This window comes from Hyperolius riggenbachi, chromosome 9 (genome assembly GCF_040937935.1).
Source record: "Hyperolius riggenbachi isolate aHypRig1 chromosome 9, aHypRig1.pri, whole genome shotgun sequence".
Lineage (NCBI taxonomy): Eukaryota > Metazoa > Chordata > Amphibia > Anura > Hyperoliidae > Hyperolius > Hyperolius riggenbachi.
In genome coordinates this window covers 28,753,808-29,042,165 of record NC_090654.1, presented here as the reverse complement: position 1 = coordinate 29,042,165, position 288,358 = coordinate 28,753,808, and the positions used below count along the sequence as shown (strand labels likewise).

General features: G+C 46.9%; 2 protein-coding genes and 2 long non-coding RNA genes across 9 annotated transcripts; 2 read left to right on the top strand and 2 right to left on the bottom strand.

Moving 5' to 3' along the window:
* Nucleotides 1-6,858: 6,858 nt before the first annotated feature.
* Nucleotides 6,859-53,148, top strand: ADAR (adenosine deaminase RNA specific). Of its 2 annotated transcripts, none has more exons than XM_068252278.1 (15): nt 6,859-6,980; nt 26,298-27,481; nt 32,593-32,776; nt 34,486-34,622; nt 37,442-37,577; nt 40,678-40,892; nt 41,022-41,175; nt 43,221-43,392; nt 43,475-43,568; nt 45,220-45,339; nt 45,437-45,570; nt 47,018-47,200; nt 48,824-48,936; nt 49,850-49,974; nt 52,513-53,148. In XM_068252278.1, exons 2-15 carry the CDS (start codon nt 26,823-26,825, stop codon nt 52,751-52,753), a joined length of 2,667 nt encoding a protein of 888 aa, XP_068108379.1. In that variant the 5' UTR covers nt 6,859-6,980; nt 26,298-26,822; the 3' UTR covers nt 52,754-53,148. The 2 variants fall into 2 exon arrangements, with proteins under 2 accessions (XP_068108379.1, XP_068108381.1); XM_068252280.1 differs by lacking the exon at nt 6,859-6,980 and adding an exon at nt 23,452-23,612.
* Nucleotides 53,149-77,663: 24,515 nt separating this feature from the next.
* On the bottom strand, nt 77,664-137,904 carry CHRNB2 (cholinergic receptor nicotinic beta 2 subunit). Of its 5 annotated transcripts, none has more exons than XM_068252274.1 (6): nt 137,116-137,904; nt 92,220-92,365; nt 89,474-89,518; nt 84,506-84,615; nt 80,578-81,550; nt 77,664-78,149 (listed from the first exon to the last, which is right to left on the bottom strand). In XM_068252274.1, the coding sequence occupies exons 1-6, from the start codon at nt 137,195-137,197 to the stop codon at nt 77,979-77,981; spliced, it is 1,527 nt and encodes a 508-aa protein (XP_068108375.1). In that variant the 5' UTR covers nt 137,198-137,904; the 3' UTR covers nt 77,664-77,978. The 5 variants fall into 5 exon arrangements, with proteins under 5 accessions (XP_068108375.1, XP_068108376.1, XP_068108377.1 ...); XM_068252275.1 differs by having other exon boundaries at nt 137,143-137,903; XM_068252276.1 differs by lacking the exon at nt 137,116-137,904 and adding an exon at nt 96,549-96,717.
* Nucleotides 137,905-163,519: 25,615 nt separating this feature from the next.
* Nucleotides 163,520-204,697, bottom strand: LOC137531523 (uncharacterized). Its single transcript, XR_011023657.1, has 3 exons — nt 204,509-204,697; nt 202,699-202,825; nt 163,520-163,666 (listed from the first exon to the last, which is right to left on the bottom strand). It is a non-coding gene; the product is annotated as an uncharacterized lncRNA (long non-coding RNA).
* A 28,774-nt stretch (nt 204,698-233,471) lies between these two features.
* On the top strand, nt 233,472-244,154 carry LOC137531522 (uncharacterized). Its single transcript, XR_011023656.1, has 3 exons — nt 233,472-233,978; nt 243,333-243,382; nt 243,499-244,154. It is a non-coding gene; the product is annotated as an uncharacterized lncRNA (long non-coding RNA).
* The last annotated feature ends 44,204 nt before the right edge of the window (nt 244,155-288,358 follow it).

Here is a 288,358-nt window from a genome sequence, read left to right as displayed (position 1 = left end):
ATGCACACACTCCGCCGCCAGGAGCATACTACACCTGTGCAGCACTATTGCGCAGGTGCAGAATGTTCCTGCGCTGTGGGGAGCGGCATGCGGCCGGACAGCGCTGACTGGCTTGAATTACCAGGACTCATAGCAGAAGATCCGGGTGGTGGAGGACAGTGAGGGACTGATTAGCCTGAAGGGGGGCTGGAGGAAGCCCCAGGTATGTATAAAACTTTACTTTTCATCCGTCTCAGTTACCCCTTTAATTGTAGTCACCAAACCAAATTTGAATAACATATCAAATTATTTGATTTCATCAGCAAAGGGAGTGCATACATTTGCATAAATCAGCATCAATGCAGAATTATTTCCATCTCGTTGACCATCTCTATTAGTGACACAGCTACACATCAGGCTTTATTCTTACAGCATAGATGTTATTTAGTATATATAAGAGATTCCTGTGTACACATCATATATACAGTCACAATCAGATATGTATATCTGACCTTAAAAATACGGGGACTGCTTTATTGAAGCAGCACAAGTAACTAATTTTGATTGGTTTATTTCATTTTTGTGGACTAAGCACAGCTATTACTGTATATATACATTATTTTTAATGACTATTATCTGAGAAATATAACATTTTATCATATTTTCTATTTTAATTACAGTTACAAATTCATTAGGAGTCGGAGTCGGTGCATTTTTTCCCGACTCCGACTCCAGGCACCCAAAATTGCCCGACTCCACGACTCCACAGCCCTGCTAGCACATAGGTGTGCAGAGCCTAGTTATAGGCAGGGTGCACATCTGGGCTTTAAAGAGACTCTGAAGCGAGAATAAATCTCGCTTCAGAGCTCATATTTAGCAGGGGCACTTGTGCCCCTGCTAAACCGCCGCAATAGCGCCGCTAAACGGGGGTCCCTTCACCCCCAAACCCCCCACTGCGACACTTGGTCGCAGACTTGGTCGCTCCTGGAGGCAGGGCTAACGGCTGCAGCCCTGCCTCCAGTCGCGTCTATCAGTGCGCATCGCCGCCTCTCCCCCGCCCCTCTCAGTGAAGGAAGACTGAGAGGGGCAGGGGAGAGGCGGAGATACGCGCTGACAGACGCGCGTGGGGCAGGGCTGCGGCGGTTAGCCCTGCCCCAACCAGGAAGAGATCCCCCGCTGCACCGAGGGGATTTGGGGGTGAAGGGACCCCCGTTAAGCCGCGGGATAGCGGCGGTTTAGCAGGGGCACACATGCCCCTACTATCTATGAGGTCTGAAGCGAGATTTATTCTCGCTTCAGACTCTCTTTAATGCATAGTTGTAGCATCTGTTTTGAATACGAGGGGCTTGACTCCTAGGGCAAGTACTTCCTGGGTCGCTGCTTAGTTTCCCATTGGAGGAAGCTAGCGGAGGCGGAGAGCCTGTAATGGAGTGACAAGCGCAGGTAAATAGCAGGCTAGCGACAAGCAGATTGTCGCTAGCCTGGCAGTATTTTGCTGGGGGGACAGCAGAGCCCGGGGGGGGGGGGGGGGGGGGGAGTTTGGGGGGGTGGAGGAGGGCTGCAGCACAAGAACACAGAGGCATGTCATTGTGCACAGAACATGCCTCTGTGTCCAATTAGGATTTAAAACTGCCACCTCTGGCTCTCTTGAAGTACCCCCTAGTGTTTCTAATGAGACCAATGCAGCAGTTGTTCTATAAGCACAGTAGCGTGAAGAAAATCATCTGCCTCAAACGGCCTACTGCCGAGAAACCAGAATCCCGTGGATATGGCAGCACAAGTGTTCTCTGCTTGTTCTTCCAATCCATGAAGAATAGCTGAACTTCATCAAGGTGAGATATTCCTTACCTATCCTCCTCCATGTTCTCCCCTTTTTTAGTACCAATTTCTCCTCCTAGTCCTAAATCTCTCCTTGCAATGTTGGGTACTGCCTACTGCGGGGCAGTACCCAACATTGCAAGGAAAGATTTAGGACTAAAGGGTGAAGACAGCACTGCAAAGCTGGAGGTGAGCTTGACATGGAAATAATAAAACCCAGGGCCGGATTTGTTCTCTTTACCGCCCAAGGCCATTGTCACTGGCCTCCCCCCTTCAGTATAGGTAGCAAGATGACCCCTCCCTCTTCCCTCCAGAATAGGTAGGCACATGACCCCTCCCCCTAGTATAGGAAGCCTGATGACCCCCCCCCCCTCTCAAGTATAGGTAGCCAGGTGACCCCTCCTCCCTTTCCCTCTAGTATAGGTAGTCTGAGGACCCCCAGTATAGGTAGCCTGATGACTACCTTAATCCCTCCCATTCCCACTCCTCCCTTCCGCACCGCAACAGCCATCAGTGTCACTCATTTCTCCACTCGTCTCCAGTGCAGAAGCTTAGTCTTTCCCTTTGTCTCCAATGCTGCCCAAGTCCGTAGCTGCCCGCCACAACGCCAACGTTCACAGAGAGCAAGGTGGCCGCTGCACAGGCGGCTGGCAGCAGAGTAGCATGATCAGGTGCTCGACTGATCTCCCTACACTGCAGGCAGCATTTGCAAGCTTGTAAATGCTGCACCAGTTAAGGCCAGGGTTGTGGAGTCGGAGTTGGAGTCGAGGCAATTTTGGGCACCCGGAGTCGGAGTCGTTGATTTCATAAACTGAGGAGTCGGATGATTTTTGTACAAAATCCACAGCCCTGTTAAGTATTAGACTAAGGAGTCGGAGTTGAGGAGTGGGGGCCATTTTGGGTCCCCGGAGTCTGAGTCGTGGTTTCATAAACTGAGGATTCGGAGTCGGAAGATTTTTGTACCGACTCCACAGCCCTGGTTAAGGCTGCTACTTTGGTGCCCTTGCTCCTGTGGTGCCCTAGGCCATGGCCCTGATAAAACCTAAGACTCACCAGTTCAGAACTTTTATATGTGCAAATCCACCTATACCAGAACACCAAAAATACTCCTCAAGAATGAAGTACCCAAGCTTCACAGAGAATCTGTGCTACCCAGGGCTGCAGGGTTTCCATCTTATCCCTTTAAATACTGACACATGAATTATACATGCCTTGTGGCTAGTTAGATGCAGTTTAGGCACTGATTATGTGTGAGCAGCCCCAGAGCCTGTATGACTTAGATGTGGTATTTAGTTCCAAAATATCTCTTTATTTGAAAAATCAAGGCGGAAAGAGTGGACATATCCATACAAATAACTGAAACAAAAGTTAACAGTACAGACAATAGATGGCAAAGGCCATCAGTGCAATGAGAGTAATAGAGTACAGGCAGTCCCCGACCTACGAACGACCCGCCGATACGAACAGCTGTGTTTCCATGGGAACAAGTCAAAAAAAATTAAATTGGACTTTTTGTGAGTTTTTGAGAAAATCGATTTTAAAAAATTCATAGAAAAAAATGGCTTTTAAACTTGTATAAGCAGGTACAGAGGGCAGAGGTGACACAGAGGGGGACAAGGGAGGCACAGAGGAGGTACAGGGGACAGAGATGGCACAGTGTTCCGACATAAGAACAGACTCAGGTTAAGAACGAACCTATAGTCCCTATCTCGTTCGTTAACCGGGGACTACCTGTACAGTATAATGAGAGCATATGCAGAGTTTAGATCATGACCTCCACTGGTCATAGATACATTATATACAGTGATGTGAAAAACTATTTGCCCCCTTCCTGATTTCTTATTCTTTTGCATGTTTGTCACACTTAATTGTTTCTGCTCATCAAAAACTGTTAACTAATAGTCAAAGATAACATAATTGAACACAAAATGCAGTTTTAAATGATGGTTTTTATTATTTAGTGAGAAAAAAAACTCCAAATCTACATGGCCCTGTGTGAAAAAGTGATTGCCCCCCTTGTTAAAAAATAACTTAACTGTGGTTTATCACACCTGAATTCAATTTCTGTAGTCACCCCCAGGCCTGATTACTGCCATACCTGTTTCAATCAAGAAATCACTTAAAAAGGAGCTATCTGACACAGAGAAGAAGACCAAAAGCACCTCAAAAGCTAGGCATCATGCCAAGATCCAAAGAAATTCAGGAACAAATGAGAACAAAAGTAATTGAGATCTATCAGTCTGGTAATGGCTATAAAGCAATTCCTAAAGCTTTGGGACTCCAGCGAACCACAGTGAGAGCCATTATCATTGTCAGAAGTTTCATAAAACTGAGGAGTCGGATGGTTTTTGTACCAACTCCATATCCCTGGTAAGTATTAGACTAAGGAGTCCGCAGTTCCTCAGAGAGCCCCTGCTGCATGTATAAAGTTGAATTCATAGTTTTGTAGGGTCATTAGGAATGCAGAGGTTTGGAGGTAGTCAGTTTTGGTGCTGTACTCGCTAGACCAACAAAAATGAGCATGCACTTTCCTGGGTTTCTCAAGCAGATACTGTAAAGGCCCATACAGACGTCGGATTTCCGCGAACGACAGGTCGCTTGAACGTCCCGTCGTTCGCCCGCTAAATCGGGCGTGTGTACAGACTGTCGTTCGCTTGATAAGAGAGAGTTTGAGCGATCCGCCGGGCGGATCGCTCAAACTCACTCTTATCAAGCGAACAACAGTCTGTACACACACCCGATTTAGTGGGCGAACGACGGAACGACGGGACGTTCAAACGACCCGTCGTTCGCGGAAATCCGACGTGTGTATGGGCCTTTAGTCTGAGTAGCTGGTTCGGAAGAGTCCATAAGGTTAATCATGTGGGCTAGACAATGCATGTGTGTGAGCTGTCCTAGGCAAAAGGCTGCCAGAAGATTCAACTCATTGTCACTTTATCTGACTGAAGTTAGTGCAGAGAAGGCTTGGGCCTGCAGAACCAACAGCAATTTGTGGCTTCTGTGGCGGCAGTTGCCTAAGCATTGCTTTTACAGAGCAGATCCGTATGCTGTGTGGTACGTGGTATGAAGCCAAGTTGGTGGTGTTGAACATGTATGTAAAGGGGTTGTCCCTGGAAAAGGGCTCATAGAGGAAGACAAAGAGCAGTCAGATGGTGTGGAGCAGAAAGAAAGTGTACAAGTGACTGAGACAGACATATCTCCCACAACTTGAGGTGGTCACCACAAGTTCAATAAGTGTTGAAGCTTGATGCCCAGGCACATGAACCTAGATTAGGTACCACCACTACAAATGCTTATCAATGGTCAGGTGCTCCCTGTCACTGTACCACACCAACAGGACCATGTTTTTGGTCACAAGGTCATGTAGTGAAGGGACAAAAAATACAAAGCCATTGTTATCAATTTGTATTGTGAGCTGCTATTTTTTTTACAGAGTACTCTTTATAGCACTACCGCCCATACCTCCCAACTTTTTGAGATCAGAAAGAGGGACACTTAAGCCACACCTCTAACCACTCCCCTGGTACACCCCTAATCACACACACTATAAAGATTTCATAGGAAAATTTTGATGTTTTATAATTCAAACCACGCTGGTCCTTTCTATCCTGGTTCATTTCCCTTCATATTAACATTTTAAAGTAAGAAATATATCAATTTAAAGGATGGGAATAAAGTTTAGAGTCAATTAAGTACATTTTTCAGTAGAAAAATACATATATTAACACAGATCTGTACATCAGTCCTGAAAGAGGGACAAATGAGGAAGAAAGAGGGACAGGGCTCCCTAAGAGGTATACATATGAAATCGGCGACGGTAGACTTGGGCGCAGGATACCGCAGCCGGTATATGGCTGATCCTGCTTCTGCACAAGTCCTGGCCGTCTTAATTACTATTCCCCCTCCAGGCAGCCATGGATAGTAGGGGAATGATATAATTCGGCTTCCAGCGGTTGCTGGAGGCCGGTTATTGTGTTTTTTAAGCAACTTCCGTTATTCACTGAGCGCGCTATAGAAGTAATCCCCTTTATACTCTATGGCTGTGCCCAAAGCTTCCTGCGCTGAAAAAGACTGCTCCGCCAAAATCGGGACAGTTGGGAGCTATGCTACAGACTATGACGGTGCCTTATAATTAAAAATATATATTAAAGGGGAACTAAAGAAAGAGGTATATGGAGACTGTCATGTTTATTTCCTTTTAGACAATACTAGTTGCCTGGCAGCTCTGCTGATCCTCTGCCTCTAATACTATTAGCCCTAGCCCCTGAACAAGCATGCAGCAGATCAGGTGTTTCAGTGGTTCTGACTTATAAGTCTGATCTGACAAGACTAGCTGCATGCTTGTTTCTGGTTTTAATCAGATACTACTGCAGAGAAATAGACCAGCAGGGCTGCCAGGCAACTGGTATTGATTAAAAGGAAATAAACATGACAGCCTCCATATATCTCTCTCTTCAGTTCCCCTTTAAGAGCTCCAGTCCCCCAACATAGAGTGCAGTAAGTAGATGGAACCTGCTCTTTGCACACTGACTAATGTGTGCCCCTGGCAGAAGAGGTGGTCTAAATTGACCAGTGCTCTTCATAAGCCTGTGGCATGCAGTTACAAGGGGCCCCATGTCTCTGTTACTGCCCAGGGCCCCATCATCAATCCTTGCTCTGCTCACATCTCAATGTGGTCCCTGGCCCTCCCGCCTTCGCGCCCAATGCGGTTCCCGCCAACATCTCACGTGGCAAAATCTACCTCTCTGCTATCAGAGCGTGACGGCTGCACTCTAGGAGCCGCCTGCCTGCTTCCTCCTTTGTTAGGAGAGCGCGCCTTGCTGTAGTTCCCGCCTCCGCCTGCAGCGGCCGCCCGTCTTCCTCCACCTCCGCCTTTGTGCTGCGAGAGCGCGCATTGCTGTCATTCCCGCTTCGTCCACCAGGGGACGCCCGTCCGCCCTTCTCCTTTGTGCTATGAGAGCGCGGCCGGCTGCAGTGCAGTTCCCCTCCACGGCCTCCAGATGCCGCGCGGCGCCTCCCCTCCCCCGGGCGCGTGCGCGGTGACCCCGAGCTGCTGTGACGTCACCAGCGAGCGAGCGGGAGCGCGGCGTTCGTCGGAAGCGGAAGCTCTGGAAGCGGAAGCTGCGAGCGCAGTGAGTCGAAGCTGCTGCTGGGAGCTGCCGGCTGATTCAATCACGGGGTCGGTGAGTGTGGAGCGCGGGACGGGGGCGGCTCGCGTGGTGTATGGGGAGGGGAGGCGGAGCTCTGTGGCGCCGGCCGGCGGCGGCCTGTGTCAGGCGCACAGCGGCGGCGCTCTCCCGGGTCACGTGTGCCGGCCCGGCTGAGCTGCGCGCGGGGCCCCTGTACCACGTGGTGTGCAGATTGTGGGGTTTTCAATGGTAGAGAGTGTGATGTGCGGGGCCTGCGCTGGAGGGAGGGAAGGATGAGCCACATGTAGCCTCCTAGACGATGCATTGTGTATGGGGCCTCTGGGCCTGTACTGAATGGGGGTCTCTGGGCCTGTACTGAATGGGGGTCCAGAAGTGATGGGGATTCCTAGTGATCTGTAAGGCTGGGTTTACACCATACAATTTTCTGTTGGATTCTTCTGTTACAGCGCATAATTAGATTATTTTCTGCAGAGAATGGTCATTATCTCTGGTGCATTGTCTTCTGTTTATCTCCTAATTGCTCGGCAGGTAGATGGTAAGATAGATAAAGTTCAGCATGTTGGAAATTTATCTATCTGGCAGGTAAATCTAATGGTGGGAATACACGGTACGTTTCTGTACTGTGTATCGAGCCACACGATAGATACCGACTCGGCACTGCGAACGCCCGGATTGATTCCCGCTCGTCCCTGCGGGCGCCCGGATTGATTCCCGCTCGTCCCTGCGGGGGCCCGGATTGGTTCCCGCTCGTCCCTGCGGGGGCCTGGATTGGTTCCCGCTAGTCCCTGCGGGGGCCCGGATTGGTTCCCGTTCGTCCCTGCGGGGGCCCGGATTGGTTCCCGTTCGTCCCTGCGGGGGCCCGGATTGGTTCCCGTTCGTCCCTGCGGGGGCCCGGATTGGTTCCCGTCCGTCCCTGCGGGGGCCCGGATTGGTTCCCGTCCGTCCCTGCGGGGGCCCGGATTGGTTCCCGTTCGTCCCTGCGGGCACTTATCATCTTCATTTTATTCTATTGTACTGCCCGCGATATTGAGCGCGGAATCGATCCAGCGGGGTATCGGACGCGTCAGATATTATCAATCGAACCATCAGCGGCTCGATACACTGCACAGAAACGTACCGTGTTTTCCCAGCATAACAGAAAATTGTATGTTGTAAACCCAGCATTAGACAATAGGGGAGAGGGGTCTTCATGTATAATGTGGTCCCTGGAGTACTGGGGGTCTCCTTTATACTGTAAATATACCATACAATTTTCTGTAGAGACTGGTCATTATCTCTGGTGCATTGTCTTCTTGTTATCTCCTGCTGAGTAGAACAATGCTTAATTGCTCGGCAGATGGATAATTTCCAACATTTTGGAAATGATCTATCTGGCAGAAAAATCTAATGCTGGGCATACACGGGTCGATCCGGCGGCCGATTAGCCGCCGGATCGATCCACGCTCGTCCCCATCGGCGCTTCTTATCACCCGCTCAATTCACCGCTATTGTCCACCTGCGTGGATCGAGCGCGGAATCGATCCCCGCAGTGATCGGACACGTCGGATATTATCAATCGGACTCGATTGATAATCCTCCCCTCGACGCCGTGTATGCCCAGCATAATGCTAGGAATACACGACTCTATTCTGAGCCATTTAGATGGCTCGGTAGATAATTTCTGACATGTCTGATCTCTGACCCTATCGTTTCTGCGTTCGATTCTGCATGGAGGACAATGTGAAAAGATAAAAATGAGCGGAAGGTAAGAGAATCGAGTGTGGAAAACGATCGGGCTGCGGAATTGAGCGGCAAAATTGAGCCGTGTATGCCCAGCATAACAGAAAATTGTATGGTGTATTCCCAGCGTTACATCTGGGGACTATTAAGTTATGTGGATTCCATTGATTCTTATTAGACAATTGGCTGTTCTCTTGTATCAATAATAATGTGTTATGTGGTCCAAGGAGCAAAGGCTGGTACACGCCATGCAATTCTCACTACAGATCCTATTTCTGATCAATCAAATAATTGGATTGGGTAAATGAAAAACATACACAGGTTGCCAGCGACTGATCCCAAACTCAAAAACTCTAAACTCAGCCGATTTTCGGCAGATTGGTCGATCGCAAATCGATTTCCCCGATCGATTTGCGGCAGATTTCAATCGATCTGGCATGATGGAAAATCTAGGTTGATCTGAAGAGGCACATACTAACCAGCAAGCTCATGGTGACCCAGAACTCTTTGGAGTGTGTAAGGGACTACAATGGTCCTAAAAGCCCCCTTACTAAGATGTTAAGAAAAACAAAAGTTTGCTTTCCTAAAACAGAAAGAATTTGCGATAATTCAGGTTGGAATGAACTTGAGATGTCTCCCAGAGCAACACTGCTGAATATATGCAAATTAACCATTGTACCCTTAAGGTTCGTATACACGTCCGATAAAGATCGTTCGTTACGAACGATTCGTGACGTTTACATGATATTCAAATTAGACCGAAAAGATCGTTCTTAATGAACGATTGTGTACACACATGAACGATATAAGTATAAAGTACTGAACGACGAACGATAAAAAAATGCGTGCGCAAACGGAAGTGACGTTATGACAGGCAATAAGAACATGCGTACTACTCCACAGATAATCATTATCGGACGATCTTTGTACACACTGCAACGATTGAACGATTATCTTTCGAAAAAATCCGCCGGGTTGGATCGGTCGGATTGAACGATAACGGTCGTTATCGTCCAAAAAAACGATCGTTGGAAAATTTGGAACGCACGATTATCGGTCCGATTGTCGTTATCGTTCGTTTTCGAACGATCGTTATCGTACGTGTGTACTCAGCTTAAGAAGCTAAACACACCTCCAGAACCGCGGGATTGCAATGATGTGTCAGCTTGTTAATTTGTACAGAGCCATAATAATCCAACATGCATACAGACTGTTTCGGACTGTTTGATCCTCATCAGTGCATGACATGGATTAATTTGGCTCTATGGAGTAGGGCTTGTGAATCCGAGAGGCACAGACTAACCAGCAAGCTCATGGTGACCCAGAACTCATTGGAGTGTGTAAGGGACTACAATGGTCCTAAAAGCCCCCTTACTAAGATGTTGATCTGAAGAGATTGCTTATCAATTTGCTTGGGACCTAATGGAAATCTGATGGCAAAAAAATGCCAACATATCGATTTTCAATAGATTTCATACTGAAATCTATTGGAAATCTGTTAAACATCAGATCAGAAAATCTATCTGCTGCTAATCTAACGAGTGTATAGCCACCTTCAGTTGAATGGCCTGGACTATATGGCTCAATATCCTGGCTATTGTTCCATGTCAATGTCCTTGTGATCTATTATTGATCAGTAGCCAGTCATAAATCTGATCAGAATTTGTAAAAAAAATTGCATACCTTTGTAGGCTAGCTTTCTTTGGCACTAGTCTACTTTAGGGGACCCAGCAGAAAACCTCGTAGGGAAATTCAGCTAACGTGATTGGGTGAACTTAGGTTTCCAATAGCTTGTAGTAAGTTAAGTCCACACAAAAAGCTTTGTGCTGTGATTGGAGAATTTTTTCCTATGAGGTTTCCTGCTGGGTCCCCTTAACCCCCTTGCCGGTCCAATTCCCGCGGCAAGGGGCAGCAGAGCACTTTTTTATTGATTTTTTTTTTTTTTTTATCATGTAACGAGCCCAGGGCTCGCTACATGATAGCCGCTGAGCAGCGTCATAAACCCACCCACTCCGATCGCCTCCGGCGATCAGAGTAAGCAGGAAATCCCGTACAGAACTTGATTTCCTGCTGGGCTTCCCCGGTCGCCATGGCAACTGCGGGATTAAGTCACGGACGTCAGGGAATCCTGATCCACCCCTCAGCGCTGCCTGGCACTGATTGGCCAGGCTGCGCGAATCGCTGGGTAGCGGCGGCGATTGCGTACCACACGCAGCTAGCAAAGTGCTAGCTGCGTGTAGGGGAAAACATTTTTTTGAAAATCGGCCCAGCGGGGTCTGAGAAATCCTCCTACGCAGGTTACCCTGAGCTGAGCTCGGGATAACCGGCAAGGAGGTTAAGTAGACTTTCTTCTGTATCTGATCAATGTCAGATATGAATATCGTTATGATTGTTCACATAGGATCTGAAGTGAAAATTGTTTTGTGTGTACCAGGCTCAATGCAGGTTCCCCTGCGATCTGTTACCAAAGGGGGGGGGGGGGGGGGGGTAGGTTAACTTATTTGTTTTGTGGTCACTGAAGTCATGGGGGTTCCTTTCTGGTCTTTTTGACAATGACGAGGTACTACTCTTATGTAGTTTTTGAGTATTGGGGATTCCATATTACCTGTAAGACAATGTGGGGTGGGGGGTCTTCAAATAAAATTCTCCCTAGAGCATCGAGAGGGGTTCTAGTGCCACCTGTTATACATATCGATGCCTCCTCTATTATGTGGGGTATTGAGTAATTGGGGTTCTACTTCGATCTGTTAGACATGGGGGGGGGCGCTTCTTATGTGTTATGTAGTCCCTGGATTGATGAGAATTTCTGTGTGACCTATTAGATAGCAGGGGACCCTCATGTATTATTGAAGTAATGTGGGTACGCCTGCAACCTTGTCGGAGGGGAGACTTGTGTATTTTGGGGTCCGTGGAACAATGTGAAGCCCTCCTGTGTGTGTATATGGCCGCTTGAATGTTAGATGATGCATTTTTTTACTCATTTACCTGTTAAAATAGTTATGGATGTTCTTGTGCTGTGTCTCTGCGTCTGAAGTAATAGCATCTCCTGTGTAAATGTCATCCTAGTATTACTGTTATGTTACCTATGGTGCCTGACCTACTCTGAGTTTGCTACCATTACATGCCTGCATCTTTCTGGTCCCTTCACCATACCGTAAGTGGAATGTGGTTACATTAGGCCATGCCCCCAAGTGTTAGATCTATGTGCATACTGTTCCTTGCATAGATTGGTCTCTTGGAAGAACTTAATATACGCTTTTCCCAATGAGAATCAAGAAGCGATGTGCGTGGAGAGTTGTTCTACTTGTGGGTAGACTAGACACTTTAAATTGGTGGTTTCTACTACTACTTTTACTGCTTTCTAAATTGTGTATAGGTGGTCATGTTGATAAGTGATTTTTTTTTTTTTTGGGGGGGGGGGGGGGGGGCGCGTCATGTCATACTAAAATTGTCTGAAGTCCTGGCGCTAGTCTACTTTAAGGGACCCAGCAGGAAACCTCATAGGGAGCAGTTCTGTGATAACACCCTATACAGCACAACGGGTTGTGATTGGCCAAGTAGTGTGGACGTTGTTTACTACAACCGATGCCAAGCTCGAAATCAATCACTTGCTTGATTGGAAGCAGAGCAGACAGGCTTGGTAAATATCGATTGAAACAGTTGATCTGTGTGTATATGTGATTCTGGTAGCATTTGTTTTCTCTTCGTTCGTTTGAATTGATATCCAGTCAGAAAAACAATTAAAAAAAAAAAGTAAATTGCACATGAGTGCATGCAAGTTTTCTTCTATATCTCAATTGATTTTAACATTGATCAGATCTCTCACTAGGGTTCAGATCTGAAGTGCATGGTGTGTACTAGTGATTGTCAATGAGATGCAAATTGTTATGCACTTATACAGGATTATGCAAATTTTCAATGCAAATGTATGCAGTTTGAAAATAGACCAATTAAATCTTGCCAATGTGGAATTGAATTGGTACATTTCAAGCTGCATAATTTAGACTGAAAATGTGCAATCCTGTAGGAACTCTCCTTATAAACTACAAAGTGGATTGAGAAGCCTTTCACAATGGTCACAGCAGGAGTGCAGAGGTTTCATTCCTGAGAAGGGATGGCCATTGAGATGCAAATGTTGTTGCATGATGATGCAAATGTATTGCTTGAAAATAAACCTATTGAATTCCAATTTGGTGGGTTTTGATTGGTCCATTTTCTAGCTGTATAAATGCGCATAATCCTGCATCTTCATGGAATTGTTTGCATTTCATTGGCCATCCCTGCTTCTGAAGGTTCATACACACACATCAGACCATAGTCTTTGGAAAATGAAAGATCACAGACCAATTCTACCCCCTTCCATGTAGTATGAGAGCCATTCCTGCACAGTCTATTCTATGGAGCTGAACTACCCATCAGACAGAAATCTTTGCAAGATGCTGTACACACAGATGCTGTACAGACACAAAAGATCAGTATCTGCAAAATGAATTCATAGTCTATGAGATCTGCAGATCCCATACACACCTTGTTTAACTGACATTCATCTGCAGATCTGAAAATCCATCCTGGTGGATCTGATCTGCAGATGAATGTCTGTTAAACAAGTTGTGTATGATGATCTGCAGATATCATAGACTAATTCAGTGTTCTCTCCAGAATTTTTTTCCAGCCGGGTGGCATGAAATTGTAGCCGGGTGGGGCGAGATGAGAAAATGCAGGGCCAGTGCTTCTGTTTGCAACTCTGCTTACATCACAGGAGGAGGTGAGCCGATGACAGCCGGGTGCTCATCAAAACTAGCCGGGTGAAGCACCTGGCTAAAAGAGCCTGGGGAGAACATATGAATGCAATTTGCAGGAACGGATTTTTGGCAGGAACAGATCTTTTGCAGATACTGATCTTTTGTGTCTGTACAGCATCTGTGTGTGCAGCATCTTGCAAAGATTTCTGTCTGATGGGGAGTTCAGCTCCATAGAATAGACTGTGTAGGCATGGCTCTCATACTACATGAAGGGTGGTAAGATTGGTATGTGATCTTTCATTTTCCAAAGACTATAGTCTGATGTGTGTATGAGCCTTGAGACCCTGTTCTGCTAAAGATCTGTGCACACGTCTGATTTTTTCCGACCGACTTGTCATTCAAACTGGTCGCTTGAACGACAGTTGGGCGTGTACGTACTGTCGTGCGACTGATAGCAGCACTTTAGACTGATCCGCTGGGCAGATCCGTTGGACCAACTGTCGTCCAAACGACAGTTACGTCTGTACAAATGACTGGAATTCGTTTGTACAAGTAATGCTGGGAATACACGGTTCGTTTTTAAAGGGAACCTGAACTGAGTAAAATTTTATTTAAAATAAACACATGATGTAGCTGCAAATGAATACTACATACTTGCCTTTCTGTTTGTTTCTCTCAGAGGCTCACCATTTTCTGCTTACAGTGATCCCTTCCAGTTCTGACAAGATTTTGTCAGAACTGAAATATACCAGTTGCAGTCAGTTATATATCAGCTGCTGTCAGTTACAACTGAATGTGCAAGGTAATGTCCATGTTTCCCTATGGCTCAAGTGGGCTATGTTACAGTTTAACAGTGTGCTGACCAGGAAGCTGTTATGGGGTAATGGCCATTTTCAAAATGGAGGACAGAGAATTCCATTGATCACAGTGGACAAGCAGGATGCAGGAGAGAGAGAGAGATTAGGAGTAGACTACACAGGAGGTAAGTATGACGTGTTTGTTTATTTTGACTTTTAAATTTCAGTTCAGGTTCTCTTCTTACGACCGCTCCACGCCACTGGGCATGGCTGCATTGGCAGACCCAGGACCGTAACGCCAATTGGCGTCAAGTCCTGGGGCTGGGATTTGCATCTCCTGCTTGAGGGGCGGAGCTCCGTCCCGACTTCGCTGCTCGGGAGACTGTAAAGACGGCGAAATCGCCGTCTATTTACATGTACAGCGCTGCGATCAGCAGCAGCTCTGTACTGGGGACAGCCGTGTGACACGGCTGTCCCCCTGAGGCACAAGAGATTGATTGGCTCTCATAGGGTAGAGCCTATGAGAGCTGATCGTCATGATTGGCTGGCTGGTGGGAGGGAGCTGGCTGGGGGAAGGGAGGGAGCCAAATTTATTTATTTCTTTAAATAAAAAAATAAAGTAGTGAAAAAAAAAATATTTATACAAACAAAAATAAACACGGGGAGGGGGGGCGATCAGACCCCCACCAACAGAGAGCTCTGTTGGTGGGGGGAAAAGGAGGGGGGATCACTAGTGTGCTGTGCGGCCCTGCAGCTTGGCCTTAAAGCTGCAGTGGCCATTTAACCTCCTTGGCGGTTCAATTTTTCTGCCAAGGAGGCTGCATTGCACTTTTTTTTGTTTCATGTAGCTACCTGAGTGGTAGCTACATAAAACACCACTAGTGGGCGCATGTGTCCCTCTAGTGCGATCGCCGCCAGCAGCAAAAGTAAACAGGAGATTGCATATAGAACGCGATCTCCTGTTTGACTTCTCCTGTCGCCATGGCTACGATCGGAATGACGTCAGACCCATCCGATCCAGCCCTTTGCGCGGCCCGGGACTGATTGGTCCGGGCTGCGCATGGCTCTGGCGAGGGGCCTCTTCTGCCGCTGCATGCGGACGATCGCCGCAGAGCGGCGGCGATCGAGCTGGACGCGCAGCTAGCAAAGTGCTAGCTGCGCGTACAGCACATTGCAGAAGTGAAATCGCCCCACCAGGGGCTGAGATCCTCCGCGGCGGCTTACCCCGAGCTCAGCTCGGGGTTACCGCTAAGGAGGTTAAACAAATAGCCTGGTGTTTAGGGGCTTTAGCACTGTGGTCCTGAAGTGGTTTAGCTGATAAGATGGTTTGATAATTTCCGACATGTACGATCTCACTTTTAACTCTTTGGCTGCTCGTTTTCTGATAGAAGTGAATTGAAAAAGATAAGAATGAGCAGAAGATGAGAGAATCGAGCGGCAAAAACGATCGAGAGCAGAAACGAACCGTGTATTCCCAGCATAATACACATTCAAGCATAAAGTCCTTTGATCTGGTCCATTGTTTTATCCTGTCCATTGACCAGTCAAATGACATGTAAATTAGCTGATATTAGCATATCAGCTGCTTTGTTGGTCTGTGTGTACATGACGTTTGAACGACTTGTTGTTTGCATGGCAAGTCGTTTGAACGACAATTGGCCGTAAAGTCGGATGTGTTTACTCACCTTAAGTTTTCTCCTAGGAGATATTTCACACCTTGTCAATATAAATGCATTTTAAAGCATACCTGAGATGAATGGATCAAAAGGATTTGTACTTACCTGGGGGCTTCCTCCAGCCACCTGTAATGTTAAGTAACCCATACACTGGGTCGAATTCCCGGCGATGCACAGCAGATTCGATCACTGATCAAATCTGCTGTGAAATCGTTAGCGCAAACGCTGACCGAACGACCAATTGCCATCTGACATCGATCGGTCCTGACGGAAAATTTAGCTTGATCCTTGTCGGGTTGGGTGCGTGCCGCTAGCGGCGTTCAATTCGGCGATGACCGACGCAGCATAGCGGCAGCAATAACATCACATGTCCGGCCGGCGCGAGTCCCTGGGGTCCATGCTGTCTGACTTTCTTCTGTCTCCTCTTCACTTCCTGTCGTGTCCTGTGACTAGCCGAAGTTCAAACAGTAGAGCGCCCTCTATTGTATGAACTTCCGATAGTCACAGGATGCTACAGGAAGGGAAGAGGGGAAGAAGTGAGGACAGCACGGATTCCGGTGACTTGCGCCGACCAGACAGGTGATGTATTGCTGCTGACCGGGGGAGCCCAATGGTCAGAGGCCAGGGGGACGGTGAGGCAAAGAGTGGCTCCACGGGGTTTTAAATGCTGAAATCGATTCAAACCTTAGTGCAGTGTATGAGAAAAATTAGATCTCTCTTAGATCAGAGAGGGATCCATCTGTTGGTTGATCTGGCGGCTATGTTTTAGTGTATGGCCACCCTTAGCCTCAGCTGAGTCATGGACTATACTACGCATATGTGGTCCACGCCACGCACATCACCCGATCATGCTCGCATCACAGAGCGTTCTGTGCATATGCTGTACGGGTGTTTCGCACGGCCAAGACTCCTCATGCGCAGTAGTCGTCAACCCAGCTAGATCACAGATTTCACAGCGGCACAATGGAGGGGTTTGGGAAAATATCGAGGGAACAGATTCAATACAAGGGGCTGGTGGAAGCCCCTGGTAATTAATCATCCTTTTGACCCCTTTCTCGGTTTAGTTTAAAGGACAACTGAAGCAAGAGTGATCTGGAGGTTGCCATATCTATTTTTGAACAATACAAGTTGCCTGGCTGTCCTGCTGATCCTCTGCCTCTAATGCTGGTCATACACGGGTCCCTGCCGCGTCCGCGCGGATCGATTCCCACTCGTCCCCGCCGGCGCTTCTTATCACCCGCTCGATTCGCCGCTATTGTCCGCCTGCGGAGATCAAGCGTGGAATCGATCGCCGCGGTGATCGGACACGTCGGATACTATCAATCGAGCCATTAGACTTGATTGATAATCCTCCATCGACACCGTGTATGCCCAGCATAATACTTTTAGCCATAGCCCCTGAGCAAGCATGCAGCAGGTCAGGGGTTTCTGACATTGTCAGATCTGACAAGATTATCTTCATGCTTGTATCTGGTGTGATACTGACACTACTGCAGCCAAATAGATTGGAAGGGCTGCCAGGCAACTGGCTTTGTTTAATGTGAAATAAATATGCCAGCCTCCATATACCACTCACTTTAGGTGTCCTTTAAGCAAGGCTTTCATGAGGGCTGGTCCACAGTCTCAGTTCTTTTGCAGAATAGTTTTGCATATCCACTCACTGCCCCTACAATTCTATGGGCCTATTCAAAGTACTGTGTTATAACGAATAGCATTATTCTAACTTGGCTGCACGTAGTCTTTGGAGTAAAATCCAGGTCCATTCTCCATTGTAGTTCACACTCATAACGCATGCTTTAAGCAAATGACCACTGTAAATCCAGCCAGAATTGTCAGTGGAGCGGACAGACTAAAGCACTTTTAGCAGAAGAGGGACGTTTTTTAGAAAGCCTTTTTTGGTGCAGTGTGTATCTCCAATGAAATTGACCCCCCAAAAGTCTTGTACTGTATGGGCGATTATAGATCCATTGGCAGGAAGTGAAGAGACCATTCTGTGGGGGACGCAGACAGCAATAAAAACATACAAATCTTTTTCATACGCTTTAAAAAAAAAAAACTAGTTTTGGTTTGCGTTCCTGATTCTATGAAAGCTGGTTGCTGTTGGCAGGCATTGCAATTTCTCTTGTGCATTTTCCTTGAGCGATTTGACCTTATCTGCTCACGACCAGATTTTTCACCGATTTTTATGATGCAAACACGTCGAACATATGAGACAGTGACCAAATCGTTAGCCACTCATGATTTGCCGTGCACATGCAAGATGATCATAGGCTGAGAGACTCAATTGGCGCAATCTCGGCCACAGGTCTAGTGTGTGTACAGCAGATCGCCAACCATTGAATGAGCAAGTTATCTTTTTCTTGCTCGTATCGCAGATAATGTTTGTTCATTGCCAGTTATCCCTCCTCCCCTCTCAATAGAACAGCACATTGTACTTGGTTATAGCTGATCAGTCTATACAGAGTAACTGTCTGTACAGTGCTTGTTCTCCGGACTATCACCCTAATGATTGTTAAATCGAACATTAAGAACTACAGTAATTGTGTGTACGTAGCTCACAGGACCACTTTTGGAAACATTTAGACTAGTTAAAATACAATTATTGTAGTTGTGCGTTTGTCCTAGAGTAAAATGCACTATAAACTACTTTTTTCTTATGTTCCTGAAGCTTATCCTGAGTACACACGATATGTTTTTCCGCTCCATTTTCCATCCGATTGTTTTTTCCGCTCGATTCTTATCTTTCGCTCGTTTTTCTTATCTTTTTCCATTCACTCGACACACAAAACGATCGGAAGGAATATCGGACATGTCGGAAATTATCTATTGAACCCATCTATGGAGCGGAAAGATTTAAGGTGTAGTTCCAGCCCTATAGTAGGCTATAGAAATCTAAAGATCTGACAGATTTTTGACATCTCACAAGGGTTCTTAGCCATTCCTATATTGTCCAAAGCACTCCCTGGGTGGCAGTGGCACACGGCAGCTACCAGAACGATGATCACAGGAGCAGACTGACCTTCCAGTACCATTGTATTTCATTATATTATATACAACTACCATTGTAGTTCACAATGTAAATCGCACGCGCTGAGTGATTCTGTAAGCGCTTTTCTATGCATTTTCAGAGCGATTCTCACTTAGAAAAGTGCTTTTCTAAGCGCTTTTGTGTAGCGATGTTTCGTTCACTTCCTGACATCAATCAGGAAGTAAACTCTTTGATCTGGAAATGAATAAATACAATGTATTTATTTGTTAGGCCACATACAGACATCAGACTATAGTCTTTGGAAAATGAAAGATCACAGACCAATCTTACCACCCTTCATGTAGTATGAGAGCCATACTCTACACAGTCTTTTCTATGGAGCTGAACTCCACATCAGAAAAAAATCATTGCAAGATGCTGCACACACAGATGCTGTACAGACACAAAAGATCAGTATCTGCAAAAGATCTATTCCTGCCAAAAATCCATTCCTGCAAATTGCAATGATAGTCTATGAGATCTGCAGATCATCATACACACATGATTTAACTGACATTCATCTGCAGATCAGATCCACCAGGATGGATTTTCAGATCTGCGGATGATTGCTTGATCTGCAGATGAATGTCAGTTAAATCATGTGTGTATGATGATCTGCAGATCTCAGACTATCATTGCAATTTGCAGGAATGGATTTTTGGCAGGAATAGATCTTTTGCAGATACTGATCTTTTGTGTCTGTACAGCATCTGTGTGTGCAGCATCTTGCAATGATTTTTTTCTGATGTGGAGTTCAGCTCCATAGAAAAGACTGTGTAGAGTATGGCTCTCATACTACATGAAGGGTGGTAAGATTGGTCTGTGATCTTTCATTTTCCAAAGACTATGGTCTGATGTCTGTATGTGGCCTAAGAGTCTGAAGCGAGAATAAATCTCGCTTCAGACCTCATAGATAGCAGGGGCATGTGTGCCCCTTCTAAACCGCCGCTAAACGGGGGTCCCTTCACCCCCAAATCCCCTCGGTGCAGCGGGGGAGCGCTTCCTGGTTGGGGCAGGGCTAACCGCCGCAGCCCTGCCCCACGCGCGTCTGTCAGCGCGTGTCTCCGCCCCTCAGTCTTCCTTCACTGAGAGGGGCGGGGGAGAGGCGGCGATGCGCCGCTGATAGACGAGACTGGAGGAAGGGCTGCAGCCGTTAGCCCTGCCTCTAGGAACGACCAAGTCTGCGACCAAGTGTTGCAATGGGGGGTTTGGGGGTGAAGGGACCCCCGTTTAGCGGCGCGATGGCGGCGGTTTAGCAGGGGGACACATGCCCCTGCTAACTATGAGCTCTGAAGCGAGATTTATTCTCGCTTCAGAGTCTCTTTAAAGCACTTAGCAAATCACTTTTCACAACGCTTTTTCAAGTGCTTAGCGATTCTGCTATATTTTCTATTGAATCGCAAACCCTCTGGAAATGGTGCAGGATCTGCGTTTGCGATTCAATAGAAAGCTCATCGCTTTCTTATGTGAGAATACTCACATAAGCGAACATTGCAAAAGCACTTTTAAGGCGATTTTTAAAATAAAATCGCCAGAGCTTAAATATAAGCAAAATCGCTCTTAATGTTAACACGCCCTAATTGTCCAGGGAGTGCTTTTAAAAAAGATAAAGAAAATGCTGAAAATCCCCCATGAGGAGATGGACTAGTTCAAAATCTCCATTAGCTGCTGTAAGTGATGGCTACATAAGAAAAAAAGCAAGAAATTAATAGTGCATTTTACTCTGAGACTGATAAGTTGTATGTTAAATTTTGCAAATATTCCAGATAGTTGCACTTTAATCTGATGGGGGGCGAATCATGTTCAGTGATGTCTGGAGCACACAGGACAGGAGCAGTTCATCAATGTATGGATTTCAACTGGCTGGTGTGGGTGCTGGTGCTTTGTTCATTCTTTACTGTAATGTTTTGCATCTTGTGTGAAGGCAACTGGTTAAGGTGCCCATACATTAAAAGATTGTGGGCGGATTCGACAGACAACTTTATCTCTAATCGAATATGATTAGAGAGATCTGCTTCTTTGTCGAAGCTGCCTGTATACTGCAGGCTGATTGCCGTCCGATTTCAGCATGAAATCTTTAAAGAATCATCTGAGCCTGCCGCTGAATATAGCACGTTGGGTGCGCAGGTGACATCACATATGGGGGACAGTGGAAACTTAGCGTTGCGAGGTCGATTCCCAAAATATTTTGTACTGAAATCTATTTGGAATCGTCCTGCCATGTATGGGCAGCCAACACATCTCTATTTGAGAACATTGGATTAGAGAGAGATCTGTCTTGGTCGAATCTGTCCATCGTCGCTACATGCGGTGGGGGCTCCACAGATTTTTAATAGATTAATCCAGGCTTTCTCAACCAGGGTTCCTTGAGGACTCTGCAGGGGTTCCTTGGCATTTTACCCCATCGTGGGGAAGTATACTAGAGCACATTATAATAGGGGGTACTGTAACAAGAAGCACTAAATTGGGGCATCAGGAGATGGTATGAGTGGCAGTGTAAAGGGGTAGTGAAATAACCAGCCTAACCTACTTTTAAAGACCATGCATCTTGAAAAATAAATGCAGGGGTTCCTTGAGATCCAAAGGTTATTTGCAGGGTTCCTCCAAGGTAGAAAGGTTGAGAAAGGCTGGATTAATCTATTAAGTATCTATTTCCTGTGTAGGACAGTGGGTCTATTTCCACTAGCGTGTTGCGTTCTGCATCCATATTTCTGCATTGTCTCCGCGAATGTTAAAGGTGCCCATACACTCGTCAGATTGGCAGCAGATAGATAAGAAATGCATCTGATGATCTATCTGATGCGTTTTTAGAAAATTTTTTACCAGGATAGAATTCCAACAGATTTCAGTTTGAAATCTATTGAAATTCAATCTGATGGCATTTTTTTGCCATCAGATTTCCATTAAGGCCAATGCAAACTGATAAGCAATCTCTTCAGATCGACCTAAATTTTCCACCCTGCAAGTTCGATGGAAATCCATCGAAATCGATCGAAATCGGCCATCGATCGGTCGATTGGCCAACCGATTTGCAATCGATCGATCAGGATCGATCGGTCGGCCAGAAAATCGGCTGAGTGTATGGGCTGCTTAACTCGAAAATCTGCAGCATGCAATTCATAATTGTTCTGCATCAGAAAAATCGCGTTTAGTGTAAACGGAGTGGAGTCAGTTTGGACGCAGAAATTTGAATCCAGAATCCACGTGAAGTTAAAACGGGCACTTAAAGAGAATCTGTAATTTAAAAAAAAAAGAACCTCTGGGGATACTTGCCTCCGGAGGGGAAACCCTCTGGATCCTAACGAGGCTTCACCCGTCCTCCGGTGTCCCAGCAATCCAGTGCTGCGACTCTACCCATCCCCTGCCCCCAAACCTTGGCGAGGTAAATATTTACCTCTCCGCGATTCTAGCAGCTTGCCGTACGGGATAAGGCACAAATAGCGGAACCTGATAGGATCTGCTCTACTGCGCACGCACGAGTGCTTTGTGCCTGGGCAGTAAAGTGGATTTAATCGGGTTCGGCTATTTCCTCCCCAAGCCGAATGAAGAGCTGCCAATGCGCCTGCGCAGGATCGCGGAGAGGAAAATAAATAGGCATCGCTTGTCAGGTTTTTCGGGGGATCCAGCGCTGGATTCCCCGAAGCTACAGGGGAGGGGGAAGCTTCATTAGGACCCTGAAGCTTCCCTCTCTCGAGGTAAGTATCCCCCAGAGGGCTTTTTTTTTTTAGTACAGGTTCTCTTTTTTTTTTAAGGTACTCGTACATCTTGCGTCTTGGCCGATCGTCCACCCAAATCGATAATCATCGAATCGGATGAAAATCGGTGCTGCCAAGTTCATGCCTGATCAATGGTGACTAATATCGGTCCGAGCATGTAGACCGGACATGCTGCAAGATGTTGGGCTGTCGTGGGCGATCGGGTGCGCGGCGGTAACGGCAAGTGATATCCGGGCGAGCGACAAACCCCCTGCCGCTGTCCCCCCCCCCCCCCCCCCTAGTGGTAAATGTGCCCACCCGGTACCCTATACTTTACCTGTCCGTCCGACCTCTGGCTCCGCGTCCCACGTAGTTGCCGGAGTAACGTGGGTGTGTGTGACAGTGGGCCTATTTCCATTGTGTATGTGTCTCTATGGATGTGTTCACACATAAATCTGTACATGTCCAGTCCTGTCTGTTTTGTATGTTTGTTTCGTATGTATGTAGATCGGAAATGTCGGAAATTATCTATCGAAACATCTAAATGGCTCAGAATCGAGCCGTGTATTCGCAGCATAACACCCTGCAGTTAAGCTGCTGACCTTGGCAGTTTCAGGATCTAGGAAACAGAAATGAGAGGGTATTTCTGCCGATTGTGTCAGCGGCTGTGCTTATTGCTTCATTCATCTGTGTGTACTGTGACTCCGCCCTCTGCCAGCTATTGGCTGCAGGACTCGGGAGGCGTCGCTTGTCAGCTTTGTGTGTGTTTCTTGGCTTAGTGTTGTGGGAGGAACTAGGCGAGAAAGGAAACTGAAACAGTGAAACCAAAGTTAAGCCCTAGTCAGGAAATAAGTACTAAATTGTGCTGGTCCCAAACCCTCGAGGCCGGCCTGCTGTCGCAGGTCTCCCCTCTGTCTGCGAGGCCCTCTGTTTTCTGCTTGCTGGGCTCTGATCTGATCCCCTATGCTGTGCCAGGCAGGATACATCCTTCCCTTCAATAGGAGCAAGGTAAGTCAGGAAGTGATTAGATGGGCTGCTGTGACCTAATAGGCCTTATAAATACCGTACTAGCCAGGGTATTTAAATCTCTTTAAATATGTAGCAAAGAAAACTTTTGTTTGTTTGTTTTTTTCAGTTATAAAGTTTGAAGGAAAGTTTTCAAGTGTCTTCCACTTTTCTGCTTGTTTTATAAACATGCTTTCTAACTAGTGGCCGTTTACATTGCACTGAGACTGGCGTCAGGCCTCGGCCATCTGCTTTGCCACTTAAAGGACAACTGTAGTGAGAGGTATATAGAGGCTGCCATATTTAGTTCTTTTTAAACAATACCAGTTGCCTGGCAGCCCTGCTTATGTATTTGGCTGCAGTGGTGTTTGCATAGCACCAGAAACAAGCATACACTGGATCTGCTGCATGCTTGTTCAGGGGCTATGACTAAAAGTATTAGAGGCAGATGATCAGCAGGGCTGCCAGGTAACTGTTTTTTTTTTTTTTTGTTTTTTTAAAGGAAATATATATGGCAGCCTCCATATCTTTTTCATTACAGTTGTCCTTTAAGAACTGTTTTATACAGATTAAATCCGTATAAATCCAAGGCAGTTTTATATAAATTGTATTGTTACCGATGGAGTTTCCCCCAGGCGAATTACTGCTTAGCTGAACTTGAAAAGAGTCTGCCAGAAAGGAATGGTTAGATTTTGCAAAGTATCTCGATAGTGTCATGGTTAAAGAGAAAGCTTAAAAAAAACAACCCGCTAGCGATCGCCGACAATTATCGGTTAACAGCCACTAATCACCCCAGTTCCTGATTCAGAAAAGGGGTATTTGAGTGGAATGTCAGACTTTACTAGGCGATCACAGAGCAGATGAATGCTTGTTATACAGCTAGGATGCATGGAGTGTGGATTTATTGGAGTGTAGATCAGGAACACCTTAGAGCAGGGCAACAGTGGCTGGGGAGGAACCATAAAGGTGGAGTTAGAGAGGTGAGCAGCAATAGCAGGAAGTGTGCTACATAAATGTGAAGGTGGAATATTTAGACGGCGGCAGTAGGGAAGCGAAGCGTGTTCGTGGAAGACACATGAAGGTTGTGTTTAGCACAGCAGCAGTGGGGAGGAAGACTTATTAAAGTGAACCTGACGCGAGAGAGATATGGAGGCTGCCATATTTATTTCCTTTTTAGCAATACCAGTTTCCTGGCTGTCCTTCTGATCTTTTATGCATCAGTAGTGTCTGAATCACACACCTGAAACAAGCATGCAGCTAATCTTGTCAGAAAAACCTGATGCTCTGCCTCATTTTTCATTAATTCTGTTATGCGATTGCAATTTTTCATTTGCATTGCATTATTACGCTAAAAATCTCTCCAGAAAGCGATTTGCGATATCCAAATCGAATCACTAGTGGAAAATACTTCTCATGATTTGTATGATTAAAAAAAACCAACCCTAGCGCTTTAAAAATCATTTGCGATTCATCTGTGTAGTGGAAAAGGGTCCTAAGGGCCGGTTCTCACTGGTGCAAATAGCGAGTGATTACCACTAGTCGCCGAAGCGCTAGCGCAATAGATACCTTATGACAGTGATCTCACTGACGCCGATCGTAGTCGTTATGCGATTAGCAGCAATCGCCAAACGTGTTACCTGCAGCACTTTTAGGCGATTCGGAAGCGATTGCGATTAGCATGTATAGAAGCGATGATCGCTCCAAGAACACTTATTTCTCCAGTGGAGAAATACGGAGTTAAATCATTTAAATAGGAACTCCAGTGAAAATAATGTAATAAAAAAGTGCTTCATTTTTACAATAATTATGTATAAATGATTTAGTCAGTCTTTGCCCATTGTAAAATCTTTTAAATCCCTGATTTACATTCTGACATTTATCACATGGTGACATTTTTATTGTTGGCTGGTGATGTAGCTGCTGCTTGCTTTTTTAGCCGTTGGAAACAGCTGTAAACCGCTATTTCCCAGAATGCAGCAAGGTTCACAGACAGGAAACTGCCAGGAGTACGTACTCAGTTTCTTGTGGGAGGGGTTTCACCACAGTATCAGTCATACAGCGCCCCCTGATGGTCTGTTTGTGAAAAGGAATAGATTTCTCATGTAAAAGGGGGTATCAGCTTCTGATTGGGATAAAGTTCAATTCTTGGTCGGAGTTTCTCTTTGTGAATGGGCCCAAATACATTCAACCATAGTCCCTGAACAATAATACGCTTATCAGAACTGACAAGATAGCTGCATGCTTGTTTCTGTTGTGATTCAGACACTACTGCAGCCAAGTAGCTCGGCAGGACTGCCAGGCAACTGGTATTGTTTAAAAGGAAAAAATATGGCAGCCTCCATATCGCTCTTACCTCTGGTTCACTCTAAGTTGGAGTTAAGCCCATTCATGGAGGGTCTCACACTTGGAATAATTAGCAAAGTCACTTTGGGGGCGTTTGTGCATTAAGTAGTGTTGCCTCTTGCTGTTTGTCGTGTACAGTCAGTCGTTTGTGTGTTTTGTCTTGACAGGGCCGCTCACCTGTTGTATGAGTGGAGGGCTTCTCATCGTTCTCTCGCCATCTCTGTGCACGTTCTGGCGATGAACGCAAGATCGTACCGAGGGCGAAATGATAGTCCAATGTGCAGAAACCGCGACTTCACCTACCCCACTAACCATGTCTCTCTCCACAATTCTTTCTTCTCACAGGATCCACGGCAAGATTTTATCCAAGCACAGAGAGACTTTCTGCAGGGTGGCTATTCAGGTTCCCCGGCACCCCAGCCTGTCTGGAACGCTTATCGCAACCCTCCAAGGCACTGCATCCCAAAGTATCCCCATCAGCCTCCGCTAACTCCTCAACCGCCTTTTCCTCGTTTTACTCCTCGCGCGGGACCTGACAGGAGCGGACATCACTTGGCGCACCATTTCGAACGTCTTTCCGTGTCGTATGACCACTTCGGCGACAACTTGATTAGAAAATTCAAAGAGCTTGGCCAGGAAGGCTTTTATACAGCAAAAGAACTAGCCAGAGTTTTAAAAGTTGAAAAGAAAATAGTCAATAGCCATCTGTACAGATTAGAAAAGAAAAACCTCTTACGCAAGGACGGCCAGCCACCAAAGTGGAGGCTTGTTTCTAGTAATCAACACCCCCAGCAACCGCCGGTCACAGATTGCCCTCCTTGCCAAGAGGCACCCAAAGAGCAGTCGGAGCCTGTCTCATCAGCTGAAGTCATGGCCGAAAACCGTGAGAAGATCTGCGACTTCTTGTTCCAGTCTCCAGAAGCTACGCCGACCGCGATCCGGAAAAACTTAGGTGCCAAGATGGCTGAGGTCAACCTGCTCCTCAGCACTTTGGAAAAAGAAGGCGAGGTCTCCCGCCAGGGCACTCCAGCCAAATGGTCTCTCACCGAGAAGAAACGAGAGAGGATGCTCCTTAAGAAGCGGGCACTGGAAATCCACCAGGAGGAGAAGGACGATGAAGACACTTCGGGGAATGTTGAGAATGGCCAGCAGGGAGGAGGTCTAGATACCAGCAGCACCATGCCTGTGGATGAAAACGCCATGGGTGAAGCCAACGATGATGGCGAGCCAGCCAAGAAGCGCATGAGGGAAGCGAAGGATGTCTCTCTTGATGACTATGAGAATGGAAAGTGGGCCCTGGATGACCTGCTTGCCTCAGCAGACAAAAACAACTGCCTCAGCTCAAGCGATGGGCTCATGATGCCGGTGCCGCAGTACAGCGAGCCCCCCAAGGTCTGCTCGAAGCTGGACAAGCTGCTGGCGTGTCAACAGAAGAATCCGGTCAGTGGACTGCTGGAGTTCACCCACTTCTCCTCGGTGCAGTGCGACTTTGTGCTTCTGGAGCAGAGCGGACCCTCGCATGACCCCAGGTAAGAATTCTGAGAAAAATTCCATCCAGATTCAAAACCAGAGGAAATTACCAGCTGTCTGTTAAAGGACATCCGAGGCGAAAATAAACAAATGAAGTAAACTATTGTATATATCTTCCTTCGCCTAAAAAATGACTTAAGATATTCCAGTTTTATTTTATGTTTAAATCTACTTTTAAAGTTGTAACTGTTGTTTTTGCTCAATGACCCGTTCGTTCAAGTATGCCAGAGCTAAAATCTGTGAACTATTGAACCTTTTTATCTCTTTCCTGCTGTCAGAAGCCATTTCTTGCTAGGAAAGTGTTTTATAATTGTACTTATCAGTGAGGGTCACACTGTAGTCACTTCCTGTCCGACTCAGGACTGAGTCAGCCACTTACATACCTGATATTTAACTCTGTCAGGCAGAGAAAGAAAAGAAGGAACACCGCCTAGTTATTAGTGTGCTAGGCACTGTACATACCCATGTCTATCTCATCATGTCACCTCGGGTATCCTTTAACTTTTTGATTTCCCAGTAAAGTGTAGTGCTCGCCTCATTGACTGTATTTGCTCCTCTCTGGCAATGGTGCCCGCCACTCATTATGAAAGGCTTAGTGTACCCGAGACGGGGGATACAAAAAGTGATACATACCTGGGGCTTCCTCCAGCCTCCTTCTGGCTGATCACTCCCTTGACGTTATCCCACGCTGCCTGAATCATCCACTATTTTGCCTGGTAATTCCTTCAGTCAGGGCATGCGCAGTCCAGCTGCTCACTTCCCCATGCGAGCCCCCCCATCGCTGTGCAGTACCAACTAGAGGAGTGACTGGGCTGAATACCGGAGGATCCAGGGGGTGCAGAAGGATGGAGCAATCCACCTGAACGGGGCTGGAAGAAGCCCCGGTATGTGTAAAGTTTTTTTTTTTGTTTTTTTTTTTTGCCCCCCCCCTTCCAATTTTCCTTTAACCTCCCTGGCGGGCAATTAAATCCGCCAGGGAGGCAGCGCAGCACTATTTAAAAAAAAATTTAAATCATGTAGCCCAGCGCTAGCTACATGATAGCCGCAGAGCAGCGCCATCCCCCTACCCTCTCCGATCGCCTCCGGCGATAAGGCCCGTCAGGAAATCCCGTTCTGAACGCGATTTCCATGAGGGCTTCCCCTGTCGCCACGGCGTCATCGACGTCGTGACGTCAGAGGGAGTCCCTATCCACCCCTCAGCGCTGCCTGGCACTGATTGGCCAGGCAGCGCACGGGGGGGGGGGGGGGGGGGGTTCTGACGTGGCGAATCGAAGGTAACACGCAGCTAGCAAAGTGGTAGCTGCGTGCATAAAAAATTATGCAAATCGGCCCAGCGAGGCCTGAGAAATCCTCCTGCGCGGCTACCGCTAAGGAGGTTAAACGACACATCCGAGGACTTAAAAAAAAATTCCAATTACCTGGGGCTTCCTCCAGCTACTGTCAGCAGTCCTGTGCCCACGCCGCAGCTCCGCTCCCCGCTGCTGGTCCGGAGTCAGTGAGCCGCACAGTGGAACGCAGGATGATGTCGACCTGGTGGATCTGCACCGGAGAGGACCGGGAGCCAATGGAGCTGCGGTGAGGCCACAGGTCGGCTGCCAGGGGCTGGAGGAAGCTCGAGGTAAGTGGGTTTCATTTTTTTTTTTTTTAAGTTCTTCACACCTTCCCTTTAAAGAGACTCTGAAGTCTCAAAAAAAAGCTTCTTTTTATTTAATAAAAGTGTTTAACCTAATGGCCCTAACTAAACCGCTGCATTCCCGCAACTCTAATCTAACTAAATCTCCCCCTCCCCCTACATGTTTACATGTATTGAAAATACATGTAAACATATACAAATAAGTGTGTTTCTTCCAGAGTAAAATGAGCCATACATTACTTTTCTCCTATGTTGCTGTCACTCACAGTAGGTAGCAGAAATCTGACACTACAGACAGATTTTGGACTAGCCCATCTTCTTATGTGGGGGGGGTCCTCAGGATTTTTTTTATTTTTAAAAGCACTTAGTGAATGGCAGTTGGTCCGCCCAACTGCCAAAGAAGTGTACGGTGAGCAGGGAGGCTGGCCAGCATTATTGTATAAATGTTTTTAAGGGAATGTCTTTATAAAGAATAAAGGCCATGCTGAGAATCCCCCATGAAGAGATGGACTAACCCAAAACCTGTCGGTAATGTCTATTTACGAATGTTGATTTCTACTACCTACTGTAAGTGACAGCAACAAAGGAGAAAAGTAATTTATGGCTCATTTTACTCTGGAGGAAATATACTTCTTATTTGCATGTGTTTTAAATTTTAAGATTTTCGTGACAGTTTCCCTTTAATGAGCTGACATGAAAGAAACACTAATAAAAACCCACCTAGGAGATACTTACCTTGGGAGGGGAAAGCCTCTAGATCAGGCATGGGCAAACTTGTCCCTCCAGCTGTTAAGGAACTACAAGTCCCACAATGCATTGCAGGAGTCTGACAGCCACAGTCATTACTCATAAAGGCAAATGCTTTGTGGGACTTGGTAGTTCCGTAACAGCTGGAGGGCCGAGTTTGCCCATGCCTGCTCTAGATGCTAATGAGGCTCTCACCGTTGGCACAATAGTGCATACAATATTTCCCTTCCCCAGCGCAGGCACAGCAGCAGCTTTCCGTTCAGGCTCAGGCAAAAATAGCTGAGCTCTATCGGGTCCGCTCTACCATAGAGCTGGTTTGGCTATATTCTCCTGAGCCTGAACGGAAAGTTGCTACTGCGCTGGTGCAGGAAGGTAAATATTTACCCTCTCGGTTTTCGGGAACTGAAAGCGCCGCAGTGAAGGAACGGAGGACGACGGGAAAAGCCTAGTTAGGATCCCGAAGCTTCCCCCTCCCGAGGTAAGTATCCCCCAGGTGAGGTTTTTTTTAATTACAGGTTTTCTTTAAAGAGAATCTGTAACTTCAAAACGTCCCCTGGGGGGTACTCACCTTGGGTGGGGGAAGCCTCCGGATCCTAATGAGGCTTCCCACGCCGTCCTCCGTCCCTCGGGGGTCTCGCTGCGGCCCTCCGTACAAGATGACGTCAATATTTACCTTCCCGGCTCCTGCCCAGGCGCTCTGACGGCTGTCAGCTCCGAAGTAGGCGGAAATACCCGATCGCCGTCGGGTCTGCTCTACTGCGCAGGCGCAAGTTTCCGGCGCCTGCGCAGTAGAGCGGACCCGACTGAGATCGGGTATTTCCATGTAGTTCCGGGCAGAAAGCAGCCACAGCGCCCCCGCTGGAGCCAGCAAAGGTAAATATTGAATTGGACAGTCGGGTCTGTCGCCGGCTGTTCGGAGGGCTGCAGCGAGACCCCCGTGGGACCGAGGACGGCGTGGGAAGCCTCATTAGGATCCCGAGGCTTCCCCCACCCGAGGTGAGTACCCCCCAGGGGATGTTTTTGATGTTACAGAGTCTCTTTAAAGAAATAATTTTGTAAAATGTCTGGTCAGGAGCCCAGGCGCTGCATTGAACATTCCTTGAACCAGACTGTCTGTGCTACAGGCTGCAATGTTCTCAGATAGATTGTCCATGCCTTCCTCCTTGTAATCGGAACAGTAAGGCTGGTGCAATCAAGGCAGCTAATGCAGCACAACGCATAGTGTGAACTAAGAGAATTTTTAACCTGGCAAGGCTTAAAGGGTACCAGAGACTAAGCACCCTCATGTATTTTACCATACATATCAATGGAAACGTGACAGTAAACACCTACCCTGCTCTCTGTTTCATTCTTCTCTGCTAAATCTGCCTATTAGCCCTGATAAGAATCCCTGACAAGCATTCAGTCTGGCTTTGCCTGGAATGATTATAGCTGAGTCAGTCTTCTGTGATGTCTTTTCAAGCCCAAGCCTGCCCCCTTGTGGCTCTGCTTTCCTGCTATTTAACCTCGAAACAACAAAGCACAGCCACAAGAGGGCAGACTTGGGCTTGAAAAGACATCACAGAAGACTGACTCAGCTATAATCATTCCAGGCAAAGCTAGACTGAATGCTCAGTCAGGGATTGTTATCAAGGCTGATAACAGGCAGATTTAGCAGAAAAGAATGAAACAGAGAGCAGGGTTAGGTGTTTACTGTCATGTTTCCATTGATATATATGGTAAAATACATGAGGGTGCTTCATCTTTGGTTCTCTTTAATTTCACACTAGAAAAGTAACATTTGAGAGATCTCTGGCTACTAAGGTATTATAGGTGATTTTTAGCTTTGTACATATGATGGGGAGGGGTTTAGGCAGCTGTCTCTCCAATAAGATTGCACCATCATCCTAACTGGAAAAACACTTGAGGCGCCAGCGTCCGGGTATTTGAAATGTTTTTATTGTAAAAATTAGATGTGTAATCCGAAAAAAAATGCATGTCTTATTAACCTTCTTGCCGGTTATCCTGAGCTGAGCTCGGGGTAACTTGCGCAGGAGGATTGCTCTGGCCCTGCTGGGCCGATTTTTGTAATTTTTTTTTTTCTACACGCAGCTAGTACTTTGCTAGCTGCTTGTAGTACGCGATTGCCGCCACTACCAGTCGATCCGCTGCCAATCAGTGCCAGGCAGCGCTGAGGGGTGGATCGGGATTCCGTCTGACGTCGATGACGTCGTTGCGATTGTCATGGCGACGGGGGTAGCCCTCAAGGAAATCCTGTTCTGAACGGGATTTCCTTATGTGGGTACGCGCCGGCGGCGATCGAGTGGTAAGGGCGGACGCGGCAGGGAGGGGGGCATCATGTAGCTAGCGCTAGGCTGGCTACATGATTTAAAAAAAATATAGATTTTAAAAAAAACTGCTGCGCCACCACTCTGGCGCAGTTAATAGAATGCCAGGGTGGTTAATGCAAATATTCTATTATATGCATTAAAAAAGGATTGTAATCTTAAGGGGCATTGGGGTTTCTGAACTTTTCCTCTGATTGGTCCATGGAGGGGAATTGTATATTTGTATGGGACACGGCTCCCCTCCTAAAGAGCAATAAGAAGCAGACTCCAGTTGGTGACAGGTTAGGACCTGCGTGGCTTTATAGAGATAAGGCAGAAGTCAGCGTTGTATCCGCAACCAATTACATTCTATTGGATATTGCGGCCTTTCACTTGACCTTTTCTTTTACTATCGCGTATCCAGGTTTAAAATTCAGGTGGTGATCGACGGCCGGAGATTCCCTGAGGCGGAGGCCAGCAGCAAGAAAACCGCCAAGAAGGAGGCCGCCTCACTTGCCCTAAGCATCCTCCTGCGAGAAGAACAAGGCGGAACGGAAGCGGAGGTGCTCGCTGAGCGTAGCAACATCCAGGAGACCCCAGAGGAAGTGGTGAGTGTTGCACATAAATCCATCCCTTCTAGAGATGGGCCTCTGGCCTTGTTCATGTGCTGCAGGGTTGCCTGATGTCCTTGATGAATGAATTTGTGGTTTCCTATTTAGAGCTTCTTCCATTTTGTTTTGCCTCTCTAGTATATAAATACAGCATATTTGTGCTGGAAAAATTGTCCAAATTTCTATATTTGTGAGCCATTGTTCCTGCTAGGTGACCTTAGCAGAGCTTCTGTTTAGGTGGGTCCTCTGTCTTACCCAGTCTTATTCTGAAGCCCCTCATCACATCGTTCATCTCTTTAGACATTTTATTTATTTCGCAAACTCTCAGGTAAACCATAGGGAGCCCAACAGTTGTTTAAAAAAACAAAACAGCGCTCTTGGTCTGCTAAGAAAAAACAAAAACTACTTTCATACCAAGTCTGTAGCCCTTTAAAGTGAACCTCCGGACTAAAGATCTACTCAGCAGAACTGAAAAGTCTTGGTGTTTAACGGTTTCACAGCATCAGAACTTTGTTTTTCTTACCAAAGCATCATTTTTAGCTGCAATTTTAGCTAAGCTCCACCCATCAAAGAAATGATGCTGTGCAGAGCATGATGGGATTTTCTATCTTGTTCACGTTGCCTAGCAGCTGGGAGAGGTGCTCAGGACACAGGACAGTTGGAACTGTGTCTCATGCTCCCTGTCACCTCCTTTCAACCAAAAAGATGGCTGCCCTCATAAAATCAAACATTAGCCTGTTCTTTTAAAACAGTGTGGGTAAGAGATTATATTGCCCATCTATTTTAATGAACATAACAAATGTAACTTAATGACAGTATGTTTGTTTAGGCTGGAGTTCCTCTTTAAAGTGACTCTGTAACAAAAATTACAACGTTTTTCTACCATCCTACAAGTTCCTAAACCTATTCTAATGTGATCTGGCTTGCTGCAGCTCTTTCTACTATAACCATCTCTGTAATAAATCAATGTATCTTTCCCCTGTCAGACTTGTCGGCCTGTGTCTGGAAGGCTGCCAAGTTCTTCAGTGTTGAACTGTTCCTCTATGCACACTCCAGTGTGTGTTTTATTTACATAAGCCAGCAGCTTCTCTGCTATCTTATCAGTGATAGAAGAGAGCTGGATAAAAATCCTCCTCTGGAGGCTGTGAAAGGAGCTGGTCTGTCACATACTAAGGAATTAACGACATAGGCAGAGCTGTCTGCAGGAAGCCTGTAATGTTCAGTGCATGAGAGAAGCTGGGGACAGAAGGTAAACACACACAAGTGATCTCTTGAGATTCAGAAGTAAGGCTGTATACAGCCTGCTTGTGTATGGATGTATTTTCTATGTGTGGACATGCTGTACATCAACCTACTTCCTGTTTTGGTGGCCATTTTGTTTGTTTATAAACAAACTTTTTAAAACAGTTTTTGACTACTTTTAATGCGGTGGGGAGCGGTGAAATTGTGACAGAGGGTAATAGGAGATGTCCCCTAATGCACTGGTATGTTTACTTTTGTGCGATTTTAACAATACAGATTCTCTTTAAAGTGAGGTAAAGAAAAAGTTTAGAGTGTTTATACAGGCTTTGGGGTCAGACCATACAGCGTAGAATGTGGGTACAGGGGTTTGCAGGTTACAGTTGCTGGATGTGTTGCATTGAGTTTCTAATGGTTACAATGACAGCTATCCCATTCTTGTGATATTTTTTCCCTCGTTTCCATAGCAACAAAAAGCAGCTCCACAGCCAACGCTGATTGGAGGGAAGAATCCCATCAGCATTCTTATGGAGCATGGCCAGAAATCGGGGAACATGTGTGAATTTCAGCTGCTGAACCAAGAGGGACCCCCCCATGACCCCAAGTAAGTTTCCCCTTTTTGTTCTGTTGGCGTGTTTTAGAGATCAGGCGGGCAGCTAACACACAATTATATTTACATTGTGCAATTGGTATAAATACACAGTGTATTATGTGTCGTAATCTGTTTTTATTTAAAAATTTATTTATTTTTATAAATCTATTTGTGCTGTTTGTGAAGCATGTCAGGCGAAGTATGCTTCGTCTGTACTGTATACCCAAGCACAAAAAAATATAAAATGATTCTCCCCATAAGAAAGGCTCTCGCCTTGCAGAGCTAGGTCCCAGTTTGATCCCAGGTAGGGAACCATCTGTATGGAGTTTGTAGGTTCTCCCCGTGTCTGCGTGGCTTTCCTCCAGGCGCTCCTGTTTCCTCCCACATCCAAAAACCTATAGATAAGTTAACTGGCTTCCGCCTAAATTTTCCCTCGACTACGATACATAAACTACACAATATAGACATGTGACTATGGTAGGGATTGGATTGTGAGGCCCTCTGAGGGACAGGTAAGTGACAAGACCATAAACTCTGTACAACCTTCGGAAGATGTTGTCACTAGATAAATACTAAATGAGAGGAGCATATTCTGGAGAGGGCAGAGGAGGAGGAAAGTGTTCTGTACTATGGAGAGGTTAGAGGAGCAGCATGTTGTGTATTATAGGGAGGGGTACTTGGAAGCAGTAGAAATTGATTACACTATAGACAGCAGCTGCTTTGTACTCTTACAGTGATCTGCAAATTTGTCTCTCCAGCTGTTAAGGAACTACAAGTCCCACAATGCATTTCAGTGTTCTCCCCAGAATTTTTTTTCAGCCGGGTGGCATGAAAAAGTAGCCGGGTGGAGAAGTACGGGCCCTTTTCACGCTACCTACAATTCCCACTACCCGTGATTGCACGGTATAGCTGCTGGTAACAGAGCACGATCACATGACAGTTGTGATTCGGAAAAAAACAATGCATGCCAGTGAGAAATGAGCACTGCCATTTATAAGTTATCGTGGTACTCATGGGGGGTAGATTTACTTAGCTGGGGCTTGTTCCAGCAATTGGGTCCCTTGCTGTAGTTGCAATCTCCTCCAGTGTGTCACTGTCGCCATGAAAGATCCCAGACTTTTGTCACGGATACGTCTGCTCCTCTCTGTCATGCTTCAGAGTCCAGGATGATTCTGGGAGGGGATTAAAAAAAATACAAATACATTTCCACTTACCTGGGGCTTCCTCCAGCCCGTGGCAGGCAGGAGGTGCCCTCGCCGCCGCTCCCGGTGGTCTCCGGTGCCCGACCTGGCCAGGCCGGCGGCCAGGTCGGGCTCTTCTGCGCTCCATTTCCTGGCACTTCTGCGTCCCACGCCGGCGCGCTGACTTCATCGGACGTCCGCCGGGCTGTACTGTGCAGGCGCAGTAGTTCTGCGCATGCGCAGTACAGCCCGGCGGACGTCAGCGCGCCGGCGTGGGGCGCAGAAGTGCCAGGAAATGGAGCGCAGAAGAGCCCGACCTGGCCGGGAGCCTGCGGAGCGGCGGCGAGGGCACCTCCTGCCTGCCACGGGCTGGAGGAAGCCCCAGGTAAGTGGAAATTTATTTTTATTTTTTTAATCCCCTCCCTGAACCTTCCCTTTAAACTACATAATCGCAGAATGCTCCAGACTACAGGAGCATGAGTGAGGGAGGTGCACAGATGAGACTTGCTTGCACAGTAGCCTGCAACCAACTGGGGCTGGGGATCTTTTGGAGGGTAGAGCAACCACAAAAAGGGACCAGATGCAGACTTCTCCCCCCCCCCCCCCCAAATAGGTATTTTTATGAGACTGTCAGTTTTATTGAACAATGAATAATTTGGCACTTTGATATTGACTCTTTGCCTGGATACACACTTCAGCCCATTAAGGTGCCACATTCCTTTAGTGACCTCTTTGAATTGCTGAGTGATTTATACTGTGCTCCATGTGCCATTTGTTTGTTTGCCGTTTCTGGAATTTAATTACCTGGGTGCCTGTTTAAGCTGAAAGTGTTAATTAGATGGTCCTCTGCAGTACGGGGCGTGCTGGAGTGACTTGTAAGTGACTAAGCTGTCCGTGTCACTTTCCCCTGCTATGCGTTCTTCAGCTCTGCGAGTCTGCCTGTGAAGCAAGGATGATCTCTCCTCCCTGGTGTGACAGCTGCTTCTGCTACTGGCTGCACAGAGTTGTGAGGGGCGGGGAACACTCGGCTGCCTCTGGTTATTACTGGTTGGAGGGAGGCAACAATGAGTAAACACGCTGACTGCTAAATGCAGAGACGGAAGGAAAGGAAGCCTTCAGCCTCCCGGGAACAGTGTGTGCGCGCATGTATACTGAAACGGCGCAATCGGGTCTATTGTGGACGGACACCTGACTCATTATACCACATGGGCGGCTGAATTTTACCCGGGCGGCCGGCCAATCTTACCTGGGCGGCGCGCCCTGCTAATATGCTCTGGGGAGAACACTGCATTTGCCTTTATGAATCATGACCCTGGCTTTCAGACTCGTGCAATGCATTATGGGGCTTGTAGTTGTTTAACAGCTGGAGAGCCAAGTTTGCAGATCACTGCTCTATTATATAGGAGCAGCAGGTACTGTAACACTACATAAATGAGGAAGGGTCGGGTGCTGTGGTTGTGGGACGCTTGTAGAGGCAGACTGTCCCACTCGAACAATTGTTTTGGGGGTGACAAACGTCAGTCTGCACAAGGCTTCTCTTCTGGGCCATGCCATTTATCCTGCATTCTGCCACCATTACACCTCAGAAATTGTTTTTATTTATTGGCCTTTTTACTGTATTTTTACTTGTTTGCATCGTTTCCGGTTTAGGTTCTCTTACTGTGTTAAAATGGGAGAGCAGATGTTTCCGTCTGTGTTTGCCAACAGCAAGAAGATGGCCAAGCAGCTGGCCGCGGAGGCTGCAGTAAAGCAGCTTATAGCAGACAACGCCCTATCTACAGACAAGGTACACTTCTGTCCCTCCTCAGCTTTTCCACTGCTTATGCTTTTTTAAAGAGAACCCGAGGTGGGATTTTATTATGCTAGTGGGGCACAGAGGCTGGTTGTGCACACTAACACCAGCCTCCGTTGCCCCATGGTGTGCCTCCAGGACCCCCCTGCTCGCCGCTATACCCCCCGCAGTGCTGGCGACACGCAGCGTGTCACCAGCACAATGTTTATCTATGCCTGTCTGTCAGCGCCGCTCCCCCGTCTCCTCAGTATCGGCGCTACCCGCCCGCGTCACTTCCCTCCAATCAGCCGGAGGGAGGGGACGCGGGCGGGTAGCGCCGATACAGAGGAGGCGGGGGAGCGGCGCTAACAGACAGGCATAGGTAAACATTGTGCTGGCGACATGCTGTGTGTCGCTAGCACTGCAGGAGGTATAGCGGCGCACAGGGGGGTCCTGGAGGCACACCATGGGGCAACGGAGGCTGGTGTTAGTGTGCACAACCAGCCTCTGCCCCACTAGCATAATAAAATACCACCTCGGGTTCTCTTTAAAGGAACCAGGGTTGAGAGGATTATGGAGGCTGCCATATTTATTTACTTTTAAACAATACCAGTTACCTACCTGGCCATCCTGCTGATCTTTCCGGTCAGTAGTGCTTGAATTACACCTTAACCAGCATGCAGCTAATCTTGTCAGAAACGACTATTCCTGAGTGTAGCTCAGGGTTACTTTTCACTGCAATTAGCGGTAACCCTAAGCTACACACTGGAGACCGCTGGTAGGGATGTGGGCAGAGGGTACAGCAGAGCTTCAAAGCAGTAGGATCAGCCATACTATGCCAGGGAAAAAAACACATATGCAGATAAATACTTGATCTACTTACATAACACATGTATTGTACTGTCCCCATTTTGATTTCAGTGAATTTTACATAGTAAATGAAGAGAATTCTGTTCCTGGTGGGAACTATGGCCCATATGCAATTATTTTTCCCACCCAAGTTATCTCCAAGGAGATCATTTTCAACTTCTCTTTAAACTAAATTTTCAGCATTTTACAAGTAAAAAAATACTCAAAAGTTGGTGAAAAAGTGACATCAAATTTATTTTGAGCATTTTCTTGCTTGCTGGTGGCTTAAAATGCATTTTATGACAACTTGTGAAAATATCACCTAGGTGAAAACTCAGGTGAAAAAGTGAATTGCATATGGGCCCATGTCTTTTGCCTACAGTTTGAGGCTAAATCCTGATGTCATTTCTGCCCTTTACTTTTTTTTTCTCCTCCTATTCACCTCAGCCTTGTTTGTAAACACAAGTGAGCAGGGGATTGTGTTTCAGATAGGCAGCTAAGCAGGGAAATAAATGGAAAAGGAGGAATATATTATAGATAAAAAGAACCCCTCAGCATGCAACTGTTTGGCACTGACTACTAAAGGGCCAGTGCTCCTTAAATATGTGATAACTCCAAATCATAACAGCAGAAAACGTTTTGAATGCAGGATTAGCATCTTTATAACTTAATACACTCAGACCAGTTGCTGTTGAAATTTGATTTCCAGCCACAGAAGCGCATCTTTTCCATGTCTGCCCGGGGCCCCATCACTATGCCGGCCAGTAAGTGGCTGCAGCCTTCTGACCACCTGACACCTAACTGCTAAATGGTAGCCTGTACAACTGTCTTCTTCACGTTTACCATTTACCTACAGACATTGGAAATATGCAATGAAAAGGTATTACTTTTTAAAGGGGTTCTGTGGATCATTAAAAAAAAAAGACACTTACCTGGGGCTTCTATCGGCTCCCTGCAGCTGTCATGTCCCGCGCCGTCCTCCTCCGATCCTCCGTTCCCCACTCCCGGTCCAATTATTCCTCTGACACAACTGCGGCTGCACGCCCGTGGCCACGCGTTCGCACGCTCCCGTTCGCGTCTCCAGGAGCTTACTACATAGTAAGCTCCCAGAGACGCGAGCGGGAGCATGCACTAGTCGTCTAGTTGGACGACTAATTGATCGGTAACGGCGGTGGGGAACGGAGGATTGTAGGACGACGGTGCTGGACACGACAGCTACAGAGGGCCGATAGAAGCCCTAGGTAAGTGTCAGTTTTTTTTTTTTGTTTGTTTTTTTTATAATGATCCACAGAACCCCTTTAAACTACATACGACAATTCGTTTGGATAACAGGATGCAGAGACTTCTTTGCTACTATTGTCAGCAAGTGAAACCACTGATCTGCTGCATGCTTGTTCAGGGCCTATGGCTAAAAGTATTAGAGGCAGAGGGTCAGCAGGACAGCCAGGCAATCTGCATTGTTTAATAGGAAATAAATATGGCAGCCTCAATACCTCTCACTTCATGTTCCTTTTGTCAGCAACAAAATCAAATTCCATTTACCCACTGCTTTCTGTTTATTTATTTTTTTAAAGATTCTTTTATTTAACATTTTTGGCAAGGTTAAACACAGACATACCACCAAATTGAGAGACAGAGGTCCAATCAGATAACAAATCGTTTACAGAGAATTGTAGCATTAAACACAATTTAAAGTGTGCATGAGAGTGGTTAAACACAACCCTAAGGATGATTATGTGCTTTCTGTTTATTATGCCGCCTTACCCTGCATTGTGAGCACTCCAATCTATTCAGAAAGGTTTCTGCTATAATAAATCTTATCTCAGTCAGCCATTGCTGACAAGAAGGAAGCTTGTCATCACCCCTCCCACATTGCTGCTCCTCACTGATTGGCTGAGGGCAGTTCAGTGAGCTGCTAAAAATCTGACCTATGCTGTGCTCACATGTGTATACAAAGCAAGCTAGCTATGACAGTGCAGTTTCTATCAGGGGAAAAAAGTAAGAAAGGAAGGTAATTGCATCAGGAGTGGCTTCAGTCAGAGGGAATTAAGACAACAAATGCCAGGAACAGAATTATCTTTGTTTACTATATGAAATTCACTGAAACCAAACATGGACAGTAGATTATATATGCTGTGTAAGTAGAACAAATTATGTTTGTTTCCTGGGATAGTATGGCTGACCCTGCTGCTGGTTTGGTGTGTAGGAAGGTGCGGCTATATGTGGCTTGAGATGATTGTTTTTTGTTTTTTCTTCTGATTTTTAGACAGAAGCACCCATGGAGGTTCCCAGTGTTGAATTCCCAGCCGTGCCTGAACTTTCTGCGGAAGATCTGAAGATGGCTCAGGCTTCTGGCATCGGCGACTTCATCAAATATCTCAATGCCAATCCTGTCAGCGGCCTGCTGGAGTATTCCCGCGCCAAGGGCTTTGCTGCGGAGTTCAAGATGGTCAGCCAGTCTGGTCCTCCCCATGACCCCAAGTAAGATGTCTCCTAGCCGCACATCGTGTTGTGATGCTTAGAAATTTCTTCTATTCAGCATTGGGACTGTAGTGTGTTCAGCAGATAAGAATGTGACATCAGAATTCATATTATTGTTTTTCTTGACAGGTTTGTATTTCAAGCCAAAGTGGGCGGCCGCTGGTTTCCTCCTGTGACGGCATCCAATAAGAAGCAGGCAAAGGCCGAAGCAGCTGATGCTGCCCTGAGGGTCCTGATTGGAGAAGCGGAAAAAGCCATCCGGGAAGGAGACTCCATGGCTGAGGTGTGTAGCTTTGTCCTGTTTGGTTATTATCTGAAGCAATTCAGCTGTTCTCCACGTTGTATTGCCTAGACCAGAGTTCCCCAACCCTGTCCTCAAGGCCCACTAACAGTACATGTTTTGCAGGAAACCACACACATTCACAGGTGGGGTAATTAGTGTCTCAGCAGAGCTGATTAACAACCTCTGTGGATTCCTACAAAACAGGCACTGTTGGTGGGCCTTGAGGACAGGGTTGGGGAACACTGGCCTAGACCACAGGTGTCCAACTTGAGGCCCACGGGCCGAATTTGGCTCTCATTGCCATTTTATGTGGCCCTCGAATGCTTCAAATGTGGATCATTGTAAGCAGCAAAAGAACAGCACACCGCCTTCCCATCTAGAGGAGCGCACTGGTTGTCAGTTTGAGCCAGGCTATAGCAACAACCCACAGGCCCTCCCCCGGCAGAATTAACATGGGGCCCCCTCCTGGGATCCAAGCCCCCCTCATGTAGCTTGTAAAACGCGCACACACCTTTCTTCCGGTATCTTCTACCCACATTGCAGAGCAGTGCAATATTTACCTGCTCAGAGATGCGTTGAGTCTCTTATGTTCTTCCCGGCAGCTGCAAGCTCTGTGCTTCCATATCTCCTGATCACATGACATGCCTAAGGAGGAATGCAGCATAGAGCGTGCGGCTGTGGGGAACATCAGAGGAGACCCGAAGCAGCACTGGAGCAGGTAAATATTAAACTGCGCTACTCGGCAGAAGTGGGCAGAGTAGCCTTCTCCTCCCCCAATGGTCACTATTGTTACATCACTTAGTTTGAGACAAATGTTAAATATTAACCGCTTCAGGACCCCATAGGCTTATACCCCTCTAGTGATCAGGCTATTTTTTTACAATTTAGTGCTCTGCAGCTTTAAAGAGGAACTCCAGTGAAAATAATGTAATAAAAACAGGTGCTTCATTTTTACAATAATTATGTATAAATGATTTAGTCAGTGTTTGCCCATTGTAAAATCTTTTAAATCCCTGATTTACATTCTGACATTTATTACATGGTGACATTTTTACTGCTGGCTGGTGATGTAGCTGCTGCATGCTTTATTGCCAGTTGTAAACAGCTGTAAACTATTTCCCACAATGCAACAAGGTTCACAGACAGGAAACTGCCAGGACCATGGTCCTCAGTTTGTTGTGGGAGGGGTTTCACCACAATATCAGCCATACAGCGCCCCCTGATAGTCTGTGAAAAGGAACAGATTTCTCATGGGAAAGGGGGTATCAGCTACTGATTGGGATAAAGTTCAATTCTTGTTCACAGTTTCTCTTTAACAGCTTGCTGCTGAGCGATACAACTTGGCACACAAACTGATTCCAACCCCCCCCCCCCCTTTTCCTGCCTACCAACATAGCTTTATTTTGGTGGGCTCTGATTGCTGGTGCAGAGGTGTTATATATTTATTATTTAGTATTTATATAGCGCCGACATATTAGGCAGTGCTGTACAGTGTGTAGTGTGTGTGTATGTATATGTATATATGGATATGTATGTGTGTGTGTGTGTGTGTGTGTGTGTGTGTATATATATATATATATATATATATATATATATATATATATATATATATATATATATATATATATATATATATATATATATATATAATGTATATATGTATATGTATATATATAATCTTGTCACTAACTGTCCCTCAAAGGAGCTCACAATCTAATGCCTACCATTGCCATATGTCTATATTATGTAGTGTAAGTACTGTAGTCTAGGGCCAATTTTTAGGGGGAGCCAAATAACTTATCCGTATGTTCCGTATATCCGTATATATAGTTTGTGCATTTAAAAAAAAAAAAAATCAGCTGGATTCTCTCATAGGCGTTCTGTGCTGCATTCTTCCACTGTTCTCTCCGGCTTCTGCGCATGCCTCCCATAACCCTGCACACAACCCTCCCCCCCCCCCCCCCATCACAATATAGTATGGAAACAACCATTCAGGTAGATTTGAAGCTACTTTTTGATGATTATGATTCTGTCCTCTACTCCAGCTCCCGATCTCTGGCAGCACCTTCCACGACCAGATCGCCATGCTCAGCCACCATAAGTTCAACAGCCTGACCGCCCGCATCCAAAACAGCCTCCTGGGCAGGAAGATCCTGGCGGCCATCATCATGAAGAAGAACAGCGAGGACCTGGGCTGCGTGGTCAGCATCGGCACTGGTGAGCTGGGCTTATTCTTACTTTTCTGCTGTGGAGTTTCCTGTGAGAAGTTGTTTCCTTCTAACGTGTCGTTGTCTCCTAGGTAACCGTTGTGTTAAGGGGGAGGAGCTGAGCCTGAGCGGAGAAACTGTAAATGACTGCCATGCGGAGATCATCGCACGAAGGGGATTTATAAGGTGAGTGGGCAGAGATCTCCAAGCTTGCCAGGAATAGGAGTTCTTGAAGTGACCTGTAACACTACGAGACTAAAGTGAAAGTAAACTGATGAGAACAATTACATTTATCCTTCTACTCCTAAAAATCACGTTTTTTATTTTTAAGTATCACATCGTTTTATTTTATAAACCATTTCACCTCAAAGGGTTTTTAAAAATAATGAAAATGTATTTCATTTTTCTATGGGAAGGTGTATAATAGGGTATTTGGATGTGGTTTTACTTATTGGCCACAAGATGGATACAGAGTTAGTGTTCTAAAAATAGAAACAGAACCAAGTGTTTGTATTTGTTTATATTGGTGTAAATACAGGGACCTAGATACTCGTGCTGGGGGAGGTGAATGGTTTCCTGACTCTAATCGGTGGCAGCCTATTAGGTGTCCCGGAGTTAGAATAAGGTCAATAGTTCATGTATTTGATCTCTCCCTGCTCTCAGAAGTTTTCTGCCAGAAAAACGTTTATGGCTGTTATTTGCTTATCAGTGATGTTTACTATATTCCTTACAAGGTATAGACAAGACAGAAGCTGTCACTTCCATGCTTAGAAATTAACTCTTTCAGGCAGCAAAATAAAACAAAACAGCCTGGTTATTTATGTTTTTTACTGTAAATACACGTTTATCTCATCAGGTTACATATGCCTCGGGTACACTAACCTGTATGTACAGTCCTCATCATGTTTGGTACTTGCTGGTTGGTTTTTGTGGAGTTTTTTTGTTTTTGATTTTCTTACTGTAAAGCAGTGCACATGTTGAATTTCATCTGAGGCAACTGATCAGGGTTGTTTCTGCCAGAATCTAGAGTATAAACAGTGGCCGCCAGATTCTCAACCAAGCTTATTGCTGCCTACCGATGCCACTCCTCATGCTCTGTGCCATTGTCCCACCTCCACTGGAACAGAACTGCACAACGTGTCTATTGAACTCTGCCCCGAACTGTCCGATCTCTGTGGGCGACAGTAATTGTGTGTGTGTGTGTGTGTGTGTGTGTGTGTGTGTGTGTGTGTGTGTGTGTGTGTGTGTGTGTGTGTGTGTGTGTGTGTGTGTGTGTGTGTGTGTGTGTGTGTGTGTGTGTGTGTGTGTGTGTACCCACCTCAGGATTATTAGTGGTCATAAAACTACTGTGTGGCTGTGAAACCACTTCTAAATGCAGGGAACAGATACAAAGTTTAATAGCTGAAGAATTGTCTGAGTGGGAGCTGAATTAACTTTTGTCACTTGGGCGATTAGCAGACGTTTACCGCTAATTGACGAATCTCTAGCGCTTGTTAAAGCACTAGCTCAATAGCAAATATATTGCAGTGATCTCATTGCCGCTGATTGCGGGCGATTTCGTAATTGGCTCTATGGTATCCACACCACTGCCCAGGACCCTCCACACTCCTTTTCATGCACGAGAATTTGCCATACCTGTGCAGACAAACCAAACAGTTACCAAATTGGGGGGGACCGTTGAGAATAAAAAATAGAACAAATGATACAGTATAATATGTTCTGTCTGAGTAGACCAGTTGACTGACGTTTGGGCACAGGACAGTAAACCATTAGCGGGTAGCTGCACACAGTATAAATAGCCCCAGATGATGATGGCTGACTTTGTTTGTGTCTGTAGGTTTTTGTACGACCAGCTAACAAAGTATAATGCAGACGCCCCTGAAGAAAGCATATTTGAGGAATCTGAAGGAGAGCTTTTGCGCGTCCGCCCGGGCATCACATTCCACCTCTACATCAGGTAAGAGCAGCTGATAGTGACTGTTTGAAGTGCTTAGCTGAGTTCTTGCCTGCTCTTGAAGTTCCCTTTAACATCATTTGCGTTTTTGTATTTGCAGTACCGCTCCCTGCGGAGATGGGGCGCTCTTTGACAAGTCTTGCAGCGACCAGCCGTGTCCAGAGGGAGACAAGCAGCACTACCCCCTCTTTGAGAATCCCAAGCAGGGAAAACTACGCACTAAAGTGGAGAATGGTAACCGACTGACTGGCGATGAACACTGTTGTGTGCATGTTTTTGGACAATAATTTGGCTGTAGAACACGGGATCCATGGTTTCGAGGTCAAGACACAGCAGTTTGTGTCAATGTTGTGTTTTCGTTTCTCTATCGCATGCATGTCAAACTCCGGCCCGCGGGCCAAATCTGGCCCTCAGAGCCATTAAATTTGGCCCCTAAGTAGTTTTCCCATTTTGCATTATTTTTGGCCCACTCTAGACCACAAGGGAAGCTATATAGGAGGTGAAGCCCTAGATCACCAGGGAAGCCATTTGGGGAAGGTAGGGGGAAAGCACTAAACACTAGGGAACGGTATATGGGAGGGAAGACCACTAGACACCAGGGAACTGTATGGGGGAGGGAGAGGGGACCACTAGACACCAGGGAACTGTATAGGGGAGGAAGGAGGACAATTAGACACCAGAGAACTGTATAGGAGAGGGAGGGGTCCTCTAGACACCAGTGAACTGTATAGGGGTTGGTGAGGAGTCATTAGACACCTGGAAACTCTATAAGGGAGGAAGGTGGCCAGTAGACATTGAGGTTGGCCCGCGACTAGGTCCTTGTGTTCTATTTCGACCCACTTTGTGTTTGAGTTTGACACCCCTGCTCTATTGGAACCACAAGTTACTGGCCAGCACAGGCTGTATTTGGAATAGTGAGGTTACTTCTATGTTTCTTCAATATTTTAAGATTATGCGTTACAGGTCCAGCTGACATTTGTTATAGGATAGAAGTTCTTAAAGGAAACCAGAGACCATAAAAGATAAAAATTTTATACATATATGGGGCTTCCTCCAGCCCCAGGCGCACAGATCGCTCCCACGCCGCCATCCTCAGCCTTCTGTATTGCCGGTACCGGGTCCCGTAACTTCGGCCAGTCTACACAAGAGATGTGCGATCTCTACGTATCTTTCTGGCAGCCGCCGGAGAGATACATAGAGGGCTCAGACTGCCCGCGGCTTGCCGAAGTTAAACCTGGTACCGGCGATACAGAAGGCTGAGGATGGCGGCGTGGAAGCGATCTGTGCGCGCATGGGGCAGGAGGAAGCCCCAGGTATGTATAAAATTATCTTGTATCGTCTCTGGTACACATAAACCTTATACACACACTTCAGAAAACTCAGCCAAGATGATCATTAAAGCAAACCTGTACAGTGTTTCCCTGAAAATAAGACCTAGCAGGAATCGCAAGCATGCTCGTAATATAAGCCCTACCACTTGGGTATGTATCTAATCTGAAGTGAGTGTCCTCACTTCCAGTTAGCATTAAGGGTGACTCTGGGTTGGGTATTCGGTTGATTAGGCCCTCCTATTTAAGGTAGAGACTTTGCATGAGAGCTTAGTAGTTAGTGTTGCTATGACCAAACTTGCCTTGTGTGGCTTTGTGCAGGTCAACCATTTTAACGGTTCTGTGTTCCGCAGGTGAGGGTACCATTCCAGTGGAGTCCAGTGACATTGTCCCCACCTGGGATGGAATACAGCATGGCGAGAGGCTCCGCACCATGTCCTGCAGCGACAAAATCCTGCGCTGGAACGTACTCGGCCTGCAGGGCGGCGTACTGACACATTTCATCGAGCCGGTCTATCTCAGCTCTGTCACTCTTGGTATGGATGCACTTATAGCCTTGTTGTAAATTTCGCTTTTTTACTTATTGTACTTGTCATACACTGGTTACACCTGATGCAGATCATAAGCTCTGAAGAGTGGAATCTTCTCTTTGGTTTGCATAGAAAAAGACCATAAAACTATGTAATATGCAGGTTGTTACACTCATCTGCATTTGTGTATCAGCCCTATGGGTATCCATCAGTTATCACCGCTCTGTGATCGGCAGATACACCCGCAGCCAGGCTTCTGTGGTGCTTCCTGTTTTGCCTTTAAGGCAGCTTACTTTACATTTTGCTTATGCAGCTTGAGGTGGGTTAGTGAGACTGAGTGCAGAATGGCTGACACTAACTACCCAGACAGGGTATGATGCAGGGCAGTCTGGAATATGCTCACCAGCTATGAATAGTCCGTTAATGTAAAATAGCGGCCCAGACATATCGGTGTAGGGATTAGCAGGCATTTAATGGACACCTATGTTAATCAGAAGTAATCTGGTTACTAATGTGACCAGTAATCGATCGGCTACTACATAGGAATTATTGGTTGTAGACGGGGGTTAGGCATACGTTGGGGGGAGGGGGCAGTTTCATGTTAAGCACTAGGCTAGGGGTGTCCAAACTTTTTAGCACAAGGGCCATATCGCTGTTCTTGAGCACTAGGGGGCAGAACTAGCGAAATCAAACACAATTTTTGCTGATTACCAATAGCTACAGCTATGCCTGTGAAATTTAGTCAAAACCTTTTCATGTGAAGAATCCCATATACTGTATGCAGTTAGCACAGTGGAGCTGCTAATCGGTGGCTTCTGGCCCCTTCATGCAGCACCGCAGCTACGGCCTGCGGGCCACATGGAATTAACTGTAAAGAGCTTTGAGTACCACCAGAAATGGCTCTGTGGGCCGCATTTGGCCCTCGGCCCAAACTTTGGATATGCCTGCACTAGGCGGAGGTAGGGGGTTAGTTTTAGGCACCAGGAGAAAAGGGTTCAAGTGAGAACTGGTGAGTATAATAACAATAATTACTAATATTTTACTACTAGCGCAGTGCCGGCGAAATAAATGAGGGGGGGGGGCTTAAGAGACGTTACGTAACTTTGGGGGCTGCTCTCTAGCCCTCTACCTGTATGTGCTCTGCCATCTTCTAAAGAGCAGACCCCCAGGTACAAGTTTCTATCTCCTGCGGCGATGTCGCCAGCCCATACTGCTACAGTGCATGCTGGGAAATGTAGACCATCGAATACATATCCCTGCATGCATTGCAGCCGTCTGTGTTTGTAACGCCAATGGGAGAGTTTGATCCTGCTAGTCTGCTCTTTTAGAAGATGGAAGTGCACATACAGAACTGGGGGAGGCAGCCTAGGGAATAGCCCCCGAAGGTAAGTAATGCCTTCCACTCATCCTTGCCAATGGCCCGCACTGTTTACAAACCTCCCTTAGGTAGAAGCTCGTTTTATACATTTTTCTGTAGAGCTTCCGTTCCCTTTAATAAAGGCTGAGGTGCTGTTGAATTTTTGTCCAGCGGTTTATCCATCCGGTTGGTGGAGGCTTGGCGTTCTGTGCACTTGCCCCGCCAATTACGGACCCACGTGTCATTTTTGACTTCTGCCTCTTGTGTTTCAGGCTACCTGTTCAGCAAGGGACATCTGACTCGAGCAATCTGCTGCAGAATGAGCCGGGACGGAGATGCCTTCCAGCAGCAGCTCCCTGATCTCTACATGGTCAATCACCCAGAGGTCAGTACTTCCCCGGACAGAATGTCTACAGGCTGTTACTAGGGATTAAAGCGGATGTGAACTCAGAACTTCCTCTCTGCTCTGAAAGATAAGCAACAGCATAATAACCTTTAAAGAAAAACATTTTTGTTACAGCTGATACAAGTCCTGCTATAAATCTGCAGTGTCTACTTCTTTCTTTCATGGAAACGGGCATATTGTTAAAAGGACTCCGATCAGTGCCTGTGTGTATGCCTTTAAGCATACCCACAACTAATTAATTATAGCCTCATACCTACCAGCATGATGTTTGTAATTCTATCCCCCTGGGTTCCTTGTAGTTCATTGCATTGTGCTGAATGGAGCTGCCGTCCTGTGTAATACAATGTAACTATGGAAAGATGCATACCATTTTGAAGCTCTTTCTCCTCTTTCCAATTATATATAAACCGCCGCCCTGCGCCTTTTAGTTTTCGCTATTTTCGCACTCAATTGCCTAGGCCGTGATTTCGATTGCAAAAAAATAGCGAAAACTAAAAGGCGTAGGGCGGCAGTTTATATATCATTGGAAAGAGGAGAAAGAGCGCTTCAAAATGGTATGCATCTTTCCACAGTTACTGCACTGCTCGGAGTCCCTTTAACATCCTGTGTTTACTAATTATCTATTTGCCGTGGCAGTTAGCTGACAGCTGAGAATTCAAATTACACTTGACATTAGTCACAGATGAGGGTGGATTAGACAGGCTAAACTCTCTAAAACCATACAGGGTGAATTTCCCTGTGTTTTCCTTCTGTCCTGTGCAAGAGTTCAGGTCCACTTTAATGTCTGTAGTACTGCCTACCAGAGAATAGCAATCGTTATTCCATCTTGGGTGTTTCTTGCTCAGACTTGTTCTCCGGATTTTCGGATATTCTAACGTTTCCTCTCTGGCAGGTTGGACGTGTCAGCGTGTACGACTCTCACCGGCAGACAGGGAAGACGAAGGAGTCCAGTGTGAACTGGTGCCTGGCGGACGAGGAGGTGGAAGTTTTGGACGGAACTAAGGGGAAAGTTGATGGGTAAGTAGTCATTCTCAGGTTCCTACATAAAGGCCTGGCCGGTGTCATAGATCTTCTGCCCGGGGCTCTATTAAGCTTACCTTCAAGAGGAACTTTAACCAAGGATTGAACTTCTTCCCAATCAGTAGCTGATACCGCTTTTCCAACTAGAAACATTTACCTTTTCTCCAATAGATCATCAGGGGAGTCTGTATGGCTGATATTGTGGTGAGACTCCTCCCACAGTGTGAGGTCATGACCAAGGTCTTGACACGGTTTGCTGTCTGTGAACCTCCTTGCATAATGGGAAATAACGGCTTTTACCAACTGCCAAGCAAGCAGTATCTCCCTCTGTGCATAGAACGAACATTCTGCACAGATCACCTGGCAGGACTAAAGTTGTCACTCCCAGTGATACATTTCAGAATGTAAATCAGTAGGAGAAAAGATTTTGCAATAGGCAAACACTAACTAATCTTTAATTGAATATTGTAAAAATTAGGTAATTTTCACTACAGTTCCTCTTTAAAGGACAACTATGGCTAAAAAATTGTAAAATTCATAATTCTAAAATGTACAATTCTCCCGGAGTAAAATGCACTGTAAATTAATTTTTTTCTATGTTGCTGACACTTCCAGTCGGGAGTAAAAAACAAAAACAAAAAAACCCCCTGAGAGATCTGACAGATTTTGAACTAGCCCATCTCCTCATGGGGGAGTGTGTGTAACCTTTATATTTTTTCAAAAGCACTTCCTGGAAACTATCTATACAAACATACTGGCCGGCTTGCCTTATCGGTTTCACACTATTTCGCTAGTTGGCACTAAGCAACTGTCCTTCAGTAAGTGCTTTTGTAAATAAAGGAATACCTGAGAATCCCATATGAGAAGATAGACTAGTCCAAAACTTGTCAGATTGTCACTGCCTACTGTAAGTGATGGCAACATTGGGGGGGGGGGCAGTGCATTTTACTCTGGGAGAAATGTATTTTAAATTCTACAGTTTTATTTATTACAGGGAGAAAAATGTGGTTCCCCGACCTCCTTACGCCTCTCTGTTCCTGTGCTGGGATCCTTGGAAAATATTTGACATTAATGTTCGGTGTTCTCCCCAGAATTTGTTTACAACCGGGTGGCATGAAAAAGCTGGGTGGGGTGTAAGGGGGGAGTGCAGGGCCGGCGCAACTCTAATTACAGCATAGGAGGAGGATGAGGAGGCAAGCCAATGACAGCCGGGCGTTGCATCGCATCCGGCTAAAAGAGCCTGGGGAGAACACGGATGTTGGTTGATGCTCGCAGCTGTGCTCCCCTCTGTGCGTGAGCGCAGGCGCAAAGTGTAGCCCGTGTCTGGGCAGTAGTTGCTCGTGCATGAGCGACTCCGACACGAACACTACTGGTGCCTGGGCAGTGCGACAGTGCTTGTAACACAGAGGGCAGCACGGCCATGAAGAAGGTGGTCCCAGCACAGCAGTGGTGGGGTATATGAGGATTAGAGAAGCTTCTGGAGCATGCAGCTTTACTGTGGTCCGTATCATCGAACTTCTCTTCCACTGTCCGTCCCCCCTCCCAAATGCTGGATATTTTGTAATGTTACATTGAAAGTTCCCACCCGGCTGCATCCAGTAGCTCTTTTTTGCCAATAGATTGGAAGTTCCCTCCCCAGCACAAAGCAAGTCACCTGACCCGTGTAGAACATCCTGTGAATTTACAACCAGACACTGCAAGTACAGTTGCGCACACACTAGGCGGCATAACCGTCTCCATTAAAGCTAACTTGCCAAGTTTGTGTTTATTTTAAAACTGTTGAACTTTATTACATCAGGATTTCTACTGTAATATTTTTGAAAAATAAAAAATCTCAATGCGACAGCAGCAGTAGTCCTCTTGGCGGATTGACTTGACCGAGGCCATTGTTCTCTTACTCACTCCGCCTAATCCAGTGCAGCGCAGTGGCCTAGTGGTTAACGCTCTCACCTCTCATCTCAACGCTGGGTCCCCGGTTCGAAGGGGTTTGTATGTTCTCCCTGTGTATGTGTGGGCTTCCTCCGGCCACTCCGGTTTCCTCCCACATCCCAAAACATACAGATAAGTTAATCAGTTTCCCTCTAAATTCTCCCTAGACCAGGCATGGGCAATCTTGGCCCTCCCGCTGTTAAGGAACTACAAGTCCCACAATGCATTGCAGGAGTCTGACAGCCACAGTCCTAACTCATAAAGGCAAATGCATTGTGGGACTTGTAGTTCCGTAACAGCTGGAGGGCAGAGTTTGCCCATGCCTACGATACATGCACTATGTGATACATACATACATACATAGACATAGGACTATGGTAGGGATTAGATTGTGAGCCCATCTGAGGGACAGTTGGCGACAAGACAATATACTCTGTACAGCACTGCAGAAGATGTCGGTGCTATATAAATACTAATCATTCTCTGGGCCGCTCTTTCGTGCACCACTCCAGGTTTACACAATTGATCCTATTCTCCAATGTAAAAAAATCTTTGCAATGCTTTCTCTTAAATATTACGTTCATCTAACCCATTTCTTCTCCGCAGGGGGAAACTCGATGTGTCTCGCGTCTCCAAGCTCCAAATGTTTGAACTGTTCCAGAAGCTTTGCACCCTACGCAGCCGCCAAGACCTCTTGAGTCACAGCTCCTACAACGAAATCAAGGCCTCTGCCACCACTTACCTGTCGGCGAAGGGACTGTTCCTCAAAGCCTTGGGAGACATGGGCTACGGAAACTGGATCAGCAAACCTCAAGAAGAGAAAAGTTTTAGTCTGGGCACAAAGTAAAGTCTACGCAATGTTTTTTTTTTTTTTGTTTGTTTTTATTTTGTTTTTTGTAATGGAATGTCACAAGTCTGCACTGAGACGGGGAGAGGGTGGGGAGGTAATCGATTCTGCCAGGCTTCCCTAGAAAACCAGCATTAAATTGTCAGAGCCAGACTGCCCGCCGCTTTCTTTCACCCCCTGACCCCAACCGGCTTCCTCCTCCTCCGTTTCTTTTTAATCTCTTAGTCTGTTAAGTGTGTAATGCACAAAAAAGCCATTTTCATTGATTGTTGTAATGAAAGTTGATCAAATAGATTTGTTTGTTATTGAGGTCATATTTTTTTTTTAAGTATTTCTTTTGGAGTTTCAAATAACTACCGCTCGTCTCCAAATAAAACGGTTTCCTGACTGTGTAAGGGGAGGGTCTTGTTTTATTCATGCAATCATGTCGTTCTCTCTGAGATCTCGGTGGCCGAGCGATATCTTTCAGGAAATCGCGCACATCTCTAAAGAATAGGAAAGGGACATCTGCTACCAGTGATCTGCTTCCAAGTAGCTACTCTGATTGGAAATCTTAAAGAAAACCTGTACTGAAAAAATGTTCCCCTGGGGGTACTCACCTCAGTAGGGGGAAGCCTCTGGACCCTATCGAGGCTTCCCCGATCCTCCTGTGTCCCACGGCGGTCTTGCTGCAGCCAACTGAACGCGCAGGCGACAATTGTCAGGCTGTGCAATATTTACCTTTTCTGGCTCCAGCGGGGGCGCTGTTGCGGCTCTTCCCACGGAGATGTGCGAAAATAGCCGATCTCCGTCGGGTCCGCTCTACTGTGCGGGAGACTTGCGCCTGTGCAGTAGAGCGGCCAGACGGAGATCGGCTAATTTTGCCCATCTCCGTGCAGAGAGCGGGTACTGCGCCTGCACTGGAGCCAAGAGGTAAAGATTTACATCGCCGACGCCGTGGGACAGAGGAGGACTGGGGAAGCCTCAATAGGATCCGGAGGCTTCCCCCACCCAAGGTGAGTAACAACCCCCCCCCGGAGGTTTTTCATTAGATTTACTGAATTCCGATGGGACTGCGGGAGACGGGGTGTTAACTTACCCAGAAGTCCGTTGGATCCTTTGCGTATCCTTCCCCTCACATGCGACGTGACGCATTCCACTACCACACTTCCGGCTTGAAGGAGGAAGTGCAGTGGCGAGTTGTGGAACGCATCGGGTCGCATGTGAGGAAAATGAAACACATAGGATCCCACAGACATCTGGGTGAGTTAACCCCCCCCCCCCCTCCAGGGGTCACAGCATTTTAAATCCCAGTAGCTACTCGGAAGCCCACCGCTGCCCGCTACCATTAACTTATTTTTAAGACGCGAGCTGGGGAGGTCGTCATACACTATATATAGTCTCTGACCTGGTACATGCATCCACTGTACAAGTGTCCCAGCATTGGCGGGTGCATGCTTCTACATTAGTGATTCAGTATATAAACAAGGTTAATGACTACCCCATAATTCGCCTTTCTGTGCTGATACTTTTGATACTTGCGTATAAAGGCGGCGGCATCTTGTTTAAGGCGCTGTCAAGTGCTTTTGTGCTACCGAGCAGTGACGAATGCTGCAAACCAGGCTTTAGGTCGTAGACCAGCGGTCATTCTGTATTTCCCAAGCAGAAAAGTCTGTCAGGATAGCAGCTCATTTGTCACAAACCAGAAAAGCTGATTTATTCCACAAAGGGCAGCTTAGGACAATTGAAGTGAGAATTACATGGGGGCTGCCATTTATTTCCTTTTAAACAATACCAGTTGCCTGGCAGCCCTGCTGATCTATATGGCTGCAGTAGAGTTTGAATAACACCAGAAACCATGTCAAACACCTGATCTGCCACATGCTTGTACAGGAGCTATGGCTAAAAGTATTAGAGGCAGATGATCAACAGGATAGCTGCTATTACTTAATGGTATTACTTAAAAGGAAATAAAAAATGACAGCCTCCATATACCTCTCACTTCAGTTGCCCTTTAAATAAACGCTAATATTGCAGGCCAGACCCATCCCCTGCGTTTTTTGGGCACAGTGCTAGCTTTGACTACTGCCTCCGCTCATGCAAATTTACTAAACCTATTTGATTGGTGGCATGGCTAGTGCTCCGCTGGGTCCCTTACATCTTCAGGCAGCACTGAGCTGCTGTCAGTCGGATAGATCAGCTGTTCATTGTGACGAATAGGCTGCTCTCCTACCTGACACTCTTCTGCTAGACAAATACAGGGCTGGTGAAGGACGAGGGCCTAATACGTAAGAACCAAAATGTATATGTATTCGGTAGGAATAGGCAGCAACACACCCTTCTCTTGTTTGTCCTGATGAGTTCCCCTTAAAGCATCCCTCTCCTATTATTTTTACAGAAGGATGCTAGGAAGTTAAATCGCGGAACTGCATTGTATATCTCCTTAGATCTCCAGCGACAAACTCTTTGCCGTACCAGTACTTGGCTCCACCCATGACTGTGCTCAGCATGTGGCTGGGAAGCGGTCATTGGCCAATGAGAGGATAATTCCTGCTAGTATGCAAATATAATGCAGATTGCATGCTGCTTGGAATCGGGCCAAACAAAATCAGCTGGAGCTGCATTTTATTGGCCCAATTTAAAACTGCATCATTTCCACTCACAGAATGATTAGCGTCTCGTGGACAATTTGCTAGTCGCCCTTTCCTGGATGATTTGAGTGAGATATGACACTGGCCTCAATTCATGGAGCTTTATCAAACACTTTATCAAACGTTTGATAAACGTTTGATAAATTACCTCATGGCTAAAATCTAATCTTGAATTCACTAAGGTGTTATATATTTATCAAATGTTTTACCGATAAAACGTTCAATAAATATATAACACCTTAGTGAATTCAAAATTAGATTTTACCCATGAGGTAATTCATCAAACGTTTATCAAACGTTTGATAAAGTGTTTGATAAAGCTCCGTGAATTGAGGCCACTGAGTGCTGCTGTCCATTCATAATTGAAGTGTTGGTTCTGTGCAGACTGGACACTTTTTTTCCTGGACTCTTGGAGACTCCTCTGTGATGGGTTCATGGAAGGCAGAGTTTCCTATAGAATGTAAAGGAAAAGGTTGTACCTGAGTAGATCCATTGGGTTCCGCAGTATCCCGGTGAATGAGATGCTAATAATTTTTGAGTTGATGCAGGATTATGCAAATGTAGGCAAATTCATGCAGCTTGAAAATGGACCAATCAAGTTTTACCTCAGCAGGATTTGATTGGTTTGTTTTCAAGCTACATACATCTGCATAAAAAATTTGCATAATGCTGCATGAACTCAAAATGATTTGCATGTTGTTGACCATCCCTGTTCAGCAGAAGCTCTTGCGTTAGCCTTCAGCACTCTGTTTTATAAGGGTGTGAAAATAGGCATGCGTAATCGGCATCACCCAACGGGGATCGGGGGTCTGATCCTTCAAGCAACATTGCAGGGCAGAGTCTGTGCAGACGCGTCGCGAGACATGTTCTGTTCTATGTAGGGGGCGGAGCTGTGGGCGTGACTTCATTTGGCGGGTGGGGTAAGTGGGCGGGGCAATGCCCTCTGCCCAAAGTGACCCTCTAGGACAGTGAAGAGGGGCTGCAGTACACACTGGATTCCCAGCAGAGGGGGTTATTCTTGGCCGCCATGGCGGAGTTTCATCTGGCGTATGTATGAAGCTTTAAAGTCCCTACAAGTAATCTCTTATGAGTTCTTTACTCTGTAGGACATGAAGGTTGTTCTCCTGTGTTATGCCTAGTACACACCATGCAATTTACTGTCGGACAGGTCGAATAGATCATTTCCGACAGGTCCGATCTGTTTCTGATTGATTTTATGATCACTTCTATATAAAATCTGAAAAAACGGTTGGAAATCAAATCGGACCTGTTGGAAATGATCTATTTGATCCGTCAATCTTAAGTACAATTGCATGGTGTGTACCGGGCACAAGGAAGAACAATGTCCATGCATTAAATAATTTTGGGTGACTCTCCCAATCGTGCAGATTTGGGTGTTGATTTGCAGAAAGGCTTACCAGAGCAACACAACTTGCAGGTCACTCACGTGCAGAGCCTTGAAAGCACGTTCTTTCATGGCCATTAAATATTTTTAATTCACCAATAAGATAAATTGTGTATTCTGATGCTTGTAAATGCTTCTGAAGCAAATCCCCAGATCTTTCTAGCAGCGTTCAGGCCCGTTCACGTCTGATCTTCTTGCTGGCAGGTCTATGGACATCCCGTTGGCTCGAAGGGATCCCAGCGTGACCTAGCGGCCTCTCGATGTAGATCAGGACCCTTAGGGTGGAAGAGGGGTCGTGGAGTTCAGCTAGAGCAGTGCTGTTCCAACTTCATGGGCAGGGGGCAAAGCGCCAAGGTCCTGGCTTTGGGGGGGTGGAGCCAAACAATAACTAGAGGTGGACCTGCCAGAGGGGGAGTGACTAAAATAGTCTGGGCAAGTGAGTGCAGGCTGCCAGTTGGACAGCACTGAGCTAGACCACCACAGCACACTTGCTATTTCCCCTTGCTTTTGATTGGTGGTTGGTATTTCCACCTCTGTGATTTAGCCTTTGGGTAAACCCATTTAAAGGACCATTAGCAAGAATTAAACCTGACGGTCTGGTGCTCAGGCCCACATGACACGCACAGGCCCTTATTCAATTCACTTTTTCTTCTAGGAGATAATTTTTCATCTTCTGCTTAAAATAACCTTTACACACCGCTATTGGAAAAGTACTACGCAGTAGGTGAAAAAGTACTGTAAAAATTATTCCGAGTATTTTCTGGCTTTAAAGGCTTTTTATTGATAAGGTGTGAGGAAAACTTGGGATGCCCATACATACATCACTCAATATTGTGGCCGATTGACCTTCAGATTTAATAATTTTATCGAATTGTACAAAAATCGGTGATGCAACATGGCCGCCCAGTTTATCTTTTGTTCGTTCGATTTCTAGCTGAAATTGCTCCAATAGATCGCTCGGGAATGTCTGAAAAATCTGAATTGCAAATGCTGGATGGGGTTTGTGTTCGGTAACCGTATTTTATATCGTGAAAGACCCAATGGAATCCCAGGCACCCCCCCCCCCAAATTGTAATGTCTGTACATGCTAAAGTCTCAACTTTCCACCAGCACAACTCCTGTCTCCTGTGGTGTCCACAGTCACCATGAGCCCCTGTACCACTGGAATGTGACATCACAACCTGAGTCACGTGGTACTTTCGTGGTACTCTTGGTGACTGACAGCAGAGGAGCCCAGGAGTTACATGGGTGGAGAGGTGAGGACTGTTAAAACACGGGGCATGGGGTTACACTTAATGCTTGGGGGGGCCCGGAAGCCACCAGCAAAACATTTCCCAATGATTTCATGCAGAAATCTATTGAAAATTGCTATGCATTGTGTGGGCAAGCAATAGAGATCCCTCTGTGATCAGACTCATTCAGAGAGGGATCTATCTAATGGTCGATCTGGCCATAGTTCGAGCTTTAAAGCCGATGCGACTCGATTGATGAGATCCAACAGGTCGGATCTCGCCACCAACTATTCCCTGCTCGTTCCCCACGAGGGGACAATGGCAGGGAATCGAGCGGAAGATAAGCGGGGACGAGCGGGGGTTCGAATCCGACGCGCGCGGGGATGTGGAAGAGGCGATCCGGCGGCTATTCGAGCCGCCGGATCGCCTCGTGTAGACAAGGCTTAGGAGAAATAGTCAATTGGATAAGGGTTAGAGTTCCTTGGCAATGAAGCAAACCTTACCTAAGTCTTATGCCTGATACACACCATGAAATTTCCCATTAGATGGGTGTATAGATAATTTTCGAGAGATCCAATCAGATTGCCGATCGGTTTTCTGATCACTTCTATGTAAATCGATCAGAAAAACAATCGTAAATCAGATCGGATCTGTCGGAAATGATTTATTAGACCCATCTATCCGATGGGGAATTGCCTGGTGTGTACCAGGCTTTAGATCGGACACAACTACATGTCCTAGGTAGGACAATAGCTGCGTCTACAAAACCTCACACAAGTTTTGTGCATTACCTTTAGCGCAATACAAAATCCCTAGGCCATTTGTGCCTTACAGCACCTATTAATGCAGGCGGCAGCCGTGTCCTTGTCTGAACGCAGCCAATAGGGTTCAGTGTTGTTGCTACACACAAAATGGCTGCACTTTCGTCAACTGCTTTACACCCCTACCACCCCTTCCCCTCCTCTAGGGACGTCTGTTTTTTCTGTGAAAGTCTTGGCAGATTCTGGTTTGCTGGATCCTTGATGCAGCAGACTTTTATTTTTAGTGTTGGTAAAAAAAAGTTTTTTAGTAGAATTTTTTTTGTTTTTTTGCAATTTTGAAGTTTGTGATTTAGAGAACTCATTTTGTTTTAGCCAGTGCATGTCTGACAGTCCGCTACTGTCCTCTGTAAATGCTGATCTCATTTCGGTCGTAGAAAGCTTCAGACATTGGCCAGACATTCGACAGACAAATGTGTCTTTAAGTCTATTATTATTATTGTCGTTATATTTTTTAACATTCCTTATTAAATCTCAGCAGGTAAATTTTTTTTTTCCTTTTTCTGATTTCAGAAATTGGTTCTTTTTTTGTTTGTTTTTGTTTTGTTTTCTAAGGAAATAAAAAAAAATCACTTTAACAGGGGGACGCCGCCATCGCAGTCAGCTGTCACAGCCGCTTTGCGTATCGATTTTAATCCTGTGTCGTAGACAGTGGAGTGCATGACATAAATATATTTTTTTTCCCATATGTCCGAAAATGGTTCCGCTAGGTCAGTGTTTTTTTGGGGCCCTGAACGTGGCCCTTTTTAGTGAAATCGCTGCGGTGACGACCGACCAACCTGCTCTCTGTCTTTGTACCATGTGTAATGATGGAGACCTATGCTGGTATTTAAGTTAAAGTGACACAATAAAGACTTTCATCTGGTTATGTACACTGTGGTCTGGTGTGGTCTTTAAATGATCTGTGCTGTGTTCTCTGACTTCAGAAGAATGTAATCTTGCCTCCTGAAAGCAAACCTGAAGCGTTATTAAAATAGATACTTACCTAAGGAGGGAGAAGGCTCTGGGTCCTATAGAGCCTTCCCGTTCCTCTCCTGCTTTCCTAGTTTCAGTGCTAATTCAAATCTCCTGACGAGGGAGGCTTTGAAAGTGTTCGGAAGCCCAAGTGCTGCCAAAGATTGGCGGCTCCATACTGCGCATGCGTGAGAGAACGCTCGTGTATGCACACTACGGGGTCGCCTATCTTCAGTAGCACTCGGGCTTCTGCAGCTCCCATGGCGGAAGAGAGAGCAATCCCTGACCCATCGGTTGGAGACTGCTAGATGGCGCTGGAACGAGATGATCAGGAGAGGAAAGGTAAGGCTCTAGGACCCAGAGCCTTTCCCCTTCTTCTTAGGTATGTTTGTTTTGTTTTCTTTTATTCTTTAAAAATGCTTCAGGTTCACTTGAATAAAGCTAATCCTGACAGAATTTCCTCCCTCAGGCATTGTTCACATCTAAAATCGAAATTGCTGACGACGTTGTACAGAAATCCCCCCAAAAGCCCTGAAAATGTACTGGACGACCTTTTCAGGGAGCAAAGAAAGGGTTAAAGGGAGTCTGAAGCGGATTGTAGTGTAAAAAAATAAATAAAAAAAAGGCTCTGGGTCCTATAGAGCCTTTCCCGATGTCCGCGCTCCCCCATTAGCAGTCTACGACTGATTGTGATTGGTTGTGAACTGCTCTCTTCCAGGGTCTGCTGCCTTTGGGAGTCTTCAGAAGCACTCGGACGTCTGAAGACTGGCGGCTCCGTACTGCACGTGTGGGTGCCCTCTCTCGCGCACACCAGAGCCCCGCCGGTCTTTGGAATACCCGAGTGCTTCCGAAGACTGCCGAAGTCTCCTGTGGTGTGAGATTCAAACGGAGGAGGCTGCAGGGAAATGAGAACACCGGGAGGGAGACTAGGAAGGCTCTATAGGGCCCAGAGCCTGCTTTCCTCTTTACGTGAGAATCTTGTTTTTGTTTTTTTAAAATTGCTTCAGACTCACTTTCAAGTATGTCTTTTCCGGTAGAAGCCAGCACCAAAGCACTGGGAGTCTACTGATTAAATTAAACACAGCTCAGTGCAGCGGATTTCTACAGCATTTCTATGTGGAATGAACACTTTTCACTCTTGCTCTTTCCAAAAGCTCGGGTCCACTTTAAGGAGCCTGGAGAAGTTGAATTAAAAAAAAATTGTATTACCTGAACTGAAAATAAAAAGTCAAAATAACCATACACAGGTCATACTTACCTCATGTGTTGTCTACTCCTCAATCTCTCGCCTCTCCTGCATCCCATTTGTCCACTGTGATCAATGGATTTCGCTGTCCTCCATTTTAAAAATGTCCATTACCCTATATCAGCTTCTTGCTCAGCACACTTTAACTGTAATATCGCCCACTTGAGCCATAGGGAAACATGGACATTACCTTGCACATTCGGTTGTAACTGACAGCTGCTGGTATATAACTGACAAACTATTTCAGTTCTGACAAAATCTTGTCAGAACAGGAAGGGATCACTGTAAGATGGTGAGCTGAGAGGAACTGACGGTGAGGTTAGTATGTAATATTCGTTTGCAGCTATGTCGTGTCGTATTTTAAATAATTTTACACGCTTCAGGTTCCCTTTAAGGCTGGGTACACGCACTGTAATCTTCCTGTCAGATTGACTGAAAAATTACCCATCTTTCAATACTTTCAAACCTGTCTGATCTGTTTCCGATCAAGAAAGGGATCAGTTTTGTGCAGTACTGATCTCAAAATGGATCCCTTTCTCAATGGGAAGCAGATCAGACATGTTAGGAGTTATCAAGCAATGGGATAATTTCCCCTCTGACAGATAAATTGCATTGTATGTACCAGGCATAATGAATACACAACAGCATTGCCACACATGGCCACTAGAGCTTAGGTACCCACCAAACCCATTCCTCCATAGAGGAGTTACACCAGCCAGAAGATGACAACTTAGATTTAGAGAACTAACAGCACTTTAACTTTTATAAATAACACCATAGCTATCCTCCAGTCCATTGTTGGCAACAATTAGCTATTTCTGAGGTTGAGTTAACACTGCACATCCAGTTCTATGGGTATGTTTACATCCCTGCGTTGTAACAGATCGCGGTATCCTAACTCGCTTTGTAGAATCTGTAGTAGTAGTAGAAGACAAAAACACAGAGGGTCCGGGAGCCCAATCTGGTGCAGAACGTTAATATGTACGAAATTAATTTCACAAAGACAGTAAGTATTATACTCACAAGAGTGGGTTGCTAATAGAGGCAACCACTTGTTTTCGCTGGTGGGGAAATACCGTCCCCACTCGGCCTTTTCTCCTCCTTTTGGTCGCTCTTCAAAAAGGCTGATCCGTCAGATTCTCCGACGTTGATCTTCCCCTAAGGTCAAGGGGTACTAACTGTTTTTAGGTATGGTAGGAGGTGCCCGGTAGGAAGGTAAAATCTATGTGGTTCTATATGGTAGGTACAACATTAAAGAGGATCTGTAACGTCAAAAGATCCCCTGGGGGGTACTCACCTCGGGTGGGGGAAGCCTCCGGATCCTAATGAGGCTTCCCACGCCGTCCTCTGTCCCACGGGGGTCTCGCTGCAGCCCTCCGTGAAAGATGACGTCAATATTTACCTTCCCGGCTCCTGCGCAGGCGCTCTGACGGCTGTCGGCTCCGAACTACACGGAAAGACCCGATCGCCGTCTGGTCTGCTCTACTGCGCAGGCGCAAGTTTCCGGCGCCTGCGCAGTAGAGCGGACCCGACTGAGATCGGGTATTTCCGTGTAGTTCGGAGCCGAAAGCAGCCACAGCGCCCCCGCTGGAACCAGCAAAGGTAAATATTGAACTGACAGTCGGGTCTGTCGCCGGCTGTGCGGAGGGCTGCAGCGAGACCCCCGTGGGACAGAGGACGGCGTGGGAAGCCTCATTAGGATCTGGAGGCTTCCCCCACCTGAGGTGAGTACCCCCCAGGGGATCTTTTTCATGTTACAGAGTCTCTTTAAAGAGACAAAATGGTGTGATCCTACCTTCTAGATGTCCCTTATAGGGAATATACAGATCAAGACCAATACTTGTTTAATCAAATTTTATTTGGGGCACAGACTGTTGTACCTACCATATAGAACCACATAGATTTGACCTTCCTACCGGGCGCCTCCTACCATACCTAAAAACGCTTTGTAGAATGTGCTTCTGGATAATGTGCAGATTACAAAGCAATTCTTCATGCTGTGAAAATAATGTGCACGTTTTAACATGCAGGGTGGGCATCGCGCTATGCTTGCAATGTAGCTTGGACATTACACAACAGGCTATATGCGATGGACTTTTTCTCCTTTTGTCTCCTAGGTGATATTTTCACACATTACCAATTAACCCCTTCAGGACTGTAGGCTTACACCCCCCTAGTGACCAGGCTGTTTTCTACAATTTAGGCCAACTTCAGCTTTAAAGGGATACTGTAGGGGGGTCAGGGGAAAATGAGTTTAACTTACCCGGGGCTTCTAACGGTCCCCCGCAGACATCCTGTGTTGGCGCAGCCACTCACCGATGCTCCGGCCCCGCCTCCGGTTCACTTCTGGAATTTCAGACTTTGAAGTCTGAAAACCACTGCGCCTGCGTTGCCGCTGATGTTATCAAGAGTGCACAGCGCAGGCCCAGTATGGTCTGTCTGCGCAGTACACTCCTGGTGACATCAGCGGGAGCGAGGACACGGGCGTGCAGGTGCAGTGGTTTTCTGACTTTAAAGTCAGAACTTCCAGAAGTGAACTGGAGGCAGGGCCGGAGCATCGGTGAGTGGCTGTGCCAACACAGGATGTCTGCGGGGGACCATTAGAAGCCCCGGGTAAGTTCAGCTCATTTTCCCCCGACCCCCCCCCCCCCCCTACAGTATCCCTTTTCCCTAATAAATATTACTATTGTATTTTTTTTAATCCCCTCCCTCCCCCCGCCAGCCAATCACAGCAATTGGCTCGCATAGACATCAGCCTATGAGAGCCGATTGCTCTCTGTGCCTCCAAAAGGAAAAGCGAGTACAGAGTAAATTGACGACGGTTTCGTCATCTAACAGTCTCCTAGCGCACGATCTGCAAAACCCGCCCCAGGACTTCACGCCACCGCGTTCATGCCAATTGCCGTGGAGTGGTCGGCAAAGAGTTAAATGCCTTTTAAGCCACCTGCAAGCAAGAAAATACCCACAATAATTTTACCAGTACTTTTCCACCTACTTTCTCAATTGCAGAGGGCTGAAAAGATATTTTAACCACTAAAAGACTGCTCCTCGCCAATTGGTGTGGATGCGGCGGCAGCCCCAGGACCACCTAATGCTGATTGCCGTGCAGTCCTGGGGGCAGAGTTTGCAAGGGAATTGCGCACGCCGATGCACGCGCATCCCTGCTTGAATGACGGATTTCCGCTCAGCCATCAGTCTCCCAGCGGCGAAACCACCGTCTATTTAGTGTGTACAGCGCTTTGATCTACAGCAGCGCTGTACTGGGGACAGCCGTGTCACTCGTCTGTCCCCTGGGGAGACAAGACAATGAACCCCTGTCATAGGCTGGAGCCTATGACAGCCAATCGCTCTGATTGGCTGGCGGGGGGGGGGGGGGGGAAATACCAAAAAAAAATAAACCTTGGGGGAGCAATCAGACCCCACCAACAAAAAGCTGTGTTGGTGGGGAGAAAAGGGGGGGGGAAATCACTTGTGTGCTGAGTTGTGCGGGCATGCAGAGAGGCCTTAAAGCTGCAGTGGCCCATTTTGTAAAAAAATGGCCTGGTCTTTAGGGGGGTTTAAGCCTGTGGTACTTAAAGGGAGCCAGAGACGAAGCACCCTTGTGTATTTTACCATATATATCAGTAAGAACGTTAGAGAAAACACTTACTATGCTCTCTGTTTCATCCTCACTGCTAAAAGTGTCTGTTATCAGCTGTGATAAGAATCCCGGACTGAGCATTCAGTCTGGCTTTGCAGGGAATAATTATAGCTGAGTCATTATAGCAGAGCCACAAGGGGGCAGGCTTGGGCTTGAAAAGACACCAGAGAAGACAGACTCAGCTATAATCATTCTGTAGCAAAGCCAGACTGAGTTCTCAGTCGGGGATTCTTATCAGAGGTGGTAACAGTCAGATTGAACAGAGAACAATGAAACAAAGAGCAGATTAGGTGTTTACTGTCATGTTCCCACTGATTTATAAGGTAAAATACAAGAGGGTGCTTCATATCTGGTTCTCTTTAAGTGGTTAAACAGGAGATGAAAAAGAATCTAGGAGATACCTTGGTGGAAAAAGTGAATTGAATAAGGGCCCGTTTCCACTATGGAGTGATGCAAGTGCGGCTACCTAGCTATCACATCCGCTGCTGGCTGCGTCACTTCTGCATCAGGAGATGTGGAAGTGTATGTAGGGGACGGTGGACGGATTCCACTGTGCGAGAATCTGCACCATGCATCGCTCCACACGCAATGGAAACTGTTCCACTGCCGCGCTTTATAGCTGCATCGCACCGCAGGTAATAGAAACGGGCCCTAAGGGTCATGAAGTGTGACTTTATGTGTACTTGAGACACGGGGATATTAAAAAAAAAAAATTATATAAGCACATACTTAGGGCTTCCACCAGCCCCCTTCAGGCTGATCGCTCCCACGCTGTCCTACTGCGGTCCCTGGATGTGCAGCTGGACAATAACCCCCAAACATACAGCCAAAGTGATCAAGAACTATCTTCAGCGTAAAGAAGTCCTGGGAGTGATGGTATGGCCCCCACAGAGCTCGGATCTCCACACCGAGTGTGTCTGGGATTACATGAAGACAGAATGTGAGGAAACCTACAGCCACAGAAGATCTGTTCAATTCTCTGATGATTGGAACCACCTGCCAGCGGAGTTCCTACAATAACTGTGCAATTGTACCTGGAAGAATAGATGATGATTTGAAGGCTAAGGGTGGTGATTGATACATTTGATATAGATTTGTCTGTTAATTCATTGAATAGTTTCATTGTTCTGTTGAGCTGAATGATGAAAATAAATGATACTTGCATTTCATAAAAGCAATTCTTTGGCATTTTTTCACACCTGCCTTAACCCTCCTGGCGGTATAAAAAAATTCCGGCAGGAGGGAGCGCAGCAGTTTTTTTTTTTTTGCTGCTCAGCGGCATCCCCCCGCCCGCTTCGATCGCCTTCGGCGATCTCCGATCAGGAAATCCCGTTCAAAGAACGGGATTTCCTGGAGGGCTTCCCCCGTCGCCATGGCGACGGGGCGGGATGACGTCACCGACGTCGGGACGTCATTGGGAGTCCCGAACCACCCCTCAGCGCTGCCTGGCACTGATTGGCCAGGCAGCGCACGGGGTCTGGGGGGGCGCGACGGATAGCGGCGATCGTGTGCGGGGCGGTGGCGTTCGGTGTGCTGACGCAGCTAGCAAAGTGCTAGCTGCGTGCAGCAAAAAAAAAATTAAACAAATCGGCCCAGCAGGGCCGGAGAAAACCTCCTGCGCGGCTTACCCTGAACTACGTTCGGGGTTACCGCCAAGGAGGTTAAAGAGCCACTGAAGTCTAAAAAAAACCCCATCTTTTTATTTAACAAATGTGTTTAACATATTAGCCATAACTAAACTGCCGCATTCCAGCCGCTGTAAACTATCTAAATCCCCCCCTAACTCACCCTCCCTCTCCCCTGCAAAATCCACAACTTTCTCGGTTGTGGATTTTGCTGCCCTGTGCGCTTCCGTGAGAGGCAGAGCTATGAGCTGCAGCCCTGCCTCACACGCGTCTGTCAGCGGTGGATCTCCGCCTCTCCCCCGCCCCTCTAAGTGAAGGAAGACTGAGAGGGGCGGGGGAGAAGCGAAGATCTAGGCTGACAGACGCACTGAGAGGCAGAGCTGCGGCTCATAGTTCTGCCTCTCACAGAAGCGCTGCCCGGATTGCCCACCGGGGAGTTAGGGGGGATTTAGATGGTGTACAGCGTCGTGAATGCGGCGGTTTAGTTAGGGCTAACCTATTAAACATATTTGTTAAATAAAAATACTTTTTTTGGAGACTTCAGAGTCTCTTTAAACTTTAGAAAACTAATGTGTATGTAAATATGTGAAATACAGAATTAACCACTTCAGTACCACAGGTTTTGTCTCCTTGAAGGGCAACTGAAGTGAAAGGGATTTGGAGGCTGCCATATTTACTGTATATACTAGACCTAGGTACGAGAGTATACGTCTCTTTAGGTCTGATTCACTTCAATAAAGTATAGTGGTTGATTTAGACACGTCACGGGCAACAATGAGTAATGTGTACTAATAGTGACATTGCCATTTGTAGCAATTTACCCTGTGGTAAGTGATACTTTGAGGAAAGGAAATGGCAAAACACAGCACTGAAAGTTCTGGCCACAAAAATTAACAAGGAAAGGGGCAGGAGGAAATACTGGGCTGCATAAAAGGTTGTGAATAATGCAGCACTTGGGGTCTAGAGGAGTTACTGGCTGCTTAAAGAGAACCTGTATAAAAAAAAAAGTTATCCTGGGGGGTACTCACCTCCGGAGGGGGAAGCCTCAGGGTCCCAATGAGGCTTCCCCCTCCCCTGTAGCTGCAGTGCAGGCAGTCCAGAGCTGGCTCCCCCGAAGTGTCCCGGAATCCTCCCTTGACAAGCGCTGATTTATTTACCTTTCCTGGCTCCAGCGGGGGCGCTGTTGTGGCTTTCTGCATAGAGATAGGCGAAGGTCCGCTCTACTGCGCAGGAGACTTGCTCCTGTGCAGTAGAGCGGCCCGACAGCGACCGGCTATTTCCGCCTATCTCTGAGCAGAGAGCCGATACTGCGCCTGTGCTGGAGATGGGAAGGTAAATATTTACATCCCCGCTGTGTGGGGAGCTTTATCTCCGCCGCCGTGGGACCGAGGACGGGGGAAGCCTCAATAGGATCCGGAGGCTTCCCCCACCCCAGGTGAGGTTTTTCTCAATACAGGTTATCTTTAACCACTTTTGAGCCCCAAGTGTAGCCATTAACTTTGCTGGGTAGACTTATACTTGAGTCATTAAAAAAAAATCCAGCTTATGGGGGTTAAATTGTACTCGACTTAGACATGAGGTAGACTTGTATTTGAGTATATATGGTATTTCCTTTTAAGCAATACCAGTGGCCTGGTTTTCCTGCTGAGCAAGCATGCAGCAGAGCAGGTGTTTCTGACATTGTCAGATCTGACAAGTTTAGCTGCATGCTTGTTTGTGTTGTGATTCAGACACTACTGCTGCCAAATAGATCAGTAAGGCTTCCAGGCAACTAGTATTGTTCCATATCCCTCGCAATTAAATTGCCTTTTAAAAACCTGAGCAATTTTCATATCGTGCTCCTCCCATTTATTTGCCAATAACTTTATCACTACTTATCACACTGAATTTTTTTTTTTTTTTTTTTTTTTTTTGTGGGACAAACTAGGCTTTATTTGGACAGTAGTTTAAGCATTTTATGTACATTTTGCAGGGAAGAGAAAAAAATGCACCATTTCTCAGCTTTATACTTGGACTTCAAAAATAAAATGTGCTATTGATTAGGAAACGGACACATTTTATTTGTCCAGGTTATTTCAACATTTTAATTGTCCCAAGTACAATGTATGGGGATATTTTATTTGGAAATAAAGGTCTTTACAAACCTTTATTTACAAAAGCCATGGTAATACACCCTCATGACATACATATTAACTGCTTGTGGGATGAACAACGACAATGACGGCAGAAGGTCCCTGTAGAGGACAGTTTTCATACATGTGTACAAAGCAGTGCAGTTTCTAGGTTGAATTTCTCCCAGGGCGAGTGTCAAAAAAATACGCCCCCCCCCCCTAAGAAATTGTGCGACAGCCACCCTAGCACCACAGCTGGCCAACAAACCTCCTTTAGCTCGAGCCCCCCACCCCAAAGTGGCCCATGCAGGTCTTCCAAAATCCCCTCAGCCAAAGAGATCCCAAGACCCCCCCACCCCATCCCCACCTTTCCAAGTAATTGTGTGGCACTGGCAGCCACCCTAGCACCCCAGGGCCCTGACACCCCAGGCAGATCAGGGAGTCAGTCACACTGAAATTAATTTCTCAATAGTGCAGGACAGAGAGTCCCCAACCCCCCCCCCCCCCCCCCCCCACCTCCCTGAAAGGCGAGCGGCCACATCGGAAGACAGAGCCAGCTGCCAGAGGGATCATCAGGTGACAGTCAGTCACCAGTAGTAGAGCAGGCAGCTTTCCGCAACTTCTGTCACCAGCCGCCACCAGGGGAAGAGAGCAGACAGGGACCGACCAGGGGAACACGCAGGAGGAAAAGAAAGCCAGGACTCCTGCATCGGCGTTGCGCTCTGCCTAGCCTGCAGAACCAATACCGGTGTCAGCTGTCATCACACAGTGGTTGACGTCGGAGCGGAAGTAGAAAGCCGCTGGACAGGGCCAGGACAAGGTCCACCAGCAACAGAGGCTGAGCTGCCCAAGTGGATTTCCAAAACACATGCACTGTTGGTGGGCCCTGAGGACATGGTTGGGGAACACTGAACTGCAGGACAGGTTGGTGGACTGGAATGAATGACAGGACAGGCTGGCGGACTGAACTGACAGACAAGCGACTGGACTAACTGACAGGACTGTGACCAATACTGGGGCGACCAGATGGTGAGTGTGACAGGGCAGCAGAGGTGGAAAGAGAGGGAATAGTTGAGGAGAGACTGACAGACAGAAGATGGTAAAAGGGAGAGAGAATGCCTATGGTTAAAAGATAGCATGACAGACAATTTTACCTCCTCATTAGCCTGTCCTCTGCGCTTAAGGTAGCCATACACTGGTCGATTTGCCATCAGATCCGACCAACAGATAGATCCCTCTCTGATTGAATCTGATCAGAGAGGGATCGTATGGCTGCCTTACTGCAAACAGATTGTGAATCGATTCCAGCATGAAACCGATCACAATCTGTGAAGCTGTGCCCCCCGCATACATTACCTGCTCCGCCGGCGCATGTCCCCCCAGTCTCCGCTGTCTTCTCCTCCGTGCTCGGCTCCTCCAGCTTCACTGAACTTCCTGCCGAGGAAGTTTAAACAGTAGAGGGCGCTCTACTGTTTAAACTTCCTGCCAGGACAGGAAGTTCAGTGAAGCTGGAGAATCTGAGCACGGAGAAGGGACAGTGGAGACCAGGGAACACGTGCCGGCCGGAGCAGGTAATGTATTGCTGCTAGCATCGGTCGTCGGGCATTCAAACGCCGCTATTGACGCACTCCCGACCCACCGGCGATCGAGCGAAATCTTCCGCACGGATCGACGGGAATCGATGGAAATCGATTGGTCTGTCAGCGTTTTCGCAACGATTTCACAGCAGATTCGATTATAGTGATCAAATCTGCTTTATATTGGCGGGAAAATCGTTGTGTATGGGCCCCTTAACTGTATGTTCTTGAGGGAACTTGTGTATCATTTTGTATGTTGTTCATATTCAATGTGACACTTTTTTATGGAACTTTTATGTATTCTATATTTTTGTAATTTTTGCATTTTTTGCACAGAGATAACACTGCTCACCAAGCACTCTATGCACTTTTTGTACAGCACTAGCACTTTTTTTGCTGCAGATTTGCAACTAGGGATGCTCGCTGGATTCCGCGTAATTCTAAATTCCGCAATTCCGGCCGGAATTGGGCCAATTCCGATTCCGCTGGTCGGAACAGAATTGCCATAGCTCTAAAACGGAATTACGCAGAATTTTTTTTTAATTCTGCGGAATTTTACGGAATTCAAATTTATTTCCTCACCTATCTATTTTCCTCCCGGAGGGAGGAGGGTCTAATCTTCCAGGGGATTGTAGTATTTCAAAAGCCAGCTTACATACTGTGGCTGGGAATTGGACCCAGGCTGGGCTGGGAATTGAACCCAAGTCTCAGTGTGTGGTAGGTAACTGACTTAACCACTATACCACCAACACTACATGCTGAAGCCAACCTAGCATGTACCATTATGATCAATCCAAGAGAAAAATTAGTGTGCTTAAGGATTTGTAGCATGTCAAAAGCCAACTCACATTGGCTGGGAATTGAACCCAGGTCTGTGTGTGGTAGGTAACTGACTTAACCACTATACCACCAACACTACATGCTGAAGCCAGCCTAGCATGTACCATTGTGATATACCCAAGAGAAAAATGAGCTCTCTCTCTCTCTTTCTCTCTCTCTAGGACTTGATGCCATTGAACTGAATTTTCAGCTTAAAACCATCAACGGATAGCGGCAGAATTTCACAGGCATTTTCGGAATTCCGCCAGATTGAAAAAGCAATTCCGTTCCGACCAAACAGAACGGAATGACCAATTTCCGCCTAAAAATTCCGGAAAATACAATTCCACGGAAAGCGGTGACCATCCCTACTAGAGAGAGAGAGAGAGAGAGAGAGAGAGAGAGATATGAATCCACCTGGCTATCTGGGGTTCTCTTCGGACAACTGTTGAACACAAAAGGCAAGGCCATGTCTGGCTACAAAACCTTAAGCAAGCTAATTTTTCTCTTGGATTGATCATAATGGTACATGCTAGGCTGGCTTCAGCATGTAGTGTTGGTGGTATAGTGGTTAAGTCAGTTATCTACCCCACACTGAGACCTGGGTTCAATTCCAGCCAATGTGAATTGGCTTTTGACATGCTACAAATCCTTAAGCACGCTAATTTTTCTCTTGGATTGATCATAATGGTACATGCTAGGCTGGCTTCAGCATGTAGTGTTGGTGGTGGTATAGTAGTTAAGTGAGTTACCTACCACACACTGAGACCTGGGTTCAATTCCCAGCCACTGTATGTAAGCTGGCTTTTGAAATACTACAATTCCCTGGAAGATGAGACCCTCCTCCCTCCCGGAGGAGGAGGGAGGAAGGAAGGGAGAGAGGGAGGAAGGATTAAGTTAATAGGGACTATGGGCCACCATATAGGATAAATAAGGTTACTTTAGTGATTTTTTCAATTTTTCCGACGGAATCCGTAATTCCGCGAAATTTCGTACAAATCCGGCGGAATTTTCATAGCGACGGAATTTAACACTGACGGAATCCGTGATTTCCGGCGGAACGGAATTTGCTCATTCCGATCATCCCTAATTGCAACAACTTATTATATGTTGTGTGTACTTGCCTGGTAATATACACAATTTTTGCATTGGCATGATATATAGTAAGATATATGGTGGTTTATCAGGAGATCAGAGCTTTGGAAGACTTCGGAAACATGCCCACTACTTCATTGCTAGGAAGGGGGCGGACCCCCAATCCTGCATTATTAAAAGCATACTTAACCCTGGAAAAAAAGCAGTTTAACTTACCTGGGGCTTCTTGCAGCCCCCTGAAATCAAACTGTGTCCGTGTCATCCTTCCGAGACTGTCTGGTCAGCATTGGCAGCCCCCGCAATCCTGGCCGGTCATGGCCAGTCAGAAGCTACTGACCCTGTGCGGACCCATGCTACGAGCATCCTGATCGCACTCTCATTGCCTGGAGTATTCTGTGCAAGCGCAGTAGCATGTTCTCCATACTGCGCATGCGCAGAGTGCTGCAGTAAACAGAGGCACGATGAAGAGGCACGTGGCCGGCCAGCTTTCAAGCGGGTTGCCACTGCTGGTTTGAGGGTCTTGGAAGGATTGTGTGGCCACAGAATGACTGCAGTGGGCTGCAAGAAGCAAGTTGAACTGATTTTTTTTTCATACTTAAAGGAAACCAGAGGAGAGTAAAATAAAAAATGTATACATACCTGGGGCTTCCTCGAGCCCCCGTCAGGCTGATTGGTCCTTTGCCATCTTCCCAGACTGCCTGGATCCTCCGCTAGGCAGCTTGGTAATCCCGGCAGTCAGGGTGTATTGCACATTCGCTTGTTCCCCATCGTGCTTCTGTTGCCAGTAGATACCTGCGCAGTACTACTGTGAACGCAGAACGCTCCCGGTGACAGGGAAGTGCGCACAGCTGGACTGCCTCAGTTGACGGAATTATTGAGCTGCCTAGTGGAGGTTCCAGGCAGCCTATGAAGACGGAGAGGGAGCGATCAACCTGAAGGGGGCCAGAGGAAGCACCCGGTATGTATATGGTTTTTATTTTACTCGTCTCAGGTACACTTTAATATATCCTTTAAAGGATACCCGAACTGACATGTGACATGATGAGATAGACATGTGTATGTACAGTGCCTAGCACACAACGATGCTGTGTTCCTTTTTTTCTTTCTCTGCCTGAAAGAGTTAAACATCAGGTATGTAAGTGGCTGACTCCGTCCAGACTCAGACAGGAAGTGACTACAGTGTGACCCTCACTGATAAGAAATTCCAACTATAAAACACTTTCCTAGCAGAGAATGGCTTCTGAGAGCAAGAAAGAGATAAAAAGGGGAATTTCTTATCAGTGAGGGTCACACTGTAGTCACTTTCTGTCTGAGTCAGGACTGAGTCAGCCACTTACATACCTGATATTTAACTCTTTCAGGCAGAGAAAGAAAAAAAGGAACACAGCATAGTTATTTGTGTGCTTGGCACCGTACATACCCATGTCTATCTCATCATGTCACATGTCACTTCGGGTATCCTTTAAGACTAAGTGCTCGATTTACTAAAGTGTGATAACCCGTAACACGGCTGTGATAAGCGCTTTTCATGCGCGATTTCAAGCGCACAAACCTTTACGTGCGATAACGAATGACTTTGCGCGCAAAGGCGGGATATCACGTGATAAACATCAGTATCACGCGATATAACTGCACACAGCACATCACACGATCCACTTGAAATTGCCATCAGCGTAGCACCATTGCTGATTTCAGTACCAAACTCTATCTTCTTTTATCACATGAAAAGCGCACTTATTGCATAAAGTGTAATGCCATATGCACGATAAACGTTATCACGCGATCGCTAAACTTTTCACGCCCGCACAATGGTTTGCACGAGAAACTTGTAATCACGCTTTAGTAAATCGAGCCCTAAGTCTTTTATACTGGAGGTATACCTCTGTAGTGGAAAGCCTATGAATGGTCCAGAGGCTTCCTGAATCCTTCAACAGTCCACTGGGTCCCTCTATAGCTAGTCAACCCAGAGCCAGTCGGATAGGCTTCTTCTGGCTGTGAACATGCCCAGAAGAACAAAGTGCTTGTACATGGAGGAAAAACAAATCCATGCACAAGCTGCATTGTACTACTGGGCATGCACGGACCTTGCATGCACATGCCCAGTCCGAATGCACTCATCCATGGATCACAGCCAGAAGAGGGGCCCTGTGCTGGAATGGGGTCTCAAGGAAGATCAGGGAAGACTGGACTATCCACAGGCATCCAAATATTCAGGTAAGTAACTTATTCCCCCCCCCCCCCCCCCCCCAGTTTAAGTGTGCTTTAAACTCAGACTGTGCCTGAATCAGTACAGGTCTCCAGGCTGCAGAGCTTTGGAGAATGTTAGTGATTCTGTAAACCTGAGGTGTTAGCCGGAGTCACACGACTTGCTAACTTTCCAGCAAACCTCGCTTTGCGATTGGTATGGCCCAAATGAGGGTTGAAAACGTTTACCATCTAGTAGACACGTTCTGATCAAGTTTCAGGAACACGAATATTCACCGGTGATTTTCCATTCGGGATAATTTCGGTAAATCTGTCCAAGTGTATGGGGTGTATGCTCTAAACTGCGGCAAGCAGAGTTACGTGCGTAAAGTTTTACTGCTGATGAGTAGTGCGTAATGCAATAAATTACAGGCAATGCAATACGCTCTGCTCATCATGGGTAAGACTTTACATATGCAATTTGGCAGCAGGAAATTTGAGCACGGGAGGCACTGCAGCAGTTTGGGCGTCGCCATGGGCTATTATTCTGGCTGTAAGGGAAAATTTGGACATCGGGGTCGCCCGCTATGCAAACTGAGGCTACAAACACTGCGCACCCCAACCCTCGCTATTTGTAGCCACAATATGCATAGGGCGCCCATTATTTTATTGTCACCTCTGGCGCCCAAATTTACCCTTATAGTTGGAATTTGCCGAAACTTCAGTAGCCCCTGATCGGCAAGTATATGGTGGGGTATCTTATAAGTTTAGGGTTAGGCATCGGAGAAGGGAGGAGTCAGTTAGGGTTATGCATCGGCAAGGGGGTGGTTAGCTTTAAGCTTCAGTAGGGTGTTGGTTAGGGTTAGGCATCCGCAAGGGAGGTCGGGTAGGGATAGGCATCGGCAAGTGTGATGGTTAGGGTTAGGAATTAGCAGGGGAGTCTGTTAGGGTTAACCATCAGTAGGGCGTTGGTTAGGCATCAGCAGGGGAGGTCGGTTAGGGTTAGGCATCAGCAGGGGAGGTCGGTTAGGGATAGGCATCAGTAGGGCGTTGGTTAGGGTTAGGCATCAGCAGGGGAGGTCAGTTAGGGATAGGCATCAGCAGGGGAGGTCGGTTAGGGTTAGGCATCAGCAGGGGAGGTCGGTTAGGGTTAGGCATCCGCAAGGGAGGTCGGGTAGGGATAGGCATCGGCAAGTGTGATGGTTAGGGTTAGGAATTAGCAGGGGAGTCTGTTAGGGTTAACCATCAGTAGGGCGTTGGTTAGGCATCAGCAGGGGAGGTCGGTTAGGGTTAGGCATCAGCAGGGGAGGTCGGTTAGGGATAGGCATCAGTAGGGCGTTGGTTAGGGTTAGGCATCAGCAGGGGAGGTCAGTTAGGGATAGGCATCAGCAGGGGAGGTCGGTTAGGGTTAGGCATCAGCAGGGGAGGTCGGTTAGGGATAGGCATCAGCAGGGGAGGTCGGTTAGGGATAGGCATCAGCAGGGGAGGTCGGTTAGGGTTAGGCATCAGCAGGGGAGGTCGGTTAGGGTTAGGCATCAGCAGGGGAGGTCGGTTAGGGATAGGCATCAGTAGGGCGTTGGTTAGGGTTAGGCATCAGCAGGGGAGGTCGGTTAGGGATAGGCATCAGCAGGGGAGGTCGGTTAGGGATAGGCATCAGTAGGGCGTTGGTTAGGCATTAGCAGGGGAGGTCGGTTAGGGTTAGGCATCAGTAGGGTGTTGGTTAGGGTTAGGCATCAGCAGGGGAGGTCGGTTAGGGTTAGGCATCAGCAGGGGAGGTCGGTTAGGGTTAGGCATCAGTAGGGCGTTGGTTAGGGTTAGGCATCAGCATGGGAGGTCAGTTAGGGATAGGCATCAGTAGGGCGTTGGTTAGGCATCAGCAGGGGAGGTCGGTTAGGGGTAGGCATCAGTAGGGCGTTGGTTAGGGCTAGGCATCAGCATGGGAGGTCAGTTAGGGATAGGCATCAGTAGGGCGTTGGTTAGGCATCAGCAGGGGAGGTCGGTTAGGGTTAGGCATCAGTAGGGTGTTGGTTAGGGCTAGGCATCAGCATGGGAGGTCAGTTAGGGATAGGCATCAGTAGGGCGTTGGTTAGGCATCAGCAGGGGAGGTCGGTTAGGGTTAGACATCAGTAGAGGGAGAGCTCTGTGTGAGAATAGGACTAGGTTTAGCTATAGTAAAATATCTGTAACATTTACTAATATTTTATATCGGAATTAGCACTGCAAAATAGTAGAATATATGTAAAATTACCAATATTCTACTATCTGATATTTCTGGCACCCAAATCTTCCTGGAGCCCTTTTTGCTTTTACACTGTGAGGCTAACTAGGGGTGTTTTCGGCCTTTTTTTCAATTTTTTATATTGCCCACAAAACGCTGGTGCAATTAATTTCTATGAGAAGGTTCATATCAGCGCGGTTCGTGTGCTGTGCGTTCAGCAAAGCGATGCCTCTACCATTTTTGGGGCGTTTTTACTATAATGGAAGGTATAGGAAGAGCGATAAACACTTTATACGGCATTTGCGGTTGCGAGAATAAATACACTGTATTTATTCTTTTCCGGGTCAAAGAGTTCACTTCCTGACTTGCATCAAGAAGTGAATTACAAAACCGCTCTGGAAAAGCGCTTTCACCAGAAACGCAGCGCGCAGTGGAGCGTCGGGAGGGGGGTAAAAAGCGCACAAAAATGCAAAACTCTTGCGTTTTCGATTTTAGGCGTGAATAAGGCCTAATTCTCCTTAATGTAGTTTAGTGCATGCACCCCTATGTGAGCAGAGAATGTCAATTAACACAATGTTTTCATCTGAACGCCTACAGCACTGCGCAATTTTTTTTATTAAGCATACAATAGTTTATTCTACTTCCAGATGTTTTTTCAACCCGTTTTATTGTTTTGTAAATTCGGCCCAGCCAGTGAGTAGTAAGCATTTTGGTGACAATTCCGATACAAATTTTTTGTTCTTTTATGAGAACCAGCAGTGAATAGTGTACGCCGGACCTGAGAGCTGGCGTAAGGAGTTCGTACGTAAAGGAGTGTAGGACAATTACATTTAGAGATATATATATATATATGTATATATTGCACGGTATTGTGCTTCTATGGTCTAGAAAAAAAGTCCCATTTCTTCTTAAAAATAAAATTTTCAGTCCATGTCCTACGGCGATACTTGGATCTCAGTCCGGGCATTTTCCACAGCGAAACATGCCAACGTAAAAGAGAGCGCTGGGGGTGGGACAGAATATAACGCAAGTGCATGGGTGAGAAGTGGGCCAACCTGCAAGCAAAATTCATGACCTATCTCAAAAATACAATTGGTGCAAAGATTTTTTTTCTACTTGCAACCGTGAAAGGGGGAGGGGACAGCGAAATCATTCGAGGAGGAAAAATCAATAAATAATTATGCTGCATAATAAATAGGATACAGGTCACATTCCTAGATAGTTCAGTGCATATTAATAACTTGGTGTTCACGGTCATAACTCGCCAATCGATGAGGTCCGTACGTGCCGTAGGACAATATCCCAAGGAGGTGGAATTTCGATCCCGTGACACAGGCGAGACCTCATGACTTTGGATACAGCTATTCTGACGTGCTTTATTGCTTGATATAGTGAAATCCCCTTTAAGAAGACCACTCCCACCATCCAGTTCCGCCATCTTGTCAGGTTGCTGTGAAGAAAGGTTAGACGTAGGGATCCGTTCTCAAGGCCTTGACGGATGGGGGTCTCGATCGGAAAGTGGTCGTTTCTGGGGACCCTTGGCCATCCTGGGTTTCGTCAAAAGAGGTCATCTTTATTTGGCTGGAGGGGCATCCATTTTGTTATCCTACTAAACACAAGTTCTGTGCTGTTCGGCCTGCAGTGTAGTGCGTGTGCGCCCACCCCCCAGCGTTAGTTGGTGGTGGGGATTGCGTGATTTAGTTGTAGTAACGTGTTTGTGGTGTAGTTCTGGAAAAGGGGCTGGAGGAACATGCCGATTGTCCCGAAGACACAGACAAATACAAAGATCCACAGGAAGAGGCGGTCGATCACCATGGCAACGTATTTCCAGTCCTCGCTCACCTGCAAGGTCGAAAACAAACCAGGATTTAAAGAAGATATTTTACAACCCAACCAAATCACAAATTTGACAAGGCAAATTCTAATAGCGGGAGTGAAGCAGCTCGATGAGGAACCCCACAGGGGGGCACCAGAGCCACTAAGGCTTCAATTCAGGGCTGTTCAGTAAAAATGTCATCTTCGGTAATTTACCTCATGCGGTATTTTAAACTTTTTTTCCCCAAATTCACTAAGGTTTTCACACATGCGGTAATTATTGATCAGTTCATTTTGATGTTTACCTCATGCGGTATTTCATTCAGTATTTGATGGATTATTGCAGTGCTGGGGAAAGGGATGAATGATGTGATACATCAACATTGTTACACTACTGGAGGGGGCAGAAATCTAAGGGTTCCCTTATTATTAAAGTGTACCTGAGATGGTACACTGGGGCTTATTTATGCTTACCTGGGGCTTCCTCCAGTCCCATGAGGGTGATGGCCACCCTCACCATCCTCTTCGGCCCCTACATTCTGGCGCTATGACTCCTGGTAATCTGGTCAGTTGCCGTTAGTCCTGGACTACTGTGTATGCGTGGCTCGGCTGCCCGTGCCCCTTTCTCCTCAGAGCGTACTGCGCCTGCACAGTTCTAACATGCAGCCGCAGAATGCTCCCGGCCTTGGGAGAGCGACAAGGGGAGGGTGCATGACCGAGCCGTGCATGTGCAGAAGAGAGGGGCCATCCAGATTACCGGGAGACATAGAGCTGTAGTGACATCAGTACATGTGCCAGCGTCACTTGGTATAGTCTCTCGCGGTGACAGTGAGCTGCTTCCAAACTCACCACGGCCTGTGGGGCACACTCACTTGAGTGGAGACAGGCTTGGAGTCCGGTGGTTGTTAAGAAATCGAATGCCGTAACCACCACACACCTGATCGAGCCCTTGTTACCTACATTTTCCAGCATATGCGATCGATCCTTTTGACTAATTTAGGACAGAAATAGATTGAAATGATCGATCAGGAGGCCATATTATGGCATTGATATACATAAATGAATTAGACGGTTATTGATGCCAAAAATCTGGTAATGTATGGGTGTATGGGTACCCTTCGAAGTCAATTACACAGGCATCTGGAGTGTTCATTCCATAACTGAATCAGTCGGTAACTTTTCTTCCCAGTAGCATACCTTGTAGGGGTAAGAGGAGGATGCAGAGGGGCATGGAAAGACACGGGGTACACCACGAGGATGTGGGGGACAGCAGAAGACATAGCACACTGAGGACACTGAGGACATAGTTGGACACGGAACACAGTAGGACAGGGGAAGAGGGGGGGGGGGGAGGGGGGGCACCAGGAGGACACTAAAGGTACAAGGGGGACACAGGGGCACAAGAGGTGGATCCAGCAGAGGAAGAGGCGGCATGGTGGGGAAGGTAGGAGGACACAAAGCACAGGAACTTGTGTGTTCAGAGCTGGATTTACCATAAGGCACTGTAGGCATGTGCCTACAGGCACCTGATGATGGAAAGGCGGCTCACTCCTCTCCCCAAGTGCCTCCCTCCTGCTTTACCTATGCAGAGTCCTGAGCGGAGTGTAAATGAGAGGTTACTTACCCGGGTTTTCCAGTTGGGGGCACCTCTAGGTACCTAATACTGAGGATAGCTCTGGCTACATAATACTAAGGGGCACCTGTAGCTACCTATAATGGGCAAGGCAACTAAGGGAGAAGTGACAGCTGGGGCAGTCAGCACACTTACAATGCCGTTCAGGCAGCGGGGTTTGTAGTTTCCTGGAGGACAAGTCTAGGGTTGCAGGACAGCTGTGCCCATAGGCTCCTGTGGTGCAAATCCAGGCCTGTGAGTGTTCATAGAAATAGAAGCCATAGTACATCTTTTGGAGCAAAAATTAAAAAGACTGTCCTATTTTCGGGAAAAAGCGGTAGATGTCTTATGATCTATGATGTTAAAGGAAAACAAGTTCTAAGCAAGATTAGTACCCAGGGGCATAACAACAAATCATAGGGCCTCCCAGCAGAACTTTGATGGCGCCCTCTAATGTTCACAACCCTTCCCTTGCCTCTTCTTGGTGACGTTCACAGCCCGGGGGCCCATCCTACAACACTCATAAAACAAGTTTGGCCATCAGGATCTTCCCACCCCTAACATGTGTAGCCACAAAAACATCTGATCTTGAGTATTGGAGGAAGGGAAAGGTTAGTAGTTGTGGCCACCCACACATGCAATTGCAGGGTCTGCTTCCTTCTAGTTACGCCCTTGTTAGTACCATATATACAGACTGATGTAATCCTGCTATGTCACTTCCTGCTCACTATACCGTATTATCTAGCGCACTTTGAACACTTGGCCGTATTAGCAATTTTCTTAACACAACCTAAGCAATTGCAGAATAAAATTGTAAAAGGAACGATTTATGGATGCGCTTACACTCTGGTCATCGTCCTCGCTCTTCATATGATCAGCGATGAAGCGAACGCCTTCCACCGCCTCCTCCAGACCACACAGACACTGCCGCACTTTCCCCTGCCGATCCCGGAAGCCGTTGACCCCCTCGGGTAAATCTGGGAGCTGCCCTCCGTATTTCTTCACTGTGGCCTGGTTCACGTAGCAGGTGCAAGATTTGGCGTTGTCTCGGAGGAAGAAGCTCCCTGTGGCCCTCTCCTGGTTCTGCCTCTGTTGGCGCAGCCGCTGGCGGGCACAGTTCTGCCTGGGCTGTTTCATGAACAGCAAAGTGGGCAGTTTGTCCAGAAAGACCACCTTCACCCAGGGTGGCATAGTGTGCGTGGTTGGAGATCGGTGGTGCACATTTAATACACAGACACTGGTCACAATAGAGAAGGTTACCAGAACCATGGTGAACATCAAGTATTTGCCAACGAGTGGTACATCGAGTGAAGTGGGGGGAACAATCTTAGAGATCAGGAGCAAGAACACAGTGAGCGCTAGCAAAACAGAAATACACAAAGTCATCTTCTCTCCACAGTCTGAGGGCAAGTAGAAGACGAGGATAGCTAAAGACGTGATCAAGATACATGGGATGATGAGGTTGATGGTGTAGAACAGGGGTTTGCGTCGGATGATAAAGTCATAGGTGATGTCCACATAGAACGGGTCGTCTGGATTCTCATTCCTCCTCCCCGGCAGAGCGATAATATCCCACTCGCCGCTGGGGGTGAAGTCATCCAGACTGGCCACGTCGCTCTTCAGCACAAGATCGATCTCAGTCCGGTCGTACGTCCACGAGCGGAACTTCATGGTGCAGTTTTGCTGGTCAAAGGGGAAATGTTTGACTTCAATCTTACAGGCGCTCTTGTAGATGGCCGGCGGTAACCAGAAGATGCTTCCATCGAAGGACACCACCGCATTGGAGTAAAATGACACCTCGTACATGCCATCGGCACTGCAAGAGAAAGAGAAGACTGAGTCAACAACCTACCAGCACCTCAGAGAAGGATAGGAGCAGTATGGTCTGCTCTATGGAAAGGGAATAGTGGACAAGAGCAGCAAATAAACTATGGGAGAGCAGCGTGTAGAGCAGAGAGGAAGTTCTGAGGTCAGGTCCGTTTTAAAGTGAACACGAGGTGAGAGGGATATGGTGGCTGATATGTTTATTTCCTTTTAAATAATGCACATTGCCTGGCTGTCCTGCTGATCTACTGCCTCTAATACTTTTAGCCATAGACAATGAACAAGTATGCAGACCAGGTGTTTCTGACAAAAATCTGCCAAGATTAGATGCATGCTTGTTTCTGGTGTGTGACTCAGACAATACTGCAGCCAGGCGACAGGCATTGGTTAAAAGGAAATAAATATGGCAGCCACTATATCCCTCTTAGTTCAGGTGCCCTTGAAGCCAGTTTTACTTTTTTTTTTGTATTGCGAATTTACTTTTTGTTTTGCGTTGTGCTGGGAATGCGATGCACCTGCTGCATCCCAACACAACGCAACAAATGACAAACAGATGACCCTGCAGTGCGGCGACAGAGTCATATGCATAGCGCCGCCCCCCACTCAGTGACACACTCCATGCTGGGCAGGAAGCACATTACTGGGTTTCCCGTCAGTCCATGCATGCGCGCCGTGATGTACAGCACTACATCGTTTGCACTACGTGCATCCCCTGCAGACTTACATTACCCCAAGCCCCATGCGTTAAGGTAACGCGCTGTTGCCTTGGCTCAGATACTTCTGGCTCACAACAAGGGACCACAATAAGGGCCTGATTCACTAAAGCCTGATAACTGCTATGCACACGCAAGGTATTACTCTATGTGATAAACGAAGGTTTGCGCGCGATCACATGCTTGAAACATAGCGCGCAGACCTTTGTTTATCACACGGAGTACTCCTTTGCATGCGGCAGATCGCCCAAAGTGTGAAAGTCTTCCATAGACTTCCATTGCTTTTGCGGCCTCTTGCGGTAAAATAGGGTAACACAGCGTTAGGAAACTCACTTCAGGTTAGATACTCATCTATGTACAGCAGGGGTGTCAAACTCAAATACAAAGTGTGCCGACATTGAACACTCGGACCTAGTCGCTGGCCAAGCTCAATTTCTAGTGGCCACCTCCCTTATAAAGTTCACAGGTGTCTAATGCTCCTCTCTCCAACCCCTATACAGTTCCTGGTGTCTAGTGGTTCTCTTCCCTCCCCTATACAGTTCCTGGTGTGTAGTGGTCCTCCTCCCTCCCCTATACAGTTCCCTGGTGTCTAGTGGCCCTCCTCCATCTCCTATACAGTTCCCTGGTGTCTAATGCCCCCTCCCTCCCCTATACAGTTCCCTGGTGTCCAGTGGCTCCTTCCCTCCCCTATACAGTTCCCTTGTGTCTAGTGGTCCTCCTCCCTCCCCTATACAGTTCCCTGGTGTCTAGTGGCCCTCCTCCCTCACCTATACAGTTCCCTGGTGTCTGGTACTTTCCCCCTGCCTCCCCCATATGGCTTCCCTGGTCTTCTAGGGCTTTTCCTCCAATAAGCCTCCCTGGTGGTCTAGAGTGGGCCAAACATAATGCAAAGTGGGGTAACCACTTGAGGGCTAAATTGGATTTGGCCCCCAGGCCGGCAGATTTGGCCCACGGGCCGGAGTTTCACATATATGATGTAGAGGGAAGTCCATAGAACCTTCCAGGTTCTCTCTCCACCCCGTCATTCCAGCGACATCTCTTATCAAAGCTGTGTCTTTGGTACTCTTGGAGCAGCCTTTTGAAGTACTCACATCCCCAAAGAATGGCGCATCCCTACTGCACATGCATGAGCCCGGATTTGCACATGCGCAGTATGAATGCGTCCGCTCGTCTAAAGGACTGACGGGAGGGACCAGGAATGCTCTATGGTATCCAAAGCCTTCCTGCGTAGGTAAGTATGAAACCTGAAGTGCGTTTCCTCACTCCATGTTTGCTTTTTTTTTTTTTTTTTTTTTTTTTTTTAAAGCATCATTATTAATTCATTTTAATACAGAAAATAGTTATAGGTATTACTTAGGCCTAGTTCACATAAATCGCCAGCGCAAGCGCTTTTGTGAGTGCTTTTATAAGCGCTTTTCCCAGCACTTTCAGGGCGATTTCCAATCTAGTAAAGCGCTTTTCTAAGCGCTTTTGACAGGTGATTAGCATTTTTTTTTTACATCAATCAGGAAGTAAACTCTGACCTGCAACTGAAGAATTACAATGTATTTTTTTTTTTAAGCGCTCAACAAATTGCTTTTCAAAGCGCTTTTTCAAGCGCTTTGCGATTTCCCTATGCTTTGTATTGAAGCGCAAACGCTCAGGAAATGGTGCAGAAGGCGTGTTTGTGATTGGAAAGAAAGCTCATTGCTCATGTGAGAACACTCGCATTGAGAAAATAATTACCTGTGGCTTCCTCCAGCCCCATGAGGTGCGTGGGATCCCTTGCCGTCCTCTCTGGCCCCTCCGTTCTCTTGTAAATACCTCCTGTAATTCGGCCAGCCATGTGCTTCTGTATGTACTGCACAGGCGCAGAATGCTCCCGAGCCACACGCGCACAGAACAGCGCTGGCGGCCTCATTATGGGAGGGATTTACAAGAGAGTGGAGTGGCCGGAGAGGACGGTGAAGGACTCCACACACCTCATAGGGCTGGAGGAGGAAAGCTTTCCGCGGCTATAGCAGTAATGCTATAGTCCACCCCCACGTAATTCGGGCATTCAGCAATTGCCGGCCCCCAAATTACATCTCCCTCCGAGTTGCGACGACTCAGAGGGGGAATAGTATTAAATACCCTCCACAAATTTGTACGCAGCAGAGTGAACTGTCATTTTGCAGCTGAGTATATTTTTCTTACTGCAGATCCATCTCAGTTGCCCTGTACAGTATAGTCCCGTAGGGGGCGCTCTCACTCACTTGTTGTAGAGGACCACGTCCGGTAACCAGATGTGCTTGGAGGGTAGTCGTACTTTCTTCATGTTGTCGAACTCCTCCGGGTTCCACGTCAGCCGGTAATCTTCCCATTCCTGCAGTTTAAGAGAAGGAGAAGAGAAATGACTAAAGCCACACCTTCACACCTTGGATAACTGTTACCAGGGTTGGACTGGGCCACACAGTAGTACAGTTTTTTCCCTCGGTGGGCCCCGCCTCCAGGTCTTTGGTGGCCCCCCCCTCCTTGTCTGACAGAGCTCCAATTGCTGCCTGCAGCACAAAAATTCTCTTCTCAGTGCTGTAATCACTCATGCTGAGGGACAGTGGCATAGCTAAGGAGCTGTAGCCCATGATGCAAATTTTACAATGGGGCCCCCCAAGCACTCTATACATAGCAATTGATATGGTGCACCAAACCCTGCCAATGGCAACTACAGTGTCAGAGGTGCAAGAAGGGGATGGGAAATAGCTTGCTAATTATTACCACTGTTCAAAGTATCTATAGAAGTGATTATTATGAGCACAGGACCAATAGAGAGGTAATACTGTAGTTGAGGGAGGGCCCTTTGGGGCCCCTTTGGCCCAAGGGCCCCGATGCGGTCGCAACCTCTGCAACCTCTGCTGTCGCAACCTCTGCAAAGTTGGACATTACTTTATATTGAAGGAGGGGACTCTATGCAAAGTTTTGCTGGGCAGCAGTGTCCTTCCGGTGCATGGTCACGCCCTTTTTTCACTGCAATCATGGGATGTGTGGGCCCCAGGTTGAAATTTCTTTGGTGGGCCCCTAGTGTCCCAGTCCGACCCTGACTGTTACCTAAAAGAATAATTACAAGCACTAGTCTAGGAACAGTACTGATGGTCTATGGAATGCTGATGATTTTGCCTTCCTTGCAAATTGTAAGCCCTTCCTAGTGCCTAAACTTAACCTCCCCCTAATGCCTAACCCTAACCTCCCCCTAATGAAAATCCCTTCCTAGTGCCTTAGGCCCCTTTTACACTTAATCAGTTGGTGTGCGTTAGTACGCGTTGGTACGCGTTAGTACGCGTTTTTTCCATAGCAGTGCATTGGGAAGAAGATTTCAGTTAAAACGCGTTAAGTGTAAGGCCCCGTTCACACTTGCAGTTTTGTAAAAACCGGAACGGATGTCCGGACCGCACCGGATCCGGACCGGACCTAATCCGTACGGTTCCTATCCGGATCAGGTCCGGATCCGGTCCGTTTGCATCCGTTTTCCGTGCGGTATGAACACGGTTGCGGTCCGGATCCGGTTTCTTAAAGAGATAACAACCTGTAAATACCTGGGGTCTGGGAGGTCAGCAGAAGCTCTGGGGTCATTGTTGGAGACAGGTGGACGTGTGGAGACCATCCGTGGATACAGAGACTGCAGTTGGGACCATGGATCCAGTCATTTTTTACTCGTACCTGGGAATTCTCTTCCTGTTGTTCACCTACTACTATGTGGGGAGAAGGCCTCACCTCCTCGTTATCAGACATATCATCAGACATGTTGCTGCCAAAGAGCTCCAGCATGAAATCCCTGCTGCTCCACTCTGTGAACGCTGGGCCCATGTGGTCCCCATCCAAAATGGCCACTAGAAAAAGCATAGGAAGTGGGATAGAACGTCCGTTTTTTATAGCCAGTGTGTTGTGCGCTCTCCGGTTCTCATTGGTTTGTATTGGCCGGATGCAACAGTCCGGCTCCGCTCCGGATACGTCTGCCGGAGGAGCCGGACCAAAAAATAGCGCATGTTGGATTTTATGCCGGAGTCCGGATCCGGTCCGGCTCCGGTCCGGACGAAACTGACGCATGTGAACGGACACATAGACTTTCATTGCTATGCCGTGCGTCCGTTCCGTCCGTTCCGCATGCGGTCCGGCTCCGGCACAGCGATTCCGGACGGCAACCGCTAATGTGAACCGGGCCTAAAAGGTGCCATAGGAAAACATGGGACTTACTTTGAAAATCAGTTTTCTTTCCGTTTTAACTGAGAGCAACTGATTAAGTTTAAAAGGGCCCTAACCCTAACCTCCCCCAATGAAAACCGCTTCCTAATGCCTAACCTCTCCCTAATGTAAACCCCTTCCTAATGCCTAACCCTAACCTCTCCCTAATGCCTAGCCCAGCTTCCCTCGTAATGTAAACCCCTTACTAGTGCCTAACCTTAACCTCCCCCTAATGCCTAACCCTAACTTCCCTCTAATGTAAACCCCTTCCTAATGCCTAACCCTAACCTCCCCCTAATGTAAACCCCTTCCTAGTGCCTAACCCTAACCTCCCCCTAATGTAAACCCCTTCCTAGTGCCTAACCCTAACCTCCCCCTAATGTAAACCCCTTCCTAATGCCTAACCCTAACTTCTCCCTAATGCCTAGCCCAGCTTCCCTCGTAATGTAAACCCCTTACTAGTGCCTAACCCCAACCTCCTCCTAATGTCTGACCCTCACCTCCCGTAAAGCCTGACCTTAACCTTCCTCTAATGTAAACTCCTTCCTGATGCCTAATCCTAAACTTCCTCCAACGTTGACACCTATCCTTAAAGGACAACTGAAGCAACAGGGATTTGGAGGATGCCATATTTACTTCCTTATAACCAATACCAGTTGCCTGGCTGTCCTGCTGATCTTCTCCGTGTAAAGCCAGGTACACGCGCCTGATTTAAGTCAGCCAATAACGACCACCTCAGCCGTCAATCAGGCGTGTGTATGGAACCCGACGACCCCCGACGCCCAACCAATGAACAATCCGCTGGACTGATCTACCCAACCCCAGCAATGCCAATCACCCCACTAATTCCATTGTCCTCGCTGGGCCCCTGCCCGCTGTGTGACCTTACTCATGGGCCGCTCTTCATCCCTTGTCCACCCCCCCCGCATAGCGTGTCGCGTCAGCTACACAACTGACGCGTGTTTGCAGGCCGGCTCAGCAATATTGGGTGACATCAGTTGGGCGTGTGTACGAGCCCTAATACTTTTAGCCATAGACCTGAGGCGGGGGTCACACTTGTCAGCTTTCGTGCACGTTTTCTGCACAGAAAAAATGGTTTCAACTGAGAACTCATGTTAATCAATGGGCTGGGTCACACTTGAATGCAGATTTTTCGGGCGCAGAAAAAAGCTGACATCTTACGCAATTTGTCAGTTTTCTCTATAATTTACATTAGCTGCCGTAAGGCAGGGGTCACACTTGCCTTTCAGTTCTCTGAAAAGTGTAGAAAAGGTGTGACTTCTGCCTGAACAAGCATGCAGCAGATCAGGTGTTTCTGACAATATTGTCAGATCTGATGAGATTAGCTGCATGCTTGCTTCTGGTGTGATTCAGACACTACTGCAGCCAAATAGATCAGCAGGACTGCCAGGGAACTGGTAATTTTAAAAAAAAGTTTAAAAAAAAAGATGGTAGGCTCCATATTCTTCTCACTTCAGTTGTCCTTTGATCTTCTGACAACTAAATCTAACCTCCCTCATCCTACTTAATTCCTGCCTATCCTCCTGAAATGTTATCCCTAACTGACATCTTCCATCAGTAGACACTGGCGGCTTTATCTATGTACAATATTAGCAAGCTTTGGTGCCCAAAACCAAGTTCCCAGCTATATAACTGGCCAGAGCAATCTATTTGTGCTAAAGTTTGCACTCTCTCTCTTGGGGCTTGATTCACTAACCAGTGCTAACTCAGTTAGCACGTGGTAAGGCTTTGCACGTGCAAACTAGGGTGCTAATTAGTTTGCACATGCAAAGTTGTTGCTGTTTGCGTGCTAAGTTTTAGAGATTGAAATCAATGGAGCTTCAACCTTGAAATCAATGGATCTTCGCCCGCACAGTAAAATAGAGTATGTTAATGTAATTATGAGTGGTGGTTACATTAACATGTGCAGTACTGTAAAGCGGTGCACGCAAAAGTCTTACGTGCACCGCATAATGAAGTATATACAGTAATAATCACTGTTTCACATTGCGCTTGCGTGATCTGCACTGACTTCGCATGCTAACTATCATTATCATGTGCAGTCAGTGCAGTTCACAATACTTTGCATGCAAAGCTTTTGCGCGCAAAACGCAAAACTTTACGCGCGCAAACTCTGACGCGCATGTTAGCACGTGCAAAGTGGTTTTTCACTGGCGTGCTAACACAATGCATGCTTTAGTGAATCAAGCCCTTTATCTGTATTAACTCATAATTTATCTCCCCTTATCTGTCTTAAAGTGAATGGGTACCCTTTTAAAAATAAAAAAGTCAGATACTCACCTAAGGAGAGGGAAGGCTCGGTCCTAATGAGCCTTCCCTCTCCTCTCCCGGTGCCTGGTCCCGCGCAGGATCCCCCGTGGCAGTATTCGACCAGTTCGGTCAAATACTGCCACTTCCGCCGCCGAAGGGAGGTTTCGGAAGGCTTCGGGAGCACTCGGGCTCCCGAAGATGGGCCGCTCCATACTGCGCATGCGTGGGCGCCCTCTATGACGCACTCGCGTGGGTCTATGACGCACTCGCACATGCGCAGTATGGAGCGGCCCGTCTTCGGCGGCCCGAGTGCTCCCGAAGACTTCCGAGGTCCCCTGCGGCGGGGGATTTAAACGGAGGATCCACCGGGCACCGAGAGAGGAGAGGGAAGGCTCATTAGGACCGAGCCTTTCCTCTCCTTAGGTGAGAAAGTTGTCCTCGGGCGGAAAAAGTATAAATCGGCCTTGGTGATAAAACCAATCAGGCGCTGCTGCGATTGATTCCACGTCGAGGGAATTAACTCCGGAACAGAGAAGTGTTCTCCACGTTGTTGAAAGGGATAATTATGTAGCTAATGTGCAACACGAACGTGTGGGTGAATTCCACCCTGACATACAGTTATCGTGTCATCGCCTTTCTGGGAGGCTCAGGCTGACACGGGCGGCTGCCACGCAGCTGAAATCTGCTGATGCTGTAAAGAAACGGTAATAATTTCTCTGTATTGATTCTGCACTCACCTGAGTCAGCCAAACGTTGGTGGTCATTATTTGTTCCCGCTCATGCTGGAAGGGAATAAACAATCCGAGTTAGATGGTAAATATCGATACAAAGTCATCCAGTTACCATTAAATACAGTCTTTCTATAGAAACACAGGATTACTGCACCTATATAAAGAACCAGATATCTAACAGTACATCCAGATATGGCCTAAATATACAGTGATTTATCCCACTGTATATCCAGATCTGCTAGTTCACAGCAAAGGTACCCTGGCCAATCAAAACCGCCCACTCAGTGGAGTATCTGGAGGGGTACAGGCATGGATCGTGCCATGGGCGCCAAAGAACTTATGTGTGCCAAGCCTGCCATCTCCATCAACATTGCCAGCTGCCTCTCTTTTAATCAGACCTCAGATTGGCGGCGACCGGAAAGAGGCAGAGCAAGGCACACACCTGTGGAAGGAACACTTCAGGGATTTGATCCACTAAACCGTGCTAACTCCTATCACAGACGTTTTCATGTGCATTTTCACGTTTGCGCGCGATTGAGAATTTGCGTGCAATCGTAAATTTGTGCGCGCAATCGCAAATTTTCCCGTGAATAATGGCCGCAAATTCGCGATCACGCGCAAACGCGCCAACAAAAGGAAGGTCCGCACCAATTCACCACGAATCCTCTTTATTGTTAGGACATATCCTGTATTAAAGAGACACTGAAGCGAAAAAAAATATATGATATAATTATTTGGTTGTGTACTATGAATAATTACTAGAAGATTAGCAGCAAAGAAAATATTCTCATATTTTTATTTTCAGGTATATAGTGTTTTTTCTAACATTGCATCACTCTATAATATGTGCAGATTACACAACACTCAGCATTCAAAATGAGTCTTTCAGAGCAGTCTGTGAAGTAATAAACTCTCCTCTGCTAGAGGAAAAGTAAACAGTTCAATTACAGTTGAGATAATAAAAGTCAGATAACAGCCCTCTCCACGACTAAGTTGGTCGGAGAGCTTAATCGCTTTTTTGCATAGAGATAACAACTGGAGTTTCTCAACTCTTCCTGCACTGGAAACAATTACACTGATGTATCTGATCTTAATGTTTTATTTCTTAGCTGTACTACACATACAAATCATAATATCATCATTTTTTTTTCGCTTCAGTGTCTCTTTAAAACATCGGATCTCAAGCTGACATGTTTCGGACCTACTGGTCCTTAATCATAGCTGAGTTCACATGGAAAACCTTTGACAGCCCGGCCCATAGCTCCACCTCCTGCCCACCTCCATGGGGGCGGTCTCACCTTGGAGGGCAGAGCCAGGGTATAGGTCAGTTCTAAAAGGTGCATGACATTTTAAAACAATGCAACACAATGTATTATTGTACACAATAAAAAACAGAGTAATAAAAAATGTCAAAATTGTTCTCATAACTGAGATCAAAAAAAGAGTAAAGCAGTAATACAAACAGACAATGGATAAAAAGGACACACTCCATCATGAGCCAATAGGGGCATAAAATATGTCACTGTGTTGTGAGACTCACATCCCACCTAGCATTCAAAACACCTGTAAAGATCCCCACCCCGTTTAGATGGAAACACTCTCTCTATGCCCTGAAATTGAAAACCAGTCATGTTCCCACCATGTACCTCCCTGAAATGTTTGGCAACATTGGAAACATTTGTGGTGAGCCACCCTTGCCCCAGGTAGTGCTCCGCTACCCTCTGCCTCAGCGGCCTAGTAGTACATCCAACATACTGAATGGAGCATACACTACACATGATTAAATAAATCACGTTCTTGGTTCCACAATTAATAAACTGTTTTATTGGATAACTACGGCCGCTAACGGCAGAGACAATGGATCTTGTTTTTGTATGCACATGGCAGTATCGACAAGTGGGGACACTACATTTAAAACGCGATAATGCGCGCAAAAACGGCCGTAATATGAGTTAACGCGGTTTAGTGAATCAAGCCCCAAATGCGGGAGTGACGTCATTGGTCGCTTCCTGGATGTGAAGTGTATCGAGTCCAGGCGGGCAGTGTTTGCCCTGCTCTGCCTCTGTCCTGTCGCCCTGGTCTGAGGTCTGTGAGTAGTGGTGTTGCAGCGCCCAACAAAGCCTCCAGCAAAGCGCCCAGCCCAGCAAAACCCCGTAGCAGTGTTCACCCCAGAATTTTTTTCCAGCTGGGTGGCATGAAATAGTAGCCGGGTGGCATGAAAAAGTAGCCGGGTGGGGCAAGATGAGAGAATGCAGGGCCAGTGCTTCTGTGTGCAACTCTGCTTATAGCAAAGGAGAAAGTGAGCTGATAATAGCCGGGTGGTCACCAAAACTAGCCGGGTGGAGCACCCGGCTAAAAGAGCCTAGGGAGAACACTGAGCAAATTGCCCAGCAAATCGCCCAGTCCAGCAAAGACACCAGCAAAGCCCCCATCCCATCAAATTTCCCAGCAAAGCCCCCATCCCGGCAAAGACCCCAACACCCAGAAAATCGCCCATCAAAGCCCCCAGCCCAGCACCCAGAAAATTGCCCAGCAAAGGGCGCTCAAAGGGGGAACAAGGGGAGGGGGGAGGGGGTAATTTTATTGTTTGCCATAGGTGCTATATTACCCCCAGATATGCCTCTGTGCCCACTATACCTGTGCCACCAAAACAACTCTAAAGGTAGCCATACATCTGACGGTTTTGGAGCCCCATTGACCATCTGATTGGATACCTGCCCAGCATTCATACATAGCTCTGTATTCCACTTACCACACTGATGAGCTGAGCCAGTGACACCATCAGCTGCACCGTGACCTGTTCTGACCCGTTGGTCGCTGGGCGGATCAGCTTGTTGTAGCGGCCGGGGCTCAGCAGGTATTCCACCAGGCGCTCCTCAGTGTCCGTACCCAGGCATCCTGCAACACAAGCAGAACGGAGCGTCAGCTCTGCAGCCCGAAACAAGATCGACAACACTGACATAAATTCACATCATCAGGCTGGACCGTGACATCACCACTCCCGTCAGTGACGTTTTATTATAGGAGAAAATACAGGAGCAGCAGAGTAACTCCTGAAGTGTCCCTAAATAAACAGCTTTAACATTTGTAAAATGGGCCCTTGCACTCTATAAGGGAACCCAAGGTGAGAGAGGTGAGATAGGCACTTGGCCCAGCTACAGACCTGCACTGTACCTACTCCTACCCATTGCCTGATGAAGCGGGGTCATACCGGCGAAACGTGTTGCATTTTCCCCTGGAGTATGTAAAGAAATTCGTTCTGCTGAACTTATATCTTGTGTCTGTTTGGAGGAGGTCAGTCCACCGCTGCCTCCACAAATTTTAAACTTTTTAGACATTTTTATTCTTCTGGCGCCTCTGTATCCCTGTTACAATTTGAGAATGATTTGGAGGCTGCCAGATTTATTTCCTTTTACACAATACCAGATGCCTGGCAGCCCTGCTGATCTATTTAGCTACAATGGTGTCTGAATCACACCAGAAACAAGCATGCAGCTAATCTTGTCGCATCGGACAATAATGTCAGAAACACCTGATCTGCTGCATGCTTGTTCAGGGGCTTTGCTTGTGCAGAGGATCAGCAGGATAGCCAGGCAACTGGTATTGCTTAAAAGGAAATAAATATGTCAGCCTCCAATTGTCCTTTAAGGCCAGTTTTACATCTATTTTGTGTGTTTCGGTAGAGATGCGATACACCTGACAAAAAATGAAAAAATGACAAACATACGACCCTGCGTCAGAGTGCGACAACAGGGTCATATGCATAGCACCGCCTCCCCCACAAAGTGAAATACTTCCTGAAGCAGGAAGTGCTTCACTTGTATTCCCAACAGTTGACGCATGCGCACTGCAATGCACCGTGCGGCGTCATTTACACTACCATTGCCCCAAAAACCTTGCATTAAGTGCATGCTTGCTGTGGCCGATCGTTAGCGTGCAGGCAGAGCGATTGCAATTTTGACAAATCACAATTGCTCCAGTGGGGTCACCTCCATCCGCTTTACATAGTTACATAGTTATTTTGGTTGAAAAAAGACATACGTCCATCGAGTTCAACCAGTATAAAGTACAACACCAGCCTGCTCCCTCACATATCCCTGTTGATCCAGAGGAAGGCGAAAAAACCCCACAAGGCATGGTCCAATTAGCCCCAAAAGGGAAAAATTCCTTCCCGACTCCAGATGGCACTCAGATAAAATCCCTGGATCAACATCATTAGGCATTACCTAGTAATTGTAGCCATGGATGTCTTTCAACGCAAGGAAAGCATCTACCGGTAAGCCCCCTTTAAATGCAGGTATAGAGTTTGCCATAACGACTTCCTGTGGCAATGCATTCCACATCTTAATCACTCTTACTGTAAAGAACCCTTTCCTAAATAAATGGCTAAAACGTTTTTCCTCCATGCGCAGATCATGTCCTCTAGTCCTTTGAGAAGGCCTAGGGACAAAAAGCTCATCCGCCAAGCTATTATATTGCCCTCTGATGTATTTATACATGTTAATTAGATCCCCTCTAAGGCGTCTTTTCTCTAGACTAAATAAACCCAGTTTATCTAACCTTTCTTGATAAGTGAGACCTTCCATCCCACGCATCAATTTTGTTGCTCGTCTCTGCACCTGCTCTAAAACTGCAATATCTTTTTTGTAATGTGGTGCCCAGAACTGAATTCCATATTCCAGATGTGGCCTTACTAGAAAGTTAAACAAGGGCAATATTATGCTAGCATCTCGAGTTTTTATTTCCCTTTGAATGCATCCCAAAATTTTGTTAGCTTTAGCTGCAGCGGCTTGGCATTGAGTACGATTATTTAACTTGTTGTCGATGAGTACTCCTAAGTCCTTCTCCAAGTTTGATGTCCCCAACTGTATCCCATTTATTTTGTATGGTGCTAGACCATTGGTACGTCCAAAATGCATGACCTTACATTTGTCAACATTGTCAGCTTTCTTTGGCATAGTGATCTTTGGAATCCTCAGTAATTCCTAGAAGGCATAAATGGCTGCTGAAATCTCTCTAGTGGGTGGCAGGCAGGCCTGAGGCTGGCTCTGCTATCACCTTCCACTGAATACTGATACCTCCTTTCCTCTCCAGTCATCCTGCTGTCACCTCTGTCTCTGGCAGGACACATCGCACTTGCAGTTCCAGGTTGCTATTTTAGGAACATTGACATAAAATTGATGACAGTTCATTCACCGTTTGATGGTAGATAGATATCAGCATGGGCTCTATTAGGCTAGTTTTTTTGATCGCCGGAGTTTTTTAAAAATGCCCTGAAATCGCTAGTGCAATGAATCCTTATGTACCAAAATCGCCCCGAAAATGGTGCATGCAGCGCTTTGCTGAACGGAATGCGGACACAACACGCTGATATGAACTATCCCATAAGGATTCATTGCACTAGCGATTTCAGGGCATTTTTTAAAATCTCTGGCGCTCAAAAAAACGCAAAACGTGCTAAGTGTGAACAAGCCCATAGGCCTAGTGCACACCAGAGCGGTTCGGCTGCGGTTTGCGATCCGCTTGCAGGTGCGGATCCGCTAGGGTAATGTATTTCAATGGGGTGGTGCACACCAGAGCGGGAGGCGCTTTGCAGAAACGCATACTCCCGGGCTGCTGCAGATTTTGGATTGCGGATGCGTTTCTGCTTCAATGTTAAGTATAGGAAAAACGCAAACCGCTCTGAAAAACGGCACTACAGAGCGGTTTGCCAGGCGTTTTTTTGTTACAGTAGCTGTTCAGTAACAGCTTTACTGTAACAATACATGAAATCTACTACACCAAAAACACTTCCCAAAACTGCAAAATGCTAGGTGAAACGCTGCAGAAAAAGAAGAAAAAGCGTTTCAAAATCTGCTAACATTTTGCGATCTGCTAGCGGTTTTTGGTGTGCACCAGGCCTTACTGTCTACATCACTATTTCTCAACAATATTACAGGCAGCATGTACCCCTTTTTAATCACTGTGTTGATCAAGAACCCCCTTTTTTGAGTAACATTATGGCAAGTACGAGTCGGACTGGGTCGGACTAGATCAGGCATGGGCAAACTTGGCCCTCCAGCTGTTAAGGAACTACAGGTCCCACAATGCATTGCAGGAGTCTTATAGCCACAGTCATGACTCATAAAGGCAAAGGCATTGTGAGACTTGTAGTTCCTTAACAGCTGGAGGGCCAAGTTTGCCCATGCCTGGACTAGAGTGTGCCCCTCACTGATAAGGAATTACAGCCATAAAACACTTCTCAGTCAGTAAATGGCTCCTGTGAGCAGGAAGTAAAAAGAGTCAATAGTTTATAGATTTGAGCTCTGGAATACTTCAATGAAGGTGTCATTGAGCTGAGATCATGAAGCAGTAAAAACTAGATTTAAATATAAAATAAAACTGCGGATATCCCAAAAAGTTATTTTAGGAGGAGGAGGATAGATACTATTGTTTATCTCATTACTTTATTTTCACCTCGTATTTCCTTTAAAAAATCCCAGGATAAATACATGCAAGTTTTCGTCAAAGCATCAGTGTAAACTACCCTAATCCTCATAAGCAGACACAGGGAATCCCAGGGATGATGTAAGAAGAAATGGGGCAACCAATAAGAATCCTTGTTTCATTCAACAGCTGAAAGCTGATTGGCTGCTGCAGGAAACAGCTCCACCATAGCACCGGATCTTCCTGCGTTCGTCTCGATAAATCTCTCCCCTCCCCTCATTGTTTTTACATAGTTTATGAGATGACGATCGTTGTGAAAATTCCGAGGGGGAGAAACAGATGGCTGCCGTGATTAAATAAATATTTTAGGATTCTGTTTTTCCCTTCCAGCTAGGTAACTGTGGCATCTTTGCGTCGGTGAGGATCTTGGCCTCTTCCCTGACTCATCGCTGTGGATGTGAGGTCTCCGGGGAGGGGGGGGGGGGGGGAGAGCTCCTCACACTTTACCGATCGACAACATGGAGGCCCTCTTTGCAGTTTCGCGATATGACACGGAGGCTCTTAATGGCATTGCGTCCCTGGGAGATTTTCAGGAAAGTGTCAGCACTATTCTCCCCCCCCCCCCCCCCCCTCCCCTGCGCATGGTCCAGATTACCCCGGGAGGGGCCGGAGGATGAGATCATCGCGGATGCTCAGAGGAGACGCCAGGATTCAAGGACGCGATTATGTTAAAGTGAATCTGACACTCGGCTGCCATTGTGAATCCGCTGCAAAGAGGACATTGGGCCTCCAGTTTCTTTAAAGCATTTCCTGAGCAGCAGTTGCAAAGTCTAACTGACAAAATAGTGTGCCCGTGAGTAGGGAGGCTGACTGGTATCTTACTATTTTGGCAGTTAAACTGCTGTTCAGGAAATGCTGTTGAAAACAAAGCAAACCCTGAGAATCCCCCATGAGGAGATGGACTAGCCCAACACCTATCGGTTCTGTCAGATTTTAAGTGCCTGTTTTCTTTCACAATAGTGGTCCTTTAAAAAACTTGCTATAAACCTAAATCGGTGCTACACATGCCTTTTTATAATCTGCTGTTATCCGGCATCTGTGGGGAATAGTAGATGCTGGAAAATGTACTTTCCGCTTGCTTGAGGGCCCATTTCCACTATCGCGAATTTGCATGCGTTTTTCGCATGCAAATTCGCATAGCAATACAAGTGAATGGGACTGTTTCCACTTGTCAGGATTCCTTTGCGTTTTTCTGTGCAGAAAAAATTTGCATGGCAGAGCCATCAGAATTCGCATACCGCATACCGCTATGCGAATCGCATACAATGTATTTAATAGGAAATTAGCATGAGGTTTGGGTATGCGACTTTTCATGCGAATTCGCATAGAAACAATGGAAAAGCACACCAGCACTGCCATGGTTAAATTCGCATACATCGTCATCCATGCGAATTCGCATAGACCCGCATGCGATATTCGCACCGCACAAGTGGAAATGCAGCCTGAGAGTTACTATTAAAAATAGGCCTCACTATACTCTGTACTTAAAGGGAACCCGAGGGGGAGAGGAATATGGAGGCTGACATGTTTATTTCCTTTTAAATAATGCACATTGCCTGGCTGTCCTGCTGATCTTCTGCCTCTAATACTTTTTGCCATAGACCCTGAACAAGCATGCAGTAGATCAGGTGCTCTGACTGAAGTCTGACAAGATTAGCAGCATGCTTGTTTCAGGTGTGTGATTTAGACTCTACTGGCCAGAAAGATCAGCAGGACTGCCAGGCAACTGGTATTATTTAAAAGGAAATAAATATGGCAGTGTGCATAGGTTTCACACCTCGGGTTGTTTTTAATGCAACACATCTTTATTACTGTGTAATGTACTGGAAAAATAGCTTTATGCATCTTGCAAGGCCAGGGTTTTTTCTCTTGGTGCTTGTGGCTAGGCGCACACTTAGCAGAAACGCTAGCGTTGCGGAAAACACAGCGTTTTTGCCGCTTATGGAAGTCAATCGCCGTATGAAAAAAACGCATATAAAAAAAACCGCATATGCGCTTTGTATGTGTTTTTAAAAAACATGCATTTTTAAAAACACTGATTTTGTTGAATAATATTCAAAAACGCATAAAAAACGCACATAATGAAAGATAATGGGAATGCAATGTATTGCGTTTTTATATACTTTTTTTTTATTGTTCTCTGATGTATTTCCGCTTCCTGTTGTCTTCCTAGTGATTTGCATAAAACGCAACTGGAAAACACATGGAAAACGCATACAAAATGCATTTGTGTTTTGTATAAGCGAACCGTAAACGCATAAAAATGCATGCAAAACGCTAGAAAAATTCATATGCAGGGAAAAAACGCAAATGCACTAAAAACGAACTAAAAACGCACACAAAAAAACGCACGACAGAAAACACGACCTTTCCCGATCTGTTATATGTGCACCCAGCCTTAGAGTCTACTATATTAAAGTGGACCTGAACTCTTGCGCAGGATGGAAGAAAAACAGAGAAATGCACCCTGTATGTATTTAGAGAGTTTAGTCTGTCTAATTCCAGCTCATCTGTGTCTAATCACAAGTTGTAATTTGATCTCTCCCCGTGTCACATGACTGCCTATGGCAGATAAGCAGATAAACTCATTTGAAAGCACACGATGTTAACAATAGGTCTGCTTCCATGAATCAGGAAGTAGAAACTGTGCAGATTTAGTTTAGGATTTGTATCCGCTGTAACAAAGAAATGTTTTTTGTTTAAAGGTTATTATGCTGTTGTGTATCTTTTTGAGCAGAGAGGAGGTCTGAGTTCAGGTCTGCATTAAATGATATTTTTATAAAAGAAAGGGCACTCAATATCAGAAAGGCAGACCATTAAGGCTCTGTGATTTGATTGACCTCAAGAAGCAGGAGAGTTACCGCAAAACACATTTGGCCTCAATTCACTCAGGGCTCGTTCCCACTATCGCGAATCCGCATGCGTCCAATGCATGCGGATTCGCACATGTAATGCAAGTGGATGGGCGTGTTTCCACTGTAGCGTTGTTGAGGTGCGTTTTTTTCAGCGGTAAAAAAACGCACAAAAGAGCCAACGAATTCCCCTGCGAGTGGAATGCATGCGAATCGCCGCTAATGTATTTAACCTCCTGGGGGATACAATTATATCGCCCAGGAGGTGGCGCAGCACTATTTTTAAATTTTTTTTATTTTTTAAATCATGTAGCGAGCCCAGGGCTCGCTACATGATAGCCGCTGTGCAGCGGCACCCCCCACCCCCTCCGATCGCCTCCGGCATACAAAGCAAAGAGGAAATCCCGTTCAGAACGGGATTTCCTGTTTGGCTTCCCCCGTCGCCATGGCGACGATCGGGATGACGTCATCGACGTCAACGACGTCGTGACGTCAGAGGGAGTCTCGATCCACCCCTCAGCGCTGCCTGGCACTGATTGGCCAGGCTGCGCGGGGGGTCTTGGGGGGGGGGGAGCGGCACGGCACAGCGAGTAGCGGCGAATCAGCGCGGAGCGGCGGCGATCGGTATATACACGCAGCTAGCAAAGTGCTAGCTGCGTGCAACAAAAAAAAAATTATGCAAATCGGCCCACCAGGGCCTGAGAAAACCTCTGTGGCGGCTTACCCCGAGCTCAGCTCGGGATTATCCCCCAGAGGGTTAATAGTAAAAACGCATGCGTTTGTTACATGCGTTTTTACCCGCGATTTCGCGTGCGATTTCGCACCTTTTTCTATTTTATTTTGCCCTGGCAGTGTCATGGTTAATTTCGCATGGCACCCTGCCATGCGAAATCGCACGCGAAATCGCGGGTAAAAACGCATGTGGAAACGCATCCGCATGCGTTTTTACAAGCGTCGGAATGCCGGCGAAATCTCGTCGCAACAGTGGAAACAAGCCCTCAGATCATGCTGGAGATAATAAGGCAAGAGAAAACTTACCTCCACACAGTGAGAGAGTTATCTTATCTCTTCATTCCATAAGTTACCTCCTCTGTAGTTTTCACACGCAGTTAAAGGAGTAATGAGGCGAACACACAAAAAAAAGTTAATTACCTCATGGCCATTGCAGTGCTCCTAGCAGGCTATCAGCACCTGGCCTGTCACTGTGTGGCCCTCTGTCAGCATTATCCAAGCTGTAGTTCAGGCCCCGACCCTGCCCAGGGTCGCCCTATCAATTTGCGATCAAAAACGCCGCTTTATAAAAATCCTGCATCTGCGCAGTTCTTAGCCGCTAGTGCGGCTGCGCAGGTTCTCTGGCTTGTCTCCGACCCGTCCTCGCTCCCTTCATTCAGCTCTGTACGTCATGTGGGCGTGTCCGCACGGCCGCCCACATGACTGATTGAGGGACAAGTCAGCCGCACCCCCTCAGCCGAGAGAAACAGCGCTAAGTGTGGGGAGACGTGACTTGTCCCTCAATCAGTCGTGTGGGCGGCTGTGCGGACATGCCCACATGACGTACAGAGCTGAGTGAAGGGAGCGAGGACGGGCCGGGGACAGGCCAGAGAACCTACGCAGCCGCACTAGCGGCTAAGAACTGCGCAGATGCAGGATTTTTTTAAAGCGGCGTTTTTGATCGCAAATTGATAGGGCGACCCTGGGCAGGGTCGGGGCCTGAACTACAGCTTGGATAATGCTGACACAGGGCCACACAGTGACAGGCCAGGTGCTGATAGCCTGCTAGGAGCACTGCAATGGCCATGAGGTAATTAACTTTTTTTTGTGTGTTCGCCTCGTAAGTCCTTTAATAAACAGCCTGTCTTTAACTGTGGAGTTATTTTAAAGTGAATGTTTACCGTTTCAAAAAAGAAAAAGTCAGATACTCACCTAAGGAGAGGGAAGGCTCGGTCCTAATGAGCCTTCCCTCTCCTCTCCCGGTGCCCGGTCCCGCGCAGGATCCCCCGTGGCAGTATTCGACCAGTTCGGTCAAATACTGCCACTTCCGCAGCCGAAGGGATGTTTCGGAAGCCTTCGGGAGCACTCGGGCTCCCGAGGACGGGGCCGCTCCATAGTACGCATGCGCGAGCGCCCTCTATGACGCACTCGCGCGTACGTAGTATGGAGCGGCCCGTCTTCGGAAGCCCGAGTGCTCCCGAAGACCTCCGAAGTCCCTGCGGCAGCGGACGCGAACGGGGGAGCCAGCGCAGCACCGAGGGCACCGGGAGAGGAGAGGGAAGGCTCATTAGGACCGAGCCTTCCCTCTCCTTAGGTGAGTATCTGACTTTTTTTTATAGCGGTACACATTGGTAAGGATTTAAGAGTCACTTCACAACTGAGGGGTTTTACCCCTGAAACACCAGAGCAATTTTCACCTTTCAGCGCTCCTTCCATTCATTTGTCTATAACTTTATCATTACTTATCACAATGAAATGAACTATATCTTGTTTTTTTCGCCACCAGTTAGGCTTTTTTTAGGTGGGACATTATGCCAAGAATTATTTTATTCTAAATGTGTTTTAATGGGAAAATGGGAAAAAAATGTGGGAAAAATGCATTATTTTTCAGTTTTTGACCATTATAGTTTTTAAATAATGCATACTACTGTGATTAAAACCGATGAAATTTATTTGCCGTTTAAATTATGTCCCTATAACAATGTTTGGCGCCAATATTTTATTTGGAAATAAAGGTGCATTTTTTTCAGTTTTGCGTCCATCCCTAATTACAAGCCCATAGTTTATAAAGTAACAGTGTTATACCCTCTTGACATAAATATTTAAAAAGTTCAGTCCCTAAGGTAACTATTTATGTATTTTTTTAATTACAAAAAAATAATAATTGGAGAGTGTGGGAGGTAATGAGTTAATTTATAGTGTAAAACTAATGTATTTGTATATGAAAAATGCTTTAGGGTGTAGTTTTCCTATTTGGCCACAGTAACTTTTTGCTCATGCGACCTGTAAGCGTCAGAAGGACGCTTACAGGAAGAGCGATGAGGCCGGGAAACGTTTTTTTTCCACAGTGATCGCGCTGCTTCTCATAGAAGCAGCCGATCATTGCGGGGGGGCTTAGATCAACGAACGGGAACGTTTTTTCCCGTGCACTGATCTCTGGGCGAACGGCCAATGGCGTGCACGAGTACAGGAGCACGCGCACGAGCGAGCGGGAGCGCGGGTAGTGGCGGGAGGTGCGGATATCTCCGTCCCTGGTGTTTACAGGGTGGAAAAAGGGGCGGAGATATCCGCACCTGTGGGGGTAAAGTGGTTAAAGACAGAAGAGTTAACTTTAGGTTTGCCTGAGGTAAAATGTTTCCTGAATACGACATGCCTCAATACTATGGTGACCACTCTAGAAACGTTATTAAAGACAGGAGATAAGCTTAGTGAATTGAGGCCATTGTTCTTTTAGTGCTCAATTAAAACATTAGTTTTGTGGCTTCTTCAGGTCAATCAAATCACAGTGTCTTAATGGTATGGCTTTCTTGTATTGAGCCCAGAAATCCAAACCAGTAAAGTGAATCTGAACCCTAAATAAAACAAAAAAACAGGTAGTTGCTTACACTGAAGCGAAAAAAAAATTATGACAATGATTTGAATGTGTAGTACAGCTAAGAAATAAAACATTAGGAGCAGAGACATGAGTCTAATATTGTTTCCAGTACAGGAAGAGTTCAACTCCAGTTGTTATCTATGCAAAAGAGCCATTGAGCTCCATGACTTTCAAAGTCGCAGAGAGCTCTGTCTTCTGAAGCTTATTAGCTCAAGTGTCAGTCACTGTATTGTTTTTTTCTCTGCAGAGGACAGTTCAAAACTTTACTGGCCTGCTCTGTAATATCATTTAGAATGCTGAGTAGTGTGTAAAATGCAAATATGAGAATGATGATGCAATGTTATAAAAAAAAATTGAAAATAAAAATATGAGAATATTTTCTTTGCTACTAATGTTCTAGTAATTATCCGTACTACACAACCAATTCATTATATCATCATTTGTTTTTGCTTCAGTGTCTCATTAAGGAGAGGGAAGGCTCTGGGTCCTATAGAGCTTTCCCTCTCCTCTCCTTATTCCCTAATTCCCAACGCAGGCTCCTCCGTTCAAATGTCCCACCGCGGGAGGCTTCGGAAGGCTTCAGAAGCCAGAGTGCTCCCGAAGATGGGCGGTTCTACTGCGCACGCCCAAGTGCATTAGAGAGTAGAGATGTCGCGAACCTCCGATTTTCGGTTCGCGAACCTCCGCGAAAGGTTCGGTTCGCGAAAAGTTCGCGAACCACAATAGACTTCAATGGGGAGGCGAACTTTGAAAATTTTAAACAATTCTACCGGCTGGAAAAATAATAGAAACCATGTTTCAAGAGCTCTAATACCTGGAGGCACACCTGATTGAGTGAAATACACATCACTGCTAGAGGACCCACCCCCCTCCTCCAAGCAAGGTCCTTATACCATTTGACTCAGTTGTCTGCCTACACTAATTAGTTATGGGACAGCTGCTACACACTCTGCGAAGGAGATTTTAATTAGCCTCTTGTGGAGGCCCTCCTCCCACCTCCCTCCTACCTATTCCCTCCTCCCTCCTACCGGAGGGAGGAGGGTCTCTTCTGCCAGGGAATTATACTATTTTAAAAACCAGTATACATCATACCATGGCTGGGAATCGAACACAGATCTCACTGTGTGGTGGGCAAGTCACCCTAACCACTGTACAACTACAGTAGTAAGTGAAGCTAGCCTAAAATTTACCATTTATGCTCAATGCAATAGAAACATTAGGTTGCTTAAAGGAGAACTGTAGTGAGAGGTATATGGAGGCTGCCATATTGATTTCCTTTTAAGCTATACCAGTTGCCTGGCAGCCTGCTGATCTATTTGGCTGCAGTAGTGTGAATCACACCAGAAACAAGCATGCAGCTAATCTTGTCAGATCTTACAAAAATGTCAAACACCAGATCTGCTGCATGCTTGTTCAGGGTCTAGGGCTAAAAGTATTGGAGGCAGAGGATCTGCAGTATAGCCAGGTAACTGGTATTGCTTAAAAGGAAATCAATATGGTAGCCTCCATATACCTTTCACTACAGTTCTCCTTTAAAGGGAACCTTAACTGAGAGTGATATGGATGTTTCCTGTAAACAATACCAGTTGCCTGGAAGTCCAGCTGATCTTTGTGACTGCAATAGTGGCTGAATCACACCATGAAACAAGCATGCAGCTAATCCAGTCTGACTTCAGTCAGAGCACCTGATCTGCATGCTTGTTCAGGGGCTGTAGCTAAAAGTATTAGAGACACAGGATCAGCAAGCGATTCAGGCAACTGGTATTATTTTAAAAGGAAAAATCCATATCCTTCTCCGTTTAGGTTCCCTTTAAGGATTTGTAGCATAAAAGCCAACTCACATTGGCTGGGATTTGAACCTGGGTCTCACTGTGTGGTGGGCAAGCACCCTAACCACTGTACCAACTGAAGCTGGCCTAAAATTTACCATTTATGCTCAATACAAGAGAAAAAGTAGACAAGACAAATAACATTTATATCACACTTTTCTCCTGGCGGACTCAAAGCACCAGAGCTGCAGCCACTAGGGCATGCTCTATAGGCAGTAGATGCCGCTTAGCCATTTGTAATGATTTTTTACTGATGTTTCAATAAAGAGCTTATACCTTGGAAGTGCCAGCCTCCATCGTGCTTGCTGCTGACAGTGATATGGAGGGTCAAAGTTTTGCTCAATAGAGCATTATGGGGCAAATCGAACTTCCGCAAAAGTTTGCCTGATGCAGGCGAACGCGAACCCCCAAAGTTCGCCTGGAACCGTTCGCAGGCGAACCGTTCGCGACATCTCTATTAGAGAGAGCACTCATGTGTTCGCAGTATGCAGCAGCCCAAACTGCTAACCTTCCCTCCCTCTGATACTCCATATCAGGTTTTTGTGACTACACATGTTATGGGTGTGAAGATCCTGATGACAACACTTGTTTTATGTGCCTATGGGGTTGATTCACTATAACAAAAAGCGTGCCTTATCAGGGTTAACATGCCTTATCTGAGTTGAAATGCCTTATCAGAGTAGCATAGAGAGCGCTACGAACTTATGCCTGCTAACTGGCAATGACGAAAGCTCCACTCGTCCTGCCCTAAGCCCCTGCGGGTCCAATCACTTTAAAGGACATTATCCCCACACTGTGATTGGACCAATAGGCTGCCTGTCAAGTTTCCAGTCAAGTGACAGGCAGCCTATTTGGCCAATCAAAGTGCAGGGATAATGTCTTTTAAAGTGATTGGACCCACAGGGGCTCAAGACAGGACTAGTGGAGCTCTCATCATTGCCAATTAGCAGGCATAAGTTCGTAGCGCTTGCTATGCTACTCTGATAAGGCACGCTATTTGTTATAGTGAATCAACCCCTTTGTGAGGAGATGGGCCCCCATGTTGTGAGGGTCACCGAGGGAGGCAAGGGAAGGGGTGTGAACAATAAGGGGACCACATAAATATTTTGCTGGTGGGCCCCATGACTTGTAGTTCTGCATCTCAGTTCAGAGGAGGTTGTTTTTTTAGTTATATTCTAAACAATTTTAGGGGAGTGCGACCAACCGTTTCCTGTACAGAGATGGTCCTCTCCCCATAGGCTCTGACGGTGGTTGCAAGTGGCTGACACTGAACTAGAGCTTTGCAGATGAGTGCCAGCCAATCACCCCCCAGTGCGAACCAGCACTAAGGAGTAATTGGGCAAGACTCCCTAATGCTCCAGGGCGGCCTACTTAGTGGCTGAAGCTTTTCATCCTGACAGAAGAAAAGCTCTGTACAAATGTCCGTGTTTCATTTCCTGTACCCAGGAAGACTTCACTTCAAGTGGACCTGAACTCAGAACTTCCTCTCTGCTCTAAAAGATAAGCAACAGCATATTAACCTTTAAAGAAAAACATTTCTTTGTTACAGCTGATGCAAATCCTGCAATAAATCTGCAGTGTGTCTACTTCCTGCTTTCATGGAAGCAGACACACTGTTAACATCCTGTGCTTTCAAATGAGCTTATCTGCCATGGCAGTCAGCTGACAGCTGAAAGATCAAATTACAACTTGTGATTCGTCACAGATGAGGGGGAGTTAGAAAGGCTAAACTCTTTAAATACATACAGGGTACATTTCTCTCTGTTTCCCTTCTGTCCTGTGCAGGGCCGGATTTAGGAGCAGGCACCCAAGGCATGGGACTAGGGCGCCAGAATTACCCTTACTCCATGGGGCGGGTGACAGGTTAACTGTACCTGTCATCCGCCATAACTAAAAGCCGCTCCGGTAGTCAGAAGCTAGCCACCCCGCTTGGCTGTGTGTTTGTCAGCATTGCCTGTGTAGCAGGCAGATCAGCTGGCGGGGCGGCCGCTCGCATAAGAACAAGCAGTGAAGATGAGAGGGGCTGGAGAGAGCATCAGCCTGCAGCTGCAGCAGACTCGCTCTTCCATTCTGCCGTGCAAGAGTTCAGGTCCACTTTAATCTTGGCTTCTTTTGACCATATCATGCTCATCAATAAAACAAGACTGTCATGTGATGTCCAGCCCCCACCCACCACAAGCATCCCGCTAATGAATATCCCCTCAGTGGGACCCGCCGCAAAGGCTTGTCTAAGCGCAAATCACATTTCCCATTCCCTTGTGAACCCTTCCCGGCAATTATGGAAATACGAGCAGAATAATGGCAGCTAAAAACTATTTGAAAAATGCAAATCCCTGCTCAGTTTTTCATTCTTTGCGGTGGACAATAATGCTACATACATACTTGAAAGATTAATGAAAGATCTTAAGCTGAGTACACACGTACGATAACGATCGTTCAAAAACGAACGATAACGACAATCGGACCGATAATCGTGCGCTCCAAATTTTCCAACGATCGTTTTTTTGGACGATAACGACCGTTATCGTTCAATCCGACCGATCCAACCCGGCGGATTTTTTCGAAAGATAATCGTTCAATCGTTGTAGTGTGTACAAAGATCGTCCGATAACGCATGTTCTTATTGCCTGTCATAACGTCACTTCCGTTTGCGCACGCATTTTTTAATCGTTCGTCGTTCAGTACTTTATACTTATATCGTTCACATGTGTACACAATCGTTCATTACGAACGATCTTTTCGGTCTAATTTGAATATCGTGTAAACGTCACGAATCGTTCGTAACGAACGATCTTTATCGGACGTGTATACGAACCTTTAGACCAATTTTACCCCCTTCCATGTAGTATGAGAGCCATACCTACACAGTCTATTCTATGGAGCTGAACTACCCATCAGAAATCTTTGCAAGATGCTGCACACATGCAACAGATCAGTATCTGCAAAAGATCCGTTCCTGCAAAAGACCCGTTCCTGCAAAATGCATTCATAGTCTATGATATCTCCAGATCTCATACTCACATTGTTTAACAGACATTCATCTACAGATCAGATCCACCAGGACGGATCTTCAGACGTGCAGAGGATTGTCAGATATGGAGATGAATGTCTGTTAAACAAGGTGTGTATGAGATCTGCAGATATCCTAGACTATGAATGCATTTTGCAGGAACTGATCTTTTGCAGAAACAGATCTTCTGTACATACTGATCTGTTGAATGTGTACAGCATCTTTGTGTGCAGCATCTTGCAAAGATTTCTGTCTCATGTGGAGTTAAGCTCAATAGAATAGACTGTGTAGAGTATGGCTCTCATACTACATGAAAGGGGGTAAAATTGGTATAAGATCTTTCATTAATCTTTCAAGTGTGTGTACACACCAATTTGCTACATACACACTTAAGATAAAAGTCTTTGGAAAATGAAAGATCACAGACCAATTTTACCCCCTTCCATGTAGTATGAGAGCCATACCTACACAGTCTATTCTATGGAGCTGAACTCTCCATCAGATAAAACTCTTTGCAAGATGCTGCACACAAAGGCCTGGTGCACACCAAAAACCGCTAGCAGATCCGCAAAATGCTAGCAGATTTTGAAACGCTTTTTCTGTAGAGTTTCAGCTAGCGTTTTGCGGTTTTGTGTAGCGGTTTTGGTGTAGCAGATTTCATATATTGTTACAGTAAATCTGTTACTGAACAGCTTCTGTAACAAAAACGCCGGCAAAACCGCTCTGAACAGGCGTTTTTCAGAGCGGTTTGCGTTTTTCCTATACTTTTCATTGGAGGCAGAAACGCATCCGCAATCCAAAAAAAATGCCTCACCCCGGGAGTATGCGTTTCTGCAAAACGCCTCCCGCTCTGGTGTGCACCAGCCCATTGAAATACATTACCCTTGCGTATCCGCAGCCGCAAGCGGATCACAAAACGCAGCCGAACCGCTCTGGTGTGCACTAGGCCAAAGATGCTGTAGACATTCAAAAGATCAGTATCTGCAAAAAAAGGTTAGTTCCTGCTAAATGCATTCATAGTCTATGATATCTGCAGATCATCATACACACCTTGTTTAACAGACATTCATCTGCATATCTGACAATTATCTGCAGATCTGAAGATCCATGCTGGTGGATCTGATCTGGAGATGAATGTCTGTTAAACAAGGTGCGTATGAGATCTGCAGACATCATAGACTATAAATGCATTTTGTAAGAACTGATCTTTTGCAGATACTGATCTGTTGCATGTGTACAGCATCTTTGTGTGCAGGATCTTGCAAAGATTTTTATCTGATGGAGAGTTCAGCTCCATAGAATAGACTGTGTAGAGTATGGCTCTCATACTACATGGAAGGGGGTAAAATTGCTCTGGGATCTTGCCTTTTCCAAAGACTTTTATTTTAAGTGTGTATGTAGAATTAGATTTCGGTGACTCCTGGTGTCTCCAATCCGCGAGCAGACACACACGCGCCGCCGCACGCCCTATCACGTGACCCTGTGACATCGGCGTACGTTGAGCGGTAATGGCGCCGCGGCCTGCAGTAAGGATGATACAGACAGATAATGCACACGATACGTAGAGGCCATAAATTATACAAGTCTCCCAGCTCCTTCTACAAGGCTGAGCTAAGTCAGCGTGACAGGGCAGGAGAATCGCCGCGTTAAAGCGCCGCTCGAAGACCTATAAATACTCGCCCTGCTCGTTTCCTGATTTACAAATGGCCCCCTTGCTCCTCTCGCCCTCCCTGCTCATTACTCTCTGGGGCTTTCCATTTTATCATTAACCTCCTCCCTTCAGCCTGCCGAGAGTCGCCAGTTGTCACATCTGCTGCTGATAACTGGAGCCGTTCAGAGAATCGGCATCTGAGACTTACAACCGGCAGATAATTTCACAGTGAGGACGCGTTAAATGCCTGTTAGCGACCTCATATCTGTAACAGGCAGCTGAGACGGGCAAAATCAGGAAAATGGCAAAACCTGTAATCCTCTGAATCTTCTGAATACGGGAGTGCTGATTGGTCGGTTCCAAAAAGGGTTCCCTAATGAATAAATCGTAAAGAGCCCGGGGACAGATCTGGACATTTTTCCACACAAGCCCACTGTCACCAACCCCTGCCCAACCACCCTGTCCTGTGTGCTGTCCTGTTCATTCCCCTGTTCCTGTGCTCTCGTCTTGTTACATAGTAGCATAGTATTTGGGTTGAAAAAAGACATACATCCATCGAGTTCAACCAGAGAACAAAGTACAACACCAGTCTGCCACCTCACATATCCCTGTTGATCCAGAGGAAGGCGAAAAACCCTTACAAGGCATGGTCCAATTAGCCCCAAAAGGGAAAAAAAATCCTTCCTGACTCCAGATGGCAATCAGATAAAATCCCTGGATCAACATCATTGGGCATTACCTAGTAACTGTAGCCTTGAATGTCTTTCAATGCAAGGAAAGCATCTAAGCCCCCTTTAAATGCAAGTATAGAATTTGCCATAACGACTTCCTGTGGCAATGCATTCCACATCTTAATAGTTACATTCCACATCTTAATAGTTACATTAATGTAATGCGTTCCCCCATCCTGTTTACTTCCCTGGCCCTGTGCTCCCCCTAGTCTGTGCTGTGCTTGGGGGGAGCACTGCTCGCCACTGTGGAAGCACGGCAGCCAAGGATCAGGTTTGTGACTGCTGCGGTTTACATTTGGCAGTTTAACTGCCTTAGTGCGCCAGCCAGCTGCCACCCTTTGCTTCCTAGCACCCTAGGCCATGGCCTTTGTGGCCTTGCCTCAAATCAGTCCATGAGAAGGCCTGGATTATTATATATATTATAATACAGTATAATCTGATATAGAAGAACTTTGGGTATAGTAAAGTAAGGGCTTTATTTACAAAAGAGTGCTAACACTTAGCACGCCCGTGCAAAGCTGCTTTGCACCTGATATGATGTGCGTAAAGCTTTATGCGCGTAAACTAATGACATCGCGTGAAGTCATACGTTTGCGCGCATTACATCGCGTGCAAACCAGCTTAGCCCGGGCGTGCCAAGAATACACTCTAATAGGTTAGCACACGAAGCGCCGTAGTTTTCACGTGCAAAGCGGACTTATCGTGCGTATGGCGTAACGCCGTACATGCGTAAAAGTTAACGCGTGAGTGCTAAAACTTTGCACGCGCAAACACCTGCGCAAAATGGCTTGCACGCAAGTTTGCACGTGCAAAGCTTTTAGGCGTGATAACTCGACTATCACTCTTTTGTGAATCAAGCCCTAAATGTCCAGATCCCAGCCAAGCACTATTATAAGTACATTATATGGGAGTAACAACTGGTATTGTAAACCCAGATATAATAGAACTTCGGTTATAGTGAACCTGTTCTTTGGCCCCTGCGGAATTCTGTATCCAGCTATAGTGGAAAGTGGGTGAGAGCATGCGTCATACGTCTGTTGAAGACCCATGAGCCGTGGTCAGTGGCTGGGCTGGCAGCCACTTGTAGCCTGCTCACTATCTGCACACTACTCTGGCCCTGCAAACCTCAAAAGCATCCGCTGGAGAGCCGTATGCTTCCTGTGTAAGCTGCTGCTTGATTACAGAGGGGATTGCCTATCATCTGTGACTTGCTTGTGCATGGCTGCAACACTACAGTATCATCCAGTCTGCACAGAAATGTGGACAGATTAGCACACTATCAGTACTGTACCTGCAGTACCTGGTGAGGCCTATGCTTCCTGTGCAAGCTGTTGTGTGATTATTGCATGCAAATCTCTGCATATTGAGCACTGTGCATTGTGATCTAGCTTAGACACTGTCTGTGCTCGCTTGCTTAAAGTTAATGTTTACTAGTTTAAAAATCAAAAAGTCAGATACTCACCTAAGTAGAGGGAAGGCTCGGTCCTAATGAGCCTTCCCTCTCCTCTCCCGGTGCCCGGTCCCGCGCAGGATCCCCCGTAGCAGTATTCGACCAGTTCGGTCAAATACTGCCACTTCCGCAGCCGAAGGGATGTTTCGGAAGCCTTCATGAGCACTCGGGCTCCCGAAGATGGGCCGCTCCATACTACGCATGCGCGAGCGCCCTCTGACGCACTCGCGCGTGCGTAGTATGGAGCGGCCCGTCTTCAGAAGCCCGAGTGCTCCCGAAGACCTCCGAAGTCCCTGCAGTGGTGGATGCGAACAGGGGAGCCAGCGCAGCACCGAGGGCACCGGGAGAGGAGAGGGAAGGCTCATTAGGACCGGGCCTTCCCTCTCCTTAGGTGAGTATCTGACTTTTTTACTTTTAAATTGGTAACCACTGGCTTTAAGTATTTAAAAGAAAAAAATGACTCCCAACTATTGACTGAATTAAGATCCGGCACTATAGTATACTTTATGTGTTTGAGTATGACCATTTCGGTACTTTTCCATTAGCCAGGCGCATCCACTAGGTGGCGATAAAACTCCACCAGAATTACATCTTTCCCTACTATCCATGGCGGCCTGGAGGGGGAATAGTAATTAACGCCACCTAGTGGTTGCGCCCGGCTAACGGAAAAATACCACCATTTCTTATATAGTAAACTTCTGATATAGTAAACTACTTGGCTTGTCCCTTGGAGTTTACTATAAAGAGATTCTACAGTATAGGGAGAAAAAGATGCAGGTGCTACTTTCTATAAAAAAAAAAAAAACCCACTGCCACAGCATCCAATCTCCAGAAATGATAGAAAGCAATTTCCAAGAATTCCTCAGCGCCACCTTGTGTACGAGAATACAAGACACTCACAGGTGTCACTGGCTGCCACACAATGTTGCTGGGTGAAAGCTAGCCTCATACACACACTCAACAAAAGTATTTTAAATGCACGATTATCAAACAACTTGAAGAAGTTGGACTTTTGTCAAGTAAAAGACGTGCAAACGACAAGAGGTGTGAAAAATGTAGGTTCCCTGATCTAATGGTCTGACGGATTAGTAACCACAGCATATTAGCTTTTTGTGTCAAATCAGGCTTCTGCATCTACAGATTGCTTTTTAACTTGGTCATATGACCAATGACCAGAAGCAGCCCAGGTGAAGGAGTCATGTGACCAGAAGCAGCACAGGTGGAGTTATGTGACCAGAAGCAGCCCAAGTGAAGGAGTCTTGTGAGCAGAAGCAGCCTAGATAAAGGAGTCATGTGAGCAGAAGCAGCCCAGATAAAGGAGTCATGTGACCAGAAGCAGCCCAGGTGAAGGAGTCATGTGACCACAAGCAGCACAGGTGAAGGAGTCATGTGAGCAGAAGCAGCCCAGGTGAAGGAGTCATGTGACCACAAGCAGCACAGGTGAAGGAGTCATGTGAGCAGAAGCAGCCCAGGTGAAGGAGTCATGTGAGCAGAAGCAGCCCAGGTGAAGGAGTCATGTGAGCAGAAGCAGCCCAGGTGAAGGAGTCATGTGAGCAGAAGCAGCCCAGGTGAAGGAGTCGTGTGAGCAGAAGCAGCCCAGGTGAAGGAGTCGTGTGAGCAGAAGCAGCCCAGGTGAAGGAGTCGTGTGACCAGAAGCAGCTCAGGTAAAGGAGTCGTGTGAGCAGAAGCAGCTCAGGTAAAGGAGTCATGTGAGCAGAAGCAGCCCAGGTGAAGGAGTCATGTGACCAGAAGCAGCCCAGGTGAAGGAGTCATGTGACCACAAGCAGCCCAGGTGAAGGAGTCATGTGACCAGAAGCAGCCCAGGTGAAGTAGTTATGTGAGCAGAAGCAGCCCAGGTGAAGGAGTTATGTGAGCAGAAGCAGCCCAGGTGAAGGAGTCATGTGAGCAGAAGCAGCCCAAGTGAAGGAGTCTTGTGAGCAGAAGCAGCCCAGGTGAAGGAGTCATGTGAGCAGAAGCAGCCCAGGTGAAGGAGTCATGTGAGCAGAAGCAGCCCAAGTGAAGGAGTCTTGTGAGCAGAAGCAGCCCAGGTAAAGGAGTCTTGTGAGCAGAAGCAGCCCAGGTGAAGGAGTCTTGTGAGCAGAAGCAGCCCAGGTGAAGGAGTCTTGTGAGCAGAAGCAGCCCAGGTAAAGGAGTCATGTGACCAGAAGCAGCCCAGGTGAAGGAGTCTTGTGAGCAGAAGCAGCCCAGGTAAAGGAGTCTTGTGAGCAGAAGCAGCCCAGGTAAAGGAGTCTTGTGAGCAGAAGCAGCCCAGGTGAAGGAGTCTTGTGAGCAGAAGCAGCCCAGGTGAAGGAGTCATGTGACCACAAGCAGCCCAGGTGAAGGAGTCATGTGACCACAAGCAGCCCAGGTGAAGGAGTCATGTGACCACAAGCAGCCCAGGTGAAGGAGTCATGTGACCACAAGCAGCCCAGGTGAAGGAGTCATGTGACCACAAGCAGCCTAGGTGAAGGAGTCATGTGACCACAAGCAGCCTAGGTGAAGGAGTCATGTGACCAGAAGCAGCCTAGGTGAAGGAGTCATGTGAGCAGAAGCAGCCTAGGTGAAGGAGTCATGTGACCAGAAGCAGCCTAGGTGAAGGTGTTATGTGAGCAGAAGCAGCCCAGTTGAAGGAGTTAGTAGATGACTATGTGCTTTGCTCAGTCCTCAGTACGGTCATGCAGCTCAGGCAGTGGGGGGTGGGATGTCTCTGACAAGCTCACACCATACAGAGCTGTAAGTATTTGCTACAGTAAATAGCGTCTGGGAGGTTCCTGACTGGGTAGTGTGCAGTGATTTACGTGACGTATTGATCAGCTAATCTATCAGCTTATCTACAGATATGAACAAGCTCAGCCACTGAACGCTGCACCAGGCTTGTCTGAGGATGGGATTCTAAGGGTGCCCATCCATTCAGAGCCGGATCATCCACCAAGCAAGTCTAGGCAGTTTCCTAGGGCCTGGAGAGAGTTTAGGGGCCTGGTGGATGCTAGGCCTCACCAAATCAAGCACATTTTACACTGGGGGGACAGCGATGAGGTTCCGTCACGTTCATCACTTGTCCCGATATCGCACGCTGTTACTGCCGCGCACCCCATCGAGCACAGCGGTCCGACATCTTGCAGCATGTCTGATCATTACATACCACCCATTTTGTCCCCAAATTGGTCGCATTGTTGGTCCGGCTTGCTCTTGGCGGCATCACGCATAATAAACATCCTAGGCTTAAAGTGGATCTGAACTTAAAGGGGAACTGAAGAGAGAGGTATATGGAAGCTGCCATGTTTATTTCCTTTTAAGCAATACCAGTTGCCTGGCAGCCCTGCTGATCCTCTGCCTCTAATACTATTAGCCATAGCCCCTGAACAAGCGTTTAGCAGATCAGGTGTTTCAGTGGCTCAGACTTTAAAGTCAGATCTGACAAGATTAGCTGCATGCTTGTTTCTGGTGTTATTCAGATACTACTGCAGATAAATAGACCAGCAGGGCTGCCAGGCAACTGGTATTGATTAAAAGGAAATAAATATGGCAGCCTCCGTATACCTCTTACTTCAGTTCCCCTTTAAAGAGGAACTCCAGTGAAAATAATTTAATAAAAAAAGTGCTTCATTTTTACCATAATTATGTATAAATGATTTAGTCAGTGTTTGCTCATTGTAAAATCTTTCCTCTCCCAGATTCACATTCTGACATTTATTACATGGTGACATTGTTACTGTGGGCAGGTTATGTAGCTGCTGCTAGCTGTTTTGGCTGTTAGAGACAGCTGTAAGCAGCTATTCCCTGTCTGTGAACATTGTTACATTGTGGCAGTTTGCCCAGAGTACCGCGGTACTCAGAGCTTCTTGTGGGAGGGGTTTCAGCACAAAATCAGTCATACAGCGCCCCCTGATGGTCTGTTTGTGAAAATCATTCTATTTCTCATGTAAAAGGGGGTATCAGCTACTGATTGGGATAAAGTTCAATTCTTGGTTGGAGTTTCTCTTTAAAGTGGACCTGAACAAGGCAGAAGGAAAACAGAGAAAAGTAGACATGCTGCAGATGTATTGCAGGATTTGTATCAGCTGTAACAAAGTAATTTTTTTCTTGAAAGGTTATTACAGGGCCGGGCCGAGGCATAGGCTGGAGAGGCTCCAGCCTCAGGGAGCAGTGTAGGAGGGGGCGCACAATTCATTCAGCTGTCATTCCTAATTGTGTATGAAGCAGAAAGAAATAAGAAAAGGGGATACATAGCAGTGACTGCAAGCCAGATAACTAGATATTAAGGTATTGGGGAGGTTGTGGGCCCATGGGGGCCTCTTAGTCTAATAGCAATCAGCGTGTGACGGCTGGGGTGGGAGGGATGGGGGAGGGGCCTCTTAGTCTAATAGCAATCAGCGTGTGACGGCTGGGGTGGGAGGGATGGGGGAGGGGCCTGTTAGTCTAATAGCAATCAGTGTGTGATGGCTGGGGTGGGAGGGATGGGGGAGCGGCCTCTTAGTCTAATAGCAATCAGTGTGTGATGGCTGGGGTGGCAGGGATGGGGGAGGGGCCTCTTAGTCTAATAGCAATCAGTGTGTGACAGCTGGGGTGGGAGGGATGGAGGGGCGCACTTTGGTGTCTCAGCCTTGGATGCTGGAGGACCTTGTCCCGGCTTTGGGTTATTATGCTGTTGTGTATCTTTTAGAGCAGAGAGGAAGTTCTGAGTTCAGGTCTGGTTTAAGCCTCAGTAGAAGGGCGGAGCTACATAGAAATATATAGCTATAGGGAGTGTTTCTGATGCTGAAACCAGGAAAATGACAGTAAGGCCTGGAACCCACTGAAATCAGCAAACGCAAAACGCAACCGCTAGCGTTTTGTCTGAGCGGTTTGCAAGCGGATTCATGTGTGTTTTTGGTCATGTTTTGCAACATTGTATTTTTTTGCCCAGCGGGTGCGTAGCGTTTTGCGTTTTGCGTTTTTATCCTGATTGGTCCTGTGAATTATTTTTCATTTTGTTACAGTGTGCTGAACCGCAAAACGCTAGCAAAACCGCTCAGTTTAGGTTTTGCTGAGCGTTTCCGCTAGCGGTTCAATACTTTACATTGAAGCGCTAACGCTCCCAAAATGCTGCAGGTCCTGCGTTTGCGTTTCTGAGAAACGCAAACGCTCCTGTGGAAGTTGCCCCATCCATTAACATCAGCTGAGCGTTTTGGCAAACTGCTAGCGTATCGCAGTGCTGCCAAAACGCTGCCAAAAGCGCTCCTGTGGGTTCCAGCCCTAAAAGTGGGTATCCTGAATAATGCACTGCATTCTATTATACTTGTTACTTTTTTGTGACGGTTACTCTATTTAAAATACATCACTGAAAAAAACCAACCCTCACCACCCAGAACAAGTGAACAGGCTTTGCATCGGCTTTCCCCTCCTAAGACTTCAATTATCCCCCATTTTCCAAGATGTGAGCGCGGAGGAAGTCAGAACGCCAAGCGCGCCGCCCGAGAACGAGGCCAGATAACTGAGATATCGCTAATTGGAAAAATAAATCAACTTATGGAATTCTTTTGGTTGAACGGAATAATTAGGTTCTCACAGCGGCTTCAGTCGCTCAGCCGCGGGTTCAAAAATAACTAAATCCTCTCGGAAACATCAGCCTGAGCATAGAAAATGTCTGGAAAGCACAGAACGCAAGAGGGGTCACATGACACTTCTGGAGGGGCAGAAATTCAGTAATACTTGATGGAGAATTCACGGGGCTGGTAGCGGCATGGAAGGTGTGACTGTGTTTGCAATAAATGTTTTATTAGGCTTGACCAGAAATCTTTAATAGGGTTCTCACTTGATGACCTCATCAAGCGAGGGCCCTTAAAGAACAAGCGACACCCATGCTAACCTAGAAATAAAAAACACATATGTAAGTAGATAAATACTAATTCTACTTACATGACAGATGTATTGTGCTAACCACGTAATGACTCCTGTGAATTTTACAAAGGAAAAGCAGAAAATCCTATTCTAGGCAGTGGCCATCTTGCCAAGCTAATGCTGACATCATATCCTCCCTGACTCTTGTTTCCCCCCCCCCCCCTTCTCTTGCTCATTGTGTATTCATTAGCTGCCCTCCTCCCAAAGTCTTCAAACACTCCCACTGAGGTGTATACTAACAACTGCACTGACTTTTTTTTATTTACACATCCAATCACTGAGTCACCTCAGCCTTGCTTGTAAACACAAGTAATCAGAGGGTGTTTCTGATAAGCAGCTAGATAGGGAAATAAATGGAAGAGGAGGAATATATTATAGATAAAAAGAACTCCCAGCATTTAACTCTTTGGCACTGTTTGGCACTAGTGCCAGTGCTCCTAAAGTATGTGATAACTCCAAACCATAACGGCAGAAAAAGTTTTGCAAGTTTTGAATGCAGAATTAGAACCTTTATCACTTAATACACTCAGACCAGTTGCTGTTTAAATTTGATTTTTATGGTGACAATACCGCTTTAAAGAAACAATAAAAAATGCCATTGCTGTAATGCAGACCATAGCCACCAGGGGCGTAACGATCGGGGCTGCAAGGGATGTGGCCGTGGGGAGGCCCTCTGGGGCAGGAGGGGGCGCAGCGCATGAGGGGGGGAACAATGGCCCTACAGAGTGCCGCCCCCCCCAACAGACCTGACCCCCACCTTTCCTAAAGTGGAATTAGGGCCCCTTTGTTGATTCTGAATTTCCCCCTGTGCCCCAGCTGCCTTTCCCCTCCCCCTCAGGTCTCCCCCCAACTTCAACTGTTGCTCAGGGCCCTGTGGCTGTTGCACCTATGGTAGTGCCGGCCCTGGTTTTATAAATTCACCTTGTACATCATGATTTACCCGGTCACATTCAATAAACCTTCACAAAGCCCTTTGCGATGTTAGACCAGCAGTTGCATAGTCTGCAATGGTTGTAATTTCAGCCTCGCTAGGGGCCCCCAAACCGCCCCTAAATCCGCAGCAATCGTCCTTTGTAAGAGTAAAGGTTTCTATTTTGAGAGACCCCGACACTAACATCTGATATGTCTTATGGTGAAGAGCTTTGGAGGTCTCCAGGGAGGCTTCCTCGGGGCTCTGATGTCATCCGCGGCGTGGAAGCATCTAAAAACAGGTGGTCCGCAAAACCGCAATCCATGGCCGAAACCTTAGCTCAGGTATCTCTGTGATAAAATAGTGGAAATTGTGTGAAATGGTTGTTCTTGCCCAATTTGTTAATGGACGTCACAGGCCTACCTTTTTTTTTCATTGTTTGTAAACAATAGTCTGACGTTACCTCTTTCTTTGAAATAAATCTCTCCCAGATATTTTGAGAGCTGTGATGGTTTTTACTTACTTTAAAGGAGATCTGTAGTAAGAGGTATATGGAGGCTGCCATATTGATTTCCTTTTAAGCAATACCAGTTGCCTGGCAGCCCTGCTGAGCCATCTGTAGTGTGAATTATACCAGAAACAAGCATGCAGCTAATCTTGTCTGACTAAAGTATCAGAAACACCTGATCTGCTGCATGCTTGTTCAGGGTCTAGGGCTAAAAGCATTAGAGGCAGAGGTTCAGCAGGGCAGCCAGGCAACTGGTATTGCTTAAAAGGAAATAAATATGGCAGCCTCCACATACCTCTCACTACAGTTCTCCTTTAAAGTGAATCTCTAGACTGAAAATCTTCTCAGCAGCACTGAAAAGGCTTGGTGTTTCTTTAACAGTTTCACAGCATCAGAACTTTGTTTTTCTTACCAAAGCCTCACATTTAGCAGTACAGAAGCTAAGCTCCACCCCATCAAAGAAATATGCCCGGGCATTTTTCCCCTGATGCTGTGCAAAGCATAATGGGATTTCTGATGTTGTTGTTCTCGTTGCCTAGCGCGCGGCGATCAGGACACAGGACAGTTGGAACTGTGTATCATGCTCCCTGTCACCTCCTTTCAACCAAAAAGTTGGCTACCCCCATAAAATCACAAACATTTGCCTGTTCTTTTAAAACTGGGTGGATAAGACCTTGTTCACATTGCGTTCCACTCGCAAGTCTGTTTGCGGTGGGCTTTTTTTTGAGACGTTACAGGCGCACGTTAACGTCTTACTGTGAAAGCAGCCTAAGTGCAAAAACACCAACCTGAAATGAGGACACCAAAATTGGATGAATAACCAAGTTGATGGGCAGCAGTGTGGTGCAGTGGATAGCACTCTCTTTTGGCAGCAACGAGTGCATGAACTAGAGGCGTGAGGAAAAATGGTGAATGGCAAAATCTTAATACAGGATAAAGATTGTTTTCAAGTAGGAGCTTTGGGCGCCATCTTAACGATATTTTTATTAGCGTCTATGGAGGAGCCCAAATCGTCTACTAACTGTCAACGCCCAAATTTCCTGCTTCTGCAGCAATAAAGTCCAAGGTTCCACCCCTACCCTAGGGTGGAGGCTGTGCTCGGTTCCTACAGGAGAAAATCACTGTACAATTGTGAGCTCATTTCATTTCAAGGCTAAGGGCCCTTTCACACTGGCGCTGGGCGTTGCAGCAATTTACCGCAGCCTAAGGAAAGTCTATGGAAAGTTCATACTTCCTACGTTCCGGTACGCTGGAAGTGGCCAAAATAATGCTAGGGCATACCTACGTTACCGCGCTGCTCATGTGGCGACCTGCTTCGATCTGCGTCGGCCCAAAAGTCATGTTAGTTTACAGCGACACAGGTTTTTTTTTTTTAAAGTTGGCGCCGTGGCACGCATGCGCGGAAATGTATTTTTACAATATGCTTATGTGCACTTCTGCATTACCCAAAGCAGGAAGAGACCGCAAGCACGCATCACTTCCTGTTTGGCCGAATGCCAGACTTGGAATACCGTGTACCAACACGAAGTTCCCTGAAGGAGCGCTGACGCCAATATACAGTGTGAAACTGGCCTTAAAGGACTGCTACACGGACAAATGTATGAGGTGTCTACGCCTGAGGAATATCTTCCTTACAGGAGGGCTATACACGTTTTAGACAATGAAATTGACATTTAATACAGGTACAGAATAATCTTTTTGTTGTTGTTGTTTTTTTGTATAATTTACCAATATGAGCCTGCAGCAACAATACAGTCTGCAGTTCAATGGAGAAATAACTATTAACCAGAGAAATTCTCCACCTTAAAGGGAACCTTAACTGAGAGGGATATGGATGTTTCCTTTTAAACCATACCAGTTGCCTGGCAGTCCTGCCGATCTCTTTGGCTGCAGCAGTGGCTGAATCGCACACCTGAAACAAGCATGCAGCTAATCCAGTCTGACTTCAGTCAGAGCACCTGATCTGTATGCTTGTTGTAGGGCTGTGGCTAAAAGTATTAGAGACACAGGATCAGCAGGAGAGTCAGGCAACTGGTATTATTTTAAAAAGAAAAATCCACATCCTTCTCAGTTTAGGTTCCCTTTAAATCCCCTACCTACAATATTCCGAGCAACCATAATTAAAAAATGCTAAACTACGTTATCTCACAGCGAAGTTATCATTCCCGGATTTAATTAAATCTCTGCATAAAATATGCGGCTTTATAGCGGCCGAGAGAAATCAGAGTCTTGCATTGTAAATAAAATTATTTTCCTATTACTCTCATTATGGATGGCTGATTCCCCTCCCCCGATACAACCTCCAGACGTGCTGTAGTTAGTCCAGATAAGGCGATTTTGTACTCAGTGATTGTTAACCTTCCTGTCGTTATGATTATTTCCAGATTTGGACCTAAAAACAAAAACGCAAGCGTTTTACGTTTTCGTTGTTGTTTTACCCCTCCCAGCGCTACACTGTGCGCTGGTTTTTTTTTGTTTTTTTTTTTTAAAAAGCATTTTTCTAAGCACTTTGGCAGAGCAGTTTTGAGATTCACTCCCTAACGCAAGTCAGGAAGTGAACTCTTTGACCCGGAAAAGAATAAATACAATGTATTCATTCTAAAAAAAATGCAAGCACAATCACTGCATAAATTGGTTTTGTGAGCGTTTAGCGCTCTTCCTACACCTTCCATCATACAAAAATTGCCCCAAAAATGGTACTGGCACTGCTTTGCTGAACGCACAGCACACTAACCGCGCTGATATGAACTTTCTCATAGAGATTCATTGCACAAGCGTTTTGTGGGCGATTTTTAGAAATCATCAGCGCTTGAAAAAAGGCCGAAAATACCCGTAGTGTGAACGAGCCCTCAGGGTCTAAAAAGCTGCAACATTTTCTCACAAGCTTTTAGACCCTAAAAACAAAACAAAAAATTCCATAGGGAGATCTGCAGCAGCTCCTGCATCTACTGTAACTCACTCAGGCACGGGATTACCGCTCTGAGCTGTGGATTTCCATCCTGAGCCTGACTCGGGATTACCGCTAAGGAGGTTAAAGTCACCGTCAAGCAAAAACGTAGTTTGGGCTGGTTCACCAAAAATCTGGTTAAAGTGTAACTGTCAGGCATAAAATCAAAAATCAATTCTTTATTCTTATATAGTAAACAAGTAATAAGGATGCTAACCAGGCAATCCAAAAGTTAAAATCTCTATTACTTTTCTTGTTGATAAATGATCATTCCCCAGTTTCCCTGACTCTTATTTGGTACGTTGCCGCGCAAAGGAAGTTGCAGGGCATGTTGGGTTGTCTTTTTTTTGCTTCTTTATTTCCCCTCAGGGCTCGTTTCCACCATAGCGAATCCGCATGCGGCGCCGACATGCGGATTCGCTTGGTACATTGAAGTGGCCGGGGCTGTTTCCATATGTGCGGCGTGCGGGAGCGATTTGGCGGCGGGCCAAATCTGCACGACGGGACCCACAGAATTGGCCTGCGTCGGGAATCCATGCGAAGCGCCGCTAATGTATTTAATAGCAAAAACGCATGCGTTTTTTACATGCTTTTTTACCCGCGATTCGTGTGCGATTTCGCACCTTTTTCAATGTTGTTTTGCCCTGGCAGAGTCATGTTTAATTTCGCATGGCACCCTGCCATGCGAAATCGCATGCGAAATCGCGGGTAAAACCGCATGCGGAAACGCATCCGCATGCGTTTTTACAAGCGTCGGGATGCCGGCGAAATTGCGTCGCAACAGTGGAAACGGGCCCTCAGACTTAACCAATGTACAGAAGCAAAAAAGGACAACCCAGCATGCCCTGCAACTTCCTTTTTGCGGCAACGTACCAAATAAGAGTCAGGTAAACTGGGGAATGATCATTTATAAACAAGAAAAGTAATAGAGATTTTAACTTTTGGATTGCCTGGTTAGCATCCGTATTACTTGTTTACCAGATAAAAATAATTGATTTTTGATTTTATGCCCGACCGTTATACTTTAAAGTACAACTGTAGTGAGTAGAATATGGAGGCTGGGCGGAGGGGAAACGATTGAGCATGACAAAGCGGCTTTCTGTGGGTGGTTGGAGCCAGGGCCGGAGCTACCATAGGAAAAAATAGGCAATTGCCCCAGGGCCCCAGAGCCTGTAGGGGCCCCCAAGGTGTCCCTCCCTGTCTTAATTGTTGCTCCCCAGGGACTCTGCAGAGTCTGTACAGTTGGGAGGTGATTGGGGGAGGGTCAGTAGCCAGCTCAGGGGCCCAGGAGGGAAATTTGGCTGCAACAAAGGGCCTCTAATGATGCTTTTTGATTGAGGGGTTTCTGTTGGGGGGGGGCCCAGGTTAATTTTGCCCTAGGGCCCCATTGTTACTTGAACCGGTCCTGGTTGGAGCAATGGAAAGAAATGCAACTGCTGGCTGGCATTGGAGGTCACTAAAGACCCGGCATGCCAGATCTTTAGGCGTTGTTGTGCGGTTGCTGTAAACACACTAAATGTGCGTTGATCCTTGGTATTTACTGCTTACCTCAACTTAGTTTAAAGGTACTTTCACACTGGCGGACCAGAAGTCATGTAAGTCTATGATGACGCAGGTTTTTTTTTTTTTTTTTTTTGAGGGCTCGTTTCCACTATTGCGGTGCGGAATCGCCTGGATTCCACCGCTGATGAAATCGCATGCGGATGTGATTCTGCATGCATTTTTTGCCGCGAATTCGCATAGGTGAGGGTATATGCGATTTTAACCATGTCACTGCCTGTGTGAATTTACATTGGTACCTATGCGAATTCGCGGCAAAAAATGCATGGGGAAAACGCATGCGATTTACCTATTAAATACATTGCATGCGATTCGCATGCATTCCACTCCCAGGCGAATTCTGCGGCTCTTTTGTGCGTTTTTCACCGCTGAAAAAAACGCACCTCAACAACGCTACAGTGGAAATAGGCCCATCCACTTGCATTACATGTGCGAATCCGCATGCGTTGGACGCATGCGGATTCGCGATAGTGGAAACGAGCCCTAAATGTACATGGTGGTGTTGCAGTGCGCATGCGCAGAAGCATATTTTTACAGGTCTGTATTTCCGAAACAGGAAGTGAGCGCAAGCGAGCGTCGCTTCCTATTTGGCTGTCAGCCAGAAGGGGATTACCGTGTATAGACACAGTAATGCCCAAAGACTTGTTTTTGGCGGTGCAACTCCCGTACTGCACCACTGCTGCCAATCCCCAGTGTGAAACCGGCCTAAAGAGGAACTTTAGTCAAAAGGGGAAAAAATAAATACATGAGAAGTTACAAAATAGAAGAGTGATCAAGAAATGATTGATATTCGCCATGTAATGAATTCATCTTGTTTGATCCACAATGCGCCTGCAGGTCATCAGCTTTACTACTGGCAGACATGGGGGAAAAAAACAGACAGCACCAACTGCCATTCTTTATAGCCACACCCACTAACAATGCGTTATTCTTTTATAGACATACATCTGCACAGAGGGGGATACTGGTTACTTGGCAGTTGGAAACAGACGGTATTTCCCACAGTGCACCAAGGCTCAAAGACAAGAAACAGTCGGGAGCATGGCCATGACATCACACTGTGGGAGGGGTTTCACCGCAGTATCCGCCATACAGACTCCCTGATGATCTATTTGAGAAAAGGTGAAGATTTTTCATGGGAAGGGGGTAACTATCAGCTACTGATTGGGATGAAGTTCAGTCCTGGGATACAGCTCCTGTTTAAGAACAGCAGAGCCCACAAACAAGCGGGCCTTTACCACTGTGCGCACTGCCGGTGATTTGTGCAGGTGAGTTGGGACTTTTCTGGATAACCGGAATATCCCTGGACAGTTTCACAGCTTGCTTAAGGGCTGGTGCACGCCAAGAGCGCTTCTGAGCACTTTTTAAAATGCCAGCGCTTTGAAAAGCTAGAGCTTGGCTAATGTATTTGAATGGAATGGAGCACACCAGAGCGATGAGCTTTTTTTCCCCAAATGCAAACGCAAGTCCTGCAGCATTTTTGCTGATTTCTGAGGTGATTCAGCCTCAATGTTAGGTATAGGAAAGTGGAAAATCGCTCTGAAAAACACTAGATCAGAGAGATTTTCCAGGCGTTTTTGTTACAGAAGCTGTTCAGCTACAGCTCTACTGTAACAAAAAATAAAAACTGCTACACCAAAACGCTCCAGAAATCGCTAGGAGTGCTTACAAAAACGCAAGGCACATGCCTAGAATCGCCTAGGAAAATCACTTCAAAAAGCGCTGAGCGTTTGCTTGTACACTAGCGCTTTTTGGTGTGCACTGGCCCTCAGAATGATTTACTTCAGCTACAGCACACATTATTTTTAGTCTCCAGTCAGAGCGATAGACATGCTAGCATCTGTTCCCTAGTACAGTATATATATGTTAGGGAACAGATGCTAGTATGTCTGTCGCTAATGTGCGCTGCTTCTACTGCGTTACATCCTGCCAAACTTTAGGCCTGACTCATGAAGCCACAGCCATATATCTTATAGCGCCATATGCAAATGCTTTATTTCCTACATTGGCTCAAGGCGTGCGTAAACCTTTGTGTCTTCTAAGTTATGCGAAAAAGGGTCAATTTGCCGTGTTAAGTGTAAACAAATACCGCTCGCACCGTAGTTTCACCATAACATTTTATGTACATAAAAAATGATGCAACTGTAACTACCCCCCCCCCCCCCAAAAAAAAAAAATCATCATGCCTTCCACAGGAGATAAATGTTTAAGTGGACCAGAACTCTTGCACAGGACAGATGGAAAACAGAGAAATGCACCCTGTATGTATTTAGAGAGTTTAGCCTGTCTAATGCCCCCTCGTCTGTGACTAGTCACAAGTTTTAATTTGATCTTTCAGCTGCGTCAGCTGGCTGCCACGGCAGAGCAGCTAATTTGTAAACACATGATGTTAACCCTATGTCTGCTTCCATGAAAGCAGGAAGTAGACAGACTGCAGATTTATTGCAGGATTTGTATCAGCTGTAACAAAGAAATGTTTTTCTAGAAAGGTTATTATGCTGTTGCGTATCTTTAGAGCCGAGAGGAAGTTCTGAGTTCAGGTCCGCTTTAAAAGCCCAGACCCATGTGGACGTGGAAAAACCTCACCCATCTCCATGTGGTGGAAATCGTGATATGTGGGTAAGGGGCCTAACGGTGTTTCGTGCGTCTGCATCATTTAAAACCGACAATTGATTCCATCTGTTTAAAGAGAAACTGTGACCAAGAATTGAACTTCATCCCAATCAGTAGCTGATACCCTTTTACATGAGAAATCTTTTCCTTTTCACAAACAAATCATCAGGGGGCTCTGTATGGCTAATATTGTGGTGAAACCCCTCCCACAGTGTGATGTCAGGACCATGGTGCTGACATCCCACAGCCTTATTGCATTGTGGGAAATAACAGCTGTTTCCAACTGTCAAATATGCAAGCAGCATCTCCTTCCACTGACATCACCTGCCAGTAGGGATGTAGGTGAACCGTTCAGCGGCAAACTCTTATGGGCCTGCACTACTTCCGGGTTGCTATGACCCGGAGTAGTACAGCTGTGCTGGATCGGCGGTGCACGTCTTTGATCACGCGCCTGTTGCCGGCTACTCTCTGTGCATAAGTGTGACATCATTCATGACGTCGCGCACATGCGCAGAAAGTGCCCGGCAATGGGCGCACGATCAAGGACTCGCACCGCCGGCCCAGCGCAGCCGTACTACTCCGGGTCATAGCAACCCAGAAGTAATACAGGGTGAGGTGTTCGCCGACATCTCTACCTGCCAGCAGTAAAACTGTCACCATGTGATAAATGTCCAAATGTAAATCAGGGAGACGAAAGCTTTTACAATGGGTAACACCGTAAACGCTGACTAAATCATATATACATAATTATTGTAAAAATAAAGCACTTTAAATTAGAAGCTTGTAATTAGTGATGGATTCAAAACTGAAAAAATGCACCTTTATTTTCAAATAAAATATTGGAGCCATAAAAAAAAAAAAAAAAAAAAATGTAAATCACATTATTTTTAGTGGAGTTCCTCTTTAAAGCATAGTCGCTGTCATCATCCGAAAACAAGTCCCCTAAAAAAGAACCAAAAAGCTGGATCCCTGTATTCCACGATTATAGTCTAAAGGTACATACACACTTCAGACGAAAATTGTTCTAAATGAACGTTGACCAACATCCGATCGGCGAAGGTTAAAGGATACCCAAGGTGACATGTGACAGGATGAGATAGACATGGGTATGTACAGTGCCTAGCACACAAATAACTATGCTGTGTTCCTTTTTTTCTTTCTCTGCCTGAAAGAGTTAAACATCAGGTATGCAAGTGGCAGTTCCTGTCTGAGTCAGGATTAGGTCAGACTACAGTGTGACCCTCACTGATAAGAAATGACAACTATAAAACACATTCCTAGCAGAAAATGGCTTCTGAGAGCAGGAAAGAGTTAAAAAGGGTCAATGGTTCATAGATTTTAGCTCTGGAATACTTCAAAACAGTAAAAACTTAAGAGTTGATTTAAATATAAAATAAAACTGTGGAATATCTAAAAAAGTCATTTTTAGGAGAAGGAGAATAGATACAATTGTTTATTTCATTAGTTTATTTTCACATTGGGTGTCCTTTAACAATCCAAAAGGACCGACCTGTATACACTTATGAACGATCCAAGAAAGAAGGAATTGACAGATAATGTGGAAGTGACATCCGAGGAGCAATCAACTGAAACGGTCAATACCTGCACAAACATGAGCGATTATGAACAATCAACTGTGGCGCGTGCGCTTTACGCAAAAAGAGCATTATACATCATTTAATTAACTGTACACACTCCCATTGATGAACCATCATTGGTCGAAAAAAAACAACAAGATGGATCACGACCGACTCCCAATAGCAGTTGGTTGTTGCCGCCGGTCATGGTCAGTCTTGCGCAGTTGCTTACCCAAAAAATGGTTTGAATCCCCGTTCAGATGGATATTTATCTAGAGTGCATACGTGCACAAAAAAAACCTTCATAATTTTGGCAAATGGATTCAAAACCTCATTTTTGCTTTTCTGCTGTCTCTACATCTGTCGAAGAGATTCCTTTTCTCACCTCTGGTCCTGGGGCCTTCATTGGCTTGAAGTGACACTATGAGCTGCTCGTAGGATGAAGGATAAAGTATATAATCACAGGTTACCAACAGTGGAAACAGTGTGGTGAAGTGTTAAGCAGAAGCAAGTGGAGATGTGAGTAAATTGAGCTGAGCTCCTGATCTTCCTCATTGGTCAGTGAAGACATCAATCACTTTAAAAGACCAATTAGGCGCCTTGAAAATCCAAAGTGGGTGGGGCCTTTCTCCTGACACTGGAAGACTTCCTCCCACTACTGGAGGACTTGCTACTGACACTAGAGGTCTTCCTCCTGACACGATTAGTAACAACTTCTTTAAGGTATAGCTCTGGAAATCAGCTTTAACTGACTATAAGCAATAGACTATATACTTTATCATACACTAGTTGACCTAAGCCTGTTTAAAAATGGGCTCTGGGTCTCTTCACGCCACCAGTCACGCACCCGTCTGCCGCCCGACCCGCACGCACGCGCACACACATCCGCCCACTTGGCTGGCCGACTCGCCCTGCGTCCTGTCCCAACGGCTGTCAGTGCTTGACATGCGCAGTAGCGCAAAGCACTGACACAGGAACAGATGCAGGGACACTTGTATCTTTTATTATATAGGATTTTCTATTGTTCCTGTTCACTACAAGGCATTACAAGAATTGCCCACCAGCATTTTATGCCTGTACTACAATCCACGTCTGACCCCCCCCCCCCAACCATTACTGATGTTCTCTGCCCACACATCTGTCGGGACAGGTCTAGTTGAGGTGACCCAAGGCCACTCCCTGCTCGCAGCAATTTGGTCGCGAACACTAATTTGTAAGAAATAGGGACCCAGCAGGAAACACAAACCCTCACCCATGGCCTTTGGTTACCCTCTGCTGGTGCAACTTTAGTAAACCTATTTGGTTGTGGCGTGGATGACGTTTCCCACTGGGCCCCCTATTTCTTACAAATTAGTAATTGCAATTAACCACTTGAGGACCCCAGGCTTATACCCCCTGATTGACCAGGCTATTTTTTACAATTCTGCACTGCACAACTTTAACAGTTTATTGCTCGGCCGTACAACTTAGCACCCAAATGAATCTAGCCTCCTTTTCTTCCTAACAACAGAGCTTTCTGTTGGTGGCATCTGATTGCTGCTGCAATGTGGTTTTTTTATGTTGTTGTTTTTAATCAAGTTTATTTTTATTTTATTTTAAGTAAAAACGCAATATTTTAAAAGAATTCCCTCCCTCTCCCTCTTATCCTGCTCCCACCCAACCAGAGGTCCACCACTAGAATCACCTCTCCTAGGCACCAGCCTATGAAAGGGATACGATTGTGAGCCACTCCAGGGGACAGCTAAGTGACGATGCTGTCCCCAGTACAGCGCTGCGCTAGATCGCATCGCTTGTACAAAAGAAAATTACAGTGGTTTTATTCCCCCTAACAGCCTGCCAGCTCAGATCGCGGCTGGAAGGCTGTTTATGGTGCAAAGCTCCGTAACTCAGCGGGGAATGCCTACAGTACCTGACACCAATCAGCGTTAGGTGGTCTTGTAGCTGCCACCCTCCCATCACCGATCGGCGTTAGGTGGTCAGGAGGGAATAAAGGTCTCTCGGTGGGACCCCTCAACTAGATTAATGCATATCTGTCTTGCAACTCTCATTGTCCTATCACAGACAGCAGTAAGAACCTAAGAGGTTGGGGGTGGTTTGAACTGCTTTCATTCTAATGATGCTTTTTTACAAAAAATAAATAATATAAATATATTATATATATATATATATATATATATATATATATATATATATATATATATATATATATATATATATATATATATATATATAACACAAGTATATGATACGTAACAAAAGACCAACTTGACTATGCATTACATTTGACGGTAATATTTTTGCATCCAGTTCATGAAGTCTAACCTCAGTACACAATTCTCAGACTGTAAATGTAGGCCTGTTATACAGCATATTCTATAGAAACATGACTTATGCGCTGCCTACAGATGATACATAGATATTCTTCTGACTACTCTCTGAACTTGTGGCCACGTATGTGACTCAGATCATCCTATACACTGTGTCACTGATCATCCTATACACTGTGTCACTGATCACCATCTACACTGTGTCACTGATCATCCTGTATGCTGTGTCACTGAACACCATATACACTGTGTCACTGATCACCATATACACTGTGTCACTGATCACCATATACACTGTGTCACTGATCACCATATACACTGTGTCACTGATCACCATATACACTGTGTCACTGATCACCATATACACTGTGTCACTGATCACCATATACACTGTGTCATTGATCATCCTATACACTGTGTCATTGATCATCCTATACACTGTGTCACTGATCATCATATACACTGTGTCACTGATCATCATATACACTGTGTCACTGATCATCATATACACTGTGCCACTGATCATCATATACACTGTGTCACTGATCACCATATACACTGTGTCACTGATCACCATATACACTGTGTCACTGATCACCATATACACTGTGTCACTGATCACCATATACACTGTGTCATTGATCATCCTATACACTGTGTCACTGATCACCATATACACTGTGTCATTGATCACCATATACACTGTGTCATTGATCATCCTATACACTGTGTCACTGATCACCATATACACTGTGTCACTGATCACCATATACACTGTGTCACTGATCATCATATACACTGTCACTGATCATCCTATACACTGTGTCACTGATCACCATATACACTGTGTCACTGATCACCATATACACTGTGTCACTGATCATCATATACACTGTGTCACTGATCATCATATACACTGTGTCACTGATCACCATATACACTGTGTCACTGATCACCATATACACTGTGTCACTGATCACTATATACACGGTGTCACTGATCACCATATACACTGTGTCACTGATCATCCTATACACTGTGTCACTGATCACCATATACACTGTGTCACTGATCATCATATACACTGTGTCACTGATCATCATATACACTGTGTCACTGATCACCATATACACTGTGTCACTGATCACCATATACACTGTGTCATTGATCATCCTATACACTGTGTCACTGATCATCATATACACTGTGTCATTGATCATCCTATACACTGTGTCACTGATCACCATATACACTGTCACTGATCATCCTATACACTGTGTCACTGATCATCATATACACTGTGTCACTGATCACCATATACACTGTGTCACTGATCACCATATACACTGTGTCATTGATCATCCTATACACTGTGTCACTGATCATCATATACACTGTGTCATTGATCATCCTATACACTGTGTCACTGATCACCATATACACTGTCACTGATCATCCTATACACTGTGTCACTGATCATCATATACACTGTGTCATTGATCATCATATACACTGTGTCACTGATCGTCCTATACACTGTGTCACTGATCGTCCTATACACTGTGTCACTGCTCATCCTATACACTGTGTCACTGCTCATCATATACACTGTGTCACTGATCGTCCTATACACTGTGTCACTGATCGTCCTATACACTGTGTCACTGATCATCCTATACACTGTGTCACTGATCATCATATACACTGTGTCATTGATCATCATATACACTGTGTCATTGATCATCGTATACACTGTGTCACTGATCGTCCTATACACTGTGTCACTGATCGTCCTATACACTGTGTCACTGATCGTCCTATACACTGTGTCACTGATCATCCTATACACTGTGTCACTGATCATCCTATACACTGTGTCACTGATCATCCTATACACTGTGTCACTGATCACCATATACTCTGTGTCACTGATCACCATATACACTGTCACTGATCATCCTATACAAAGTGTCACTGATCGTCATATACACTGTGTCACTGATTACCATATACACTGTGTCACTGATCACCATATACTGTGTCACTGATCACCATATACACTGTGTCACTGATCATCCTATACACTGTGTCACTGATCACCATATACACTGTGTCACTGATCACCATATACTCTGTGTCACTGATCACCATATACACTGTCACTGATCATCCTATACAAAGTGTCACTGATCGTCATATACACTGTGTCACTGATTACCATATACACTGTGTCACTGATCACCATATACTGTGTCACTGATCACCATATACACTGTGTCACTGATCCTCCTATACACTGTGTCACTGATCACCATATACACTGTGTCACTGATCACCATATACACTGTGTCACTGATCATCCTATACACTGTGTCACTGAACACCATATACACTGTGTCACTGATCCTCCTATACACTGTGTCACTGATCATCCTATACACTGTGTCACTGATCATCCTATACACTGTGTCACTGATCATCATATACACTGTGTCACTGATCATCATATACACTGTGTCACTGATCACCATATACACTGTGTCACTGATCATCATATACACTGTGTCACTGATCATCATATACACTGTGTCACTGATCACCATATACACTGTCACTGATCATCATATACACTGTGTCACTGATCACCATATACTCTGTGTCACTGATCATCCTATACACTGTGTCACTGATCATCATATACACTGTGTCACTGATCACCATATACACTGTCACTGATCATCAAATACTCAGTGTCACTGATCGTCATATACACTGTGTCACTGATCACCATATACACTGTGTCACTGATCATCCTATACAAAGTGTCACTGATCGTCATATACACTGTGTCACTGATTACCATATACACTGTGTCACTGATCACCATATACTCTGTGTCACTGATCATCCTATACACTGTGTCACTGATCATCATGTACACTGTGTCACTGATCACCATATACACTGTCACTGATCATCAAATACTCAGTGTCACTGATCGTCATATACACTGTGTCACTGATCACCATATACACTGTGTCACTGATCATCCTATACAAAGTGTCACTGATCGTCATATACACTGTGTCACTGATTACCATATACACTGTGTCACTGATCACCATATACACTGTGTCACTGATCACCATATACACTGTGTCACTGATCACCATATACACTGTGTCACTGATCACCATATACACTGTGTCACTGATCATCCTATACACTGTGTCACTGATCCTCCTATACACTGTGTCACTGATCCTCCTATACTCTGTGTCACTGATCACCATATACACTGTCACTGATCACCATATACACTCTGTCACTGATCATCCTATACACTGTGTCACTGATCATCCTCTACACTGTGTCACTGATCATCCTATACACTGTGTCACTGATCATCCTATACACTGTGTCACTGATCATCCTATACACTGTGTCACTGATCATCCTATACACTGTGTCACTGATCATCCTATACACTGTGTCACTGATCATCCTATACACTGTGTCACTGATCATCCTATACACTGTGTCACTGATCATCCTATACACTGTGTCACTGATCACCATATACACGGTGTTACTGATCACCATATACACTGTGTCACTGATCAACCTATACTCTGTGTCACTGATCATCCTATACACTGTGTCACTGATCATCATATACACTGTCACTGATCATCAAATACTCAGTGTCACTGATCGTCATATACACTGTGTCACTGATTACCATATACAGCCTTAACTGAACAGCGTCTTTCTTCACTAATCTCTAAAGCTCATCTTACTACATGCGCCTCAGACCCTATTCCCTCTCATCTTATCCCCCAGCTCTCCTCCCCCCTCATTCCTGCTTTAACAACACTGTTTAACCTTTCCATCTCAACTGGCACTTTCCCTTCTTCATTTAAACAAGCATAAACAATCATAACACCACTAATCAAAAAACCCTCTTTAGACTCTACGGCCCTTTCTAATTACCGCCCAGTCTCTCTCCTTCCCTTTGCCTCCAAACTGCTGGAACGCCACATTTACTCAGAGTTGTCTAACTTTCTCTCTGCTAATTCCCTGTTGGACCCCTTCCAGTCTGGCTTCCGCCCTCAACACTCTACGGAAACCGTTCTCACTAAGGTTGCCAATGACCTCCTAGCTGCTAAAGCCAAAGGCAGATTTTCGGTACTAATACTCCTAGATCTGTCCTCTGCCTTCGACACTGTTGATCATACCCTACTTCTCCAGACCCTCTCAACACTGGGAATCAAGGGCCTAGCACACTCCTGGCTAAACTCCTACCTGTCTGGACGTTCTTTCATGGGCTCCTATGCCAATACCAACTCCTCTCCACGCCCACTGTCTGTGGGAGTACCACAAGGGTCCATCCATGGACCCCTCCTCTTTTCCATTTACACCCAAGGCCTGGGACAGATAATAAGCTCTTTTGGGTTTCAATATCACCTCTATGCTGATGACACCCAAATTTATTGTTCTGCCCCAGACCTCTCCATACTACTATCAAAAGTTCCCGAATGTCTATCCGCTGTATCTACATTTATGTCATCCCGCTTCCTTAAACTCAATATGAGCAAAACGGAGATTGTGATATTTCCACCTTCGCTCTCTGTTCCACCTCCCATTGTCACAATCAATGTATATAACACCCCAATAGCATCAACCCCCAAAGCTCGTTGCCTAGGGGTAACTCTGGACTCTGAGCTCTCCTTTAAACCACATATTAACACTTTAACTACCTCCTGCTACTTCCATCTCAAAAACATTTCCAGAATCCGTCCCTTCCTTTCACAAGAAGCAACTAAAATGCTTGTACATGCCCTAATCATCTCCCGCCTTGACTACTGCAACACCTTACTCTGTGGTCTAACAAAAAGCAGACTGGCACCTCTCCAATCCCTACTAAACTCTGCGGCCCGTCTCATCCACCTCTCTTCTAGATCCTCTGAGGCAGCTCCTCTCTGCCAATCCCTCCATTGGCTACCAGTTGCCCAAAGGATCCAGTTTAAACTTCTCACACTTGCATACAAAGCTCTACACAAGCTATCGCCTCCATACATTTCCTCTTTAATCTCCAGATACCTCCCCGCCCGGACCCTCCGTTCCTCACAGGAGACCCTTTTGTCCTCCAGCCTAGTCACCTCGTCTCACTCTCGCATCCAAGACTTCTCACGGGCTGTCCCTCTCCTTTGGAACTCTCTCCCTCAGCCGGTTCGTCATGCCTCAAGTTTGGAAACCTTCAAACGTACTCTGAAAACACACCTGTTCAGACAAGCCTATAATTTGCTATAGGCAGCACTGAAGGCACACTGGCTCACCCACTAAACCTTGTGTTTCCTTCCCTTTTGTTTCCTCCCCACTACCCTCTAGATTGTAAGCCCGCAAGGGCAGGGTCCTCCTCCTAGTGTTTCTCATACTGCTGTTATTTTAACATATGTACATGTACCAACTACACATCAACTATGTATGTATCTGTATTTACTCTATTCAATGTCATGACGGTACAGTGTCTTGTATTTCTTATGTATATTTGTTCCCCATTATTTGTTTGTACTATGTACAGCGCTACGGAAGATGTTGGCGCTATATAAATAAAAAATAATAATAATAATAATAATAAATATACGCTGTGTCACTGATCCTCCTATACACTGTGTCACTGATCCTCCTATACACTGTGTCACTGATCACCATATACACTGTGTCACTGATCATCATATACACTGTGTCACTGATCATCCTATACACTGTGTCACTGATCACCATATACACTGTGTCACTGATCATCATATACACTGTGTCACTGATCATCCTATACACTGTGTTACTGATCACCATATACACTGTGTCACTGATCACCATATACACTGTGTCACTGATCACCATATACACTGTGTCACTGATCATCATATACACTGTGTCATTGATCATCCTATACACTGTGTCACTGATCCTCCTATACACTGTGTCACTGATCACCATATACACTGTGCCACTGATCATCATATACACTGTGTCACTGATCATCCTATACACTGTGTCACTGATCATCATATACACTGTGTCACTGATCACCATATACACTGTGTCACTGATCACCATATACACTGTGTCACTGATCACCATATACACTGTGTCACTGATCATCATATACACTGTGTCACTGATCATCATATACACTGTGTCACTGATCATCCTATACACTGTGTTACTGATCACCATATACACTGTGTCACTGATCACCATATACACTGTGTCACTGATCACCATATACACTGTGTCACTGATCATCATATACACTGTGTCACTGATCACCATATACACTGTCACTGATCACCATATACACTCTGTCACTGATCATCCTATACACTGTGTCACTGATCATCCTATACACTGTGTTACTGATCACCATATACACTGTGTCACTGATCACCATATACACTGTGTCACTGATCATCATATACACTGTGTCACTGATCATCCTATACACTGTGTCACTGATCATCATATACACTGTGTCACTGATCACCATATACACTGTGTCACTGATCACCATATACACTGTGTCACTGATCACCATATACACTGTGTCACTGATCATCATATACACGGTGTTACTGATCATCATATACACTGTGTTACTGATCACCATATACACTGTGTCACTGATCACCATATACACTGTGTCACTGATCACCATATACACTGTGTCACTGATCACCATATACACTGTGTCACTGATCACCATATACACTGTGTCACTGATCATCATATACACGGTGTTACTGATCATCATATACACTGTGTTACTGATCACCATATACACTGTGTCACTGATCATCCTATACACGGTGTCACTGATCATCATATACACTGTGTCACTGATCATCATATACACTGTCACTGATCCCCATATACACTGTGTCACTGATAAAGTGTTGCACAGCAGTGAACGTTGCACCACACACTGTATATACACAGCATACTCTACTGTCTACATATGCTCTATGATAGGTAATTACTCCTAGTACTTAATAATCCCTTTACACTGTTCATTGACCATGTACAGATCGGTCTGTCTGTCTTGTGTATATATAGATAAGTTACACGTACACACAGAGGCACGCAGTATAACATGTTGGCACAGCAACAGAGATTGAAATTCAAAGGCATGTGTGCTGAATAGAAGTATATAGAGAGACAGAAATATATAGATACAGAGAGAGAGAGCGAGAGAGAGAGAGAGACGACCTACACAGTGTGAATGTAACTCACATAAGCCATACACTCAGTAATATACACACACACACACACACACACACACACACACACACACACACACACACACACACACACACACACACACACACACACACACACACTAACCAATACACATAGTAACACACACACTATCACATGCACACTAACACACAATAACCAATACACATAGTAACACACACACGATCACATGCACACTAACACACAATAACCAATACACACACACACACACACACACACACCCTCATACACGCACGCACGCGCACACACAGATATATATATATACACACACACACACACACTGTATACACACACACACACACACACACACACACACACACACACACACACACACACACACACACACACACACACTCATACACACACGCACGCGCACACACAGAGTTCTGCAATGGAGTCAGAGGGGTGCACCTGCTGATGGAGTGTTGGGGTACTCACTCTTCAGGAGCCCGAGTAGGAGGAGGTTCAGGAGGAGGAGGGGGGCCATCATCATCCTCCAGGGTTGTCACAGCTTCATGTCCCCCCCAGTATGTACAACCCTCCTGTCTATACAGCTCTGTCTCTATAATCTCCAGGACCTCTGCATGTCTGTGCTGGGGTGTCCCGAACCCTCTCCCCTTCCCAATATCCTGCCTGGTATCCTGTACCCCCAGTACCCCTTTACCTTTACTCAGATCTTGTCTATTTACCTCTGTACCCACTCTGTCTCCCCTCTGTGTTCCTAGCCTATATTCCTATGTCTGTAGGATTTCTCTGTACCCCACTATTCCACCAGTACCTCCTTTAACTCCACTGCGTACCCCACTATCCCACCAACACTACCTATAGCTTGTCTCCCTATCCTCCTTATCCAGCAGTCATTTACCTTCAGTCTGTACCCCTGAACTCCCCGAACACCCCCTTACGAACTCTCTGTAAAATTCTGTCTCCTTAACACCCACTTATCACATATCTACACTTCTCCATCCCCTTACAACCCCCTCACCTCTTCTGTGTGTGGCTCTCTATTCCCCAGCACCCTGTACCCCTCTACTCCAAGCACCCCCTTATTTCTGCCCTGCGCCCATCTATTCCCAAGGTCTCAGAACCCCTTTTATCCCCAGCACCTCCTTATTCCTCTCTGTACCCCTCTATTCCCCAATACACCCGGTTATCTATTCTTTGTACCCCTTGAACCCCAACACACCCCTTTATTCTTTGTACCCCCTATTCCCCAATACACCCTGTTATTGGCTCTATGTACCCCCTAACACAAACACGTATTTCCTCTTTGCACCCCCTATTCCATAACACACACCCCTCTTTCCTCTCTGTACCCCTCTATTCCCCAACACACTCCTTTCTGTACCCCCTTTTTCTCCTCTTTGCTCCCCTCTACCCACGGCACCCCCTTATGCCCCCTCTGTACCCCTTACTTTTCCACTGTAGCCCTCAGCACCCCCCTATCTCCTGACTGTACCCCTCTTCCTCCCGGCACCCCCCAATCCCGGCATGTGGCCGCTGTCCGCGGTGCTGAAGCTGCTACTGCTGTAGCCCCGGCCGCTGTCCGCGGTGCTGAAGCTGCCGCTCGCCCCCCTCTAGCCCTCCGTGTGCCCCCCCTCTGTCCGTGTGTACGTGCCCGGGTGTAGGATGCCTGGTCCCGGGTGTCCTCCCGCACTGCGCTGGCTGTACAGACGGACGGATGGACGGCCGGACGGGGATCCCCAGTGTCAGCGCCGGAGGAGGAGGATGGAGAGTCAGTGCGCAGGCTCCGGAGCTGGCCACCGGGGGGAGCCCGAGATGCCCAGCACAGTCCAATGCATGTCTGTCACTGGGAGAGCCTCCCCCCTCCTCCCCCTCCACTGTATATATTGTGTATCACTGTGTGTACCCCTCCCCCTCTACTATATCCTGTGTTATATCACTCTTATGTATACCCCTCCCCCCTCCCACTGTGCACTCTGTGCTGTATCATTGTGTGTGCTGTGTACTGTGCTATATGCTATGTATACTCCATGCCATGGTGTGTACCCCCTATTATCCTCTATGTACTGCATGTCATTGTGTGTACCCCTATTATCACATATGTACTGCATGTCATTGTGTGTACCCCTGCTACATATAGTGCTGTATTACTGTGCACCTCTGCCCCCTACTGTGTGCTGTGCTATATGCTATGTATACTCCATGGCACTGTGTGTACCCCTATTATCCTATATGTATTGCATGCCACTGTGTGTACCCCTACCCCTGCTACATATAGTGCTGTATCAGTGTGCACCTCTGCCCCTACTGTGTACTGTGCTATATGCTGTGTATACTCCATGGCACTGTGTGTACCCTTATTATCCTATATGTACTGCATGTCATTGTGTGTACCCCTACCCCTGCTACATATAGTGCTGTATCACTGTGTACCTCTGCCCCTGCTGTGCACTGTGCTATATGCTATGTATACTCCATGGCACTGTGTGTACCCTTATTATCCTATATGTACTGCATGTCATTGTGTGTACCCCTACCCCTGCTACATATAGTGCTGTATCACTGTGTACCTCTGCCCCTGCTGTGCACTGTGCTATATGCTATATATGCTCCATGGCACTGTGTGTACCCCTATTATCCCATATGTACTGCATGTCATTGTGTGTACCCCTACCCCTGCTACATATAGTGCTGTATCAGTGTGCACCTCTGCCCCTACTGTGTACTGTGCTATATGCTGTGTATACTCCATGGCACTGTGTGTACCCTTATTATCCTATATGTACTGCATGTCATTGTGTGTACCCCTACCCCTGCTACATATAGTGCTGTATCACTGTGTACCTCTGCCCCTGCTGTGCACTGTGCTATATGCTATGTATACTCCATGGCACTGTGTGTACCCTTATTATCCTATATGTACTGCATGTCATTGTGTGTACCCCTACCCCTGCTACATATAGTGCTGTATCAGTGTGCACCTCTGCCCCTACTGTGTACTGTGCTATATGCTATGTATACGCCATGGCACTGTGTGTACCCTTATTATCCTATGTACTGCATGTCATTGTGTGTACCCCTACCCCTGCTACATATAGTGCTGTGTCACTGTGTACCTCTGCCCCTGCTGTGCACTGTGCTATATGCTATATATGCTCCATGGCACTGTGTGTACCCTTATTATCCTATATGTACTGCATGTCATTGTGTGTACCCCTACCCCTGCTACATATAGTGCTGTGTCACTGTACACTTCTGCCCCTACTGTGTACTGTGCGATATGCTGTGTATGCTCCATGGCAGTGTGTGTACCCCTATTATCCTATATGTACTGCATGTCATTGTGTGTACCCCTACCCCTGCTACATATAATTCTGCATCACTGTATGTGTACTTCTTCCCCTACTGTGTACTGTGCCAGTGGCGAAGCAATAGCGGGTGCAGAGGTAGTGACCGCACCGGGGCCCTTGGGTTAGAGGGGCCCAGAGGAGCCCTCTCTCGACCGCAGTATTAGCACTTTATTGGTCCTGTGCTGGCAATAATCACTTCTACAGATGCTTTGAATAGTAGTGATCATTAACAAGCTGTTCCTTCTCTTCTTGCACCTCTGACACTGCGGCTGTCCTTGGCAGGATTTGTTGCGCCGTATGAATTATGTATAGACAGTGGAGTAGCAATAGGGGGTGCAGAGGTAGCAACCGCATCAGGGCCTTCCCTCAAGCACAATATTAGCTCTCTATTGGTCCTGTGCTGGTAATAATCACTTCTATAGATGTTTTAAATAGTAGTAATCATTAACATACTGTTCCCCAGAGGCGTAGCTATGGGTGGGCAAGGGAGGACACATATCCCCAGGCGCAGTACTGTAAGTGGGCGCAGAGCATGGCCACCACACCCCCAAGTGAGTGAGAGGCAGCTCACTGGCTGCCTGAAGTGTCTCTGCTTCTCTCCCTCGCTCTACAGAAGTGTTAACAGCAGCAGAACAATGTACATTTGACTATCTAAATGAGGGGAACAGCATTTGTACATTTGGCTCCACCCATGACCACATTCTGAAGCGTGGCCATGCCCAATTTGTCCAGAGGGGGGCGCAAAAATCTGTCTTTGTCCCAGGGCCCTGAAAAGCCTAGCTACGCCTCTGCTGTTCCCCTTCTAACCCTGTGGAAATCCTTGGCAGGTTTTGGTGCGCCATATCAATTGGTATGAATAGAGTGCTTGGGGGGCCCCATGTAAATCTTGCACTGGGGCCCATAGCTTCTTAGCTATGCCACTGTACTGTGTACCCCTATTATATGCAGTGCGATATCCTATATGTAGTGCATGTCACTGTATGTACCTGTACCCCTACCATCATATATTCTATATTCTTTATATTATATTCTGTATATTCTATATCTACTGCATTTCGCTGTATGTACCCCTACTGTATTTGTGATATATCACTGTGTACATGATTATATACTGTACTATATCCTGTATATAGTACATGTATTTAGCCCTACCCCCTACTATATATTGAGCTATATCACTGTGTGCGCACCGATCCCTATTATAAACTTATTTTCATCAGTGTGTCTATTATAGTCTGTGCTATATTCTATGGGCTTGATTCACAAAGCGGTGCTAACTGTTAGCACGCCTGTGAAAACCCCCTTAGCACGTCTAAACGAGCTTTTCGCGCGTAAAACTTTACGCGCACACTGCACAGAGCGCAGGGCGCACCGCGCGAAATGCCTATTAAAGCCTTGTGGGACTTAGCGCGCATAAAACTTTGCGCGCGTAAAACTTTGCGCGCGTAAAACTTTGCGCGCGCAACGTTAGCGCGCGATCTGATTGAGAAATCCGGTGCTAACCTACTTAGCACCCTGGTTAGCATGTCTAAAGACTTTAGACGTGCTAAGTAGGTTAGCACCGCTTTGTGAATCAAGCCCTATGTCTACTGCATGTAACTGTGTGCACCCCTATCCCCATCATATACTGTTATCTCCTATATCTATACTGCATGTAACTGTGAGTACCCAGTGGTGTAGCTGATGATCTTGAGGCCCCAGTGCAAGCCTTACATGGGGCCCCAAGCACTCTATTGATATGAAGCCCCCTCAGAGGTGTAATGAGATTAATGAAATTAAAGAGACTCTGTAACACTAAAAAACAACCCTCTAGGGCAGTGATGGCTAACCTTGGCACTCCAGCTGTGACAAAACTACAAACCCCATCATGCCTCTGCCTCCCCGAGTTATGCTTAGAGCTGTCAGAGTATTGCAATGCCTCATGGGACTTGTAGTTCCACCTCAGCTGGAGTGTCAAGGTTAGCCATCACTGCACTAGGGGATACTCACCTTGGAAGGGGGAAGCCTCAGGGTCCCAATGAGGCTTCCCCCTCCCCTGTAGCTGCAGGCAATCCAGTGCTGTCTCCCCCGAAGTATCCCGGAATCCTCCCTCAACAAGCCTGACAAGACTTGATATATTTACCTCTCCGGGATCCAGCGCAGGCTCAGTAGCTGCGCTTCATTCCGGTAGAAGTAGCCGAGCTCAATCGTATCCGCTCTACTGCGCAAGTGCAAAGGGCTCGCGCCTGCACAGTACAGCGGATCGTTCGGGTTCGGCTATTTCCGCCTTACCCGAATGAAGAGCTGCTAGGGGTACAGGATCGCGGTAGGTAAATATTTACCTCGCCGCAATTCGGGGGTCCCGGCAAAGCAACGGAGGGACGGGGGAAGCCTTGTTAGGATCCAGAGTCTTCCCCCTCCCGAGGTGAGTATCCCCAGGGGCACTTTTTTTCCTTACAGATTTTCTTTAAGGAAGCAGTTAAAGAGGAACTCCAGTGAAAATGATATAATAAAAAAGTGCTTCATTTTTACAATACTTTTGTATAAATGATTTAGTCAGTGTTTGCCCGTTGTAAAATCTTTCCTCTACCTGATTTACATTCTGACATTTATCACATGGTGACATTTTTACTGCTGGCAGGTGATGTCAGTGGAAGGAGATGCTGCTTGCTTTTTGGCAGTTGGAAACAGCTGTAAACCGCTATTTCCCAAAATGCAAGGAGGTTCACATACAGGATGCTGCCTGGACCATGGTCCTCACTGTTTCCTGTGGGAGGAGTTTCACCACAATATCAGCCATACAGACCCCCCTGATGATCCGTTTGTGAAAAGGAATAGATTTCTCATGGGAAAGGGGGTATCAGCCACTGATAGAGATGAGGTTCAATTCTTCGTTACAGTTTCTCTTTTTTTCTCGTGAAATGCACATATAGAGGTGTTCATTACCAGCCTAGCACCAATAAAAAGCTAATAGGATGGATAAAGGAGGCTTGCTGATGGACCCCTCTGGTCCAGGGGCCTGAGTGCAGTTGCAACCTCAGCACCCCCTATTGCTACGTCGCTGTGTGCATTCTATAACACTGTGTGCAACCCTATCCCTACTATATACTGTGTTATCTCCTATATCTAGTGCATGTAGCTGTGTGTACCCTATAAGGCTATGTGCACAGTGAGAGTTGCGTTGGGTCCCCTGTAACAGTGGGAACACAGCACAACGGGAAAGCGTCGTCGCACATTATCCACACTTTGCGTCGCATACAGTGAAGCACACAGTCAATGAAAGGTTTGCTTCACTGTACTGTTAACACAGACATTGTGTGTCGGGTTACTCACTACATGCAGTGCGCTGGTATACCGCACTCTGTCAGACCGCACAGCAAAGGCCGTACTGTGAATATTGCGTTGTTTTTGTAACGCAGTGCGATGTTCTATGTTGCGTTATGGCACACCGCAATGCCCCGCTGTGAACCTACCCTTAGGCCCCGTTCAGACTATGTGCGTTCCTAGCAGTTTTTACAGAACGCGTGCGGGCAGACTTGGCGCATAGAAACGGCTACTAATGTTTTCTAATAGTCTCGTTCACATGTATGCGTATGAGCCGCATACGTTTCTCATCCGCATTGCTGCACGCAGTTCTGTGCATCATGCACAGAAACGGACGCAATAAAAGTCTATAGATGCGTATCAAAAACACGTACCATTGCGTGTTTAGCGTACGGTTCCCTCCGCGTTTCCCATAATTCTTTTCTGTTTCCTGTGTGACGTGTGTGTGCAAAACGCAATGAAAAACGCATTTGAACGCATAGAAAACGCATACAAACGCATGCGTTTTTTACCTTGCGTTTCTTTAAATTTATACGAATTCTGCAAACGCTGACAGTCTGAACAGGGCCTAACACTGTGTGCATATCTGATTCTATTATATACATTGCTATATCCTGTATCTACTGCTTGTAACTGTGTTTACCCCTACTATAAAATGTGCTGTATTACAGTGTGCACCATTGCACTGTTATATACTGTCTTAAAGAGAACCCGAGGTGGGATTTAATTATGTTAGTGGGGCACAGAGGCTGGTTGTGCACACTATCACCAGCCTCTGTTGCCCCATGGTGTGCCTCCAGGACCCCCCTGTGCGCTGCTATACCCTCCGCAGTGCTAGCGACACACAGCGTGTCGCCAGCACAATGGAGTTGTGTCGCCAGCATATTGGGGTTGATTCACTCAAGGTTGGTAAAATTCCTGGCGATTTTACCGCTACTTATGCTATGTACATAACAAGCATTGCGCAGATAGCACATCCTGTGTTTTCAAATTAGCTGCTCTGTCAAGGCAGCCAGCTGACACAGCTGAGAGATCAAATTACACTTGTGATTAGTCGCAGATGAGGGGGAATTAGACAGGCTAAACTCTCTAAATAGATACAGGGTGAATTTCTCTCTCTTCCTTCTGTCCTGGGCAAGAGTTCAGGTCCTCTTTAATGAATTAACCTTTCTGATCCAACTAAACAGTTTTGCTTGTCTTTTTTCTTTTGGATCTTTGAATTGATTTGTACAAATCCAGTTCTTTTTCTTCTTTTATCTGGCACGGCTTCGGAGGACATATATTATATTTCTCTATCACAGTGCAGTGCTAACATTCTGTGAAACATTAGACCTTGGTTGCCTAGATACTTAGTGCATATAAAGCACCATCAACTACTTAATCAAATTTCATATTTTTTCTGATCAGAAACCTGTATTTTCAGGAATTTAGGTGAAGACCCTGATGCTGGAAAGATGGAGCGCAAAAGGAGGAGGGAACAGCAGAGAATGAGAATGCAGATCGTATCTTCGAAGCAACAAACATGAGCTTGGACAAGCTTCAAGAGGCAGTAGAGGATAGACGTACAGTGACCCGATTTTTCTAGCCCCAGGTTTTCATAATTGAACTCTTCAGAGAGATAGGGGATTCAATTACCTTCTGGTCATAGTTTCCTTATCTTATCAGAAATCGAATGCTTTCTGTTATTTGCATGCTGAGATAAGCTTGTTACTGTAGCTAAAAACAAAAAACTTCCCACAATCCTGCTGGCATCGTTCAGTACCAACTCATTCAGACCAGCTAAACAGGAAAAAAAATTAAGGGGCATATAGGGATCTATTTTGGGGGCACTAACTATTTTGGGGCAAATTTTTTTTGAAAGGAGGTGTTACAAGAAGAAATCTACCTTATGCTGGGTACACACTATGAGATTTTATGGTCGATTTACTGTCAGATTGATTATTTCCAACATGCCCGATTTTGTTTTCAGTTCGATTTCCGAGCATTTTGCGATCCGTTCACTTTAATAGACAAGACAAGACAAATAACATTTATATTGCGCTTTTCTCCTGGCGGACTCAAAGCGCCAGAGCAGCAGCCACTAGGGCGCGCTCTATAGGCAGTAGCAGTGTTAGGGAGACTTGCCAAAGGTCTCCTACTGAATAGGTGCTGGCTTACTGAGCAGGCAGAGCCGAGATTCGAACCCTGGTCTCCTGTGTCAGAGACAAAGCCCTTAACCATTACACCATCCAGCCACCTAGGAAATCGATCGGAAAGCAAATCGGGCCAGTTGGATATAATCGATCTGACAGTAAATCAGCCAGAAAATTTCATAGTGTGTACCCAGCATAAAAGCATAGGATAGCCCTGGGTTGAAAAAAGTGGGTGGATTCCATGACCACACCCTCCCAGATCCTGGGTGTCGTTGGTAGTCTACGTGTGAAGTCCTAGCATTCCCTCTTGTAGCAGGACATGTCACACGTATCCCTGTGCTCTGTATGTTTGGCTCTATCGAGACTGCTGTAAAGTTCTGTGGATGCTATGGCTGTCAAATTCACTACAAGTAACTACATACAAGATGGCCTCAATTCTGGTAGCTATGTTGTGAGGTAAATATTTCTTTGTAGGTAAAATACCTCATGAGGTATTTTCCTCCTTTTTTTTTTTTTTTTTTTTTTTTTTTTTTTTTAGCAGCGGTAAGTATTTCAGCGGTAAGCATGCAGTAAATAAATAATAGTAGTCTTTAATTGTCTTCCATAAGTTAGGATAGTCTTTGGAAGATTTTTTTTTTTTTTTTTTTGAGGGGGGAAGGTGTATTTGATTATGTAGCAACTTATGAAAAGTATATTTATAGGCATCCCTTATAAAAAAAAAAATCCATTAAATATTAGGAGTTTTATTTCTACTATTCTTTTCTATTACACAGCCTGAATAGGAACGACACTAAACTGCAAGATGCATACAAATTGACTTTACCTCTGTGAGGAAATGCGGAAAAGCCGCCGCGTGTGCCAAGAGCTAGGCGGCTGACTCCGCGTCCTACGCGGCGGTTTGCACGCGTCTGGTTGTGTGGTGGAACGCGGAAAAGCCGCCGCATGTCCTGACAGCAAAGCGGCTGTTTGCATGCAGCAGCATGTGCTTGGTGTGGCTGGGTCTGTTAGTGCACCTAGGCACTGGGGAGAACAAGCCAGACCAGACTCGGGATAATTGTCACTTTCTGGTCTGGGTGGGTAAGGGGACGACTCTCCACCAAGGCTGGATCAGTAGTCCAAGAAAGCAACGGAGGCACCAAAAGTCATCTATAAAAAAAGTTTAAAAGGAGCGGGTGGACTTTCCTCATTAAGGAGACAGTTCTAGGATGATCACATTAATTCTTTTATTGAAATGGGGGAATAAAATCTATATCAATGCGTTTCTTGGGACAAATCCTGCTTCATCAGGCAAATATGCAGTATGGGAGAGTGAGCACTTCTCTATAGGTGGTCTGTTGGAGTAAAGATGTATTCTGAAACAGTGAAAATGTAAAGGTGTCTGGTTCACATGGAAATTGTCAGTTGACCAGCACATGCATGGACTTAAAGAGGAACTCCAGTGAAAATAATGTAATAAAAAAAGTGCTTCATTTTTACAATATTTATGTATAAATGATTTAGTCAGTGTTTTCCCATTGTAAAATCTTTCCTCTCCCAGATTCACATTCTGACATTTATTACATGGTGACATTGTTACTGTGGGCAGGTTATGTAGCTGCTTCTAGCTGTTCTGGCAGTTACAGACAGCTGTTTCCTGTCTGTGAACATTGTTACATTGTGGCAGTTTGCCCAGAGTACCGTGGTCCCAGAGCTTCTTGTGGGAGGGGTTTCACCACAATATCAGTCATACAGCGCCCCCTGATGGTCTGTTTGTGAAATGCAATAGATTTGTCATGTAAAAAGGGGTATCAGCTACTGATTGGGATAAAGTTAAATTCTTGGTCGGAGTTTCTCTTTAAAGAGAATCTGTATTGTTAAAATCGCACAAAAGTAAACCTACCAGTGCGTTAGGGGACATCTCCTATTACCCTCTGTCACAATTTCACCGCTCCCCGCCGCATTAAAAGTAGTCAAAAACTGTTTTAAAAAGTTTGTTTATAAACAAACAAAATGGCCACCAAAACAGGAAGTAGGTTGATGTACAGCATGTCCACACATAGAAAATACATCCATACACAAGCAGGCTGTATACAGCCTTACTTCTGAATCTCAAGAGATCACTGTAATAAAAAAGTGCTTCATTTTTACAATAATTATGTATTAATGATTTAGTCAGTGTTTGCCCATTGTAAAATATTTTAAATCCCTGATTTATGTTCTGACATTTATCACATGGTGACATTTTTACTGCTGGCAGGTGATGTAGCTGCTGCTTGCCGTTTTGGCAGTTGGAAACAGCTGTGAACAGCTATTTCCCACAATGCAACAGGGTTCACAGACAGGATATAACATAAGCAAGGAACACTAGCTAGGAACTGGAGCAATACAAGGAACAGGACTAGGAAGGATTCGCTACTTCTACGCAGAAGTGAGCACAATCCACACAAGGTAACAGGAACAGGACTAGGAAGGATTCGCTACTTGCACGCAGAAGTGAGCGCAATCCACGCAAGGTAATAGGAACAGGACTAGGAAGGATTCGCTACTTGCACGCAGAAGTGAGCGCAATCCACGCAAGGTAATAGGAACAGGACTGAACTTACTAAGCACGGGTGATCACACTAAGTGCAACCTACCAAAACGTGCTGGAAGCTGACTGACTGAACACAGGATATAAACAGTTCGAGTACGTATATATCAGCGACACTGATGTAGTAAGTGCCTTATTTTTTTGTTGGTGGCCCCAGCCAACATTTTTCTATGGGGTCCCATGGTTTCTAGCTATGCCCCTGATTGCTGATGTGTGTCGGCTGGCACACTACACTGGAGCACCTCTCCACCCAAAGAACCAGGGGGCTTCCAGGTGACTATGATTATTCTGTGATTTGCTAGCAACCACTTCCGCCTCCTGGATGAAGCTAATGTGTCCCTTAGGAGAAATTGTCGCCCATCACCTGCTATTCTTGTATCGTACAATGTCTTCTCTAGCCAGGAATAAGCGTTGCCATGTACCGTGAACTACAGTATATATATAGTATCATATAAAATAGCATATAGCAATCCCAGAGCTGGGACAAGATCCTTCAGCACCCGAGGCTTAGACACCAAAGTGCGCCCCTCCATTCTTCCCACCCCAGCCGTCACTCACTGATTGCTATTAGACTAAGAGGCTCCCCAGGGCCCCCACCCCACCTAACACATTCATCTCTAGATATCTGGCTTGCAGTCACTGCCATGTATCCCCTTTTCTTCTTTCTCTCTGCTTCAACACAATAGGGGAATGATAGCAAGTGAGTTGTGCGCCCCCTCCTACACTGCGCCCTGAGGCTGGAGCCTCTCTTGCCATAAACTACCAGTTGAATCTTCCTACATTCACTGACAAATGCACAGGCAGGAGGGTTAGGGAGGGGATAATAAAGTCTATGGGATGTTAGTTCGACGGTGTAAGTTAATTCGTTGGAGCACCGGTCCAAAGCAAGCCTAACAAACATATTTATTGGAATATAAAAATTGTCTATAGAATGAAATACTTGCGTCAATTGCCCATAATTTCTTTGTACTTTTGCACAGCTCCCGACTATGCAAATTAAATCGCCTATCCATAACACTTGGGGGTGATGGCTTTTTTGGGCTGTCTTGAAAAACATGTTAATTGAAGCAAATGACTTGTTGGGTGTCGGACGCGGCGGGCTGTTAGGGCAATCCGTCCAGCTAATCAGGCGCTTTTGGTCTGATGAATAGCCATGGAAGATGCATGTAGCAGAGACGCGGTCAATAGGCGCGGATAATTGCTCCATGACAAGGACGGCATGGCAACAAGACCCCGTACCGCCGAACGCTCATCAATCACACTGTATTGGCAATCACTTGTTCTAAAGACGTAGCACAGAGGACAAGATGAAGACGCTTCAGCTTCTATTGTGTCTGTACAAACTCAAATTGCTGCTTCTTCTTCTTTTTTTTTTACCGCCAAGCCCGTTATCAGCGCTGCAGTCTGGAAATATAGCAGCATTAAAAGATCTGAGCAGCCGTGTCGAAACTTAATGAGAAGATAAAATACAACTTCTTGGTGCGGTGGCCTTGGACCGCCATTTGAAAGACTTGTCATAATTGGAAAGTACGGCTGTGGCGGAATTAGCTTCTCGGAGCAAGCGTGGGCCTGAGCTTTCAAGTGGCTCCGGAGCTGTAACCGCCACAGGCGATTCATTCGTAACTTTGGTGCATTTTTGTTAGTGGCACTCTAACAGTGGACTGTATGCGCTTTACCGTGCAGAATTTAAAGGCCACGGTCCGTACAGAAGGGGTATCCTAAAGTTTAAAGGGATACTGTAGGGGGGTCGGGGGAAAATGAGCTGAACTTACCCGGGGCTTCTAATGGTCCCCCGCAGACGTCCTGTGCCAGCGCAGCCACTCACCAATGCTCGGCCCCGCCTCCGGTTCACTCCTGGAATTTCTGACTTTAAAGTCAGAAAACCACTGCGCCTGCGTTGCCGTGTCCTCGATCCCGCTGATGTCACCAGGAGTGTATAGCAGAAGCCCAGTATGGTCTGTGCCTGCGCAGTACGATCCTGGTGACATCAGCAGGATCGAGGACACGGCAACACAAGCGCAGTGGTTTTCTGACTTTAAAGTCAGAATTTCCAGAAGTGAACTGGAGGCGGGGCTGGAGCATCAGTGAGTGGCTGCGCGGGCACAGGATGTCTGCGGGGGACCATTAGAAGCCCCGGGTAAGTTCAACTCATTTTCCCCTGACCCCCCTACAGTATCCCTTTAAATTGTTGAAGTAAAATTGATAAATAAAATGGCCACCTGTAAGCCATTTTGCCATACTCCCTTTGTTCTATACAGCATAAGACTAGTTCTCTTCTTTCACATGTTTTCATGGGTTTGGAATGTGCTACTAGGGATGATTTGTCTGTCTTGTAGATAAGGATGACGCTGTGTGAATCTCACCAGTCAAACTAGCCTTAAATTAAACAAGCTACTGATGAAATATATACCTCTAATAATAATTAACGACTGACTGATCTCATCCACTTATATATTAATATGTATTCATTTATGCTGTATTCTGTATTCCAATAGTTAACTTAGAGATTTTGTGATGATCCAATCAGGTTATTGGTAGGAGGAATGATTGTAATGTGTAATTTGGGGTATATAACTTCTGTTTCCTGCCCTCCTCGGCAGACAAATATTTCGTCTCCTGTACAGTAAATAAACCAATACTTTACTTCCAAGACATCGATTTGTGGTATTTCATAACATTGTCACCCGGAAGTTTTTATGGTATATTGATGGAACTTTGCCAGTGTCAGCATTGGTCCTTAACCACCCTGGCGTTCTGATTAAATCGCCAGGGTGGCTGCGGGAGGGTTTTTTTTAAATAAAAAAAAAAACTATTTCATGCAGCCAACTGAAAGTTGGCTGCATGAAAGCCCACTAGAGGGCGCTCCGGAGGCGATCTTCCGATCGCCTCCGGCGCCCAGAATAAACAAGGAAGGCCGCAATGAGCGGCCTTCCTTGTTTTGCTTATATCGTCGCCATAGCGACGAGCGGAGTGACGTCATCGACGTCAGCCGACGTCCTGACGTCAGCCGCCTCCGATCCAGCCCTTAGCGCTGGCCGGAACTTTTTGTTCCGGCTGCGCAGGGCTCAGGCGGCTAGGGGGGCCCTCTTTCGCCGCTGCTCGCGGCGAATCGCCGCAGAGCGGCGGCGATCAGGCAGCACACGCGGCTGGCAAAGTGCCGGCTGCGTGTGCTGCTTTTTATTTGATTAAAATCGGCCCAGCAGGGCCTGAGCGGCGACCTCCGGCGGTGTTGGACGAGCTCAGCTCGTCCAGACCGCTCAGGTGGTTAAAGAAAAGCTGTAACGAAAAAACCTCCCCTGGGGGGTACTTACCTCAGGAGGGGGGGGGGGGGGGTCGTTGGGGAAGCCTCCAGATCTCTTATTCTCCTCGGTCCCACGGCAGCAGTGATAAAGCTCCCCGAACAGCGGGGATGTAAATATTTACCTTCCCGGTTCCAGCGCAGGCGCAGTATCGGCTCTCCGCCTCGGAGATAGGCAGAAATAGCCGATCGCTGTCGGGCCGCTCTACTGCGCAGGCCAGGCATGGTCGGAAGAGCCAATTTCCGATTCCGCTGTAATTCCGCATACCGTCATAACGAAATTCCTCTACCGCTGCATTCCGGCGTAATTCCTCTACATACCACGGAATTCCGCGGGGTACATTTTCCGTAATTTTTAAATGGATTTCCTTAAATTTCGGAGGAATTACTCAGTCGCTCATTTGAAACATCGTTTTTGTATCTGAAATTTAAGATGATCATCAATACTGTTGATAATAGTCTATTGTTAATAAAGTTGATTTGTACTTTTTAAATTTGGTTAAAAAAACGTACTTTCGTTTTTTGCGGAAATCCGTTTCTTTTGTAGTGCGGAGTGATTGGGTGGCGCCCAGGCAGAAGTTCGCAGATGTCGCTTCCAGCCAGTAGTCCCTGAGTGCATGTGGACGGCGATAGTGAAGAGAGTTACCAGGACAGGAGGAGTGACGTCAGCATCAGCAAGCATTTGCAAGTGATTTCACCTGCTGATCATGATTGGTCAACTAATTCCGCATCTCCTGATTGGTGAAATTCCGATTCCGGTATTCCGCATATTCCGACTACCGTTTTGTAATTTCCGCGTTCCGCGGTACAATGCGGACCACCCAATTTCGGCGGAATTTCGGAAAATTAGCTTCTGCGGAATTCAGAAGCTCATGCCTGGCGCAGCTGCAAGTCTCCTGCGCAGTAGAGCGGACCTGACAGAGGTCGGCTATTTCCGCCTATCTCCGCGCACAGAGCCGCAACAGCGCCCCCGCTGGAGCCAGGAAAGGTAAATAAATCAGCGCTTATCAGCGCTTGTCAGGCTTGTCGAGGGAGGATTGCTGGACACTTCAGAAGAGCCAGCGCTGGACTGCCGGGAGCTACAGCGGAGGGGGAAGCATCATAGGTACCCTGAGGCTTCCCCCTCCCGAGATCAGTACCCCCCAGGGGAACCTTTTTTTGTTCCATGTTCTCTTTAAGTGAATCATGGGAAAATCAGTTAATTATATCCTTTATTTCTTTTACAGATTGTGCCAGAAGTGAATGACACAATTGTGCCAGAAGTGTGAGATGGAAAAAATCGAGGCTTGCAGTGTGACAAAGTTCCTGTATTTGAAGAGTAATGGTGCTCAACCAAAAAAAACCCTCTTTCTCCTGTTCCCACTGCGTCAGCATCTGTCTTGAAAGGTGTTGTTTTCTGGAACGGGGTTCGCAAACGTAGAGCGCAGTGTGCAGATACCTTATGCTAAATACATGTGATGCAATTTCCCATACGATTGACGGGAATCAGACAATTATTTCTCACATGTCCAATGTGCTTGTGTTCAATATTGGGATTGATCATGGAAAAATAGACACCTTTATCAATCGGGAGCAGTTTTGACATGTACACACGATGCAACTTCCTCTCAATCGGACGGGAAATTGAATCGTGTGTACCCAGTAGTGTTGGGCGAACAGTGTTCGCCACTGTTCGGGTTCTGCAGAACATCACCCTGTTCGGGTGATGTTCGAGTTCGGCCGAACACCTGGTGGTGTTCGGCCAAACTGTTCGCGTTCGCCCGAACGGCTCAATTCCTGGCCGAACCTGGCCGAACAGGGCCCCTGTTCGGCCGAACAGGGCCCTGTTCGGCCGAATACGGCCCCCCTATGGGTTCGCAGGCATAAGGGGGGAGCATGCCCCGATCGCGGGGGGGGGGGGGGGGTCGGAAATTCCCCCCACCCCCTCCGCTAGCGCTCCCCCCTCTGCCCGCTTCCCCATACAAAAGTTTAAGGAAAGTACCGGTGGTAGTGGATGGCCTGGCAGTGGCACTGTGGAGTGAGGAGGAGGAGTCCGGAGAGTGACGCGTTGAGGGAGGCCGGGCAGCGGGCGTGAGGTCAGAGAAAGGGCGGAAGTACCACAAGGGTACTACCGCTGAACCGCCCGCTGCCCGGCCTCCCTCAACGCGTCACTCTCCGGACTCCTCCTCCTCACTCCACAGTGCCACTGCCAGGCCATCCACTACCACCGGTACTTTCCTTAAACTTTTGTATGGGGAAGCGGGCAGAGGGGGGAGCGCTAGCGGAGGGGGTGGGGGGAATTTCCGACCTCCCCCCTTATGCCTGCGACCCCATAGGGCCCCCAAAAGCGGGATGTTCGGGGAGTTCAGGGTTCGGCCCGAACATGCCGAACATCGCGGTCATGTTCGGCGAACTTTCCCGAACCCGAACATCCAGGTGTTCGCCCAACACTAGTACCCAGCACACATTAGACATATGCAATTGGTAATTTATAATTTTCCACACACTACCATAACTGACGCAGGGGCAGATTTGTACTTTTTACCACTCAAGGCCCACTATCACCAGCTGCCCCCGGACTGACCGCATCCTACCCCCCCCCACCCCCCGCAACATTATAAGGTCCGCTTAGAACATTTAGTGACATGATGGCAGGGATTAGATTGTAAGCTCTCTGGCGTGCAGCACATTCAGTGAGTGACAGGCAGCTCAGAGAGCACTGTAAGTGCCCGTTAGTTGCCCCCATCATCCCCGAGTACCAGATCCGGCTATTGGTAGTCGCCCACTACTATGTGCAAACGGGCGTATCTGGGTAATTTAGCGCCTATGGCAAACACTGAAATTGCGCCCCCCCCCCCCCCCCCGCCACCATCAGACCACTTTGCCCCATAATAACAGCTTCTTTTCTTGCAATGTTAGCCCCCAAGTAAAAGTAACCAGAGGTAGCACCCTAGTATAGGTAGCCAGAGGTAGTTCACCCAGTATAAGTAGACACCAGTTTACGTTGCCCTCCCAGTGTATGTAGTTTGAGATGGCTCCCCAGTATAAGTAGTCCACCAGTATAGGTAATGAGAGGTTCCCCTCAGTATAAGTAACCCCACAGTAAAGGTTTGGTAGGTGTGTGTCCCCCAGTATAAATAGACCCCCCCCCCCCCAGTATAGGTAGTGAGAGATGTCCTCCAGTATAAGAGCAGGTACAAATGCCTGAGAGGCATCCCTCTGTATGATGGTGAAGCATGAGGGAGGAGCATGGCGCCCATGGTGCTGTGGCGCCCATGGCACAAGCCATGCCTGCACCCCTCTAGATAAAACTCTGCGTAGCAAGGCGAGTGTTCGGCTGGCTAACTACTACTGCCACCCTGCTGCCTACAGCCCGCCCCTTGCTTTTCTGGTTCTCTAGCCTTTGTGGTCTTAACCTGAAATCTGGCCATGAACTGAGGCCAGTTTCATTCATGAGGATTTAAATGGTTGGTCGTCTGTCTTTGAGGGTTAAACACTCCACTTTCTTCACTGTGGCCGCATGGACCTTCGGTAATGGTCTTCCAGGTCTTGGCTCATCTGCGTTGGCTCCTCTGTGAGGGACATGTGACCACTTTGGGAATTCCTTGTCCACACCTCACAATAGTGCTATAAGATCGGCAATCGTTTCTATGAACTGCCATCATCTCACCATGAATTGGCTGGTTGCTATTACCCTTCACATGCTGGAACTTTTTCACGCTGCCAGCCTCAATCTGTTCCATCTGATCTCACACTTTAGTCACTTCTGGCTCAATCTAAAAAAGAATGAAAAGATACAATGAGCTGACTGTCGTAACATCATGCCCCAATGATGGCAATGACAAAATTTCATGAATATAACATCACTTCCAGGGGTGTTGATTAAAACTTTACGATAATCCCTCGTAATTTGATGGAGAGTTAAAATTTCACTGGAAGAAGAAAAACATCTTTTCACTCTGGACAGCATGGAAGGGGTTACAATCCTTCTTGGGAGGTCCCTGGGGGACTTTGTCCCGGCCGTGGGTATACCCAATGGCAGCCATCAAATGTGTGCTACAGTGAAATAGCATTTACCCCATACAGGCCCAGATTTATGTCACAGGAGCCTACAGGCACAGATGTCTGGGAACCTTAGACTCCGCCCTCCATGAACCTACAAACCCCTCACAAAACTGTGCCGCATGTGTGCTGGCTGTCCCAGCTGTCACTTCTCCCTTACTTCCCTTGCCTGTCATAGGTAGTGTAAAGTTGGGGTTCGCAGCCAGCACACAGTACAGTTTGTATAAAAACAAATTCTGTTTATTCAACCAGCAGGAAATTAAACAGCTTGACATCAGCAGTAAAAGGAAAATAACAGGAAGCTTACTTCAGCTTTGGTAAAGGTAAAGTCCAGTTTGTTCAGATACAGCAAGTCTCCAACAGGACCAAACCACACATAAATCACAGTCCAGTGTGTGGCCTGGCCTTCGGCAAGCTTTCAGCAATTTTATTTGCAATACTCTTGAGACAAGAGTTTCAGTAGCCAGCATGCTACTCCTCCAAACACCTTCCCTGACTGCCTGTCAGAGCAGCCCTTATGAATCTCATTACCTGAGCTGAACAGCCCAGAGGAAAACAGGTGTGGCCCGAGGTGGGATGGGAAGGCCTGCCCATCCTTCCCTCCCATCCCAGGAGTCCGGCCCTGAAAAGAAAAAACACACAGGCAGCAATTGCTTGCTGCCTATAAAACCCAGGCTCCTTTCCACGGACCACACGTGCTTAAAGGGACCAGAGTCCAAACAGCGGGGAAACATATCTCCCGTCCAGCACCCAGCCTTGATGACCTCTACAGTAGCTACAGGTGCCCCTTAGTATTAGGTAGCCAGAGGTAACCTCAAGAAGTAGCTAGAGGTGCCCCAAGTATTAGGTAGCCAGAGGTACCCTCTACATTATGTAGCTAGAGGTGCCCCCAAGTATTAGGTAGCTAGAGGAACCTCAGTATTGAGTAGCTAGAGGTGCCACTGACTGAAGGGAGATCTCATCAGTGACAGTGGAATGCAGGGTGAGTAACCTCTCAGTTACACTCCGCTCAGGACTTTACATTGGGAAGGAGGGAGGCACTCAGGGAGGGGAGTGAGACACCTCTCCATCATGAGGCGCCTGTAGGCACGTGCCTACATTGCCTTATGGTAAATCCGGCCCTGACCCCCTATGTCATATTTGCCCCTTTGTAAATCTGCTGAGTTAGGCATTGAGGTTTGTCCATGCCAGGCCATTATGTGTCAGGATGTAGATTGTGTCTCGCAGCAGGGTGATCATGTCATCGGATGTCTCCCTGGGCAGCTGATTGGGCGAGTCAGGCCTCTGGCGTCACTGACAGCTTCCTATATAACACGTATAGGAGGGTGAATCAGTGTAAGAAATATAGATAATATTTATATTTACAGCCCTGGAGTGAAAGTGCTGCAGACAAGCTGCTTCATAGGAGATAGAAAACATGACAATAATTACACTCTAATTATAACAAAAAATGACAGAAGATAATTATTGAACATGTCGATCAACTCGGCGTCACCCGCTGTGCACTGTGTCACTCCACCGCCAACACTGAGAGCAGCAAATTATCAACTTATAACCAGAGTGTCACCCCCAGTGTCTCTACTGATTGTGTATGTATAGACGCTGCACAGTAACACTTCTCTTGTCCTGTATGCTGGGTGCAATTCTCAGTATCTGCTCTTATTCTGTATGTATGGACGCTGCACAGTAACACTTCTCTTGTCCTGTATGCTGGGTGTAATTCTCAGTATCTGCTCTTATTCTGTATGTATGGACACTGCACAGTAACACTTCTCTTGTCCTGTATGCTGGGTGTAATTCTCAGTATCTGCTCTTATTCTGTATGTATGGACACTGCAAAGTAACACTTCTCTTGTCCTGTATGCTGGGTGTAATTCTCAGTATCTGCTCTTATTCTGTATGTATGGGCACTGCACAGTAACACTTCTCTTGTCCTGTATGCTGGGTGCAATTCTCAGTATCTGCTCTTATTCTGTATGTATGGAGGCTGCACAGTAGCACTTCTCTTGTCCTGTATGCTGGGTGTAATTCTCAGTATCTGCTCTTATTCTGTATGTATGGAGGCTGCACAGTAGCACTTCTCTTGTCCTGTATACTGGGTGTAATTCTCAGCATCTGCTCTTATTCTGTATGTACCGACACTGCACAGTAACACTTCTTCTCTTGTCCTGTATGCAGGGTGTAATTCTCAGTATCTGCTCTTATTCTGTATGTATGGAGGCTGCACAGTAACACTTCTCTTGTCCTGTATACTGGGTGTAAGTCTCAGTATCTGCTCTTATTCTGTATGTATGGACACTGCACAGTAGTAGCACTTCTCTTGTCCTGTATGCTGGGTGTAATTCTCAGTATCTGCTCTTATTCTGTATGTATGGACACTGCACAGTAACACTTTTCTTGTCCTGTATGCTGGGTGTAATTCTCAGTATCTGCTCTTATTCTGTATGTATGGACGCTGCACAGTAACACTTCTCTTGTCCTGTATGCTGGGTGTAGTTCTCAGTATCTGCTCTTATTCTGTATGTATGGACGCTGCACAGTAACACTTCTCTTGTCCTGTATGCTGGGTGTAGTTCTCAGTATCTGCTCTTATTCTGTATGTATGGACGCTGCACAGTAACACTTCTCTTGTCCTGTATGCTTAGTGTAATTCTCAGTATCTGCTCTTATCCTGTATGTATGGAGGCTGCACAGTAACACTTCTCTTGTCTTGTATGCTGGGTGTAATTCTCAGTATCTGCTCTTATTCTGTATGTATGGACGCTGCACAGTAACACTTTTCTTGTCCTGTATGCTGGGTGTAATTCTCAGTATCTGCTCTTATTCTGTATGTATGGACGCTGCACAGTAACACTTCTCTTGTCCTGTATGCTGGGTGTAGTTCTCAGTATCTGCTCTTATCCTGTATGTATGGAGGCTGCACAGTAACACTTCTCTTGTCTTGTATGCTGGGTGTAATTCTCAGTATCTGCTCTTATTCTGTATGTATGGACGCTGCACAGTAACAATTCTGTGTAAGTCTGGATATTGTCATTATGTTGATGTAGTTAGATCCAGGAGGACTGCTTGTCCTTTTGATGCTGATCCGCAGCCTTCACCTTGCTCTTTGCTCTCAGCCACGTGCGGTCGTGCTGCGCTGCCGGCTTTAGGTGTAGGGGGTCCCTGGGGGCCTCGCTCAGCAGCTCTCTGAGTGACGGCTCCTTTGATTGTGCCAGAGTGACCTCCATCCTCGCTGCACTCGATAAGCCACAACCGAGACTCTCCCCTCTCCACAGTCACCTTGATGGAGACGGTCGAGGTCAGAGCAGAGCTCTCTCCCATCACGGGACATGCAGAGATCCCCACCGCTCTCCTCTCACAGGGAATGTATATCCAGCGACAAATCATAAACGTTAGCCTGCCCTCTCCCTGCAGCAGAGCCCACTCACACACGGGCTCTTACCTGCGTCCTATTACATCTATATATCCCATAATGCACCCAGGGATAGCTCAAGATACAATGGCGTAGCTCCCAGCTGTCCCTCTTTTGGTGGGACAGGCCTTCTTTTAGAACCTTGTCCCTCTTTCCTCCTCATGTGTCCCTCTTTCAGGACTCTGTGCAAATATATCTATTTTATCTACTGAAAAATGTGTCTAATTGACTCTAAACTTTATTGATGGGGACTTAGATTAATGAATGGGAATTGCATTTCCATTCATTAATCTCCCCTCTAATGGGTGGCAACAAGTACCTGCTCTGTGTGGGAGCGAGCGGCGGCCATCCTCCGCAATAGACGAATATGTACTTCCCTGTGCAGAAACTGAAGTCCTGCGGGACGTAGATATACTGTCTTAAACCACATAAGTGGCTAATACTCTCTTAAGGGCCCTTTCACACCAGAGGGATTTTTCGGCGTTTCACATCTAACTCGGCGTTTTGGAGCGTTGCGTTTCAACGCTCCCAGGAGCTTTTTCAGGGCTGTTTACAGCCGAAGTTGGCTGTTGGCGTTTCAATGATAGTCAATGGAAAACGCCAACTTCAGCGTTTTCAAAGCCTTTTCAAAGCGTTTTACAGCTATCTTTTTCACTTATTTTTATAGAAGAAAAAAAAAGGACGTTTTCATATGGGCTAAAACTCTTTCAAAAGGCTTTGAAAACGCTATGTATTGGCGTTAAGCAAAAGGCTGACTTTCAGCCTTTTCTACCGCAGCCTCTGGTGTGAAAGAGCCCTGGTAAAACCACATGGCCAATAATAGAACAGGGTAGATAAGCATTTTGTTTACATTGTAGTTACTGTTACTAAGGCTGGGATGGACTGAGCATTTTCCTGTAAGGTGACAAATGAGGGATCAGTGGCGTATCTAGAGGGGTACAGGCATGGCTCTTGCCATGGGCACCACAGAGTCATGCCTGCCTCCTCCTTCCTCATGCTGCAAAAATACTGGAGGATACCTCTCACTACCTATACTAGGGTGGGGGGGCTATTTATACTGGGGAACACCTCTCATTACCTTTACTGGGAGGCATATCTCACTATTGGGGAGGGGGAACTACTTACACAGGGGGACATCTGTCACTACCTGTATTGCGGGAGTAGGCTACTTATACTACGAGACAACTTTTACTACCTATCCTGAGGGGTAATTATTCTGGGGGGAAACCTGTCACCAACTTTACTGGGGAGGGGGGCTACTTATAATGGGGGACACCTCTTACCACCTATACTGAGGGGACATCTCCAACCACCTATACTGGGGACACCTCTCACTCACATTGCTATTTATACCGGGGGCTATTTATGCTCAGGAGACACCTCTAACTACCTATACTGGGAATATAACCTGGGGGGCCACCTATACTGGGTGGACTGCCTCTGGCTACCTATACTAGAGTACTCCCTCTGGGTACCTATACTAGGGGGCTAACTCTAGTGACTTATACTGGGGGAAGGGGGCAATTTCAGTGTTGGCCATAGACACTGTATTACCAGATACGCCCCTGTGAGGGATGCACTCAGTTTTGGCTGTTGTTTCTTGTGATCTCTTCCCTAGGGAGGGAAGTCAGTGACCTTTCATGAGGGTTGATTCATTAATAAATGAATATCTGCAATGACTTCCCTCCTTTGCAGCTGCTCACAGTGAAATCTTCTTAGTGTCACGGCTTAGGAAGGTCTCAGAGGAGCGAGACTTAACTTCTCCTCCAAGCAAGGTAAACATCAGCTCAGCGCGGATTCAGGAGGCTCTCCGGATACTTCCAGCCGGGGATCAATCAAAGAGCCATCAAATCCGCCACACCGAGGATTACACTGTAGATAAGAAGCGGACATTTCTTAAAGAGGCCCTGTAGTGACAGAGTGCAGTAAATTATTCAGGACACCCATTTTGATGGCAGTTTTCCTGGTTTCATTATCAGGAACACTTCCTATATACATGTATATTACCTATATATTGCTAAATATTGATATGTAACGGAATTAATGTAAAAACGGCACCTGGAAGAAAGGCTGCAGAGGATTGGCACTAGTAGAATCTAGGTAAAATGACTGATATTTATTCTACTACTTAATTCCAATAGTAAAACATCGGTAATTTGTACCGCTATTTTACTATGTCTTACCCTAACCCTACTCTCACACATAACCTCCACTACCGATGCCTAACCTCAAGACCTCTCTCTACCGATTCCTAACTCTAAGACCTCCCTGTACTGATGCTGAACCCCAAGACCTCTCTCTACCGATGCCTAGCCCCAAGACCTCCCTCTATGCCTAACCCTAAGACCCCTCTTTACCGATGCCTAACCCCAAGACCTCCCTCTACCGATGCCTGACCCCAAGACCTCTCTCTACTGATGCCTAACCCCAAGACCTCCCTCTATCTATGCCTAACCCTAAGACCCCTCTCTACTGATGCCTAACCTCAAGACCTCCCTCTACCTATGCCTAACCCTAAGACCTCTCTCTACCGATGCCTAACCCTAAGACCTCTCTCTACCGATGCCTAACCCTAAGACCTCTCTCTACCGATGCCTAACCCTAAGACCTCTCTCTACTGATGCCTAACCCTAAGACCTCCTTCTATGCCTAACCCTAAGACCCCTCTCTACCGATGCCTAACCCCAAGACCTCCCTCTACCTATACCTAACCCCAAGACCTCCCTCTACCTATACCTAACCCTAAGACCTCCCTCTACCTATACCTAACCCCAAGACCTCCCTCTACCTATACCTAACCCCAAGACCTCCCTCTACTGATGTCTAACCCCAAGACCTCCCTCTACCTATGCCTAACCCGAAGACCTCCCTCTACCTATACCTAACCCTAAGACCTCCCTCTACTGATGTCTAACCCTAAGACCTCCCTCTACTGATGTCTAACCCTAAGACCTCCCTCTACTGATGTCTAACCCTAAGACCTCCCTCTACCTATACCTAACCCTAAGTCCTCCCTCTACTGATGTCTAACTCTAAGACCTCCCTCTACCTATGACTAACACTAAGACTTCCCTCTACTGATGCCTAATCCTAAGACCTTTCTCTACCTATGCCTAACACCTCCCTGCATCTATGCCAAACCAATGAGTTTGCGGCAATTCAGGGAAATTTGGCGCCCAATAAAATCGTGGGCACCAAGGCATGCCGATATGCAAATTGCGGCATTGCATAGTGTGACCTGTAATGCCACAATTTGCATAATGTCATGCCTCGGTCCTTCACTGTCTACAAAGTACAATGGCCGTCCAGTGGGGGAACAGAGTAGCCCAGGGGGCGGCGAGGAACTAAGAGGACTCAAAGGGGCTGGAGGAAGCCCAGGTAAGTATAAATCCTGAGACTTGCTTCAGCTCAGGTACACTTTAAAGGATACCCGAACTGACATGTGACATGAGGAACTAGACATGTGTATGTACAGTGCCTAGCACACAACTAGGCTGTGCTCTTTTTTCTTTCTCTGCCTGAAAGAGTTAAACATCCGGTGTGTAAGTGGCTGACTCAGTCCTGTCTCTGACAGGAAGTGACTACAGTGTGACCCTCACTCATAAGAAATTTCAACTATAAAACACTTTCCTAACAGAAAATGGCTTCTGAGAGCAGGGAAGAGAGAAAAGGGGTCAATAGTTCATAGATTTTAGCTCTGGCATACTGCAATGAATGTGCCATTGAGCAAAAACAATAAAACAGTTAAAAAGTAGATTTAAAGAAAACCTGAACTGAAAATGAAAAGTGAAAATCAACATAAAGGCCTAGTGCACACCAGAGCGTTTCCGCTGCGGTTTGCGATCCGCTTGCGGGTGCGGATCCGCTAGGGTAATGTATTTCAATGGGCTGGTGCACACCAGAGCGGGAGGCGTTTTGCAGAAACGCATACTCCCGGGCTGCTGCAGATTTTGGATTGCGGATGCGTTTCTGCCTCAATGTTAAGTATAGGAAAAACGCAAACCGCTCTGAAAAACGGCACTTCAGAGCGGTTTGCCAGGCGGTTTTTGTTACAGTAGCTGTTCAGTAACAGCTTTACTGTAACAACACATGAAATCTACTACACCAAAAACGCTTCCCAAAACCGCAAAATGCTAGCAGAAACGCTACAGAAAAAGAAGAAAAAGCGTTTCAAAATCTGCTAGCATTTTGTGGATCTGCTAGCGGTTTTTGGTGTGCACCAGGCCACACAGGTTATACGTACCTCCCATGTAGTCTACTCCTCAATCTCTTTCTCCTCTCCTGTGTCCTGTTTGTCCACTGTGATCGATGGAATTATCTGTCGTCCATTTTGAAAATGGCCATTACCCCATAACAGCTTCCTGGTCAGCACACAGTTCAACTGTAACATCGCCCACTTGAGCCATAGGGGAACATGGACACATCAGCTCTCCTCTCAGCTGTAACTGACAGCAACTGCTATATAACTGACAGCAACCGATATATTTCAGTTCTGACAAAATGTTGTCAGAACTGGAAAGGATTATTGTCAGAAGAAAATGGTGAGCTTCTGAGAGGAACTGATGGCAAGGTAACTATGTAATGTTCAATTGAAGATACCTCATGTATTTATTTTAAATAATTTTACTCAGTACAGGTTCTCTTTAAACATAAAACTGTGGAATATCTTAAGTTTTTTTTTTAGGAGAAGGAAGATAGATTCAATCATTTATTTCATTCATTTATTTTCGCTTCGGGTGTCCTGTAATCATCAACATGAAAAGATTCTTGTTTTTTGTTCATCTCTTGCCTTTCCAAAGAAGCGGGAGCCACACGGACGCTCTTTGTGATCACCACATACCAATGCTCACATGGTTTCCAGTCAACCTCCATTAGCGCACTTAAACCACAATGCTAATAGAAGAGACCAAAACATCAGTTACATTCCTCTAATCACCTCTCAGACCTCCACCCCACAACATCGCAGCCGGTACACATTCACTTCTCCTACATTTCTCCACTAGGCATACAGGTCATTAAAGCAGATCTGAACTCAGAACTTCCTCTCTGCTCTTAGAAATACGCAACAGCACAATAACCTTTACAGAAAAACATTCCTTTCTTACAGCTGGTACAAATCCTGCAATAAATCTGCAGTGTGTCTACTTCCTGCTTTCATGGAAGCAGACGTAGGGTTAAAGTGAACATCCGGACTAAAAATCGACTCAGCAGCACTGAAAAGGCCTGGTGTTTCTTGAACAGTATCACAGCATCAGAACTTTGTTTCTCTTATCCAAGCCTCATTTTTAGCTGCACAGAAGAAAACTGCCCGGGCTTTTTTCCCCTGATGCTGTGCAAAGCATGATGGGATTTCTGAAGTTGTTGCTCTCATTCTGCTGTTTTGGTGCAAATTTTTTTTTTTTACATTTTGAATTTGACATATGAAGCCTAGCGTGTGCAGCTGGGAGGGGTAATCAGGACACAGGACAGTTGGAACTGTGTCTCCTGCTCCTTGTCACTTCCTTTCAACCAAAAAGATGGCTGCCCCCATGACAAAGATGGCAGCCCCCATGAATCACAAACATTTGCCTGATCTTTTAAAACAGGGTGGGTAAAAAATTATATTACATATCTATTCTAATTAACATAACTAATGTAACTTAATGACAGTATGTTTGTTTAGGCTGAAGTTCCCCTTTAACATCCTGTGTTTACCAATTAGCTGAGGTCGCCAAGATTCCTGTGCTGACACAGTTGAGAGCTCAAATTACAATTATGATTACTTGCAGCTGAGGGGGAATTAGACAGGCTCTTCACTCTAAACACAAACAGGGTGGATTATTCTGTGTTTTCCTTGTGTCCTGTGCATGAGTACAGGTCCACTTTAAGAAGCAGTAAGAAATTTAGGAAGGAAAAAGAGAAAACAAAAGAAAAAAACTCAACTAAACAAAAAATAAATATAAATATAACAAGTTGAAAGATCAGATTGGATAAGGTGCCATACAACCTTGTTTTATCATCTTAACCCAGACATTGTAAAAACAATATATAGTCAGTCCCCTACTTAGAAATGACTCAAGCAGGGCCGGCCTGCTCATGAGGCGGGGTGAAACATTTGCCTCAGGCGGCAAACTTCTAGGGGCGGCACCCGCCTGTCCGTGGGTACGGGGGGGGGGGGGGGAGGGCGGCCGCCGAGCCGGAGGGGTAGCTGGCAGGACGGGGGTATTGGGCCTAGCGGTGGGGAGGGGGGTCGGACCCCCCCTCCCTCGCCTGGGTCCCCCGATCTGAGCTCCCCTCCAGCTGTAATAGGAAGCAGCCGATGCTCAATCGTAAGAGGCACGGGCGAGGAGGACTCAACTTCTCCGCGTTCCAGCATGCACTCCACTGACGTCACTTCCTGCATCGCCGTCCACTTACAATACAGTGGGCGGCGATGCAGGAAGTGACGTCAGTGGAACGCACGCTGGAACGCGGATAAGGTGAGTCCTCCCCGTCCGTGCCTCTTACTGCTGGGCATCGGCAGCTTCCTATTACAGCTAGAGGGAAGCGCAGATCGGGGGACCCAGGCGAGGGAGGGGGGGTCCAACCCTCCGGTTCGGCGGCCCCCGGTGGGGGGGGCATCGATTTTTTAAATTAATTTGCCTCAGGCGGCAAAAAGTCTAGGGCTGGCCCTGGACTCAAGTTACAATTTTTCCTACATGCAAACAGAGTTGTCTCCATGTTAAAAAATATACATGACTGTTTTGTTATTTCTTATTTTTGATGTTACAGTATAAACTGTTATAAGTAGGTTAAAACACATCAAAGGCATGTTGAAAACTAGAGATGGCCCGAACGGTTCAACCGCGAACTACATGCGATTTCAACCTGCCCCCTATTCTACATCATTAGGCTCAACTTTGACCCTCTACATCACAGTCAGCAGACACATGGTAGCCAATCAGGCTACACTTCCTCCTGAAGCCCCCCCCCCCCCTTATAAAAGGCAGGCAGCGTCGGCCATTTCCCTCACTCGTGTGGCTGCAGTAATTAGAGAAGGGAGAGGAACCTGCTGTAGCCATAGGAAACGCTTAGTTAGGCTCCTGTTTGGCTTCTTAGCTTGCTCCTAGTTGATACTAATTGCTAAAAAGCACACCTCAACAGCTCTTTTGAGAGCTAATGTTGTTCTTGTGATCTTTTTTTTTTTTTTTTTTTCGTGTGTGTTCCACTGACACTTGCATATACAGCCCAGTCAGTCAGTCGCAGCTGGCCCTTGGCCCCTTGCTAATTCCTACTGTGCCACTGCCAGGCCCAGCACATTCAGTGCCTACCTTTTCACTGCACGTGTGTGACAGCTGCACATTTGTAATAGCAATCACTGCATACCTGTTCATGTTTACTGCACCTGCGTGACAGAAGCACGCAGTGTTATATACCAGTCACTGCACCTGTTCACGGTACCTTTGTGTGTGACAGCTGCACATTTATAATACTAGTCACTGCATACCTGTTCAGGGTACCTGTGTGTGTGTGAGACAGCTGCACATTTGTAATACCAGTCACTGCATACCGGTTCACTGCACCTGTGTGACCGCACGCTGTTTTTATATACCAGTCCATGCATACCTGTTAATTGCACCTGTGTAACCGCACATTGTTGTACCAGCAGTCACTGCAACCTTTTCACTGCACCTGTGTAAACGCACATTGGGCCTGATTCACAAAGCGGTGCAAAGTGTTTGCACGTGAGTGAAAACCCCTTTATCACGCCTAAACTCAGTTTAGGCATGATAAGAAGAAACTCGTGCGAATTTTCCGCGCGCAAAGTTTTGCACGCGCAGCACCCGGCACTTCGCGCGAAGCTCCCATTAAGCCTTTTGGGACTTTGCGCGCGCGCGTTCGCGCGATAGCTTCGCGCGAGTTAGAGCACAAAGCGGTGATAACTTTGCTAGTGCAAAGGTTATCACGCCTAAAGTCTTTTAGGCGTGATAACTGAGTTATCACCGTTTTGTGAATCGAGCCCATTGTATTAATCAAGTCAGTGCATAACTTTCACTTCATCCCCCCCCCCAATATGGACAAAACAAGAGGCAGAGCCAGAGGCAGGCCACCTGGCAGGTCTGTTCGAGGTCGCGCTGATGTGATTTCATGCGACCCTCGACCAAAGTACAGTGTTCAGAAGAAGGCACGTGCCATCAACCCCCAATATTGTCAGGACGTAGTTGACTATTTAACACAGAACACCTTATCTTCCTCAGCTTCCGCACAGAAGCGTGACATATCTAGAGTTGGGCCGAACCTCCGATTTTAGGTTCGCGAACCGGGTTCGCGAACTTCCGCGGAAGGTTCGGTTCGCGTTAAAGTTCGCGAACCGCAATAGACTTCAATGGAGATGCGAACTTTGCAAAAAAAAAAATTTTTTAGCTGGCCACAAAAGTGATGGAAAAGATGTTTCAAGGGGTCTAACACCTGGAGGGGGGCATGGCGGAGTGGGATACACGCCAAAAGTCCCCGGGAAAAATCTGGATTTGACGCAAAGCAGCGTTTTAAGGGCAGAAATCATATTGAATGCTAAATGACAGGCCTAAAGTGCTTTAAAACATCTTGCATGTGTATACATCAATCAGGTAGTGTAATTAAGGTACTGCTTCACACTGACACACCAAACTGTTCACTGAACAGAACAGGTATGCAGTGGCGGGATCACTGAACAGAACAGGTATGCAGTGGCGGGTTCACTGAACAGAACAGGTATGCAGTGCCGGGTTCACTGAACAGAACAGGTATGCAGTGGCGGGTTCACTGAACAGAACAGGTATGCATTGGCGGGTTCACTGAACAGAACAGGTATACAGTGGCGGGTTCACTGAACAGAACAGGTATGCAGTGGCGGGTTCACTGAACAGAACAGGTATACAGTGGCGGGTTCACTGAACAGAACAGGTATGCAGTGGCGGGTTCACTGAACAGAACAGGTATGCAGTGGCGGGTTCACTGAACAGAACAGGTATGCAGTGCCGGGTTCACTGAACAGAACAGGTATGCAGTGGTGGGTTCACAGAACAGGTATGCAGTGGTGGGTTCACAGAACAGGTATGCAGTGGTGGGTTCACAGAACAGGTATGCAGTGGTGGGTTCACAGTACAGGTATGCAGTGGTGGGTTCACAGAACAGGTATGCAGTGGTGGGTTCACAGAACAGAAATGCAGTGGTGGGTTCACAGTACAGGTATGCAGTGGTGGGTTCACAGAACAGGTATGCAGTGGTGGGTTCACAGAACAGGTATGCAGTGGTGGGTTCACAGAACAGGTATGCACTGGTGGGTTCACAGAACAGGTATGCAGCCAGGGACAAGCTAAGCCTAACTAATCTTTCCCTATGAGAGAGAGTGTGCAGCAGCTCGCCCTACTCTCACTAATGCAGGCACACGAGTGACCGTAATGGTCGCCGCTGCCTGCCTTTTAGTAGGGGGGAGTGGCTCCAGGGGCTAGTGTAGCCTAATTGGCTACACTGTGCCTGCTGACTGTGATGTAGAGGGTCAAAGTTGACCCTCCATGGTGCATTATGGGGCGAACCGAACTTCCGCAAAGGTTCGCCTGCGGGACGCGAACGCGAACCACGGAAGTTCGCATGGAACCGTTCGCAGGCGAACCGTTCGGCCCAACTCTAGACATATCTTCTTCCTCCTGCTCCGATTCTGGCACCCCACTTAACACTCCATCTGCAGCCATCATCCCAGGGCTCAGCAGTGTGGATATTTTTGGGTGTGTCTGCCTCAGATGAGAGCAATGCCATCTGTACTCTCTGCCACCGAAAATTGAGCAGTGGAAAGACCAAGACCCGCGTAGGGACAACTACCTTATGAAGGCACATGATTACAAAGTACAAACTGCAATGGGATGACCACCTGAGGAAAAGCAGCGCAGTGTAAGATACCATCAAGCAATTATTGCTCAAAAAAGGCAATACCCAAACTATACAGTGATGTTGAAAGGCAAGTGGTGTCACCTCTGGCACACATCGTTGGGTCAAGGGTCCATCTGACCACGGATGGCTGGTCTGCAAAGCACGGTCAGGCCTGCCCGAAGACTAAGTCAGTCCCCACACACAGCATCTCTGCCTGCACGCCATGTGACTGCCTGCCCCAAGACTAAGTCGGTCCCCACACAGCATCTTTGCCTGCAGGCCGCTTGTCTGCCTTCTCTGCCACCACCAACAGGGTCCAGGACTCCAGGTGGATTCATGAATTTTTAAGGCCACTGTTGGCAGCGGCTGCTATAATAATTTTTCTGGTGCGTGTACATGCCTGCCTAATTTTTACAAACAAAAGGCATGTACATGTGTCAATTCCCCTTTGTGATTGTTACCTTGCAACGGTGAAGGGGCTTGCGTATCACAATGAAGCAATGACCGGCTAAATGAGTGTGTTGGGGCTGGGGGGCACACCTGACCCAAGAAGATAGATAATAAGGTCATTGCTTCATTGTGGACAGACCAAATTCGATCAGCTGGACACTCAGTCACTGTTGTTCTATCACTGAGCTACCTCAGCCCGACCATATGGGCTTGAAAACCGCTATCGCCTGCACTCTCGCCATGGTGCGCACCAGTCCAGCACGGCCATCACTACACAAATGGCTGTTTGCGGTGCGTCACACAGAGAGTTTGGTGTGTCAGTGTGAAGCAGTACACTAATTACACTACCTGATTGATGTATACACATGCAAGATGTTTTAAAGAGACTCCGTAACAAAAATTGCATCATGTTTTTTATAATCCTACAAGTTCCTAAAGCTATTCTAATGTGTTCTGGCTTACTGCAGCACGTTCTACTATCACCATCTCTGTAATAAATCAACTTATCTCTCTCTTGTCAGACTTGTCAGCCTGTGTCTGGAAGGCTGCCAAGTTCTTCAGTGTTGTGGTTCTGTGATGCATCTCCCCCCTCCAGGCCCCTCTCTGCACACTGCCTGTGTATTTAGATTAGGACAGCTTCTCTCTTATCTCTTATCTTTTACAAGCCTCCTCTGAGCTGGCTGGGCTTTCACATACTGAGGAATTACATACAGGCAGAGCTGTCTGCACTCTGCAGGAAGAAACAGCCTGACACTTCAGTGGAAGATAGCTGCAGGGGGAAAGAAACACACAAATGATCTCTTGAGATTCAAAAGGAAGGGTGTATACAGCCTGCTTGTGTATGAATGTATTTTCTATGTGTGGACATACTGTACATCAACCTACTTGATGTTTTGGTGGCCATTTTGTTTGTTTATAAACAAACTTTTTAAAACTGTTTTTAACCACTTTTAATGCGGCGAGGAGCAACGAAATTGTGACAGAGGGTAAAAGGAGATGTCCCCTAACGCACTGGTATGTTTACTTTTGTGCGATATTAACAATAAAGATTCTCTTTAAAGCACTTTAGGCCTCCAATTTAGCATTCAATGTGATTTCTGCCCCTAAAACGCTGCTTTGCATCCAATCCGGATTTTTCCCCGGGACTTTTGGCGTGTATCCCACTCCTCCATGCAAAAACTCAGATGTAAGACCCCTTGAAACATCTTTTCCATCACTTTTGTGGCCAGAATAAATGTTTGTAATTTTCAAAGTTCGCCTCCCCATTGAAGTCTATTGCGGTTCGCAAAGTTCGCACGATCCCGAACTTTTGCGGAAGTTCGCATTCGAGGTTTGCGAACCTAAAATCGGAGGTTCGAGCCATCTCTATTGAAAACAAGCAAAAAACTAAGTTTTTATACTTAAAGGAAACCAGAGATGAACGCTTTGTCAAAAAATAAACATATCTCCCGATAGATTTTACAAAATAAATGCTATACCTGGTATTTTCACCGCTCTGGAGTGCTGTTTCTTGTGTTTTTTTTTTTTTATTTTTTTTTTTACTAAAACTCCATGCAAAACCTAGTTCATCAGAAAAGCATATTATTTAGTGGTCTGTGTGCAAAATAAAATCACCATTTCTAAAAATTTCTTATGAGTCATGACTAACAAATATAGATTAAAAAAAATAAATTTCAATATGCCCTTACATTAGCAGACACAGGATTAGCTTCTTCCGCTGCACCAGCAGCTCCTCCCATTTCATCACAGCTCTCTGTGATGCTGCAAGTATACAGAACAGGAAAGCAGAGCCAGAAGGGGGCAGGCTTATGCTTGAAAAGACATCAGAGAAGACAGACTCATCTATAATGATTCCTGAGCAAAGCCAGACTGAATGCTCAGTCTGGGACTTTATCAGGGCTGGTAACAAGCAGGCTGAGCAGTGAAGGATAAAGCATAGAACAGGGTAGGTGTTTTCTCTAATGCTCCTACTGATATCTATGGTAAAATACATGAGGGTGCTTCGTCTCTGGTATACTTTAAAGAGGAACTGTAGTGAAAATGACATACAGTAATTAATACATTTTTTATTTTTTTTTTACAATATTCATTTATAGATTATTTAGTCAGTGTTTGCCCATTGTGAGATCTTTCTTCTCCCTGATTTACGTCCTGAAATTTATCACTGGTGGTGACATCTTTAGTCCTGCCAGGTGATCTGTGCGGAATGTTCATTACTAAGAGCTCTATGCACAGAGGTGGATACTGCTTGCTTGACAATTGGAAAAAGTTATTATTTCCCACAATGCAACGAGGTTCACAAACGGCAAACTGTAAGGACCATGGTCCTGACCTCACACTGTGGGAGGGGTTTCTTCACAATATCAGCCATACAGGTGTCCCTGATGATCCATTAGAGAAAAGGTAAAGATTTTTCGTGGCAAAGGGGGTATCAGCTAATGATTGGGATGCAGCTCAATCCTGGGTTACAGGTCCTCTTTAAATCCAGAGTTGTCCGTAATAAATCATTTATCCACGTTTCACCATGTATAACACAGGACTCAACTTCCACACAATTTCCTGGTATGTAACCGGTTTGTAAGTAGGGTATGGCCTGTGTATCTACAGTCCGGGATCTCCATAATGAGTTTCAGTTCTTCCTTTGCTGACTGGAAGTAAGTGAATTATCTGTACATTTAAGTATCCAGATGTTTTCTTCACCTCGTTTCAACTAAAAGGAGCCATTTCTACCAGGGGCAATACACCTTCTAATCTGGGAAAAAGAGAGAGAACACCAAGAGCCCAATATAGTGTAGTATGTACTGGTAATGTATAATTGGAAGAGTAATTATATTCATTTAACACTCACAAACCGGGGTTATCAATTAGGCAACCACTGTCAAGGCAGGTGGGGAGATTGTCCTGACCCCACTCAGGAATAAGAAGTCGCTCTCTGTAGTAGAAGAAGAAAAGGTACAACCCTCCACCAAGGGTGGACTTGATGTAGATAATAGGACAACAGAGGAGCCAATAGGATAAAAAACACTAAAAGAACTTAAAAACCCATCTTGGTAATAGAGGAGGCAGTGGTGGACTCACCCCCTCCAAGCAGAACACACGACTGTGGATTTTCAGTCAAAACAATTTTATTGGATACTCCAAATAAAGTGCAACGCGTTTCGCGGGGTACAAACCCGCTTCATCAGGCAATAACAGATAGGAGTAAACACTGAGGCGCTCAGTGTTGATGATACTGGCAGATGCTATTTACTCCTATCTGTTATTGCCTGATGAAGCGGGTTTGTACGAGTTGCACTTTGGAGTATCCAATAAAATAATTTTGATTGAAAATCCACAGTTGTATGTTCTGCTTGGAGGAGGTAAGTCCACCACTACCTCCTCTATTACCAAGATGGGTTTTTAAGTTCCTTTAGTGTTTGTTTTACCCTGTTGGTGCCTGTGTTATCCTATCATCTTCTACTCTGGATACACCATGGTCTGAAGAAATATAAACCTTTACACACCTACTGAACTAATGCTACAAGCACAATCACAGTCACTACAAGAGCCTCTTTCTGTTTATTGGGTTTTTTTGGGGGGGGGGGCAACTAAGATGTGCACTCGCTGGGGGACAATAGGTAAGAATTCAGGTTGGTTGTTACCTTGTGCACATGTTAAATTTTTATTATCGCCATGTATTCATATAGCACTGGCATCTTCTGCAGCACTTTACTCAGTCATGCCACTGACTGTCCTCAGAAGAGCTCACAATCTAATACCTATCATAGTCATAGTCTAATGTCCTACCATATCATTATGTATTTATATAGTACTGTCATCTTCTGCAGCAGTGTACAGAGTACATAGTCATGTTGTCACTGACTGTCCTCAGAGGAGCTCACAATCTAATCCTGCTAAGCCATAGTCTAATCTCCTACCATATTATTATTGTGTATTTATATAACACTGACATCTTCTGCAGCACTTTACAGAGTACATACTCATGTCACTGACTGTTCTCAGAGGTTCTCACAATCTAATCCTACCATAGTCATAGTCTAATGTCCTACCATATTATTATTATTATTATTATTATTATTATGTATTTATATAGCACTGACATCTTCTGCAGCACATTACAGAGTACATAGGTATGTCACTGATTGTCCTCAGAGGAGCTCACAATCTAATCCTACCATAGTCATGGTCTGTCTCTACCATATTATTATTATTATTATGTATTTATATAACACTGACATCTTCTGCAGCACTTTACAGAGCACATAGTCATGTCACTGACTGTCCTCAGAGGAGCTCACAATCTAATCCTACTATAGTCATAGTCTAATGTCCTACCATATCATTATGTATTTATATAGCACTGACATCCTCTGCAGCACTATACAGAGTACATAATCATGTCACTGACTGTCCTCAGAGGAGCTCACAATCTAATCCTACCATAGTCATAGTCTAATGCCCTACCATATTATTATTATTCGTTACCTTATATTGACTACAGTTCCCCTTTAAGAATGAGTAAACTAGTAACCTTGGCAATAAAACGCCCTCCTGCGTTGGCTCCTCAATTACCGGTAGCGAGAGCCGTTTCACCCACCACCAGTCATCCTGTAACAGGCAGCTGATGCGCAGCCGTCCGCTCAGGATAAAAAACAGCCAATCATTGGGATTAATAACCCGTCCATTGCCCCTGTCACCCCTGCGATGACAATCCAATCTAGAGATGGCCATCGCCTGATTGAAGCCAGGGATGGCAGCGCTCTCCCTTCATCTCATGATAACGAGGTCTCGGCTCCTGCGTAGCTCTCCGCTAGGGTCAGAGCAGAAGCCGCTGACACAAAGGATGAAATGGCTTTCAGATTGTAAACTTAATGAAGCTAATATGTATTGCCTGCCTGACCAGGACAAAGGGGGCTGTTTATAAAGAGATTAATGATACCAGCCAATGAAAGCCCTGGATCTGCCGCTCATTCACTGTAAAGTGCGCTAGCCAATAGTATTGATTGACACCTGCCTCTGAAACCGTAACCAAGAATTAAACTTCATCCTAATCAGTAGCTGATCCCCCCCCCCCCCCTTTCCCATGAGAAATATTTTCCTTTTCACAAAAGGATCATCGGGGCTGATATTGTGGTGAAACCCCTCTCACGGTGTGAAGTCAGGACCATGGTTCTGAAATCACACTGTGGGAGCCTTGTTGCATTGTGGGAAATAACAGCTGTTTACAGCCGTTTTCAACAGCCAAAAAAGCAAGCAGCATCTCCTTCCACTGACATCACCTGCCATCAGTAAAAATGTCACCATGTGATAAATGTCAGAATGTAAATCAGGGAGAGGAAAGATTTTACAATGGGCACTCACTGACTAAATCATTTATACATAATTATTGTAAAAATTAAGTACTTTTTTAATTACATTTTTACTGGAGTTCCTCTGTAAAGGACAACTGTAGTGAGAGGTACAGTATATGGAGGCTGCCATATTTATTTCCTTTTAAACAATACCAGTTGCCTGGCAGCCCTGTTTCTCTCTTTGGCTGCAGTAGTATCTGAATCACACACAAGAAACAAGCATGCAACTAATCTTGTCAGATCTAATAATAATATTGTCAGAAACACCTGATCTGCTGCATGCTTGTTCAGGGGCTATTGCTGAAAGTGTTAGAGGCAGAAGATTAGCCGGACAGCCAAAAAACTGTTTTTGCTTAAAGAGACTCCGTAACAAAAATTGCATCCTGTTTTTTATCATCCTACAAGTTCAAAAAGCTATTCTAATGTGTTCTGGCTTACTGCAGCACTTTATACTATCACTGTCTCTGTAATAAATCAACTTATCTCTCTCTTGTCAGACTTGTCAGCCTGTGTCTGGAAGGCTGCCAAGTTCTTCAGTGTTGTGGTTCTGATATGAACTCCCCCTTCCAGGCCCCTCTATGCACACTGCCTGTGTGTTATTTAGGATTAGAGCAGCTTCTCTCTTCTCTCTTATCTTTTACAAGCTGGATAAATCGTTCTCTGAGCTGGCTGGGCTTTCACATACTGAAGAATTACAGACAAGGGCAAAGCTGTTTGCAGGAAGAAACAAGCAGCCTGTCACTTCAGTGCATGAGAACAGGGGGAAAGAAACACACAAATGATCTCTTGAGATTCAAAAGGAAGGCTGTATACAGCCTGCTTGTGTATGGATGTATTTTTCTATGTGTGGACATACTGTACATCAACCTACTTCCTGTTTTGGTGGCCATTTTGTTTGTTTATAAACAAACTTTTTAAAACTGTTTTTAACCACTTTTAATGCGGCGAGGAGCGGCGAAATTGTGTCAGAGGGTAATAGGAGATGTCCCCTAACGCACTGGTATGTTTACTTTTGTGCGATTTTAACAATACAGATTCTCTTTAAATGGAAGATCCACGGAGTTGTTTAAAAAAATAAAAATACTAATCCACTTACCTGGGGCTTCCTCCAGCCCGTGGCAGGCAGGACGTGCCCTCGACGTTGCTCCAGGGGCTCCCGGTCTTCTCCAGTGGCTCACCCGACCTGGCCAGGCCGGCTTCCTGGTCGGGCTTCTCCTTGCGCTCCAATGTGCGTCTCACGCGCACAAGAGCCCGACCTGGAAGCCGGCCTGGCCAGGTCAGGTAAGCCACCGGAGAAGACCGAGAACCTCCGGAGCGGCGTCGAGGGCCTGTCCTGCCTGCCACGGGCTGGAGGAAGCCCCAGGTAAATGGATTAGTATTTTTATTTCTCCGTGAACTCTTCCTTTAACCAGCTGAGCGGTCTGGACGAGCTCAGCTCGTCCAACACCGCCAGCGGCTGCCGCTCAGGCCCTGCTGGGCCGATTTTAACGAAATAAAAAGCAGCACACGCAGCCGGCACTTTGCCAGCCGCGTGTGCTGCCTGATCGCCGCCGCTCTGCGGCGATTCGCCGCGAGCAGCGGCGAAAGAGGGCCCCCCTAGCCGCCTGAGCCCAGCGTAGCCGGAACAAAAAGTTCCGGCCAGCGCTAAGGGCTGGATCGGAGGCGGCTGACGTCAGGACGTCGGCTGACGTCGATGACGTCACTCCGCTCGTCGCTATGGCGACGATATAAGCGAAACAAGGAAGGCCGCTCATTGCGGCCTTCCTTGTTTATTCTGGGCGCCGGAGGCGATCGGAAGATCGCCTCCGGAGCGCCCTCTAGTGGGCTTTCATGCAGCCAACTTTCAGTTGGCTGCATGAAATAGTTTTTTTTTTATTTAAAAAAAACCCTCCCGCAGCCACCCTGGCGATTTAATCAGAACGCCAGGGTGGTTAAGGGCTGGTGCACACCGAGCGGCTTTTTCAGCGTTTCTGCAGCCGCTTGCGGCTGCGGATACGCTTGGCCAATGTATCTCAATGAGGTGGTTCACACCAGAGCAGGAGGCGTTTTGCAGAAACGAATCCTCCCGGGGTGAGGCATTTTTTGGATTGCGGATGCGTTCCTGCCTCAATGTTAAGTATAGGAAAAACGCAAACCGCTCTGAAAAACGCCTGTTCAGAGCGGTTTTGCCGGCGTTTTTGTTACAGAAGCTGTTCAGTAACATCTTTACTGTAACAATATATGAAATCTACTACACCAAAACCGCTACACAAAACCGCAAAACACTACAGAAAATAAGAAAAAGCGTTTCAAAATCTGCTAGCATTTTGCGGATCTGCTAGCGGGTTTTGGTGTGCACCAGGCCTAAAAGGCAATAAATATGGCCAGCCTCCACATACCTCTCACTACAGTTGTCCTTTAAAGAAAACCTGAACTGAAAATTAAAAGTCAAAATAAGCATACACAAGTCATACTTACCTCCCGTGTAGTCTACTCCTCAGTGTCTTTCTCCTGTCCCGCGACCTGTTTGTTCACTGTGATCAACGGAATTTTCCATCCTTCATTTTGAAAATGACCATTACCCATAACAGCTTCCTGGTCAGCACACTGTTAAACTGTAACATCGCCCACTTGAGCCATAGGGAAACATGAACATTTACCTGGTACATCAGTTTTCCTCTCAGCTATAACTGACAGCAACTGATATTTTACTGACAGAAACTGATATATTTTAGTTCTGACAAAATGTTGTCAGAACTGGAAGGAATAATTGTCAGAAGAAAATGGTGAGCGTCTGAGAGGAACTGATGGCAAGGTAACTATGTAATGTTCATTTGAAGTTACCTCATGTGTTTATTTTAAATATTTTTACTCAGTACAGGTTCTCTTTAACGAATATCTGGGCTTCAATTCGCAAAGACATATTCTGTAAAAATTACATGTTTGGTCATTTACCTCATGCAGTATTTAAGACATTTTTTTTTTTATTACATGCGGTAATAGTTCAATTGACAATTCACTAAGATTTTAACTTATACAATATTTTATTCAGTTTAAGTAATCATGCAATTTTTCCAGGGGAGTAGCAATAGGGGTTGCAGGGGTTGCGACCGCATCGGGCCCTTGCGCCAGAGAGGCCCCGAAGGGCCCTCCCTCAACTGCAGTATTAGCTCTCTATTGGTCCTGTGCTCATAATAATCACTTCTATAGATACTTTGAATAGTGGTAATCATTAACAAACTGCTCCCCATCCCCTTCTTGCACCTCTGACACTGTAGTTGCCATTGGCTGGTTTTGGTGCGCCGTATCAATTGTTATGTATAGAATGCTTGGGGGGCCCCATTGTAAAACTTGCATCGGGCCCATAGATCCTTAGCTACGCCACTGAGTATTTCATTTGGTATTAGATGGATTATTGTAGTGCAGGGTAAATGGATGAAAGATGACATACAGGCAGCATTGTTTTGATAATACTGACAAGTAAAGAGCAAGTCCAAGCTACATAAAATTAAATTTGTATTAATTAAAGAGAAACTCCAACCTAGAATTGAACTTTATCCCAATCAGTAGCTGATACCCCCTTTTACATGAGAAATATAATGATTTTCACAAACAGACCATCAGGGGGCGCTGTATGACTGATTTTTTGCTGAAACCCTTCCCACAAGAAGCTCTGAGTACCTCGGTACTCTGGGCAAACTGCCACAATGTAACAATGTTCACAGACTGGAAATGGCTGTTTACAGCTGTCTGTAAGAGCCAGAACAGCTAGGAGCAGCTACATAATCTGCCCACAGTAACAATGTCACCATGTAATACATGTCAGAATGTGAATCTGGGAGAGGAAAGATTTTACAATGAGCAAACACTGACTAAATCATTTATACATAATTATTGTAAAAATGAAGCACTTTTTTTTACTACATTATTTTCACTGGAGTTCCTCTTCAAAAACCGTTGCTATCTTATTGACCTTTTTTTGTTCCTACAAAATGATATTGTGAAATTAGGGGAAATATGTTTTTATTATTAACTTTCTTATTTTCCTGAATCGTTGAATTAGTTTTCACCTTTTCTCGGCCCAGTTTCCTCCCTTCTATAAACTTCTAAATGGCTGTTAGTTACCGACAGCTCCAGGCTGGAGACTGTACATCCCACTTTTGTTACCGCATGCTCTAACACCTCTGTGAATTGACATTTGAAACTTTTACCACACAAGTCAGTAATCTAGCTCATTAGTCGTTAATTAATAGTTTTCCATGTGGTAACAGCCTTAGTGAATTGGCATTTTACAAACTGTTTTGTAAAATCAGCTGTTTTCTGCTTTATTGAGTGCAGTAATGCACTTAAGGACTGCAGTCATAAAACCCCTTAAGGACCAGACACCTTATTTCCATTTAGACCACTACAGCTTTAACTGTTTACTGCTCGCTCATACAACCTACCACCTAAATGAATTTTACCTCATTTTCTTGTCACTAATACAGCTTTCTTTTGGTGCTATTTGATTGCTGCTGTGATTTTTTGTTTTTTTTGTTTTTATTATATTCATCAAAAAATACATGAATTTTGTCAAAATGATTTTTTTTAAATTTCTGTGCTCACATTTTTCAAATAAAGTAAAATTTCTACATACATTTTTTCTAAATTTATTGTGCTACATGTCTTTGATTAAAAAAAATCCAATAGGTGTATATTTATTGGTTTGGGTAAAAGTTATAGCGTTTACAAACTATGGTGCCAAAAGTAATTTTTCCATTTTGAAGCATCTCTGACTTCTCTGAGCACCTGTCATGTTTCATGAGGTACTAGAATTCCAGGATAGTATAAATACCCCCCAAAATGACCCCATTTTGGAAAGAAGACATCCCAAAGTATTCACTAAGAGGCATGGTGAGTTCATAGAAGATTTTATTTTTTGTCAAAAGTTAGCGGAAAATGACACTTTGTGACAAAAAAAAATTCCATTTCTTCTAACTTGTGACAAAAGAAAATGAAATCTGCCACGGACTCACCATGCCCCTCTCTGAATACTTTGGGGTGTCTACTTTCCAAAATGGGGTCATTTGTGGGGTGTGTTTACTGTCCTGGCATTTTGGGAGGTGCTAAATTGTAAGCACCCCTGTAAAGCCTAAAGGTGCTGTCACAGGAGCCCTAGTGGTCTGACCGCACTTAGCCTTCTAAACGGTGCCAGCGCACAGATCGTGCGAACTCTGGTCGCAGTCAATGCGCAGGAACCGTTAAGAATTAGCCGCAGACAACCCAGAAGGGAGCCTGTGAGACACGGGTAATTACAACATACACACGATTCCACGGTATCTGCCACCACCACTGGTATGGGCCAGTGGACCCGATTTACTGACTGACTAGTCCTGCGAATAGAACAGTTAAACACACGGTATTCTGTCTAGCCAACAACAAACAAACAGTAGCGTATCTTCAGAGACCCGGGATCAGTTCTGTGTGTGCTGATAAGCAGGGTAGCGGACAGTGAATGACTTGGAGAAAGTCGTTTATTCACGCAATATAAATAATTAATATATACAGACAATTATTAAAATCAACAATTATTAAAACAGTAATAGCCAGTATAAAAAATAAAAGAAGGGAGAAAAATACTTAGTTCCTGGAAAGATGTCCTTTTTGTGGGAAAAATCAGAGTTCTGGGTTTCAATCAATGGTCAGAGTTCAGACCAGGTGGATGCCAGCATATCCTCAAGCTGGCACAGATGAGTTCAAGATGTTTCAGGGTGGAGGACACTGAGTTTGGGTCCTCTGCCATTCTTATGCCCCTGATTCAGTAGGAGGGAGTGAGGGCGGGCCCACACACCCCCTTAGAACATGAGATGAGTCCTCCCCTTGTCCTGGGAACCAGAAATCATACCTTAACCATATATGGGCTCTATCTCACAGAACTGTACAGGTCAGGGCAGATTTACTAATATTTTCAGGTCTGCCTCGATGTACCCAGCAGCCTGATACCAAACATGAGGGGTGGGACCCTTGTGGTATCAGCAGGGCACTTTCGAACTGCCTAACTGGCAGTCTTTCCCTCAGAATGGTCTGAAATTTCTTCAGAACCAGCGCCAGATAGGGCCAAGCATGCTCTGTTAGTTTGGAGGGTCTGCCAGCCTGGCAACACAGAAAATATGATACATATAGCAGTTTATGGAATATGAGATACCCCTGGGATTGATAGCAGGTCATTCCCAGGCAAAGGCTCTTTGCAGTTTGGGGCAGCTAGCTAGGTGTCAGCTCCCCTGCTGGGAGGGAGCCGGAGGGTCTGGCTTTTCTTCCAACTAGATTGCTTCTGTCATGGTCTATACCTGATGGATGGGCCATCAGCACAGCTTGAAGCCAGGGACTCTCTGGGCCCAGGCTCATTAGCATATCAAAAGAGCCATCCAGCAGTTGGGCTGGTGCTATCTCTCTGCTGAAAAAAAGACTTCAGCTGCCCCTACACACTCAACCCAGATTGTATCGATTTGAAGCGCAATTGATGCAGAGAATCGAGTGCGATCGCTTTTCTTCACGGGCGGTTACAGGACGCGCCTGCGGCCCCGCAACCGTCCATGACAGCCCCCCCTGGGGAGAAGGCAGATAGACATGCATCAGCAAGATGTGTGTCGTTGCCGCTAACCTGCGAGATCTGATCTAGTTCCCCGTTGGCGTTCTGGGGTCGGCTGCCCGCTGCGTGTCGGCCAACCTGGCTGACGGGTCTCGGGTTGCCGGTGCGGCGGGAAAACCTATTGGAGCCTGTGGCTCGGTTCCCCTGGACCGGTCGCGGTCTGCTACCCTCAGGGTTGACCCGACGTGGACCGTTCTGGACAGGGCGTTTGCGCCACTGCAGTCGGACGTGGTGTCTGCCGGGACTGCTGACAACGGGCAGTGGGTTGGTTAGGTCAACAGCCAGCCCACGCAGGGTTCCCCTGCTAAGTGGCTGTGGACCTAAGGGAACCCCGCGGGAATCCCTGGACCTTCCCAGCTCCTGACAGACGGCACATGCTCTGCAGTAGTTTGCTACATCCCTGTTCATCCGGGGCCAATAAAACTGGTTCCGAATACCGGCAAGTGTCTTGCGGACCCCTGAGTGCCCTGTCAGAGGATTACCATGTGCGGATTTCAGCACATGTCCCCTGAACGCACTCGGGACCACAAGCCATTTGGTATTCGCGTGGGATCTACTTGTAGGGGGCTGTACAGACTCACTGTACAGTCTCCCACCTTCCCAGTACACCTTGAAAGCGGCCCCGTCTGCGAGGGGCTCAGCGGCTTGCTGCCTGAGCACCTCCAGGCTTGGGTCACTTTGTAGTGCGGCTGAGAATACGGCGCTGTCAGTGTCAGCCAACTGGCTCATGTCGCACGAGGCCAGCGGCTGAAAGGTCTCATCCCTGCGGTCAGAGGAGGGGGAGGAGGCCGGAACCCCCTCTACCTGTTCTGAGCTCGGGTTTTGAGCAGTGCAGCTGCGTGGTACTGCTAGCACAGGTACACTGTCAGAATGGCACAGACGGACATTACTCAAATCATCATTGCATGCAGTAATGACATTGACAGGTATAGACATTTTTTCATTACAGACAGGTTGTACAGTAAACTCAGGTATAGTTACAGCATCATCACAACAGACAGTCTGTACCTCAAACTCAGGTGCCTTTGAAGCAGGCACTATTGAACCTGGTACCCTTGAACTGGGCACATTCAACCCACCTCCCCCTGGTGCTCCCCCAAGTGTATAAAGTACCTGGTGGTGGGTGGAGAGTCCGTCTCCTTCCGTGAGCGACAAGGCGGGCGTGGCAGGTTCATAGTAGGACACAAGCTTGCCCAAATCAGTCCCCAGCAACACAGGGACTGGGAGATCCTTCATAACCCCAACAACCCTTTCTTGGACCCCTCCTCCCCAATCCAGCTTCACTCTCGCGTGGGCTATGTGAAAAAGGGTGCCCTCTACTCCAGTAAGGGCAAGGGATCGGCTGGAGCTGATGCTCTCCTTTGGCACAAGGTGTGAGTGAACTAACGTGATGTCAGCTCCGGTGTCCCGGAATCCGGTGACAACTTTGTCGTTCACTCTAACAAGTTGCTGCTGGTCGGTTCGGTCGCGGATTTCCTTTCCGCGGGCAAACAGGACAAAATCTGATGATCCAGGCTGTGGTTCGCTGGCGGGTTGCCTCTGCTGTGGGTGAGGTACAGGGGATACAGATGATCCAGGTGCTGGTGGTGTCTGTCTCCGCTCCGGACAGTCGAATTTCATGTGTCCGGGCTGGCGGCAGTAGTGACAGGTGACCTTTACAGGGGCTGCAGCCCTGGGTGCAGAAGCTGTGCTGGGTGGCCTCTGTGGCTGATGGCTCACAGGGGCAGGAGAGTCTGCCGAGGTATTGGGCTGACCTCCTCTCCAGCTGGATGGGACAGTTCTGCGGGTATCAGCCACCCGGGTAGTTGCAAAAGTCTCAGCAAGGTCTGCAGCGACAGTGGCTGAAGCCGGCCTGCGTTCTAGCACAAACTGGCGTACATCAGCAGGGCAAATGTTCAGAAATTGTTCCAGGACTATCAAGTCCTCCAGGACATCATAAGACCCTTTGGTGAGGCCTAGAGTCCACTGGCGGAGTGTGGTGAGCAAGCTGCTGACCACATCTCGGTACGAATCAGAAGACTTTTTCTGCCAGGCCCTGAACTTTTTCCGATAGGCGTCAGCTGGTACTTAGTAATGATAGCGTCTTTTATAGCAGCATAATCATTATCCTTCTCCGCACGCAATTCTGCGAAGGCATCAAGCGCTTTGTAGCGCAGCAAAGGTGTCAGATGTCTGGCCCACTGGTCTTGGGACAGACGATACTGACGGCATGCTTTTTCAAAAGACCGCAAAAACAAGTCAATGTCTGTGTCTTTTTCAATATTAGCAAATTTAAATTTTGCACTTACGGGTGGTGCAGCTCCTTCAGCAGGGAGGCTGGGCGGTGAACTCCGGCTGGCCTGTTGCACTTTTGCCATGTTTAGCTCATGCTGTCGTTGGCGCTCCCGTTCTCGCTCAGCGGCATCCCTCTCCGCGTGGCGTTCTGCAGCAGCCTTGCGTTCTGCAGATTGGCGTTCCCGCTCCTCACGGGCTTCCATGTACTGCATGTACTTTTCCAGGTCAGTCTCCATCAGCTTTCGTAATGCCTGCTGCATTACCGGGTCAGTACCAACGGACAGTCCAGTACTGGCCGGTTCCAGGCGAGAACCTTCAGAAACTCTGGGATTGGGGTCCACACTGACATTCTCCTGCGTAACTGTTGATGCAGGGCCCTCAGGATGCACAACCTCTGTACGGTCAGGAGTCTCAGTCTCTGGTTCCCCTCGATTGTCAGATGGGCTGGTATCCACTTCAGCGGACACTCCCGGCTCCCGCAGTTGCTGGGTATCCCATTGAAACAATTCCGTTACCAGGTCCCCTTGTTTCTTGCGGCCGACATCAATGCCTTTCTCTTGGCAAAGATTTTGCAGGTCCGCCAGGCACATTTTCTTGTAGTTCCCGGACATTTCCACGCCAAATAAAATAAAACTTTTGGGGAGGGGTACTGGCTACACAGTCTCTCTGTATATATAAAAAATATATTGCCTTCCAGCTACACCAACGAATTAGTTTGTTTCTTGATAGCGCTAGCGCTATCTTAGATACTTTCAGCACAACACAGATCCCACCGCTGCCACCACTGTCACAGGAGCCCTAGTGGTCTGACCGCACTTAGCCTTCTAAACGGTGCCAGCGCACAGATCGTGCGAACTCTGGTCACAGTCAATGCGCAGGAACCGTTAAGAATTAGCCGCAGACAACCCAGAAGGGAGCCTGTGAGACACGGGTAATTACAACATACACACGATTCCACGGTATCTGCCACCACCACTGGTATGGGCCAGTGGACCCGATTTACTGACTGACTAGTCCTGCGAATAGAACAGTTAAACACACGGTATTCTGTCTAGCCAACAACAAACAAACAGTAGCGTATCTTCAGAGACCCGGGATCAGTTCTGTGTGTGCTGATAAGCAGGGTAGCGGACAGTGAATGACTTGGAGAAAGTCGTTTATTCACGCAATATAAATAATTAATATATACAGACAATTATTAAAATCAACAAGTATTAAAACAGTAATAGCCAGTATAAAAAATAAAAGAAGGGAGAAAAATACTTAGTTCCTGGAAAGATGTCCTTTTTGTGGGAAAAATCAGAGTTCTGGGTTTCAATCAAAGGTCAGAGTTCAGACCAGGTGGATGCCAGCATATCCTCAAGCTGGCACAGATGAGTTCAAGATGTTTCAGGGTGGAGGACACTGAGTTTGGGTCCTCTGCCATTCTTATGCCCCTGATTCAGTAGGAGGGAGTGAGGGCGGGCCCACACACCCCCTTAGAACATGAGATGAGTCCTCCCCTTGTCCTGGGAACCAGAAATCATACCTTAACCATATATGGGCTCTATCTCACAGAACCGTACAGGTCAGGGCAGATTTACTAATATTTTCAGGTCTGCCTCGATGTACCCAGCAGCCTGATACCAAACATGAGGGGTGGGACCCTTGTGGTATCAGCAGGGCACTTTCGAACTGCCTAACTGGCAGTCTTTCCCTCAGAATGGTCTGAAATTTCTTCAGAACCAGCGCCAGATAGGGCCAAGCATGCTCTGTTAGTTTGGAGGGTCTGCCAGCCTGGCAACACAGAAAATATGATACATATAGCAGTTTATGGAATATGAGATACCCCTGGGATTGATAGCAGGTCATTCCCAGGCAAAGGCTCTTTGAAGTTTGGGGCAGCTAGCTAGGTGTCAGCTCCCCTGCTGGGAGGGAGCCGGAGGGTCTGGCTTTTCTCCCAACTAGATTGCTTCTGTCATGGTCTATACCTGATGGATGGGCCATCAGCACAGCTTGAAGCCAGGGACTCTCTGGGCCCAGGCTCATTAGCACATCAAAAGAGCCATCCAGCAGTTGGGCTGGTGCTATCTCTCTGCTAAAAAAAAAGACTTCAGCTGCCCCTACACACTCAACCCAGATTGTATCGATTTGAAACGCAATCGATGCAGAGAATCGAGTGCGATCGCCTTTCTTCACGGGCGGTTACAGGACGCGCCTGCGGCCCTGCAACCGTCCGTGACAGGTGCTCATAGGACTTTGCGCACCTAGGCTGCAAAAAAGTGCCAATCATGTGGTATCGCCGTACTCAGGAGAAATAGTATAATTTGTTTTGGGGTGTATTTTTACACATTCCCATGCTGGGTGGGAGAAATATCTCTGTAAATGACAATTTTTTTATTTTTTTACACACAATTGTCCATTTACAGAGAGATTTCTCCCACCCAGCATAGGTCGGAGCAGTGCTTTTCAGCGCTGCTAGATTGGAGCGCCACCATAGACTGTAATGGGAATCAGTCTATAGCGGCGCTCAGTGAGTAACGTCGGCTCCGTCAGAAAACGGAGCCGAAGTTGCTTAAAAAACACAATAATTTGGCTTCCAGCAATCGCTGGAAGCTGAATTATTTCATTCCCCCACTATCCATGTCGGCCTGGAGGGGGAATAGTAATTAAAACCGCCCGGACTTGTGCAGAAGCAGGATCAGCCATATACCGCTGTATCCTGCGCCGATTTCAAATGTACTCGCATAGGTATGTGTAAAAATACACCCCAAAACACATTATACTACTTCTCCTGAGTACGGGGATACCACATGTGACACTTTTTTGCAGCCGAGATGCGCTAAGGGGCCCAAAGTCCTATGAGTACCTTTAGGATTTCACAGATCATTTTGAAGCATTTGTTTTCCAGACTACTCCTCACGGTTTAGGGCCCCTAAAATGCTAGGGCAGTTTAGGAACCTCACAAGTGACCCCATTTTAGAAAGAAGACACCCCAAGGTATTCCGTTAGGAGTATGGTGAGTTCATAGAAGGTTTTATTTTTTGTCACAAGTTAGCGGAAATTGATTTTTATTGTTTTTTTTCCACAAAGTGTCATTTTCCACTTACTTGTGACAAAAAATAAATTCTTCTATGAACTCATCATACACCTAATGGAATACCTTGGGGTGTCTTCTTTCTAAAATGGGGTCACTTGTGGGGTTCTTATACTGCCCTGGCATTTTAGGGGCCCCAAACCGTGAGGATTAGTCTGGAAACCAAATGCCTCAAAATGACTGTTCAGGGGTATAAGCATCTGCAAATTTTGATGACAGGTGGACTATGAGGGGCCACATTTTGTGGAACCGGTCATAAGCAGGGTGGCCTCTTAGATGACAGGTTGTATTGGGCCTGAAGTGCAGGAAGCGCAGGATGTTCTCAAATCGTGACCTGGATATGGCAGCAGATAACATGGGCATGTGATGTATTGGGTGCGTAGACCAATAAGACCACAATACATTATTTTTTACTAGACCCATGTTAAGGAGAAGGTCCCAAAAAATGTTACATTCGGAAACTTGGAGTGGTTTCCACCGAAAAGGCTGGGCATGGTAGCTTCTTGGATTGGCAGTTGGGTATTGTGTGGCATAACGGTTGGTCTCAGCCACAATTAAGTCGTAGAGACCAGCAGTGATCAGAAAAAAAAAATTCTGTCACTGCGGTGGGGCGGGTGAGGGTTTGGCTGGGTGTTTAGAAGCCCGCAGGGGGCAGATTAGGGCCTGACCTGATGGATAGGAGTGCTAGGGGGTGACAGGTGGTGACAGGAGGTGATTGATTGGTGTCTCAGGGGGTGATTAGAGGGGAGAATAGATGCAAGCAATGCACTGGCGAGGTGATCGGAGGGGGGCTGAGGGCGATCTGAGAGCATGGGCGGGTGATTGGGTGCCAGCAAGGGGCAGATTAGGGTCTGATCTGATGGGTAGCAGTGAGAGGTGGTGACAGGGGGTGACGGGGTGATTGATAGGTGATCAGGGTGTGATTAGAGGGGAGAATAGATGCAAGCAATGCACTGGCGAGGTGATCGGGGGGGGGGGGGGGCTGAGGGCGATCTGAGGGTGTGGGTGGGTGATTGGGTGCCCGCAAGGGGCAGATGAGGGTCTGATCTGATGGGTAGCAGTGACAGGTGGTGACAGGGGGTGATTGATGGGTGATTGATGGGTGATCAGTAGGTGATTACAGGGGAAAACAGATGTAAATGATGCACTGGCGAGTTAATCAGAGAGGGTCTGAGGGTGATCTAAGGGTGTGGGCGGGTGATTGGGTGCCTGCAAGGGGCAGATTAGGGTCTGATCTGATGGGTAGCAGTGACAGGTGGTGACAGGGGGTGATTGATGGGTGATCAGTGGGTGATTAGAGGGGAGAACAGATGTAAAAAATGCACTTGGGAGGTGATCTGAGGGCGGGTTTGCGGGCGATCTGAGGGTGTGGGCGGGTGATCAGGTGCCTGCAAGGGGCAGGTTAGGGTTTGATCTGATGAGTGTCAGTGACAGGGGGTGATTGATGGGTGATTGACAGGTGATATCAGTGGGTGATTACAGGGGAGAATAGATGTATACAGTACACGGGGGGGGGGGGGGGTCTGGGGAGGATCTGAGGGTGTGTGTGTGTGTGTGGGGGGGGGGGGGGGGGAATGATCAGGAGCCCCCAGGGGGCAGTTTAGGACCTAATCTAAAAAATAGCGTTGACAGATAGTGACAGGGAGTGATTGATGGGTGATTAGGGGGTGATTGTGTACAAACAGTGGTCTGAGGGGGTGATTAGGGGGGGTCTGAGGGGTGCTGTGGGCGATCAGGGGGCAGGATCAGTGTGATTTTGTGCTTACTAGGGGGGCTGCCTCCTGCCAGGGCCGGATTTGTACTTTTTACCGCCCAAGGCCAATTATACCGTCTGTATGGTTGTTATCTCCGTGTGCCCCAATGAGAATTCTACTTACATCATTGGATGTCACAGACAATAACTATTTCAGTAATACGCATATCAATTATAAGTTATATTTTCCTTAAGAACTTTTACGTTATGCTTGCCATCTCATTAATGATGGACCCATTGTGCAACCATGTGAGTTAGGCTGAAGAGTACCTGCAGGATAGAGCTTACAGGTCTTGCAGGGATGACATAAGTACAGGACAGAGAGTTTAAAGGTTAAAGCTGTCCTTGTAGATAGGGATGGCTGCATGGAACAGCTTTACTGTCCCTCACTGAGCCGCCCCTAAATTTCTGGTGCCCTAGGCCATGGCCTATGTGGCCTTGCCAGAAATCCGGCCCTGCCTCCTGCCCTGGTGGTCCCTCGATCACTGGGACCACAAAGGCAGGAGGCAACCTGTATAATACGCTTTGTATACATTACAAAGCGTATTATACGCTTTCAGTGCGGCAGATCGGGGGTTAACAACCCGCCGGCGCTGCTAATTGGCCGACGGGTTGACGTCTCGGGTGGGAGGAGCCTAATGCCGGCGAATGCACGTGCGATCCCCGGCAATTCAGTCCCCCAGGAGCTACGGCGTTACGCGGTCCTGGGGGTGCCACTTTGCCGCCGCCCATAGGTAGTGGGCGGTCGGCAAGTGGTTAAAGGGAACCTAAGCTGAGAAGGATGTGGATTTTCCTTTTAAAATAATACCAGTTGCCGGACTCTCCTGCTGATCCTGTGTCTCTAATACTTTTAGCCACAGCCCCTGAACAAGCATGCAGCAGATCAGGTGCTCTGACTGCCAGGCGACTGGTATTGATAAAAAGGAAACATCCATATCCCTCTCAGTTAAGGTTCCCTTTAAGAGGAACTTTAACCCAGAATTTAACTTCATTTCAATCAGTAGCTGATACCCCCTTTCCCAGGAGAAATCTTAACTTTTTATAGAATAGATCATCAAGGGATCTGTATGGCTGATATTGTGGTGAAACCTCTCCCACAGTGTGACGTCATGACCAAGGTCCTGAACGTTTGCTGTCTGGGACCCTTGTTGCATTGTGGGAAATAACGACTTTTTCCAACTGCCAAGTAAGCAATATCTCCCTCTGTGCATAGAACTCTCAGTAACGAACATTCCATACAGATCACCTGGCGGGACTAAAGATGTCACCACCGGTGATACATTTCAGAATGTAAATCAGGGAGAGGAAAGATTTTACAATGGGCAAACGCTGATAAAATATTGGACCCCATTATTGCTGCCAGCAATTGCCCCTGGGCCCCCCTTGGCTACGGGCCCTATAGCAGCCGCTATGACTGCTATGGTGATCCCTACAACACTGCGAGTCCCCGTCGTCTTCAAATGCTGGCTGCATCTTCTCAGCGACCTGCGGCATGTTATTACGTAATAACATGCGCTGGTTCACGGAGGACAGGCACCCCCTGCAGGATGAAGACAGTAGTGCACGGAGCCATGGACTGTCAGGAGTGCGCCCGTCAGCACAGGTGAGGCAGTACTCTGCTAAAGACTCGGCAGGAGCCCCAGGGAGCTAAGTTGAAGGGAGACCAGTTGGGCAGCCAGTTTGGGGCCCTAGGGCAATTACCCTTGTTGCCTCTATGGCAGTGCCAGCCCTTCTGCTCTTTAGAATTCAGTATGAGAGATTCAGCCCTTAGGGCCCATTCACACTAGAGCGTTTTGCCGGTGATTTAGGCAAAACGCTCAAGCGCTAGTGCTTTTTAAAGTGCTAGTGCAATAATACCCTATGGGCCGTTCTCACTTTGGCAATTTGTGCTAATATCCGGCGATTAACGCAAATCGCCGAATGTTAACATGTAGCCTGCACCATTTTCAGGCGATCGTGTTTAGTGGTATAGAAGCGCTAAACACGAAAAAATCACCAAGTGTGAATGGCGATTTCTTTTCGCGTTAATCGCCAAAAATCGGCTGAGCAAAACACTCGAAAAAAGCGTTAGCGTTTTGCGTTTTGCAAGTGTGAATGGGGCTTTAACCACCCTGGCGTTCTGATAAGATCGCCAGGGAGGCTGCGGGAGGGTTTTTTTTTAATAAAAAAAAAACTATTTTATGCAGCCAACTGAAAGTTGGCTGCATGAAAGCCCACTAGAGGGCGCTCCGGAGGCGTTCTTCCGATCGCCTCCGGCGCCCAGAATAAACAAGGAAGGCCGCAATGAGCGGCCTTCCTTGTTTTGCTTAGATCGTCGCCATAGCGACGAGCGGAGTGACGTCATCGACGTCAGCCGACGTCCTGACGTCAGCCGCCTCCGATCCAGCCCTTAGCACTGGCCGGAACTTTTTGTTCCGGCTACGCTGGGCTCAGGCGGCTGGGGGGACCCTTTTTCGCCGCTGCTCGCGGCGGATCGCCGCAGAGCGGCGGCGATCAGGCAGCACACGCGGCTGGCAAAGTGCCGGCTGCGTGTGCTGCTCTTTATTTCATGCAAATCGGCCCAGCAGGGCCTGAGCGGCAGCCTCCGGTGGTGATGGACGAGCTGAGCTCGTCCATACCGCCAGGCTGGTTAAACTGAAAAGAAGACTATGAGACTGCAGGATAGTTCTGTTTACCACTCATAAGTTTATGTTCAGTTCGGGTTTGCGTTCAGCTTGATTTTGTTTTCTCTAAGAAGCACAATCTATCTCCCCCCAGGCTGACTGGCACGAGACTGAGCGATGGGATATACTTTCTATATATACAGCCCACACATCTGGAGGGATGGTGCGATAGCATTAGAGGCAGCGTCCATTCCCAAGAATGAGAGCTTTACCCAAGAGAGGTTCCATTACTGAACCTTGTATTTGTGCGGAGGAGGGGCTTCAGGAATCACCATGACCACAAGAAGTAGAGCCATTGCAATGTTTGTTTGGTTTTTTTTAAGTTTTTTTTTTTTTGTTTGGCTGAAAATTACCCCCATTTATTGATGTGTCAGTTTCATATAGTGACGCTGGACGGTAGCAGGAAATTTGGCCGCCCGCGGCTTACGGACAATTTGCGTGCCACATAAGCGCTAATGCAAATATCGTTAATATGGTGCCCAAAGCAAAAATTTGGGCGCCCGATTAATATCGTTTTCAACATTAGAACATTAACGTTTTTGAAATATATTATTGCTTTGAAACTTGCAACTTTATCGTTTTTGTAATACTATTTTGTCTGTATGTACAAATTGTACGTCAAATATTTTATCGTTTATACGTTTGTAAGGGTGTTTGTGCAAGGGGGAATATTTAGGGTTAGGCAGTAGGCACCACCAGGGGGGATCTTAGGGTTAGGCACCACCAGGGGGGATCTTAGGGTTAGGCACCACCAGGGGGGATCTTAGGGTTAGGCACCACCAGGGGGGATCTTAGGGTTAGGCACCACCAGGGGGTCTTAGGGTTAGGCACCACCAGGGGGTCTTAGGGTTAGGCACCACAAGTGCGTGTGTGTGTGTGTGTGTGTGTGTGTGTGTGTGGGGGGGGGGGTTAAGGTTAGGCACCACCAGGGGTCTTAGGGTTAGGCACCGCAAGTGTGTGTGTGTGTGGGGGGGGGTTAGGGTTAGGCACCGCCAGGGGGAGTTGTGGTTAGGCATCAGTAGCAGAGGGTTCTGTGTGAGAGTAGGGTTAGGTTAAGATGTAGTAAAATATCGGTAAGATTTTCTGCTGTTTTATTATCGTTATTAAAGTGACTGGGAACTGATATGTAAAAAATTAAGCCAGATACTTTCCTAAGGAGGGGAAGGCTCTGAGTCCTATAGAGCCTTCCCTCTCCTCTTCCGGTCACCGTTCCAGCGCAGGATCCCCCTATTTCAGTATTCAACCAATTTGGTCAAATACTGCTCTCTGCTGCTGAAGGGAGGCTTCAGAAGTCTTCAGGAGCCCAAGTGCTCCGAACACGGGCCTCTCCATACTGCGCACACGTGCAAGCGCCCTCTCTCTAGTCACTGTTTGCCCATTGTAAAATCTTTCCTCTGTCAGGTGCAGCTCTGCAAAATATTTGTTTCTGAGGATTCCAAAGCCAGTGAAAATAATGCCTCCAGAATGCTCTGGGAGGAGAATTCCGCATAGCTAAACAGCCTAGGCTAAGCATCAGTAGGAGGGTGGGGCTACGGAATGTTTGTTTACTGAGAGTTCTAAAGCCAATAAATACGATTTCTGTTCTCCCAGAATGTTCGGGGGGAGGGGAGGGATGTTGGATTCTGCATAATAAACAGCCTAGGCTAAAGGTGGCCATACACTGGCCCGATTCGCGGCCGTTTCGACAGCAGATTCGATCCTGGGATCGAATCTGCTGCCAATCGTTCGCGCTAAACGCACCCGCCGATCCGATTTCCTCCCAAAATTGGATCGGTCCTTCGATCGCGCCATGCGGGAAATTACCCTCGATCGCCCGCGGGTAGGGAGCGCGTCGCTAGCGGCGGCCGATCCGATCAGGTATACATTACCTGACGCTGGCTCCCGGGTGTCTTCTCCGCATCTTCTCCGCGCTGCACCCGCTCCATCCCGGCGCTTCCTGTCACTGCAGTGACCAGGAAGTTCAAATAGAGGGCGCTCTATTTGAACTTCCTGGTCACGGAGTGACACAGGAAGCGCCGGGATGGAGCGGGTGCAGCGTGGAGAAGATGCCCGGGAGCCAGCGTCAGGTAATATATACGGTGGGGGGGCAGGCGGCAGCGGCGGCTCCACAGATTGTGATCGGTTTCAGGCTGACATCGATTCACAATCTGTTTGCAGTAAACGTACAAAATACTGTGGGAGGCGCCCTTATGACTCAGGGTATACAGCACAACATAGATATATTAAAGGTAAGCTTAAAACGTCTTACCTGGTGCAAAGACTCACACACAAAGGTAGTAGAATTCAAATTTATTTATCGCACTAAGGACAACGCGTTTCGCGACCACAAGTCGCTTCTTCAGGTCAAGTAGCGTGCTTTAGGAGAAACAAGAACATGATGGCGCTCAGACTAAAACATCTTGTTTCATATGAATTAAAACAGTGTAATAACAATAGAATGACATAAAAGAACATTAGTCCTAGTCTGGGGCATATGCATATTAGGGGCATATGCGCCCATTAGGCAAGTATAAACATCAATCACATACCGGCAGTCAATATGACTTCAATGTGCATCTCTCATATAAAAATCCTAGGTACAATCCAAGCACATAGAGAGATCTGAATTGTAACTTCTATGCAAATTAGTTAACAATATTAAACTCATAGTATATGGGATTATCTTAGCCCCCTAAAAAGCGCCTGATACCCAGTTAGTCAAGAATAAATTCTATAAAATTCACATAAATAAAAGCGTGTATACAACATACATGAAAAATATATACATAGGCACAACATGTATGTGCAAATAAGACAGCATCTAAAAACATCTATTGGCAATCGTTTACCCTGTATTCATATATATCTCTCCCTAGCTCAGTTTAAGACGGAAATCAGGTGGGTGTGGGGGGAATAAAAAACATGTAGTTAGAACGGGGTACCATAACGGAAGGAAGCTCCCATGTTATAAGCAGCAGCTAGAGTTATGAAGGATACAGGCACTGTGAACCGCCCACACCAACATGGCCACCGCGGCCTGACAGCCACACGCAAGATGGCTGCTACCCAGATACTCTTCAGGAGATGACGCACAACCTAACCGGATGTGACGTCACGAGAGCTCCGAACTTCCGCCAACACGGGCGCATTGACCGCGGATAGGCAGCTTTAAAGCTGTCGTGCAACAGTCCGCGCGCATGGCGCCCAAGCTGAGCATTCCTGACCTCCAGGTAAGCCGCACCTTGGCCACACATATCCGCCCCCACTCCCGACCCCCACACTCAGAGTAAGATCGATGGCTTACCGTTTTTATGCACCCTTAGGTCCCCAACCAAAAGTGGCACCTCAGACCAGGGCACACTATACCACCCACCTGCCTGTATCCTTCTTAACACCAGCTGCTGCTTATAATGTGAGAGCCTCCTCCCGTTATGTTACTTGCCCACTTGCCTGTATCCTTCATAACATCAGCTGCTGCTTATAACGTGGGAGCCTCTCCCGTTATGTTACCCCGTTCTAACTACTTGTGATTCTGACCGTTTTTATGCACCCTAGGTCCCTAACTAAAGGTGGCACCTCAGACCAGGGCACATTATACCATCCAAGTGCCTGTATCCTTCATAACTCTAGCTGCTGCTTATAACATGGGAGCTTCCTTCCGTTATGGTACCCCGTTCTAACTACATGTTTTTTATTCCCCCCACACCCACCTGATTTCCGTCTTAAACTGAGCTAGGGAGAGATATATATGAATACAGGGTAAACGATTGCCAATAGATGTTTTTAGATGCTGTCTTATTTGCACATACATGTTGTGCCTATGTATATATTTTTCATGTATGTTGTATACACGCTTTTATTTATGTGAATTTTATAGAATTTATTCTTGACTAACTGGGTATCAGGCGCTTTTTAGGGGGCTAAGATAATCCCATATACTATGAGTTTAATATTGTTAACTAATTTGCATAGAAGTTACAATTCAGATCTCTCTATGTGCTTGGATTGTACCTAGGATTTTTATATGAGAGATGCACATTGAAGTCATATTGACTGCCGGTATGTGATTGATGTTTATACTTGCCTAATGGGCGCATATGCCCCTAATATGCATATGCCCCAGACTAGGACTAATGTTCTTTTATGTCATTCTATTGTTATTACACTGTTTTAATTCATATGAAACAAGATGTTTTAGTCTGAGCGCCATCATGTTCTTGTTTCTCCTAAAGCACGCTACTTGACCTGAAGAAGCGACTTGTGGTCGCGAAACGCGTTGTCCTTAGTGCGATAAATAAATTTGAATTCTACTACCTTTGTGTGTGAGTCTTTGCACCAGGTAAGACGTTTTACGCTTACCTTTAATATATCTATGTTGTGCTGTATACCCTGAGTCATAAGGGCGCCTCCCACAGTATTTTGTACGTATTAATACCCCACAACGTGGGGTTATATCATTATAGTTTATAGTGGTATTTTTTTCCGGGAACGGCGACCGACAAGGCCGAGTGGAGACGGTACTTCTCCACATGCGCTGATGGTGGTTGCCAGATAAGCAACCCAGAATTGTGAGTATATTTTCACTACAATAGACCAAATTACGCAACGATAATACTCGATATCGGGCTCCCGGTGTCCTTGTGCTTTCTTGTTTCTACTAGTACTACTACTGTTTGCAGTAAAGGCAGCCATGCGATCCCTCTCTGATTAGATTCGATCAGATAGGGATCTGTCAGCTGGTCGATCTAATGGCAAATCGACCAGTGTATGGCTACCTTTAGTCTCAGTGAGACTATCTATCTATCTATCTATCTATCTATCCTTTAAAGGAATTTTTACACAAATCTGCTACTCAGATGACAGTATCTAACAGGTTAACAGTACATAAAACGGCCTCTAGGAGGCAGCATGTGCTCAGTTATTGCTTTGTTACAATTCCGCTTGTAATCCAGTTGTTTCCCAGATAAACGTGGCTGCAAAAAGTCTTCATAGATTTATAGGGCCAGATACCTCCTTAGCAGCACGGAGCTTCCATTGGGTCAAACCAGGCAATGGCCCAGGGCAACAGCGAGCCTTTGGGGCCCCTCGAGTCAGGGACTGTAGAGGTCATAAGTTTACTATTATCATACCGCCCAACTTTTTGAGATGAGAAAGAGGGACATTTAAGCCACACCCCTGCCACACCCCTGATCACGCCCCCGTCCCACCCTTAGTCACGCATACCATAAATATTTTAATAGAAAAATATTTTGTTTTATAATCAAACCACACTGGTCCTTTCTATCCTGGTTCATTTTCCTTCATGTTAACATTTTAAAATTAGTAATATTTCAATTTAAAGGATGGGAATAAGGGTTAGAGTCAATCAAACACATTTTTTTAGTAGAGAAATATATATATTTACATAGAAAGAGGGACAAAGTCCTGAAAGAGGGACAAATAAGGAGGAAAGAGGAACAGAGCTCCCAAAAAGGGACTGTCCCTCCGAAAGAGGGACAGTTGGGAGCTATGCTATTATCAGTACATTATAAGAATGGAAGGGGACCCATGTTTTTTAGGCCCGGGAGACATTTTATCTCAAACCATCCCTGCTCCTGAATAAACTAGACAATGGCTGGCAGCCAGTGCAAATAGAGGGAAACTCTCACTGAAAACTAGTGATCAGGTCAGTTTCTAGGCTAAATTGCACCCAGGGAGAGGGTGTAAAAATTGTCCACCCCCCCCCCCCCCTGTGGGCACGCAAACCCATGCTACGCCCCCAGTATAGGTAGCCAGCTGTAGGTGTCCCCCCCAGTATGGGTAGCTAACTATAGATGCCCCTAGTATAGGCTAGCCAAGCATAAATGCCCCAGTATAGGTAGCCAGCTGTAGGTGTCCCCCCAGTATGGGTAGCTAGCTATAGATGCCCCTAGTATAGGCTAGCCAAGCATAAGTGCCCCAGTATAGGTAGCCAGCGGTAGATGCCTCCAGTATAAGTAGCTAGCTTTAGGTGGTTAGCTAGGTATAGGTGCCGCCAGTATAGGGTAGCTAGGTATATGTGCCACCAGTATAGGTTAGGCAGGCATAGGTGCCGCCAGTATAGGTTAGCTAGGTATAGGTGCCCCCTGTATAGGGTAGCTAGGTATATGTGCAACCAGTATAGTTTAGCTAGGTATATGTGCAACCAGTATAGGTTAGCTAGGTATATGTGCCCCCAGTATAGGGTAGCTAGGTATATGTGCAACCTGTATAGGGTAGCTAGGTATATGTGCAACCAGTATAGTTTAGCTAGGTATATGTGCAACCAGTATAGGGTAACTAGGTATAGGTGCCGCCAGTATAGGGTAGCTAGGTATAGGTGCCACCTGTATAGGGTAGCTAGGTATATGTGCAACCAGTATAGTTTAGCTAGGTATAGGTGCCCCCAGCATAGGTTAGCTAGGTATATGTGCCCCCAGTATAGGGTAGCTAGATATATGTGCAACCAGTATAGGTTAGCTAGGTATCGGTGCCACCAGTATAGGTTAGCTAGGTATATGTGCCACCAGTATAGGTTAGCTAGGTATATGTGCCTCCAGTATAGGTTAGCTAGGTATATGTGCCTCCAGTATAGGTTAGCTAGGTATATGTGCCTCCAGTATAGGTTAGCTAGGTATAGGTGCCGCCAGTATAGGTAGCTAGTTATAGGTACCCCCAGTATAGGTTAGCTAGATATAGGTGCCGCCTGTATAGGTTAGCTAGGTAAATGTGCCACCAGTATAGGTTAGCTAGGTATATGTGCCTCCAGTATAGGTTAGCTAGGTATCGGTGCCACCAGTATAGGTAGCTAGGTATAGGTGCCCCCAGTATAGATTAACTAGATATAGGTGCCGCCTGTATAGGGTAGCTAGGTAAATGTGCCTCCAGTATAGGTTAGCTAGGTATAGGTGCCACCAGTATAGGTTAGCTAGGTATAGGTGCCACCAGTATAGGTTAGCTAGGTATATGTGCCTCCAGTATAGGTTAGCTAGGTATAGGTGCCGCCAGTATAGGGTATGTAGGTATATGTGCCACCCGTGTAGGTTAGCTAGGTATAGGTGCCGCCAGTATAGGTAGCTAGGTATATGTGCCACCAGTATAGGTTAGCTAGGTATAGGTGCCGCCAGTATAGGGTAGCTAGGTATAGGTGCCACAGTATAGGTTAGCTACAAATAGGTGCCCCCTGTAAAGGGTAGCAAGGTATATGTGCCACCAGTATAGGTTAGCTAGGTATTGGTGCCACCTGTATAGGGTAGCTAGGTATATGTGCCACCAGTATAGGTTAGCTAGGTATCGGTGCCGCAAGTATAGGTAGCTAGGTATAGGTGCCACCAGTATAGGTTAGCTAGATATAGGTGCCGCCAGTATAGGGTAGCTAGGTATATGTGCCACCAGTATAGGTTAGCTAGGTATAGGTGCCATCAGTATAGGTTAGGTAGGTATATGTGCCATCAGTATAGGTTAGCTAGGTATAGGTGCCACCTGTATAGGTTAGCTAGGTATAGGTGCCATCAGTATAGGTTAGGTAGGTATATGTGCCATCAGTATAGGTTAGCTAGGTATAGGTGCCACCAGTATAGGTTAGCTAGGGATATGTGCCACCAGTATAGGTTAGCTAGGTATAGGTGCCGCCAGTATAGGTAGCTAGGTATAGGTGCCACCAGTATAGGTTAGCTAGGTATAGGTGCCACCTGTATAGGGTAGCTAGGTATAGGTGCCGCCAGTATAGGATAGCTAGGTATATGTGCCTCCAGTATAGGTTAGCTAAGTATAGGTGCCGCCAGTATAGGGTAGCTAGGTATAGGTGCCACCAGTATAGGTTAGCTAGGTATTGGTGCCGCCAGTATAGGGTAGCTAGGTAAATGTGCCACCAGTATAGGTTAGCTAGGTATAGGTGCCGCCAGTATAGGGTTGCTATGTATATATGTGCCACCAGTATAGGTTAGGCAGGCATAGGTGCCGCCAGTATAGGTTAGCTAGGTATAGGTGCCGCCAGTATAGGTAGCTAGGTATAGGTGCCACCAGTATAGGTTAGCTAGGTATAGGTGCCACCAGTATAGGTTAGCTAGATATAGGTGCCACCTGTATAGGGTAGCTAGGTATATGTGCCACCAGTATAGGTTAGGCAGGCATAGGTGCCGCCAGTATAGGTTAGCTAGGTATAAGTGCCACCAGTATAGGTAGCTAGGTATAGGTGCCACCAGTATAGGTTAGCTAGGTATAGGTGCCACCAGTATAGGTTAGCTAGATATAGGTGCCACCTGTATAGGGTAGCTAGGTATAGGTGCCGCCAGTATAGGTTAGGCAGGCATAGGTGCCGCCAGTATAGGTTAGCTAGGTACAGGTGCCGCCAGTATAGGTAGCTAAGTATAGGTGCCACCAGTATAGGTAGCTAGGTATAGGTGCCACCAGTATAGGTTAGCTAGATATAGGTGCCACCTGTAAAGGGTAGCTAGGTATATGTGCCACCAGTATAGGTTAGCTAGATATAAGTGCCACCTGTATAGGGTAGCTAGGTATATGTGCCACCAGTATAGGTTAGCTAGATATAGGTGCCACCTGTATGGGGTAGCTAGGTATATGTGCCACCAGTATAGGTTAGCTAGATATAGGTGCCACCTGTATAGGGTAGCTAGGTATATGTGCCACCAGTATAGGTTAGCTAGATATAGGTGCCACCTGTATAGGGTAGCTAGGTATATGTGCCACCAGTATAGGTTAGCTAGATATACAGTGGTGTGAAAAACTATTTGCCCCCTTCTTGATTTCTTATTCTTTTGCATGTTTGTCACACTTAAATGTTTCTGCTCATCAAAAACCGTTAACCATTAGTTAAAGATAACATAATTGAACACAAAATGCAGTTTTAAATGATGGTTTTTATTATTTAGTGAGAAAAAAAACTCAAAACCTACATGGCCCTGTGGGAAAAAGAAATTGCCCCCTGAACCTAATAACTGGTTGGGCCACCCTTAGCAGCAATAACTGCAATCAAGCGTTTGCGATAACTTGCAACAAGTCTTTTACAGCGCTCTGGAGGAATTTTGGCCCACTCATCTTTGCAGAATTGTTGTAATTCAGCTTTATTTGAGGGTTTTCTAGCATGAACCGCCTTTTTAAGGTCATGCCACAACATCTCAAATGGATTCAGGTCAGGGCTTTGACTAGGCCACTCCAAAGTCTTCATTTTGTTTTTCTTCAGCCATTCAGAGGTGGATTTGCTGGTGTCTTTTGGGTCATTGTCCTGCTGCAGCACCCAAGATCGCTTCAGCTTGAGTTGACGAACAGATGGCCGGACATTCTCCTTCAGGATTTTTTGGTAGACAGTAGAATTCATGGTTCCATCTATCACAGCAAGCCTTCCAGGTCCTGAAGCAGCAAAACAACCCCAGACCATCACACTACCACCACCATATTTTACTGTTGGTATGATGTTCTTTTGCTGAAATGCTGTGTTACTTCTACGACAGATTTAACAGGACACGCACCTTGCAAAAAGTTCAACTTTTGTCTCGGCGGTCCACAAGGTATTTTCCCACAAGTCTTGGCAATCATTGAGATGTTTTTTTAGCAAAATTGAGACGAGCCTTAATGTTCTTTTTGCTTAAAATTGGTTTGCGCCTTGTATATCTGCCATGCAGGCCGTTTTTGCCCAGTCTCTTTCTTATGGTGGAGTTGTGAACACTGACCTTAATTGAGGCAAGTGAGGCCTGCAGTTCTTTAGATGTTGTCCTGGGGTCTTTTGTGGCCTCTCGGATAAGTTTTCTCTGCGCTCTTGGGGTAATTTTGGTCGGCCAGCTACTCCTGGGAAGGTTCATCACTGTTCCATGTTTTTGCCATTTGTGGATAATGGCTCTCACTGTGGTTCGCTGGAGTCCCAAAGCTTTAGAAATGGCTTTATAACCTTTACCAGACTGATAGATCTCAATTACAGTACTTTTGTTCTCATTTGTTCCTGAATTTCTTTGGATCTTGGCATGATGTCTAGCTTTTGAGGTGCTTTTGGTCTACTTCTCTGTGTCAGATAGCTCCTATTTAAGTGATTTCTTGATTGAAACAGGTGTGGCAGTAATCAAGCCTGGGGGTGACTACAGAAATTGAACTCAGGTGTGATAAACCACAGTTAAGTTATTTTTTAACAAGGGGGGCAATCACTTTTTCACACAGGGCCATGTAGGTTTCGAGTTTTTTTTCCTCACTAAATAATAAAAACCATCATTTAAAACTGCATTTTGTGTTCAATTATGTTATCTTTGACTAATAGTTAACGGTTTTTGATGAGCAGAAACATTTAAGTGTGACAAACATGCAAAAGAATAAGAAATCAGGAAGGGGGCAAATAGTTTTTCACACCACTGTAGGTGCCACCAGTATAGGTTAGCTAGGTATAGGTGCCACCAGTACAGGTTAGCTAGGTATAGGTGCTCCCAGTGTAGGTAGCTATGTATAGGTTCCTTCAGTATAGGTAGCTAGGTATAGGTGTCTTCAGTATGTGTCCCTCGCCGCAGCTCCAGTGTCCCAGGGCCCCCTCCGTTGGAGATGTAAAACTCGCCAGGTCGGCATCTACTGTGCATGTGTGAGACGCGGTCGCGATCACGCTCACGTGGTCAGGAGTGTCCTGCGCAAGCCCAGTAGTTCTACGGGGTCTCACGCAGGCGCAGTAGATTGAATCAAATCAATTAATCGAATCAAACTGAATCGAATCTGACAAAGAATCATATGGTGTAGATGGGACTGATTCTCCCTGCAGTTTATGACTGTTTTCACAAAACGAGTCTCTGTACGGTTTCTGGTTGCCTAGCAACAATGTAAACACATATTCAGCAGCTCAGCAGTTAGGGTTATAAACGCTATTCCTGCTAGAAGTGGGTTATACCACTGAAAACTATGTAGGCAGCAGTTATGGTTGTAAAAGAAAGTAAAAAAAAAAAACACCCCTAACAAATGGATTAGCCTCTCAGTCCTTCATAGGTCACTATTGACAATACATGTTATATTGATTAAACCATTCATTTTTAAAAAAAAACTTTTTACACTATTTTAGGAGGATGTTTAATAGTTTATGCATAAACCACTTTTTATTTTTTTCCTCATTCGCGGAAGAACCCCTTTAAGGCTGTGGTCCCAAGTAAGTAACCAGGCAAACACAACTAACATGGCAAATGCTTTTGAGCCACTTATTCAACTGTAAGGAGAATTTTAGAAGAAACTGTTTGAAATTGTAAATTGTAGTATATAAAGAAAGCCTCTAGATGGCGCCAGCTGCTCACTTATTTCTTTCAAGACTGAAGCTATTTTCATCATCACTACTAGAATTGGTCAATGAGATGCCATTATTTCCGAGTTGATGCAGGATTATGCAAAATCTGTATCAAAATGTATGCTGCTTGAAAATGGGCCAATCAAAGCCTGCCAAGGTGGAATCTGATTGGTGCATTTTCAAGGTGCATGACCAGTGCAAAGAAAACTAGATGACGTTGCCCACACGATCCTGATGGTGCAATCTTACCACCTCTGTAGTACAAGGGTAAACTGAGTACATATATTTTGACTGGATATTTTAGGTAGTTCCTAATATTACATAGAAATGGTAAGATTGTACAATCAAGATTGTATCATTGATGGCCCCCTTAAAGTATATGGAGGTTGCCATGTTTATCTCCTTTTAAACAATACCTGCTGCCTGGCAGCCCTGCTGATCTCTTTGGTTACAGTAGTGTCTGAATCACACACCTAAAATGAGCATGCAACTAATGCAGTCAGACAGCAGGGAGAAACACAACATATGCTGCATGCTTGTTCAGGGTCTATGGCCAAAAGTATTAGAGGTAGAGGATCAACAGGACAGCCAGGCAATGTGCATTGTTTAGAGGAAACCTAAGATGGGCAAATTAAAAGATTTTATACTCACCTGGGGGCTTTCTCCAGCACTGATGTGTTCCTCGCCGTCCTCCTGAGTGCCTCCGTCCGCCTGGTATCGCTCCCGGTAATCTGTTTCAGTTGCGCCAGTCGGCTCTTCTGCGCATGCCCTGGAAGCCCTGGGTAAGTATAAAATCTTTTAGTGTACTCATCTCAGATACGCTTTGAGTTGAGTTGAATGTTTTACGGGATTTCCTTATGGGCAAGCGGCGCCGGCGGCGATCGGAGGTGACGGGGGGACGCCGCAGGGAGGGAGGAAGCATGTAGCTAGCGCTAGGCTAGCTACATTCTAAAAAAAAAAAAAGGTTAAAAAAAAACCCTGGCGGCCGCACAGCCGCAGCAATCATACCGCCAGGGGGGTTAATCGCAGGGTTCTCAAACTTGGCACACTTGGTCACTGGGTGAATGTGATTAAGATTCAAGAAAGTGGGTGGAGCCTGTAATAGCCAATCAAAATTCACCTATTGATTTTCAAGGGGAATATTTAAACTGCTGCTATTCTTACACTGTTAATGGCAGAGGCTTCAAACTTGCTACAGTCGGTCATTGGGTGACTGGGGTCCAAATTCACTAAAGGGGCGGGGCCACATACAGCCAATCAGATTTCCTTGGTGGATAAACTGCTTCCATTCACACATGTTTGATGCCAGGAACCTGAAAGCTCACACACTTGGTCATTGAGTGACTGTGGGTCAAGGTTACAAAAAGTGGGCGGAGCTAAAAGCAAATTTTACTGGGAAAATATAAACTGCAGCCATTCTTACAGTGTTATTGGCAGGGTTCTCAAACTTTGCACAGTTGGTCATTGGGTGAATGAGATTAAGATTTTGGAAGGTGGGTGGAGCCTACAACAGCCAATAAAAATGCACCTATTGATTTTCAAAGAGAATATTTAAGCTGCTACCATTCTCTTATACTGTTAATAGCAGATGCCTCAAACCTGGTACAGTCAGTCATTGTGTGATTAGAGGTAAAATTCAGAAAGGGGGCGGAGCCACAAACAGCCATATTTGTTTATTTTTCAATGGGAATATACAAATTATCAATACCAAGGACCCCAAAGCTGATAAACTTGATAACTGAGTGACTGTATGTCAAGGTTTGAAAAAGTGGGCGGTGCCAACAACTACATTTTTACATGGCAGGGTTCCCAAACTTTACACAATCAGCCACTGGGTGACTGGGATGAATATTCAGAAATGTGGGTGGAGCCTACAACAGCCAATCAAAATGTACCTATTGATTTTCAAGGGAAATCTTCACATTGCTACCATTCTTACACTGTTAATGGCAGAGGCCTCAAACCTGATACAGTCAGTCATTGGGTGACTGGGGTCCAAATTCACTAAAGGGGTGGAGCCACAAAGCCAATCAGATTTGTTAGATTGATTTCAGCCGTTCTGTTATTGGCAGGGTTCTCAAACTTGACATAGTTGGCCACTGGGTGACTGGGACTAATATTCAGGAAAGTGGGTGGAGCCTACAGCAGCCAATCAAAATTCACCTTTTGATTTTCAAGGGGAATATTTACATTGCTGCCATTCATACACTCTGACAGAGGCCTCAAATCTGGTACAGTCAGTCACTGGGAGACTGGGGTTTAAATTCGAAAGGGAGCGGGCCAAAAACAGTCAATCAGATTTGTTTAATTTCAATGGTAAAATGCAACTTATTTATGCCAAGGACCCCACAGCTAATAAACTTGGTCATTGAGTGACTGTATGTCAAGGTTAGAAATAGTGGGCGAAACCAAAAATAACTAACTTTTTACATTGGAAAATATAAACTGCAGCTTTTCTTACACTGTTAATGGCAGGATTCTCAAACTTCACACAGTTGGTCACTGGGTTACTGGGATTAATATTCGGAAAAGTAGGTGGAACCTACAAGAGCCAATCAAAATTCACCTATTGATTTTCAAGGGGAATATTGAAACTGCAGCCATTCTTACACTGTTAATGGCAGAGGCCTCAAACCTGTTACAGTCGGTCGTTAAGTGTCTGGGGTTCAAATTCAGTTAAGGGGCGGAGTTAAAAATAGCCAATCAGATTTCTTTTCTGGATAAACTGCTTCCATTCACACAATTTTGATGCCAGGAACCCAAAAGCTCACAAACTTGATCAGTGAGTAGTGACTGTGTGTCAAGGTTACAAAAACTGGGTGGAGTCAAAAACAGATTTTTCTGGGAAATTGTAAACTGCAGCCTTTCTTCACTGTTAATGGCAGGGTTCCCAAACTTTGCACAGCTGGTTACTGGGTGACTGGGATTAATATTCAGGAAAGTGGGTGGAGCCTAAAAATGCCAATCAAAAATCACATATCGCTTTTCAAGGAGAATATTAAAATTGCTGCCATTCTTGCACTGTTAATGGCACAAGCCTCAGACCTGGTACAGTTGGTCATTGGGTCACTGGGGTTCAAATTCATAAAAAGGGACAGAGCCACAAACAGTAAATCAGATTTGTTTCATTTTACGGGAAAGTACAAATTATCGATGCCAAGGATCCCTAAGCTCACAAACTTGGTCCTTGAGTGAGTGTGTGTCCAGGTTACAAAAAGCCAAAAACAAATTTCAATGGGAAAATATAAACTGCAGCCATTCTTACACTGTTAATGGCAGGATTCTCAAACTTTGCCCAGATGGTCACTGGATGACTGAGATTAATATTCAGGGAAGTGGGTGGAGCCTATAATAGCCAATCAAAATTCACCTGTTGATTTTCAAGTGGAATATTTAAATTGCTGCCATTTTTACACTGTTAATAGCAGATGCTTCAAACCTGCTACAGTTGGTCATTGGGTGACTGGGGTTCAAATGCTGGAGAGGGGCCACAAACAGCCAATCTGATTTGTTTCATTTCATGAGAAAATACAAATTATTGATGCCAAGGACCCCAAAGCTCACAAACTTGGTCATTGAGTGTTTGTGCGGTAGGGTTAGAAAGTGGGTGGAGCCAACACCAGCCAAATACATACACAGGCAACGCCGGGTCATCAGTGGGTGGAGACAAATACAAATTTCACTGGCAAAATGTAAACTGCAGCCATTCTTACACTGTAGGGTTTTTAAACTTTGCACAGTTGGTCACTAGGGGACTGGGATTAATATACAGAAAAGTGGGTGGGGCCCACAAAAGTGAATCAAACTTCACCTATTGCTTTTCAAGGGGAATATTTAATTGCTGCCATTCTTGCACTGTTAATGGCAGAGGCCTCAAACCTGGTACAGTTGGTCATTGGGTGACTGGGGTTCAAATTCACAAAAGGGAGTGGAGCCACAAACAGCCAATCAGATTTTTTCATTTCAATGCAAATTATTGATACCAAAGACCGCAAAGCTCACAAACTTGGTCAGTGAGTAATTGTGTGTTAGGGTTAGAAAAAGTATGTGGAGCCAACACCACCCAAATACATACCCGGGTAACGCCGGGCAATCAGCTAGTTTCTTATAAAGCTCTATCTCAGAGCTGTACAGATCGGGGGTTGTCAGTGGCAGTAACTCACCTGCTCGTCCACCACCCGTAAATCCGTAGAATTGGGAAACTCTGCCCCAGGGGAATTTTTAGGCATAGTTATTACAGGCCACTGCCTGGAGTGCAATTGGTCCTAGGGGCGCTCTGCCCCTGAACTAAGCCCCACCTCCCAAACAAAGCCTTGCCCCCATGGATGTTTGTGCCACCTTCAGTCCCCCTGTGCCACCTCTGCCTCTCAGTGTGTCCCTCTTTCCCCCCTGTACCTCCTTCTGCCACCTTTCATCCCCCTATGCCACCTCAGCCCCACTGTGCATTCAGAGATGGATTCAATTGAAATGGTGCCCTATGCAAGGAATGACATTGGGACCACACTTGATGGCCACCTAGCTTTTTTGGCAAGATTTGTTGGGGGTTAGCAGAAACCAGGCCCCTAGACTCCCGTCAGGCCCTAAGCACCTGCCTAAGTTGTCTTGTGGATGATCCGACTCTGTGCGTCCCTCTCTGCCTCCCTCTGTCCCACTGTGCCCTCTTCTGTCCCCCTGTGTTCCTCCCTCTGCCCTTGTCCCATTATCTGTTCTCGTCCCCCTCCTGCGCTCACCCAGTCCAGTGTGTAAAGGCAGAGTATAGTGCAGAAGAAGCTGTGCTCTCACCTCCCCTCTGAAGTCCAGTGCTGTGCCTGTGCGACCATCCTGTCTGTCTCCTGCTCCCTCTAGTGTTGGCACCTCACTCTCCTCATATAGCGTGTAATCATGCTCCATGCGGTAGGAGATGCTGGGCACTAGGGTGAGAGGTGAGTGGACAGGCAGAAGCACAGCACTGGACTCCAGCGGAGAGGTGAGAGCACAGCTTCTGCTGCGCTATACTCTGCATTTACACAATGGGCTGGGGGATGCAGGAAGGGGGTGTGCAATGAAATGTGACAGGATCGGCGGGTTGTTTGTATCCCAGGGACTCCCTGTATTATGCATCCACCCTATACGGCACATGGTGTAGATTCTAGTGTGTGGTGGTTTTTCTGTGTGTGTGTGGGGGGGGGACACAGGTCTTCTTGCCTGGAGTGACAAAAAGGCTAGAAATGTTCCTGCTTTACCCCCCCCCCCCCCTTTCAAGAAAACCGCTATGGCATTTTTTCTTTCAAAACTGTTATGAAGATCAGAAGCCAATGAGCTGCGGAACCCTTCAGATCAAGATATCCGCTGGAGGGGGTGGAGTTTCGGAACTCTAATGGGCGGCGGGTGAATTACGGCCGCTGTCACCTGCTGATCTTTGAAGCTCTCAGTTCAAGCTTTTACATTAAAGGATTTAAACATTATTAAAAAGTACTCCTAATGCCTTCTCTGCCATAAAAGGGCAAAGCATTTTCTTTACGATAGTCTGCGTTCCGGACCTCAGAGAGGATCTCACGTTCAGAATCACCGTTTTTACGGGACTCGTGAGCTGTCACTTCCAGCTCCTGCCGTCACTTCACATAAATCTGCTCGGGCGCAGGACGCTTTCGCAATATGTGAGTCTGTGCTGCAGATTTGCCGGTGTATGGTGCTCTGACTGACTGAGGGAGCCTGATTCACAGCTTTTATCAGAGACCAAAATAAAGATAACATTTCCTGTGTCCCTGCCAAGCGTCATCATCATCATCATGTGACCTCACCGGGGTATTCACGGCCCTCCAGATTGCACAATGTACTCTTGCAAAACTGTCATTGCTCTGCCACCCCAAGTGGTCACGCTGCTTATTGTGACATTGTTCTTGGACCCCCAGGTGTCAGTAAGTCATGCTTCTTATTGTGACATTGTTTTTGGGCCCCCTAGTGTCAGTGCCTCATTCTTGAGGGACTTCCAGGTGTCAGTGTGAGATTGTTCTGCCACATCAACTTTTAGAATGTCATTGTTCTGGGACCCCAACTGTCAGTCATGCTTCTTAGACCCCAAGAGGCATTGTGTCATTGTCCTGCAAGCCCCAAGTGTCAGTGCGTCATTGTCCTGGCCGAGATCACCAAGTGTCAGTGTGTCATGCATCTAGCGATGTATGGGCGGGTCGACCAAGGGACAGATCTCTCTCAGATCAGATTTGATCAGAGAGAGATCTGTTGGCTACCCATATACTGCAGGCCGATTCCCTATCGATTACAGCATGAAATCTTTTTGTGACGCCGCCTTGCCAACACCGTTGCTGTCCCCCCAAATGTTATATGTGTCCCCGGTGCCTGTGCATCACAATATTTCACCTATACCTGGCTACCTATATTGGGGGCAGCTATACCTGGCTACCTATATTGGGGGCAGCTATACCTGGCTATTTATACTGATTCTATACCTGGTTACCTATACTGGGGGCACCTATACCTGGATGTATATACTGGGGGCAATTATACCAGGATACCTATATTGGGTGCACATATACCAGGCTGTAAATACAGGAGGCACCTATACCAGGCTATTTATACTGATTCTATACCTGGTTACCTATACTGGGGGCACTTATACCTGGATACATATACTGGGGGAACCTATACCTGGCAGGCAGCTTATACTGTAATAATGTTTTCTTTTTCTTTGTTTTTTAATATCCTGCCTTTGCAGGGGAAGGGACCCCAAGTGTCAGTTTATCATTGTTTTGGTGCCCAAAAACCTAAGCATGCCTGCAAAGACTTTGCTACAGTGATCCCGCCTGTATTTTCACAGACTGTCTGAAGTGAGATGGTTGCAAGTGCACATTAGAGACACCCCCAGTATCGGCAGCTCGCTGGGCTGGTGCCGCGGTATCCTCTTCTCTGCAGCTCTGTGGTGGGACTGTGCAGCTGGAAGGGTTAATCCCGGCTCTGCTTGCGCGGCTCCCCTTGCTAGTAGAACAACACGTGGCACTTTATTTTTCAGCTGAGCTCAGGCCTGTAATTGCCTGTGAAGACGTCTTTCCACACAACAAGCTATCAGCTCTTTCTCTCATTACCGTCCTCCAGTATCATCGCGTTCCAAAACAACCAGCGCCCACTGGCCGTACCGCCCCCTACGCGCCGCTGCCAGCAGAGAATACACAGAAATACTCACTACTTAAAGAGCAACTCTAAACCGTTAGGCATTGGTGAAACATTTCCAACAGTGGCATTGGTACTAGGAAAATCATATTATGACCTGGACTCAGCAGCAGCAGCAGGCACTGGCGCAGGGAACCGCAGCCTCCTTAGCTGGGAAAAATACAGAAAATGTTGAAGCTTGCACACATATAAAATGTAAATATCTTCTAGAGTAAAATGCACTGTATTATTTTTTTCCTATGTTGCTATCACTTACAGAAGGCAGTTAAAAGCTGGCAGGTCTGGCAGATTTTGGACTAGTCCATCTCCTCATGGGGATCTCCTCATGGCAACAAAGGCATAAGAAACCTGTGGAATAACTGTTTTCAATGTGTGAAGACAGATAAGGTCTTTTTGAGGATCGCACACCACTTATATAGTAAGAAAGTCATTATTTGTGCATCATTAGGGAAAACGGCAACACAGTGCAAAACTAGACACTACAATAGAGTAGAGAGGCACAACACAACATAACAAAGTATTGTACATGCACATTAACAAAAATTCACAGTGCCCTCTTGTGGCCATTTAGCATACATACAGTTTAAGCATGAAAGCTGTTGTATGTTTATATTCCAACATCCTGTACATGTCTTACATGTTCACATGTGAAGCAAGCAGTAATAAGGCTTGCATTTATTTGCCTAATAATGCTGGACTGAAGGGATGGCCTTTCTCTCAGTAATAGGGGAGTTCCACCATAAAAACTGCCCCCTGCCTGATTTAAAGGATACCCGAAGTGACATGATGAGATATACATGTGTATGTACAGTACAGCAATGCAGCACTGTCATGCAGAAAAAATGACACAGAAAACTGATAGACAAGTGTGGATAGCCTAATCTGCATATTTATTCAGAAAGTATAAGAGGCAGAGGAACGGTGTTAAAGGATGATGAGATAGACATGGGTATGTACAGTGCCTAGCACACACATAAGTATGCTGTGTTCCTTTTTTTCTTTCTCTATCTGAAAGGGTTAAATATCAGTATGCATTGCTGTTTTTCTGCATGTGAATGCATTCTGGTGTGAACTAGGCTAGCCTATTGATTAACATTGGTTGCAGTTTTCCTGTGCATGAAAACCACATGTGCAGACATGAATCTCGACACGTTCTGGTATTGCCCAGAAGCAAAAAAAGATGCAATTCGCAGAGTGTGAGCAGAGGGGAGCAAAGTGTCTATTACCTCTCCAGGTTCCCGCGCGCGTTCTTCGGTGCAGATTCTCCTCAGTGCATCTTAGGCTACGTTTCCACTGTAGCGTGACATTTTCGCCTGCAAAAAATCGTATAAGATTTATCTGCTTGGTGAAAATTCGCATGTAAATTTGTACGCGTTTTATGCGAATTTTCATACACGAAATTTTACGTTAAATATACATAATCTGCCTAGTAACAGCTCTGCCATGACTGCTGACAACTTCCTGTAACCATGGATCTAATGCAAATTTTCACGCAAATAATGCAAAAATTTGCATTGCCTATACAAAGCATTGTATGTGAATCGTAGGTGATGTCCGAAAATATGATGCAGGACCTCAGATTTTTTCATGCGTATGAAAATTCGACATGGAGTGGAAACGGCTGCATTGACTTACATTAGTTTTAAAATCTATGCAAATTTTCTGACCAAAAAAACTGACAGAAAACGCACAAGTGGAAACCAGGCCTAAAGCTGAGTACACACGTACGATAACGATTGTTCGAAAACGAACGATAACGACAATCGGACCGATAATCGTGCGTTCCAAATTTTCCAACGATCTTTTTTTGGACGATACCGACCGTTATCGTTCAATCCGACCGATCCAACACGGCGGATTTTTTCGAAAGATAATCATTCAATCGTTGCAGTGTGTACAAAGATCGTCCGATAATGATTATCTGTGGAGTAGTTCGCATGTTCTTATTGCCTGTCATAATGTCACTCCCGTTTGCGCACGTATTTTTTTATCGTTCGTCGTTCAGTACTTTATACTTATATCGTTCACGTGTGTACACAATCGTTCATTACGAACGATCTTTTCAGTCTAATTTGAATATCGTGTAAACGTCACGAATCGTTCGTAGCGAACGATCTTTATCGTACGTCTATACGAACCCTTAGTGTCTGTTCTCCATGGCGACAGCTAGGATCTCTTATCATGTGACCCACCTGTGAGACACTGGCTGGGAGAAATTTGGATTTGGTTACCTCCACTGGTGGGATCCTCTGGCTATCCATACTGAGGGGGTATCTGGCTACCTATACTGTGGAAATAGTGGGTTGCCTAAGTGGGGGGGACATCTGGCTACCTATACTGGGGGGACATCTGGCTACCTATACTGGGGGTCACCTGGCTACCTATAGGGGAAGTCACCTGGCTACTTATACTGGGGGAACATCTGGCTACCTACACTGGGGGGACATTTGGATACCTATACTGGGGGGTCACTTGGCTATCTATAGGGGGGAGTCACCTGGCTACCTACACTGGGGGAACATCTGGCTACCTTTACTGGGAGGTTGTCTCACTATCTATTCGTATTCAGGGGGACATCTGGCTACTACCTATAGTAGGGGGACATCTGACTACCTATACTGCAGGGACATCCGGTCACCTATACTGGGGGGAAATCCTTTCAACAGGGTGGCTGAGGAGGGGGGCCCTAAATTTATTGCTCTGTTTGGGGCCATGTGTGGTCTTAATCCGGCTCTGACTCCAGTGCATTATTATTTCACTGTATTCTGATAGTACTGTTGCATTTCTCTGTGTGTGACACTCCACAGCCCACTGACACCCAGAGCTGTGCACAGTACTACTGCTATTGTTGCTACATTAAGTTGCAGGCACATTACCACTCCAGTGCATTATTTGCAGGAATGTTTTGGAATTTCTGCCCTTTAGTAATTAAAACACGACTTTGCGTCAACTACGTAATTTTTGGTGGGACTTTTGGCATGGACCCCCCTCCGGCATGGCACCGTCCAGGTGTTAGACCCCTGGAAACAACTTTTCCATCACTTTTGTAAGTTTTAAAATTCGCCTGCCCATTTAAGTCTTTGGCGCCGGTTCGCATGTTCGCAAGCATTTGCGGAAGTTCGTGTTCGCTGCTCGCGAATGGAAAATTTGATGTTCGCAACATCTCTACTCCTGAATACCGTTTTATTGCTGTCTCGGTCGTTTGTGTCAATGTCTAGAGATTCCCCTTCCATTTCCATGCACAGAAATAAACTTACCAGGCATCCGAGAACACTGTAAGAACAGCAACCAGATGTTTCCCTTTCATGCATCAAACAAAGCTGCGGCGGCTAAAAATATCGATTTTAAAAAATGTGGTCATGCGGGTTGAAGCATCCCAGCTGAAGGAATTAACGGCAGGCCTGGTGGGCGGGGCTGCGGATACTCGCTTGGCAACACAATGGGCTTGATTCACTAAGACAAATAGCATGCCTTATCAGAGATAACATGCCTTATCAAAGTTAACACGCTTTATCAGAGTAGCATAGCTAACTTATGCCTACTAATTGGCAATGGCACTCATCCTGCCCTGAGCCCCTGCGGGTTTGTAGCGATCACTATGTTACTCTCTGATCAGTAATGATCGTAATCAACTAATTACGATTACACTCAATTTCACGTAAATATTCGCATTTACACTTATACGTAATTACGGTTTGTAAATTCAATTGATTTTATATAGTGGCTAGCTGATTGCCCGGCGTTGCCCGGGTATGTATTTGGCTGGTGTTGGCTCCGCCCACTTTTCCTAACCCTAACACACAATTACTCAATGACCAAGTTTGTGAGCTTTGCGGTCTTTGGTAAGAATAATTTGCATTGAAAGGAAAAAAAATCTGAGTGGCTGTTTGTGGCTCCACCCCCTTTTCTGAATTTGAACCCCAGTCACCCAATAACCAAATGTAGCAGGTTTGAGGCCTGTGCCATTAACAGTGCAAGAATGGCAGCAATTAAATATTCCCCTTCAAAAGCAATAGGTGAAGTTTGATTCACTTTTGTAGGCTTCACCCACTTTTCTGAATATTAATCCCAGTCACCAAGTGACCAACTGTGCAAAGTTTAAGAACCCTGCCATTAACAGTGTAAGAATGGCTGCAGTTTACAGTTTCCCATTGAAATTTGTATTTGTCTCCACACACTGATGACCCGGCGTTGCCCGGGAATGTATTTGACTGGTGTTGGCTCTGCCCACTTTCTAACCCTAACGCACAAACACTCAATGACCAAGTTTGTGAGCTTTGGGGTCCTTGGTATCAATAATTTTTATATTCCAAAAGAAATTAAACAAATCCGATTGGCTGCTTGTGGCTTCACCCCCTCTCCAGCATTTGAACCCCAGTCACCCAATGACCAACTGTAGCAGGTTTGAGGCCTCTGCTATTAACAGTGTAAAAATGGCAGCAATTTAAATATTCCACTTGAAAATCAACAGGTGAATTTTGATTGGCTATTATAGGCTCCATCCACTTCCCTGAATATTAATCTGGGCAAAGTTTGGGAACCCTGCCATAAACAGTGTAAAAATGGCTGCAGTTTACATTTCCCCAGTGAAATTTGTTTTTGGCTCCGCCCACTGTTTGTAACATGGACACACAGTCAATCAGTGACCAAGTTTGTGAGCTTTCGGGTCCTTGGCATCAATAATTTGTATTTTCCCATGAAATGAAAGAAATCTGATTCACTGTTTGTGGCTCTGTCCCCTTTTCTGAATTTGAACCCCAGTGACCCAATTACCAACTGTACCAGGTTAGAGGCTTGTGCCATTAACGGTGCAAGAATTGCAGCAATTATAAATATTCTCCTTAAAAAGCGACATGTAATTTTTGATTGGTATTTTTAGGCTCCACCCACTCTTCTGAATATTAATCCCAGTCACCCAGTAACCAGCTGTGCAAAGTTTGAGAACCCTGCCATTAACAGTGAAGAACGGCTGCAGTTTACAATTTCCCAGAAAAATCTGTTTTTAACTCCACCCACTTTTTGTAACCTTGACACACAGTCAGTCAATGACCAAGTTTGTGAGCTTTTGGGTTCCTGGCATCAAAATTGTGTGACTGGAAGCAGTTTATCCAGCAAATAAATCTGGCTGTTTGTGGCTCCACCCCTTTACTGAATTTGAACCCCAGACACTTAACGACCAACTGTACCAGGTTTGAGGCCTCTGCCATTAACAGTGTAAGAATGACTGCAGTTTCAATATTCCCCTTGAAAATCAATAGGTGAATTGTGATTGGCTCTTGTAGGCCACACCTACTTTTCCAAATATTAATCCTAGTCACCCAGTGACCAACTGTGCAAAGTTTGAGAACCCTGCCAATAACAGTGTAAGAAAAGCTGCTGTTTACATTTTCCCATGAAAAAAGTTAGTTGTTTTTGGCTCCGCCCACTATTTGTAATCTTGACATACAGCCACTCGATGACCAATGTTATGAGCTTTGGGGTCCTTGGCATCAATAAGTTGCATTTTACCACTGAAATTAAACAAATCTGATTGGCTGTTTTTGGCCCGCTCCCTTTTCAGAATTTAAACCCCAGTCTCCCAGTGACTGACTGTACCAGATTGGAGGCCTCTGCCATTAAGAGTGTATGAATGGCAGCAATGTAAATATTCCCCTTGAAAATCAAAAGGTGAATTTTGATTGGCTGCTGTAGGCTCCACCCACTTTCCTGAATATTAGTCCCAGTCACCCAGTGGCCAACTGTGTCAAGTTTGAGAACCCTGCCAATAACAGAATGGCTGAAATCAATCTAACAAATCTGATTGGCTGTTTGTGGCTCCACCCCTTTAGTGAATTTGGACCCCAGTCACCCAATGACTGACTGTATCAGGTTTGAGGCCTCTGCCATTAACAGTGTAAGAATGGTAGCAATGTGAATATTCCCCTTGAAAATCAATAGGTACATTTTGATTGGCTGTTGTAGGCTCCACCCACATTTCTGAATATTCATCCCAGTCACCCAGTGGCCAATTGTGTCAAATTTGGGAACCCTGCCATGTTAAAAATTTAGTTTTTGGAACTGCCCACTTTTTCTAACCTTGACATACAGTCACTCAATTATCAAGTTAATCAGCTTTGGGGTCCTTGGTATCAATACTTTGTATATTCCCATTGAAAAATAAACAAATCTGGCTGTTTGTGGCTCCGCCCCCTTTCTGAATTTGAACCCCAGTGACCAATTGTACCAGGTTTGAGGCATCTGCTATTAACAGTATAAGAGAATGTTAGCAGCTTAAATATTCTCTTTGAAAATCAAAAGGTGAATTTTTATTGGCTGTTGTAGGCTCCACCCACCTTCCAAAATCGTAAACTCATTCACCCAGTGACCAACTGTGCAAAGTTTGAGAACCCTGCCATTAACGGTGTAAGAATGGCTGCAGTTTATATTTTCCCAGTAAATGTTGTTTTGGCTCCGCCCACTTTTTGTGTCACTCAATGACCACGTTTGTGAGCTTTCAGGTTCCTGGCATCAAAAATGTGTGAATGGAAGCAGTTTATCCAGCAAGGAAATCTGATTGGCTGTTTGTGGCCCGCCCCTTTAGTGAATTTGAACCTCAGTCACCCAATGACCGACTGTAGCAAGTTTGAAGCCTCTGTCATTAAAAGTGTAAGAATGGCAGCAGTTTAAATATTCCCCTTGAAAATCAATAGGTAAATTTTGATTGGCTGTTGTAGGCACCACCCACTTTCTTGAATCTTAATCGCATTCACCCAGTGACCAACTATGGCAAGTTTGAGAACTCTGTGATTAACAGTCTAAGAATGGCTGCAGTTTATATTTTCCCATTTAAAATGAATGACTGAAATTTGATTGGCTGTTTTATGCTCCGCCCACTTTTCCTGGATTTGTAACCTCGGTCACTAAGTGACCCACTGTGCCATGTGTGGGGACTCTGGCTTGATTACTGTGAGAATGGCAGCCTTTTCCATTTTTTCCATTGACTTGAATGGGTGAAATCTGATTTGCTGTTTTTAGCTCCGCCCACGTGTGCAGGGGGGACGCGAGACCCCCAGAACATATCATCCCAGGTGGTAAGGGATCTGCATACCAAGTTTCGTTCAAATCGGTCAAGCCGTTTTCAAGTGATCGACACACGCACGCACGCACGCACGCACACACACACACACACACACACGATTTTATATATATAGATTCGTAATTTCACCTAAATTTTGCGCCGATATTGGCAGTGAAGAGCAAAGCTCCCATACATGGTAGTGACACCAACATTATTAAGCAGAATAGTGGGTACAAGTCAAAAAAAAGAATTTTCCAAAAAGACCTTGTAGTTTTTGAGAAAATGGATTTTAAAAATGCACAGAAAAAATAGTTTTTAAACAAAAAAATGACAAACCATTTTTATTTGCATATTTAAAATAAATTTTCTCAAAAACTACAAGGTCTTTTTGGAAAATTCTTTTTATGGCTTGTACCCACTATTCTGCTTAACATTTGTAGAAATTTTGGTAGTAATAGCATATATGGGGGCTTTGCCAAAGTCGGCACAACAATTTCACAAAATTGCGTGAAAATTAAGCGAAAAATTGCGCAAAATTATGAAATATTACTATTTTATACGAAATTAACTACGATGTTAACTGAAATTTCGCATTTCGATGCGAAATTACGCACATGCGAAATTTCGTCACACCACTGACTCTGATAAGGCGTGTTAACTTTGATAAGGCATGCTATTTGTCTTAGTGAATCAAGCCCAATGTGTTTGGACTGCTGGAAACGGCAAAGCTGTCTGCAGGGATTGCCACCTGCAGCTCTGGCAGCCTGTGCTGCAGAAAACGGGCTTTCCGAATTTCGATTGTCAATGAGATGCTGATAATTTGGCCTTGCGTGCAATTTTCATGCAAACCGAATGCAGTTCGGAATTGAGCAAATTCAGGTCGCCAGGAAGAAAATTTGATTGCTTCAGTTTCCTGCTTTATACAATTTGCATTTCATTTTCATGCAAGCTGAAACTATTAGTGTCACGGACGGTTGCGGGGCCGCAGACGCGTCCTGGAACCGCCCATGAAGAAAAAGCGATCGCACTCGATTCCCTGCATCGATTGCGCTTCAAATCGATACAATCTGGGTTGAGTGTGTAGGGGCAGCTGAAGTCCTTTTCTTAGCAGAGAGAGCACCATCCTAAAGGCTGGATGGCTCTTTTGATATGCTAATGAGCCTGAGCCTAATCTGCCCCGGAGAGTCCCTGGCTTCAAGCTGTGCTGATGGCCCATCCATCAGGTATAAGGTGACAAGCACCATGGCAGAAGCAATCTAGTTGGGGGGAAGCCAGACCCACTGGCTCCCTCCCAGCAGGTGAGGTGACACCTAGCTGGCTGCTCCAAACTTCAAAGAGCCTTTGCCTGGGAATAACCTGAGTCTCATAGCATATCCATAACTTCCCAGATCTGTCATATTTCTGGGGTTCCTGAGATGGCAGCTTCGCCAAACGTGGGGGAAGTGTAGCATGAGCCCCGGTGCTGGTTCTGAGGAAGTTTCAGAACATTCTGAGGTAAGGACTGCCAGTTAGGCAGTTTGAAAATGCCCTGATGATACCACAGGGGTCCCACCCCTCATGTCTGGTATCAGGGCGCTGGGTAAATCGAGACAGACCTGAAAATGTTAATAAATCGGCCCTGACCTGTACGGTTCTGTGAGATAGAGCCCATATATGGGTAGATATGATTTCTAGCCCCCAGGACAAGGGGAGGGCTCATCTCATCTTCTAAGGGGGTGTATGGCTCCCCGCCCTCACTCCCTCCTACGGAAGCAGGGGCATAAGAATGGCAGAGGACCCAAACTCAGTGTCCTCCACCCTGAAAACACCTTGAACTCATCAGGTGCCAGCTTGAGGATATGCTGGCATCCACCTGGTCTGAACTCTGAACTCTGATTGAAACCCAGAACTCTGTTTTTCCCACAAAAAGGACATCTTTCCAGGAACTAAGTATTTTTCTCCCTTCTTTTATTTTTTATACTGGCTATTACTGTCTTAATAATTGTGATTTTAATAATTGTCTGTATATATTAATTATTTATATTGCGTGAATAAACGACTTTCTCCAAGTCATTCACTGTCCGCTACCCTGCTTATCAGCACACACAGAACTGATCCCGGGTCTCTGAAGATACGCTACTGTTTGTTTGTTGTTGGCTAGACCGAATACCGTGTGTTTAACCGTTTTATTCGCAGGACTAGTCAGTCAGTTAGTGGGCTCCACGGTCCCATGGTAACCGCGGTGGTGGCAGTTTACTCTGAACCAGTGGGTGACGTTGTAATTACCCGTGTCTCACAGGCTCCCTTCTGAGTTGTCTGCGGCTAATTCTTAACGGTTCCTGCGCATTGACTGCGACCAGAGTTCGCACGATCCGTGCGTTGGCACCGTTTAGAAGGCTAAGTGCGGTCAGCCACTAGGGCTCCTGTGACAGTGTTAGGCAGTGGTTGGGATCTGTGTTGTGCTAAAAGTATCTAAGATAGCGCTAGCGCTATCAAGAAACGAACTAATTCGTTGGTGTAGCTGGAAGGCAATATATTTTTTATATATACAGAGAGACTGTGTAGCCAGTACCCCTCCCCAAAAGTTTTATTTTATTTGGCATGGAAATGTCCGGGAATTACCAGAACATGTGCCTGTCGGACCTGCAAAATCTTTGCCAAGCGAGAGGCATTGACGTCGGCCGCAGGAAACAACAGGACCTGATAGCAGACTTGTCCAGATGGGATACCCAGCAACTGCAGGAGCCGGGAGTGTCCGCTGAGGTGGATACCAGCCCATCTGACAATCGAGGGGAACCAGAGGCTGAAGATCCTAGGCGTACAGAGGTTGAGCATCCTGCGGGCCCTGTTGCAACAGTTACGCCAGAGACTGTCAGTATGGACCCCAATCCCAGAGTTTCTAAAAGTACTCGCCTGGAACCGGCCAGTACTGGACTGTCCATGGGTGCTGACCCGGTAATGCAGCAGGCATTACAAAAGCTGATGGAGACTGACCTGGACAAGTACCTGCAGTACATGGCGGAGCAAAAGCGAGAGGCACGAGAGGAACGGGAGCGCCAACCTGCAGAACGCAAAGCTGCTGCTGCTGAACGCCATGCGGAGAGGGATGCCGCAGAGGCGCGGGAGAGACGACAGCATGAGCTCAACATGGCAAAGGTTCAACAGGCCAGCCGGAGTTCACCGCCCAGCCTCCCTGCTGAAGGAGCTGCACCACCCGTAAGTGCAAAATTTTAATTTGCTAATATTGAAAAAGACACAGACATTGACTTGTTTTTGCGGTCTTTTGAAAAAGCATGCCGTCAGTATCGTCTGTCCCAAGACCAGTGGGCCAGACATCTGACACCTTTGCTGCGCTACAAAGCGCTTGATGCCTTCGCAGAATTGCCTGCGGAGAAGGATAATGAATATGCTGCTATAAAAGACGCTATCATTACTAAGTACCAGCTGACGCCAGAAGCCTATCGGAAAAAGTTCAGGGCCTGGCAGAAAAAGTCTTCTGATTCGTACCGAGATGTGGTCAGCAGCTTGCTCACCACACTCCGCCAGTGGACACTAGGCCTCACCAAAGGGTCTTATGATGTCCTGGATGACTTGATAGTCCTGGAACAATTTCTGAACATTTGCCCTGCTGATGTACGCCAGTTTGTGCTAGAACGCAGGCCGGCTTCAGCAACTGTCGCTGCAGACCTTGCTGAGACTTTTGCAACTACCCGGGTGGCTGATACACGCAGAACTGTCCCATCCAGCTGGAGAGGAGGTCAGCCCAATACCTCGGCAGACCCCCCTGCCCCTGTGAGCCGTCAGCCACAGAGGACACCCAGCACAGCTTCTGCACCCAGGTCTGCAGCCTCTGGAGAGGTCACCTGTCACTACTGCCACAAGACGGGACACATGAAGTTCACCTGTCCGGAGCGGAGGCAGACCACCCCAGCACCTGGACCACCCGCACCTCACCCACAGCAGAGGCAACCCGCCAGCGAACCACAGCCTGGATCATCAGATTTTGTCCTGTTTGCCCGCGGAAAGGAAATCCGCGACCGAACCGACCAGCAGCAACTTGTTAGAGTGAACGGCAAAGTTGTCACCGGATTTCGAGACACCGGAGCTGACATCACGTTAGTTCACTCACACCTTGTGCCAAAGGAGAGCATCAGCTCCAGCCGATCCCTTGCCCTTACTGGAGTAGAGGGCACCCTTTTTCCCATAGCCCACGCGACAGTGAAGCTGGATTGGGGATTAGGGATCCACGAAAGGGTTGTTGGGGTTATGAAGGATCTCCCAGTCCCTGTGTTGCTGGGGACTGATTTGGGCAAGCTTGTGTCCTACTATGAACCTGCCACGACCACCTTGTCGCTCACGGAAGGAGACGGACTCTCCACCCACCACCAGGTACTTTATACACTTGGGGGAGCACCAGGGGGAGGCGGGTTGAATGTGCCCAGTTCAAGGGTACCAGGTTCAATAGTGCCTGCTTCAAAGGCACCTGAGTTTGATGTACAGACTGTCTGTTGTGATGATGCTGTAACTGTACCTGAGTTTACTGTACAACCTGTCTGTAATGAAAAAATGTCTATACCTGTCAATGTCATTACTGCATGCAATGATGACTTGAGTAATGTCCGTCTGTGCCATTCTGACAGTGTACCTGTGCTAGCAGTACCGCGCAGCTGCACTGCTCAGAACCCGAGCTCAGAACAGGTGGAGGGGGTTCCGGCCTCCTCCCCCTCCTCTGACCGCAGGGATGAGACCTTTCAGCCGCTGGCCTCGTGTGACATGAGCCAGTTGGCTGAAACTGACAGCGCCGTATTCTCAGCCGCACTACAACGTGACCCAAGCCTGGAGGTGCTCAGGCAGCAAGCCGCTGAGCCCCTCGCAGACGGGGCCGCTTTCAAGGTGTACTGGGAAGGTGGGAGACTGTACAGTGAGTCTGTACAGCCCCCTACAGGTAGATCCCACGCGAATACCAAATGGCTTGTGGTCCCGAGTGCGTTCAGGGGACATGTGCTGAAATCCGCACATGGTAATCCTCTGACAGGGCACTCGGGTGTCCGCAAGACACTTGCCAGTATTCGGAACCAGTTTTATTGGCCCCGGATGAACAGGGATGTAGCAAACTACTGCAGGGCATGTGCCGTCTGTCAGGAGCTGGGAAGGTCCAGGGATTCCCGCGGGGTTCCCTTAGGTCCACAGCCACTTAGCAGGGGAACCCTGCGTGGGCTGGCTGTTGACCTAACCAACCCACTGCCCGTTGTCAGCAGTCCCGGCAGACACCACGTCCGACTGCAGTGGCGCAAACGCCCTGTCCAGAACGGTCCATGTCGGGTCAACCCTGAGGGTAGCAGACCACAACCGGTCCAGGGGAACCGAGCCACAGGCTCCAATAGGTTTTCCCGCCGTACCGGCAACTCGAGGCCCGTCAGCCAGGTTAGCGGCGCCGCCACACATCTTGCTGATGCATGTCTATCTGCCTTCTCCCCAGGGGGTGCTGTCACGGACGGTTGCGGGGCCGCAGACGCGTCCTGGAACCGCCCATGAAGAAAAAGCGATCGCACTCGATTCCCTGCATCGATTGCGCTTCAAATCGATACAATCTGGGTTGAGTGTGTAGGGGCAGCTGAAGTCCTTTTCTTAGCAGAGAGAGCACCATCCTAAAGGCTGGATGGCTCTTTTGATATGCTAATGAGCCTGAGCCTAATCTACCCCGGAGAGTCCCTGGCTTCAAGCTGTGCTGATGGCCCATCCATCAGGTATAAGGTGACAAGCACCATGGCAGAAGCAATCTAGTTGGGGGGAAGCCAGACCCACTGGCTCCCTCCCAGCAGGTGAGGTGACACCTAGCTGGCTGCTCCAAACTTCAAAGAGCCTTTGCCTGGGAATAACCTGAGTCTCATAGCATATCCATAACTTCCCAGATCTGTCATATTTCTGGGGTTCCTGAGATGGCAGCTTCGCCAAACGTGGGGGAAGTGTAGCATGAGCCCCGGTGCTGGTTCTGAGGAAGTTTCAGAACATTCTGAGGTAAGGACTGCCAGTTAGGCAGTTTGAAAATGCCCTGATGATACCACAGGGGTCCCACCCCTCATGTCTGGTATCAGGGCGCTGGGTAAATCGAGACAGACCTGAAAATGTTAATAAATCGGCCCTGACCTGTACGGTTCTGTGAGATAGAGCCCATATATGGGTAGATATGATTTCTAGCCCCCAGGACAAGGGGAGGGCTCATCTCATCTTCTAAGGGGGTGTATGGCTCCCCGCCCTCACTCCCTCCTACTGAAGCAGGGGCATAAGAATGGCAGAGGACCCAAACTCAGTGTCCTCCACCCTGAAAACACCTTGAACTCATCAGGTGCCAGCTTGAGGATATGCTGGCATCCACCTGGTCTGAACTCTGAACTCTGATTGAAACCCAGAACTCTGTTTTTCCCACAAAAAGGACATCTTTCCAGGAACTAAGTATTTTTCTCCCTTCTTTTATTTTTTATACTGGCTATTACTGTCTTAATAATTGTGATTTTAATAATTGTCTGTATATATTAATTATTTATATTGCGTGAATAAACGACTTTCTCCAAGTCATTCACTGTCCGCTACCCTGCTTATCAGCACACACAGAACTGATCCCGGGTCTCTGAAGATACGCTACTGTTTGTTTGTTGTTGGCTAGACCGAATACCGTGTGTTTAACCGTTTTATTCGCAGGACTAGTCAGTCAGTTAGTGGGCTCCACGGTCCCATGGTAACCGCGGTGGTGGCAGTTTACTCTGAACCAGTGGGTGACGTTGTAATTACCCGTGTCTCACAGGCTCCCTTCTGAGTTGTCTGCGGCTAATTCTTAACGGTTCCTGCGCATTGACTGCGACCAGAGTTCGCACGATCCGTGCGCTGGCACCGTTTAGAAGGCTAAGTGCGGTCAGCCACTAGGGCTCCTGTGACAATTAGCATTAGGGATTGTTGACAAGGTGCACACATAACATAACATGAAAAGCTGAGTTTTTTGTCATGTTTTATGTTAATGATGTGTGCAATTTTTTGTTGCGTTTTTGGTGCGTTTGCGTTAGCGTTTTTTACCACAGATATGTTTTTCAAGCATTTTGCGTGCGCTTTAATGCATTTGACGTTCGCATATAAAAACCGCATATGCGTTTTGTATGCGTTTTCATTTTGCATTTTATGCAAATCACTAAGAAGACAACAGGAAGCGGAAATAAATCATATCATAATTTTTCCTGCAGCCCATAGACTTCCATTAGCGGCAAAAACGCAGTGTTTCCCGCAACGCTAGCGTTTCTGCTATGTGTGCACCTAGCCTGTCAGAATTGACAAATTCCAAATCCCCTGAGATTGCGAAATTTTGCACAAAATTCTGAACGCATGACGATTTTTGTGGATTCCGAGTTTGCACTGCGAAAATACAAAATTGTAATTTATTGCGATTTTCGCATTATTCATAAGGATAAATATGATGAGTGCAAATTCACGGAAAAAATATTTTTACAATAGGTTATCATGTCCTGAAGGATTTTCACTTGTAATTTTCGCATGGATGTCCCTCGAACATTCTCAGCAGACATTTTTCGCTGTTTATAGAGCAAAGAAATGTGTGCTCAGCATTCTCAGGGGACAGGAATGTAAATATTGTTAGTGAAAGGGTAGAAAAGCTATGTAAAAATTATCGTGGAATCTACAAGTTGGAATGCCGAATTTTAACTCAAATTTGTGAGTTCAAAATTCTGCAAAATCATTGTGCTCATCCCAAATCGGGGGTGCAACTATAGCGCGTGTGTGTGTGTGTGTGTCGGAGGGGTGTATGTATGCAGGACAGCATTGTATGCACATTTCCTGCTCCTGGTGGCATTACAGGTGCTCAGGGCCGGTTCTAGAACTTATGAGGTTGCCCCCCCCCCCCCCCCCCCAATTTGGAATTATTTACTCTGCTTCATTTAATGTCCTCACTTGACATGCTGCAGCTCAACACAATAGCACACTGGCTGGCTGTGAGTCTGTGACAAACAAACTGCTCACCCTCAGCCACTCCATTCCTCCTCTGTCAGGACAGTAGTGCCACCTCCTCCGTTCTGCTGACAGAGGTGCTCACTTCTGTATCTAGACCCATTGAGTTATACTCCTGTTTGCCTGATGAGGCAGGACCACACCTGCGAAACGCGTTGCACTAAGTGGAGTTCAATAAAATATTTTTGTATTGATATATTGTGACTCAATTGAGTTTTATATTTTTGAGGGAGGTAAGTCCACCTGAACATCCCCCTCTTTTAGACGGTTTTTAAACGTTTTTATTCTACTCTGGCGCCTCTGTACACCAAGCCTTGCTGAAATCTTGAGTCCACCCTCGGTGGAGGGGTGCTACCCCGTTTCCTATCTACAGAGAGCGACATCTTAAAAACCTGAGTGGGGTCAGGTTCTAATACTCCCCACCTGCACTTGAAGTGGTTGCCTATGGGTAACCCATGTTTGTGAGTACCGGTATATCTAAATGTTTTGCTTTTAACCACAACCAACTTAACAATACTACACCATATTGGGCTCTCGATTTCTCTTTGTTCTTCCAAGCATCCTCCGTTCTGCTGTGCAAGTCAAATGAAACACTGCTGCTCTCCTGCCTCCCCCCTCCTCACTCACTGTCAGACTCCTCACACAGCACAACAAGCTGCTTTTTCCCAATGATGCTCTCCTGCCTCCCCCTCCTCACTCACTGTCAGACTCCTCACACAACACAACAAGCTGCTTTTCCCTAATGATGCTCTCCTGCCTCCCCCCTCCTCACTCGCTGTCAGACTCCTCACACAGCACAACAAGCTGCTTTTCCCCCAAAGATGACCTCTTCACCTCGTTCTGTTCTCGCTTCTCCTCCTACTCTGACTGCTTGCAGTAGCAGGAAAAAAGGGTGCCAGCTGAGGGTGGACAAAAAGGGCACCACCATAGACTTTAATGAAATTATCGTTAATACGGCGAAAAAAAGCAGAAAAAAGGGCACCACGATATATATCGTTAAGAACATTTTTGTGTAATAGGGTGTTTCTGCAGAGGGAGTGGTTAGGGTTAGGCAACACAAGGGGGAGGGGGGGATAGGGTTAGGCACCACCGGGGAGTGGTTAGGGTTAGGCACCACCGGGGAGTGGTTAGGGTTAGGCAACACCAGAGGGAGTGGTTAGGCACCACCGGGGGGTGGTTAGTTTTAGGCACCACCAGGGGAGGGTTCTGTGTGAGAGTAGGGTTGGATTAAGCTGTATTGGTGAATTACGTAACGCGATATTTAACGTTAATATCTTAATATCAAGCTAATATCAAGCTTGACAACGATGTTTATCATTATCAGATTTCGTCAATAACGGGTGCCATTTCGTTATCAAGTCGGGCCCTTTTTTCACGGCGCCCTTTTTTCATGCACGCCTACAAAATGCTGCCCCTGTAATCTCTGCGCCTGATGGAAACGTTTCACCTTGCATCATGAGAGAGTCTCTGCATGCGTATGGCGATTGGCTCTGCATTACACACAGGAGAGACACCCCCCCCCCCCCGTGGAGGTCAGCTAAATTCTCGGGGGAGGGGGGGGATATAATATCTGTAAACATACTGATATTCTACTATTAAAGTGTAAAGAAGGATCGTAAAATATCGGTACTAAATACAGATTTTTTACTATAGCTAAACTTAACGCTAAATTCACACAGAACCCTCCCCCAATGCCTAATAGTAATAGTCCCCTCCCCACACAGTTACCATTCCTGATGCCGAACCTTAAAGGAAGGAGCCAGGAGGACGCCGGGGGACCTCTCGGCCTATGGTGGGCTGGAGGAAGCCCCAGGTAAGTGTAAATTCTGTTTTCATCACCTGTTCAGGTTCTCTTTAACCACTTTAAGATGGCGCTACGCCGATAGTCATGAATGCGGTGGCAGCCCCAGGACCGCTCAACACCAATTGGCGTGAAGTCCTGGGGTGGGGTTTTGCAGGAGATTGCGTGCATTAATGCGTGCGCATATCCGTTTGAATGACGGAACTCCGCTCTGTCATCAGTCTCCCAGCGGAGATCGCCAAATCAGCTGTCTATAAATAGTGTTCAGCACTGCGATCTAAGGCAGCGCTGTACAGGGGACAGCCATGTGACACAGTCCCCCTGGGAGGCTCAGGAGCCATGCCTATAGGCTGATGCCTATGACAGCCGATCGCTGTGATTGGCTGGTGGGGGAAGGGAGTGAAAAAATAATAATTAAAAAAGGGTAAATGTATTTAAAAAAAAAAAAAATTAAAAACAAACAATGCTGCAGCGATCAGAGCCCACCAACAGAAATCTCTGTTGGTGGGCAGAACAGGGTGGGGGGAATCACTTGTGTGCTGCTGCAGTGGCCTAAATTTTAAAAAAATAGCCTGGTCACTGGGGGGGGGGTTGGGTGTAAGCCTATGGTCCTGAATTGCTGAATTGGTTAGCCACCCCCTCCCCATGCCTAACCTTGACAACCCACCCCCCACGCCTAACCTTAATCACCCCCTGCTGCCAAGCGCCACATAATTTTTTGGGTGCCGTCATAGGCTCCCATTGAAATAGCAGCACTGAGGGGTAATTTGGGCACCCACAGCCCACTATTTATCAGGCAGCATGATCATCCAAATTTCTCCTCAATACCGCTACTCCCGCTGCTAGCGGGTGCCCAAGTGGGTGGCTTAATGTAGTTATGCCCCTGTGTCTAATGGGTATCTTATTGGCCATCTTTATTCCTGAGTAGGGTTTTATGTTATATGAGTCAAACAGCTCCAATACAGATAACAACAAACCCTACCGCGGCGCTAAATGCCTAAACAGGACCAGCAAAACATCTGTGGCTTTGAATGTGGGGGGACTGAGGAGGAGGCGTTTGTTGGGAGAGCCGGGGACCCTGCAGACGCAGAGCAGTTAGCTCATGATGTAGGAACAGAGGAGTGGGGGGGCTGGAGGAGGATGGAGAGAACGGTATTTGGCAGAGCTTCAGGCCTCCGACAATCTCCAGCTGTTATGCAGCTTCATCACATCTGTCATCTCTGGCGGTGTGCGACACAGGCCGAGGCTTCCCAGGCAGATCTGGGGACATCCTGCGCTCTGTCACGCTGATAATTACGGCATTCCGGAGATCCGACTCTCCCACTAATAAGCTGTTGCAGGAAAAGGCCGCCAGGGATGCTGGCATTGGGAACAAAGATGGCCGCCCTCTCGTCAAGCAGCAGCGCCTGACATACTCATGTAAACAGAGGAAGAAGTCTGCTAAGCGCTATCTGTGTCAAGTCGCTGCATGACACAACTGCGCCACATATAAGAGATGCAGAGGCGCTCTGGCGGGAAGGGCGAGTCTTAAATAAGACAGGTAGATGGAGGCGTGGTCATGTGGCACTAGGAAATAGCTAGCGCTAGGGGATTTAGGTTTTCTTCCTCTTTTGTGGAACGACGTTGCATGCGATCTTCAAGAATATCCCGAAAAATCAGTAAATACCAAATGCGGTATTTCCCCCGACAATTTATTTTTACCGCACTAGGCTACCAGAATTGAGGCCATTGTCTATCTGTGGGTCTAATGGTGGCCATTAATGATCCAATCTTTTTTGTCCAATATTACCAAATCTTTGTAGTAAAAGGGTAAACTGAGTGAATATATTGAATGGATACTTTGGGCAACCCCTAATATAACATGGAAATGGTAAGAATGGACAAAAAAGATTGGATCATTAGTGGCCACCATATATTACATAGATTTGGTAAAATTGGATGAAAAAGATTGGATCATTAGTGGCCACCTTTATTTGCATTCTCGTGGCCTCAGGATTAAATAAATAACATGTATCCGGATTTGCAGGGTTTTCACGGACCCTGGATACACGCAGGGATAGTGAAAACCTATGCAAAAACTGAACTCCCTCTACACAGACTGCTTTGGACACAGAAACAGATCCGTTTCCAGTGTCCCAGCCCTGTCTGTGGGTGGGGAGGGGGCTGCCATGCTGGAGGGGGTAGCAGCATGCTCCACCTCCAAATAGTTTCTTTTAAAATCAATCCATCAACGAACGGGGAACTCACTCACTTCCTTGCGTTCCACCGCTCGCCACGTCACTTCCTGCAATCCCGCCCACTGAAGTACAGAGGGCGGCATTGCAGGAAGTGATGCAGCTAACGGTGGAATGCAAGGAAGTGAGTGAGTTCCCCGCTTGCTGATGGATTGAATTTACAAGAAACTAACTGGAGGAAGAGCAGGGACGAGGGCCCATCATCACCATGGGGAAGTTTATTAGGGAATCATTTGTGCACATATTATTTATACTGAAGCTAATGCCCTTCTTTGCTGTACTTTTTTTGAACGCACGTTGTGTAATTGTGTCCATATTGTGGAGCTCTGCACAGGGGCGTAACTAGGCCCCACCGGGCCCCCCTGCAGATTTTCAGAGCGGGCCCCCTCTTCCCCTGGGGCCCGCTCGTGGCCGGTTTTTGGGTGCTGGAGGGGTGGCAGCATGAGGGGAAAGCCTTGCCCACAGTCGGCGGGGAGAGGGGAAGTTCCCCCCTCTCACTCACCTCGGGGCTCTCCCCTCTGCGCTCCCCTCCAGCTAGTTAGTGTGTGGGCAAAGGCCAGTGGGCAGCGAGCGGCGGGCAGATACATACCTTCTTCCTTGCGTTCCATCGCCGCCTTCTCGCTCTAGCGGCTGACGTCACTTCCGGAAGCGGAAGTGACGTCAGCCGCTAGAGCGAGAAGTCTCAGATGGAACGCACGGAAGAAGGTATGTATCTGCCCGCCGCTCGCTGCCCACTGGCCTTTGCCCACACACTAACTAGCTGGAGGGGAGCGCAGAGGGGAGAGCCCCAAGGTGAGGGAGAGGGGGGAACTTCCCCTCTCCCCGCCGACTGTGGGCAAGGCTTTCCCCTCATGCTGCCACCCCTCCAGCCCCCAAAAAACGGCCCAGAGCGGGCCCCAGGGGGGGGCCGGACCCCCCCCCCCCCCCCGCGGGCGCAGGCGCTGCAGGGCCTATTGCTACGCCCCTGGCTCTGCACATCTATTGCAGGTAGTTAATTTGGGTGCAGGCTCTGTTTGGAAGCGCTTCCAATGTCTCCTGTTGTACAAAACTCATGTAAGTATACTTATGGCTAGCTGCATCCCATGTGCTTCAATTTGCATTCAAATTTTAGATTAGGGACTAGTACATAATTTGCATTTGATTTGCACTCAAGGCATGTATTTCGCCCCTGTGGCGCTCTGCATGCCTCTGTTGGTCTTCATTTCAGTTGCAGCCTATGAATGAAGGAGGGAGACAGAGGGTAGTTAGCAGGAGCCCCAGGTGAAGTAATAAGAGTGTGGTCTAAAGCCACTTACCTCCCAATAAGGACAAAAATAAATGGGGATCCTTGACACATGGCCAGAGCTGATGCCACCTTCTACCACCTGGCTGATTTTCAAAGGTGAAATGACAAGGCCCTCAGGCATCAGATCCAAATTGGGCTGTCAGAAAAGCTGAAAGATGAACTGGCCCTGACTACCCCTTTGCTATTTTAAATACATTTCAACTTAACGCGCATAAAACATTGCATGCAATGCAATACGCTCAATTCTTCTTTACACACATACTGTACATATCTCCCAACTGTCCCTCTTTCTTACTCATTTGTACTTTGTCCCTCTTTCTATGTAAATATATATTTTTCTCAACTTTAAAATGTGTTTGACTCTAAATTTTATTCCCATTTTTAAATTGATATATTACTAATTTTAAAATGTTAATAAATTTAATATGAGGGAAAATGAACCAGGATAGAAGGGACCAGTGTGGTTTGAATTATAAAACAACATATTTTTCTTATGAAATCTTTATGGTATGTGTGGCGGGGGCGTGATCAGGGGTGTGGCAGGGGCGTGGCTTAAGTGTCCCTCTTTCTCGTCTCAAAAAGTTGGGAGGTATGCACATACTGTCATTCTGCATAAAGGAAACCATAGATAAAAATGAAAAAGATTTTATACATACCTGGGGCTTCCTCCAGCCCCATTCACCTGGATCGCTCCGAGGCGGCCCGCAGCTACGAGAACCGGGTCCCATCACTGAGGTCATCAGAGCCTACACAGGAGAATTGCGCCCTTTACGTATCTCTCCAGTGAGTCGTCCACCTTACCATGACGGTACCTGACGGCCATGCACAGTGCAACCCACAATGCCTTCAGGAGAAAATCAGTTTGTCCAATCCATGTTGGATTTTTCCATTGATGTTATATTGTGACCCTAAGTGAAATAAGAGGAGCCCATTAGACTTCTATTTATAGAACAGAGAGGCTGCAAGCAGTGCTATCAGAGGCACCCATATCCTATTCACCTTGCTGCAAGGCACTGTGTATCCACCTGAGGAAGCGGGATAGTACCCGTGAAACGCGTTGCCTATTTTGTGTTTTGATTAAATACTTTTCCAGTACTGCTGGTGTTTTTGTTAAACAGGAGAGGTAAGAGAATACCTCTCATTTTTATTTTAGCTATTAGAAGTTTATATATATTTTTACACTTTGGTACCTCCCTCCTTAGGAGGAAAAAGACTCACTAAGGTAGACCGAGACCAATCAACATTCATCAGGGCAAGAAAAGGAGGTGGGAACTGTGAGGGGAAAATGTCACCAATGGAGATCTCAAGGGAGATGCAAGAAGCCAGCGGGTGACTCCTACCTATACTTAAAATAGCTGGGTGGAGTGACCCTTTAAGACTTGCCTACACCCCCCTCTCTGCTGGTGTAGGGCTCCGCTGGATGGAGAGGAATGATCTCCATATACAGGGACAATGATTTCCAGATGTGCATTAACTCTGTGTCAGCAGAAGAGGCTGAACAGACGAGAGAGAGAAACAAAGACTCCGTCCTGAGAAAACGGAGAGACTGAAGCAGCTCGCTGAGACGTCGCCCTCCTCGTCGGTGGCCTGATGGGGTACCGGGGCTGTGTGGCCAACTGGCCATGCGCCTGCGCATTTCACAGCCAGCCCCATGAAGAGGAACTCGCTGTCCCAACAGTCCTAGTTTATTCAAGTTTTTTTACAGTTGCATTTCACACTTTGCAATATAAATATGTAAAGTTCAGACTACATAGGCAGGGGCGTAACTTACATAGGCCAGTCCCTCCGAAAAAATTTGGCAGGCCGCCCCCACCCTCTCCTCCACCACGTGCCTGTGTGAACTAGTAAGTAAAAAAAAGGTGCCTGTGTGGCTCCCAAGTCCTGAACTTTCTTTCTACCCCTCCTTTCATACCCCAGATTTAGCAGAGCAGCAGCAGTCGCAGAGGAGCGTACTACTTTTTCTCATTCCCTCGGGACAGGTCCTCTTCTCTCCTCTGTGTAGCCGCCTCCTGCAGCATATATATAAATTGTAAAATTGTATATAAATTGTAAAAGCAGGGGAGTTGTTTACGCTTTATTATGTCCTTGCAACAAGATATATGTGGGGCAAACCAAAAATATGCTTAAGACCAGGATACAACCGCATTTATCAAAAATTAGGCTGTCTGCATGGGATGCAGCAAATGGTCAAACTTTGACCTCAGTGGCCTCTCATTTCCTGTTGACACATGGGGGCTCACCAGTGGGCCTAGGTGTGGTTGGCATTGAACAAATTACATTGGGACAGGTCCTCTTCTCTCCACTGTGTAGCCGCCTCCTGCAGCATATTAGCTTGCGGCTCCGGACACTGCATGTCACGTGACTTGAAGCTGCAAGCTAATAGGCTGCATGGCGCAGCTACACAGAGGAATGAAAAGGACCTGTCCCACTGGGGCTGCTGGGATGGGGGTGGAGAGCTCCCACAAGGAACCTCTGCTGCCACTGCTCTGCTCCTCCCAGGACCAGGCCTCTTAGCCCATCCCCCCTCCCCCCCACGACCCTTGCCATAAGTTATTATTACGCCACTGTACATATAGCGGCATCCTGGGAATTTGTTTAGACCTTCAAGCTTCTTACGGCTCCCCAAGTCAGAGATTGTCAAATGTCACAACCAGTTCTGACCGTACAGTGTTAAAATTTAATGGCTCACAAATGTATTCTTGCTCAGGCCCCACTTTTACCTAAAACTAGGTCACCAGGAATGCTGTGTAAACAGGTGTGGCCTTTCTCTCCATCCTTCCATCCTTTCCCCATCTCTGACTCCTAGAGAAATCCTGCCCGCCTCCAGAAGTGACACAAGTGATGTCCTCAGGGGCAGAATTCTGTTTGGGAGGGATGCTGCCTGATTATGTGATTTGGAGGCACAGACTGCCCTACTACGTTTGTGGGGGCACTCTGCATAACTGTGGCTAAACTATTGGTATTGGTAGTACAAAGGAGGTAGAAGAGCTTGTTTCACATTAGGTTATTATTTTGAAGGGTGAGGGGATCAGCTGAGCGTTAAAAGGGAGGATTGCCAGAATGTAGAGGCGTGAATAGTTTTTTATGTTAGAGGGAAGAAAGTAGAGGAGATAACTGTTTTGGCGTGGAGGGGAGAGTTTTTTACAATAGCGGTTTATGCCTAACGGATTGTGGCCAGTCAATAGTATTTCCCGAATGCAGGGGGGGGGGGGCAATTACGATTGGGATGGAAGGTAGCTAATTGGCTTTGGCAAACAGCTCTGGTGCCAAAACGAACAGAGCCTAACTGTCAGAAGCCAAAATTGCACGTACCACCCTCCGCAGACCAAGGCCAGATGAATTATATTAACCGGTCTAATCTTCCGTCCTCTGGGAAAGAAAAAAAAAACACTTAACGCCGTAGGTTTTGGGGCCTGGCCAAGACAATCTGATTTGCACCTGAGCACAAGAATTAGGATTAGCTGCTATCGTGCTGTTAGGATTAGGATTTGTGCCACAATGTTAATATGGACACCTCCTCCAAATCAACTTTGTGTTTTGCTTTAAAAAAGAAGTACCCCAAAATAAGCTCTTTTTGTTTCCCTGTTTCCCCCTTGAAATGCCAGCGGCAGAGTGAAAAGAGATTACCCGATTTGGCAACGTCTCAGTGGATGCGAAAGTAGCACAAATTAACGCGGATGATAAACGTGGGAGAAAGCAGAAATTCAGGTTATCTCAACGTCTGGCTGGAAATTCGAATTCGAAGCCATTCCCCTTTAAAAAAAAAAAAAACCAAAACAACACAGGCGGGACAGCGAGCGAACGAGAGGAAGAGGGCGATGTCGACAGCCGGCGAGGCAGACAAAGACATTTTCTGCTCACTTGTTCAGTGCATGATTGAGTTTTGAATTCTCCCAGTCAGACTTTTTTGTTTCGCCAATCACAACACAGCGAGGTCTGCCCAATCCTCGACGTCCCGGCGCTTCCAGACAGCTGCCCTGTGCCTGACAACAATGGCTTCTATCAACAGTTTCGTTTGCGACACTGATCCGTATAAACCCGCGAGGCCTGTTACAAGCTTGTAACAGTGTGCCTCCCCCCTACCCCTCTGTCCCCGCATGCCCCCTGTAACCAATCTCCCCCGCCGCGACGGCACATTTGGGCATTTTTGAAGCCTTGCCGAATCTGTGCATCAGATTTTTTTTTTTTTTTTAAATGGACCAGACCAAGCAAACCTCCAGAAGTACTACCTCCAAACATCATCGCTTCCAAGATCTCTGCAAGCAGGACGGTGGCCAAAGCAACACATGTTAAAAAATAGCATAAGGGCGGTCAGAACGCTAAAAAAAATCATCCCGCAAACGCCAAGGGGCTTAACATCGGGGCCACGGAACCGTCCTTAATTCACCCCGCAGTGTCTAGGTATGGTTGCTGACATGTGTTTCTCATTACCAGACGTCGTTTGTGAGTTGCCGTGTGGTTCCCCCACGGTAAAGAGTTTATGTGAGAAAATTGGGGCGGTTTGTAGGTGAAGGAGGGGGTGAGCCGGGGAAGGGGGGGAGTCGGGCCAATCCTTACGCTCAGGATGGACAATGGGAATCCCCCGTTTTCTTGTTCGCTGGCTTCTGTCCAGACTTGTTTAAAGTGTATAGGGTTGGCGGGTCGCCATGCGAATCAGTCACACGGGTTGGGAGTTGAGTTGTATGATCTGGTTACCTGTAAACTATTTGGATACACTTTGATTATTATTATTTAGTATTTATATAGCTCCGACATCTTTCACAGCGCTGTACAGAGTATATATTGACTTGTTACTTAAAGTGTACCTGAGATGTGGCCACATAATAAATGTATACATACCTGGGGCTTCCTCCAGCCCCCTCCAGGCTGATCGCTCCCATGTCGTCGTCCTCCTCCTCCTCGTCCAAAACTTCCCCCCTAAAAAATCCTCCAGTTGGGGCAGGCGCAGTCTGGCCAGGCGCGCTCTCCCATCTCACTCCCATTGCTGGGAGTGTTTTGCGCCTGTGCAGTAGTACTGTGCAGGCGCAGAACAATCTCGGCTATGTGAACATGGCAGGAGCATGTGCGCAGCCAGGCCACGCATGCTCAGTTGGGCCTGGACTGAAGGACTTTCCGGGGCCAATTGCGGGGAACGGAGAGTCGGAGGAATACGGCGTGGGATCGATCAGTCTGGAGGGGGCTGGAGGAAGCCCCAGGTATGTATATTTTGTTGTTTTAGCCCCAGAGAGTCTGAAGACTTTTAAAAATCCTCTTTTTATTAGCCATTTATGTAAAGCAGTATCAACCTAGCTAAAACGCTGCATTAACGAGGTAATGAAACCCCCAAATCCCTGGCGCAAAATTCGGGGAGCGCTTCCATGTAGAAGCAGAGCTTAGTGCTGTAGCTCTGCCTCTCCTCGCATCAATTCCCGCTGATCGCCACCTCTCCCCGCTCTCTTCGGCGGCGATCAGGGGGGATTGATGCTAATGGAGGCATTTTACCCCGGGATTTGGGGGTTTAATTAACTCGTTCTGCCACAGGAATGCAACGTTTTAGCTAGGTTGATACTGCTTTACATAAATGTCTAATAAAAAGACTCTCTTTAAGTGTCTCTTAGAGGGGCTCACAATCCAGTCCCTACCATAGGCCTATGTCTATGTATGTATCATGTGTAGTGCATGTATCGTAGTCTAGGGCCAATTTGGGGGGAAGCCAATTAACTTATCTGTATGTTTTGGGATGTGGGAGGAAACTGGAGTGCTCGGAGGAAACTCACACAGAGACTGGGAGAACAAACAAACTCCTTGCAGATAGTGACCTGGCTGAGATTCTAACCGGGGATCTCTGCAAGGTGAGAGCGCTAACACCACCAAATCCTAGCATTTTTTTTTTTGCGATTTTATTTAGTGCTAGCGATTGCAAAAGCAGTTGCAACTACAGTTAGCTATTTGCCACTTTGAAAGTCTGCAAGGAATTGTGGTTTAGCTGGTGGTTTCTGGGTAATACAAGTATTGCAGAATCACTTTGAAATCTCTATGTATAGCAGTTGAAAAGCTATTCTGCAGCAATCCTATACTTAACATTGAATCGCAAGCAAAATGGTGCAGGCACCACAATTGCGTTCTGGTCAAACCGCAATTGCCCCAGTGGGCTCTCCTACATCCACTTTCATTGGCAATGAAATCACTGCCGATCGTCTGTGATCGCAAAGCGCTGCTGAAAGCGCTCTAGTTGTTCCTAGGCCTTAGGGTTGGTTCACACTGGGGGCGATTGTGTTGCGCTTGCTGATCGTTGGTAATCGGCAAAGCGCTAGTTCAGTGTCACCCTATGAGAATCCACCCATAGCAGCATTTCAATCTTTAGAAAATCAAAATCTTGCTGAATGTACCTTTTTTTTTCTTTTTCAGAGCGAGTCAGCTTAGGAATATTCAAAAATGCACATTCCTTTAAAAATCGCACTGGTAATCGTATTGCAAAATCCCAATTACAATTGCTTAACCTTTTGGGGACTGCCCATAGTAAATCCTAAGCCACGCTTGTAGCTGTCTCACCCTTATGCAGCGTAGGATCTACGCCACCTGCCATTTTTGCTCCCAACGCGATCGTGCGCACCTAAGAGGGGAAATTAGCTGTCATATGACATCTCGACATAAGTGTCGAGTCCCGGCTTGATGATGTCATCAAGCCACGACCCGGAACTTAACAACAGTGCGAGCGAGGATGTCGACCAGAGCAGAGGGGAATAGAGCTGCTCAACGCTGGAGCCTGGGAGGTGAGTAAAGGCTGTTGGCATTTCGGGGGACACCGGGCTACACAGGGAACACCATACGGCTGCCTGACCCCCCCATGTGCCCCCCCCCCCCGCATGTAAAATGGCCTGGTCCTTAAAGAGACTCTGTAACACCAAAAACCTCCCCTGGGGGGTACTCACCTCGGGTGGGGGAAGCCTCCGGATCCTAATGAGGCTTCCCACGCTGTCCTCTGTCCCACGGGGGTCTCGCCGCAGCCCTCCGAACAGCCGGCGACTGTGCCGACTGTCAGTTCAATATTTACCTTTGCTGGCTCCAGCGGGGGCGCTGTGGCGACTTTCGGCACGGAAATAGACGGAAATACCCGATCTCCGTCGGGTCCGCTCTACTGCGCAGGCGCCGGAAACTTGCGCCTGCGCAGTAGAGCAGACCCGACGGCGATCGGGTATTTCCGCCTACTTCGGCGCCGAGAGGCATCAGAGCGCCTGCGCAGGAGCCAGGAAGGTAAATATTGCGTCACGGCTGTACGGAGGGCTACAGCGAGACCCCCGAGGGACGCAGGACGGCGTGGGAAGCCTCATTAGGATCCTGAGGCTTCCCCCACCCGAGGTGAGTACCCCCCAGGGGCCGTTTTGTCGTTACAGTTCCTCTTTAAAGAAAATCTGTAATGAAAAAAAACTCCCCTGGGGGGTACTCACCTCGGGTGGGGGAGGCCTCCGAACCCTATTGAGGCTTCCCCCGTCCTCCTCGGTCCCACGACGGCGGCAAAAATCCTCCCGGAGTGGCGGCGATGTAAATATTTACCTCTTGGCTCCAGCGCAGGCGCAGTATCCGCTCTCTGCACGGAGATAGGCAAAAATAGCCGATCTCCGTCGGGCCGCTCTACTGCGCAGGCGCAAGTCTCCTGCGCCTGCCCAGTAGAGTGGACCTGACGGAGATCGGCTATTTTCGCCTATCTCCGTCAGAAGAGCCGCAACACCGCCCCCACTGGAGCCCGAAAAGGTAAATATTTCACGGCCCAACAGTTGTCGGCTGTGCGTTCCATGGGCTGCAGCGAGAGCCCCGTGGGACACAGGAGGACGGGGGAAGCCTCAATAGGGTCCAGAGGCTTCCCCCTACTGAGGTGAGTACCCCCCAGGGGAACTTTTTTTCAGTACAGATTCTCTTTAAGGGGGGGGGTTAGGCAGCTGGTCCCCAAAGGGTTAAATCGGTAAGCATTAAAGGAGGGTGTTAAGAGCCTGTTTAAGCCCCAATGTTTCCTCCACGTACGCCAGGCATATCAAGCAAGTTTGTAATGATAATGTCTCACTTTTTCCTTTCTCCTGTGGTCCTCGGAGGTATGTTTTGCGATCAGTGAGGCTCTCACCAAATTTCCTCCTGTTCCCAGGTTCATAAAAAACAATGAATAAATCTGCTGTCACAGGGCTCACTGCAAGCAGAGTCACACTTTTGGGTGAAATAACTGTAGAGCTGAGGCTACAATACAAGTTAATAATACATTTTAATTGGGCATACTCATTTCTGAATATCTTCTTTCTTGGTGGTAAAGGTACGGCAAGGCCACAGTTAACATACTGGATTGTCCTGGCAGGGGCCAGCTCTAGATAATATGGTACCATGCATTGGTGTAACTACAATCAGGCCCGGTCAGCCCATGATGCCAAGTGATGGGACTTCCTCAGGCGGTGGACGTCTGAAGGCGGCGCCAGGCAGAAACAGGAAATGACGAGAATGTCTGGTCTGCTGCCGCCCGCCTTTCCGCCGCCTGCCTGGCCGTTCGCCTGGATGCTACTTGGGGGCAACTATACTGGGGCAACTATACTGGCTACCTATACAGGGGGGACCTATACCTGGCTTCATATACAGGGGGCACCTATACCTGGCCACCCTCCTGCCTACACTGAGGATTTTTTTTTGGTCGCACCGCAACTATAACGCGTGATGCAAATTGTTGGGCGCTGTGCGGTCATTTTAAATTGGGAAGGGGGGTGGGGGGTGGCATCCTCACAACTTTGCCTTGGGCAGAAAAAAGTCTAGAACCGACCCTGAATACAATTCATAGGGCCCCCCAGTGAAACATTGATGGGGCATGCCAAAGGTCACACCCCTTCCCTTGCCTCCCCTTCATGGCCTTGGGGCCCATCTCACAAGTTTAATAAAACAAGTGTGGTCATCACAATCATTACACCCATAACAAGTGTAGCCACAAAAACACCTGATGTGAAGTATAGTCCCCCGTATGAGAGGAAGGGAAGGTTAGTAGCTGGGGCTCCAAAACCGCTCGGAGCCCCCTGCGTCCCCCCCCCCTCCCCCTGCAGGGCTGCTCCTCTCTATAACATCTTCTACAGCACTTTACAAACTACAAAGTCATGTCACCGACTGTCCTCAGAGGAGCTCACAATATAATCCCACCATAGTCATATGTCCATCATAGTCTAGGGCCAATTGAGACTGAGGCCATTTAACTTCACTGCATGTTTTTGGGAGGAAACTGGAGTGCCTAGAGGAACATACAAACTCTGTGCAGATAGTGCCTTGGCTGGGATTTGAACTGGGGACTCAGCGCTGAAAGGTGAGTGGTCAATTTTACAGTGAAAAGGGTCAGCCTGAATATGCTGCATGTTATACTGCAGTCGTGACATTACTATGTCTTTCCACTGGAGTTTAGTTTTTTTTTTTCTTCTGGAATAGCACACTGCACTTTCCTTTCCAAATCTCAGGAGCTAAATGGTGTCAGGGGGGAAATAACATACAGCATTATCTTCCCTTGTGTGCATTCTACAGGAAATGTGGTGATCACCTAATGTGATCTGGGAGGGGCTACCTAATACTACTAATTTGGGGGGTAGGGCTGGGTCAGGGGCCATGGTCCCAAGGTGTAAATAGGGGTCCATCTGAAAATGGCGCCTGAAAATAATGGCACACGTTGTTGCCGCTTATCGCTATTTAACGTTAAAGCCTTATTGTTATTTAGCGTTAAAGCCTTATCGTTATTTAGCATTAACACACAGAACCCTCTCTGTACCTATCCCTAACCCCTAACCCCCCTCCTGGTGGTGCCTAACCCTAACCCCCCTCCTGGTGGTGCCTAACCCTAAGACCCCCCTGTTGGTGGCCTAACCCTAAGACCCCCCTGGTGGTGGCCAACCCTAAGACCCCCTGGTGGTGCCTAACCCTAAGACCCCCCTGGTAGTGCCTTACCCTAAGACCCCCCAGTTAGTGCCTAACCCTAACCACCCCACTGGTGGTGCCTAACCCTAAGACCCCCTGGTGGTGCCTAATCCTAACCACCTCCCTGGTGGTGCCTAACCCTAAGACCCCCCTGGTGGTGCCTAACCCTAACCACCCCCCTGGTGGTGCCTAACCCTAACCTTGACAGTGTTACATTAAATCCATTCACCGTTATGCAGTTAAATAACGTCTGCAGTTTGGCTTATGTAGGGCGCTATTGATAAATAACGTTACTGTGCGCAATAACGTCTGCAGTTTGGCTTATGTAGGGCGCTATTGATAAATAACGTTACTGTGCGTAATAACGTCTGCTGTTTGGCAAATGAATGGCACTATTGATAAATAACGTTAGTGTGTGCCGTTTTTCTTCTTTCTTCCCTCTGCGCCATTATTATGCAGTACTAACGATAAATAGCGATACGCGTATCTTTTTAATGCGGCGCCATTTTTATGCATAGGCGCTGTGCGCCATTATTCACTGATCCGCAGCGCTATATACAGTAAATACATAGTAATATTATGGTAAGACATTAGACTAGGACTATGGAAGGGATTAGATTGTTAGCGCGGCAGATCGCGTGATAACTGCTGTGATAGCAGTTATCACGCTTTTGTGAATCAACCTCAAACTCTCCACCCTCAGCTAAAGAGGACAGAAAAGTTACCAGACACAGTTTAATTTTTCATGTTTTTTTTAATGATGTATTTTACAGATCGCTCAAACAGAATTTTCTACACAATCAGCTGAGATTTTTCAATTGGAGAAAAACTTAGTTTGATTTTAACTACACAACTGATCATTTTATCAAATAATCATTAAAAAAATAAAAAATCTGGTAGTGTAGTGTGTGGCCACCTTTCTATATGCATGCATCGGGAGGGAGAACTATTTCAATAAACTAACAGGATGTAAGCCGAGGAAGACTGCAAGACCGAAAGCTTGCTTATTCTTATTCATTTTTAGATGGCCAATAAATGGTATCATCCTGATTTAAACCTTCTTGCTTTTGCTGATAGCTAACACGGTACAATACCGCACTGCTACTAATAACTCTATTGAAGTGATAGGTATATGGTGGCTGCCGTATTTATTTCCTATTAAACAATGCCAGTTGCCTGGCAGCCCTGCTGATCTCTTTGGCATCAGTAGTGTCTGAATCTACCTAAACAAGCATGCAGCTAATCCAGTCAGACTTCAGTCAGAAACATGTGATCTGCATGCTTGTTCAGGGTCTATGGCTTAAAGTATTAGAGGAACAGCAGTACAGCCAGGCAACTGGTATTGTTTAAATGTAAATAAATATGGCAGCCTCCATATTCCTCTCACTTCATCTTCCCTTTAAAAAAGTTGTTACACTGGGGACATGACAACAACCTTACTCACACAAGCATTGCTCTGCTAACCTTTTGGCAGCCCTCATTATGGTTTGATATGACTCAGGCTAGACATCTCAGAAGATCTGCAGCCTTTGAGAGCAATGTGACTCCACAGGTGGTCAGTAAAGGGTAACAGCTGTTACTGCTCCGCAGTGTGACCTCATGGTCTCGCCCCGCGCACCCCTGCAGTGGTGTGTCGAGCTGGAGTCATGGGTAAGTATTCTTGCTGAAGGTAGATGACCAGTTAAACAAGGTGGAGAGAGTATAGAAGTGAGGTGAACCGGAATGGCCTGGGTGTGAGATAAATTCACCTACTACGGCACTAAAAAAAAGGAGTAAAAATTCCCTGTGAACCCGTACCAGATGGCTTAGATTAGATCACAGATGTTGGTGAGAGTTCCTGAGCCTACATCGGCCATCGCCGAGGGGAACGCAGAGACATAAATCCATTACTTCTGCAAACCTTTTAGCCATCAATTCATTAGCATGACGGTTCCGGAAAGCTAATATCCAGCCGTCAGGGGCTATAGATGTATTATGTGCTGTCACGTCTGCAGAGACCCAGGAGCTGAATTGTAAAGCTACGTACTCGCCACCCGACGGGTCCAGCGACATCCCCTTGACGACGGTCGTTAAGCAACGTCTCTTCCAGCTCGCGACATCAAGCGACTACATGAAGGGTGCGAACTGGAAGTAAGCGATTGCAGTACTTTGCGTGGTGTAGTCGGGAATCTTAACAATTCGATCCATCATATCCACCGATTTGGACATTTTACAGCCCAAGGCCCACTGTCACCAACCCTGCCCGTGCGCAGCACAGGATGGGGGGACCAGTGCACCACTGCTTGCGCCTGTGGAAGCAAGGCAGCCACGGATTGCATTTGTTACTGCTGTGGTTTACTTGTTTGGCAGTTTAACTGCCTTAGTGTGCCAGCCCTCTGCCCGCCCCGTGCTTCCTAGTGCCCAAGGCCGTGGCCTTGCCTCAAATCCAGCCATGGATGCGCAATTGCCAAGGGGGCAACATCGGTTAACATGCTCATGTTAAATGATGTTGCCCAACGTCGGGCAACATCACCGCAAGTATCGTCGGGTGGGTACAAAGCTTAAAAATTGGGCAAATCCTGGGCCATTCCGCTACCCATGGTAACATTTACCAGGGTTTGTTAAGCGTGTGTGAGAATATTTCCTTTCTCCTGCTGGCCTGGGGTCATCAAAGGTTCCATCGGCTTAAAGGGATACTGTAGGGGGGCCGGGGGAAAATGAGCTGAACTTACCCGGGGCTTCTAATGGTCCCCCGCAGACATCCTGTGTTGGCGCAGCCACTCACCGATGCTCCGGCCCCGCCTCCAGTTCACTTCTGGAATTTCTGACTTTAAAGTCAGAAAACCACTGCGCCTGCACGCCCGTGTCCTCGCTCCCGCTGATGTCACCAGGAGTGTACTGCGCAGACACAGACCATACTGGGCCTGCGCTGTGCGCTCTTGATGACATCAGCGGGATCGAGGACACGGCAACGCAGGCGCAGTGGTTTTCAGACTTTAAAGTCTGAAATTCCAGAAGTGAACCGGAGGCGGGGCCAGAGCATCGGTGAGTGGCTGCGCCAACACAGGATGTCTGCGGGGGACCATTAGAAGCCCCAGGTAAGTTCAACTCATTTTCCCCTGACACCCCTACAGTATTCCTTTAAGTTCCCATCTGTTGGCTAATAAAGTATTCTATAACATAAGGCATACTGCGTACAATAAAGACATTTCCAGCTTCTCTCTAGATGCCAGGTGATGGTGCCAGATGGAAGTAATCTTCATCTTATAAAGGGGATTTCTTGTTTAGTTTGCACTAGAAGACATGGCAACCTCTCATCTGGGGCCGTTTCTGGCCATGTTGGTGCTCCAGCAGTGCTGTTTTTAAGCAAAGGCATTCCAGGCCATTGGTTCTGAAGACACGCCTCCTGAATGAAGCCATGCCGCCACGGGTTTTTGTGCCTCTTTCTGTCTCCCTTTGTGCCTCCTTCAGTCCACTTGTGTCCCCTTGTGTCTTCTACTCTTCCTTAGTCCCCCTACGCCATCTCTGCCCCCTTTGTGTCCCTCTGGAAAAAAATACACAATTTCTACAGTTCCATCCCCCATAGTTTTAAAATAAATGATGCTACTAAAGATAAAACCAACACATTTTATTTGCCCATTTGTCCCGGCTATCAAAACATTTCAATTATGTTCCTAGTACAATCAATGGTGACAATATATTATTTGAAAACAAAGGTAAGTTTTTTCTGTGCTCTGTTTTTTATGTTTTTTCACTGTATCCCATAAATAATTACAAGCCCTTATTTGCAAAAATAACAGTAACATTTTCTCATACATATTAAAAAAAAAAAAGCTCTAAGTCACTACGGTAACTATTTATGTATTTTTTCAATAGATATCCAGGAGAGAAAAATCATGAGCAGATAAGGGGAGACAATTCTTGAGGTAAATAGATAAGGTGTGATGATTCATAAGAGTAATTTTGTGAGCCAACCCCGAAGGTTCTTATGTCTCTGCCACTCAATCTCAGACTAAAATAAACTTAATTTTACTTAATTTAGGCTCTTGAAGCACTGGCCGGGGTCAGGAACTGTCCCCCAGGAGGACAACATGACTGTTTTCCCATCCCAGTTTAAGCTGACCTCAAACAATTCTGTCGCCCCTCTCCTCAACCCTTCAGCCAGATCTTGGTCTCTCACATCACAGATGAAAAGCTTGCAACTCGTTTTTGCCAACGAGGCAAACTGGATATCGGAAGACGCCCCCGTTGCGTTTCATTAACTCAATTGTGGGGAAGAACAACAGTTCCTCTACATAACAATAATAATAAAAGATGGAGAAGGAAGACGAGGGATCGCTGGCAGCGCATCGCTCTTGGATGAACCCTCATGCTAACCTCAGAAATTCAAACATGAAAAACTAAGCAGCATTAGACATTCTTCTCCGATGCCCCAGAGAGACCTGTCAAGAGACGCTGAAACCCGACACCCATTTGTTTGAGCCTCAAGTTCATTATTTTAAGTACCGTCTTAGATTCCAGCTCAGGCCTTCGACGTTCCCAGCCCCGCCGCATGTTCTGTGCCAAGTCTGAGAGATCAGCGCTTTAGCTGCAGACGTCGGGGCTTGGCCCGAGATGGAGATGCAGATCAGACAAAAAAGGGCCTTGTGTAAAAATAATAATTGAAAAGCTAATGAAAATGAAGTCATGTACACATTACTTATGTCTCCTCTGTATTTGTTTTGTTTTTTGCGTTACCAATAACGTAGAAACGGGGTCAGATGGAGCCTCGATAGGATCGTCTTGCACGAGAAGAACTTTGTCAGCATTTTTCGACCACGACCAGCTGGTAACACAATCCATAACGGCAGATAAAATCGAACCATACATAACGTCTGCGGCGCATTGATCGTGTAAAGCTTCTCTTGGCAGAGCCATCTTTTCGTGTTTTTAATAGTTAGTGTTCCATGTAGGATTTTATTTTATCAGTAAGGCAACTCCTATGTCTTCGGGGATGTTTTTCAGATATGACTGTTAAAAAAATATCCTTTGGTAAAAGTTAAACAATAAGTCCACCCAATCTGATGGTTAAAACGCCTAACAAGGTCTTCTATATCTTTGAACTCTGAGCACCTGCTGAGCCCATAAGAGGGGTTCCCTTTCTCCTCCTATTTTTTTTCTTTTACCTACTTTATACTCAGAGGTGCTGAGCTTTGCACCAGACCTGTTTGAGTACATGCTCCATTTTTTATTTCCTGATGAAGCAGGAGATTTCTGCGAAACGTGTTGCACTTGCACTTTTTTGAGTACACAAATAGACCCTTGTTGTTTTGAATATATACAACAGTCTCTTTGTGTGTCTGCTTGGAGGAGGTAAGTCCACCTCTGCCTCCTCTCATTTTATCATTTTTAGTAAATGTTATTCTTTTGGCGCCTCTGTCTGCAGATACTGCTCCTGTGTCCACCCCTGGTGGTGGGTTGTTGCCCCGTATTTCCTATCTACAGAGAGCAACTTCTTAATCCTAAGTGAGGAGAGGTCTAATCTCCCCACCTGCTGATATAGTGGTTACCTGGATGGTAACCTTTGTTTGTGAGTATATCTGTATACTTACCTTACATATCCATTCTACCAATACATACTGCACTATATTGGGTTATCAGTGTCTCCATCTTTGTGTTTATACTCAGGGGCAGACCTACCATGACACAGCCTGAAGTACCTGCTTCAGGCGGCAGATTACTTGGGGGGCGGGGCCGAGACAGTGACATCATGAGCAGGGTGCAGGTTTGGAATGGGTGACACCTGCCCAGCCAAAGTGGGGAGGGACCCGACATCATTCTTCCCTCCCTCTCCATGGGCCCCCCCTTTTGAGTCCCATTGTAGAGCTAAAGCAGTCGTAAGTTTTTGTAAATCTCTTACTTGTCAATGTGAAGCCTCCATGCTTCTCGGCAGCCGACTCCTCTCTACTTCCTGTTTCCCCTTGCTTCATACAGGACACAGGATGGGGGCTCATTGAGAGGGAGGGAGGAATGATGTCGGCCCCCTCCCCACTTCTGCTGGGCGGGTGTCACCCTTTTCAAGCCCTGCAAGTGGGGGGTCAGCCGAAAAAAAATTGGCTTCAGGTGGCAAATATTGCAGAGCCAGCCCTGTTTATACTATAATAATGATTACTAGCCAACCCGCGTCGTAGCATACGCCGCATCTATCTATCTAATAGAGTACGTGCCTCAACCTTGAAGCAAGAAGAAGTAGGCTTTCCATGAGAAAATGTATGCGTGCTCAAACACCAAGTTTAACCCTAGCAAGTCTGGCTTTCCAAATCCGGCCTAATTGGCTATTCATGAGGCAATGCTCATGCAAATATGCATTTGCTTTCGCATGCCAAACTATGCAGGGTCCAAAAACCAATACTGCAAAGCGATCGCCCTGCGGGAATTAGTTCATGCTACATTAGCACTATCCAGGAGCGCCACGGGGAGGATTCCGAATGCCCCCATACAACCGGGGGACTGCGGGGTCCCAGGCTCTCTCACTGCCTGGGAACCACAGCGGCACCCCGGAGGGGGAGGCTGGGTGGCGCAGCTGCCCCCCCCCCCAAGTGTGGTCAGCGCCGGGGAGAGCCATCCGCACCCACCTCCCAATATTAAAAACGGGCACTTACTTTAACGTCCATTGCGTTCTGCAACATGCACATTAACTTGGGGGCACCACATGAGAAAGGAGTGAGGGTCACCCCAAGCTTTAGAGCTCAGTGCTGGATCACATACAACACTCCGGGGTGGGGGGAGGACAGGCGCAGACAACTCACTCCAGGGCTCACACCACCAGAGCAAGCCACCGACCACCTGCCTCCAAAGGATACAACTGCAAAAAATGCTTTCCATGAGAAAAATTTTGCGTGCTCAAACACCAAGTTTAACCCTAGCAAGTCTGGCTTTCCAAATCTGACCTAATTGGCTATTCATGAGGCAATGCTCATGCAAATATGCATTTGCTTTCGCATGCCAAACTATGCAGGGTCAAAAAACCAATACCGCAAAGTGCTCTCTCGCTGCCTGGGATCCTCAGCGGCACCCCGGAGTGGGAGGCTGGGTGGCGCAGCCGCCCCCCCTCCCCCCCCCCCAAGCGTGGCCAGCGCTGGGGAGAGCCGTCCGCACCCACCTCCTAATATTAAAAACAGCCACTTACCTTAACGTCCATTGGGTTCTGCTACATGCGCATTAATTTTCTCATGGAAAGCATTTTGTGCAGTTTGTATCCTTTGGAGGCAGGTTGTGGATGGCTTGCTCCGGTGGTGTGAACCCTGGAGTGAGTGCGCCTGTCCTCCCACCCCCCCCCCCCCCTCTGGAGTGCTGTATGTGAGCCAGCCCTGAGCTCTAAAGCTCGGGGTGACCCATGCTTCTCTCCTTTCTCATGTGGTGCCCCCAAATTAATGCGCATGTAGCAGAACGCAATGGACGTTAAGGTAAGTGCCTGTTTTTAATATTGGGAGGTGGGTGCAGACGGCTCTCCCCAGCGCTGGCCACACTTGGGGGGGGGGGTCGTCCGCGCCACCCAGCCTCCCCCTCCGGGGTGCCGCTGTGGTTTCCAGGCAGTGAGAGAGCCTGGGACCCTGCGGTCCCCCCAGTTGTATAAAAAGGGGGCATTGGGAATCCTCCCCATGGCGCTCCTGGAGGCCTGGAGCACACCAAAAACTGCTAGCAGATCCGCAAAATGCTAGCAGATTTTGAAACGCTTTTTCTTATTTTTCTGTAGCGTTTCAGCTAGCATTTTGCGGTTTTGTAAAGCGTTTTTGGTGTAGTAGATTTCATATGTTGTTACAGTAAAGCTGTTACTGAACAGCTTCTGTAACAAAAACGCCTGCAAAACCGCTCTGAACTGCCGTTTTTCAGAGCGGTTTGCGTTTTTCCTATACTTTACATTGGAGGCAGAAACGCCTCCGCAATCCAAAAAATGCCTCACCCCGGGAGTATGCGTTTCAGCAAAACGCCTCCCGCTCTGGTGTGCACCAGCCCATTGAAATACATTACCCAAGCGTATCCGCAGCCGCAAGCGGATCGCAAAACGCTGCCGAACCGCTCTGGTGTGCACTAAGCCGGATAGTGCTAATGTAGCATGTAGCAGGGTGACTGCTTTGTGGTATTGGTTTGTGCATGCATTTGCATGAGCATTGCCTCATGAATAGCCAATTAGGCCAGATTTGCAATGTCAGACTTGCTAGGGTAAGGCCTCTTTTCCATGGACTGTTGATAGGCAGTGAAATGCCTCTCAAACTCTCACAACTGCTCACTGCTGCCTGGTAACTGCTTGCTGCTGCCTGGTAACTGCTCACTGCTGCCTGGTATCTGCTCACTGCTGCCTGGTAACTGCTTGCTGCTGCCTGGTAACTGCTTGTTGCTGCCTGGTATCTGCTCACTGCTGCCTGGTAACTGCTTGCTGAGCACACAGCTCAACAGTCCGTGGAAAAGAGGCCTTAAACTTGGTGTTTGATCACGCATAAATTTTCTCATGCAAAGTACTTCTTCTTCTTGTTTGAAGGTTGAGGCACTTAGTCTATTATATATATAGATAATAAGAGGTACAAGGAATTGGGCGCTCAGAAACAGCCTTATCAGTCCGCCGACAGACTGTACACACGCTGTAGTGTCTGCTGAAAACCCGCCCAGCAGGAGATGCCGACGGACCCGTCATTGGCTGCAGTCAGGCGTGTGTGCGAGCCTTTAAGGTTCATACACACTTACCAATTATCTGTCCAACTATCTGCCAAACTTGTCTGTTAAGCCCCATACAACTGTTATTGTGAAACAACTGAAAAAAAAAGTCTTTTGCTATTGTTCAAACAGCTGATAAGACGGCTAAGAAGTCAGTCCAACAGCTGGATTGACTTCTTATCAGTCTTATCAGCTCTTTGAACAATAGCAAAACACTTTTTTTTTAGGTGTTTCACAACAAAAGTTGTGAAAGCATAAAAGACCGCTGTTAAGTGTGTGTATGGGGCGTTAGTGAACAATCTATTCACGCTGCAATTCATCTGGAGGGCTGGTTCACACGGACACTTGACGTCGTTCACCGCCAAGCGTTCGGGACTCGTCGGCCAAATGCTCCCATTCAAGCTTTGCACGGTTACCGTAGATTGCGCAAACGCTGCATTTCAATCCTGATTTTCCCTGTCGTTTCAGGTGACCCTAGAAGCCGCATGCGACACCTAGTCGCCGCTGTTTCATGTTCCCTTGCGGGGATGAAAAATGCAGACGCGACGGTAAGCCGACGATTGCTGTACCGCCACCCCCTGACGAGACGTCACAGGACGCCGCGGCTTCCGGCCACACGAACGGCGCCTACCGTCTCTGTGAACCAGCCCTAAAGGTCACACTATGCATAAGGGCCCGTTTCCTCTTGTGCATTGCGTATTAGTCGCGGAAAATGCAAAAACTAATTCGCACGCGGATGCGAATTTTACCGCGAATTCACGGGCATTTTCGCATATGTTAGTAAGTATGTGAATTTAACCATGTCAGTGCCTGTGTGTTTTACATTGATTTTATGCGAAAACACATACGAAAACGCATGCAAATTTCCTATTGAATACCCCGTATGCGAATCGCACACCGCAAGGCGGTGTCCGAATTCTGATGGCTCTGCCGTGCAGATTTTTCCTGCACACAAAACCGCACAGGATTTCTGACTAGTGGAAACAGGCCCATCCACTTGCATTGCTTATGTGAATCTGCATGCAGAAGACGCATGCAGATTCGCACAAGTGGAAACGGGCCCTTAGAGGTGACTTCATGTTTGTCTACCTGATATATGATATTAAATTATATGTTAGTAGACATCTAATGCAATGTCCATCTAATGGCTCCTTGATTAAGCAGATTATTGGATTATTATGGCTCTGCACAAATTAACAAGCTGACACATCATTGCATTCCAGCGGTTCTGGAGGTGTGTTTAGCTTCTAAGGGTAGAATGGTTAATTTGCACATATTCAGCAGTGATGCTCTGGGAGACATCTCAAGCTCACTCCAACCTGAATTATCGCAAATTCTTTCTGTTTTAAGAAAGCAAACTTTTGTTTTTCTTAACATCTTAGTAAGGGGGCTTTTAGGACCATTGTAGTCCCTTACACACCCCAATGAGTTCTGGGTCACCATGAGCTTGCTGGTTAGTCTGTACCTCTCGGTGTTACAAGCCCTTCTGCATAGAGCCAAATTAATCCATGCCATGCACTGATGAGGATCAAACAATCCGAAACAGTCTGTATGCATGTTGGATTATTATGGCTCTGTACAAATTAACAAGCTGACACATCATTGCATTCCAGCGGTTCTGGAGGTGTGTTTAGCTTCTAAGGGTACAATGGTTAATTTGCATATATTCAGCAGTGGTGCCTGGGAGACATCTCGAGCTCACTCCAACCTAAATTATCGCAAATTCTTTCTGTTTTAGGAAAGCAAACTTTTGTTTTGATTAAGCAGAAACCTATTGCTCGAGTGCCACGTATACAAACAAACTTCCTCCCCGCACTTTGGCTTATGTTGGTCCAATAAAGTATGATTAAACATGAACTCGATAGACTTTCGTTAGATTTGATGTTTTTATTGAATCTAATGCTGGGCATACACGGCTCGTTTTATATTATCAATCGAGCCGCTGATTGATAATATTCAACCTGTCCGATACCCCGCCGTATCGATTCTGCGCTCAATATCGGCGGGGAGAACAATGGGAGCAAACGAAACGCCAGTGGCGTAGCTAAGGAGCTGTGGGCCCTGATGCAAGTTTTACAATGGGGCCCCCCCAAGCACTCTATACATAACAATTGATACGGCGGCACCAAAACCTGCCAATGGCAACTACAGTGTCAGAGGTGCAAGAAGGGGATGGGGAACAGTTTGTTAATGATTACCACTGTTCAAAGTATCTATAGTAGTAATTATTATGAGCACGGGACCAATAGAGAGCTAATACTGTAGTTGAGGGAGGGCCCTTCGGGGCCCCTCTGGTCCAAGGGCCCCGATGCGGTCGCAACCTCTGCAACCCCTATTGCTACGCCCCTGCGAAACGCTGATTAGCAGCGCCCGCGGGGACGAGCGGGAATCGATCCGCGTGGACGAGCGGTGACGCGCCGGCATCGAGCCGCTGTATGCCCAGCATAACAGCTAATCTATTGAGAATGTCTGGTAGTTTATGGCAAATGTAAAAATGCAGACTTTTGTAAAATATGTACAGAGGTTAAAGAGTAAATTAAACAGTGCCTTTCCTTGTGACATCACCATATAGGAGTGGTGACAATCAGGTGGCTTCCAGAGTTACTGGTCTCCTGTGGCAAGTGAACGTTGAACCCAAGTGGTGGGTAGTGAATACCTTCCGCTACCAAAATCGATGGTCTTGCATGAAAGGCGAGAGTCCATTGTAGAGGCTTCCTGTTCTCCATGTAGTATCAGATACCAGGTCAAAAGTGCTCTGTCCGGAACAACAATGACCTTCTGCACAAGGCCCTAAGGAAGCCCAAGGGCAAAAAGGTCAATTGGTGTCAAAGTTTTATGTTTTTGTGTCAACGTCCTCAAGCATTTCCTAACTTCTGCTGAGAACTGGTGCCTTGTATGTAGACAGTGCTGCCCTGTGGCTAATATGATTACTATCTTGGTTCTGAAGACAGTCAAAAGCTGTGTAAACAGCAAAACAGTCCTCTTCTATATTAAGGAGGTCAATCCCAACTTTATTTAACGATAACATTTCCTATTTCACAATAAGCAAGCAAAATGGATCCCATCCAACTTTCTTATGTGCTTAGGAGACCCCAGCTGTGAGATCTCCCAAACAGAGTTCCCAGTGCTGCCCAACAACTGCCTGCTGCCTTTACAAACCCAAACGATGGTTCAACCTCCACTGATGGACTCTCCAGTCCACAATGTATAATAAACAGATAAACTTGAGATGCTTAGTTAGTTGTGACTGATATGCCTAAGTTCACGATAGCCATGGTGGAGGGGTGGAGCTTCAGACTACTGCAGGGAAATCTCACCACTGTGGGAGGGGAGGAGACAAACTACTGCAGGGAAATCTCACCATTGTAAGAGGGGAGGAGACACAAACTACTGCAGGGAAATCTCACCATTGTGGGAGGGAAGGAGACACAAACTACTGCAGGGAAATCTCACCATTGTGAGAGGGGAGGAGACACAAACTGCTGCAGGGAAATCTCACCATTGTGGGAGGGGAGGAGACACACACCACTGCAGGGAAATCTCACCATTGTAAGAGGGGAGGAGACACACACCACTGCAGGGAAATCTCACCATTGTGGGAGGGGAGGGGAGGAGACACAAACTACTGCAGGGAAATCTCACCATTGTGAGAGGGGAGGAGACACAAACTGCTGCAGGGAAATCTCACCATTGTGGGAGGGGAGGAGACACACCACTGCAGGGAAATCTCACCATTGTGGGAGGGGAGGAGACACAAACTACTGCAGGGAAATCTCACCATTGTGGGAGGGGAGGAGACACAAACTACTGCAGGGAAATCTCACCATTGTGGAAGGGGGGAGACACAAACTGCTGCAGGAAAACCTCACCATTTTATGAGGGGTAGTGTTGGCAGGAACTACTGCAGCAATATGCCACCTTTTTGAAAAGTAAGAAATCCAATGCAAAGTAATCTCACCATTATGGGAGGGTAGGGGACCCTTTAAGGGTGATCTCCCCATTGTGTATTTGTGACACTAATGTCACTGCTCATTCCAGAAATCATCACTGAACCAGAAGTACCCGTTTAGTAAAGCTACAATGCTCCCATAAAAATATATTTGTGTTTATGAAGTGATCCTCCATATAAAACTCTATACAACCACAAGTTTGGCAAACTCCGTCTCATATTCATGCCCAGAGAAGACAACTGCCAACACTTCTGAACAGGAGCTCCTGAAACTGAGGGGAATACAGGACAGACAGCGGAGACAAGTAAAGGTGCTGATCATTAAGTAGCGAATAGATGGGAATGTTGATGAAAATGGTAGCTATTGAGAAAGAATCATACAGTTCACTAACCCTTCACACACTCCTACATACAGACATTGACTGTAAAGCAGCTGCACAAGGCAATGAATCAACACAAAATTCAGCATCAATTCCCAAAACTAGTATTACAGTAGCTTCCAAAAATGTGTTTGAATCTGTGTAGTCACAAATGCATACTGTCATTTGCATACCGGAATTTTTAACCCTTACAGTGAGGGAAAAAAAAAAAAAGGAACACCGTTATATGTATGCTTGGCACTGTACTGTTTATCTCCTCAGGGTCACATGTCCGTTCAGGTAACCAAGCAATGCGTCCATTCCCTTATTTTGCTGTGGGGCCAGCATCACCTTATTTGCCTTCAACTAGTCATTTGGTTTTAGGTTTTCTCAAATTTGGAGGAAGCTTACAGGCAGGCCATGTGGTCAGAGTGCGTTGTGATATTGGCTGGCAACATCGCGACAAATGTGATGGACCCCAGGTTTCTGTCCCTCAAAATGTCCCCCAAAATGTCAATGCACCCCTTCCCCATCCTGATGCATTGATCTCACCTGCTCCAGCACCTCCTGGTCTCACCCTTTGTCTCCCCCGAGCACCACCAAGGACGTGTGCGACGTCACACATGGGCCACATGCTATACACGTAACAATGTGGTGGCTCCATGTGATGGCAGTGCTCAGGGGACAGCAGAAGAGACTGGGCAGCTGGACAGTCACTCGCGGCAGCTGGAGCAGGTGAAATTTGAATGCATGGGCACCAGGGGACACATTCACATTTGGGGGAACAGAGGCCGAGGCGGTCAGAGAAAGATCTGTCTCTAAAGCTTAATACTCACCTGAAGATGGCAGAAGATGGATCGGGGAACTACCATGACCCCAGAGGCGTATCTACAGGGGTGCAGGTATGCAGGGCCGGATTTGTACTCTTTACCGCCCTAGGCCACTGTCACCAGCCGCCCCCCCTTCAGTATAGGTAGCGAGATGACCCCTCCCCCCTTCCCTCTAATATAGGTAGCCTGATGACCCCCCCCCCCCGTATAGGTAGCCAGATGACTCATCCCCCCTTTCCCTCCAGTATAGGTAGCTAGATGACTCCCTTAATCCCTCCTCCAGCCCCCCCCCCCCCCCCCACACACACAAACACACCTTTCAGTATAGGTAGCCAGCTCGCCTTCACACTGCAGCAGCCATCTGTGTCACTTATTTTGCCGCTCTTTTCCATTGCAGAAGCTTCCTCTTACCCTCTGTCTCCAATGCTGCCCAAGTCCATACCCGCTGGCCAAAATGCAAACGTGCACAGAGAGCAAGGTGGCTGCAGCACAGGCAGCTAGCAGCAGAGTATCGTGATCAGGCGCTTGCCTGACCTCCCTGCATTGCAGCAGTTGCAAGCTTGCAAATGCTGCACCAGTTTGCTGTTTTGGTGCCCTTCCTCCTTTGGTGCCCTAGGCCATGGCCTACGTGGCCTTGGCCTAAATCCGGCCTTGCAGGTATGGCATGTGCCATGGGCGCCACTTACAGGAGGCGCTGCTGTGTAGCATTCCTGGTTTTTTCCATACAGATTCTATTTTTTTTTTTATCCGGGGGACATTATGCTGCCTGGTTACATCTTTTGGGGGACAAGCTGCTTAACTGGTATTCGGGGGATATGTATAGGCTGACCTATAGCCATACTTAATTCTTACAGGCCATGCTTCACTTCAACTTGGACACAACCAATGCAACCAGGACTAAATATTTGGTGGGTGCGGATTTCAGTGTTGCCATAGGCGCTGTTTTCCCTAGATACGCCTATGCGTATCCCTATCCATCATCTGCCGTGGGTATGTACAATGGCACACAACAGGCGCAATACGATTGCAGTATCTTTGTGCGTGAGTCGGAACGATCATCCACAATCATGACCGCCATGATGTATGTTCATGATAGCCGCACGTCCCTAAACCATGTTTAACTTAAAGAGAACCCGAGGTGGGATTGAAGAATATTATCTGCATACAGAGGCTGGATCTGCCTATACAGCCCAGCCTCTGTTGCTATCCCAAACCCCCCTAAGCTCCCCCTGCACTCTGCAATCCCTCATAAATCACAGCCACGCTGCTGACAAACAGCTTGTCAGAGCTGGCTGTGTTTATCTCTATAGTGTCAGTCTGCTGCTCTCCCCGCCTCCTGCAGAACTCCAGTCCCCGCCTGCATCCCTTCCCTCCCTGCTGATTGGAGGGAAGGGACGGGGGCAGGGACCGGAGCTATCCAGGAGGCGGGGGAGCAGCTGAGACTGACACTACAGATGTAAACACAGCCTCACAGCACGGCTGTGATTTATGAGGGATTGCAGAGTGCAGGGGGACCTTAGTGGGGTTTGGGATAGCAACAGAGGCTGGGCTGTATAGGCAGATCCAGCCTCTGTATGCAGATAACATTCTTTAAACACACCTCGGGTTCTCTTTAAGTTAAACAATGTTTCAAGATGTTGCACAATGCCGTGGAAAATGGTCATGTGTCGCAAAATGCGCTGGAAAAATCGCCTAGTGGGTACGGGTATTTAGTCGATTGGCCCGTATATCGCTAGATGTACAGGTACCTTAATACTTAACTCATTACCTCGTAAATGTAAGGTGATCCAGCTAGTAAATAGTTCTAAACATCTGTTCCATGATCTGAATTCTTCCAGTGAGATCACACTCAAGTAGTATTAGTGTGGACATTGTTCACATCTAACACACCCATCCTACTATTATCACCAGGAATATCAGAATTCTTTGTGTTGTATACAAGAAAAAAAGTCCTGAACAAGCACCTCTGCTTGAGGTTGAAGTCATCTGTTTTGTTGGAATCTCCAAGCCAAAAAGATCTACAACTCCTGCCTGTGGTTAATGATCTCACCGTGGATCTGTGTGTCATTACCTGGCCGGGATGACTCATTGGACATCTGCTCTCGTCTCCTTCGCTGGGAAAACGTTACCACAACAGGCCCATGTTGTTGTGAGAAAGACTAATGTAGAGCACCAACCTCGATTTCCCCTGTCCACAATTCATCTTCAAGCTCTTGGAAAGGCGTTATCTCTATTTCTGAGGGACACAAAGCATTATTATCTCTGGAATTCTTTTTTTACGAGATACTCAAGAGCGTGTCCCTAATTGACTGTAAATTACCCAGGAGGCCTAACCTCTTGAGTCACATCTGAAGATAGAAGACATGCTTTTGGTGGTCTTTTTGTGGCTTTTAATGTACACAAGAGAAAAAAAGAAAAACTCTTTTTGGAAATGGCCTGATTGTTTTCCTCCCTGAAGTCCATCTGTCTCTCATCTTCTGGATGGACAAAACTTTTTTTCTTTTTTTCTCAGAAAGTTTGAGGAGAGGGGGTAGGGGGGCTGCAGCTGGAATTAAAACACATAGGAGGCTGAGATGGCTAATGGAGAATGAGTCAGAATGTAGGGTAAAGTTGTTAGGTTGTTCACCTCAGCTACTCCTACACGGGTGAGAAGGATGAAGAAGGGAAGATGCCCATGTTTTTAGAGGCGAGAGCTCACCCTATTAATCAGCCGAAGACGCTCTTCTCCAAGTTCCCATGTCTTCTGTTTTGACTTAAGACCCTCCAGTGGCCAAATATAAGGCAAAGATGGGGAGATGGGAGACTCCTCGCTCTCTGCTTTCTCTATTAGTCATCCCTGGTTTCAGATGTTTCCAGTTTGGATGCATAGACGGTGAGTGCGCGCCGCTTATTTGGGGGTAAAAATCTGCAAAGTCTGTTTAAATGAAAAAATGAAAACAAGGAGAAATAAAAAAAAAAAAACCTCTAGCTTTGATGAGGAGGGAATAATTTCTATTTCCATAAAATAGGCTAAACTGAAATCACGAGGAGCAAATTTAAAGCCCAATGTTGGGAAGGAGGTTTGTGAATCATCGCGTTGGACTTCGCTTGACACAGATATTCCCCTATAAGCACCGAGTGTTTATATATTTTAGTATGGAGCAGAAGAGGGGGAAGCCGATTTTCCATGGAAAAAAATTGGAATTCTCAACTTTTTTCTCTTTGTCTATTGCTACCTGGCCTGTATTTACATCACAAGAGCCTATAGGCACAGATGTCCTGGCACCCTAGACTTCACCCTCCATGAACCTACAAACCCCCACCACACCACACCACACCACATGTGTGCTGGCTGGGCCAGCTGTCACTTCTCCCTTAGTTCCCTTGCCCGTCATAGGTAGCTACGGCTGCCCCTTAGTATTAGGTAGCCAGAGGTACCCTCAAAATTACGAAGCTAGAGGTGCCCCCAAGAATTAAGTCAGTAGAGGTGCTCCTTACTGAAGGTAGATCTGGTCAGTGCAATGCCAAGAGCCAGGTAAGTAACCTCTCCTTTACACTCCGCTCAGGACTCTGTATACTGAAGTCAGGAGGGAGGCATTTGGAGAGGGGAGTGAGACGCCTTTCCATCATCAGGCGCCTGTAGGCATGTGCCTACAGTGCCTTATGGTAAATCCGGCGCTGATTGCAACCGTAGGAAGAGAGATGGCCGATGAAAGGCAAATTATTTTGTCCTGCATGCCAATGTAATGCAAATTTTGACCCGGGCAAACTAAATGTACTTTCTGCTGATTTGAATTAGCCCAGTTCCAAGCTGCATGAAAAAGTACAGGTCCTTCTCTTCAGATACTCCTCTGTATCTAAAATTCCCTCAGCTGTTCTCATATGATCTGTGAGAAAGCAGTGTGTGTGTAAGCAGAGCAGAAACAAACAGTAAATCATTCCTCTGCGATTAGTGACAGAGAAGTGGAACCTATCTACATGGTACAGCTCTAGCCTGGACGCTGACACACATTTTTCGAAAAGCTTATAAACAAAGCATTTTTCACACAGGCTGTGCTAAGAGACCTCTGAAAAGCATTTTAGTGTTGCTGAATAAAAACTCTATGGTATTGGTATGTGGGGTTTACAGAAGGACAGTTTCTTTTTAAAGTTCCTCTTTAAATTTGGATGCAAATCCAATTGGTGGCTGGAGAGTAGAGGTGTCGCGAACCTCCGATTTTCGGTTCACGAACCCTGTTCGCGAACCTCCGCGAAAGGTTCGGTTCGCGAAAAAGTTCGCGAACCGCAATAGACTTCAATGGGGAGGCGAACTTTGAAATTTTGAAAAAATTCTATTGGCTGGAAAAATGATGGAAAACATGTTTCAAGGGCTCTAATACCTGGAGGCCCTCCCTCCCTCCACCCTCATGCAGGCAGAGCCTCTCATTATAAGCTCTGTCTATAAGTACTCTTTAACCTTCCTGGTGGTAATCCTGAGTGTAGCTCGGGCTAGCCATCGGGAGCTCAATGCAGAGTATAGCGTGCAGCGGGTGTTTTTTCCTCACCTCCCAGGGGATCCAGATGTAGGTAGCTGTTCTCCGTCCTGTCCTCCGAGGCTCTAAATCACTCTGGTGAGATCTAGAGTTGGGCCGAACCTCCGATTTTCGGTTCGCGAACCGGGTTCGCGAACTTTCGCGAAAGGTTCGGTTCGCGTTAAAGTTCGCGAACCGCAATAGACTTCAATGGGGATGCGAACTTTGAAAAAAAAAATTAATTATGTTGGCCACAAAAGTGATGGAAAAGATGTTTCAAGGGGTCTAACACCTGGAGGGGGGGATGGCGGAGTGGGATACATGCCAAAAGTCCCCGGGAAAAATCTGGATTTGACGCAAAGCAGCGTTTTAAGGGCAGAAATCACATTGAATGTTAAATGACAGGCCTAAAGTGCTTTCAAACATCTTGCATGTGTATACATCAATCAGGTAGTGTAATTAAGGTACTGCTTCACACTGACGCACCAAACTCATCGTGTAACGCACCGCAAACAGCTGTTTGTGTAGTGACGGCCGTGCTGGACTGGTGCGCACCATGGCGAGAGTGCAGGTTTTGGTGGCTTTACAGCCCATATGGTCAGTCACCTGGCTGATGTAGCTGAATGACAGAACAGTGACTGTCCAGCTGATCAAATTTGGTCTGACCACAATGAGGCAACGACCTTATTATCGTGGGTGTGCCCCCCGAGACACTCATCTAGGCGCCGGTCATTGCTCCATTGTGATACGCAAGCCCCTTCACCACGGCAAGGTAATGATCACGAAGGGGAATGGGCGCATGTTCATGCCTTTTCTTTTGTTGTTGCAGCTGCCCGCAGTGCAGCCAGAAAAATTAGGCAGTCATGTACACGCACCCGAAAAATTATTACAGCGGCCGCTGCTAGCAGCGGCCTAAAAAATTCAGCAATCCGCCTGGAGTCCCGGACCCTGTTGGTGGTGGCGGAGAAGGTAGTGAAGCGGCCTGCAGGCAGACATGCTGTGTGGAGGGACTGGGAGCGACTTAGTCTTCTTGGGGCAGGCCAGGCAGCCAGTCACACGGCGTGCAGGCAGAGATGCTGTATGTGCGGGGACTGACTTAGTCTTGGGGCGGGCAGCAGCCCTCCGGGATCCATGCCTCATTCATTTTTATAAAGGTGAGGTACTTAACACTTTTGTGACTTAGGCGACTTCTCTTCTCTGTGACAATGCCTCCAGCTGCGCTGAAGGTCCTTTCTGAGAGGACGCTTGCGGCAGGGCAGGAGAGAAGTTGGATGGCAAATTGGGACAGCTCTGGCCACAGGTCAAGCCTGCGCACCCAGTAGTTCAAGGGTTCCTCATCGCTGTTCACAGCAGTGTCTACATCCACACTTAAGGCCAGGTAGTCGGCTACCTGCCGTTCCAGGCGTTGGTGGAGGGTGGATCCGGAAGGGCTACGGCGAGGCGTTGGACTAAAGAACGTCCGCATGTCCGACATCACCATGAGATCGCTGGAGCGTCCTGTCTTTGACTGCGTGGACACGGGAGGAGGATTAGTGGCAGTGGTACCTTGCTGGCGTTGTGCCGTCACATCACCCTTAAAGGCATTGTAAAGCATAGTTGACAGCTGGTTCTGCATGTGCTGCATCCTTTCCACCTTCCGGTGAGTTGGTAACAGGTCCGCCACTTTGTGCCTGTACCGAGGGTCTAGTAGTGTGGCCACCCAGTACAGCTCATTCCCCTTGAGGTTTTTTATACGGGGGTCCCTCAACAGGCAGGACAGCATAAAAGACGACATCTGCACAAAGTCGGATCCAGTACCCTCCATCTCCTCTTGCTCTTCCTCAGTGACGTCAGGTAAGTCAACCTCCTCCCCCCAGCCGCGAACAATACCACGGGAAGGTTGCGCAGCACAAGCCCCCTGCGACGCCTGCTGCGGTTGTTCTCCTGCCGCTGTCCCCTCCTCCTCCTCCTCCTCCCCCAAAGAAACACCTTGCTCATCATCCTCTGAGTCTGACTCATCTTCTGCACACGACCTCTCTTCTTCCTCCTCCTCCCCCCTCTGTGCTGCCGCAGGTGTTGAGGAAACAGCTGGGTCTGATGAAAATTGGTCCCATGCCTGTTCCTGCCGTAACGGTTCCTGGTCACGCTCATTCGCAGCTTCATCCGCCACTCTACGCACAGCACGCTCCAAGAAGTACGCGTAGGGAATTAAGTCGCTGATGGTGCCCTCACTGCGGCTCACCAGGTTGGTCACCTCCTCAAACGGCCGCATGAGCCTGCATGCATTTTTCATCATTGTCCAGTTGTCGGGCCAGAACATCCCCATCTTCCCAGACTGTTTCGTTCTACTCCAGTTGTAGAGGTACTGGGTGACGGCTTTCTTCTGTTCTAGCAGGCGGGAGAACATGAGGAGGGTCGAGTTCCAGCGAGTGGGGCTATCGCAAATGAGGCGTCTCGCCGGCATGTTGTTTTTACGCTGAATTTCTGCAAATCGTGCCATGGCTGTGTAAGAGCGCCTCAAATGCCCACAGAACTTCCTGGCCTGCTTCAGGACATCCGCTAAGCCAGGGTACTTTGCCACAAATCTTTGAACCACCAGATTCATGACATGTGCCATGCAGGGTATGTGTGTCAGCTTCCCCATATGCAAAGCGGCAAGCAGATTGCTGCCGTTGTCGCACACCACGTTGCCTATCTCCAGGTGGTGCGGGGTCAGCCACTCATCCACCTGTTTCTTAAGAGCAGCCAGGAGAGCTGCTCCAGTGTGACTCTCCGCTTTGAGACAAGCCATGTCTAAGATGGCGTGACACCGTCGTACCTGGCATGCAGCATAGGCCCTGCGGAGCTGGGGCTGTGTAGCTGGAGAGGAGAACTGCCACTCAGCCAAGGAGGAGGAGGAGGACAGCGAAGAGCATGTAGCAGGAGGAGAGGAGGTGGCAGGAGGCCTGCCTGCAAGCCGTGGAGGTGTCACAATTTGGTCCGCCGCTTTCTGCTTGCCATCGTTCACCACCAGGTTCACCCAATGGGCTGTGTAGGTAATGTAGCGGCCCTGCCCGTGCTTGGCAGACCAGGCATCCGTGGTCAGGTGTACCCTTGACCCAACGCTCTTCGCAAGAGATGACACCACTTGCCTCTCAACTTCACGGTGCAGTTGGGGTATGGCCTTTCTGGAAAAATAAGTGCGGCCTGGCATCTTCCACTGCGGTGTTCCGATGGCCACAAATTTACGGAAGGCCTCAGAGTCCACCAGCCGGTATGGTAACAGCTGGCGAGCTAACAGTTCCGCCACGCCAGCTGTCAGACGCCGGGCAAGGGGGTGACTGGCCAAAAGTGGCTTCTTCCGCTCAAACATTTCCTTCACGGACACCTGACTGCTGCTGTGGGCAGAGGAGCAGGAACCGCTCAAGGGCAGAGGCGGAGTGGAGGAGGGTGCCTGTGAAGGTGCAAGGGAGAGAGCGGCATAAGCAGATGATGCACCTGAAGGAGGAAGAGGAGAAGGAGGGTGACTTTGCTTTTGTGTGCTGCTGCTGCTTTTGCTCAGGTGGCCATCCCATTGCTGTTTGTGCCTTTTCTGCAGGTGCCTTCGTAAGGCACTTGTCCCTACGTGAGTGTTGGCCTTTCCACGGCTCAATTTTTGTTGGCAGAGCGAACAGATGGCTTTGGTCCGATCTGAGGCACACACATTAAAAAATTTCCACACCGCTGAGCCACCCTGGGATGTGGGCACTATGGGGACCTCAGCAGCTGATGCTGAAGGGCAAGTTGGCTGGCTGTACATAGGTGGCGAATCTGGCGATACATGGTGCCGGACTCTGCCACCAGCTGTTTCTGACGAAGAGCTGCCCCAGCTTCTTTCAGCAACTTCTATCCTCCTACTACTCTCTGACTCCCCCTCTGAACTGTCCCCCTCTTCATCTCCTCTATTGGGAACATACAGAGGATCCCTATCATCGTCATCATCGTAATCATCCTGCCCAGCTTCGCTTGCCTCAGAAAAATCCAAATGTGTAGGTCCTTCATCCTCCTTACACGTTACATCCATAGTGTTGTCGCGTAACGCAGACATATGAGCTGGTGAAAATTCATCTGGCTGTAACAATGGCTGTGCATCAGTGATTTCACCACCACTAAATAATTCTTGCGAAGTGTCAAATGCAGCGGAAGTGGTGCTAGTAGTAGCGCTGGTGGCTGAGCAAGATGAGGTGTTCTGTGTCGCTAAATACTCAACCACGTCCTGACAATCTTGGGAGGTGATGGGACGTGCCTTCTTCCGAGCACTGTACTGTGGGCCAGGTCCACACGAAATTACATTTACACGACCTCGCGCAGACCTGCCGGGTGGCCTTCCTCTGCCTCTGCCACTACCTCTTCCTCTTCCTCTACCTGTTTTGTCCATATCGGGTATGCACGGAGTGGTATATCACACTGCGTGCACTCACGTAGGTAGGTGGGTTCACTTAACTGCACAGGTATGCGCACTGATGCGGTGGGTTCACTGAACAGTACAGGTATACAGTGGCGGGTTCACTGAACACAACAGGTATGCAGTGGCGTGTTCACTAAACAGGTATACAGTGGCAGGTCCACTGAACAGAACAGGTATACAGTGGCAGGTCCACTGAACAGAACAGGTATACAGTGGCGGGTCCACTGAACAGAACAGGTATACAGTGGCGGGTTCACAGAACAGGTATGCAGTGGCAGGTTCACTGAACACAACAGGTATGCAGTGGCGTGTTCACTAAACAGGTATACAGTGGCAGGTCCACTGAACAGAACAGGTATACAGTGGCGGGTTCACAGAACAGGTATACAGTGGCGGGTCCACTGAACAGAACAGGTATACAGTGGCGGGTTCACAGAACAGGTATGCAGTGGCAGGTTCACTGAACACAACAGGTATGCAGTGGCGTGTTCACTAAACAGGTATACAGTGGCAGGTCCACTGAACAGAACAGGTATACAGTGGCGGGTTCACAGAACAGGTATACAGTGGCGGGTCCACTGAACAGAACAGGTATACAGTGGCGGGTTCACAGAACAGGTATGCAGTGGCAGGTTCACTGAACACAACAGGTATGCAGTGGCGTGTTCACTAAACAGGTATACAGTGGCAGGTCCACTGAACAGAACAGGTATACAGTGGCGGGTTCACAGAACAGGTATACAGTGGCGGGTCCACTGAACAGAACAGGTATACAGTGGCGGGTTCACAGAACAGGTATGCAGTGGCAGGTTCACTGAACACAACAGGTATGCAGTGGCGTGTTCACTAAACAGGTATACAGTGGCAGGTCCACTGAACAGAACAGGTATACAGTGGCGGGTTCACAGAACAGGTATACAGTGGCGGGTCCACTGAACAGAACAGGTATACAGTGGCGGGTTCACAGAACAGGTATGCAGTGGCAGGTTCACTGAACACAACAGGTATGCAGTGGCGTGTTCACTAAACAGGTATACAGTGGCAGGTCCACTGAACAGAACAGGTATACAGTGGCGGGTTCACAGAACAGGTATACAGTGGCGGGTCCACTGAACAGAACAGGTATACAGTGGCGGGTTCACAGAACAGGTATACAGTGGCGGGTCCACTGAACAGAACAGGTATACAGTGGCGGGTTCACAGAACAGGTATACAGTGGCAGGATCACTGAACAGGTATGCAGTGGCAGGATCACAGTACAGGTATGCAGTGGGCTGAGGGCTCACTGAACAGAACAGGTATGCTGTGGCAGGATCACTGAACAGCTATGCAGTGGCAGGATCACAGTACAGGTATGCAGTGGGCTGAGGGCTCACTGAACAGAACAGGTATGCTGTGGCAGGATCACTGAACAGGTATGCAGTGGCAGGATCACAGTACAGGTATGCAGTGGGCTGGGGGCTCACTGAACAGAACAGGTATGCTGTGGCAGGATCACTGAACAGGTATGCAGTGGCAGGATCACAGTACAGGTATGCAGTGGGCTGGGGCTCACTGAACAGAACAGGTATGCTGTGGCAGGATCACTGAACAGCTATGCAGTGGCAGGATCACAGTACAGGTATGCAGTGGGCTGAGGGCTCACTGAACAGAACAGGTATGCTGTGGCAGGATCACTGAACAGGTATGCAGTGGCAGGATCACAGTACAGGTATGCAGTGGGCTGAGGGCTCACTGAACAGAACAGGTATGCTGTGGCAGGATCACTGAACAGGTATGCAGTGGCAGTATCACAGTACAGGTATGCAGTGGGCTGAGGGCTCACTGAACAGAACAGGTATGCTGTGGCAGGATCACTGAACAGCTATGCAGTGGCAGGATCACAGTACAGGTATGCAGTGGGCTGAGGGCTCACTGAACAGAACAGGTATGCTGTGGCAGGATCACTGAACAGCTATGCAGTGGCAGGATCACAGTACAGGTATGCAGTGGGCTGAGGGCTCACTGAACAGAACAGGTATGCTGTGGCAGGATCACTGAACAGGTATGCAGTGGCAGGATCACAGTACAGGTATGCAGTGGGCTGGGGGCTCACTGAACAGAACAGGTATGCTGTGGCAGGATCACTGAACAGCTATGCAGTGGCAGGATCACAGTACAGGTATGCAGTGGGCTGAGGGCTCACTGAACAGAACAGGTATGCTGTGGCAGGATCACTGAACAGCTATGCAGTGGCAGGATCACAGTACAGGTATGCAGTGGGCTGAGGGCTCACTGAACAGAACAGGTATGCTGTGGCAGGATCACTGAACAGGTATGCAGTGGCAGGATCACAGTACAGGTATGCAGTGGGCTGGGGGCTCACTGAACAGAACAGGTATGCTGTGGCAGGATCACTGAACAGCTATGCAGTGGCAGGATCACAGTACAGGTATGCAGTGGGCTGAGGGCTCACTGAACAGAACAGGTATGCTGTGGCAGGATCACTGAACAGCTATGCAGTGGCAGGATCACAGTACAGGTATGCAGTGGGCTGAGGGCTCACTGAACAGAACAGGTATGCTGTGGCAGGATCACTGAACAGGTATGCAGTGGCAGGATCACAGTACAGGTATGCAGTGGGCTGAGGGCTCACTGAACAGAACAGGTATGCTGTGGCAGGATCACTGAACAGGTATGCAGTGGCAGGATCACAGTACAGGTATGCAGTGGGCTGAGAGCTCACTGAACAGAACAGGTATGCTGTGGCAGGATCACTGAACAGGTATGCAGTGGCAGTATCACAGTACAGGTATGCAGTGGGCTGAGGGCTCACTGAACAGAACAGGTATGCTGTGGCAGGATCACTGAACAGCTATGCAGTGGCAGGATCACAGTACAGGTATGCAGTGGGCTGAGGGCTCACTGAACAGAACAGGTATGCTGTGGCAGGATCACTGAACAGCTATGCAGTGGCAGGATCACAGTACAGGTATGCAGTGGGCTGAGGGCTCACTGAACAGAACAGGTATGCAGGCCAGGAAGAAGTTAAGCCTAACTAATCTTTCCCTGAGAGACAGTCTGCAGCAGCTCGCCCTACTCTGACTAATGCAGGCACACGAGTGGCCGTAATGGCCGCCGCTGCCTGCCTTATATAAGGGGGGGTGGGGCTCCAGGGGCTAGTGTAGCCTAATTGGCTACACTGGGCCTGCTGACTGTGATGTAGAGGGTCAAAGTTGACCCTCAGGTGCATTATGGGGCGAACCGAACTTCTTCCGCAAAAGGTTCGCGTGCGGTACCCGCACGCGAACCACCTAAGTTCGCGCGAACCCCGTTCGCCGGCGAACCGTTCGGCCCAACTCTAGTGAGATCACCGTCATCGATCTCACTACAGAGTTACAGCACCACACGGAGGACAGAGGTAAAATTGCAGCGCTGGAGCCCAGGGAGGAGAGTGAGAGCAGGGGCTGGTACAGAGACTCTGGCAGCGTGATTTTTTTTCTGATTTTAGGGTCTGAAACGTTTTATAAAGACCCTGAAATCCTGAAATAATCATACCACCAGGGAGTTTAAATTAAAACGCTTTCAGTAACAAAGTGACTATTTAGATTTTTTTTATTTTTTAAGGGTTTAATACCACTTTAAAAACGATGCTCTATAAATAACTATGCTTAAAAAAACAACAAAAAATGTGTTTGAACTTGGCCTTTTAAAGAGACACTGAAGAAAAAATAAATTATGATATGATTTGTATGTTTAGTACAGCTAAGAAATAAAACATTAGGAGCAGAGAAATAAGTCTATATATTGTTTCCAGTACAGGAAGAGTTAAGAAACTCCAGTTGTTATCTCTGCAAAAGAGCCATTGAGCTCCATGACCTTCAAAGTCGCAGAGAGCTCTGTCTTCTGAAGCTTGTTATCTCAGCTATCAGTCACTGTATTTTATTTTTCTCTGCAGAGGACAGGTCAATAATTCACTGGCCTGCTCTGTAAAATCATTTCGAATGCTGAGTAGTGTAGTAACTGCAAATATTAGAGAATTATGTCATGTTATAAAAAACACTATGTAACTGAAAATAAAAATATGAGAATATTTTCTTTGCTACTACTGTTCTAGTAAATATCCGTACTACACAACCAATTCATTATATCCTAAAATTTTTTTCTGCTTCAGTGTCTCTTTAAGTGGGTAGTCCATTATACGAAAAACAAAAGTTTGCTTTCCTAAAACAGAAAGAATTATACGAAGAAAGGGCTCCTATCCCGACTGACCCAGTTACACAGAAATAACCGCCGTCAGGGTCGGGAGGGAGAGTCATGGCAGTGAAGCTGCGGACAGATTTCCACCATTCCTCCGAGAAGGGGGAGGGGAGGCGGTCGTCCTGAATCCGCTCCAAATAAATCTGCCTTTAGCTCGGGTGACATTGTGCTGCTTTCTGGGCCGACGGCGCAGAGCGGTTAAACCTGACCATGAAACGTTGTAATTTCATCTGGCAGCGTCGGAGGGAATTTCCTTCCAGCTCGGGGCCGTACCACCAAGTTTTCCGAAGACAAAGTCTCCGGCTTAAGGACTCCGACTTTTATTGCAGCTTTTAGGAATTAAGTCCGTTTATGGGACCCCCAAACAGTGGGAATCCCTTAATTCAGCAAATGCGATTTCCGCCACCCTCCCCCGCCTGCCGGAGCCGCCGCCACTTTCCCACACGCTGCTGTAATGTACATTTTTATGTTCAGCTTAACTCCAGGCACAAATGCCCCCGTAAGTCCGCAGTAGCCGAACTTGTTTGCTCAGCTCCTCGATCAGCTGCTGTTAAAGCGAAACTGAAATGAAAATAAACGGATGAGATAAATGATTGTCTATAGTCCTGACTCCTAAACAGGAGTACTTTCAGGAATCCCATAGTCTTATTTTTGGTTTGAAGTGAACCTGAAGTAAGAGGGATATGGAGGCTGTCATATTTCCTTTTAAACAATCCCAGTTGCCTGGCTGTCCTGCTGATCTGTTTGGATGCAGTCAGGGGCGTAGCAATAGGGGTTGCAGAGGTTGCAACGGGGCCTTTGGGCCAGAGGTGGCCCCGAAAGCGCCCTCCCTCAACTACAGTATCAGCTCTCTATTGGTCTTGTGCTCATAATAATGACTTCTGTAGATACTTTGTATAGTGGTAACCATTACCAAGCTGTTCCTCATCCTCTTCTTGCAGCTCTGACACTGTGGTTGTCCTTGGCAAGGTTTGGTGCACCGTACCAGTGTTTAAAATTAAATACCCAAATCCAACAAGTTTTGGCCTGCCAGTATCATCAGAGTAAACCCCCTGACGTTGGTGAATAGGGAAGCAGGAAATTTGGGCGCATGCAAGTGAGGCAAGTGGACAAAAAGAGCGCCGCCATTCACTCCCATAATAAATATCGTTTGATGGGCGCTGAACAGGAAAAAAGGGCGCCTGGAGATTATTATCGTTTTCAAACTGCGCTTGTGATGATTTAAGTTTACAAAATGCGCCCGTGACGAATCTCGTTTGCAGATATACTAAACATATTTACCGTATTTAACTAAAACGTTATTTAAAATGTTATCACTTACTCTTTGTAATTTATTATCCACATAATAAAGCGATCAGTAATTAAATTGTAATATATTTCTTTACAGTCACTATTTTTAAAAAAGTATTATCCACACAATAAAGCAATCACTAAGGGGGTCTTAGGGTTAGGCACCACCAGGGGGAATTTAGGGTTAGGCACCACAAGGGGGGGTCTTAGGGTTAGGCACCACCAGGGGGTTTTAGGGTTAGGCATCACCAAGGGGGTCTTAGGGTTAGGCATCACCTGGGGGGTCTTAGGGTTAGGCACCACCAAGGAGGACTTAGGGTTAGGCACCACCAGGGAGGACTTAGGGTTAGGCACCACCAGGGGGGTCTTAGGGTTAGGCACCACCAGAGAGGTCTAAGGGTTACGGATAGGTAGAGGGAGGGTTCTGAGTGAGAGTAGGGTCGGGTTTAGTTGTAGTAAAATGTTAGTAATATTTACTAATGTTTTACTACAGTTATTACGTACTTACATTTTTTTTTTCATTGTTATAAACAATATTTTCAGATTTTATAATATGAAGAAACGATAAATGAAGGTAATACACCATATTATACAATTATAACAATTATACATATATTATCGGTTTGTAACAAATGTAATTTTAAGTTTCACTTTCAACACAGGGAAGATTATCGGTTTCACAATTTGCGATTTCATAGACATTATTAACCACCCTGGCGTTCTATTAAGATCGCCAGGGCGGCTGCGGGAGGGTTTTTTTTAAATAAAAAAAAAAACTATTTCATGCAGCCAACTGAAAGTTGGCTGCATGAAAGCCCACTAGAGGGCGCTCCGGAGGCGTTCTTCTGATCGCCTCCGGCGGCCAAAAGTAACACGGAAGGCCACAATGAGCGGCCTTCCGTGTTTTGCTTACTTCGTCGCCATGGCGACGAGCGGAGTGACGTCATGGACGTCAGCCGACGTCCTGACGTCAGCCGCCTCCGATCCAGCCCTTAGCGCTGGCCGGAACTATTTGTTCCGGCTGCGCAGGGCTCAGGCGGCTGGGGGGACCCTCTTTCGCGGCGATCAGGCAGCACACGCGGCTGGCAAAGTGCCGGCTGCGTGTGCTGCACTTTATTTGATCTAAATCGGCCCAGCAGGGCCTGAGCGGCACCCTCTGTCGGTAATGGACGAGCTGAGCTCGTCCATACCGCTAAGGTGGTTAAAGGTTTTCAATTTGTAAAACATGATTGTAAACGAAATACAACACGATATTTTTATAAATGCTATTACCGCTTATCATTTACACCCCGCTCCCTTTTTTCCCGACGCCCTTTTTGCATGGACGCGGTGGCACTTGCACTATATGCTTGTTATATGCACTATTGATTTGAAGGGTCCTTGTCACAGGGGCCCACAATGTTTGTTACAAAATTCCTCATTTGCTTTTATAAGGTTTATTGCTTACAGGGGAACAGAAGTAAGAGGTATACGGAGGCTGCCATATTTATTTCCTTTTAATCAATACCAGTTGCCTGGCAGCCCTGCTGGTCTATCTCTCTGCAGTAGTATCTGAATAACACCAGAAACAAGCATGCAGCCAGTCTTGTCAGATCTGACTTTAAAGTCTGAAACACCTGATCTGCTGCATGCTTGTTCAGGGGCTATGGCTAATAGTATTAGAGGCAGAGGATCAGCAGGGCTGCCAGGCAACTAGTATTGCTTAAAAGGAAATAAACATGGCAGCCTCCATGTACCTCTCTCTTCAGTTCTCCTTTAAACTCATGGAATTTGGAACATTCTACCGATATCATCCTTTGATATATGTGGTGATGGTCACCCGCAGTGGTGTGGCAATGGGGTATGCAGAGGTAGCAACCGCACCAGGGCCCCTGGACCAGAGGGAACCAGTAGGGGCCCTCCTTCAACTCCTTTACTAGCTCCTTATTGATACTAAGCTCAGGGCCAGATTTCTGGAAAGGCCACCAAGGCCAAAGCCTTGGGGGGCAGATGGCCAAGGGACGACTGGACATAGAAGAGGGATTGCTGAATATGGAAGAAGAGGCTGCAAGTGGAATACAGAGACCACAGATAAGGAGCAACACATGGATAGGTAGCTGCTGCCCCAAGGGGCCTGTATACAACTGAAGGAGGCTGCTGTACATGAAGGTTAGATATGGAAGAGGGGGCTGCACAAGAAATAGGAGGGGGGGGGGGGGGGGGGCTGCACATGGAAGGGGAGCGGCAGAAAAAGGATAAATCCAGCCTTGCTAAGCTGGTAATGATCACCTCTATATGTGCTTTGATTAGATATAACCAATAATAGACTGGTCTCCTTCCCAGCCTACTGATAATTGTTATGTACAGAGCACTTCAGCGGGCCCAATGTAAAACCTGCACTGGGGCCCAGAGCTCCTAAGCTACGCTACTGGTCACTGGTTTGTCTGTTTGAGCACCCGGTGACTGCAAGATTTTACTGACACCAAGATTAACCTCCTTGCCGGTTATTCCAAGCTCAGCTCGGGGTAACCTGTGTAGGAGGATTTCTCAGGCCCCGCTGGGCGGATCTTCAAAATTTCTTTTTATTGCACACAGCTAGCACTTTGCTAGCTGCGTGCATCTCTCGATCGTCGCCGCGCGCCGCGCCGCCCCCCCTCCCCTCCAGACCCCCTGCACAGCCTGGCCTATCAGTGCCAGGCAGCGCTGAGGGGTGGATCGGGATTCCCTCTGACGTCCCGACGTCCATGACGTCTGTGACGTCATCCCGCCCAGTCGCCATAGCAACGGGGGAAGCCCTGCAGGAAATCCCGTTCTGAACGGTATTTCCTGCTTGCAAAGATCGCCGGCGTAGGTAGGGGGATGCCGCTTGTCAGCAGCTATCATGTAGCTAGCACTATGCTAGCTACATGAATTAAAAAAAATTAAAAAATTTTAAAAGTGCTGTGCCGCCCCCTTGCCGATATAATTGGAAAGGCAAGGGGGTTAAAGGACACCCGAGGCGAAAATAAACTAATGAAATAAATGATTGTATCTATCCTCCTTCTCCTAAAAATGACTTTTTAACATATTCCACAGTTTTGTTTTATGTTTAAATCTACTTTTTAAGTTTTAACTGTTTTATTGTTTTTGCTTAACCACTTGCCGACCAAGTGGTTTCCCATTGATCTGTGCTGGGTGGGCTCTTCAGCCCCCAGCACAGATCGTATTGTAGGCAGGGCGATCAGACTCCCCCCCCCCCCCCTTTTTTCCCCACTAGAAGGATGTCCTGCTGGGGGGGTCTGATCGCCGCCGCTCTGCTGTGCCTCCTCAAAGCCCCCCTCCGCAGCGCTATTCCCCCCTCCCTCTCCTTCCCTCCCTCTCCCTGGCTCTGTAGGCGGTACAGGACGGCGATACGTCCTGTACCGCCATCTGATAGGCTTCAGCCTATCAGACGGCGGCGATCCCCAGCCTATCAGAGGCCGGGGATCGACGATCTCCTTTACGGCGCTGCTGCAGCGCCGTGCAGTGTAAACACAGGGGATTTCTTCCCCGCGTGTTTACATTTCGCCTGCGAGCCGCGATCGGAGGCTCGCAGGCAGTTCACGGAGACACCCTCCGTGAACTGACATGGAACAGCCGCTTGAACGAGCAGGCGTTTCCATGGAAACCCACAGACAACCAGTTTACGCCAATCGGCGTTAGCTGGTCGTCAAGAGGTTAATGACCCATTCATTGAAGTATGCCAGAGCTAAAATCTATAAACAATTGACTCTTTTTATCTCTTTCCTGCTATCAGAAGCCATTTTCTGCTAGGAAAGTGTTTTATAGTTGGAATTTCTTATCAGTGAGGGTCACACTGTAGTCATTTCCTGTCTGAGTCAGGACTGAGTCAGCCACTTACATACCTGATATTTAACTCTTTTCAGGCAGTGAAAGAAAAAAAGGAACACAGCATAGTTATTTATGTGCTAGGCACTGTACATACCCATGTCTATCTCCTCATGTCACATGTCACCTCGGGTATCCTTTAACCATTTCTACATGGTTCCCGATCACCGATCCGTGTCCTCAGCAGAAAAACCGAATCGCTCTTACAAGAGGCTTCAGTCTTTCGGCACGTAAAAAATTCCGCATCCCCCTTGTGCTTCCGGTTAGCGAGAAGCACAAGGAGCAAAAAAAAAACTCATCTTGTGGCCAAATAGTAAAACTACATCTACATATTTTTTACATTACAATTTACACACATAATAACATTAAAATTAACTGTTTATTTCCCACACCAAAATATTACCCAAATAAAATTTTTAATGGAAAAAAAAAATACAAAAAAAAGACATAAATAGTTACCTAAGGGTCTGAACTTTTAAAATATGCATTTGAAGGGGGTATACTACGAACATTATTAAAATTATAAGCTTGTAAATAGTTATGGACGCAAAACGGAAAAAATGCCCCTTTATTTCCAAATAAAATATTGGCGCCATACATTGTGATAGGGACAAAATTTAAATGTCGCCATAACCGAGACAAACGGGCAAATAAAATACATAGGTTTTAATTTTGGTAGCGTGGATTATTTTAAAGCTATAATGGCCAAAAACTGAGAAATAATGAATTTTTCAATTTTTTTCTTATTAATCCTGTTAAAATGCATTTATAAAAAAAAAATTCTTAGCAAAATGTACCACCCAAAGAAAGCCTAATTAGTGGCGGAAAAAACAAGATATAGATCAATAAATTGTGATAAGTAGTGATAAAATTATTAGCGAATGAATGGGAGGTGAAAGTAGCTCTGATGCAAAAGGTGAAAAATCCCCGCAGGCTGAAATGGTTAAAGTTATTACTGCAAACGCTGAGGGTCCTTTTACACTGGTGCGATACGGTGGGTCATTTTACCACACCTCACCGCAATGTTAATGAAAGCCTATGGCGAGCGCATAAAGCCTACGGCGAGCGCATACCGATGTTCCCACTTGACCTCTTTCGACAACGTGCGGCGGACCAGAAGTCACGTAAGGATTTTTAAAAAGGATGGTGCTGGTGTGTTGCGCATGCGCGGAAGCGTATTTTTTACAATACACTTCTGTGCACTTCCGTATTTCCGAAACAGGAAGTGACGGCAAGCGGGCGTCACTTCCTGTTTGGATCTGAGCCAGAAGGAGATTACAACATACTAACGCCGTAATTTCTGAAGGCCTTTTTTTGGCAGTGCAACCCCCGGGCTACCGCCAATCTATGGTCTGAAGTCGGCCTCAGGTGTTTTTCTGTGGAACCATTTTACACCCATTGTGGAATAGGAGGAGCCTCTGGCAGCTGCACTGACACATTGACCCATATCCAGTTTGAGAGCGTCTGTATCATCTTCTTTTCGTTATTTTGGTTTCCGCTGCTAGACAGTGTAGTCAGATCTATGTCTGGACGTAGGCGTTAAAAATCATTTATAAAGAAAAATGCAAAATGTCTTTTTGTTAAAAGAAAAATAATTCAACATGGAAAAAATTATGTGTCCAAATGCTGAGGGAAAAGCTGAATTTTCCAGAAGTCATGAATCTGCTGGAAAATAAAAGACTTTCATTTAATGTCTAATTATTTTGGTGCTGAGCCCAGGGAGGAGAGAGACTGGAAGTGCTGTCAGGGGTTCTGATTGGTCTCTGGTTTCCCATTGTGGATAGTCACACTCACTTCCTGTTGTTGGTGACAGCGGTCACTAGGACAGGATAGTCACACTCACTTCCTGTTGTTGGTGACAGCAGTCACTATGATAGGACAGCCACACTCACTTCCTGTTGTCGGTGACAGCGGTCACTAGGACAGGATAGTCACACTCACTTCTAGGGATGACATTTGCTTAGGAGAACTCATGGAGAAGCATGTGATCATATGATGATTTGTAAGGCTTTGATTCGCTGGTCATTCTTATGTGTTAAACCAGGAAGTCATCACAGCAAATCGGTACCTTACAAACCTATCAGCTGATCAAACAGATCACATGCTTCTCTGTGCGTTCTCGTAACCATTAACATCAAATAAGACGGGATGGCCACACTCACTTCATGTTGTCAATGACAGCGGTCAGTAGGACAGGATGGTCACACTCTCTTCCTGTTGTTGGTGACAGGGGTCACTAGGATAGGATGGCCACTAGGGATGATCGGAAAGAGCAAATTCCGTTCCGCCGGAATTCGCAGATTCCACCAGCGCTTAATTCCTTCGCTATGAAAATTCCACCGGATTTTTGCGAAATTCCGCAGAATTCCGGATTCCGACGGAAAAATTAAACTAATCGCAAATTGAACCTTTTTTATGCTGAATGGTAGCCCATAGAACCTATTGCCTGTTCCCTTAGTCCTTTTTCTTTCCTCCCTTCCCTCCTCCGGAGGGTCTTGTCTTCCAGGGAATTGTAGGATTTCAAAAGCCAGCTCACATACATTGGCCGGGAATCGAACCCAGGTCTAGTGCTTGGTAGGCAGCTCTCCTCACCGCTATACCACCACCAACACTACATGCTGAAGCCAGCCTAGCATGTACCATTATGATATATCCAAGAGAAAAATGAGCTTGCTTAAGGATTTGTAGGATGTCAAAAGCCAACTCACATACATTGGCCAGGAATCGAACCCAGGCCTACCGCGTGGTAGGCTGCTATCCTAACCATTATACCACCAACACAACACACTACAATGCTACATGCTGAAGCCAGCCTAGCATGTACCATTGTGATATACACGCAATGGTACATGCTAGGCACCACATTACAGGAAAGATATTGCAGTCTTAGAGCAGGTGCAGAGACGAGCAACAAAATTGATACGTGGGATGGAAGGTCTCACTTACCAAGAAAGGTTAGATAAACTGGGTTTATTTAGTCTAGAGAAAAGACGCCTTAGAGGACATCTAATTAACATGTATAAATACATCAGAGGGCAATATAAAAGTTTGGCGGATGAGCTTTTTGTCCCTAGCCCTTCTCAAAGAACTAGAGGACATGATCTGCGCATGGAGGAAAAACGTTTTAGCCATTTATTTAGGAAAGGGTTCTTTACAGTAAGAGTGATTAAGATCTGGAATGCATTGTTACAGGAAGTAGTTATGGCAAACTCTATACCTGCATTTAAAGGGGGCTTAGATGCTTTCCTTGCGTTGACATCCATGACTACAATTACTAGGTAATGCCTAATGATGTTGATCTAGGGATTTTATTTGATCGCCATCTGTAGTCGTGAAGGAATTTTTTTCCCTTTTGGGGCTAATTGGACCATGCCTTGTAAGGGTTTTTCGCCTTCCTCTGGATCAACAGGGATATGCGAGGGAGTAGGCTGGTGTTGGTGTTGTACTTTGTTCTCTGGTTGAACTAGATGGACGTACGTCTTTTTTCAACCCAAATAACTATGTAACTATGTAACCCCACCCACTGCACAAACTACCTACCTGACGCCTAACCCTAAACCCCACCCCCCTGCACAAACTACCTACCTGACGCCTAATCCTAAACCCCACCCCCCTGCACAAACTACCTGCGTGACGCCTAACCCTAAACCCCACCCCCCTGTACAAACTACCTGCCTGATGCCTAACCCTAAACCCTACCCCTCTGCACAAACTACCTGCCTGACGCCTAACCCTAAACCCCACTCCCCTGCACAAACTACCTGCCTGAGTGACGCCTAACCCTAAACCTCATCCCTGCACAAACTACCTGCCTGATGCCTAACCCTAAACCCCACCCCTCTGTACAAACTACCTGCCTGATGCCTAACCCTAAACCTCATCCCTGCACAAACTACCTGCCTGATGCCTAACCCTAAACCCCACCCTCCTGTACAAACTACCTGCCTGACGCCTAACCCTAAACATCATCCCTGCACAAACTACCTGCCTGACACCTAACTCTAAACCCTACTCCCCTGCACAAACTACCTGCCTGACGCCTAACCCTAAACCCCACCCCCCTGCACAAACGACCTGCCTGACGCCTAACCCTAAACCCCACCCCCCTGCACAAACTACCTGCCTGACGCCTAACCCTAAACCCCACCCCCTTGTACAAACTACCTGCCTGACGCTTAACCCTAAACCCCCTCCCTGCACAAAGATGCATAACCCTAAACCTCATCCCTGCACAAACAACCTGCCTGAGGCCTAAACCTAAACCCCACCCCCCACAAACAACCTACCTGACTGTAACCCTAACTGCCGCCTCCCCTGCTGCCAACCCCGCCACAAAAAAAAAAACGTAAGTTCTCAGGTGCTGCCATAGGCTCCTATAGAAATATCACCATTGAGCCATAATTTGGGTGCCCACGGTGCCAGATAAATAGCGGGCGCCCAAATTACAGCTCAGTGCCGATATTTCTATGGGCGCCTATGGCGGCGCCAAAACTTCCGACACTAGCAGGAGCCCAAATTGCCTGCTTCCTTCCTGCACCCCCTCCATCTCCTCTCCTCACACGATTGGCCCATTATCCAGGGGCTTCCCTCTACTAAGGTGAGTATCTAACTTTTTACTTTATAAACTCACAGCAGGGAAGAAGAGGGACATAGGAGGGAACATCGAGTCAAGCCCGCCTCTTCCTGTCTAAGATTGACTGCAAGTCAAATTTCTCAATGAGTGATTATGGGGACAGGGGTTCCTGGTGGCTGGAGTGTTTATGGGGAACGCAGAGAAAAATTGACATCACTTAGAGGTATGTAGATTCACCTCTGTGCTTACTTTAGGTAAGTTTAGGTAATCTATAATCTTCAAAACTTACTATAATGGATTGACTGTGACAAGTGGAGATGGATTAAGATGTAGGCCCGGATTTCAGGCAAGGCCTCAAAGGCCATGGCCTAGGGCACCAGGATAGCAAGGGGCGGGTTGTGGGCAGCAGGGTGGCAGTAGAAGTCTGCCTGCCGAACATTCGTCCTGCTACATAGAGTGTACATAGCGGTTGGTGACTATCAACAGCCAGATCTGGCACTCGGGGGATGAAGGGGCAGTGAACAGTGATCTGTGAGCTGCTTGTCACTCATCGAATCTGATGCTTGCCACGGATCTTACAATCTAATCCCTGCCATCACTTTACTAACTGTCCTCAGAGGAGCCTACAATCTAATCGCTGCCATGTTGGGGGGGGGGGGGAGGGGGAGTTTAGGATGCTGTCAGTGTGGGGGCAGCTGGTGATAGTGGACCTTGGGCGGTAAAAATAACACTGGGGCCCTGAACGGGGCCCTAGGTAAGGTAGTAGATTTGGGGGCCCCTTGTGGTCCTTTTGGTAAGCTGGAGTGGACAGAGGTCAAAGAAGGTCGCAGGTGGGTCCCTTCACACCCACTAGGCCCCAAGCACCTGACCCTACTCTAGACAAGTTGAAGTATTCCCTGAACACAACCAAGTACCACCTGGGGAGCGTGTACCACACGTTGAGGACCTCGGCCTTAGATGACTCAGTGAACAGCTAACCTCCGTAGAAGCACACTCCACTTGAAATGGGCCCCAGGCAACTCCTGCTCCTGGCCCTCAATCAGGTTGCACCCACTGGTGTGTAATTTTGCATGTTGAGCTGCATGCTCCAATAAAAAGCAAGTACAACACAGGCATATATGTAACAAAGGCACCTGGAACAAAAGCATGGGATTGCCGCTAGTAGAGTATTGCCTTAATTAGCGATACTCTACTGCTGGATTCTGATTGCAAAATATTGGTATTGTTCACCTAACCCCACTCTAACACAGAACCCTCCCTCTACCGATGCCTAACCCGAAGACCTCCCCAGTGGTGCTAACCCTAAGACCCACCCCATTGGTGCCTAACCCTAACCCCCGGTGGAACCTAACCCTAAGACCCTCCCGTGGTGACTAACCCTAAGACCCCCCCTGGTTGTACCTAATCCTAAGACCCCCCTTGGTGATACGTAACCCTAAGACCCCCCCACACCCCGGTGGTGCCTAACCCTAAGACCCCCCTGGTGGTGCCAAGCCCTAAGACCCCCCTGGTGGTGCCTAACCCTAACCCCCGGTGGTGCCTAACCCTAAGACCCTGCTGGATGGTGTCTAACCCTAAGACTCCCTCTGGTGTCACTTAACCCTTCGCTCCACCGCCCAGCAGCGATTTGCAGCAAAAAAGCTAAATTTCAGCGCCCAAAAGAATTGAGGGTGCCGAGGCATGCGGAAATGCAAATTTGCGACATTGCAGTGCCCGCTATGCAATGCCGCAATTTGCATATTTGAGTGCCTCGTCGCCCTCAGTTCTCTCGGCTGCTAGTTACCGTCATTGCCGCAAATCGTGGCCATTATAAATGCTGCGATTTGCAGCAAAGAAGGTAAATTTCGGCACTGGGACATGCCCGATAGCGGGTGCCCCAAATTTCCCTTCTTAGCTGCAAATCGTGGCTTTTATCATAGGTGCCTATGGCGGCACCTTTTTTACCGTAAGGGCTCCTTTGCCCTTTTTTCCTGCTTTGCATCACAGACAGTGTTCTACGTCTTTATACCAGCGCCCACAGAAAGATTGATGAGAGTCCATTTGCTAATATTGGCAGCAGGACGCTGGATCAGAAGCGGACCGAGCAGTAGATAACCATGTATGGTAGCGTGTAGCCGACTGTACTCTTACCCAGAATAACACAAGTTCTAAAATTCATCATCGATCCTGCAAAGTTGGGCCAACGCGCTGATCTGCTTCACCAGAAGCTAGTTTCCAGTTACGGCCACACAGCATAAACATTTCTGTGAAACGCGTAGAAAGGCGTGAACACAACAAGGCGGGGCTGCGTTAGCCAAGATCACACACATACCTTGCAGAAAAGTTATCGTGTTTGTAAAGGCGTTTTTGGTTCAGTGACAACCGATGGAAAGGGAGGTCATTTTTAATTGTTAATTCAATTAATTCAGTTCCCTTCCGTTACAATTGTTTGTAAATTGTACAGGGCTTCGTGTTCCAGGAGGAAAAAGCACCAAATAAGTATCTTAAATAAGCAGCAGATGTTCAGGAAGTCCATCCAAATATTAGGATTGTAAAGGTCCCCGAGACGTTCTGTTATATGTAAACAGAAAGAGCGATGCTCTGCAGATATCTTGAGAGGCCAGAGACTTAATGGTCTTCAAAATATAGAAATATGCTGTAGAGTCTGGCAGACAACACATAGGAAAGAGCAATGTTCTGCAGATCTCTAGAGAGGCCAGTAATGGGGATAATCTGCAGAATCAGGGGCGCCTCTAGTCATTTTGTCACTCCAGGCGAAAAAACCTGTGGCGCCCCCTGCCACAAGGTGCTCCCCAATGAAAATAACTGCAATGCGGCAGCATTTTACCAGTAAATAACCGTAATGCGGCAATGTTTCACCAGAAAATTGTAATGCGGCAGCGTTTCACCAGAAATTACACTAATTGCAGCAGCGCTTCACCAAAAAATACATGTGAGAAATAAAATACATGTAAGGAAGAAGGCACACAGGGGGACATAGGAAGGCACAGTGGGACAGAAGGAGCACGAGGGTCAGAAGAAGTCACAAAGGAGGACAGAAGGAGGCACAAGGGGACATAATGAGGCACAATGGGGGACAAAAGGAGGCACAATGGGGGGCAGAATGAGACACAAGGGAGGACAGAAGGAGGCACAGGAGGACAGAGGGGGGTACACAGAGGGGCAGAGGGAGGTACAGGGGGACAGAAGAAGGCATGAGGGCCAGAAGGAGGCAAAAAAAGAGTACAGAAGGAAGGACAGGGGGGACTGAAGGAGGTACTGTGAGAAAACGCGGAAAAGCCGCCGCAAGTACTCAGAATAAGGCGGCTGATTCCGCGTTCAACATGGCAGCTTGCGCGCAGGGACCTGCATTCACTGTAGTGTTGGGCGAACATCTAGATGTTCGGGTTCGGGCCGAACAGGCCGAACATGGCCGCGATGTTCGGGTGTTCGACCCGAACTCCGAACATAATGGAAGTCAATGGGGACCCGAACTTTTGTGGTTTGTAAAGCCTCCTTACATGCTACATACCCCAAATTTACAGGGTATGTGCACCTTGGGAGTGGGTACAAGAGGAAAAAAAAATTTAGCAAAAAGAGCTTATAGTTTTTGAGAAAATCGATTTTAAAGTTTCAAAGGGAAAACTGTCTTTTAAATGCGGGAAATGTCTGTTTTCTTTGCACAGGTAACATGCTTTTTGTCGGCATGCAGTCATAAATGTAATACATATAGAGATGAGCGTAATGACCTAATTACGATTTTGCGAAATTTCGCGTAATTAGTGTAATTACGATTATGGCCGTAAGTACATAATCGTAATGAAGAAGGATTTCGCGAAATTTCGCGTAAGCGTAATTTTCGCGTAATTTTCGCATTACAGTCGTATCATGCCGTAATTTCGCATTAAACGCTACCGTAATTTCGCGTTAAACCGTAACGCTCCGTATAATATAAAAAAGCCGCCGACTTTAAGGGTTAATAGCAAAGCCCCCTTAAATGCTAAGAGCCTCAAATTTGGAGAATATATTAAGGAGATCAGGAGGAATAAGAGGAAAATTTTTTTTTTCAAAAAGACCTTATAGTTTTTGAGAAAATCGATGTTAAAGTTTCAAAGGAAAAATGTAAACATTTAAAAACCCGCCGACTTTAACGGTTAATAGCAAAGCCTGCTTAAAGTTTAGGAACACCAAATTCCCAGGGTATATTAAGGGGATCAGTGGGAATAAGAGGAAAAAATTTTTTTTCAAAAAGACCTTATAGTTTTTGAGAAAATCGATTTTTAAGTTTCAAGGGCGAAAATGTCTTTTAAATGCGGAAAATGTCAGTTTTTTTTGCACAGGTAACAATAGTGTATTATTTTCATAGATTCCCCCAAGTGGGAAGAGTTTTACTTACTTCGTTCTGAGTGTGGGAAATATAAAAAAAAAATGACGTGGGGTCCCCCCTCCCAGACCTCTTTAACCCCTTGTCCCCCATGCAGGCTGGGATAGCCAGAATGCGGAGCACCGGCCGCGTGGGGCTCCGCACCCTGACTATACCAGCCCGCATGGTCCATGGATTGGGGGGTCTCGGAAGGGGAGGGGCAGCCAAGCTTTCCCCTCCCCCTCCGAGCCCTTGTCCAATCCAAGGACAAGGGGCTCTTCTCCACCTCCGATGGGCGGTGGAGGTGGAGGCCGCGATTTCCTGGGTGGGGGGTTCATGGTGGAATCTGGGAGTCCCCTTTAAAAAGGGGTCCCCCAGATGCCCACCCCCCCTCCCAGGAGAAATGAGTATAGAGGTACTTGTAGTACCCCTTACCCATTTCCTTTAAGAGTTAAAAGTAAATAAACACACAAACACATAGAAAAAGTATTTTAATTGAACAAAAAACATAACCACGAAAAAAGTCCTTTAATATTCTTAATTAACCATTAATACTTACCTGTCCCTTTAAATAAATGATCCCACGCAATATCCTCGGAAATGTTCTATCAGTTACAATGTAACAAAGTTATTATGTAACAACTTTGTTACATTGTAACTACGCCGCACCCGACGCCACTCGCCGCTCAGCCGCCGCATACGCGTCCATGCAGGACGCTAAGTCCCCGCAGCTCCCGCTGTCCACCCCGCCCACATCTGTCACCCACATGTCACCCACATGTGGGTGACATGTGGGTGACATGTGGGAGAGGCGGGGAGGGCAGCGGAGCCGGCGGGGACTTAGCGTCCTGCACGGACCCGACAGAGCTCTGAGCTATATAGCTCAGAGCTCTGAGAAGCATCTTTGTATTTGGGCTCCAAGGAGCCCCATTGGTCCTTAGCAGACCAATGGGGTTCCTTCAAATCAGAAGGAACCCCATTGGTCTGCTAAGGACCAATGGGGCTCCTTGGAGCCCAAATACAAAGATGCTTTTGAGAGCTCTGAGCTATAGCTCAGAGCTCTGTCGGGTCCTGCAGCGCAGACGCGGAGGCGGCGGCGGCGGTGAGTGACGTCGGGTGCGGCGTAGTTACAATGTAACAAAGTTGTTATATTGTAATAACTACAGTTACATACATTACATTGTAACTGATAGAACATTTCCGAGGATATTGCGTGGGATCATTTATTTAAAGGGACAGGTAAGTATTAATGGTTAATTAAGAATATTAAAGGACTTTTTTCGTGGTTATGTTTTTTGTTCAATTAAAATACTTTTTCTATGTGTTTGTGTGTTTATTTACTTTTAACTCTTAAAGGAAATGGGTAAGGGGTACTACAAGTACCTCTATACTCATTTCTCCTGGGAGGGGGGTGGGCATCTGGGGGACCCCTTTTTAAAGGGGACTCCCAGATTCCACCATGAACCCCCCACCCAGGAAATCGCGGCCTCCACCTCCACCGCCCATCGGAGGTGGAGAAGAGCCCCTTGTCCTTGGATTGGACAAGGGCTCGGAGGGGGAGGGGAAAGCTTGGCTGCCCCTCCCCTTCCGAGACCCCCCAATCCATGGACCATGCGGGCTGGTATAGTCAGGGTGCGGAGCCCCACGCGGCCGGTGCTCCGCATTCTGGCTATCCCAGCCTGCATGGGGGACAAGGGGTTAAAGAGGTCTGGGAGGGGGGACCCCACGTCGTTTTTTTTTTATATTTCCCACACTCAGAACGAAGTAAGTAAAACTCTTCCCACTTGGGGGAATCTATGAAAATAATACACTATTGTTACCTGTGCAAAAAAAACTGACATTTTCCGCATTTAAAAGACATTTTTGCCCTTGAAACTTAAAAATCGATTTTCTCAAAAACTATAAGGTGTTTTTGAAAAAAAAAATTTTCCTCTTATTCCCACTGATCCCCTTAATATACCCTAGGAATTTGGTGTTCCTAAACTTTAAGCAGGCTTTGCTATTAACCGTTAAAATCGGCGGGTTTTTAAATGTATACATTTTTACTTTGAAACTTTAACATCGATTTTCTCAAAAACTATAAGGTCTTTTTGAAAAAAATTTTTTTCCTCTTATTCCTCCGGATCTCCTTAATATATTCTCCAAATTTGAGGCTCTTAGCATTTAAGGGGGCTTTGCTATTAACCCTTAAAGTCGGCGGCTTTTTTATATTATACGGAGCGTTACGGTTTAACGCGAAATTACGGTAGCGTTTAATGCGAAATTACGGCATGAACGAAACGCGAAATTTCGCGTTGAAAATTACGCTTACGGTATTTTCAATTACGATTTTAATGGCAATTTCGCTACGCTAATTTCGCATCGTAATCGCAAATTTCGCATGCGTAATTATAGTAATGCGAAATTACGAAAATTTCAGCTCAACTCTAAATACATATAAGAGGTTCCAGGAAAAGGGACCGGTAATGCTAACCCAGCAGCAGCACACGTGATGGAACAGGAGGAGGGTGGCGCAGGAGGAGAAGGCCACGCTTTGAGACACAACAACCCAGGCCTTGCATGAGGACAAGAAGCGTGCGGATAGCATGCTTTGTACCACCATGCAGTCATAAATGTAATAAAGATAAGTGGTTCAATAAACAGGGACCACGCGGCAACGCTAACCCAGCAGCAGCACACGTGATGGAACAGGAGGAGGCGCAGGAGGAGAAGGCCACGCTTTGTGAGACACAACAACCCAGGCCTTGCATGAGGACAAAAAGCGTGCGGATAGCATGCTTTGTACCGCCATGTAGTCATAAATGTAATAAAGATAAGAGGTTCAATAAACAGGGACCACGCGGCAACGCTAACCCAGCAGCAGCAGCAGCAGCAGCACACGTGATGGAACAGGAGGAGGCGCAGGAGGAGAAGGCCACGCTTTGTGAGACACAACAACCCAGGCCTTGCATGAGGACAAAAAGCGTGCGGATAGCATGCTTTGTACCGCCATGTAGTCATAAATGTAATAAAGATAAGAGGTTCCATAAACAGGGACCGGCAACGGTAACCCAGCAGCAGCAGCAGCAGCAGCAGCACACGTGATGGAACAGGAGGAGGCGCAGGAGGAGAAGGCCACGCTTTGTGAGACACAACAACCCAGGCCTTGCATGAGGACAAAAAGCGTGCGGATATAGCAGCAATGCTTTTTGCCGCCATGCAGTCATAAATGTAATACAGATGAGAGGTTCAATAAACAGGGACCGGAAACGCTAAACCATCCCAGATGTTCATCGGTCAGGTTACTTGGTTGGGGTCCAGGAGTGTTGCGTAGTCGTTTCCAATCCAGGATTGATTCATTTTAATTTGAGTCAGACGGTCTGCATTTTCTGTGGAGAGGCGGATACGCCGATCTGTGATGATGCCTCCGGCAGCACTGAAACAGCGTTCCGACATAACGCTGGCTGCCGGGCAAGCCAGCACCTCTATTGCGTACATTGCCAGTTCGTGCCAGGTGTCTAGCTTCATGCCCGGTTTCAGGTCCAGCGGTGCCAGCCACAAATCCGTCTGTTCCTTTATTCCCCTCCAAATTTCCTCCCCTGTGTGCTGCTTATCCCCAAGGCAGATCAGCTTCAGCAACGCTTGCTGACGCATGCCAACAGCTGTGCTGCACTGCTTCCACGATCCTACTGCTGCTGGTGCTGGGTTAGCATTTCCGGATGAGGTACAGCTTTGAGATGCGTTGGAGGAGAAGGAGTCAGAGAGGTAGGTGCTGCTGTTGTTATCCAGCTGTTTGCGGCGTGGGCAACACCCGCGCCGTAGCAGGTGAGGAATCGCTGCCAGGCTCCACAAGGTTCACCCAGTGCGCGGTAAGGGAGATGTATCGACCCTGGCCGAACGCACTCGTCCAGGTGTCAGTGGTGAGGTGAACCTTGCAGGCAACGGCATTCTTCAAGCTTCGGGTTATTTAGCTGACCACGTGCTCATGCAACTCAGGCACTGCAGAGCGCGCAAAGTGGTAGCGGCTGGGAACAACGTAACGTGGGATGGCCACTGACATCATGCCCTTGAAGCTGTTTGTCTCCACCACTCGATATGGCAGCATTTCGCAGGCCAGAAGCTTGGCTATGCTGGCTGGCTGTTACTGCCACGGCCCGGGGGTCATTTGCTGGCAATTTCCTCTTGTGCTCAAACATCTCAGAGACAGACAACTCAACCGTAGCGCTGCACACCGAAGGGCTGTTGGTTGTTGTGTTTGATGAACACTGGGAGACCTCAAGAGCACTAGTCCGGAAAGTGACAGTGTCAGCATCGTCTGATGTTTGTGAATGTTGTGAACCACGCAATGGCTGGGCTACTGCTGCTGCTGAGGCGGGTCTGGTGGTGAGTCTGGTGAACCCAAGGGAGGCAGTGTTGCTGGTGGTACCCTGTCCTGCCGCGTTTGCCCACAGAGTGGGATGTTTGGATAGAATGTGGCGGCTCATGCTGGTGGTGGAGAGGTTGTTAATACTTTTCCCCCTGCTCAGGCGGGTCTTGCACACCTTGCAAATCGCCATGGTAACATCCTCAGTGCAGTCTTCAAAGAAAGCCCAGACTTTAACTGGCTGAGGACTCGGACCTCGTGCGTGATGTGCTGGTGCTGCTTAACCCACTGCTGGACGCTTGAGAGGTCATCCAAGTAATTATCTGGTCCTGTTCTTTTGGATCTGTGAGGGTTGTTGTCCTGGACAACATGGGCAGTATTGAGTGGGTTTTCTTGGGTGCTCCCCTGTGGCCTGTACGTGAACCGTCAGGGGAAACACCTCTTCCCTTGCCCCTCCCTCTTTCAACGGATTTCTTCCTCATTTCACTTATCCTTAAAGTACACGCTGACTGGCAGCAGTACAGTGGCAGTACAGAAATGCTATACAGTGGTGGGTGAGCGGTGTACCACTATTGTCAGCAGTGACACAGAGCACAATGCTATACAGTGGCGGGTGAGCGGTGTACTACTGTTCCCAGCAGACACAGAGTGGAAGTAAACACAATGCTATATAGTGTGGCTGAGCCGTGTACACAGAGTGGCATTAAACACAATGCTATATAGTCTGCTATATAGTCACCCCGAACAGGGTGATGTTCTGCAGAACCCGAACAGTGGCAAACACTGTTCGCCCAACACTACTGGGAGGGAACGCAGATTTTAGTACCTAAACACACGATACAACATGTTTTCCGGGGTCGGACTCTGAGGCACATACAGATGGTCCCGATCATCATCCTCATCATACAACTCTTCTCCTGAGTCTGACCCACCCACCACCTCTGCCACCCCAACATCCCCAGACACAGACCCCTCATCGTCCTCAACATTAACTTGGGATGCTGGCCTGAGCCAGACCTCCTCCTCCACATCAGGCCCCATCATCTCCTCAATGGCAGCCCTCATTAATCGCTCTGGCGACGGACTGATGGACACAACGTTCTCCTCCGGGGAGGGCTGCTGCTGACCACTGGCTGCTGGGGTGGATGTTATAGCTTGCGTGGGGCGTTGGCTGTTGCTGTTGTTGGGAGTGCTGCTCACAGCGGAGGTCTCTGGGGAACTCATGTTGAGCTCATATAGTGGTTGACGGTGAGTGGAGTATTACTGATCCCAGCAATATACACACTGACTGGCAGAGTACGCAATGCTATATAGTGTGGCTGAGCGGTGTACACAGAGTGGCAGTAAACACAATGCTATATAGTCTGGCTGAGCGAGCGGTGTACTACTGTTCCCAGCAGAATCAGAGTGGCAGTAAACAATGGTATATAGTCTGGCTGAGCGGTGTACACAGAGTGTCAGTAAACAATGGTATATAGTCTGGCTGAGCGAGCGGTGTACTACTGTTCCCAGCAGAATCAGAGTGGCAGTAAACAATGGTATATAGTCTGGCTGAGCGGTGTACACAGAGTGTCAGTAAACAATGGTATATAGTCTGGCTGAGCGGTGTACACACAATGCTATATAGTCTGCTATATAGTGTCAGTAAACAATGGTATATAGTCTGGCTGAGCGAGCGGTGTACTACTGTTCCCAGCAGAATCAGAGTGGCAGTAAACAATGGTATATAGTCTGGCTGAGCGGTGTACACAGAGTGTCAGTAAACAATGGTATATAGTCTGGCTGAGCGAGCGGTGTACTACTGTTCCCAGCAGAATCAGAGTGGCAGTAAACAATGGTATATAGTCTGGCTGAGCGGTGTACACAGAGTGTCAGTAAACAATGGTATATAGTCTGGCTGAGCGGTGTACACAGAGTGTCAGTAAACAATGGTATATAGTCTGGCTGAGCGGTGTACACAGAGTGGCAGTAAACACAATGCTATATACTCTGGCTGAGCGAGCGGTGTACTACTGTTCCCAGCAGACACAGAACAGTGAACAGAATGCTATATAGTGTGGCTGAGCGAGCGGTGTACCACTATTCCCAGCAGACACAGAACAGTGAACAGAATGCTATATAGTGTGGCTGAGCGGGCGGTGTACCACTATTCCCAGCAGACACAGAACAGTGAACAGAATGCTATATAGTGTGGATGAGCGAGCGGTGTACCACTATTCCCAGCAGACACAGAACAGTAAACAGAATGCTATATAGTGTGGCTGAGCGAGCGGTGTACCACTATTCCCAGCAGACACAGAACAGTGAACAGAATGCTATATAGTGTGGCTGAGCGAGCGGTGTACCACTATTCCCAGCAGACACAGAACAGTGCACAGAATGCTATATAGTGTGGCTGAGCGAGCGGTGTACCACTATTCCCAGCAGACACAGAACAGTAAACAGAATGCTATATAGTGTGGCTGAGCGAGCGGTGTACCACTATTCCCAGCAGACACAGAACAGTAAACAGAATGCTATATAGTGTGGCTGAGCGAGCGGTGTACCACTATTCCAAGCAGACACAGAACAGTGAACAGAATGCTATATAGTGTGGCTGAGCGAGCGGTGTACCACTATTCCCAGCAGACACAGAGTGGCAGTAAACAGAATGCTATATAGTGTGGCTGAGCGAGGTACACAGAGTGGCAGTAAACAGAATGCTATATAGTGTGGCTGAGCAAGCGGTGTACTACTATTCCCAGCAGACACAGAGTGGCAGTAAACAGAATGCTATATAGTGTGGCTGAGCGAGGTACACAGAGTGGCAGTAAACAGAATGCTATATAGTGTGGCTGAGCAAGCGGTGTACTACTGTTCCCAGCAGTGACACAATGACAGGGGGGACCCTGGCTAGCGTGGCTGGAGCGCGAACTACCCTGCCTGCCTACCCAAAGCTAAACCCACAGACAAATGGCGGAGATATGACGTGGTTCGGGTATTTATTTACCCGAACCACGTGACCGTTCGGCCAATCAGAGCGCGTTCGGGTCCGAACCACGTGACCCGTTCGGCCAATCACAGCGCTAGCCGAACGTTCGGGGAACGTTCGGCCATGCGCTCTTAGTTCGGCCATATGGCCGAACGGTTTGGCCGAGCACCGTCAGGTGTTCGGCCGAACTCGAACATCACCCGAACAGGGTGATGTTCTGCAGAACCCGAACAGTGGCGAACACTGTTCGCCCAACACTAATTCACTGGCCTGACGGAACGCGGAGAAACCGCCGCATGCCCAGAGAACAGGGCGGCGGATTCCGCGTCCGACGCGGCGGTTTGCACACATAGGCCTACCGCTGTCAGTACTGCTAATTGCGGAGAAAACGCTGCACGCTCGGATAACGGTGCGGCGGATTCCGCATTCAAAACAGCAGAGGCATTACAACACATGTCTGGTGTGGCTGGGACTGATAGTCCACACTGGTTCAGAAGGACGCGTGCGCGCGCGGAGAGGCAGAGCATTTATGACAGCCAGAGGGGTGTCAGCTGACCAGGCCGGTCAGCTGACAA

Coding starts and splice junctions, on each gene's coding strand:
- ADAR (XM_068252280.1), top strand. CDS start 23,568: ATGCTGTGCCAGGCAGGATACATCCTTCCCTTCAATAGGAGCAAG. Junction 45,340..45,436: donor ACATTCCACCTCTACATCAG/GTAAGAGCAGCT, acceptor TTGTATTTGCAG/TACCGCTCCCTGCGGAGATG. Junction 48,937..49,849: donor ACATGGTCAATCACCCAGAG/GTCAGTACTTCC, acceptor CCTCTCTGGCAG/GTTGGACGTGTCAGCGTGTA.
- CHRNB2 (XM_068252274.1), bottom strand. CDS start 137,197: ATGATGATGGCCCCCCTCCTCCTCCTGAACCTCCTCCTACTCGGGCTC. Junction 92,366..137,115: donor CCCCAACACTCCATCAGCAG/GTGCACCCCTCT, acceptor CTTGTGTTGCAG/GATGCCTGGGTACGGACACT. Junction 84,616..89,473: donor CCAACGTTTGGCTGACTCAG/GTGAGTGCAGAA, acceptor CTTAAACTGCAG/GAATGGGAAGATTACCGGCT.